Source organism: Glycine soja, chromosome 20 (assembly GCF_004193775.1).
Source record: "Glycine soja cultivar W05 chromosome 20, ASM419377v2, whole genome shotgun sequence".
Lineage (NCBI taxonomy): Eukaryota > Viridiplantae > Streptophyta > Magnoliopsida > Fabales > Fabaceae > Glycine > Glycine soja.
Window position 1 is genome coordinate 48,044,533 of NC_041021.1, and position 261,621 is coordinate 48,306,153.

General features: G+C 31.2%; 27 protein-coding genes, 2 long non-coding RNA genes, 1 other non-coding gene and 1 pseudogene across 38 annotated transcripts; 20 read left to right on the top strand and 11 right to left on the bottom strand.

Moving 5' to 3' along the window:
- Window positions 1-4,050: 4,050 nt before the first annotated feature.
- On the top strand, window positions 4,051-5,515 carry LOC114402878 (isoflavone-7-O-methyltransferase 6-like). Its single transcript, XM_028365561.1, has 2 exons — window positions 4,051-4,855; window positions 4,966-5,515. Exons 1-2 carry the CDS (start codon window positions 4,091-4,093, stop codon window positions 5,263-5,265), a joined length of 1,065 nt encoding a protein of 354 aa, XP_028221362.1. The 5' UTR covers window positions 4,051-4,090; the 3' UTR covers window positions 5,266-5,515.
- Window positions 5,516-8,050: 2,535 nt separating this feature from the next.
- LOC114402638 (isoflavone-7-O-methyltransferase 6-like) lies at window positions 8,051-9,681 on the top strand. The gene is made up of 3 exons (XM_028365286.1): window positions 8,051-8,190; window positions 8,381-9,030; window positions 9,148-9,681. The coding sequence occupies exons 1-3, from the start codon at window positions 8,076-8,078 to the stop codon at window positions 9,445-9,447; spliced, it is 1,065 nt and encodes a 354-aa protein (XP_028221087.1). The 5' UTR covers window positions 8,051-8,075; the 3' UTR covers window positions 9,448-9,681.
- Window positions 9,682-18,776: 9,095 nt separating this feature from the next.
- On the top strand, window positions 18,777-20,268 carry LOC114402360 (isoflavone-7-O-methyltransferase 6-like). The gene is made up of 2 exons (XM_028364896.1): window positions 18,777-19,594; window positions 19,699-20,268. The coding sequence occupies exons 1-2, from the start codon at window positions 18,830-18,832 to the stop codon at window positions 19,996-19,998; spliced, it is 1,065 nt and encodes a 354-aa protein (XP_028220697.1). The 5' UTR covers window positions 18,777-18,829; the 3' UTR covers window positions 19,999-20,268.
- Window positions 20,269-20,387: 119 nt separating this feature from the next.
- Window positions 20,388-21,627, top strand: LOC114402362 (isoflavone-7-O-methyltransferase 6-like). The gene has a single exon (XM_028364898.1). The coding sequence runs from the start codon at window positions 20,634-20,636 to the stop codon at window positions 21,090-21,092; it is 459 nt and encodes a 152-aa protein (XP_028220699.1). The 5' UTR covers window positions 20,388-20,633; the 3' UTR covers window positions 21,093-21,627.
- Window positions 21,628-21,836: 209 nt separating this feature from the next.
- On the bottom strand, window positions 21,837-23,050 carry LOC114402361 (22.0 kDa class IV heat shock protein). The gene has a single exon (XM_028364897.1). The coding sequence runs from the start codon at window positions 22,630-22,632 to the stop codon at window positions 22,054-22,056; it is 579 nt and encodes a 192-aa protein (XP_028220698.1). The 5' UTR covers window positions 22,633-23,050; the 3' UTR covers window positions 21,837-22,053.
- A 951-nt stretch (window positions 23,051-24,001) lies between these two features.
- Window positions 24,002-26,859, bottom strand: LOC114402359 (pheophytinase, chloroplastic). Its single transcript, XM_028364894.1, has 6 exons — window positions 26,381-26,859; window positions 25,278-25,389; window positions 25,073-25,166; window positions 24,768-24,945; window positions 24,621-24,690; window positions 24,002-24,542 (listed from the first exon to the last, which is right to left on the bottom strand). The coding sequence occupies exons 1-6, from the start codon at window positions 26,800-26,802 to the stop codon at window positions 24,228-24,230; spliced, it is 1,191 nt and encodes a 396-aa protein (XP_028220695.1). The 5' UTR covers window positions 26,803-26,859; the 3' UTR covers window positions 24,002-24,227.
- A 2,298-nt stretch (window positions 26,860-29,157) lies between these two features.
- Window positions 29,158-34,183, top strand: LOC114403395 (PHD finger protein At1g33420-like). Of its 2 annotated transcripts, none has more exons than XM_028366337.1 (5): window positions 29,158-29,954; window positions 30,856-30,982; window positions 31,655-31,870; window positions 32,242-32,856; window positions 33,035-34,183. In XM_028366337.1, exons 1-5 carry the CDS (start codon window positions 29,621-29,623, stop codon window positions 33,864-33,866), a joined length of 2,124 nt encoding a protein of 707 aa, XP_028222138.1. In that variant the 5' UTR covers window positions 29,158-29,620; the 3' UTR covers window positions 33,867-34,183. The 2 variants fall into 2 exon arrangements, with proteins under 2 accessions (XP_028222138.1, XP_028222139.1); XM_028366338.1 differs by lacking the exon at window positions 29,158-29,954 and adding an exon at window positions 30,585-30,687.
- A 5,115-nt stretch (window positions 34,184-39,298) lies between these two features.
- LOC114403397 (peroxidase 47-like) lies at window positions 39,299-42,326 on the top strand. Its single transcript, XM_028366339.1, has 4 exons — window positions 39,299-39,633; window positions 40,630-40,818; window positions 40,954-41,116; window positions 41,742-42,326. The coding sequence occupies exons 1-4, from the start codon at window positions 39,382-39,384 to the stop codon at window positions 42,119-42,121; spliced, it is 984 nt and encodes a 327-aa protein (XP_028222140.1). The 5' UTR covers window positions 39,299-39,381; the 3' UTR covers window positions 42,122-42,326.
- A 4,504-nt stretch (window positions 42,327-46,830) lies between these two features.
- Window positions 46,831-47,961, bottom strand: LOC114401365 (zinc-finger homeodomain protein 4-like). Its single transcript, XM_028363877.1, has one exon. The coding sequence runs from the start codon at window positions 47,753-47,755 to the stop codon at window positions 47,153-47,155; it is 603 nt and encodes a 200-aa protein (XP_028219678.1). The 5' UTR covers window positions 47,756-47,961; the 3' UTR covers window positions 46,831-47,152.
- A 3,272-nt stretch (window positions 47,962-51,233) lies between these two features.
- On the bottom strand, window positions 51,234-53,506 carry LOC114401461 (annotated as a pseudogene).
- Window positions 53,507-55,838: 2,332 nt separating this feature from the next.
- LOC114401596 (ribosomal lysine N-methyltransferase 3-like) lies at window positions 55,839-60,650 on the bottom strand. The gene is made up of 5 exons (XM_028364145.1): window positions 60,498-60,650; window positions 59,833-60,205; window positions 59,007-59,203; window positions 57,486-57,747; window positions 55,839-56,848 (listed from the first exon to the last, which is right to left on the bottom strand). The coding sequence occupies exons 1-5, from the start codon at window positions 60,506-60,508 to the stop codon at window positions 56,171-56,173; spliced, it is 1,521 nt and encodes a 506-aa protein (XP_028219946.1). The 5' UTR covers window positions 60,509-60,650; the 3' UTR covers window positions 55,839-56,170.
- Window positions 60,651-62,262: 1,612 nt separating this feature from the next.
- On the top strand, window positions 62,263-71,557 carry LOC114402497. Of its 3 annotated transcripts, none has more exons than XM_028365092.1 (13): window positions 62,263-62,433; window positions 63,525-64,975; window positions 65,224-65,231; window positions 65,553-65,734; window positions 66,729-66,770; window positions 67,828-67,888; window positions 67,991-68,089; window positions 68,712-68,806; window positions 69,294-69,407; window positions 70,066-70,133; window positions 70,395-70,505; window positions 70,834-71,065; window positions 71,231-71,557. In XM_028365092.1, the coding sequence occupies exons 2-13, from the start codon at window positions 63,630-63,632 to the stop codon at window positions 71,339-71,341; spliced, it is 2,469 nt and encodes an 822-aa protein (XP_028220893.1). In that variant the 5' UTR covers window positions 62,263-62,433; window positions 63,525-63,629; the 3' UTR covers window positions 71,342-71,557. The 3 variants fall into 3 exon arrangements, with proteins under 3 accessions (XP_028220893.1, XP_028220896.1, XP_028220894.1); XM_028365093.1 differs by lacking the exon at window positions 62,263-62,433 and adding an exon at window positions 63,212-63,393; XM_028365095.1 differs by lacking the exon at window positions 66,729-66,770 and having other exon boundaries at window positions 62,264-62,433.
- A 795-nt stretch (window positions 71,558-72,352) lies between these two features.
- LOC114402498 lies at window positions 72,353-73,602 on the bottom strand. Its single transcript, XM_028365096.1, has 2 exons — window positions 73,363-73,602; window positions 72,353-73,107 (listed from the first exon to the last, which is right to left on the bottom strand). The coding sequence occupies exon 2, from the start codon at window positions 73,100-73,102 to the stop codon at window positions 72,710-72,712; it is 393 nt and encodes a 130-aa protein (XP_028220897.1). The 5' UTR covers window positions 73,103-73,107; window positions 73,363-73,602; the 3' UTR covers window positions 72,353-72,709.
- A 5,673-nt stretch (window positions 73,603-79,275) lies between these two features.
- Window positions 79,276-79,349, top strand: TRNAI-AAU. Its single transcript has one exon. It is a non-coding gene; the product is annotated as a tRNA-Ile (tRNA).
- Window positions 79,350-89,022: 9,673 nt separating this feature from the next.
- LOC114402232 (eukaryotic translation initiation factor 6-2-like) lies at window positions 89,023-93,245 on the top strand. Its single transcript, XM_028364727.1, has 8 exons — window positions 89,023-89,149; window positions 89,570-89,616; window positions 89,784-89,880; window positions 90,011-90,096; window positions 91,205-91,249; window positions 91,956-92,086; window positions 92,608-92,718; window positions 92,804-93,245. The coding sequence occupies exons 2-8, from the start codon at window positions 89,607-89,609 to the stop codon at window positions 93,059-93,061; spliced, it is 738 nt and encodes a 245-aa protein (XP_028220528.1). The 5' UTR covers window positions 89,023-89,149; window positions 89,570-89,606; the 3' UTR covers window positions 93,062-93,245.
- Window positions 93,246-94,494: 1,249 nt separating this feature from the next.
- LOC114402473 (T-complex protein 1 subunit gamma-like) lies at window positions 94,495-101,669 on the bottom strand. The gene is made up of 14 exons (XM_028365053.1): window positions 101,505-101,669; window positions 101,348-101,399; window positions 100,880-100,941; window positions 99,525-99,597; window positions 99,191-99,258; window positions 98,932-99,001; window positions 98,566-98,634; window positions 98,400-98,471; window positions 97,170-97,243; window positions 95,883-96,545; window positions 95,688-95,813; window positions 95,473-95,577; window positions 95,322-95,396; window positions 94,495-95,034 (listed from the first exon to the last, which is right to left on the bottom strand). Exons 2-14 carry the CDS (start codon window positions 101,370-101,372, stop codon window positions 94,843-94,845), a joined length of 1,674 nt encoding a protein of 557 aa, XP_028220854.1. The 5' UTR covers window positions 101,373-101,399; window positions 101,505-101,669; the 3' UTR covers window positions 94,495-94,842.
- LOC114402474 lies at window positions 96,146-97,325 on the top strand. The gene is made up of 3 exons (XR_003664447.1): window positions 96,146-96,236; window positions 96,383-96,448; window positions 97,024-97,325. It is a non-coding gene; the product is annotated as an uncharacterized LOC114402474 (long non-coding RNA).
- A 3,399-nt stretch (window positions 101,670-105,068) lies between the features above and the next one.
- LOC114402336 lies at window positions 105,069-106,110 on the top strand. The gene is made up of 3 exons (XR_003664416.1): window positions 105,069-105,288; window positions 105,396-105,975; window positions 106,075-106,110. It is a non-coding gene; the product is annotated as an uncharacterized LOC114402336 (long non-coding RNA).
- A 1,964-nt stretch (window positions 106,111-108,074) lies between these two features.
- LOC114402404 lies at window positions 108,075-124,382 on the top strand. 2 transcript variants are annotated; one of them, XM_028364965.1, is made up of 22 exons: window positions 108,075-108,904; window positions 109,636-109,698; window positions 111,105-111,204; window positions 111,307-111,448; window positions 111,567-111,669; window positions 111,745-111,825; window positions 111,912-111,971; window positions 112,093-112,197; window positions 112,355-112,465; window positions 116,212-116,253; window positions 116,448-116,561; window positions 116,639-116,823; window positions 118,319-118,608; window positions 118,696-118,811; window positions 118,952-118,994; window positions 119,080-119,171; window positions 119,592-119,640; window positions 120,923-120,993; window positions 121,131-121,250; window positions 122,112-122,197; window positions 123,272-123,320; window positions 123,973-124,382. In XM_028364965.1, exons 1-22 carry the CDS (start codon window positions 108,734-108,736, stop codon window positions 124,015-124,017), a joined length of 2,238 nt encoding a protein of 745 aa, XP_028220766.1. In that variant the 5' UTR covers window positions 108,075-108,733; the 3' UTR covers window positions 124,018-124,382. The 2 variants fall into 2 exon arrangements, with proteins under 2 accessions (XP_028220766.1, XP_028220765.1); XM_028364964.1 differs by having other exon boundaries at window positions 108,076-108,904; window positions 118,690-118,811.
- Window positions 124,383-134,668: 10,286 nt separating this feature from the next.
- LOC114402770 lies at window positions 134,669-138,738 on the top strand. The gene is made up of 2 exons (XM_028365434.1): window positions 134,669-134,982; window positions 138,004-138,738. Exons 1-2 carry the CDS (start codon window positions 134,815-134,817, stop codon window positions 138,550-138,552), a joined length of 717 nt encoding a protein of 238 aa, XP_028221235.1. The 5' UTR covers window positions 134,669-134,814; the 3' UTR covers window positions 138,553-138,738.
- A 21,590-nt stretch (window positions 138,739-160,328) lies between these two features.
- On the top strand, window positions 160,329-161,237 carry LOC114402189 (putative UPF0481 protein At3g02645). Its single transcript, XM_028364691.1, has one exon. The coding sequence runs from the start codon at window positions 160,329-160,331 to the stop codon at window positions 161,235-161,237; it is 909 nt and encodes a 302-aa protein (XP_028220492.1).
- A 13,680-nt stretch (window positions 161,238-174,917) lies between these two features.
- LOC114402458 (ethylene-responsive transcription factor ERF069-like) lies at window positions 174,918-175,814 on the top strand. The gene has a single exon (XM_028365032.1). The coding sequence runs from the start codon at window positions 175,030-175,032 to the stop codon at window positions 175,609-175,611; it is 582 nt and encodes a 193-aa protein (XP_028220833.1). The 5' UTR covers window positions 174,918-175,029; the 3' UTR covers window positions 175,612-175,814.
- Window positions 175,815-177,185: 1,371 nt separating this feature from the next.
- LOC114401382 (probable mitochondrial import inner membrane translocase subunit TIM21) lies at window positions 177,186-180,367 on the bottom strand. 2 transcript variants are annotated; one of them, XM_028363894.1, is made up of 6 exons: window positions 180,034-180,367; window positions 179,784-179,962; window positions 179,618-179,666; window positions 179,226-179,345; window positions 178,370-178,555; window positions 177,186-177,642 (listed from the first exon to the last, which is right to left on the bottom strand). In XM_028363894.1, the coding sequence occupies exons 1-5, from the start codon at window positions 180,220-180,222 to the stop codon at window positions 178,385-178,387; spliced, it is 708 nt and encodes a 235-aa protein (XP_028219695.1). In that variant the 5' UTR covers window positions 180,223-180,367; the 3' UTR covers window positions 177,186-177,642; window positions 178,370-178,384. The 2 variants fall into 2 exon arrangements, with proteins under 2 accessions (XP_028219695.1, XP_028219694.1); XM_028363893.1 differs by having other exon boundaries at window positions 177,186-177,683; window positions 180,034-180,366.
- A 5,882-nt stretch (window positions 180,368-186,249) lies between these two features.
- On the top strand, window positions 186,250-190,627 carry LOC114402902. 2 transcript variants are annotated; one of them, XM_028365588.1, is made up of 8 exons: window positions 186,250-186,593; window positions 186,696-186,726; window positions 186,888-187,003; window positions 188,620-188,825; window positions 188,910-189,150; window positions 189,251-189,336; window positions 189,881-189,966; window positions 190,054-190,627. In XM_028365588.1, the coding sequence occupies exons 3-8, from the start codon at window positions 186,932-186,934 to the stop codon at window positions 190,335-190,337; spliced, it is 975 nt and encodes a 324-aa protein (XP_028221389.1). In that variant the 5' UTR covers window positions 186,250-186,593; window positions 186,696-186,726; window positions 186,888-186,931; the 3' UTR covers window positions 190,338-190,627. The 2 variants fall into 2 exon arrangements, with proteins under 2 accessions (XP_028221389.1, XP_028221390.1); XM_028365589.1 differs by lacking the exon at window positions 186,696-186,726.
- Window positions 190,628-194,261: 3,634 nt separating this feature from the next.
- Window positions 194,262-199,737, bottom strand: LOC114402919 (alpha-galactosidase-like). Its single transcript, XM_028365608.1, has 15 exons — window positions 199,431-199,737; window positions 197,588-197,646; window positions 197,425-197,481; window positions 197,299-197,333; window positions 197,090-197,193; window positions 196,926-197,001; window positions 196,759-196,817; window positions 196,588-196,653; window positions 196,384-196,467; window positions 196,164-196,228; window positions 195,589-195,671; window positions 195,419-195,509; window positions 195,255-195,304; window positions 194,645-194,785; window positions 194,262-194,563 (listed from the first exon to the last, which is right to left on the bottom strand). The coding sequence occupies exons 1-15, from the start codon at window positions 199,628-199,630 to the stop codon at window positions 194,471-194,473; spliced, it is 1,263 nt and encodes a 420-aa protein (XP_028221409.1). The 5' UTR covers window positions 199,631-199,737; the 3' UTR covers window positions 194,262-194,470.
- A 4,227-nt stretch (window positions 199,738-203,964) lies between these two features.
- On the bottom strand, window positions 203,965-206,095 carry LOC114402787 (probable aquaporin TIP-type alpha). The gene is made up of 3 exons (XM_028365464.1): window positions 205,769-206,095; window positions 205,271-205,521; window positions 203,965-204,540 (listed from the first exon to the last, which is right to left on the bottom strand). Exons 1-3 carry the CDS (start codon window positions 205,899-205,901, stop codon window positions 204,160-204,162), a joined length of 765 nt encoding a protein of 254 aa, XP_028221265.1. The 5' UTR covers window positions 205,902-206,095; the 3' UTR covers window positions 203,965-204,159.
- A 1,487-nt stretch (window positions 206,096-207,582) lies between these two features.
- LOC114402531 (UPF0426 protein At1g28150, chloroplastic-like) lies at window positions 207,583-210,278 on the top strand. Its single transcript, XM_028365140.1, has 3 exons — window positions 207,583-207,770; window positions 207,850-208,020; window positions 209,892-210,278. The coding sequence occupies exons 1-3, from the start codon at window positions 207,723-207,725 to the stop codon at window positions 210,066-210,068; spliced, it is 396 nt and encodes a 131-aa protein (XP_028220941.1). The 5' UTR covers window positions 207,583-207,722; the 3' UTR covers window positions 210,069-210,278.
- An 805-nt stretch (window positions 210,279-211,083) lies between these two features.
- LOC114402829 (NDR1/HIN1-like protein 6) lies at window positions 211,084-212,324 on the top strand. The gene has a single exon (XM_028365516.1). The coding sequence runs from the start codon at window positions 211,448-211,450 to the stop codon at window positions 212,198-212,200; it is 753 nt and encodes a 250-aa protein (XP_028221317.1). The 5' UTR covers window positions 211,084-211,447; the 3' UTR covers window positions 212,201-212,324.
- A 1,022-nt stretch (window positions 212,325-213,346) lies between these two features.
- On the top strand, window positions 213,347-215,847 carry LOC114402484 (coiled-coil domain-containing protein 12-like). Its single transcript, XM_028365081.1, has 3 exons — window positions 213,347-213,621; window positions 213,711-213,952; window positions 215,441-215,847. Exons 1-3 carry the CDS (start codon window positions 213,467-213,469, stop codon window positions 215,500-215,502), a joined length of 459 nt encoding a protein of 152 aa, XP_028220882.1. The 5' UTR covers window positions 213,347-213,466; the 3' UTR covers window positions 215,503-215,847.
- A 1,252-nt stretch (window positions 215,848-217,099) lies between these two features.
- Window positions 217,100-226,383, bottom strand: LOC114402483. Of its 2 annotated transcripts, XM_028365080.1 has the most exons (14): window positions 226,011-226,383; window positions 225,578-225,647; window positions 225,072-225,122; window positions 224,323-224,591; window positions 224,167-224,241; window positions 224,018-224,076; window positions 223,749-223,884; window positions 223,135-223,231; window positions 222,959-223,025; window positions 221,050-221,148; window positions 220,624-220,713; window positions 219,225-219,379; window positions 217,846-217,947; window positions 217,100-217,714 (listed from the first exon to the last, which is right to left on the bottom strand). In XM_028365080.1, exons 4-14 carry the CDS (start codon window positions 224,573-224,575, stop codon window positions 217,570-217,572), a joined length of 1,278 nt encoding a protein of 425 aa, XP_028220881.1. In that variant the 5' UTR covers window positions 224,576-224,591; window positions 225,072-225,122; window positions 225,578-225,647; window positions 226,011-226,383; the 3' UTR covers window positions 217,100-217,569. The 2 variants fall into 2 exon arrangements, with proteins under 2 accessions (XP_028220881.1, XP_028220880.1); XM_028365079.1 differs by lacking the exon at window positions 225,578-225,647 and having other exon boundaries at window positions 226,011-226,382.
- A 15,260-nt stretch (window positions 226,384-241,643) lies between these two features.
- On the top strand, window positions 241,644-243,710 carry LOC114401226 (dof zinc finger protein DOF4.6). Of its 2 annotated transcripts, XM_028363689.1 has the most exons (3): window positions 241,644-241,842; window positions 242,203-243,083; window positions 243,208-243,710. In XM_028363689.1, coding segments are annotated over exons 1-3 (906 nt in total). In that variant the 5' UTR covers window positions 241,644-241,818; the 3' UTR covers window positions 243,209-243,710. The 2 variants fall into 2 exon arrangements, with proteins under 2 accessions (XP_028219490.1, XP_028219489.1); XM_028363688.1 differs by having other exon boundaries at window positions 242,203-243,665.
- The last annotated feature ends 17,911 nt before the right edge of the window (window positions 243,711-261,621 follow it).

Below are 261,621 nucleotides of genomic sequence, written 5' to 3' on the forward strand. Positions count from 1 at the left end.
ATGACCACCTAAGACCTACGTGTCTTACGTGGGCTGTTCAACTAGGTATTCCAGACATAATACAAAATCATGTCAAACCCATTACTTTTTCTGACTTGGTCTCTACTTTTCAAATTCCACCACCAAAGAGGCTCATTTTGTGCAGTAGTTCATGTCACTACTAAAAAATGCATTTTTAATGACGCCTATTTAAAGACGGTTGTCTAAAAACTGTCAACGTTTGGGTAACGATGACAATTTTGTAAATACCACTAATATTTCAAAAACGTTTTTTAGAAAACGTCTTTAAAACCTTAAAACGACATCGATTTTTTAGGAAAATCGTCGTAATGGAATGTGAGTACAAAGACGCGTCTTTTCCTTATCGGGTAGCACAAATGACATAAACTTCTTCTCTTGTCTCTTTCTCTCCCTCTCCCTATCTTGATTTTTGGCTTGAGGGCTAGGGTTTTGTAGAGGGACTGGTGACGGAAGGGGACGAAACCCAACCCAATTTGGAGCAGCCAGAAGCAGTAGTGTTGTTGGTGAAGAGCCTTCGCTCGCGAGACACGCTCGAACTCCTCGACGCATGAGGTCACGTACGTGAGGTATGGCAAGACGAGCGCATGGCGGTGGTGCTTTATGAGGCGGAGTGTGAAGCTGTGCCTCTCCTCGAGCGAGTCCTGCACAGTTTCCATGTGGTGCATCCACATGATGCAGTGGCCGCGGAAGGCATCGTGGACGGTGTGGTTCAACGCAACGGTGAAGGAGATGCAGTTCAGCGACGGCGAGCGGGAGAGTTAATCGGCGGCATGCGGCGACGGGGGAGTAGTTCGTGGCATTGAGGTAAAGGTCCTTGAGGTCGACGCCGCAGTAGTCGTTGAACTTAGGAATCTCAAAATACGAATACGAAGAAAGTAAATCTTGCAAGGATTTGTATAAAGAATGAGACACTGCGATGGAAGAGCGTTCTGGAGAACTTATTCTGGAGAACGGTAAGTAACCCTAACAGAGACCACATTTGTGATAATATCTCCATTTCTATGTGTTTTAGTGTTTTGGTTTGGTTGATAATTTGTTCGTGGAATTGGAATTGAAGGGTTTGGGTTTTTAGGGTTCTTATACGATGAGTAAAAGGAGGAAGATGGTTCTGATCCAAAAAAAAAAACACTGGGTTGTGCATATGATATGGTAGAACAAGCAAAAGTTAAAGGTAAAGATGATGATGAAGCTGACCACTTTGCTTTATGCTTTTTTGCCTTTGAGGTTATACATAAATTTCCATGGGTATAGAATATCAGATAAATGCAGATTTTTATTTGCCAAAGGTCATGTCTTTTATTTACCATACTATTCGGTCCATCGTGTTTAATTTTAAGGTTAAAGATAGGTAAAATTGCAAATTTGGTCCCCTAGTTTATCTCTAGTTTCGGATTTGGTCCCTTAGTAATTTAATTCACGAATTTGGTCATCCTATTTTGTAAAATCGTGCAATGTTGGTCCCCCATGCCACAATTAAACGTTGACCGTTAACAAGTGATGTTGACTGTCACGTGTCATGTTCTTATTTGATTATGATTGTCATGTGTCATGTTCTGATTGGATGTCAACTCCATGAAAGATGAAATGCATTGTTGTTTTCATTGACCAATCAGAACATGACACATGACAGTTATCATCTAATAAGAACGTGACACATGACAGTCAACATCACTTTGTTAATGGTCAACGTCCATTTGTGGTCTGGGGGACCAACATTGCACTATTTTATAAAATAGGAGGACTAAATTCGTGAATTAAATTATTGGGGGACCAAATCCAAAAATAAACATAAACTGGGGGAACAAAAATACAATTTTACCGCTAAAGATATGGCTTGTTGCTCATGTAAGTTCAATTGTTCAAAGGGAAGATTGAACCAGATAAGCTATATAAAAGATATGGCTTGTTACGCTTGTAGCTCATGAATGTTCAAGTGTTCAATTAATCTTATATTAGGTGTACAGTCCTTAAAAATTATGTTAAGAAGAATGGAATGAAATAAAATGAAATAGAAAAAAAATGTTCATTAGTTTATATGTTATGGTGAAAATGAACAAAATCTTATTGTTTGGGTTATAATCTTAATTTTAAAATTTAGTGTGTAAGTGCTAATATCTATTGGTGGGTTGTGTGCTTTTACTCTTTTCCTTTCAATTTTATTTGGTTAATCCCCTCTTATTGTCCAAATTAAAGGCTTGGTGGGCTTGTACTAATGGTAATGTAAATTTATTTGTAAATAGGAGTATTAGTTTGTTAGTTTATGTTATGGTATTGCTACAATGATTTTCTAAATCTCTCACATGGTTCTTTTCCTTTCAGACTTTAATCATTTCACCGGATTCAACCGCTTGCCATCACACTGTCTAGGTACCGCAACCGCAATGCATTTCAGAATTATTTCTTTTTTAAATTATTATTTTATGTTAGATTTGGCGGAGAAGATCGGCGGCGACATTGGCGATTTTTAAGAAGCGATGTTTGGCGATCGGAAGTTTTCATATCCAATAATATTCGATTTGTTTTTATTAAAATTAACGTTGTACATAGACATAAACAAATTAAATAGATAATAACTACCCCGGCAACGCCGGATTTGCACACCAGTACTTTTTCAAAGATCACATGCAGATCGATGAGGCCAATTTGTTAGATCATAATATAATATATAAAAAAATCAATTTGCATGTGAGAGAGAGAAAAGCTCGCTAGGTTCTATTTGCATGGAATAAAATTCATATATACAAGTCGAGGGATTCAGATTAAAACATTATATATATAAGTCAAGCTGATTGAGCTGTATCCTTAAATATTTTTATCACGTGTATCATACTCAACGTGTTATTTGCATTGTGTGTGAACATCCTTAGACATCGCTCTAATACATTATGTTCCTCACCGCCATGTGGTTCACTGTTGTGTGTATCGATTTCTCATTCCTATTTGGCCAAAATAAATTGAGCCAACTGAACATGTAATGGATTTAATAATTATGCAATGTTTTACTATGGCTTTACATCTTTCCGTGGCTTTTGTTTCTCGTCTTTTCTCTAGGGATGGATTCACATTAATTAACACTATAAGAACCAAAGTAAATAGTTATGGAAAATTAGCTTTGGCCTCCACACGGACATTAAGATGGTTTATTTTATCTTTTAGCATATTTTTTTAAGTGTTTTTCAATAGTTTGAGTCATGACGGACACTGTTAATTTTTGTTACAAATATTTTTTCACAGGACAAAACTTACATACATACTATAGCTATTTTGTGTATTATTATTCAATTAGAATTGGAGTTTCTTATTGATAATAAGCAAAAAAAAGATTTGTATTAAAGGATTATGAATATTAACGAGATAAAACTTTAATTATAATTGGACGACCTCACATATAGCAGCTACAAAACTATATGCAAGTTTTGTCTCTCATGAACTACTTGCTTTCCAAATTTCAAATAAAAAATTCTATTATTTAAAAAATTAGAGGAATTAAAAACAAACAATTTTTTTTAGAGTGAATAAAAATGAATTTTCAAATTTTAGAGGAAACACATTTTATCCAATTATTAATGTAAACATTTAAAACTTATATTTTTTTGAAAGAAAATCTGGCCAAAATAAATAGACAATCTTCATAAACAAGTATACATATATTAAATAGTCAATAAAAAAAAGGCTGCTAAAACATTAGAGACCCTTATGAAACACGTAGAAAGAGAGCGCAAAAAATACATGTATAGTAAAGTTCATGATGCCATAAGAAAAAAAAATGAAAAGTATTAGTAAAATATTTAAAATAAGAATTTTATTAATATCTTAAAAATATTGATAAAGAACTTAAAAGAAAAAAGTTTCTAATATATAAATCATAAAAGAACGAAAAATACAATTCTGTGCCTTACAATAAAAATAATTTTATTCTTAATTTTTTAATTAGTATCCACACTTATTATCATCAACCTTAAAATAGTAAAATGTATATCATTACTCAACATTCATTATATAAAGCAAACCGATGCTACTCATGGAAACAAAGCAAACTTGTTGAAATAAACAAATATCGATTGCAGCTATGGGTTCAATGAATAACCAAAATGCAATGGAGCTCTTTGAGGGTCAAGCTCTTTTGTACATGCAGCTACAAGGCCACCTAAGAACTACGTGTCTTAAGTGGGCTGTCCAACTTGGTATTCCAGACATAATACAGAACCATTCCAAACCCATTACTCTTTCTAACTTAGTCTCTACTCTCCAAATTCCACCATCTAAGGCTTGTTTTGTGCAGCGGTTCATGCGCTTTTTGGCACACAATGGAATATTTGATATCCATGAGAGACAAGAAGATCATGAACCAACATATGCTCTCACCTCTGCTTCAAAGCTTCTTGTCAGTGGCAGTGATCACTGTTTATCTCCAATGGTTCTGTTGAAAACTGATCAACTTCTGACGAGTACATTCCATCAGTTGGGGGAATGGACTCGTGGGGAGGACGCCACATTATATGAGACAGCCTTCGGAACAAACATTTGGGAATTTTTTGAGAAAACACCTGCATATTTTAGTCTCTTCAATGAGGCTATGGCAAGTGATTCCCGAATGGTAGACTTGGCACTCAAAAATTGCACTTCAGTTTTTGAGGGGCTCGATTCCATGGTGGATGTTGGTGGTGGAACTGGAACCACAGCCAGAATTATCTGTGACGCATTTCCTAAGTTGAAATGTGTTGTGTTCGACCTTCCTCACGTTGTAGCAAACTTGCTAGGAACCAATCATTTAAGTTTTATTGGTGGTGACATGTTCAACTCTATCCCTCAAGCTGATGCAGTGCTACTAAAGGTGCAAATATATCTTAATGTTCATTTGCTGATTTGATTTTGAAAAGAATATTGCAATCATAGAGACTTAATTCTTAGTTGTTTTTTTTTTCTTTTGTACTTTCGTTGCAGTGGATTTTACATAACTGGAATGATGAAAATTGCATAAAGATCCTGGAAAAGTGTAGAGATTCTATTTCAAGCAAAGGCAACAAAGGAAAAGTGATCATCATAGATGCAGTAATAAATGAAAAGCTAGACGACCCGGATGTGACTCAAGCAAAGCTTGGTTTGGATATAATTATGTCTGCTATGAATGGGAAAGAGCGAAGTGAAAAAGAATGGAAACAAGTGTTCATGGAAGCAGGATTCAAACACTACAAAATATTTCCCATCTTTGGTTTCAGATCTCTGATTGAGCTTTATGCTTAAATATGTTTATCATGTGTGTATCGTACTAAACGTGTTATATATATGTTTTTACATGCATCCTTAGACATTGTTGTAATGCATTTAATAGCTTGCATGTTGTGAGTTGGATAAAACTAAGATGGTATTGTCAACTTCTGGTGGAATTATATTATGTTCCTCACCTGTTAAACTTAAATATTTTGTGTATCGATTTCTCATTATTATTTGGTCAAAATAAATTGAATGAACATGTAATGGATTTAAAAGTATACAATGTTCTGGTTTGGTTTATTTTATTTTATTATTTTTCAAGTCTTTTCAATAATGTGAGTCACGGACACTAATTAACAATTTTCATTAAGCAAACTCTATTCCCATGAGAGAAGAGGTTGGTATATGATATTTTGAGGGGAATATATGTTGTTTTCTATAATAATTACCTATTTTCATTATCTTCTATTATATTTCGATTTTTCTTTTACTTTTTGAATTTTTTAATTAAATAAATTTGAAAATTTTCTATAATTACTGAATACCAATCAAATATGTTTATGTAAATAATATTCTTAGGCATAATATTTTCAGAAATATGATTCCGGAAAATACAAAATTATGTTGTGAAACAGAGACCTCCAAGAGTTATATATATGAAGATCCTTAGACATCGTTGTAATATGTATTTAACAGTTTGCGTGTTGTGAGCTGAATAAAGCTATATGATGGCATAACATTGGTCAACTTCTTCTGGAACTACATTATGTTCATCGCGCTGGGTGGTTAAATGTTTTGTGTAAGGATTAATTCTCATTCCTATTTGGCCAAAATAAATTGAATAAACATACAATGGATATACAATGCTTTAATATAGCTTTACATTTTTACCTGGCTTTTGTTTCTCGTATTTTCTAAAGATTTGGCTAACTTTTAAAAATAAATCTATGGTTAAAATTTTACTTTTTTACCTTATTAAATTAAATTTTTATTCTTGTAATAAACTGATTATTGTTGTAGATATTTATGAAATTTTCCAGCACATATGGGTTCCCGTGAATGACCGAAAAAAAAATCAAAGAATTAAACTAACTTTTATTTATATTAATTATTATAATATTTTCTTAAATTTTTAATTTAAAAAAACTCAGTATTTTCTACTTAAATATTTAATGATAAATATTATTTTACTATGTGTATAAATCTAGTCCACTATTTTTCCATAAATATTATTCATATTTATGATGTATATTTTACTTATTATTATTATCATTATTTTATTGAAGTAAATTAATTTAAATTTTAAATTTTTGGTATTATCCTTTTAATTAGATATTTTGTCCAGATTTTTAATTTATTTTATTTTTATCACTTAAGGGAAATTTTGGTCTTAATTTGACCAAGTTTTCAATTTAAATGTATGGTTAAAAATAATTTTCCTAAACTATTAAAAATAAAACTTAACTTGATAATTATCTAAAAAAGAATAGTAAAAATAGATAAAGGTAGCACTTACTTTAGCATAAATTTTGGTGCCTAAAGTGAAAGTTAATATATGTTTTCATTTACTAAATTTAAATTTTACTTCATTCGTACTAAAAATAAGTATCATATTAAAAAAATGGATCCCAATATAAGTGTTAGGTAGCTTTTCAATGTAATATTAATTATATTTTTATTCATAATATTTCTAATAATTATAACTTTAGTTTTTCAATATAATATTAATAATAAGATTAGTTTTATAAATTTTTTACTCTTTTTTATTTATTTATTAAGTTTTTTAAGTTTATGTAAAACAATATACAACGACACTTATTTTTAAGAAAAAAAATAATTAAAATTCTTGACATTACATCCAAAAGAGTTGGTCACCAAATTACAATAAATGCAGTAGAGTAAGCCAAGTATTCCTAAAAAATGTGGCTATCGAGATTATTAAATTTTATCTTAAAATAATTACTAATCAAATCAAATACTAATAAAAAGGTTGGTGTGGAATTTCAGCACTAGGGGAGTCTTACCTAAAAAAACTAACGGGTGATGCAAGTTTTTTTTTTAATATCAATCTTTATCTATCTTTGTGAATGTTTCTCCTAATAGTATTAATTATCTTGTAAGAGTAATTTGCTCATTTTTGTAATTATTTAACCCAGTACTCATTATTCTAATTGTATCTATCTGCTTTTGGAGAAAACTATTAGTGGTTCTAAAATAAGTACACAATAAATAAAGAAACATACAATAAAAAAATGTTTAATGACACTTTTTGCTTTTAACTTTTTATTCTTTGACAAATTATACCTTTAACAAATTAAAATTAATTTGATGTATTTTAAAAAATTTAAATTTTATATATAAAAATATGTTTTATTACTTAAGATCCTCTTAAAAATTAGTTTATAAGGGGTGACCTATCCAACTATATAAACAATTATTATTCCATGTTTATACATGTGGGACTCATAACCGTTGATACATGTGAAATTTGCACCAAATGCACTCCATTCAAGATGTAGTATCAGGAGGTGTCATTGTGTATGGCATATCTTGTATGACATATTTTATTGTTTTTAAAGCTTTGATAAGTCGTTGTCACTTTCAAGAGATGAACAGATGTCATCTAAGATGACGTATCTTGAGTAATTTTTTGAAAAATAAATGATTTGATTTGTCTCTAGATGATGCATGGACTCAAATTTCTCAAAATTTGTTTTTTTTTTTTTTTTTTACAATCATACTAAATTAGCACCCCAAAAAGAAAAGACAAAGAAAAAAAATAAATTAATCCAAGGGTTTTAAAACATTATATAAGCCAAACCGATCGATTGAAGTTCATTATGTCTTCCATGGATAACCAAAAAGCAATGGAACTCTTTGAGGGCCAATCTCTTTTGTACATGCAGCTATACGGGCACCTAAGACCTATGTGTCTTAAGTGGGCTGTTCAACTAGGTAAAAAAAAACTTCGTACCCCATTGCTCAGAGACTCTTCGCTATGCGAGGTATGGGAGAGGGATGTTGTACGCAGCCTTACCCGTGCATATGCAAAGAGACTGTTTCCGGATTCGAACCCATGACCAATAAGTCACTAAGGCACAACTTTACCGCTACACCAGGGCTCGCCCTCGGGCTGTTCAACTAGGTATTCCAGACATAATACAGAACCATGCCAAACCCATTACAGTTTCTGACTTGGTTTCTACTCTTCAAATTTCACCATCTAAGGCTGGTTTTGTGCAGCAGTTCATGCGCTTTTTGGCACACGATGGAATCTTTGATATCCGTGAGAGCCAAGATGATCATGAATTAGCATATGCTCTAACCCCTGCATCAAAGCTTCTAGTTAGTTGCAGTGACCACTGTTTATCTCCAATGGTTCGGATGAATACTGATCCACTTCTGATGACTACATACCATCACTTTGGGGAATGGATTCGTGGGGAAGACCCCACAGTACATGAGACAGCCTTCGGAACAAGCTTTTGGGGACTTCTTGAGAAAAACCCTACACAAATGAGTCTCTTCAATGAGGCTATGGCAAGTGATTCCCGAATGGTAGACTTGGCACTCAAAAATTGCACTTCAGTTTTTGAAGGGCTAGATTCCATGGTGGATGTTGGTGGTGGAACTGGAACCACAGCCAAAATTATCTGTGAGGCATTTCCGAAGTTGAAATGTGTTGTGCTTGACCTTCCTCATGTTGTAGAAAACTTGACAGGAACCAATAATTTGAGTTTTGTCGGTGGTGATATGTTCAACTCTTTCCCTCAAACTGATGCAGTTCTACTAAAGGTACAAATATATATTAATGTCCATTTGCTGATTTGATTTGGAAAATAATATTGCAATCGTAGAGACATTATTGTTAGTTTTTTTTTTTTTTTACTTTTTGATATTCTTGAATTGCAGTGGGTTTTACATAATTGGAATGACGAAAATTGCATAAAGATCCTGAAAAAGTGTAAAGATTCTATTTCAAGCAAAGGCAACAAAGGAAAAGTGATTATCATAGATATAATAATAAATGAGAAGCTAGATGATCCGGATATGACTCGAACAAAGCTTAGTTTGGATATAGTTATGTCGACTATGAATGGAAGAGAGCGAAGTGAAAAAGAATGGAAACAAATGTTCATTGAAGCGGGATTCAAACACTGCAAAATATTTCCCATCTTTGGTTTCAGATCTCTAATTGAGCTCTATCCTTAGACATATATCCTAGCTTGTTATGCATTTTATAGTTTGCGCATGTTGTGATGAGCTGAATAAAGCTATGATGGCATAGCATTGTCAACTTCTGGTGGAATTACAATATGTTCCTTACCACTAGCTATAGGTGGTTAAATGTTCAGTGTACGGATTTCTCATTCCTATTTGGCCAAAATAAATTGAATGAACATGTAATGGATTTAGTAAATATCCAAAGTTTTGGTATGGCTTTTATTTCTCGTGTTTTCTCTCGGGATGGATTTACAATATTAGTTAACATCATAAGAATGAGAGCAAATAGCAATGGAGTTTAGCTTTGGCCTCCATACTCGGACATTAAGATTAATTTGTTTTTAAGTCTTTTCAATAGCGTGAGTCATGAAAGTAAATAACAATGGATTTCTCATGGTCTTGTATTCTAATCTCTATTTAAGCTGATTTCAGAGAAGCATGAAGATTAATTACTATCAAATAAGGTTTAAAGGGTAACATATATGATCGATGATAAATGCAAAGGCATTGACAATTTTGCCAAGACTATGTGTCTCTAGTACAAGTATTGATCTGAAGGGACTGCTAAAGAACATGCAGCTTCAACCTCTCTGCCCATGAGTCAACAAAACCAATTAAAATACACTTCGGACTGTTTGTCATCAATGCAAAGTGTAGTATATATAATCACTTAAGAATATATCTTAACCTTTAATTAAACTCTTGTGCCAAAACTGCTGGGCGTATTTGGCTGTAGAAATTGCTTCACCAGTGAGTGATCTTTTAGAGGTGCGATAGCATGCAACTGGTTGATGTATGGATGTTAGACTAGTTGACGGGAATTACAAAATATAATTTTAAATATTTTTCATTATTAAAATTTTGTATATATTAAATTGCAAATACATTTATAAAAATGTATGTTTTTATATAAAATAATATTTTTATAAAATAATATCTTTTTAAAATACATTTTTGTATAAAAATAATATATTTTTAAAATATGTGTAAATATAATATATATATATATATATATATATATATTAACATTCATATTTTTTAAAATATCATTTTTGGTGAATTATTATGATAATTTGTCGTCTTTAATTAAGAAAAATGTTTGTGACACTCTTTTCAGTATTTTCTCTGTGAGTGACTGAAATTTATCACTAATGTTGGTGGATCCTTCATCCAAAATATGAGAAATAATCATTAAATGATAATTAAGATCTATTAAGATTAATAAATTTTAATCAATCATAAAAAAAATACATGTAACATTTTGTAAAGTTAAAGACTAAAGTGATATACTTCTAATAAAAATTGTGATTAATTGACACCTTAACTCGGTTACTAGCGGCAAGCTAGGTTATGTATCTTTTTTTGATAGGATAGATTTTGAGTTATACTAATTAACTAGGTTCTATAACTTAATATATTAATCATTGATATCGATTTTGAGCTTTAGAAAATACAATTACATTAAAACTCACTTGGAATAGATTTGTTATCATAGTGGTTGTAATCGGTTCTAACTGCTAGATTAATATTTAGTCAAATGTTTAAAGTAATGTGTTGTTTTATATATGCCTAAGAAAACTATCAGAAAATTTATAATAATTTATACACATTATTTAATTAATTGAGATAGACTTTCTTTATATTTAAAATAATGTTTAAATACTGAAATTTGTATGGGGAAAAATAAATTTCAAAAAAGAAAGATAAGCCTGAGACAACAAAAAATAGAGGAATATATTTTTAATTATAATAAAAAAAAAATTTAAAGGAGGTGGCAAACTCCCTAAAACCCGAAAACTAATATCTAACTACCCTATACCAGTATTAATTACAAGAATCGTACATAATCCCAATTAAGAGGCAAAGCGTCAAAACATAAAATAGGAAAATAAGTACTAATTTTAACCAATTATGACAGTTATAACTTATATGTACCACATCAGTTTTAATGCTATGACTTTGCATTGAACCAATATGAGAGAGATCGGCCATCAACCTCAACGTCAGTACGTAATTTATGACCATAGTGTGAGGATTAATTAAACGATTTATGTCCAAATATTTCCCATATATCTTTGGTTTTAGATCTGTGATCGAGGTCTATCCTTAAATGTTTTTATGATGTGTGTGTATTACACTTACGTCTTATATAAATTAACATCCTAAAACATCGTTGTAATGTACTCCATTTAATAGTTTGCGTTGTTGAATAAAGCTTTGATGGCATAGCATTGTCAACTCTTGGTGGTTGTTTTGTATACAGATTTCTCATTCCTATTTGGCCAAAATAATTGAATGGAAATGGACATCTGAAAAACGATGAGAGAAAAACGATGTTGTTCACGTACGTAAAGTGACTAAATGACTGCATGTTTTTTATTATAGTATACGTGAAATATTTATACACTTGAAGGAAAGAGAAAGCACCGTTAAACTAGTTGTTATACCAGAAAACTAATTGCTAACCATTTGTAACAGCTGAGCCTAACTAACTTAAGATACAGACTCACTAACTCGTGCTACTCACTCACTAATATTCGCTAAGAGCCCCCCTCAAGCTGGGAATGGATATTCATCATTCCTAGCTTGGAACAGAGACCTTGAAATAGAGATGACGAGAGTGGCTTCATGAGAATATCAGCTAACTGCATGTGCGAAGAAATGGGAAGCAGTTCGAGTAGTCCTTGATTGACCTTGTCGCGCACGATATGACAATCGATTTCGATGTGTTTAGTTCGTTCATGGAAGACGGGGTTAGAACCTATCTGAATAGTGGATTGGTTGTCGCAGTAAAGGGTTGCAGGCTGGATGAAGGATACCCGAAAATCGTGGAGAAGATACGTGAGCCATTGAAGTTCGCATGTGGTAGATGCTAAGGCTCGATATTTTGCCTCATAAGAGCTTCGAGAAACTGTGGGTTGTTTCTTTGAACGCCAGGGAATGAAGGAGGGACCGAAATATACCGAGAATCTTGTGATGGAACGTCGTGTATCGCGACAACCCGCCCAATCGGAGTCGCTGAAAGCCTTGAGCTGTAGGGTACCGTGAGCAACGAGGAATATGCCAGAACCAGGTGATCCCTTGAGGTATCGCAAGATACGAAAGGTTGCTTGTGAATGAGCAAAGGTTGGGTGAGCCATATATTGACTAAGTTGTTGAACATCATGTGTGATGTCGGGACGAGTATTGGTGAGGTAAATGAGTCGTCCAATCAAACGTTGATATGAGGAGGAAGAAGTCTCTGATAAAGGAGTGCCCATCGAAGCCGTTAATCGTGTGGAATAGTCCATAGGAGTGGAAGCTGGTCGAGAAGCAAGCATGCCTGAGTCAGATAATATGTCCAGAACGTACTTGTGTTGAGATAAATGGATACCCTGGCTAGTGCGAGCAACTTCAAGACCGAGAAAGAATTTCAACGTGCCAAGATCTTTGATGCTGAAAGCTTAATCAAGGAGCTTGGTGATATGCGCAATAGTGTCAAGATTGTTACCTGCTAAGATGATGTCATCAGCATAAACAAGAACAATAGTGATATCATTATTATGGAAGTGTAGAAAAAGGGAATGATCAGCTGAAGATTGTCGAAAGTCGTGAGAGATGAGGAAAGAAGAGAGCCGAGTGAACCATTGACGGCTAGCTTGTTTGAGTCCATATAATGAACGTTAAAGACGGCAACCAAGGTTAGAATCAGGCACAACAAGACCTGGGGGAAGAGTCATGTAGACCTCTTCATCAAGATCCCCATGAAGAAAGGCGTTGTTTACGTCGAGTTGCTTGAGGTGCCAATTGTGAAGAGCAACAAGAGCAAGAAGTAATCTTACAGTAGTGAGCTTAGCCACGGGAGAAAATGTATCGAGGAAGTCCAACCCTTCTAATTGTGTGTACCCTTTTGCTACGAGGCGTGCCTTGTATCGTTCAACAGTGCCGTCAGCTTTGTATTTGATCTTGTATACCCATCGACAACCAATAGCTATCTTATGTGGTGGTAGCGGTGTAAGAGTCCAGGTTTGGTTCTGTTGAAGAGCTTGTATTTCAGCCTGCATTGCCTTAATCCAACAATCAAATTTAGAAGCCTCAGCATAAGAGTTGGGTTCAGTGTTTACCGATATTGACATAACAAATTGTCGATGTGAGCGAGAAAGGCGGGAATAAGAGAGGACCGAGTGTAGAGGATACTGAACATTACTCGCAGTGATATCAGCTTGAGAAGTGAGTGCACGGTGGTAATCTTGGAGGTAGGTGGGTGCTTGTTTTGGTTTCGTGGAGCGTCGTAAAGGAGGGTAAGTGGTGTGAGGAGATGATGGATTGACACTGGGTGGGATGGGAGAGTCAAATTTATCGGGGTTACTTGAGAAAGGAATTGGTGATATAGAAGTATGAAGGGTGGGTAAAGTTTGGTTATCAGGAAAGAGGGGAAAATGGTCTTCATAGAAGACAATGTTACGAGATGTAGTGATGCTATGGGAATGAAGGTCATATACGAGATATCCTTTGGTGTGTGGTTTGAAACCAATGAAGATGCATGGGTGGGCACGAGGGTCAAGCTTTTGTCTGTGGGATTTGAGGGTACTCATGTAACACAGGCAACTAAAGACTCGAAGATTCGAGATATCACAAGGATGCGCATATAACTTCTCGTAAGGAGATTTGTTATTTAAGAAGGGAGTAGGAATGCAATTGATCAAGTATGCTGCATGAGGTAATGCAAAACACCAAAAATTAAGGGGAAGATTTGCTTGAAATAAGAGAGATCATGTAACATTCAAGAGATGTTGATGCTTACGTTCAACAATGCCATTTTGCTCGGGAGTCTCAACACAAGTGGTTTGATGGATGATTCCCTTTTGAGCATAAAAATCATTTATAAGAAATTCAGCACCATTATCACTACGTATAACTTTTATGTTTTTATTAAATTGTGTTTCAACATATGTAACAAAGTTAATAATGATCTTTCAAGCCTCAGCTTTTGTTTGCATTAAGTAAATCCATGTAAAACGAGAGTGATCGTTCACGATAGTTAAAAAATAGCGATGCCCATGCATAGTAACTTTTGAACATGGTCCCCATATGTCTACATGTATGAGATCAAAATTGTTTAATGCGTGTGAAGTGCTTGAAGAAAAGGATGATCGTTTATGCTTTGCATAGTGACATGTAGTACATACGAAATTCTTATTATTATGCAAAGAGGGATAATAGGATTGCATAACTTGCAGTCTTTCTAAAGAGGGATGACCTACACGAAAATGCCATAAGTCTATAGGAATGACATTACATTTTGGATGAACAATGGTGGAACATATGGTTCGTGAGTTGGGTAGTTTTAAGATGAACTGATAAAGGCCATGACTCACTTCAACTGTACCAATCTTCGCTTTGGTGTTGGTATCCTGCAAAACACAAGTATTAGAAGAAAAAATTAGTTCGTAATTGGTTGAAGACACGAGTTTGGATATGGAGATGAGGTTAAAGGTAAAGGATGGTATGTATAGAACATCATTCAAGATAATAGAAGGGGTAAGGTGTACTGTTCCTGAGTGGGTAGCGTGAACGTGGTGGCCGTTTGGTAGTTTAACCATGATGGGACTGACTTGGTGATATGAGTGAAAATTGGTCAAGGAAGAGGAGACATGGTCAGTGGCTCCTGAATCTAATATCCAGGAGATGGAATCTGCTGTTTCGAAAGAGAGAAGTGTACCTGGTAAGGTGTTATTGGAACATGAAGAGATGGAGGCAACCAGGGATTGGGTAGAGGCTGAGCTTCCTGAAGATGGCTGTTGTATTAAAGCGAGCAATGCTTGATACTGCTCTAGTGAAAAGCGAACCAAATCTTGAGACTCATGGCGCTGCATTTGGTCACTCGTGGCTTTTCCTTCTACCGCCACAATGTTATTTTCTATCACTTTGCCATTGCCAAACTTGTATCCCGGAGGAAATCCGTGCTTCTTATAACATACATCTATGGTATGTCCTACTTTCCCGCAATGAGTACAGGTTTTTCCGTTTCTTGTATTATAACTTTTGCTTCTTCCTTCATAGCTTGAAGGCACATCGTGTTTCTTGTAACAAACACTCTCGGTATGGCCAATTCGTCCGCAAAATTCGTAAACAATCTTGACAGCATTGATTGAAGCGTTTTCTTTTGATTCAAGGTTGAAGTTTGGGAGGGGATTAGTACTTGATAGCTGACGTTCTTGTTGAGCTACATAAGAGAAAATCTTTGATATTGTGAGCATGGGTTCCATGAGCAACACATGAGATCGTACGTTGCTGTATTGCTCGTTTAATCCTCGTAAAAATTGCATGGCTCAATCTTCTAACTTTCGTTGGGCAATGATAGTGAGGATTGAGCAGGTACATTTAATGGTGCAAGAACAAGTGGGATCGGGTTTGAAATTTTCAATTTCATCCCATATGATGCGGAGCTTTGTGAAATACTCTGTGACAGAGAGGGTACCTTGTTTCATTGATGAAGCTTCCTGTTGAAGATTAGAGATTCTCAAGAGATCTCCTTGTGCGTATCAGGATTTCAGATCATTCCATATTTCCTCAGCTTTGTTCATCAACAAAATGCTTTGCCTAATCGGAATTGATACTGAATGCATTATCCACGATACCACCATGTTGTTGCAGCGGCTCCATGCTCCATAGGTCCTATCGGTTTTCAGCGGTTCTGGTGCATTCCCATTTATAAATTCCACTTTATTTTTGGCACTCAGTGCTGTTACCATGGACCTGCTCCATGAATGATAGCTGCTCGAATCTAAAGTTGGCGAGACAAGGGCTACAGCTGGGTTTTCGCTTGGATGAAGGTAGAGATAGCTCTCTGTGTTTGGTGTTAATTCGTTCATGGTGAATGGTGCAAAGAAAAAGAGAAGGTGAAATGTGGATATGAGTGCGCAGCAAAACTCTTCATGAGAAGAGCTCTGATACCATATGAAATAATTTAATGGCCATAAAGAAGAGAGAGAAAACAATGTTGTTCACGTACGTAAAGTGACCAAATGACTGCATGCTTTTTATTATAGTCTACGTGAAATATTTATACACTTGAAGGAAAGAGAAAGCAGTGTTAAGCTAGTTGTTATACCAGAAAACTAATTGTTAACCGTTTGTAACAGCTAAGCCTAACTAACTCGTGCTACTCACTCACTAATATTCGCTAAGAGGACATGCAATGTATTTAATAAGCATACAATATTTTGGTATGGCTTTACAATTTGGTGGATTTTGTATTTTTTTTTAGTAAAAAAGGTGAAGAAAAGGCATTCTGGATTTGGGGTTTTGCACAAACAGGGCAACCTCTCTTTTTTTGCTGATTGGTTACTGTTTTTGTTTTGTGGCTTTACTCCTTTTGATATCATCTGATGTGGCTATTTTTCTTTATTATTATTTGGCTTTTATTTTTGTGTGCTTTTAGTCTCTATTTTTCTTAGGCTTGTATTGTGATATATTACAGTGACATGGTGTGAGGATGTGAGCTCATGGTTTTGATATTGCAGGCAGGTGGTGTTCGTGGCGTGGGTGAACAAAAAGGGAAGCTAATCATGATCCAAGACAAGAGGGAGGGTGAGTGAGTGAATGGGGAAGAGGATAAAATAAAATAAAATAAAGTAGGCATGAAAATAAAAATAAAATATTAGCGTCAACTCTTCTTAACTAAGGCATAGAGCATCGACTTGGCTGAAGTTAACTAGTGTCAACCTTTTTTTTTTTTGGCTAACACTGACTTAGAATCTGACGCTTGGCTACAATGAATTAGTCATTAGTGTTGACTTTTCGTGATGAGTGTAATTTTTTTTACCACTACTAATATGCATTTTTCTTGTACTGATAACAAGCATTGGTCAAATGTTCATAGACATTTTATAAAAGCCAATTTTGTATAACTTAATATAAGATGACATTATAAAAAAATATTTATATACTGGATAAAATATTCGATCAAGTCAAAAGAACGCTGGACACATCTAAATCGAATATATTCTTTAGGCGTAGGTTATATCTCGGGAACAACTATTCTGAACCCCTCTTTTCAGGATTCAACATCAAAATTCAACAGTTGACCGATAAATTAATTCTACGTCAAGAACCTTTTGACACGGCACCGACATCAATATAATTGTGAAACCGTATATCAAACTCCAAAATTTCATAAACTTTTACGCATTCATTTTCTTCTTACAAGCACGTACTTAAGTCGTCGGAGATAAAATATTACCGGAGTTTAGCTCGTTTCACTTGAATTGATGTTGAATACATACACAAAAGAATTGTCTTAAGAAATATTCTAACTTTTGATCTCTTACTTTTTTGTAGTATATCAATGGAAAATAAACCAATTAAAAAGTAATTAAGGACCATTTTTAAATCATAGATTAAAGCTGACATTCAAGACCTTGTTTCTTTTATTTTTCCTAATAAAAGATATATCCTGTGGTACCATTGTATACTTTACCATTAAATTAATTAAAATCTATGTCAAGCTCCAGTGAATTTCTTCTGCCAATTAATAAATGCCGTCGACCATTGAGTGTTATATATTAGTTTTTTTAGTCTTCATCTATGACTATTAATTATTTTTCTGTATATATATTTGCTGGCAAGCATTGACTTAGGCAGATGCTGGAATAATGTAGACCAATTCAACATATAAGCAGCATTGCAGTAAGTTCCTGTAAATGAAATTCCATCTATCCTTTTGTAATTCTTCAGTGCAAGTAACTAATTTTTATGTTAGATATCTGAACAAACTTTTCTATATATATATATATATATATATATATATATATCCTTAAAGCAGTGCAAAAAAAATTGATCCAATCCCCCCTATAATATATATGCAGAGCTTTTCTATAAGATGTAACTGAGGAATTTATCTAATAACTAATTTTTCATATGGGTCGTATGATATAAGACTTTCTAGTACTCCTCGAACACACATTTTATAGTACTCTCGTCATTCAGTGAAACCACCTCCACCAAGCAGAAGCTACTCATATTACGGGATGCAGACGTGAAGGGAAAACAAACATATATATGCCAATAATAAATCAAAGCGCAGCCCCAGTTACATAAGACAGAGAAAAACTAGCTAGACTCTTTTTGCATGCAATCAAATTCATTATAGTGTTACGGTAGTATCTTAATTAATTAAAATTCAGATATTAGAGTTATGCCATCGCTTTCTCCTTAGTCAAACAATTATTTTCTAGTGGTGGGGCAATTTTAGTTGACAATGTCAAAGGATTTAATTATTCAGCTTCACACGTCTGTGTAACGTGGCTGATTAATCAAAACATTATATAAGCCAAGCCGATGCTATGGAAACAAAGCAAACGAGTTTAAGCAAACATAACTTGCAGTAATGGCTTCAATGAATAACCAAAAAGAAATTGAGCTCTTTGAGGGCCAATCTCTTCTGTACATGCAGCTATATGGGCACCTAAGACCTATGTGTCTTAAGTGGGCTGTTCAACTAGGTATTCCAGACATAATACAGAACCATGCCAAACCCATTTCTCTTTCTGACTTGGTCTCTACTCTTCAAATTCCACCAGCTAACGCTGCTTTTGTGCAGCGGTTCATGCGCTTCTTGGCACACAATGGAATCTTTGAGATCCATGAGAGCCAAGAAGATCATGAACTAACATATGCTCTAACCCCTGCATCAAAGCTTCTTGTCAATAGTAGTGATCATTGTCTATCTCCAATGGTTCTAGCGTTTACCGATCCACTTCGGAACGTTAAATACCATCACTTGGGGGAATGGATTCGTGGGGAGGACCCCTCAGTATTTGAGACAGCCCACGGAACAAGCGCTTGGGGACTTCTTGAGAAAAATCCTGAATATTTTAGTCTCTTCAATGAGGCTATGGCAAGTGATTCCCGAATAGTAGACTTGGCACTCAAAAATTGCACTTCAGTTTTTGAGGGGCTAGATTCCATGGTGGATGTTGGTGGTGGAACTGGAACCACGGCCAGAATTATCTGTGACGCATTTCCTAAGTTGAAATGTGTTGTGCTTGACCTTCCTCATGTTGTAGAGAACTTGACAGGGACCAATAATTTGAGTTTTGTTGGTGGTGACATGTTCAACTCTATCCCTCAAGCTGATGCAGTGCTACTAAAGGTACAAATATATCTTAATGCCAATTTGCTGATTTGATTTTGAAAGAATATTGCCATCATACATAATTCTTAATTTTTTTTTTTTCTTTTTTACTTTCTTTGCAGTGGGTTTTACATAATTGGACCGACGAAAATTGCATAAAGATCCTGCAAAAGTGTAGAGATTCTATTTCAAGCAAAGGCAACAGTGGAAAAGTGATTATCATAGATGCCGTAATAAATGAGAAGCTAGATGACCCGGATATGACACAAACAAAGCTTAGTTTGGACATTATTATGTTGACGATGAATGGAAGAGAGAGAACGGAAAAAGAATGGAAACAACTCTTCATCGAAGCAGGATTCAAACACTACAAAATATTTCCCATCTTTGGTTTTAGATCTCTGATTGAGGTCTATCCTTGAACATTTTTATGATGTGTATGTCACACTTAACGTTTATATTTATGAACATCCTCAGACATCGTTGTAATTGTATTTAGTGGTTTGCGTGTTGTTTGCTGAATAAAGCTATGATGACATAGCATTATCAACTTCTGGTGGAATTACATTATGTTCCTCCCCGCTATGTTGTTAAATGTTCTGTGTACGGATTTCTCATTCCTATTTGGCCAAAATAAATTGAATAAACATGTAATGGATGCAATCAATATACAATGTTTTGGTATGGCTTTACGTCTTTACCTGGCTTTTGTTTCTCTTGTTCGCTTCTGATCTCTATTTCATTGGCCTGGTCTAGTATTGTGATATTACAAAGACATGGTGTGAGCATTTAAACTGATTTCAGAGGCATGAAGATTACTATCAAATAAGGCTGAAAGCGTAACATGATAAGATAAATTCATAAGCATGTTAACAATTTTGCCAAGACTAGTGCCTCTAGTTCAAGTTATTTGACTGCCTAAGAACTGTTTCTTAATTGGACTGTCCAACTTGGTATTCCAGACATAATACAGAACCATGCCAAACCCATTACTCTTTCTAACTTAGTCTCTACTCTCCAAATTCCACCATCTAAGGCTTGTTTTGTGCAGCGGTTCATGCGCTTTTTGGCACACAATGGAATATTTGATATCCATGAGAGACAAGAAGATCATGAACCAACATATGCTCTCACCTCTGCTTCAAAGCTTCTTGTCAGTGGCAGTGATCACTGTTTATCTCCAATGGTTCTGTTGAATACTGATCAACTTCTGACGAGTACATACCATCAGTTGGGGGAGTGGATTCGAGGGGAGGACCTTTCAGTATTTGAGACAGCCTACGGAACAAGCGGTTGGAGATTTTTTTTTGAGAAAAACCCTGAATATTTTAGGCTTTTCAATGAGGCTATGGCAAGTGATTCCCGAATAGTAGACTTGGCACTCAAAAATTGCACTTCAGTTTTTGAGGGGCTAGATCCCATCGTGGATGTTGGTGGTGGAACTGGAACCACGGCCAGAATTATCTGTGACGCATTTCCTAAGTTGAAAAATGATTGTGTGATGCAGATCTACTAAGTGTCCATTTGCTGATTTGTTTTGGAAAAGAATATTGCTATAATAGAGACATAATTCTTAATTGTTTTTCCAGTTTTACTTTCTTTCCAGTGGATTTTACACGACTGGAATGAGGAAAATTGCATAAAGATCCTGGAAAAGTGTAAATATTCTATTTCAAGCAAAGGCAACAGAGGGAAAGTGATTATCATAGATACAATAATAAATGAGAAGCTAGATGACCCGGATATGACTCTAACAAAGCTTAGTTTGGATATAGCTATGTGGACCATCTTTAATGGAAAAGAGCGAACTGAAGAAGAATGGAAACAAGTCTTCACTGAAGCAGGATTCAAACACTACAAAATACTTCCCATCTTTGGTTTTAGATCTCTGATTTAGCTCTATCCTTAATGCATTTTTATGATGTCTGTATCACACTCAACGTGTGTTATATACATGAACATCCTTAGACATCGTTGTTATGTATTTAACAGTTTGCTTGTCGTGAATTGAATAAAGCTAAGATGCCATATTGGAGGGGTTGTTTGTGGGTCTACACAGTTACATGATTCTAGCTCTTCTTTTTTATTATCTCAGGTGGCTAATTTTTTTTCATTTGGCTTTTATTTTTGTGTGCCTTCTAATATCTATTTCTTTTGCCAGGTCTTGTATTGTGATATTGCAGAGACATGGTGTGAGGATGTGAGCTCAGGGTTTTGGCCTTTAGCTCCATAAGAAAATAAAACTACAAGACATCATATAGAATATAGAACAAGAAAACTCCTCATTCATTAGGATATAGGAAAGCCTGTACATTACTGGACACACACACACTCATCACCAGCAAAGATCAATAAGTAACCCCTTCCACCAGAAATGTCTTGGTGGAACGCTTTTATTCACAAATTAAACATACTCACAGATCATTTGGTGATAGTACTCAGAAGGACTAACATAACATGATCATTTTAACAGCAATTCAAAGCTCCTGCTTGGCCCCATCATTGTTGAGATTACCTTGTTGGTGATCCTCCCCAGCAATGCTGACCACCCTGGGACCTTTGATCTTACCAGGTGACAACTTGTCAAGTGTCAAAGTGAGCACCCCATTCTCCAGCTTGGCCTTGACAGAATCCAAGTCTACATTTTGTGGCAACCTGAACTGCCTCCAGAACTTGCCATAGGATCTCTCCACTCTGTGCCAGTGATCCCCCTTCTTCTCCTCCTCCTTCTTCCTTTCACCACTCACTCTCAGCACCCTATTCTCTTCCACCTCTACCTTTATCTCTTCTCTCTTCAGCCCCGGCACGTCCAGCATTATAACATGCCCCTCTGGGGTCTCCTTCCAGTCCACTCTAGCAGGTGACATGGCCATGGATGCTTCATCTTTGTCAACCCCAAACGGAATATGTTCCAGCACGCGAAACGGGTCTGGGAAGCGATCGGACCAGAGATCAGCCAAGAGAGTGATGGGAGGATCCATGAATGGGAGCAGAGACCCGTTTGCTTTGGCAACACAAAGCAACAGAAAGAACAAGTTGAGTTGTTGTAGCCTCATTTCTAGTACTAAGGGAAGATGTGGCAGACAATGATGGATAGTAGAATAGACTTGGTTGGACTATGGTACTGAAATTTTGTGTCTTCAAGCAAGCGATGACGCCATAAATGCAAGTCTGTCATATATAAAGCATGTTGAGAGACAAATGTGGCCAAAAGTTTGCCTGGTTCTTGAAGAATCCATGCCATATGGATGCTACAGAATGAAATGAATGTGTTTTCAGTGTAGAGAGATGAAGAAAGTTCTACGTTAATTTGGAATATGATTTGGGAACCGTAAAGAGGGTGCAAGAGTTTCCAACATGTTCCAGAGGCTTCATGTGTTAATTTTGTTATCATAAGAAGAATCCTCCAGTATATTTTCTAACACACTCCACCTTGTATCACAGACTCTCCTTTTATTCGGATGAAATTTTTTGAAAATCACAAAATCAAAGAGGATTCATTAAATGAGATATGTAATCACACAAATTTATATTTTTTTTTATAAATTTTAACCAATAAAAAAATATATTTAAAAGAATATATAACATTTTTCACATAATAATGATTCCCTAATACTTTCTTTGATCAGATTATTTTTGTAATTTTTTTAACACATTCACACTGTTGGACTTTACTCCAATATCACCAATAGTTCAATACCATACCTAATACTAGTAAGGCGACCATGAAAGATTAAAGTTGAATTTGATTAAACTTAAAAGAAATAATTTTAAAATAAGTATTTTTTTAAAAATAGTGTTTTTCAACAATAGTTCAATACTCTACTTACTACTATGGTTTTTTTTTTATGAAGCAAATAGAAAAATGTTTATTTTAAGTAAAAGTAATTTAGACAAACACATAAAAAAATTATTTATTTTATTAAAAATATTTATTTTAAAAAATTAATGCAAAGATGATTGACATTACTCGGTCAACAAAGTATTTTTCATATGAGAAATGCTCAATGTTACGAAAGCATTATGCACGAAACATTGTGCGAAAGAGGAGTGATTGATTTGTGCACCGCTCCATAAGTACTATTTTTAATCTATTTTATTTAAAAACTTCTCCCGTTGAATTTCGTCTCATTCGTAGAATAATATTTCGTAGTATATAACATTCCTCTTTTCATATACATGATAAGGAATAAATTCTTGTCAACACTCCAAAACAAAAAAAATATATTGTGAGCATGCTTAAGGTACTCAAATATTTATTAATTGCGCCAAACTTTGTTTATATTCCTAATTTTTGTTTGAATATAGGTTATATAACATTACCTTCCGATTTGTATTGTTGTGGTAGCACTTAATAAGGTCGAGCGCATAAAATGGATGAGGTAAACTTTACATATAAACGGCGTTACGGATCTGAGAAGAGTCTAAGATCAATGAACAAAATGAAGAAACTTATCAAGGTGAAGACAATGTTATAACCATGTATTTTGAACATAATCTATCTTCGAAGACTATTTGTAGTGTAAATATAAATACAAATAAAATTATGAACATAATAATCAATACAGATGGTATATAAGGGGCTGATAGAGTCACCGATTAATGGATGAAAGGTTTCAACAACTGTTGCAGCTAGTGAGTACTTGAGACTTTACTCTGAATTTGAAATACTGGCCAACCAGGGAAGCAATTTTTCATGTACTAAGTCAGGCCTGTCATCATGGGGACAATGTCCAACCCCTTCAAGCAAGAAAAGTTTAACATTTTCTTTTTGAGAAGGCAATGAAGAAAAGTACTTGCCAACAGGTCCATCAATTGGAGTAAAGGGATCATTATCTCCCCATAAAAGTAAAACAGGCAAGGAGATTTTTGGCATCAACAACACCGGATTGGGCCCCGGCGGGCCCGTTACAATGGAAACAAATGCATCTAAGGCCCCTGGAGCATTAGCTGGTTCCCTAATGATCTACATATGGAATCAAAATGCAAACTCTTAAGTAAATGTTGTCTAAGAAAGGGAGATTAAGAACAAAACAACTAGTACCTCCACCAGTTCTTCATCCACAGACTCCTTGTTTCCATACACTGAACTCAAAACATTTCTTAAATTCTCTCTGCATATTAGCATTACAATTTTAGATTTCCTCTTTAAACATTTGAGGGAAATTATGGCCAAACCTGACGAGAATACCTTTGTTTAACGCGCCCAAAAATTGCTGAGGCAATTCCCTTTTGCTTTAATAAAAAATCAATCAGCCAAAGCAAGGGTAATAGTAACTTGATCCTCCAGTCATCAACAATTGCTTTGTTATTCATGCCACCAGCACAATTTAACAGCACAATGCCTCTAACAAGAGTTTGACTTGAATCTGGTTGGAGACTATAATTCACAGATAAGGCAAAAAAGAAGTTTCGGATGCAAACTCTCTATATGTTTAACTGTTTGACAGAAATTTAGGTTACATCTCCATTAACTAGGGGACGAATCAAACATACCTGAGGCAGCAATGACACAAGCAAGGCTTCCAACAGAGTTTCCTATTAGTACAGTTGGCTTCTGAACAACTTCATTCAAGAAATCCAAGATCAACTGTTTACGGTGAATACCGGGTACAAGTTGAGTTTGTAATGCTGGAAATTTCACACACACACAAAAAAGCTGGAGAGTTTATCTCCAATTAAAACCTCAATAAATAAATACCTGAGCCCATGTTTCCATGGTATATTGAAAGCCTGGAGGCTTATCTGAAGCCCCAAAACCAAGAAGATCAATAGCATAAACAGTATAATTCTGGGCCAGTGTGCTGATATTCCTGAAGAAGAAAAACAACAAAAAATACTTACCTACTGGTTCAATTCGATGACTACATTGTTAGAGAGTAAATGAGAAGAAAAAAAAGGTGACTTTTGAGGATTTGTTATGTTGAAAAAGTTTTATGTTGATTATGGAATTTATATCATATGAGGAAAAAGAAAAAGAAAAACTACAATAGTAACCAAAAAATGCTTGATTAGAATCTCACATTAACTGAGTAAGAAAATTCATTTAGTTGGAATTGAATATGCTTGAGGGTCAACTGTCAAGAACTCAAAACCAGAGTTCAATATATGGTCAGATAGATCACTACCAACTTAACAAGTACAAGCATTCCAGCATTTTTTTCCATCAGTCCTAGTTTAACCGAGATAGTGGATACTCAGATTCCCTATAGATTCTAATGAATCCTGATAGGATTTAAGGTCTGGAAATTGAAATCGGAATATCCTGCCAAAAATTTCCTAAAGCAATTTAATGCAAGCTCAATGAGAACTTATAATTAACATGGTCAGTGGTCACAATACTAAAGTTTCTTCTTTTCTTCGTCAACCCTTTCTGCCTTTCAGATACTTGAAGCTGGTGATTGCCAGTGGAATTGGAAAAGGGAGGAACTTGAACACAGGGAGGGGATTCTTCACCGTTGCTAAGAAAAGGGAGATTGACAATTCCGATATATTAGGTTCTAAATTTGAACAAATTTTAATTTGGCTCATAAATCGATGTTATGGGATATAATTTAAGGGAAGGGGGTGATATTATCAGCTTCTTCTTGATGCAGTAATCCATTGCGCCTATCCAATTACTAATCACAGAGTATTATTTTTTATCATCCCTTTTTTATGTGGCTACCAACGTACCATATGAAAGTGATAAGCAAGGATAAATAATATCTAAAAAAGAAAAAAGCAAAAATGGGTGGATGAGAACACAGCAACATGAGAAGTGATAAGACTTGGAGATATGAACAAGTTATGGTGGCAAATTACCTGCGCCAGTGAGGAATGGAGGCACCGAAGCCATGAACAAGTAAGAGAGGAGGGTGGCTGCCATGCAACTGCTGAGGAGAATCAGAAGAAACAAAGTAGTTGATGGAATATTGACCCTTCCACTGCCATGTAAGGCACTTCTGCTTTATCTTTTCCACTTCAGAGAGGGACCCCGCAGCAGAAGAAGTTGTGGAAGTAACAGAAGTGGAGTTGAGTATAACACTTGTTCTATCACTGCAAGCACCAATACCGTTGGTATTGCTTAAGTGGTTTAGATGATGATGGTGATGACAAGGAAGATGAACCTTCACTTTTCTTGGTCTTGTGGAGAGGAAGAAAGCTCTACCGTTGAGCCTTTCAACGTGTGTCTGTAAATGCAGAAACCCAACTGAGTGAAGGTGAACAGCACTTGTCACTTCCATCACTTTGCTGTGTTTTTTGTTAATGGGAAATTTGAGCGTCTTCAATAAACTGGCCCATATGGGCTTATATAGTTATATTATGCTTTGTCACACAAAGATATGTGTGGACGTGGAACGTAAGGATATAGAAGTCACACAAAAAAAGGATAAAATTGATAATCATGCAAGTTTAAAAATCGATGAACAAATGTACTTAATATTTGTTAAGGTTTTAAGTTAAGATATTGTAATTAGACTCATTAGCATGGTTGCTTACCCCGTTTGGTGCAAATCTTTCCTTCCCGGTAATTCCTATGTTCTTGTTTCTTTACGAGTCTAAATTTTCAGAGTTCTACATATGATGTCTCAAAATTATATGTGATGCATCTGTTAAGGTTGTCCTTTGCTGTACCTAGTCCGTCAATATATCACATACTTATACTTAATTCAAGATCATTAATTAAGATAAACTAATCCCGAACTAGTTGAATCATACCTTTCTCTTAGTGGTAGTATTAGAATTTTTTTATTTTATTCCTGCTTTTTTTTGTTAATGTCGTTTTGGCTAATGTAAATCCTACTGAGTTTCTGATCGATTTTTTGTTTCTTGCTTGAGATTTTTGCGCTTACATTTACAAGAAAGAAAAATTGATCCACGCCCTCAATAATACTTCTTTTGTGGTATGAGACAATAATCAAGATACTGATATTATTATATTTAATAAATATTTACTTCTTTTATATTTATTTTTCTAAATTCAATAATTTATTTACTTGAAATATAAATTAGGATAATAAACATACTCAAAGACATTTAATAATAAAATCTTATATTATATATTTGAAATTTGATTATTGCACATAAGTAGAGTTGTGTATATATGGACAAACTCACCCGTTTAAGAGCACACTCGCATAAGCCCACAAATCGTATGACCTGCCCATTAAGCCTGTAAAATAAATGGTCTTCATTTTGTGTAACTACTCACAACAGCACCGATCACATGGTGTTGCTAGGTGCACTAGTTTTATTGTTTGTGCACCCAGTATTTTTTGTTAATTCTAAAATTATCTTATATTGAAAGTACATGAGTTTGTGATTGATCTATATGTTTAAATTAAACTTACAGATTACATGATCCGTATAAAATATATGAATTATGTAATGCGTAAGTATAATTTAAATATACGGATCAAATTAATCCGTATGATTTGTACAAATAAACATAATCCGTATGACTCATACAGATTAACTTGAGTGAATGACATTTTTGTTCATTTACTTAAAAGGTTAGATGCATCAATAATAATGATGGTGTATCTAGCATCACCATCGACAAACTAATAGGCTGGCTAGCAATCAACTTTAGAAACACATAAAAAAAAAATTAAGACAAATTTATGCATTGTCGAATTTTATTGATGATTTTCTTTTTCTCACAAAAGAAACATAGCCCAACAGTGTTAGAACTTTTCACCCCCCCCCCCCCCCATTATTTCGTTAATTCACTACAACTGTGCTGGCAAAAGAAATGGACTCCCTCCCACTATGTTAAATATCATATATTACTACAATAGAAAACCTATAAATTTTTAACGTGTAAATATTAATATTATTCATACTAAAACTAGATTCTAACTCTAAATCATTATTATCTCCAACATATTTTTAAAAAAAATTAACTTATTATAAAAGCTTGTGGTAGGCCAATAGAGACTACGGGCAAACCCTTTTAATAAGTGAATTAAACGCCTTAAATGATCTACTAATGTTTTGGTATGTGACACGTGTAAACGGGAGGTTAAATGAGTTGCCCACGTGCCAAAGACCAAATGTCTAATTCTACACACAAATAAGTCCATTGGACTCTAATTATTTTTTTTGCTATTTTTTTCCTCCTCACAATACCTATTTTGAGTATTTTATGGTCGCAATAAAAATTTGATCATCATATATGAAAATGATTTTATATCAATATCATCATCATCAGCAAAAAAAAAAAACTTCCATTTTTTATATTTTTATATTTTGAATTATTAATTATTTTCATTTTTTCCCTTTCTCATTTCTTAATTGAAAATGGACATTGACAGTGATTATGTGAACAGTGTGAAAAAAAATAATAACTGGGAAATAAAATGTTTTTAATGATGCATCACTTTTTAGTAAAAATGAAAAAAATAAAGACAAACAATTTCAATTCTTGCATGCATGAACACATAATGTTTAAAAGATAAGTTTACAAATAAAGAAAAAATATAAAATGTTATCTCAAATTCAATAAAAGAAAGATATGCATTTTATCAATTTTTATTTCTAAAAATGCAATGCATCTAGTCATTTTTTAAACAAGCTCTCTTGGGATATAAACCTTCTAACAATAGTAAAAGTTTGCCCTTTTTTTTCACTTTCAAGAAAGAAAAAAAACTTGGTCTAATATGCATGACCTATGATGGCGGTAAAGTCGGTTTTAACGGCTAAGATTTCCGATCCCTGAAATTCTCTCTCTCTTCCAATTTTCCAAAACAGAGTCTGTTTTCTCGCGATTGCCCAGAACGAATATTTCTTTTCCCCCCTTTTCCTCTTTCCAAAGACTGTAAGAATAATTTAATGTGTTGTGTGTATAAATAAATACAAAAAATACTGATCCCAGATTAATCCAACGACGACCATCAAATCTCACCATCCAAACCCTAATCTGAAACCATCGTTCCCTCTATTTCTCTCTCTACAACCTCCAAATTCCGATCTCATATTCCTCTCCTCGCTACCCGATCCAGAGGCTTCAGACCTTTCTCCTTCGAGATCTCGCCCCACGCGCCTGTTTCCGCCTCCATCATGGTCGTGAGCGGAGGGAAGGGCCTCAAACGCGCCGCGAAGAAGAGAGTCACCGCCGACTTCTACGACTTCCTAACGTTCCCCACGCCGGCGCTCGCCGAGTCGGAGAACTTCGCCGGCGGACCGTTCCGCTCCAACGTGCGCGCCTTTCTGACGAAGCACGCGCTGCTTCCGCCACCGTCGGCGCTCTTTCCGCACCTGCTGACGTGGCAGATCGTCTTCCGCGTCGGCGAACTCACCGAGGGCCCCGACGCGCCGGCGGTGTGCCTCGACGTCGTCGAGGAGGATGTCGCCAGATCCAGATCCGTTTACTGCGATCAGTGCCGAGTTTTCGGTGAGTTGACTCGCCAGTACTTCAGCCGGTTCTCTTTTTTGCATGAATCGCTTTGGTTTTATCGCTTTTTTCAGCTTTCTCTTCGGCTCCCGGTTCCCGATCATGAACTTACTTGAAAACATGCAAAATGAAAAGAAGGAATCTATTCCCCGAAATTATCGTGTTCATTTCGCGATATGACCTTTATTATTTATTTTTATTTTTATTTTTATTTTTATTTATTATATTATTTCCATTACTTCAATTGCCAACCTAATCATCATCATAAATATAATGAAGTTTATAACTATGATTAATATTCAGTTATTGAATTATTATTAGAAGGAAAGTGATTAATGACTAATAAATAACTCGAAGTGGAACGTGTAATGTATCGTTGATTTGGTGACGATAAGATCCAGAGGAGATATATTGGAAGATCAGAAGAAAAGAAGGGGTAGGTGGCTGGTGGGGCCCATAAGAAGTGGGACAGGTGGCACGGATGTAGACTGCCACGTGTCTGTCATAATTTTGTGGGACATGTTCTTGGCTGTCTCTGTTGCGTGACTGCTATGATTATGTCGTCATCTTGTTAATATTAGTATTTAATATATTTAAGATTTAAGATATTTAGCCATTGTTGTGGTCCAACTTTGCTTAGTTAGTACTGACGTGCTTCTCAAGACATGCGCCACACATACGAATCTGGATGCATACTGTTCTTTTTGATAAATCATAATAATTCTCATAATTCGTAATCATGCTCTTCCCTAGTTTACTGTTCATGATTTTTATTTCTTACTTATTTATTTCCTATAATTCATATTTATGAGGACATTCGCGTGGATTGTCAATTTTTTTGGTTAAATATTAGTACTATTTATTATTACATTGATTTGAAACTTACGGATTTATTATTTAGGTTGGAGCGGCCATCCAGTGTGCGGGAAACGTTACCATTTTATAATCAAAGCCGATGGGAGCTCCATTGGTGGGTACCACAAGCCGTGTATGTGCTGTGGAGACATCTTGCATTTGTCAGAATCCAAGTGAGTAACTTTGTGCTACCCAAGCAGCAGTTTTTTTTTAAATCTGTTTCATGGTATCCTTTGTCGTCTCTTGGATATTTTTTGCTTTTCAATTGTTGTCTAGAGTAATTGATACCCGAATAAATTTATGTCTCTGCTTTTCTTATTTCTGTCAATGTTTTGCTGGCCATTTACTACTAATTCGCATACTGTTTCTTTGATTGTAGATTCAAATTTGGGAATCAAAGTCTTGAAAATTAGCCGTTCTCTAAATGAAAACATTATAGCTACCGAGTTATTTTTCTAAGTTAATGTGGTTGATTGCTGAAATGGAATCCCCATTTCTTGTTGGCGCTTTGTGTCTTTGATCATCCTTCAGTTAATTTCAATTTAGTACGAGTGAAGTAGTTCTGTTAGTATGAAATTTCACCGTATGCTGAAGGAGAGGGTAGTTTCTTTTCGATTGAGGATCAATGCATGTTTGGATTGCCTTAGTATGAAATTTCACCTTATGCTGAAGGAGATGGTAGTTTCCTTTCGTTTGAGGCACAGTGCATGTTTGGATTTGCCTTGTTATTGTTGTTTGAGAGAGATTATCACCAAAATGATGTTAAGCAACGCTTATTTTTGGATCAATGCAATGCTGCCGTCCTTGATCTTACATTTTGGGTAATGCTTTCTTTCTATCTTCAGATGCAAGTCATGCAACCATGTGACCACCACTGATGACGTCGAAGACTGGGTGTACCACCAATTAGAAAACACAACTCATCTTTTACATGGAGTAGTCCATGCCAATGGATATGGGCACCTTCTTCGGGTTAATGGAAGAGAAGGGGGCTCTAGATTTCTTTCTGGTATTCATATTATGGATTTCTGGGATCGTCTATGCAAGACTCTTGGAGTCAGGTTAGGATTCTTGATTGTAATTGCTAATTTCTATTATTTTCTGACTTATACAAAAATTGTCCTGGAGCTTATTCTTTCTATCATATCTTATTTTATATGACACTCCTATTACCTAGTTAGCAGTGAGGTGGGGAAGAATGATGCAGAAGCATTTCTTAAAAAATTAATGATTGTTCAAATTAAACTTCATGTCACATAAGAATCTACCCTGTTTTAAAGATGAGAGATGTCTTACAGTACTTAACTTTTGGATGTCTTGAAATAACTTTTGAAATCGGAGAATATTGGTTTGGTTATATATAATTTATATGGATATGGATATGGATATAGCTGAGTTAACTCTTTTTTTTCTTCATTTTTGTTGTGGGCAGAAAAGTTAGTGTGATGGATGTTTCAAAGAAATATGGGATAGAGTATCGCATGCTCCATGCCATTATGAAGGGACATCCGTGGTATGGTGACTGGGGTTATAAATTTGGCTCTGGTAGCTATTGTCTTACTCATGAAGCATACAAGTCTGCTGTTGAAAGCCTATCCAATCTACCCTTGTCCACCTTTTCCCACGGACGGATGCCCAACTCTCGTGTGGAGGACATGATTAAATATTACCAGTCTTTGTCAGAGCACGAGCTTGTAAATATAAGGGACCTCTTTTGTTTCATAATGGGTTTGATTGGTGATGCTCACAAGACTGCATCAAATGTTGATGAGACAACCTGCAAGAAGCGTTGTTTTAATGCTTCTGGACTGTCAATGTCATGGGATAAGAGTGGCATTGAACGTGTGGAGCAAGCCATGATCAGAGTGCTGTGTGCAGTGTCTGAGTCCAAGTGGGTGAGCTGGCGTGCTCTTAGGGGTGCAGCCTCCAAGTTGGGCTCTCCAGAGCTGCTTGATTATTGCCTTGGAGAACTGGGAGGAAAAATGGTCTATGGTGGAATGGTTGTTAATAGCCAATGCAATCCTCAAACTGGAGTTTATGAGTTCAGGTTAGACTTCAATCTAATAATAATAACTGCTTGTCTTGAAGTATGGATGTTCTTTTCAAAGCATTGATGCTATAAGCTATATATTTGTATTATTTGCAAGATTCTCTTCTGCTTTATGTGATGTGATCATGTGAATCGGTTCTGATATTGTGGATTTGTGGTATTTTATTTGCTTTAGACTTGAGGCTGCAACTGGTGCTTGCTATGGAATTTTAGCAAAGAATAATTCTCTGGGCTCGAAGTATCCATCTGAAGAAAACCTCCTACAATGCTTGAGATATTTATACGACTCTTTGCTTCATCCTCAGATGATGGTAAACTATGAAGCAGGGACAAGGACTCTTGCAATGAACTCAGCTCAGAAGCTTTTTGACTGCAAGCAGTTTGTAAAAGATTATAATCCTGAGATGTGGCCATTGTCAGATTCGCAGATGTTTCGCCTCTCATGTCATGTTGAACTTGTAGATGAATTTGAAGATTCAGAAGCTATAACTCCACCAGAATTAGTTGTGCTGCCCCTGAATGCCACGGTGGCTGAGCTTAAGAATCAAGCAGCAAATGCTTTTCAAGATGTATATCTAAGGTTCAGAAGACTTCAAGTTGATGGGCTACATGGTTATAGCGGTGTCGACGATTCCACCCAGGTCAAGCTCTTGTTAGGATCGAGAGATGTAGTTTGTGTCCGAGGAAGATGCATCGGGAAGAATGGGTTGAGCAAGTTCCGAATGGAAAGGGGACTTGAGAGGTGGACTGTAGATTGCAGCTGCGGGGCCAAGGACGATGATGGAGAGAGAATGTTGGCGTGTGATATATGTGGAGTGTGGCGACACACCAGGTGTTCTGACATCCATGATACTGATCCTGTTCCAGCTCGTTTTGTTTGCCTGAAATGCCAAAACTGTGAATCAAAACTCAAATGTAGTGGGCACTGCAAAGATGAGACCGTGACTAACGTTAGTGGTAGTAGTTGCTTCAGAAACGGCTTGCCAGTGCCATCTGATGTTATTTGATTAGTCAGATTAGATGTGTATGAAAAGCTCCTTTTTTTTTTGCTTTGGCCTGAAAGAACATGTACATAACACAGATAGGCCTTAGAGGTAGTAGGTTCAGGGATGGGGCATGTCTTGTTCATATTTCAGCAGGTTCTACCTTCGGTTGTTTATTGTGTGTATATATAGTACTAACTGAAAGATGTGGACGGGGGTAGTGAGAGTATTCAACTTTCTTTTCTTCTGTTCAAAAGGAGCTTCTTGGTAAATTTAGAGCGAATTCTAATGATTATGGGTCTTCTTTTTATGCTAAAAGTGATTATGGTCTTCTGACAACACATTTCTATTTCAATAATTTTTCTTTATTACGGTGTAATTTTGGAAAGTTGGTTAAATAGGTTTTACAAGGCATCTCTTCATTTTCTTTTATTGTTGATAATCTTTGTATTTTATACCTTGTGATCAAGGACATTAAAACTGAATGGGCTATTGAAATGATAAAGATTTTAATTTTTTTAAACATAATATTAAGTAATCTGAAATAATAAATAATAAAATATAATAAATATATGTTGTTTAGTATTTAAATTAAAATGTGAATATCATTTAGGTTAGTGGTTTTTTCTAACATGACACTTATTAGAATGTTAATGTGTTGGTGATATGGTTTTGTGATGTGACAATAACATAAGAACATAAATTTTCTAAATAGTAAAGATGAGATTGTTATTCTTAACTCTAACATCAACACAAATGACTTAACTACTAGATTAATGGATTTCTTTGATAACTTAAATGAAAGTGATAATCTAATGCTTATTTAAATAGCAACTCTTATAAAATTATTTTTTATTCTTATTATTTATTTTTTTTAAATCTAATCGGTGTAATAAGTAATTAAAATATATGATATAAATATAGATTCCAATGACAAAAATTGTAAATTAAATACTCAATATTTATATCATATTTTCAATTGACCTTATTTTAACATATTTATGTTCATATTCAATACTATTACTTGTTTAAGTATTAATTTGTCAATAAAATTATTAATACTAATAATGCATATATTACTCTGCTCGTTCCTATTGTATAAGACATAAACATGTCTTTTATTATAAGATTTTTTTTTCTAATTATTCCTTACGATAACTATTTTTTGACAAAAATATTCTTAATCTATGTAGTCCATAAATGACAAGAAATGTAATTAATATATTATATTTCATAAAATATATCATGTAACTCTTTAATATAATCTTTATCTCACTAATTAATTATTTAGTAACAACTATTTCCACTTAGGGTATTTCATGGAAAAATAATTAATATTTCATTGATTTCATTGATTTTGTAAAACGTCATATAAAGTGAAATATATATATATATATATATATATATATATATATATATATATATATATATATATATTGCTAAAACATCATTTAAAGTGAAACATAGAGAGTAATTACTAAGAATTGTTTCTTTCTTTCTCTCTTACGAGGATTGAAAAATGATTTAAAAAATAAAATTTCACTCCTATTATTCTCTTTTTGAACATTAATTATTTAAGGATAATTTTTAAAAAATATTATAATTACAAATAAATTTAATTTAATAATTAAATTTCTCAACTCTCTTAATATGCATAAACTAATTAATAATGTCTTATAATTAAAGATGAAGGGAGTATAATTTTTTTATTATTTAGTTGTAGTAAAAATATGTGCAGTGTTTGGTTCCATTGTAGTTTATATATTATAACTTCATTAATGCATTAAAGAAACCTATTAATCTAGTCGTTAAGTGTTATCAATGAATTTTAGGAAGAGATTTTAATATCATCTTTAATATTTTGATAATTTATTTTCATATTCCACGTCATCCAATTATATCATTAACACATCAAGATATGTGACATTCCCTGCATCAGCGTCATATCATTTATCATTTCATTGTTAGCACCACATCAATGAAAATCATTAGACTTAGATCTAATTTGGTTCTTATATAATTTTTTCAGTTTAGCAATTTTGGTCTCCAATTTTTTTTAATACACATTTGATTTCAATGTTTTTGAAATTGAGCAATATGGGTTCACCATTAAATTAGACTCTAATTTTTTTAACAAAAATTATTCATATAACATGTTAGCAATAACATGATCCTAACACACTGATGTGATAGATGTCACAACATATTACACATGTGCTAACATGTTGGTAGTATTAGAAGATCAAAATTACACAATGGTGATATTTTAAGGACTAATTAAATTGTACAAATATAATATTTTAGAGACTAAAATTACACACTTAACTTTATCTTACTTTATTTTATTTTATTTTCTTTATCTTTTTTTAAAAAGATTTCAAATTAAAAATTTTAAAATTTAAAATGATTTTCATAGATAAATTATGTAAAATTCAAAAAGAAAAGGGAGAAAAACAAAACAAAACGATAAGGAAAACGAAAAATATTAAAAATCCCAAAAAGAAAGAAAATGAAAGTATTAACGATTTAAAGCAAAACAAATTATCATAAAAAAGTATACATTTTATGAAAAACATAAAATTTATTTAATATTTTATTTTAAAGAAATCAAAATATTTAATAAAATGTAATTGATGTTCCTTAATAATATTTTAGTAGGAATTTAAAATAGTAATATTAATATTTAATCTTTTATATATATAAATTATAATATTTATCTTGAACAAAAACGTTTTTAGCTGCCATTCTTCAACAAAAATATTTATAAGAATTTTTCTTAACTTCTAATATCTTTCCATCTATCATTTTTAATTCTATGTTAAATTTCAAATATTTTTTTAGAAAAATGATCAATAATTAAAATAACATTATATCACTTTTCTTATAAATGTAAAATATAATTTATATTTTAAAATTATTTATTGCATATTTGAGTTTTATATAAAATATTTTATGCAATTCACGTGTTAAAATACTAGAATAATTGAAAATTCAAGATGGCATTATAATGACCACAGCCTACCAAGCTCAAGCTCTGCTTTGCACGTAAGCAAATTAATGCTTTGCAAAGTAAGCAGCAGGCTTGGAGTGAGAGCACTAACATAACAAACGTGCCTACAGCACTTGCAAACACAAGGATGCAAAATACTAAAAAAGTCTTGCTTCATGTTGGATAATATTCCCTTCTTTTTCATTATGAAGTTTCGTCCCACTTTCGCACAAAAATTGGACGACATTCATATTTTGTACTCTTTCTCTCTCAGAAATCTCAATGGCAACCAGCTAGCTGCATGAACCTTCTTAATTAACGACCCCACTTAGTCAGATTTAGTTTTGACTAAATTACGTTAGACCCAATTCCAGCTAATTAATTTATCACATAATGGACAAATAATCAGATGATAATACACATGAGTTGATGAACTTTCAAGCATAAAATTTGGAAATAAGTTCAGAAAGTTCAACGTATATAGGCGGTCCTGTAATGTCAATTAAAATACATTTTAGGTTTAGGGTCCAGGGACACTACTCTCGATCAGTTTAGTTTCACACCTAAAAAATGAGAAGATGAAAAACCTTGTAATAGATAGCATTTGAAATAGCTATGTATGTATTGTTAGCTTAATAGATTTTTATAAAAGTTAATAAATTTTTTATTAAATAACACTATTGTTGTGTAATCGAAGAGGTAAATTAACATAAATTTTTTTACTAATGAATCATGAATAATTATATAAATAAATTTGACATCATATTTTAATTTAATCTTAAGATTCAGGTTTATAATTTTTTATTTATTTATATGGTATTTAATCTTTTTATTCTTTTTAAATGTGAAACTTTACCTTATATTTATACTCTAAACATAACATATATGATATTTTAAAATAATGTAAACTATTTTCTATTAATTGAGAGTATAAGTTTCTTTTTTTTAAAGGAAATATAATTAGGACTTTTCATTCCTAATCAAAGATTCAATACAAATAGGAATATTATCAAAGTACTGACTATACAAGCGTAAAACATGATGCCTTTGCTAGAGTATGAATAATATTATTGGTTTGTCTTCTCTCAAAACTCACCCTATAGACAACATTAATAGAGTATAAGTTTTTTTTTTTATGTATAAGGAAATTAAACTCATAATTATATGGGTGTGAGTCCCTCAAAAACAAAATTATATGGGTGTGAAGAAGGCTGTTGGTGCTTATACATTTCAGCACATGTTTGACATATTAAATTATGGGTGTCCTTATGCTGCTAGGTGCTTTCCAAGTCAAAACACAACTTCTTTGACATATTAAATTTTAATATTTAAGTTTTTGAGTTGTTTACGTCTTTTTCTTTCACTATACCGTACACGTCCCTAAACAAACATTACTAGTTTACTTAGTTTAATAGAATAAGTAAACTTATAAATGAATGCTCGAGATTGTGTATAATTAAGGTATTTTAGTTAATAAATTTTAAACAACTTTAATTTGTCTTTGACTTTACAAAAAACCATTCATTTTAGTTCTTTTTTCTTTAATTTGTTTTGTACTGTTATTTTACACATATAATCCTTAAAAAAAACTGTTGTTTTACATTAAAAAAGAGAGTAAAGAGAGTAAAGTGAACAACATATTGTGTAAAGTTAAGATTAACATTTAAATCTTAAGGACTAAAATGCCTGACTCATATTCAAAAACTCATTCATAGTCGTCTATTCTTAATATAAACTTAATTTGTCACTATCGAAAAAGAATTACCAAAAAAGATATATATAGATCTAATAATTTATTATTGAAAAAGTATAAAAACTTAACAATTATTATCTCGTGTCATCAGTCAATTTCGACTCCACCATTCTAATATCAAGTTGACTTGCAATACTCTATTGATGTGCATTCACAGTGCTCCTACGAATCTAGATAAAACATATCTCAATTTTGGTTATGACTCTTATCTCTTTTCTACTCGTCAATTTTTTCCTCCTTATCTTATGTTGTTTCTGAGTTTCAACGTCGTCTTTCAAAGGTTTTCATCATTAATTTTACGGATCGAATTCGAGGTTCTTCAATATTATTGTAACTACATGAGTGCGTCGTCTTGTCGATCTGGCTCATGCACATTCGACAGTCACCGAATGTGAAATTCCTTACGTGTCAACTTACATGCAATCAACTTTCATATAGTTTTATTAATTAATTTCACAACATTTTATTGACCAATGTGTGATTAGGTATAGGATTCGAGAAATTAAAAGCATTATTGTTCCGGGCTAAATATTAAATAATAATTAAAGGGCAAACCACTATCTTGATCAACTTTCTATTTCCTTTTAAATTTTTCTTTCTAAATTTTGGCCAACTCCTTTTTCAATCATTTTTTGCATTTTCATGTGTACACTATCCCATCCCCCACTATGTAGTTTGCCAACTATTCCCCACTATATAAGGCTCTTAATTTTTGGGTATTACATATCACAAACCCAACTTCAGTATTCCTCTCACTACGTACACAACCTATATATAAGTGTCTGTGTTTTTTCAAAATGTTGTACAAATCATCTGTGAGGCCTTTAAAGGTGGTCATGGCTAATTTGCTTACAGTGTTTTTGCTAATTGAGGTGTTTGCATATGGCTACAGTTACGGACAATATGGCTTAAACACGAATTACTACTTGATGAGCTCTTGTCCTTTTGTTGAACCTGTTGTTAAGAACATTGTCAACAGAGCTTTGCAGGATGATCCCACCCTAGCAGCTGGTCTGATTAGAATGCACTTTCACGACTGCTTCATTGAGGTTTCTTCTCTCTCTCTCTCTCACACACTCACTCAGTACAGAAAGTTCACTCACATATGGATGTACTAGCACACTTTGCATGTTTTAAAGGGAAAAGAGATTTTGTCATTTTTAATTGTAGTTGCATTTTTAAATAGTGTATGGTTTCTTTTAAAAAGGGAATAAATTGCATATGAAAAGGTTGAAATCGAGTTGCTAATCCTATTGGATATAAAATTGATGTGTGTAAAAAAGGAAACAAAAATCATAAATTAAAAAACTTATATATGTCATGTAAAAATTAATTGAAATCAATAAATAAGTAAACGATAATTCTAGACCACTTAATAATTTCTCATAAGAAAAAATAAATAAAAAAATAACTAATATTTGATTGTATTTACAGCTGCGGTTAATATATAGCAATACGAAAAATACTAAATATACACCCGTTTTCTCTTCCACTCCATTTTTACCTCATTTTCATCTCATTTATTTTTTTATTTGTCTCTCTATTATTATAACTATAAAAAAAATCTATATCTTTCTTTTACTCATACACCCAAAAAAAAAGAAGTATCATTATTCTAGCAATATAATTTGAAAAATATAGCCTCCAATCTGCCTTCTACGTCATACTCTCTTAATAATATTTTATTATCACAAGTTTTAGTGTAAGTCATTAAATAACAGTATAGCACTTTAGTTTCACTATAATTTTTAAATAATTCAAACGAGTCTGCAACAGAGTTTCTAAAGATATAGTGCAAATATAATTAATCTTTGAGAACTACATACGTACACTATATTATTTCTTAGAATATATGAGTGGCCAATACGTGAAAGTGGTTACTCAACTATTTCTTGTCGCTACAATGTTCACCACTGAAAGATGTAGTGTTGTGCATGTGTTTCAACAAAGGACAAACCGGATTAAATAGTTGCATATCCACATTATTATATAGTACTTCAGAGTATTGACACATGCATCAAAATTGCTTATTATTTTGGTATTAGGGATGCGATGGCTCTGTTCTGATTGACTCCACTAAGGATAATACAGCAGAAAAGGATTCTCCAGGGAATTTGAGCCTGAGAGGCTTTGAAGTCATAGATGCCATCAAAGAAGAGCTTGAAAGACAATGCCCTGGGGTGGTTTCATGCGCTGATATTCTTGCCATGGCTGCTAGAGATGCAGTTTTCTTTGTAAGATATTCAACTTAAATAATACATTACTGTTTTCTTTGTAACTAATTTCCCTTTTTCTCTTTTGTGGTGCAATGAAGTAGTTTATTGATGTAACGTGGCTTGAAATTGATTATGATTATGAAATATGAACAGGCTGGAGGCCCAGTGTATGACATACCTAAAGGAAGAAAGGATGGAAGAAGATCCAAAATTGAGGATACTATCAATTTGCCATTCCCTACTTTCAATGCCTCTGAGCTCATTAAGTCGTTTGGTCAACGTGGTTTTTCTGCACAAGAGATGGTTGCCCTCTCTGGTAAGCACTCGCCTATATATTTATAAGTTTTGCTATCTTTTTATGTTGAATAATTTCATTGTAAACTTATTTCAAAATCAATAAAGCTTTCAGTACCGGCTTTGGTTAGCCTTATATATGTTTAATTCTTTTCCTATTTTGTTAAATATGTATAGGTTTAATTTGATAGAATCTCGTTACATCATCTGTTAACTATGTAACCAGTTGATGGAAAAAAAGTTTAAAGACTTTAATAATGTCACTAATTTGGGATGATAAATGAATCCTTTTAGCCAATTGAAAGTTGAATTTGAATGAATCAGCACATTTAGGATTCGGATTAAAATTTATCCGATCCATTCATTTTGTCACCCTTTGGCCTTATCACTAATATATGGCTAAAGGTTTGTCAAAATTTCAATTGGTAACATCAAACATGCATGGTTACTAAAAACCAGCTTGTATAACTTGTAGACTTGTACGGTTGTACCCATATCCAGGATGCATGGAAATGATAGAAACCCATGTAACAAGCACTTTACCAATTCACTAGCTAGAAAGTAGAAACATGTCATTATTTAATCACATATACAGTCTAAAAACAAATTAACTAATGAGATGTTGGGCACTTGGCTCACATATGCAGGGGCTCATACACTAGGAGTGGCAAGGTGTGCTTCTTTCAAGAACCGATTGAAACAAGTGGATCCAACTTTGGATGCACAATTTGCCAAGACACTAGCGAGAACATGCAGTTCCGGCGACAACGCACCGCAGCCATTCGATGCCACGAGCAACGATTTTGACAACGTTTACTTCAACGCTTTGTTGAGGAGAAATGGGGTTCTTACATCAGACCAAACACTCTACAATAGCCCCAGAACCAGGAACTTTGTGAATGCTTATGCATTCAACCAAGCCATGTTCTTCTTTGATTTCCAACAAGCTATGGTCAAGATGGGCCTGCTTGATGTCAAAGACAATTCCAACGGTGAAGTAAGAGAAAATTGCCGCAAAATAAACTGAATCAATTGAGGGTTTGTGATGGTTTTAGCTTTAAGGCAAACTCCAAACACTAGTTAAAAGTACATTGCATGCATAGTATATGTATAAATGTGTATGCTTAACTAGTACCTAGCTCTATTTTGTATCCGTTGGGTGTATTAACATTTCTAGTTGTAATCCTTAATCATCAATATATTTCCTATATATGTGGTGTGGAAGTAACTCATCAATGGCTTTCAAGATCTCATTAGTATAAAGATAAAATAACTAAAGTTTTAGATCCACACAAAAAAATATTTATTAGTTTGGTAAGTAAAAAAGTTTGACAAATAACTTTTTTATTTAAAATAAAAAAAATTACTCAATTTTATTTTGGATCTCACTTTCTATTTGTCAGCCCTGACTAGATTGATTTATTTTCAAAAGTTATTTTTTTTTTGGTGTGTGTGAAAAAATTAAAGAATGCTTGAGTTAAATAACTAAGTATATAATATCCCCATAAACAAATTCATATAAAAATTTAATTAGTCTCTTCAATTTTGCTGCTGGGATATATGAAGATATGGATTTCTTCCGTAAGAATGATATATTCATTCATTTGGGTGGACATAATTTGAGTGATGTTTCTCAATTTGAAAATCTGTCAAATATGGTGTCCCTAAGTGTTTCTTTGAGCCCTTTTATGATTCTATCATACAAAGCGATTCAGAACTTGACAAATGACTAGCAATCCAAAAAATGTCTTGTTAAAGCGTCTCTTTCGAAAAATTTCGAGAATCTCGCACTTATCTTAATCAAATGTCTATATTGCTAAAACTATATATCCAATTGCCGTTGCTGTCAATAAAGATGTATATATAGTATAGACATGGAGAGACGGCCTCCGTAAGGATTTTGGCATTGGGCTTGAAAATAACATTTTGGACTTTAAAAAGAGTTTTTGGGCTTCGGCTTGCATGGAGACTGGCTTTTGTTTCCTGCACCTCCAATTCCATTTCCAAAAGTCTATGCCAAAATAAAAATTTGCATTTTAAAACAAATTTTCCAAAATACAATAGGAGGAGGTGCAAAATATAATAGTGAAAGTGGAGGATGCAATAGCCATGAAGGCTTTGTACCTAAGTTGAAAGATAATTACTTAACGTGTCAACATATTTGCTTTGGTGCACTCCAATTGCATTATGGATTGGACAATTGTAATACAATTGGGATGCATCAAATCAAATAAATTAATGCACTAAGTAATTATTGAGTTGGAATCATTTGAACTATAAGACTTAGGTTGTTGCTTATTGCACCTCTAATTATTATAGGTACAGGAAGTAATGATCTAAGACTTGAATTGTATATTTTGACCAAAATAAAAACACTTTAGGTTTATATACTTTGACCAATTGGTTTTAATTAATCATTTGCAAAGTTAAAGAATAATCAACATTTATTAGTCATTTTCTATATTACCGTGGGCTAGTTAGAGGAAAGAAGGTAAAAATAAATTAAAAAATTGCAGATGTTTTGGCTTGCAGCAATTTGGTGGAGTATTTCGTTGTCTTGTAATATATTTTATCTAGTAATGATAAGTTTTGATTTCTTATCTATTATGGGTCTCATTAGGATTAGAACTTATTCTTGGATTTCTTGTCAATGTTGGTACATCTAGTACATGTTTTTCATATTGGTGTATGTATGCTATAGAATGTATTAGATCATTATATTAATTATGTATAATTAGATGAGTTGATTATCCCCGGAACTAATTAAGGTTAGAATAAGTTTCAAGACTCAATAAATATTTATTGATTATTCACTAATAAGATCTTCACCATAATGAAAATTAAACACATTCACTTTCTTGTGAGATATAATTTAATTTCTTACCAATTACACCGTCCTAGATTGAAAAAAAAAAAAACTAAACATTATTAATTTTTCATTATCTTTTTCTCTCACCTTTTATCTTTGGTAAGAAGTTTAAGATAATTGTCTTGATGCGAATCTTATTCTAAACTGTTTTAATAATGCATTGATCATATCATGGTATGCCGAAAATAAAGGAAAGAAATCAAGATCTGCTGTCAAGAAAAACCACCAGCCACCTTATATAATAATGAACTTTCAAGGTTTTTTTTTTCTTTCGTAATTTTTGGAAACTAAAGATATTTATCTACAGTCAAAGATCAATCCTCTTTAAGTATAGAGATAACTGAAGTATCCTTTGTTCGTCTTAAAAGTATTGTTCATACAAATTACTAAAAATTGAACCTTAATTTTGCATATATACTTAAGAAATCTAACTATATGTGTCAAATATATTTTGTTAATCAGTAATGAAATTCTTAGTTATCAAATGTTGTTGCTTTTCTATATCATACTACATGGATCATGGAAACATCAATTAATGCCTATGATTATCATAATTAAAACCTAATTGTATTTTAATCCCCCTCTTTTTTATACTATTGGTATCCTAAGCTTTAAGCTTAACATTAATCTTACCGGTGATATCTGCATTCCATTTATGGGGCTCAAATTACGGAAGTTAATTTCTTTCTGCGCATGCGCCCCCCTTCAAAGTTTTTTTTTTATCAATTCCACTCAGCAAGATTTAGCAATTCTTTTCTTCACGTCTGGAACTATTAGTCAATGAAGTGTAACAAAAATCTCAAGTATTATAAGGCCTTATGCACGCGTAGTTTCATAAATAAAAAACAAATTTTTATATATTTATTTTTAAAACTTGTTTTAGTAGAAATGCTTCATACTTATATTAAAAAAAGTACAATATACTCCCTTCGGACCTAAACATAAGTAACAAAAAAAATAATTTTAGATTTAAATATAAATAAATCCTAATTAACTTTTATCTATTATATCTTTCATTTAATAAAATCTTATTTCTGTAAATCATCTATTCTATTTTACAAATATTACTATAAAGAATATTTAAAAAAAATAAATTAAATGTTATTATCTAAAATTTTTAATTTATGCGTATGATATATACTTATATTTAGATAGGGGAGTATATGTTTACGAGAAGTAATAATCACAAATACTGCTTGCCAGTACTATTTCAATAACGAAGGCTATTGCAAGTTAACAACTAATATAATTAAGACACATAGCACAAAATTGAAAGGAAAAAAAATAAAAAAAGAGTTATCAAAGTATGCAACGAAATAAGATCAGCCCAATAGATGACTCAGCTGGGTGTTGTTTAATGAAGCGTGAGAGTTTATTTAGGGATTGTTGAACATCGGTCCAAGAGAAAGAATATTCTAAGGTAAATTTTCGATCTCCGGCGGTTTTCTGCAAACCATATTTTGTGTAATCAATTGCAAAGATTTTGAACTTCAAGTGAATATTTATATGAGATGGTGAAGCAAATGAGATAGAATATGTACTTGGTATTTTGCTATATTCTTACCTATATATACTTTCTGCGTGCGTTATGGTGTGCGAGAAACACTTATGTATCAAATCCTTAATTAAGGGTCGTAAGTCAGTGTTAATTTTGAAACGAACGAAATCCTATATACACAATCTCTCTTCAAATATATAAGATAAATCTATAACTATATATATTAAGGGAATATAAATGTTTGGTGTACATCTTTTTATCTTATTTTATTCTTATAACTACTTATCTAAAGGACTATTTCTCTCTCACTATTTTATTTTCCTTTTCCTCTCTTGTCTTTTTTTTTTTTTTTGCACGCTCTAAATCATCCGTTATTATTTAACTTTCATATATCTCTTCTATTTTATTTTATTTTTTATCTTTTAAAAAATGTAAAGAGACATGGAGTGATTCTTTTTTCCTAGTGTATAATTAAATTAATTAAAATATATATGCATAAAATAGCCACATAAATCAATTTTTATTTTATTCATTATATTTGGGTATTGTCACATAATATTTAGAGAAATAACAAATAATATATAAAATGTTTTTTAAATCATTATTTTGCTCTCAGTGTTCATGTGACCATTTAGTGACTTTATGATTCAAATGCTCATTAGAAGAGACACACTCACATTTAATATCTGTGTTTAGAAATAATTAAATGTGAGAAATTAAAAAAAAAATTAAATAATAGTTATTCTTTCACTGCTATAGGCCAAAATACCTTTTGAACGAAGGTATTTTGGAGAACGGCCGAAGTATATTAAGACAAAGGTAAGGCCCATGGGCCTAATAGTCCTATAAAATGAACAACGGGAGACGAAGAATACACACTAAGACAGAGGAAGAATACACTACTGTACCCTCGAATAGTACACCTTTTGTAATAAATAACAGTACATTTCAATTATTCTATTGTAAAGGATTATATATTATATATTTGGAAAATAATGATGATTATATATTATATATTTGTTTCCAAATTAGAAATTTCTCAACAATTAGTTAATGTTCAAATGAGCACTTCTATATAGGGAATAAATAACAGAAATTCTTCTACTTTTTTGGTTTGTGAGATTGTCACATAAATACAATTACCTGTAGATAGTGGTAGATGAATGGAAATGTCCAAGTGTACATGGATCATGACTTCATTGATCAACGTCATGTAATCAGTTTTTAATCGTATCCAAATTTACAACATTAATAGTTTCAGATTTATTCTTTTGTGTTATATATATACTTTCTTGATACATACATACATATATCTTTTGCAAGATCCACTTAATTAAAGCTATGCTGAATCTGAACATTAAGCTGAATGAACGGCAAATATTTTCTTTCAATTGATAACAATCAAGAAACATAAGATTGTGTGAACATAACCAACCGTACGTTTTGCAACCAATTATTGAATATCAGACCCTCTAAACCACATGACATCATGTTCTAAAAAATTAAACAAAGAAAGACCAACGACACATAGACCCAAAAATTAATATTCAAAATGTTACATTTCCTCTTCGAAAGTAAAATAAACGGGAAAAAAATAGGAAGGATAGTTAGCAAAACACAGGAAAAAATAAATGTTAAACAAATGGCTATAATAACAAGACAAAGAAAAGATACTGCCTCGTGCTAATTAGCTAGCTAGTTGAGGGATTTCTCTTGGCGAAAGTGTTCTTGTTATTGTGCATCCACACTTTGAGGACTCTTCTTTTGATTCCAATCTCTTGGCAAAACTTCTGCACCAATGATTCATCTAGCTTCTGTATCCTCCACCCTGCTCTTTCTGCAAAAGCCAACATCTTCTCCTTCTGTTCTTGTGTGAACTTGGTTCTGAACCTCTTCTTCACCTTCTCATTTGGATTTTCCACCTCCTTAATCATCATCCCATCTTCGTTTTCCTTCTCATCAGACAAATCAGAAGGACTAATTGAGCCACTTTTGTTGGGAGATAAATGAGCCAAAATTGGTCTTATTATCTGAGTAGTGTCAGGAATAATCATCAAAGGAATGGCATTAGAATCAGAAGACTCTATCTCTTTTCTGTGAAAGTTTCTGTGGCAATTGCAAGCTGAGCACTTGAGAGCTTCAAGGGTGCCTTCTTCTCCAGCAGCCATGAACTCACCACAGCCATCAGTTGCATTGCCACCAATTGCAGCTGCATGGTTCTTCAGACATTCCTTGTATCTTATAATTATCTTTTTATCTTCCATTTTGTCAGCATGAAAATTGCTAGACTCCATTTTGTAGAAGCTTCAACAATATGGAATACTGTTGTTAAAAGAATGAACAAAAGGAAAATTTTCTATGATTAGGAAGACTGATGAGAATTAGTAAAAGGTTACTGCCAATATATACACATATATATGTGCGCGCGCCAAGAGAAATAGTGGGGAGGAGAGATATTGAAAGGAAATTGGAGTTTTGATGGAAAAAAGTACACGAGGTCTTGATTGTGAATTTTGCAAGTGAAGCAACAAATGGTATTGCATACTATATATAACATAGAGGGGTGTGACTGTTGAGAGAGAATTAAAGAAGGGGAGGATGGGATGGAAATAGAAATATAGGATATTTAGGGTATTCTAACTACTCCCACTATCTCACTATATATAATTATTGTGTAAAATCGAATTTTTTCTCAAAATAATTATTATTTTAATTTTTAATATAAGATTAATTATTTTTTATTTATATTTTTTATATATTAATGATAAATTATAAAATCTAAAAATGAATTAATGATAACATAATGTTAATTTTATAAAATTATTATTCTTTTTTATTTATGTAAAATAATTTAAGACTATAATTATTTTGAAACAAGATATACTATTGTGTTGATCACTTTAATTATGGTTTAGATTTGTCTCTATGTGTAAGTGTACGAGAGAGATGAAGAGAGAGAGGCTTTAATTACAATCAAATAAAGAAAGCATAAATGTCATTAGACTAGAGAATATGTAGAGACAATTAAAAAGTTGAGTGCATGCCATTGCTTTGCTTTGCATACACTGTTAGACATCAAGCTTACGCTATTGAAAAGAGTGGTCCTTTAACAAATATTTAGATTAAATTAATAAAAGGATTACCAAACAAAAATTAAACAGGAAGCCGAAAGATTAATATTTGTGAAGAACTGTCCACTTAGAAGAAAAGCCTGTCCATTGCTTTGCAAATTGCAATAAGTACTGCATTACTTTAAAGAGGGTTGGACTGTCCTAGATTTGGACTTTGGTTGGTTGTCCCCACTCCCCATTTGTATACCAACGTTAACGTTCTATTAAGTACAAGTTACTATAAAAGGTAGAGATCATTTTCAATTGCAAAGTACAGGCAAGCTTAATAGAAAAGTCTTGATTTGTCAATGTAAGTTTTTCTACCTTACTTTTACTTTATCTTTATAAAAATTGGTCCTATTTTGTAAAAGAAACAAGATGGAATATAAAAGTTAATGATTTTGGTTCCTTCTTTTTTAATTAGTTTCATGATTTTAGTCTCTTATTTGTATTGGATAATTTTGATTTAGATGTTGGGTGATGAAAAGAAAATCTTAATAGAAATACAAAAATAGAAAATTTATATTTTTTTAAAGATTAATATTAGTTGTTAATTTGTTATTATTTATTAGTTGAAAGGATTCGAATCAACGATCTGTTATTTCCTTTTTTTTCTTTTAATCATTAAGTCAACCTTATAACTTAGAACTTTAAGTGATAAAATATATACAATAGATAATATAAAATTAAGGGTTATATTTAATTTTTTTCTATAACATATCTTTTTTTAAAAAAATAATTCTGATCGAAATACCATTCAACTTTAAATATAAACATTTGTTTGGATCAAATATTAGTGCATCATAAGAAAAATTGTTGTTTTCCTAGACCTAAGATGAGTCTATTTGTTTATCTATCTATCAATCTTAATATTTTTCATTTCTTGCTACTAATTAAATGATTATATCCGTATTAACATTTAACACTGTAAAACGAAACAAAATTAAGAAAATAAAAATCAATAAAAAGGTTTGAAGGAAAGAAACCGGGGGCGTGAGGTTAGTTCTCACTAATTAATAAGTATATATACAGTCTTGACACCAAGTGCACCGTGAATTCGATCATTAGCATATAAGCAAATGAGTAACAGTTGTAACAAGTCGTGCATATTTACTGTCAATAAATGTATACCTTTTGAATAACAATAATCACTATGACCAACAAGAAGCTGCTAAGTCATGTACCATATTATTGCTTCCCAAATGATTAAGCCCTAAGCACAAGTGACAATTATAGGCTGCTGATAATAAGTCCTCTCTATACAGCCGCTAGATCCAACACCTCCAATAATCATAGCCTATGTTCATGATAAATTCATCAGTAAATTGTTTATGAGCAATTGTATATAGCTACTTATATATAATTTGAGTTTTAATTATATCTGTTGGTGTCAAGATTTGACCTTATAATGAAAAATGGCTGATGATGGTATTGGTATAGAATCGAAGATGAAGCAATTGATTCTGAATTCAAATTTGAAAATGTGCTGCTTACTAGTATAGAAAATTAAATTCGTACTTAATAATAATTTAATTTTATGCAATTAATAATGTGATAAAATTTAATAAATAAAGTGTTAGAACGAGGATGAAATAAAGTATGAAAGGTTTTTACTTATAAATCAAAATTAAACTCATTAATTTTAAAGAAAAAACCTCTATTGAAGTTATTTGCCCTGGCTTATATATTGAAGAGGAACTGTTTTTGGCGTGATGCCAAGTGTTCTGGTTACGTGGAGTTCTCATAGGCAGTCCAAGTGGTAACAAGCTTTTGATTTGTGAGGGGCCCTGAGTAGTCCAACGCATTACTTGCATAATTAGGAACGCCACTCAACAAAATTAAACTAAGTTCTTACTAGTATTTGATTATTATCAATGATTTAATGTTAACATAGGGATGCTGACCCTATTGTAGGGTTCATAATATGTGCATATGCCTTACCACTAATTGATCCGTGAAGTCAATGAAGATTATTAATAGCAAACGACTCTAAATGTTATGTTGCATTGACTCATTATCATCAAGCAAATTAAGAATCTCTTCACCTTCTTGAACTTACATATTTATTTAATAACATTTAATAAAAAAAATCTTCTTAAAATACCCTTCATAATAGTGTTTATAGAATATAAATAAATGATTAATGAGAAACAATATTTTATTACATGAAAAATATAATAGAAATTTTATTATTAAATAAGATAAAAGTCAATTAGCATTTACTTATATTTAGGTCTAATTAGCATTTACTTATATTTAGGTCTAAATTTTTTTTTGTTGCTTATATTTAGATCTGAAGAGAGTACATTATATCTTTTTTATATTTTACTGATTAATATATGTAGAGACAATAATATTTTATTAGAACAATTTTTATATATATAATACTAAAATATTTATATTAATAATTTAATTCTTTATTTCGTAGGCATGAATATTATAATATTATTTACTATTATGTTGTAATATATTATAATGTATATAGTCATACTATTATAATATATATAAATATATATGATATGATATTATTTTAATAAATAATTAAGCTCTGCAATAGTCTCCCCTTCTGAATCATTCTATTTAAACTGCAATTTCGTATTAGGCTAACAGTGTCAATTGGGATCTACAATTAATGCCAAGTTACCAACTATGAATCACAAAAGACAACAATTACAAAACTAAATTAATAAAGGCTCATGCACAGTACATGTTCTTGTTTGTAGATTATACAACAATATCACCGTAATTTTATTTTAGTACATGAAACACAGGAGAACAGATAAGCTATACATAGTGTATCAACTAGTAGCTGCTGTAAAACCAAAAGAGGCACAAGAAATAGAACCAGCATCCCAACTATGATGGACAATTTTGGCCTTTGAGTTTTCACCAGCAGCCCCCATAGCCACATGCAATGGGAAGAAGTGATCAGGCCAGGGATGAGCCAGTTTTGCATATGGGGCCTTCTCATCGAATTTATTTACTTCCTCGTATCTACAAGAGCCATATATAAATTAACATTAGCATTAGAATACGTATCACATGAATAGTACTTCTGTCTTTTCAATCAAATCTATGCCAATGATCCTACTAATTAATCATTAGATGTATCACATGAATATATGGTTAAGCCTATGCATATGAATATCAGAATATGTATATAGGGAATGAAAAATTACTCCTTTAGCTAGGTTAATTTTATTTTTTTAATCTTTATACTTAAAAATTACTATTTTTAGTTGTTTTACAAGTATTTTCATATTTTTTTATTCTTGTTGTTACAAAGTGACAAAAACTAAAAAGTAAAGGTTGTATAACCAAATACACTAAAACGAATCTGAAAACGTTAATATGAAAACTAAAAGGACTGATTTTTAAATGTTAGAATTAAAAGATAAAATTTATATAAGTATAGGAATTAAATAAATAATATTTTCTGTAGAAAAAAAAAGAAGCCAACATATACTACCTTCCTTCAATAAGAGAGTTTTTTAACCAGGAATCAAATGCCAGAGCCCATGGAGCAGTAGGGCTATTGCGAGGCCCAATTGCTCTCAAGTTATGGAGAGCACTCCCTGACCTAATTATAAGAACATCCTGATCCTTAAGAGGAGCCAATACCTTTCCCAAGTTGTAGTGGTAAGTACCATCTCTGTGATGAAATTGAGAGCTGGCACACTGGATACATCAACATCAGAGGCACCCATGCACCATGATCATGCCCACCTTTTCTATCCTCATCCACTTTACTGAAGCCCGATGCTTCTAGTAGTTCCTTCACCCTCTTTGCCACGTGTGGAGCCCCCCGGGTGCTGGATACTTTAGCTGCCAATAAAAGGGAACAACTTAATTAAAGATACACATAATTTTTATTGATTTTGGAGATATAAAATTGACTGTTCAAAAAGAGTAAAGGAAGAAAAAATAAGAAAAAGATTTCATGAATTTGAATCCCAACTCACTTTTCTAACAAAACTAATAAATTAACATTTTTTAATAAAAAAAAAAACATTTTTATTGACTTCACATCACATTGACTTTGTCATTATCATCTATAACTAAAATTATGAAAGCAAGGACATGACATAAAAATGCAACACAAATATTAATTAATGTCTTTAGGATATTGATTAAGAAATTGAAAATAAAAATATTTTTGTTGGGAGGTAAAAAATTATACTGTTTATGATTATTTTTGTATTCTCTTATTATTTTCAAACTAAATGATTTTTTTTAGTTTCTTAATTAATATTTTAAGAGTACTAATTAGCAAGACTAAAAATGTAATTTGAAAGTATGACATTAATGCATGTTTAGATTTTGGTTAGGAGAGTTTAAAACTACTTACTCCTAAAACAATAAATTCTTCTATCTTCATTTTGTGTGTTGAAATTCATATTGTACATTGGATTTTACAAAAAATATATTTTATTTTAATCTAGACAGTCTTAAACTCTTATGGCATTCAAACGTTCCATTCAATATGATGGACTTTTTTCAAAAGCAACACCTTGTTACTTCCACGTTCATGTCTAAGAAAGTGTGTTTTTCAACGGATTCCCAATCAGGCATTTAGTAATGGTGAACAATAAAAAAGGCAACAAAAGGGTACTTGGTACAAAACATGACATGAGACAAAGTGCTAAATTACGAACCTTGTACATGACTTTGGGGAAACCATAGTAGTCATAGATGGTCTTGTTGTGATCAACAACATTGACAGTGGGAACATCGGTATCCCAGTGACCAGAAATGACAAGAATGGAAGAGAATCTCTGAGGAAGCACCTCCTTCCACGATGTCAAGAACTCCCATGCTGGAATTGAATCATCTATGGAAATTGTTGATGATCCATGTGATATGAAAAATGTGTCCTTCAATGCCATCTTCCCTTCCTATTCAATTTTATTGCCAATACAATTCACAATTTCTCTTCTCTTTTCGTTCCTTAGCGTACAATGAACACTGCTATGACCAAATCTGAATAAGATATTCATTTATATATAACTTTAATATAATTAGAGGGAAGAGAGAGATATGATTAAGCAGAGACAAAGATAGAAGAATGAACGAAAGTGACAAATGAACTATTATGCACTATATGGCTTACGCGTTAAGTTTTTGAAATTTGGGCACTGGCTTTATTGATTCATTCTTTTTCTCTATTGGCTATTCCCATTGTCCAAGTCTAATATTCAAAATAATAGGAAAATTCATGGGATCAGATTCCATTGTGTTACTGTTATCATGGGTGACGTTCATAATCCTTTAATTTACTAGGAAAAAAAATATTTGAACACCGAATGTCAAATGACACTTAGAGACAGATACACCAAAAAGAGAGCGAAATCTAGATATAATGGATTTTAGGTAAATATTAATATTAGAAGATAAAAAAACCTGTTCTCCTTTAATTTTTAAATATGTTCTCGAATGGTTACTGATAAAAACTTTCATCTTTTCATCCTTTCATCTTTTAATTCTTTAATTTGTCAATAAAATTCTAGATAATATGATGTAATAAGAAGAACATTAATAAAATATTCATTACTTAGAAGTGTATAAATATCATTACTAATTATCCTATTTACAAATCTCTATTTTTTCTTTTACATATAACAAGTTATTGTTGATTTTGTAGATGTGTATACCATGAGTTTCATATTATTATTTTTTTAAAACTTTTTTGTTTTAAGTCAGGAAACACATTTATTCTCAATAAAATAATTTTACTTGGGTGTGTGATTACTGTTAGTTCAATATTCATTCTTTAAATTAAAATATTTGACATATATGGTTAATTTTTTATAGTTTAATTTTATTTTAAATTAAAATATCAAAAAAACAAACAAAGATATATAATTGAAGTGAAGCTAAGTGGGATTTTTTTCCAGTAAAATAAAGAAGGAATTTTCTCATCACGTTATAGAAGTAGGATAAAAAATAATTTCTATTCAATTAATAATATAAAAAATTAAAATAACGGTATATTAGAATTAAATTATAATAATATCTTCCTTTCCTATCAATTTTCTGTGATGATGAGGTCAAAATGTCTAATTTATATTTTGAATAGTATCCTTGCCTTTTCAAAGTGAAACCAAGTAATTGAAAACTATTTGATTTTGAATTCTTACGGATGCAGTCGTATCTTAAGGATATTTCCGTTGACCTCTGAATCGAATGATCTCGAGACTAGAGAGGTTTTGACATCATTGCTTATTTGATTTGTTGAAGCAACATAAATGGAGAAGTAATCTAGAGAGGTCTTTTCATTAATGGAATTCACATTTATAAACTTTTATGCACATAATTCTCATAAATAATTGTTTACTTTTTCAAAATAAAATCCGAAAAAACTAATAAAAATAAATAAGCATTTCTTGAAATTAAACTTTTCCTAATGGATAAGTTTAATTTTCTTATTTTTTTTCTTTCTAGAAAATTTTTCTACTTAATCTTTTTTTTTTCATTGACACCTTCAACAGTATTCTTCTTTCAAGAACAAACGATTATACAAAAGCTCATCTTAACATGTTTTTTACGTGAAACATCATCTCAACATCTTTACTGCATTTTTTAATTTGTATAGCCACTTCAGTATCCAACATTAACTACCACATGTAGAAACGAGTTTAGATCCTCTCCATTTCCTTTTCTTCTATTTCTTTCATTTTATAAGCTTTTTGATAAATAAACGAAATGGAAATGATGCACACTTTATAAAGAGTAACATTCATTTCCTTAAAAGCTTGAAAATGAAAAAAATGAAGAGAAAAGAAAACGGAGAGATCCTAACCCACAGAAACATGCATCAAACCTCCTGTACTTGATTTTAAACAAAATGTCAATTCTCATAAAAAAAACATGTTAACTAATATAAAAAAAAGCTAAAAACAAAATCAACCACTAATAGGACATTTTCTTTTCTCTTGAAATTGTTTGTAAAATTTGATCCAAACTAGTACTCCTTTGATTTCTTTTTATGTCTATTTTATAAAAATAAATTATATGCAACTATCTTATTTATATAAAATAATAAATATGTCACTTAATTGAACTAAACGCCTACAAATAATCTAATTATCATAATTTAAAATATTCTTCATTTTGTTAATCATGTCAACATTAAACTAACTAGAATTCATGGTAAAGAGTAAAACAGAACACTAATAAAATGTCAAAGATCTAAAAATAACAAATTTTACAAAGACTAAAATCATATAATTATATTTCCATAAAACATATTTAAGTCATTGCAAATTAATTTACATTATTCAAACTCATTATATATTCCCTCATTTTGTCATCTCACATAAGGTTTTCCTCAATCATTTGATACATCATAACTGTACAAGAGGAAAATATATCAACATAAGAGCATGAGATGAAAGATCATGACATAAATGATAGAAACACAAATGGTACATTATAGAACTAATAAAAGAAAAACGATACATCATGTTTTATTGCTGACCAAAAACCAAATGCGACAAATGAGAGAGACGGCTTTGCTACTTTGCATAGGCCAATGACTTGGTGCGCCAAAATATAAGTTAGCATCTCATGGAAAAATAAATAAAGTAAACACTAAAAGAATCAACTCGTTTTCTTTGTTGTTCTTTTCAACTTCTTCCTCGGAGAACTATGGTTAGTGATTTTATTTTTAAATGGCTGTGAAGCATAATTTCTGAGCCTCTGGAGGATCTTCCTTTCATTGATGCGCAGCATCAAAGAATGATACAGCTTTCTCTCTCTAACTAAACTACACCTTCCCAATGCCTCAATATCATCTTCAATTGATTTCAAGCCATAGAGACTCTCCCTCATATCAGCAAGTGACGACAGGACATCACAAACTTTTTTAGGCAGCAAGGATTTCTTGCTCATATTAAATGCTTTACTAGGAAAGATATTACCATTCAGAAAGGTGGTTCCACTTGATTCATCACAATTTCCAGCAACCGATAGGTCTAACTTATGGTAGGCATTATCTGGTAATAACATGATGTGCAATAAAACGAGGAGTTCAATCTGTGGTTCTCCATCAAATGAGATCTCAAAATATTCAGAGTTTTGGCTGCCACATGCAGAATAGCCTAACTTTCTCCAAAGGGAAACTCTTGCTCTACTGTGGCGGTCAGAAAACACAGAAGTACACCATTGAAGTACCAGTTCCATATCTATGTTTACAATATCATAGGAATTATCTTGCTCAGTAAATCCATATCTATGAAGCAAAGCAGCATTACCCAATAGCCCATAAGTATTAAATACCTGTTACACAAGAGGAATTCTTAAGTATTAAAGTTATCTTTAAGGGAAGAATAAGAGGTGTCACACTTTGGCCAAGTATCCTACAAAGAGACTCCCGAGAGCCAGAAGTATTAAAGGAATGGCCATAGGAATGGGCGCATCATGACATCGTAAGATGTTTCGCCCGAATGAATTAGTTGGTACTAGAAATGTTAGAAAAAGTGAACGAAAAGAGAAATAAGAAGTGAAAAGGACAGATTCCCAACCAGAAAGCAAAATTCCATCTTATGGTATACTTAGTGTAAGCGAGCTCTAATATCACATGTTTGGAATAAAATCCAGTTAGAAAAGGAAATCCAATTAGAGATAAGCTGCCCATGAGCATCATGGCATAGGTAAAAGGGAACGAGGAGGCAAGCCCCCCATCTTTCGCATATCTTGCTCATCCAACATGGCATGAATCACCGTTAGATCAAGAGTAGCATAGTGACATTGGAGGTTATTGAACGTTTCAAATTGAAATGAAAAACATATTTTTCCAAAACTATGAGCGATAAACAAGCATGTAGTACTCTGAGGTTCAATTCTATGCTACGCACAACTGATCACTTATTCATGGAAGTTACGAAAATAACATAACTGAAAGGAAAATTCTCACCTCAGTTCCACTGCTGACATCTTTTATCATAATCATCTCCAGCATAGAAGTATCACCATCACTAACTGAAGAACTATCCGAGTCACTAACATTGCAGTTCCCATTATTTAACACGGTCATATCTATAGAGGAATTTTGAGCCAATGTTTCTTCCTTGACAATGCCCTCATCATCGTTACAGCCATCAACATCAGTATCAGACTCATCATTAGAGGACATAGCAGTGAAATGCACATCCTCGGCACCTGTTTTATGATTGAATCTAGAGCAGAAGACAGCATATACATATACATTATTAGAATAGGAAAATCTTCAGATCTGGATCTTATACATAAACAAGGAAGCATGGACACTTCAAAATTACAGTTGTGTCATGTTGGACATGGATACTTCAAATACTCTTAAGTTACATTTTATATTTTTAACCTTTATTTTTTAAACTTTTATAGCAATACCAATGGGAATATCACAATAATTAGAACACAACCACCACCACAACAACAACAACAAAGTCTTATATGTATACAATGATTCATTCAAAAATAAAACATCAATTTATGAATTAAACTTGTATTTTGTGTTAATTTTATATATTGTATTATAGTGTTGGGAAATCGAGAGGGATAAATATGGAAGAGATTCATACCAATGGACCACGAGCAACCATACAAGTGAACCGGACACTATACCTTAAGACTCAAGTTTATGGGTCTTCTCTTCACTTACATATGGTGTTCAACTTTTTTATTTCTACTCTATGTTGGACTTCACCTCACACTTGTACTTCAACAATCTCCCCTCAAGTGTGAATCTCTGTCACATGGTAGTCTCTCCATCGAGCGGAAGCCTATTATCATCGGCTCTAATATCAATTGTTGGAAAATCGAGGGGAGTAAATATCAGAGATATTTACACCAATGGATCATGAGCAATCATGTAAGTAAATCTAACACTACACCTTAACCCAAAACCTTAAGGCTCAGATTTATGGATTTTCTCCTCACTTATATGATGTACAACTTTTCCATTTCTACTTGATGTGGGACTTCACCTCACACTTGTACTCCAACATATAATCTGTGGTGTCCTACTATTTTTAAAATTATCTATTGCCCATGTCATATTGTATATGTATCATGTGTTGTATTTGTGTTTTCTAGCACAGAAATCACTTTATGAAAATTACACATACTCTCAGTCTCTTTGGAAAGGTTTTTTTATTATTGTTTATCTAAAATAAAAACATAATGGGATATTGATACTAAAGCAGTTCTTGAATAGTATAGTATACAAACACAAACACACATTATTTTCTACATAGAATAAATTTCTCAGCATCTTCTAAACTTGAAAAGGCTTTAAAGCAAGACCTCAAAATTATCACTCAACTGAGATTGAAGAAATGCATGCATCCCTGAAACCACTTACAAATTTGAGTTCGAGCAAAGTTAAAATGTAATAAATGGGTGTACACTAAGACTAGAAAAGAAAAACATGTTAATGACCAGAGGCTTTACTTACAGATCTGCCAAGGGAACCATGCCAAAACCATGGTAATCATCAATCTCAAAAGATCGTGAAGATATAAGACTTTTTGCTGCAAAGTATTGTTCTACGCCAAAGAACTTTGGATTTAGTTTTAAAGGTGCTAAATCCAATAGGGGTAGAATATTCTCTTTCCAGTCATCATAAATCAGAGCCTTGTCTTCTTGCACTGTCTGCCTAAAATTGTAAGAGATCAGAAAATGTTCATGAAATGTAGAGCACATAATGTTATGTTGTATTCCAAAATTCAAAGTACTAGTTTAATGCCAAGGCAAAGACTGAAAGAACGGTCATAAATTATCTTAGAAGTTTTCAATGTTGTGCCAATCACAATTTCTCAGATATTATTTAAGTCTATTTCCCTCATATGTTCAGAGTTCCAAGCAATCAGCAATATAAACTAAGTAATGTGTATCCCTTTCTCTTGTTCAACATTTAATCTCACTTTCAACGGATATAATTGTGAAAAATAAGTATAATGTAGATTTTAATGAACCCCCTGCCCTAGCAAATAAAGAACAGCAAAAAAACTATAAAACCGATTGACATAGTTCAGAATATGAAAATTTCAATGGGATTCTGATTCTAGAATCCAAAGTCGAAAGTTAAAAAAGTTAACTATACTCGAAAGACAATCTAATAAGCAAAAATTCAACCAAGAAACAAACAGCATCCTCTTGCAATTTTCACAAAAATATAAGAAATAGCAATCAAAAAACGAAAGCATGTATTGACATGGCTCTATATGGTCAATTATAATCCATCCTCTATGAATGATTAAGCTGAACAATACAAGGTATACCTGATGAAGCTCAGTACCACACAAAAGCTCGTTTACTTCATCGAGGGTCCAAACAATTGGCACACACTCTTGGTGAGGCAAGAGTTGAAGGTAGCCAGCAAAAGGAGAGTCCCCATCCAAGCTTCTCTCATACATGATAGCAAATGCAAGCCCCAAATGACCATCCAAACCAGCCTCTTCAATGATCTTACGTGCCCCACTGGTCTTTGTGGTGAGGCAAGCTTCCTTTGGCATCTTGGCCACAACATCACCTTCCTTCAACTGGCACAATGCTCTCACTTCAACTCCTTCTTCTGGGGTGTCCACAAACTCCAGTGCATCGCTCCATTCGAGCCCCTTCGACTTCATCCACCGCTTGAATGCCCTCAAACGCCTGTGCAGAAAAAAGATAGAGCGAGTTGTTCAGACACAGAAACAAACACGTTGTGTGCAATGAAAGATTTTAACTTGCAGCGTGTATGGAAAATGGGTAAATCTAGAGTTAGAGTGTTTTTTTTTTTTTGTTTTGTCTTGTCGTGGTTCGGCAACAATGACAGAAAGTTAATGATTTTAACGGGTGAGGGTGGGAAAGCTTCGATTTTTGGCATACCCTTTGGGTAATTTCGTTCAGTTTTCAATGAAAATGGGGGAGAAAAGGAGAGAGAGAAGGGAGATAATAGTCGTACCTGGAAGCCATAGGTGGAGGGAAGGAGTGGGAGAGGTTGGCTGTGGAAAGGGTTTAAAGTTGCAAGTTGCCACCACCAACGCTGCAGTGCAGTTTCTGCCTTTCTGGGTTTGGGCTTTAGTTGTTGAATAGAAATGCTAATTGCCCAAAAGGCCTAGTTTCTTTCTCATTTTCTCTCTTTTTTATATAAAAAAAAAAGTAAAAAAACCAAGAACGATGTAGGATACTTTTATAAACTATAATTGTATGATTAAATTTTTAAAAAATTGAAAATGAACCGGATCCGTTTTTTTTTTTATAGTTGAGATGTGTTATTTTTATCAATCTAACTTAACTTAAACTCGCGATAGATCAGATTTACGCGCAGGTTCCAACTTATTTTGACAAGTCTATACCAGGACATATGATAAAATAAAAAAAGGGGTTTAAACATTATAAGAATGATTTTTAACCCTCAAGTTAGCATGAATTTCTACAAAATGTTACATAATCCTTGCCGAGCTTCCCTCTAATTTTGAGAAGAAGAAAAAACACCTTCTAAAAATAAAATAAAAAAAGGTGAAAGATTCAAGGGTGGAAAAAGGAAAGTTTATTGTCACTTCTCGTTGATAAAGTATAAGAGGTCACACAATGCATGATTAATATAAGTGTTATTGTTGGGAACCCAAATTCCCGAACACAAGTTTGCAAGTAGGTCCAATTAGTATGACCATACGATTTCTCCAAATCAATCTTATAAGTTACACCCTTTTTTTTTTTTCTTGGACTTGCACATGCTGTGGATAATTTCATGAAGAGTTATGGCATTATATGTAATGTCTCTACCTAAAATGAAATTACTTTGACGGAGACTAATAAGATCATTCAGCAATGGTCGCAATCTATTTATCAATTTATTTGTGATTATCTTATCATGAATGTTATGGAGACTAACAGATAAAAAAAAATCCTTCAATATGCAAGGATTATTATTCACCTTTAGATTTGAAGCTAATTAAAGTTTTTTCAACAAGAAAGGGTCAAAATAATTTGAAACAAAGGTCTTATGCATAAAATTTTAAATGTCATCTCCAATAACATGGTTAAGGGAATTTAGTTTAATAGATTAAATAAGAGTGAGTGAATTATTATAAATTTTTTGACACTAATATTGTATTTGATTTTCATCAATAAAAAAAATATTGTTTAAAAAATATTACCAATAAACCATAGTGACCAGAGACCTTATAAGGTAATTAAATTATCAAATGTAGCAACAAAAAAAAAAGAAAGAAAGACTTCCATTGTTAAGGAGGAATTGAAATAAAAAAGAATTAGTCAACAAACTTCCTTTTAGGGATTTAATCAACAAACTGTGTTTAATTCTCCACTATAAACATAACATATCGGAAACTAATACTACTACTAATGTGCATGTCTAACAAGTCAAAGAAAAACAGAACTCACTCCTAGTCCACTGTAGCACACATCTTGGCAATGACACGATGTAACAATTTTAACTATGGTCGTGTCGTGGTTTGCCTGTGTTTCGTAACTTCTGGGTGGATTGCAAGCATCACGAGACACAACATTACATGATTTTTTTTTTATCTCACAATCTTCTGTTAGTTGATTAATTATGAGATTAATACTTGATTCTGAAGACACATTTAAAGTTTATCCTATCTCTTAACATTTTATTCTGTGGAAATCAAATTAGTGTTTTTTCCTACAAACTCAACCTATGCCAACTGATGTATATTTATTGGGTGCAACATTAACATAATTAAATAAGTGAAGTTAGATACACAATAGTACATTCATTCATACATTTATGCTTAAACGACAGCAAGAGAGAGTTTCTCACGCAGCCTCCTCAAACATTAGCAGAGGGAGTCAGACACAAACGTAGCACAAAGGAAAAAAAAAAAAGAGAGGGTCTCACTCGCGCTCCTAAGGTGAAACAATCCACAACTTCTAGGGTTTTCTTTTCCAATTTCCACAGTTGTTCCTTCGATCACACTTTTCTCATTTCTCTCTTTCTGTTCCGAGTAATGTTACCACTCGGAGTAGGGCTGTTTCATCTTTTCATTTTCATTTCATTGCTTAGTATACAACGTTGAATTGGGTTCCACATTTTTCTCGTTGTAGGAAACACTTGTTTCTGTTCTCCGAGTTGGGTATCCGTATTTCTCTGTGTATGCTTTACTTGTATTTTAATTATTTTCGAGATCTGCTCTTTTTTAGTTTTCACTCATCGTTAATTGTTATTCTTCACTTTTTCTTTTGCTTAGTTCATAAGCTTATTATAGCGTTGTATGTAACCGAACTTGAACAGTATGCATGCAACCAGGGATGGATCCAGAAACCTTATAAAGGGGCCCTGAATTTTTTTTTCTTCCTTTATAATTGTTTTATGTCTAACTTTTAATAAATAATAGTTTTTTTAAAAAAATTACTATTTTTTGCACATAAAATTAAAACTAATTTTTATATTAAATGATAATAACATTAATTTCATAATAGCAACAAACACATAATTAGTTTTACACTAGTTATCACTTTAATCATTGCAATAAAACAACTAACACCATTAATTTTACACAATTTTCTACTAATTAACATTAATCATCATTATAATAACAACATACAAAATTAATTTTATATAATTTTATACTAATTAACTTTAAAATATATATCTATATACATGAAAAGTTCCAAGGGAGGGGGGCTCGAGCAGGGATCCATCCCTGTATGAAACTGCGGTGTCTAAGAAGCAATTGAAAACTTTTCAAATTGGATTTTGTATTTGGTTTTATATACTGTTAATTTGATTTGGTGCTGACTATATCCAGATGTTGCTGCATGATGCCTCAATTATTGTGTCCTTCATCTCTCTGTCTTCGTCTTTGTGTTAGGTTTGAATGTTGCTGTTGTGTGTTTCAATGTTGGTGATGCATTTGTTGTTCAATGATTTTGAATGCTTGTGAAAATTGTTGTGGCCTTGTGTGGTTTCCTAAACTTTTTTTTTTTTTTGGCTGGCTTGCAGTTATTGAATTTCACATAACAAACAGGCTGCAGAGGTAGGGATTCTGTTAGCTGCCACTGCCAGATTACTTGCTTCTGAGTTTTATGACTCTGTTGGGTTTTCATTATGAGTGGTGCACCTAAGAGATCTCATGAAGAGTCTGTTCATTCATCTTCAAAGCACTCAAATGAAGATTCGGGTACTTATTCCAAGTTGGTTTCATTGCCAGTCTCAAATGAGTACCATATGCCTTATGATATAAGTCAGGACTCCCGGGTGGCAAAAGTGCCTCGAACTGAATTTCGTGATGCAGATAGAAGATCCCCTCTTAATCCAGTGTATCGGATGTCGTCACCTTTGAATGATTCTCGTGCAGATAATCCTATTGGTCCTGAGAATAGGATAGAATCAAGGGATTCGAAGGACAGTAGAGATCCCCGGTTTGAGAATCGTGATACAAAGACAGAGAAGGAGTTGTATGGTGAAGCAAGAAGGGATCCTCCAAATGCTAAAAGTGAAAAGGATATGCGCGTAGAAGGTAGAGGAGATGACAACAAGGATGTTTGGCATGATCGGGATAGTCATAATGATCCGAAAGGTGACACCAAGACAGAGAAAGATGGTTATAATGTGGCTAGCAGCCACTTGAATTGGAAAGATTCAAAAGAGTACCATAGAGGAAAAAGATATTCTGATGCTCCTGGTGGAAGTTTGGACACATGGCATATGTTACGTGGAAATACACAAGGCTCGGTTGAGGTTGGGAAGGAGAGTTCCGCAGCAGGAGAGAGAGATTATGTTGAAGCTCATGAAGCTGTTAGTGAGAACAAAGTTGATCCTAAAGGTGATGATAGATCCAAAGAGAAAGATAGAAAGAGGAAAGATGTGAAGCATAGGGAATGGGGAGATAGGGAAAAAGAAAGAAGTGATCGTAGAAACAGTCCACAAGTTAGCAATAGTACCGGTGACTGCAAAGAATCTACCAAGGAAGATAGAGATGTAGAAAGGTTGGAGAGGGAGAAAAAAGATCTTCCAGAAGAGAAAGAAAATATAAAAGAGAGGGAAAAGGATCAGATGAAGAGGGAATCATGGAATGGAATGGAGAAAGAGGTCTCAATTAACGAGAAGGAACCTGTTGATGCATCAGCTAAACTTCCTGAACAAGAACCTGTGTTACCAGAGCAGAAGAAACAAAAAGAAGTTGATAGCTGGAAAAATGTAGATAGAGAAGCTAGAGAGAAGAGAAAAGAAAGGGATGCTGATTTAGAAGGAGATAGGTCTGATAAGCATAGCAAATGTCTTGACAAGGAATCAAACGATGGGTGTGCTGATGGAGAAGGGATGATGGAGAAGGAGAGGGAGGTCTATAATTATAGCAGTCAGCACCGTAAGAGGATACAACGATCTAGAGGGAGCCCTCAGGTGCCTAACCGGGAGCCTCGTTTCAGATCCCGTGCCCAAGATAATGATGGGTACTTTCCTCCTCTACCTTTCTTGGTTTTCTGATCGTTTGCAAATTTGATGATCCAGCAAGTATCTTTTCATTATCTTTTGCATATCTCTTCATTTTAAAAGTTGAAGCTTCATAATTCTATTTGTTAGAGGTTATTAGAGACTCTAATAGAGGTTTCTTTGTCTCGATTGATTGAATCTTACTCTATGGTATTTTTAGTTAAGGTCCATCATTTTTATTAATTATATCTGGCTATATATTTTGCAGGTCTCAAGGTATGCTGTCATTTTATTTCACTGGCTTGATTGAATGTAAGACTACTGAATTTGTACCTTCATGAAATAATGCAGGTTTTAGCAGAGATTGTTATTACTGACCCGTTGCTTTATACGATATGTTTTATTCTTTTCTTTCATATTTATGCATCTCATTTACACTTCCTTCTTAATGTGTTGTTTGTTGTGATTTTGTTATCATTTGCTAATCTATTGTTGGTACTTGGTACTACTTGTCGATGGAAGAGAGAAAATTAAAGCTTGATGTTTCTGCTACCCTTTCCTTTGCTTGTCCACTATATATAATTTCTGGTCTTTCAGGTAAAGTAGAAGTTTCTTCTGTTGTTTATAAAGTTGGCGAAAGCATGCAAGAACTGATAAAGTTGTGGAAGGAATATGAATCATCTCAATCTCAAATGGAAAAAAATGGTGAAAGCTCTAATAATGGTCCCACTCTGGAAATTCGTATACCATCTGAGCATATCACAGCTACAAACCGCCAAGTAAGTTTATTTTTGTTTGTTATTATTATAAAATTGAAGAATCTGTGTGACTTCATTTTTTTTGGAAGGGGGGAGGGGAATAGAGACTGTGTTTGTGGCTTTCTTTTCTTATTTACATTGACTATTTGTCTTCCTGTTTATTCGATGCTAATTAAATTTTACGTCTTTTGTTGCTTTTTTTGTTTTCTCAAGTTTTTTTTGGCATTTTCTGATGTTTTGTATACTTGTACTTGCACATTACACCACGAAAGGAAGTGTAGTGTATTTTTGTTAATGGTCAAAGTCAAGTCAAAAAGGTGTGAGGATTGTGATCCACAGTTGCAGATAATCATGCTCTTTAAATTTTTTTATTTTATTATTCTTTTTTTCTTGGCTTATTTCCCCTATTTTTTTCCGTAATGGCCATATCCCCTTTGCTTTATCTTGTGCTTGTTGATGTGGTAAATATAATGTCGATATATATTGTTAAAGAAACAATACAAATAAGTGCTTTGCCATTGAGATGGTCAAGATGTTGACCTGAAACCAATTGCTGTTCACTATGGTATTGGGCATCATTATTATATTGTATATCTTTAAACTGATTGCTTTTTGCAAAGTGATTCCTTTTATTTGAAAAGTGCTGTGAGAGCCATCTCCCCTTTTAAATGAAATGATGTATGTTTTGCTGTTTGTAAATTAAATTATAGGTGTGGTAATTCTCTGGTCTTTTTAGACTTAAAAACTTAATCGTAGCTGTGATAAATCCCCTCATCTACATAGCTATTTGGGCCATTATTTTGGTGTTTTGAAGCCTTGGTTTAATTTAGTTCTGAAATTGGGTTTGAGTCCTCTAAGTACCCTAAGGTTGAAACATTATTAATTGTGCTTTTTCACAAATTTAGTTGTCAATTTTGTTAAATAACATTGATTCTAATTCTTTCATGATCTGATCTAGCCTCTATTAACCTTCAGAGTTGAAAAATTTTAAAATGTTGTTTGTCTATTCATCCAGGATGCTCTGAGACATCAATATCCATATTCTGCCAATTATCTGGTACCTCTTGATTTATTCAAATCTTCTGCTTCTTCCATAGTTCCACCTGTATGTGAGACTGCGTGATTTTTTTTTGGGTCAAGTGATGCCCTATCATATAGAAGTCCTTAAAAGATTAAGAGTCAATAGCCTTGCTTGCTAGAGTGTTTTAACAACCAAACAACTACAAGTCTAAACTTTTCTATTGATTTTGAATTGTTTTCAATATGTAAGCCTTCTTATACTTCTGTCCTACAGCATGTTTTTTACATTGAGCAGTTGAAAGGTTGGTGGTGATTAGGATTAGGATACCTGATTTTTCAACTGCACTACTTTATTCATAGCCTTGAGATAAAAATTAAGCTTCCTTGTTGGAGAAAGAAATTATTAAGAAGGCATTGATTTTACCTGATTTTTCAATGTTCAGGAAAAAAATGTTTGATTTTCTCTGTTTCTTTAGAAAATCAAGAAGGCATTGATTATCTTTTCTTCAACTTGATCCTTGGCTCTAGATACGAGGGCAAGCCTTGGCACAATGGTAAGGGTGTGGGTTCAAATCCTGACACCAATCGCTCTGTTTGTGGGGATAAGGCTACATACATCTACCCTCCCTAAAACCCACTAGGTTGGAGCCTCATTCATTGGGTCAACCTTTTATTCTTGTCTCTTGATATATCCACTATGTGGAAGGAGAGGGAGCATCAATGGAGTGAGGGTAATTTAGTCAAATGTAGCATTGGGGTATTTGAGAGATTTTTAATCCTCATGCAAAAACCTTAAATGACAGACATTTTGAAATATAGACCATATTTAATTTACCATTTTGATAAAATAAAAAATGTACATGACTAATTTGTATTTTAGACATGGAAGAAAAGTCATGTCTGGAGCATTAGACTAAAGAATGTGGGTAGTGGGTAGCATTTTGTTTGATGTTAATGTTTTGATGAAATGAAAGTTTTTCTTTTCATCTTTGCCTTGTTCTCTTAATAATTTCAAATTCTAAAACAGAATAATATTTATGATTTTCCTATTGATGTTGCTATCCATGTCTTGAGAGTTACGTTATTATATTCAGGTCAGAGGTGGCCAGCTTTGGGGGACCGATGTGTACACATACGATTCAGATCTTGTTGCTGGTATATGTCTTTACAAAAAGATGCATTTGCCTTTTCTTATAAATGACAGGTCATATATTTGGCGATAGTATGGATAATTGCAATTTTGTTGCACCTGCACAGTTCTCATGCATACAGGTTACTGTCGCCCAACAGCGTCTCCACCCCATGCAGCCATACAAGAATTGCGTGCAACCGTTCGTGTACTACCTCCTCAAGATTGTATGTCCTTACAGCCTTTAATTTTATCTCAAAACCATTGTGTTCTGTCAAAAATATGTTTTCAGAAAAGCTATTTAGATCTCGGTTGCTTCTTGACAAGTTTTGCTTACATAATGAGTATTTAAAATCTCCCAGTTAACTTTAGTTTACCATTAAACTATTCTATAAGGTTTATGATTGAGTTGTTCTTTTCAAATAATTAAATATTGGTCTAGAACAATCAAGATGAAATGTCTCCTACATCCCCTCAAATTTTGCTCAGATGCACTGTTGAGAACTGTTTAATCTCCAATTTAAATCTGGAATTTTTCTGGGATTTTATTGGGGCAGGACTTGACTCTTATTAACTGAAATCTACTCCATGTACCATTACCAAATGAAGATATGGCTACTTTTATCACTGTCATGCCTACTGCACCAAACACCCTCTTGAAACTTATTTACTTACAATTGAATAATTATTTTATTGGAATTTTATATATTCATTTATCTTCTTATATCAAGTAATTTATAGCCAATTGTTAATTTTGTTGGTTTCCTTTCTGCTTTTGTGGTTACAGATGTATTCTGTTGAAGCTTCATTTGGATAATCTAATGATGGTAATTATGTATGTAATATCAGGCTATATTTCTACACTGAGAAACAATGTCCGTTCCCGTGCTTGGGGTGCAGCAATTGGTTGTAGTTATAGAGTGGAGCGGTGTTGCATTGTGAAGGTAGTATCAGAACCCCTGCAAAGTCTCCTATTGTCCTTTTGCAATTTTCAGCCCATGAAATTATCTGATTCATTGCAGCTTCATATGTTTTAAATGTGATATAATCTACTTCTTTATTTTCCATAACAAAGATAAGATCCTTTTATTCATTTTGATATCTTCTGTTTTTAGAGAAGTTACTTTACATAACAAAGATTATATCCTTTTATTCATTTTTTATATTTTCTGTTATAGAGAAGTTGCTGAGTTTTGCTTGAATGCTTTAGTTCCGGACCTCTGTTTTCATAACATGTTAAACTTCCTAATGAGGATATTATCTTTGGGGCGGAAGTGCTTGGGCATAAAATGGGTCTGTACATCTACCATTAACACCTACATCTGTGCCAAACATTTACATGGACATATGTATAAATTTATTATTGGTTGAACCTGGCACCTATCAACATTAAAAACTTAATATTTAACTTCTCATTTTGTTGATCTTCAGAAAGGAGGTGGAACTATTGATCTTGAACCTTGCCTTACACATACATCAACTATTGAGCCCACCCTTGCTCCAGTGACTGTTGAGCGAACTATGACTACCAGGGCTGCAGCTTCGGTTTGTCCAGCATCTTATAATAAACAAAACTTTGACTGCAAATTTTAATGATAGTAATAGCTTTAGATTATGATCCATACCTCTACTTTATTTACGTTGGTTAATTTTACTTAAATTTTTGTTTGCTTAACATTTTACTTATGCTGTTCCATATATGGAACTTGCTGGTTCCTACATTTTTGCTTTCCAATAATTCAAGCATGTATTTTATTGATTTCTTTTTCTTTGTTCCCCTTTTTTTTTAGTTAAGGTTTTTGATTAATTACTGTTTGTTATTGGGCTATTCTATACTTTAATTGATTAAATTTTTTTTTCTGGCTTAAGAATTGTGCATTGCTATGCTTTCTAAAATTGATATATTGTTTTTTCCTCCAAGAAGCTGGGGGGAACGGGGAACTGGGGGAGACACAAACTGCCTTTTGTTTTTGCACTAGATCTGTTTTCTGTTGCACCTTTCTGGAGTTATATATATATATATATATATATATATATATATATATATATATATATATATATATATATATATATTATGTTATTAATATCTATAATTATTCATTAAAAAAAAACTATTGTATTCGAGAATTTTATTTTTCACACATGCTGAACTCTGGGATTTGTGTTGCTATATCTATAAATTACCATGCTGTGTTATTTTCAGAATGCATTGCGGCAACAAAGATTTGTTCGAGAAGTCACAATACAGTACAATCTCTGCAATGAGCCTTGGTATGCAAGTTTTTTTTTTCCGGGAAAAGTGACTAAATCTAATATTGTAATATGTGTTTGTGCAAAAATAATAGAAACTAATTTGTTATTTTGGTAATATTTGAAAATATCTCAGCTTTTGGTAATGTAATGTGGATTATGTTGCAGTATTTCTTTCCCTAAATTAGATACCTGGCATGCAACACATATTTTTCAGCTTACTGTGATTAGTTTATAAACCTATCATCTATACTCATGATTATAATACTTTTTATTTGTCAGGATAAAGTATAGTATAAGCACTGTTGCTGACAAGGGTTTAAAAAAGCCACTTTACACATCTGCACGTTTGAAGAAGGGGGAAGTTTTGTATTTGGAGACACATTTGTCCAGGTACTTTTTATATGGAAGTTCTTGTTCTAAATCAACGATCTGTATTTCAACTGTCACTGAATTAATTGTTAAATGTCACATGTAAGTGCAACAGGAATGTGCTTATAAATGCTACTATATATTGAATAAAATTTCATTGTTATCAGTGTTATTTTCATGTATTTTTTAATCAGTCTGCCTTTTAATTTGTGGAATTTGAAGAATCCATGTTGATGATCTTGAAAAGTATTAGTCTGTTCCATGATCTTCTTGAAAGTCTGAGGTCTTGTTGAAGTTGTAAAGAAACTTCTTACTGCTGTTCTTTTAATAATGTGTCATTTCTTTGTAGATATGAACTTTGTTTTACTGGAGAGAAGATGCTCAAGGTTACACCAGCAGCCCCGTTGCATGACCCTGCCACAGAAAAGTCTCAAAATCACCACCCACATTCTGCAAATGGTGAAAAAAATGATTGTGAGAATGTCATGATTGACGCATTCCGGTGGTCTCGTTGTAAGAAGCCTCTGCCACAGAAACTGATGCGTACAATTGGCATCCCTTTGCCTCTTGAACATATAGAGGTATTTTTAAATCACTTCTCATTTATTTTCAACTTGCATGTTAAATAATGTCTCTTGAATTTTCTCCCCGATTTATTATTGCAATGTTTACTCAAATTACGTGCAGAATGCATATTTAAACTTTTCAATTGTATCAATAATTTACAATCTGCACTTGTTGTCCAGGTACTGGAGGAAAATTTGGACTGGGAAGATGTGCAATGGTCGCAAGCTGGTGTTTGGATTGCTGGAAAGGAATATACCCTGGCACGGGTGCATTTCTTGTCAATGAATTAATTTATTGTTATTTTGGGGGATGGAGTAGTTAGTTAATATAACTCTTGGTTTTTTTTAGGCAAGATGGGGGAATAATATACGTATTTGGAAAGATATTGTCTCATGTAACAACAGATAGTTTATGGGGCATGGATATTGGTCTCTAATAAACAATAAACAATTATTTACATTGTGTAATTTTTCTCTCAATTCATGACTGCTGATTGCAATTGTTGCTCTTGCTGTGTCTAAGTTCAAGGGTTTTATGACACCACAGAAATCGGGTGCATACATTAATAATTGGAGGAAGGTATCATGGTCGTAGCCCAGTGGAATCTGTCGAATGACAATGTTAGCTACATAATCCAATAAGTTTATAAACTAGTAGAATGACAGATTGAATTGCTAGCTGAGCCTCTTTTGTTTGAATGGTATGTCTTTATGGATGGATAGAGAAAAGCCACACGAGGCTCAAATTTGAACAACGAAAATCACGACAGAAACCGAACAAAAGCCCCACTAGGCCATTGTGCTTCCTGAGTCCTGAGACAACCAGTTGCTTTTGGAAGGCATTGCATGGCACCATTGCAAGGTAGTGCTGATACAAAAAAGACATCAACGACAATACTAATCAATCATCATCTAGTTCAATATAAATTTAACCTAACCATCTTTTCTAATTACATAGATTTAAATGTAGCCTGATGCAGAACCTTCCCAAGATAGGTTGAGTTTGGTTCTGCATCTAAAAGGTCTGCGTTACTGTAAAATTCACGTCAAACTTCATAATAGAAACACTGGTAGTAACGCGCATCCACTGTTGTCTAACGTCCATCTAAACCAATGGATACATCCACTGTTGTGTAACGTCCATCTAAACCCATGGATAAGTGCATGTTTATTTGCAGTTGGAAATGCTGCGACATGCATTCCAATGCAAATTCCAACGAATAAAAACAAAATGAATGCAAAAGCAAGTATCCTAATCCGTGGGTAAAATTACTTTCGCTTCAAATATAATTTTGCAATTGATTCCCAAACATGCTCTAAATGATACATAAACTTCAGCTCAAATGTGTAATTTGCCAACATAAGCTGGAGTGAGTTCCATATGATGAAATTGCAGGTCAATGCCATCCATCCTGATATATCTATAAAGATAAACTTAAGAACACGAATGTTGCGAAAATTGTATGTCATTCTGATATATCTGCTTTATAGTTTTGGAAATCATTTCAAAATTTCCCATCATGCATAAAACAGCAATCCCAGCAATAAATTTGAAACTATGGGAATGGGGATTTAGCATTCAAAATTTCAAATCTATATACATCCCCTCTTCAACCTACTTGACTGTACAATATAATCCAAGCATTTCCACAAGCAAACTCAACCAGAGGAAACACTCAACTTGCACTGCAACCATGGCAACCTCTTCTCACCCTTGAGAGAGATGAAAATCTCACAGGCACACGAGTTGTTCTCAAACAAATCCAAAGCAAGAAAGTAGAGCCGCTCATCAACACCTTGTAACTCATCCAACACCTTAATGCACTTGCTTATGGAGAACCTATCCTCGTTCTTCAAAATGGCAGTGGCCCTCATCTTTGAAGCAGCAGCAATCTCCAGCATGGCATCCACGATGGCATCGCCGTTAGCCTTGCGGCTTTGCTTCCGGCCACGGGAACCAGACGGCACAACAACAGGGTGACGCTTATGTCCATCCAACATATGCACATCTTCACCAGAGCCAGAAGTACCATCCTCATCCACATAAGCCATTGCCACTGTAAATGATACAATGATAGCATCATTCAACATTACAACCATGCCAATTGCACCGAATTCTCAATGTACAATACAATTCACCAACAATGGGGGCAATCATCACACGGAAAATTCAGAACCGTAGAAAACAAGGAACCCTAAAACTAAATCTCACTTTGCGTGCAAAATTAAACAGACCCAGAATGAAAAGACAGCATTTTCAAGGTTCAGTTAGGCTTGCAATGCGATTGAGGGAAAGGAACGAAAAATCGTACCTCTGTCGGAAGATGATGTCAATTCCGCTAGTTAGGGTAACGAAGCGTTGGGGGAATCGCGATCTTCTTCCAGACTTGGTTACTGAAAACTCATTAATCGAAGTTCGTTTGATGCGCGAAATCACTGCAACTTTGAAAACCCTAACATGAAGAGGATGGAGGATGAAGACAGTAACAGGAGTATCTTGAACGCATAGTTGGACAATGGTATATGGCTATATGCCATGTTCCTTTCTTTATCATTAAACCAAGTTATACCACATTTATGTTTTCTTCCCTCTCATTTAGAGTAATGTTTTATTTATGAAAAGGTTAATTAAACTTTTATTTATTTATTCATTTCTTTTTTTATTAACAACAATTTCTGTGCGAATATAATATTTATAAATAAAAATAATTTAAATCTAAAAAAATAATTAAATAAACTTAGAGAATTTATTTTTCCTTTTTTGAAAATAATTATTTTTATAATTTTAAAAATGAACAAATTTAATTAACAAAATGATAGATTTATAAAATTTAAATATGTTTTATTTTAATTATCAAATAAGATTTTAAAATTCTAAAAAGTGAAATTTAATTTTTAATTTCAGTAAATGAAAATAATAAATAAAATTAAAATATAATATTTTAATAATGCAAATTTACTCCCGGTCAACAAATAGTGTGTATGCATTTTGTAATGGACTTGTGATAATACGCAAGGGATATAAGATCATCATTGTTTGTTGTGTAATTAAGAATATTTTAAGATTGATAATAACAAAGGATGAAATTGATGTATAAGAAAATCTTGAAAAAACATTAAAAATATATACACGGAAAGATATGTGAGGATTATACCATACACTAAGAAAATATATAGTTAAGAAATTGAAAAAAAAAAATAAGGATGTAGGTAATATAATAACACTAGAAAAAAAAACTATACCAAACACCTATTTTATGATCCATCAAACAACCGAAGTTACATCGGATCCAATATGAAGTGGATCAGTTCAAAAATGTCAATTGTGCAATAATTGCATAGGTAGTTTATGGTGTGAAATGAAAATTACAAAAGTTAAAAAGAAATTGGGAATGAGAACAAGAGAGAATAACATCAATGAAGACAATTGAAATATCAAGTAGGTTGCAGAATTGAGGATACTTGAGAATCAAAGATTATGGATAGTTATGCCTGATTAAATAAAAAGTGAAATTTAATTTTTTTTTGTATTTTTTTTAATTTATATCATTTTATTATGGTTGGACTTGAAAGATAATAATAAGAAATTTCAAAAATAATTAAGAGATAAAAATATCTATGTAAGAATAAAAATTAAAAATAATTTTTAAATGAGATATTTTCTTTATTGATTGTTATAGATATATATATTATAGAGTTAAAAAAGAGGAAAAAGCAGTTAGGTATGCAAAGGTGTTTTTTCTTATTATTCTAAGGGTAAATATTCTCTCTTTAACTTTTGTTTTTCACCTTACTAAAATAGTCTATGTGACACAGAGGAATGAATTTGTCACTCAAATAATTATCAATGTGACTATGTTGACTAGATTGGACAAAAATGTCAGTAAAAACATAAATGTTAATAATTTTTTTGTTGGAAAAAAATGTCAATATTTTTTTTATTGGAGAAAAATGTCAATAATTTTTTTTTTATCTAAATGTCAGTATGTTCCCTTGAACCAAAATATCAATAAGTTATTATTATTGGATGATGTCAATAATTTTTTATTAGACCTAAATATCAGTATGTTTCTATTGATTTACTAAAATAAACATTGTAACAGTACCAATTAATACAAATTTTTTCAAATTATAATAATTAGTCACAATCTACTATAAATAAGAGATAAATATATCACATATTTCACTTGTTCGAATCTTGACTATTTTATTAACAATGACAACGAAATTTAACAACAGGATATATTTGTTACATTTTTTATACTTTCGGGGATTAAATTTTGTATTTTTATCTTTTAAGAACGTATTTATTATTTGTCAGCGAATTACACGTTCAGGGGATAAAAGTGACTATTTACCCATTCAAGTGGAAAGACGAAAAGTTAAGAAAATATTATATGATAAATATGTCAATTCGATCTTCTAGAGATACCACGTTGGCATCATTGATAACTACGTCCTTCTGTGTCATATAAGTTATTCTATTAACGATGACGGATAAAAATTAACGGCCAGATAAATCTATTGCACTTTTACACGGGAATTAAATTTTATATTTTCATCTTTTATATATATTTGTGATCGAATTACACGTTCAAAGACAAAAGTGACTATTTATCCTTATTCTAATTTACTATGTAAGAGTTGCCGGTGATATGAAGTTTCTGCTTAAAGGATCCAACTTGGTGGGAATGGAGAAGGTTTCGTTGGTTTGTAGAATTTTGAATGTTCATGGGACTATGAGGGAGCATGTGAAATTGGTGCACTCTGTGGTGAGGGTTGAGTTGAATGAATTGGAGGGAGATGAGTTTGGTGTGTGTACTGTACTTTTGCCGTTGGTGGCAGCGCTGCGAGGACTTGGTGAGTGTAGTTATGCTCGTGGTCGAAATAATTTGGAGTCCATAGGGAGCGATGATCTGAGATTGAGTCTTGGGGGAATTTTTGGAAGGGAATGCCCAACTGATGCTTATTTGAGCAGTGGCTACTATGCTGTTTTGAACTTGACTTTTGGAAAGAATTACGATGAAAGCTAATGCTTTTAAATGTGGTAGTCTAAATACACAATGAAATGAACTGAAGGATAATGGTTCTTTTTTTCCCCCCTCTCTTGTTAAACAAAGGAGAAGCTTTAACACTCTTTTTAAATAGGTTAAAAAGAGCTGAATTATATGAAAGATCTTTTTTCAATTTTATTGTTAAAATTTAAATCTAAATCATAACCAGACAATAGAACACTGTAGATTTGTTTAGTCCGAGAAATTAACTTACAGGATGAATTTGGATTGGAAGATAGTGGATTGAAACATTGTTAGTGGTTTGAAAGGACAAGATGCTTATTAGGCAAGACAATGGTTTTAAGGTCAAATTCTAGGCTATTTGGGATCCTTAAAGATTACCTGCTAATTTGGGATTTCAGATTTTATAGTTTCTTGGGTGAATCTATTTTATGCTATAGGATTTAAATCTGGACAGACTAAAGTTTCATTTTTTCTGGGGCAATATTTTTGTTGACTTCTATGTGGATTTCAACCTATATATGTATTTTTCGAGAGGGGTATGTTGCAGGTATACAGAGAGATTCGAGAGTGCTTTTGAGATGATAATGTTCACTTCAACCACCTAGGCATCACATAACCCACAGAGTAGTGCTGCATCAATAATTGTGTTCTTTGATGGCTTGATATTACTTACATGAGATTGCTAGTTAAACTTTGGCAACTTGGTTGTCCAAAAGTCCAAGTCAAATAACCAAACACCTTTTTAAATAAAGAACACAGAAATGACAAGCAATTTAAGGAAATCTTTTCATCAAGCTGATGGCTTCGGGATGTTACAGCTTCCTGCATCACCAAAACTTTAGTAACACTTTTTTTTTTGTTTGGCATATCATGCATAATTTACTTCTTATGTTTGGAAACATGTTATGTTGGATATGCAATGGTGAAACTTCCTTTCCTCTGTCTGGGTACTGAATGAATAACATAATGCAAAGAAGTCCTTTTTGGATGGCTGTAACAGTATCATCACAAGTTCAGCTCATATTTTATTGTATATAAAGTTCAGTTGATCAGCACCAAATTTAATTTGAAATCATGGGGTGAGATGGAGATCAACTTGATTTTCTCATTATTTTTCTGTAATAATTTTTAGGTTTAATTACTCACTTAGTTTCTATAGTTATAAAGACTTTTCCTATAAGTCCCTATACTTAAAAAAACCCGTTTTAGTCCCTGCAATACCATTTATAATTAAAATCTAATTCTTATTCAAGAAACCTATGGACGATATATGAAAAAGTATATCGAAAATCCATGAATCTTGAAAGTGGCTTACCTCTTTGTAGGTTTATGATAGACATATTTGTGCATATACTCTTTTCTGTCTGTTTCATTTTCATAGTTTTTATCGAAATCTTCTGCTTATAATTAGGGATTGATTTATGGTTTTTACACAGGTTGGTTCAATTGCTACTGGTGGCCGATATGATAACCTGATAGAGATGTTTGGTTCAAAGAAATTTACAGCAGTTGGTGTAAGTCTGGGAATAGAGAGAGTTTTTGAAATAATGGAGCAACGTCAGAAGGATCAGAACCAGGTGATCATAATGTTTGATAACTATGTTAGTTGTTTATGTCAAAAAAATAAATATTCTTTGATTTTTCTGGATATCAGATCCCATCTCAACACCGATTTTGCTACAAAATTTAGTTAACTTACCATGCTTTTTGACTATTGAGTAATAAAAGGCTCAAAATAGAAAACACTATTTGCATACAGGCTAGATATAGATAATTTTCCTTATGCGTTGGATGAGTAGACATTTGTGGAAATTAATGTAAATAACATTGCAGCTGCAGTTGATTCACTTTGCTAAATTTAACCTCATCTTTTTTTACAATGAATCTGAACCAGCCCAATTTTTGAACCCAGGGAGGATGCATCTCATCACTAGAGATGTTTGCAGCAGAGTTTTGACTGACTTTCACCTACAATTAATTTTGCTGTTTTGGTGTGGAAATTTTGATAAAACTTTTGTTTCTAATTTCCACAAAAAAAATTATATGCCCTTATTCAGTTTAGAACTTCCGGGTTATTTTCTGGGCTAGAAAGTTGGAATGAATGGTACCACTGTTTTGCCAGTATTAACAATATTATATATTATTTGTTTTCCCTTTTATCCCATCTTATAAATTTTTGTTAGATGGCTCGACCAACAAAAGCATACAACTTAAAGCACTTTGAGTATGAAAACAAATCAAGGATCCCTTGGATGGTACTTGGTGAGCGGGAAGTAAAAGTGCAATTGAAACACCTCGAGGGCAGTAATACATGTAAACATTCCTAGGCAAAACTTTTGGAGCAACTGCGGAGACGGTTGTACCCATGAGAGGTTTTACAAATACAAAACATTTTATGTTTCATATTCATTTGCAAAGTTTATTTCTTTTGCTGACAATTGTTATTTTTTCTTTCAAATTGTAATTGTGACAATAGAAATTACTACGTTGTGAAAGAAAATTTGATGCTTTCAGTTTATCATACCCATTTATGTAATTTTAAATGAATAGTTTTACTTTTATTTTGACGTACGTGTATATCACAGCATAAATGTTTCCCTGTGTGCAATTGTTCTACGTTGACCATGAGAAACTTAAGTTTTTTTATTCCTCAGTCTGGCATCGGCAAGAAAACATACATAAAGATTGCACTCTCAAGTGCCACTAATCTTACCAAAACCACCGTAATAACCATAAGTATCGCCTCATGCTAAATCATTATTTTCTCGGATATTATGATACAATATCCCTTTTGTTCTAAAATTGCCAAACATGTCACAGCTTCATGTGAATTTGTTTCCCAAAGGTGTACCCAAACATGAGATTACATGATGAATATGGTAATCACAAAGGTGGCAGACAACTATGAAAATATGATTTTTAACCAATTTAGCCAGTGCCAATATAGTGAAAGATAATATATTTATATACAACCTCCAAACATTTTGTACAGAAAAAGAATAAATCTAAATGCCTTTACTACAATGAGTAACTGAAAGAAAATTTACATGAAAATGGTCGAGTGGTGCTGTAGCGACAAAAAGTCTAAAAAAAACTAGTCTAAGAAATTCTTTTTCGGAGCTGCATTACAAGAGCTTCCATGTGGGGTCTTATTCTCGAAATCTTTACATATTACTTTATTAAAATTTTCTAATTTAATCATAAATTGGCCTATTAGCTCAGTTGGTTAGAGCGTCGTGCTAATAACGCGAAGGTCGCAGGTTCGAGACCTGCATGGGCCATTTTTGTTTGATTTTTCTCCTTTTAAAGGTATGATGTGCTTATTAGCTCACGCGCTCAATTTTTCCCCTCAAGGATTCTAGAAATTACGAAGTTATGTATTTCCCGAAACTACTTCATAACAATTATACAACTCTTTTCCACACAAATTTAAGGAATCTATACGCAGTTTTGACAGCACTTAGTTGTAGCAGTCAGTGAACCTGATTCCAGGATATATATGCTTAAAAGTTCATTAATTTCCCTCTCGCTGCAGTGTGGTCACAACTCACAATGGATGCTCCACTCTCTAGCAATCACATTCATTGGGAATATGGGTCCATGTGGACTTCATATGGAACGAATGTCTTTAATTCTCTCAAGGGATATATGCTTTGATAAGTTAAAACTTTTCTTAAAAGAACCATGACTGTTTGTATCTTGTCTCATTCGTTATTTCTTTTGTGGTAATGAAAGGAAGAATAAACTTTATTTCATCACTCACCAAGCAACAGACAAATGCACAAATTAAGCGGCTTCAATTTTAATAATTTATTTATATTTAGATGGATGTATATATATATTCACATTTTGAGTAGTACTCTTCAATTCGAACAAATTGAACTTTACAAGAATCTTATGAAGTTCAATTAACCAATCAAATCTAGGAACATATATATTGGCGACTTGGCGTCTCCTTTTCATGTAGAATAGTTGCTTAGTTGGAGTTTCTGTCCCTCTAACCAAAATGATGAATATCAATCAATCACTTAACACCTATAAATGAGTGAAAGGAGAAGAAAAAATAGTTTTGTCGCTTCTATACAAAAGGGGATTTTGTCCCCTCTTTTTATAATTGTTTTCCTTCTCTATTTGACATCTTTCATTTTCCTATATTCTTTTCAATTAAGTACATATGGTTTACGGTTGGAAAATGTAAAACACTAAAAAGGTTTAGATTCAATGAACTACACAAGTAACACCCAATTAGCTTAACACCATGTTTTAATTTCAAATCATAAATCTAGCATTAAGTTATAAATTCTTTTACTTGTATAATCCGTACATGTTCATTTCTTATTAAGTATAAATTCTTTTACTTATATAATCCGTATCAGTTCATTTCTTATTAATGTAATTTGTTTTTAATTAATAACCTGCAACTCTCTCACATTTGAATTTCAAATGTTAGTTCTAACATGGGGTATATATATGGTCATTCACTTAATTATAGTAATATATATAAGAGTGTCTCTAATAAAAATTGCTTATGAGAATCTTAGAGTCAATTGCAACTTTTTTTTTGGTGAATTCTCATGCAACTTTATTATTGGAATAATTGATATGACAACTATTATATAAGAACAGTTGCTTATAAACAACAATTTTTAACAGTTCTTAAGAATTATGAGATGTTGTAAAAAAAAGAATTATGAGATAATTGTAGAACTCATTTTAAGTTCATTAGGAGAATGCACCCATTGGAGAGAAAATGGTTAAAATTCTTAAATCTTATGCAACATCAATTGTATGACCTACTATAAAAATGAGTTAAGTAATTCTATGCTCTAAGGTTTTGGTTATATGATCGATGGGTTAAGAGTCATTAACACTACCGGTAGTTAATGATTAATCAAGCGTGTAATTAAAAACTAATTGGGTTTAAACATTCTAAATTTGGCAAAAAAAAATATAATACAGGTTTATATAGCATTAACCACGTCATCTCCATCTAATACATATAATAAGTAGCTGTATACATTAAGGAGATGGATCATCTCAAAAAGTAAAAGAAAACACAACTATAGATAAAACCAATAAATTGTAGAGATATATTAATTAATTACATTGTGAATACATATATCAGATAAATCAATCTAACTGTCAGCAGCAAAGTGGCATCATCATTCCAGAAGTGAGTTAGCATTTCTAATCAGATCTAAACACTGTAGTAGGCTGGGAAAGAATCCCCAACAAAGTCATCCTAAAATCAATCAAACTTTTATACAAAATTTTCACTCTTTCCTCAACAATCTCAACCCCATGCTCCAGTTCCCTGCAACATATCTTTAGTCTCTCAACAGAATACTTCATCTCCTTTTCCCTTTTTCCCTTCATCTGCTCCTTCAATTCTCTAGCTGCAGCCACTGTCTGCATCAACAAAGATGACCAACATCTCCTTCTCTGCACCTTTTTCTTCTCAGCCTGATTTACCAACTCCTGCAACAATCTCAACCAAGAAGAACTCATCATATGCTGAGAAAATTTCATCAAGGGCAATCCACGTTTTGGATCAAACGATAGACCAAGCTCAAGAAACCTACAACACAACAAGGCCATGGCCTTAGAGCCACACATAACCTCACTGAGTTCAGTTTCATGACACAGCTTTTGCCGCAACATTTTCTTCAAACAAGAGCCACGGTAGAAGTTCTCCATTGATTTGCATCTCTTTTCCATGCTTTGACATGACTCCAAAAGCTCCAAAGCACGAGTTATAGGCTTTGCAGCACCACCACCCTTATCAACCAAATGCACAACCACTCTCAATGAGTCCACGTACTTGTTGATGTGATCCATTTTGTCCATTAAATAATTGCACGCATCAAGCATCTCAACGTTGTCTTCGAGGTACTTATCAACAGCACCACGATCGGCATAGTCTTTGTATGAAACGTTCACAAGAGAATCTGAGGCAATTTTCTGTGTGGTGATGGCAGCATCAAGCAACTGAGCCAACCCTAATTCGCCCTGTGATCGGAGGGTATCGAGCTCCGCCGTGAGTTCCCAGTCGAATCGGCTTTTCTCCGGCAAAGGGGACACCACCGCCGGTGCTCTTGGCTGAAGCTGCCGCATGGGGAGGCTCCTTAGGATGGTTGGTGCTCTCATAATTGGTGTGTTACAATATTGTATAGACTTGCTTTGCTTAATTTGCTGGGCAATGTGTTAATTTAAGGTACACGGATGCATGTATATAACTTGACCAATTGATAATGTGGTGTCATATATTTATAGAGAGAAGAAAGGCATATCTAAAAGGACATGTGTCAATATTACTTGGAATATATACAAATGTGATAAAATATGTATGACACTCATAAGGTGGCTTCTGGCTGCAATTGGTATGTAGAAAAAGGGTAAAGGTAGGGACCAAAGTTAATAGAAGTTTATAGCTTGGATGCCGTAGAAGGGGTCACTGAAATTCTCTTTTTAATTTGCGGTGAAACAAATAATTGGATGACAACCGTGGTGTGTTGGAAGTGAGCTAGCTGTAGTGAGAGTGCGTACTGCACTGTTGAGTGTGATGGACCCAACTGGCTTCACTAATGTGGGATTGCTTCCAATTATTGGGACACACTCTTGCACCATATATAATAACAATAAGAGTAAGCTTATACACAAACTAATTAAACCAACCGGCAACAAATTATTACTGTCATATCTGACTATTATATATCCTCCTAATATTATCAGTCTCATTCAAATGGTTAAATGATGAAATATTGTACATTATTAATATTTATTTTTTATAGATAAAAGTAAGAGTCTAACTCAAATGATTGAAACATTATTTATATATTCTTGATATTTATCTTTGATCGATAAAAGAAAAATATAACAACTTACATAATAAATAGTATTTTTTTATTTATTTTTCCCTATTATTTTGTTTATTATATTTCATATTCTTTTTTCTTCTTTTTTCTCTTAATTATAAAAATTATTATATGAATTATTATAGAAATAATATTTCTCATCTCTATATATGACATGATATAATTGAGTCTTATTAATTAATTTTTTTATCCAAACAAACATGTGAATTTAAATCATTTAATAATTTCTTATATTTGATATAAATATTCTATTATATTTTCTTATTTGTCTCTGTTTTTTCACTTTTGTCACGTTATATCACCCCTTATACTTATATATATATATATATATATTCTTAATTTATTTTTTCTCTTTCTTTCTCAAGATGTAAACTATAAGGATTCAAATATCATTTTTGTAATAATAATAATAAAAAAAGAGTATTATTAGTTGGGGCAAGGCAACGTAGGCATCTGTATTTATAGGATATATGTTAAAAATAAAATAGATATATTAAATATTTTAAAAATATTTAATATCTTTCTTTAAATAATTAATTGATTAAAATTTATATAATGAGTTAAATTTATTCTATAACATGTGCCCTTGACAGATATATCCTATAAATACACATAACCTTTGTATTCCAATACCAACTATAATTTTATTCAAATATATCTCAAGTAACTTGATATAATTTCTTCATTAAAAAAAAGTAACTTAACATCAAATGGCTCATATATATTAAAGATCTTCAACTAAAAATATCTTTCATATGTATAGCGACTGCATTATCTTCAAATAATTAGAAACTTGGATCTACAATGACTTGCTGAGTTAACTCACTGAATTCTAGAGGAATACGTTGAGCCGCATAGAATATACTTTCAGAATGGTAGGCGCATAACAAACTTTCAGTACAGATGAATATTAATAAATAGCTGAAGGATCCAGTTTGCAGAATTTGGTTAAGACATATAATGGACTCAGTCTTTAAGAAAGAGATTTATATATGGATAATAAAGTCATACTATATGCTGCAAGGATGATCACGAATATAAAGGTGCTTTTTAAAATGTAAGTGAATTTAAAAATCAAAACTTAAAATCTTAATTAATTATGGATTCACAGTGATGCCAAATAAAATAATTTTTTGAATATTTTTTATACAAATATTAAGGTTTTAAAAAAAATAATAAGATAAGATTTCGATAATGAAATCAACCCTAAAAAGTTGGACGTAGTTTCACGAAGTTGGTTGTTAACAACAAGGGCTACTCACTCAAACGATGTCACTACTGGAAGTCTGGAACCCTCCACATCACATCTCACACGGCATGCACCACGAATCTAACATTTGTTTAGATTGTCTCTCTGTTGGCCACGTTTGAGATTGACCTATATTTTATGTATAATCTTGAGGGAATATTCAGAGTTGATAAAAAATTAAAAATTGGTTATTGGAAATGCCCATAAAAATTACACCAAAAAAATTACTGTAAATAAGCTTTAGGTGGTTTGGTAGGAGGAAAAAAAAGAGATTTTTTTTCTCTTATTTGGTTGTGTAGAAAGTAAAAAAAAAAAAAAAAAACTATGTAAACTAAGATAAATGTCCTAAATAAAAAGTAAAACGGGATAATGTTAAGAAAATTATGTATGTCTTTATATATAAAAAAAAATACATCTTTCCCTAATTTCTTTTTCGTCTAAAGGTGGTCGAAACCTGAAAATGTGTCAAAAGCTCATCACTTGCAGATCTCGTTCTTTCCGTCGTCTCCTTTCACCAAATTAATGGAGGAACAAGTAATTAAAATGTTTGGGTTTTTTCTTCCCTCTTCAATCGGTTCTCTTCTTCTTGTGAAACAAATTAAATAAAACCTTAAGTGTAAATTGTCTTATTTACAAACAAAACTATCGAAATCTAGAACAACATATGCAAGGCACTTTCACAATTGATCATGAACATATATTTGCACGAGATTATAAAAATCAATAAATGTAAAACAAAAGGTCGGTGCTTTCTTTTTTTAGAAAAATAAAAAGCAAGAAAACTGAAACAATTAGCGAAAGATGTTGAAGGAAATCCTTATGCATAATTAATGTGTGTAGTGACAAGTAGCTAGGAGTAATAAAAAGCGAACAAACCCGTTCCATATCAGTATCAATGTATCATATAATTGAAGCTACAAGGTCTTCGAAGTACAACAATTTGTACAACAGCCTTTACAAGGGACTAATGCATGCATATGAATTTTAAAAATAGATTCTCAACATTTTGGATCTGAATTAAGATCCGAAAATCCATCTGCATGATATATACAACTATTGGCAAATCTTCTGAACACCAATCCTGTAACCTTTTGTTTCAGTTTTGCTTTCGTGCCTTGCAGAACAACACACATGTGCATAGCAGCTGGTGCAAGATTCCTACTAATTCTATATATAATTTCTCTTTGTTGCTTAATCAAGTTTTTTATTTTTATTATAAAAATTATAGTGAGGATAAGCTCATTATGAATAATATATCATATATCACAAGTTAATAAAAAATAAAAAACGAGAGCCAAACCTACACATCAAAAAACGAGTGATTCAATTAATCTTTTGCCAGTTGAATGAACTTTCATTAATTAACAATTTTCTTTTGGGGGTACAAGGTTTTCTTAAAACACTTTACATTCCCTTTTACTTGTATCTTGATGGAATATCCAGCTTTGACCGTATATGGAAATTTTCCAACATGGAGATTTTTTACAATAAAAAAAATTAATTACTCATTTAAATTTTATAGTTTTAAATTTATTGTTTTAGTCTAAGGGGATTTTTTAATCCATAAACTTTAATAAATAATTTTTTAGTTACTAAGTTTATATTTTAATTCTCTAAAGGTATTTATCGTTAAAAAATTTTAACTCTATTAATTAAAGAATTTTGATAATAAAGATTTTTTAAAAATTAAAATGTAAAATTAATGAACTAAAAAATTTATTTATTAATTATAGGAAGTAAAAAGGATAAATTTAAAAACTATAGAGAATAAAATCAACAATAATTATGAAGAGATTAACAATTTTCAATAAGTGTAAGTCATTATTGCAACTTAGAATATTGTAATCGAACAAGTGTATATATGCTAATACTATTAAAATTCCAATTGATTCAATGGATCTATTGTACAACAATACGTACAAAAAAAATTATGAATTGGTACTAACGGGATGATGCATGTATGTGAAAAAATTTAATTTGGCTCATTAATGACAATTAATAATGCACCACATCATTTACCTGATCTATGCTAGCGCTCAATGGTTACTAAAATTCAAAATAACTATAAGTTGAATTAAGCTTTCATAGTTTCTCTGATATAAGGTTAGCATATACACTATTAAAACACTATCAACTTTACAACAACAATTTATGAACCTACTTGAATGAAAAGAACAATGTAAAAAAAGTTATTCTAGATCACTTTATAAACTAACAAGTGTTGAGATGATTATTTCGCTTTTTGATATGTAACTTCTCGACTCGAGTTGTGTATAATTACATATTAAATTTTGGTTCAATTTGTTTGTTTAAACTCACTTTGAAGCTCAAGTTAGTGTCGGTACGTACTAGAGAGAAAAAATTGATTCAGAATTAGTGTGTATCTCTCAGCAATATTGCAATTACTACTTTATAAATATGTCATTTGATGTCAGCAACATTTTTTGTAACATTTATAACCAAACCCAATCTTTTAAACTGCTTCCTTGAGCTTTCACCCTAATGCAAATGCCTGAGAAGGGAACAACATTACCAATTGATCTGCTGGTGTTTTGTGTATGATGTTACCTGCGAATTGGTACCTATCTGGGAAGCTAGCTAGCTAGCCCTGCATTTGTTTATAGTTAAAAAGGATGTTAAGCAAAGTTTACTTTGAATCAGATGATATCTGGCTGTTTCAAAAGTAAGCTACTGCTTTGAATTAAGTATTATGGCAGAGTTTATCTTTGTAACTAGTTTATTTCTTTTTTTGCTGAATCTTTGTAACTAAAAATTATCAAATACAACGTTCATAATTATATGCATTCTTTAAAAGTTAGAACTGTTGTATGTGAACTGAGACTTGAAATTGTCATCTACCTGCTGAGACAAATAAGGCACACTTTGAAACGGAGCCACGCATCTCGAAGCAAGGTGCTTCAGATTAATAAGCAACTAAGATATTTTGAACTTTTTTTCCAACTTGTCATTCTCATCATTTGTTCATAGAAGACAAATTAATGTTAGCTACTGATGAAAAATTCAAAATGAAAAATTTTCATTGAAAATTGATATATATATATATATATATATATATATATATATATATATATATATATATATATATATATATTGATTTTCAGTAAAAATCTTCTATTTTGAATTTCATTATTAGACACCGGTTAGCAAATTAACAACCGTCGATAAAAGTGATAATAATTTGTATCTCTTAATCAAGTCGCTCAAAATTTAAATCTTAACTTTGAGTATAGAATAGATCATGTTGGGAGAGGATTATTCACTTTGTATGTGATTATGATCTCTAACGGAGATAAGTCATTACTTCCGACAATGGATACTTCGTATTAATACCATGGTAAAAAAAACACTTATTAGTAAAATCATTTCTAGAGAAGGATATTGATTGTGGCTAATTTTGAAAACAATCAGGATGGTTAATTACATGTGATTAGCTAAAATAACTCCAGTTAAAAACTTAATTACTTGAACTTGGGTACATTCACAAACTGGTAGAATATGCTTATCATCTTCAAATGGCATCATATTTTGCATGGCCCCATAACGATGTGCTCATTTAGTCATTTGTATCCTACACCTCCCAAAAAGTCTCAATGGTCAAAAATACCCTGGGCCCTAACACCTCCTCTCTCTCTCTCTTCCCTATGCCGCCCAAGCACCCTCTCCTCTGGAAATGAACATGTCGTTGCCCAAGGTTCAGGCATCCAATTCTTGCATTGTCATCCTCTTTTACCATCTAATATGAACATGGTGTTGTCGTCCTCTTGGTGACGATGTTGCAGTTGCCGATGGTGGTGATTGGGCTTGTTGAGAATAGACTTAAGAGAGGGACAATAATGAAGGAAAGGGGTTCTTAAAAATTATCTTAGAACAGTGATGATGGTGGTTGGGCTTGGTGAGAAGATGGTGCACGATAGTGTGAAGGTGTAGAAATGGCACAATTTGGAACGATAGCACGGTTCGAGTTTGAAAAAGGGAAGGGGGTATCACCGCCTATTTCAAAATAGTTATTATAGAGTAGCAAAACCTACATTTTGGAACAACTATTCCAAAATACGAAAAATTATATTCCAAAATAGTTATTTCGAAAACATATCCTATTCTAGAATAGTCGTTCTTGAATAATATACTCTTTCGAAATAACTATTATGGAATATTATTTTTCATATTCTAGAATAACTATTTCGGAATAGAATAAATACTTTAGCAACCTACTCCATAATAGGTATTTTGTATATTCTGTAATAGTCATTCTAGATTGGGGTGCCTAATAAAGGGATATTTTTATATGTTGGAGTCTTTTGGGAGGTACAGATGCGAAAGGGAGGTGCAAGATATAAATGTCACCCATTTATCATTGAGAGATTTTAATTGTGGGCTTAGCTTTCCAATTGTTTGGGATTCGCATTTTTTTTATAATAGGCTTTATTTTATTCCATATATTTAAGAGCAATGGTTAGTATTTGTCAAATATTTAATATTTTGATAATATATTAATCAAATGTAATTTTTTATGCAATTAATCAGAATCAAAACTATTACCTAAAACTGAAAGTAATTTAGACAGTTTATATTTTATTAATATATACAAATAAAAAAACTAATTTCACCACAAATCCATAATTAAATTTTTAAAAATTGCAAACACATAATTAATCATTCAACAATTCATTTTTCGGAACTTATCCTATCTTTTTCATACTACACCAATCCGATATTCGAAGGCCGTAATAAAATATCTAGTTAGGGAACCAATGGTTTTACGTATTTTTTTTCTAAGGAACCTTTTCATTTTTCAATAGTATTTATATTTAAGTTTTTAATAATTGCATTATGAAATTGACTTCTTTGGGTTCGGCGGTACCCTACACTTAGTTGTTGTGTTGCTGTGCACCCGGTGAGCGGTGACCTCTTCCGCTTTGATCTTCTTCTGTCCAGGGTAACCAATGTACCCTAATACCCATTTTCTGTTTCTGAATTTTGAATGTAAATTTATTATCTTTTTGTTGTCGTAGTGTTGGGAAATGAGGTGGAGGAGTTGAACCTTTTGCATGTGCATGAAGCTTGATGCTTATTCGTATATTAGAACTAGATAGCCAATACAAGTTTGTTACTTGAGTTGTAGCTTGTTGGATTGGTCACTTGTTCTATGTTGCTTGCAAAAATCAAAGGGGTATTTTGCAGCTTAGTAAGACAGAATACTAGTAATTGCTTTCTTTTCATTTGAAACTGAACCCCTTCATTATCAGGATTCTCATCGTCAACTTTAACGTTTGAGTGCTTAGTGTTAGTTATCATTCCTACAATTTGTTCTAATATGAATCATGGTTCCTTTCTTTTGTTTGATGCCGATATTAAGCTGGTTACTTGGGTCAAAGATTTCTGGCATCTCTGTCATGGCAACTAGTAAGTGATGATACGTTTACATTTTTCTCTTTTGTTTAGTCTGCATTTTCTGAGGAATTTGTTCGTATTGGTTATTTAAAATAACCAATATATTATGCGCTCTTCTTTTGTGGAAAACATTTTTTCTCCTTTAAATAATATACTCTATGGTTATGTGTTTCCTGCAGGACTTCAGTTTGAGAATAATTGTGAAGTTGGAGTCTTCTCAAAACTTACCAATGCCTATTGTTTGGTTGCTATTGGAGGTTCCGAAAACTTCTACAGGTTCTCATTCATTTTGGACTAGTGAAAATAGTTCCCTTGTTGATTTAAATTCTTTGTGCTTGGTTTCAAATGGATGGAAATTGCCATAACATTTCTCCATATGAATAAATTAGTGGGTTGTTTGATACAGTGCATTTGAGGCTGAGTTAGCAGATGTTATCCCTGTGGTCAAGACCTCCATTGGTGGCACTCGTATTGTTGGTCGTCTTTGTGTTGGTAAAGTTTTTTAGCCCTAGTTGTTAAATCTTAATAAGTGTCACTCCTTACCTTGGACTATAAATTAGTTTGGGTAAATTTTTCAATAAGCATTTCTAGGAAAAGAAAAAGAGGTCAAATGAATCAAACTTCTCCCAGAAGGTACTTCAGCTTTTTGTGTAGTTAAACAAGAGAGTTTCTAAACAAAATTTGATTCATTGAACTTCTTATTTTCTTCTAATATAAGTACTTTTAGAGGAGTTTATTCAAACTGGATCTCTGTCATCGCCTTTAAGTGATGGTTCCACACACTCTTTCTGTCAGTGGCATTTTCTTCCTTTAGTAAAAGAATAAAAAGATAGTTACACTTTTTTTTTGTTTGATCAGCAAAAATATATTATATATATAATTGAAAGTACCGAGGGCGAGCCCTGGTGCAGCGGTAAAGTTGTGCCTTGATGACTTGTTGGTCATGGGTTCGAATCCGGAAACAGCCTCTTTGCATATGCAAGGGTAAGGCTGCGTACAATATCCCTCCCCCATACCTTCGCATAGCGAAGAGCCTCTGGGCAATGGGGTACGAAGTTTTTATATAATTGAAAGTACCAGGGGTACTAGGGATACAACATTAGTGCTAGGTAGCAGCTGGATCCAATGGTATTAGGATCCAAGCTGATTGCCAAATGTACTGTTACACTGTCCAACACCTGCCTTGCTGTCCTAGTTACAAAAAGCTACTGGTAGATTACTAGACCAGTAATTATAATGCATTACAAAACCTTTCTCCAATTCTCTAAGCCAAGACCATACTAGGAACACTGCATCTTCCAACATCTTGGTTCCATTGAATGGTTCATTTAAGAAAATAATCCGATTTCTATGCTGTCAGATAGTCCAGGTTAGGGCTACCCACCAGCACTTCCATCTGGTGTACTGCTTCCCTCCATGTAGTCCATTTGTTTGCTGTATGAAGTGTTGCCTTGGATTGACAGAAAATGCTCCCAGGGTTTTAATCCAAGATAGGGATTCCCACCATAGTTACACTTACATCAATATATTTTATTTATTGATTTATCATTTATTAGATTTAGACCTATCACAATTAGCTTCCCTATTTATTGGTTTGCAGGAAACAAGAACGGGCTTCTCTTGCCCCATACCATCACAGACCAAGGTGATTCCTTTTATTCTGCTGTTTGTTTTTATTCACGGTATTGTTTGATGCTATGTTAATGTCAGGTTATTTCCTGTCAAAACATCTTTGTAACCCAACCAACCACCACCTCCTAGAGAAAAAAAAAATATTATTATTGGTCAATGGTCACCAATTTCTCCAACCTTTCTTTTAAATAGCATTGTTAAACTAATCCAACCTCAATTTTCTGACATTGTAAATGGTTAAACATTTGTGTACTAGATATGCCTTTTAAGTTGACAAAGGAAAAAGCCAGTTAGTATATGAGGTTCTGTTTGTAATTTATTGACAGTTCATCCACAGTATGCCATACTAAGTACGTTCATATTTTGTAATGGCAGTAAGAGTGATCAAAAGTTGGTCCTATAGTCTTTGATTTCAGTATATCATTGCCTCATAGATGCTAGGTTTTCAAAGTTCATTTAATAAAATGATCAAACTTTTAATTTTTCGAAAAAGACTTTTTGGCAGTACTGTATTTTAAAGTGCTATACATGTGATCCTACTCATTTGCCTCCTCCTCAATAGTACGAAAACAAATTTTTAAGTGGTATAGAATTAAAAGCTATTCATTCTTGATTCATGCAAAGTAACTGTTACTGGTGACATTGAATAGAACTCAGCACCAGTTATGATATTGTACTGACTTATGGTATTGATATTTCTGACATGGCTATTGCTGAAGAGCTTCAACATTTGAGAAACAGTCTACCTGATCAAGTTGTTGTTCAGCGTATAGAAGAAAGATTATCCGCTCTGGGAAATTGTATAGCATGTAATGACCATGTGGCCCTCACACACACTGATCTTGACAAGGTATTGTCTTGTTATAAATTATAGCCTTTTCTTTCACATGCTAATCTCTTTATACTAATTTAGGATTGAAATTTGATATGGAGACAATTATGTTTGCATGTTGGACATGGGTGCTGAGTAAAGACATGGCCAACATGTCACATATTTGCTTGTCATTCTGAATGATCATTTAAATTTTTGAATTTGACTGCTCTAAAAGTAAGAAAGTGTATAATGCGAGAAAGTATGTATATACCCTTGAGAATTAAAGTGTCATGTTAACTTAGCCACTTTAAATCGAGGGGTGGATGCACCCCTGCATTTTAACTTCACTGACTTTCTACTTTATCAGGGAGCTAAATCCTAAATTTTTAGGTTATGATCACAACTAATGAAAACTGCAAATAGTTTTTTAAAAAAAGCATAGACAAATTTGCATTGAAAAGTTTGCTGGCACATGTGGTAAGAGTAGGTAACTTGACCACTCTAATCCGATGATTCTGTCTTGCTTTATTATTATTCATTGTGAAATTTTTGTTCAGGAAACTGAGGAGATGATTGCAGATGTTCTGGGAGTAGAAGTTTTCAGGCAGACAGTTGCCGGTAATATTCTTGTGGGCAGTTACTGTGTATTCTCCAACAGAGGTGGTTTGGTAAGTACAAGACATGATGTAATCCTCTTGAATATCATGATTTCAAAATATGTGTACTATATTTGTAAGCATACACATTGTGCAGGTCCACCCTCATACTTCCATCGAAGACTTGGATGAACTTTCTACACTTCTTCAGGTTCCTTTGGTTGCCGGGACTGTCAATCGTGGTAGCGAAGTAATAGCTGCTGGGATGACGGTAAATGATTGGACAGCATTTTGTGGTTCAGACACCACAGCAACAGAGCTCTCTGTGATTGAGAGTGTTTTCAAGCTGAGAGAAGCCCAACCCAGCGCCATTGTCGATGAGATGAGGAAATCACTCATTGATACTTATGTCTAAATATTGCTCATGTTCTACTGCTTGTTGCTAAGATATTCCAGTTTTGTGTCAGTTTTTCCCGGTGAACAGTTTGTGATAGTTTTATCATCTAAAATATGAATGTTTATTTCAATCAAGAATCATGGTTTCCATTAATTGTATGTCATCTTTTATTTCAATCAAAGATATGGATGCTTTTACGTTACATGGACTCACTTTGCTTCGTAAATTTGTATTTTTTTTGTTTTATCTTTTGAAAAGTTAATATTTAATAACGGGGGCTATGTGCACCGTGCACCACTTACTTGTGCGGCATCATTATTATTAGAGTGTTGTTAGGTGCACCCAGCATTCTTTGAAAATGGCCAAATTATTCCTGTCTTCTTTCTCCCTTTATGGATCAAGTTGATTCGTAAAAGACTCACGATCAACTTGATCCATAAGTCTTAAAAATCAACTTACAAATCAACTTGATCTGTAAGAAGCTTATGGATCAAGTTGATTTGTAAAAGACTTACGGATCAACTTAATCCGTAAGTCTTAAAAATCAAAATCAACTTGTGGATCAAGTTAATTCGCAAGCTTTTTACGGATCAAGTTGATCCGTAAGTCACTTGCGGATCAACTTGATCCGTAAGAAGCTTGCGGATCAACTAAAATCTATGTGGATCAAACTCATTGCATATGCGGATCAACTTGTGGGTGCACAAAAACATTTTTAAAAATACACAAGAGTATTTTTGCCTTTTCACATTAAGTGTTGGGTGTACCTATTAACAATTTAACGATAAATATTAAGTTTTTAAAAACTAGTCAATACTTTTAAGGAATCAAAGTAACATGATAATTTAAATTGTACACTAATTCTGTTTTAAAGAAATAAAAAAAATTAAACGGTTTTCATTAAAATAATAAAAAAAATCAACACTTAGTTTATTCTTAAGTTATCCTTTTACAAGAAAAATATAAAATGTATTTGGTCAATAAAAGCATTTGATTATCTCAAATTATCAAGGTAGAGGATAGGGTTAAATTATAATTTTAATCCTCTTTTAATTCTTAATTTTTAATTTTACTCCGTTTATCTTTCTTTTGTGATGACGTTAATTTTCAGATTTTAGAAAATTCATTATTCCGATCCAATCTTCAAATTTGTTTATGTTTATTTCTTTTTTAATTAATTAATTTTTTTAAGTGTTAAATGATAATTTCCACTTTCACTTGACCCATCATTAATTTAAATGAACAACGTATAGCAAAATTAAATATTAAACCAAGGTTTTGGAGAAACTAAATCATAGAAGAAAAATACAAGACTAAAATCATAAACTAACGTATCTTCTGAGGTCGAAGTCCTTTTCAGGAATCAACGCCATGCGCTAAGGACAACTATTTCGAAATTGGCTTTTCAATGACATTTGGCAAAAGTTTCCGACAAGGACAGACTACGTAACTAAAAAAAAACAATTAAAATGTTATTTTTCAGAGTGTTTACTGCTCACATTTTATTATTGTTAAATAATTGTCTGGGACCCTGGGTGCAATTCGGTGAAGGGAGTCATTGCTAGCCTGCATAGCGCATGAACACATTGAACTTGAAACCAAGAAAATACCGAGACTTCACAGATGAACAATATTACCGTGGCCACAAAATCTCAACATGACAGATGAACAGTCAAACTAACTACATGCTCACCAATACTCAAAACTAAAAGAATGGTGATTAGATTTAAATGATCTCCAAGAACATAGCACATCTTCAATTCTTCGCGTCAAAAAACAATGTCAGTGCAGCTATGTTCTCAATCAGGAAGAATTTGCTCACTGTCAGCATCTACCTCGGTCTCAACCTTAGGCTTTGAACGAGCCTGGCCTGCTCCAGGGGCCTGCCTCTTCTTGATCCCACTCACTACATCATCAATCCGCAGAAGCATGCAAGCAGCTTCAATGGCAGTCTTAAATGTTTGTGCTTTCACATTGTAAGCATCCCAGATCTAAAATCATTATAACAAACATCTTAGTATTCATCCAATCATCTATGCTTATCAAAGTAATCATAGAAACAAGACAGAGAATGTAAATCTTGTATTAGGTGGGGGAGGGAAGCAATGGGAAATTAAATAAAAAGGATTTTTTTTTCACTCTGTTATGTCTTCTGGGAATACCTGAAACGTGTCAAGATTCAATTCTAAATAATATGACTAACTTTGGTGGGCAAAATGGTAATTGATGGATTTGGCAATCATTTGCATGATTTACAAATAAAAGAAAATAAAAGCACCTTGCACTCTTTCATGTCAGTGATGTCACCAGTATTTCCATTTATGCCCATCCATGCATTTTCTCCATTTGCATGCTACAATTCCAAAAACACAATGTCAAACATAATCAGAGAAAGAATCATCCGCAACTGTAACAGAAAAAATTCTTACTTTTCCTTGTAGTGCAGTCATAGTGCGGATCACATTTACTCCACAATTTTGTGCCAAAGTACGGGGGATTGCCTCAAAAGCAATGGCAGCAGCTTCATAAGGCCACTGTTCATCAACAAGAACATGAACATGAAAATGAGAATCAATGTAAGCTACTGCCATGAGACAATAATAGAACTAGTAGGCAAAGTACAGACAATGAGTATTACACTCACCTTCTGTATACCTTGAACAGATGAACTCTTCTGCTTCAGTGTTGCTGATATAGTCAACTCAGTAGCACCTCCTCCAGGAACAAGTTTTGAATTTTTTATTATGTTCCTTGCTACAGACATGGCATCCTGTCATGGGAAAAACTTCAGAAAGCAATGATCAAATCCACAAGCTCTGGGTAGAAATCAACACTTTACCTGGAGGTTTCTTTCAACTTCATTTAGGAGATCCTTGCTAGCACCCCTCAATAGTACAGTGCAAGCCTTGGGGTCCTTGCATTCAACAATAAATGCAAAAAACTCATCTCCAATCTTCTTAACTTCAAATAACCCAGCACCAGTACCAACATCAGACTCCTGTAATTCATCCGGTCTGTTCACAATAACAGCACCACATGCTTTGGCAATTCTATTATTATCAGTTTTTCTCAGCCTTCTGATTGCACTAACTCCATGCTTACTGAGAAAATGGCATGCCAAATCATTAAGTCCTTTCTCTGTAATCACCAAATCTGGTTTAAACTTCAATATCTGCATGCAGAGCTCCTCAATGTATTCTTCTTCCATCCTCAACAAGAGACTCCAGTCTTCTTCTTTAAGCATTTCAGCATTTGTTTGATTTTCACCCTTTTTATACTCAAGGGGACAATCAAGAAGAATGATACGCGGATTAACAATCTTTCTTTTCATTTTGCCAGGGGCAACTACATCTTTGTTTATCATAACTCCTTTAAGAACTCTTGAATCCTCCAGCTGCCCACCAGGTACCTTCTCAACCTTAATATAATTTTTAATATCTACATCTCTCAAACCTAGGCCAAGATCAATATCTACTGTGGTAGTAGCATCAATAGCTAAATCCTGAAAGTTAACCAAAGTGGAATATGTAAAATATAATTAAACAGATAAAAAAGTGTTAACCTGTTGCATAAAAACTACAATAATCATTTACATTCAGTCGCATAAAATTATAATCCTATTCACTGATAGAAAATGACAAGGCTAAAGATGAAAAGAAGAGCAGAAATAATCCAAACATTTTGATACTCCTTTATTTGTTACATTTGCATGTATCTAGACAAATTTTATACAAAGAAAATACACTAGACCACCAGAGCTATGAATGTATAAGTAAGGCACCTCAATTATTCAATAGGCCCACCAAATAATTATATGAAGATAACATGAACAAATTGTATTTATAAAATTAGCAAATGAACTCAAGTTTGTGTAGAAAATTTTCATTTCAGATTAAAGAAACTATATGCTTGACAACTTGCAACACCTTCATACATTTTCCTTTCAAGTAACACTAAAAGGATTATGCCAATTTATTTAGGGTAAGGTTATGTACATCAAATTCCCCAACCCCAAGTAGGTGGGAGACTCATGCAGTGAATTTTCACAAGTCAGAATGAAGATAAAAGAAAAAAGAAGACAAATTTGAAATTTAAAAATCTTGCCCATGCAGTAGAGGATACTCACAGCAACTAAATCCCCAAATTGACTAGTGAATTTGGTACCTATGCAGCTTTTGACTATCCCCAGCATTGTACCTCCTGCAGTTTTATTCATGTTAAGACTGTGTCAAAGAAGAAACTAAATATCAGTAGTTATGTATATATATAAGGATTTACTAACTTATACACCTATTTTTTAGCATGAGTGCGTTAACAAGCTATAACTAAAGATTGTCTTAAAATGCACCAATGGTGTAACTTGCTAACGCACACTAAAAAATAGGAGTGTATACGTTAGCAAATGCTAGTGGGGTTTGCTAACGTACACATTCCTATTTTTTTAGTATGAGTGCATCAACAAGCTATAACTATTGAAGTTGTTGTTTGATAATGTTTTATATTTCTAGCTTGTTGTAGAAGCTTGTAGAAGCTCTTAGAAGCTGTCCTGTAATCTGTCACCATAGGCTAGGCTGCAGCCTTCATCATGAGCTATTTTTTTTTCTCTCTGTCAATTCTCATGTATGTATGTGTATATATATATATATATATATATATATATATATATATATATATCAGCAAACTAAGGCTGAGGATCCTTTTTGTGTGCATATTTTCATACTCAAACATTTCAAGATTGTCTTAAAATACACCAATGGTTAGCTTGCTAACGCACTCAGTGCGTACATTAGCAAATCTCATATATACACAATATTGATGAGTCCCATTAGATGCAATAACCCCAAAAAGTTGATAGCAAATCTATCGAACATGAAGTCAAGAAGCTCAATCTAGCAATCCCCCTCTGGTAGGTAAAAAGGCTGTACTGATGTTTATAAGCCTTTAAGCCACATCAACTAAGCCATTTTGTTATGCAAGTATCATCTTAAAATAACAGAGGCACTGACTCACCAAATCAATAATAAAACAATGCCAATTTGTTAACAGTGCAATTTTATTGTATATCCATGGCCTTCCTAATAATTATTTATTACAAATTGCTAGAGGATTCCAGTAAACTCAATTTCATTACTCTATCAGGAAGGTCCTTAAAATTATCAGGTCCCAACTCTCAAACTATTTAAACAGCCTCCTACTTGGACACTTTTGCTACAAACCAGCACAGTATATTATTGAAAAGGCTCAGCTCATTGTAAATTTCTGCAAATCATAAGGAATAAGAAAAGGATGTTACCCTCCTGCACTCCTAAAAAATGAGAAGAATAAAAAGAAAAAGAGAAATAGCAACAAAACTTACGATCATTGGCATCAACGGGCATAGCAATTTTGTCAAGGACAGCAATGGCATCCTCCAAAGCTTTGTCATAAGCTGCAGATAACATTATTATAAAAGTCATCGTATACAATCTGATATCCTTTTAGAAAAGAAAAGAACCATTGATTAATACTTATAGACAGATTACCTCGGCAAATAACTGTAGGATGATAATTCTTATCTATGAGTGCTTCAGCAACATGAAGCATCTCACCAGCTGCAAGGGGGGAGACAACATATAGCCCAATAAATCAAATAAAGATCTGTCCCTCCATTAAGTACACAACAAAATCTAGCATCATCAATCAAGAGCCATGTCTTGTTACCAAACCATGCAAAATACAGCAAAACTGATCGGTGGAATATTCATCCTTCAGTTTCAATTTCATAATAAAATTATCAATCATATTTAAAAGAAAATTTCGGGAATAGGATGGCAAAAGGTATAGAATTAGATGAAGATTCAATATTAAAAAAGAAAGCATCTACAATTCTACATATGCTCAAAACATACCAAGAATGATGACAGACGTTGTTCCATCTCCAACTTCTTCATCTTGGGTGCGACTCAATTCAATCATAGACTGCATCCATCCAAATAATATAGCAGTATTAGAAAATTGCACACCAAACAGCAATTAAACCTTAAAAAGTCAATGCATAGAAAGAAAGCCATGGTTTCACAAAAGAAATGATCAAGACAGTAATATATATCAATATTTATGCATGGCAAGAAAATATCAAAGAAGTGGAGCAAGAGTGATAAGCCATGCCTTTGCAGCAGGATGAGCAAGATCTATTTCACGCAAGATAGCATTTCCATCATTTGTCACCACAATGCCTATTAATTACAAGGAAATTGGGTGTCAGAACCTATACTTAATGCTCCTGCACAGTCCAGAAACAATGTTTACTAAAGAAATAACGTTTTTCTGGTTGCAATAACCTCCTCCACCCACACACACAAAAAAAAAAAAAACTTTCCCAGCCATTGTAGTCATAACTCGGGAAATATTTTTCTTTTCACAAGTAAATATTAAAGGGTATGATTCACAAGAATCATCAATAACTAAGTTACAAAATAATTTAAAAGATAAATACACTAACCTCCTGAAGCATCAAGTAGCATTTTTAACATGGACCTGGGTCCCAAGGTTGTACGAATTATATCAGCAACAGCCTGATAGACATCAATCATATTAGAAGCGTCAAATGAAGAGCACTAGAGAATGGACAAGAAGATGAACTAAATGACTGAATGGATTCAATGTGCTGTTTGGTTTAAATTTTTTCCATTAATACATAATTACATACATTGCAATGTTTATTTTTTTTAATACCTGGCACATCAATGGACACATAGCCCTCTCAAAAAAGGAGGAAACAAAAAGATACTATAACTACTTTAGAATTATACATACAAAACATGAAGAGTTCATCCCAAATATAAGGGCACAGTTAAGAATGCACAAAATTTTGAAACAGAACCTTGGAAAAATTAACTAACCAAAGAAAATGGGGGTATTTACACATTTTCCAACATACGTTCAGAACAACTAGGAAGTCACCCTGTCAAATTTCATTGTCTGATGATTACAGACCCTTCTCCTAAATGTGAGATAAGCTTGCATTATGATTTTTTTTTCTCAAAAGGTTAGTCATCTCTCTTCATGAGTTTCTAAATTCTATTCTTCAATAACGATGGTTGAATTACATATATAGATATAAAATTTTAATTAAAAAGAAGGACCAAACATGCCACTTCACAAACTCTAATGTACTATAGAGTATGACCAACTATATCTTTTAGAGAAAGATAAAATTGAAACTTAAACAGCTACTTCCCCTTAAGGAGTAAGAACAACTGGCAGAAATCAAATCACTGTATGAAGCCTTTCTGTTATGACAGGGCTTTGGATTCTGCCATTGGAAATTATGAGAACTTGGAGGGTGAAAATGGAATACCAGCAGGAACTAAGCAAGGTAGTGGGGCCTTCCTAGGCTGTGAACTAGGCACTAAGGCAAGGCCAACTGGCCAAGCACTTGGACCAGTACGTGAAGAAATACGAAAGCAAACCAGAAGATTTAGGAATCAGGCTGTGCATTTGATTTGCTTTTTCTGTTCACTGAAGAGTGGCTCTCTCTAGTCTGTCTCTTTTCTTGTCCATTTTCAGTTATCATTACCCTTTCCAGTAACAGGATAAAAGTTTTCCATATAAATTTCTTGGCTATCAGTGGTTCTTTAATCTAAATTAGAGAGGATTTGCCCCTTTGCTGTGGTGTAGCATTTTTATCTCTAGCACTATGTGCCATTACACTTTCTTATGTATGTCTCTATGTTCTAAACTCAGAAACTAAGTTTTCCTGAAAGGAGGAATCTCACAAAGTAAAATATCAAGAATACTATCATGCAAAAATCTAAACCAGCATCAGTGTAGTTAGTAGTTTGAAACAAGTCGTACCTTTGCTGCTTGAATATTAGCATGCTGCACCTTGCGTCCAGACTCACGTTTCAAAGAGTCCTCTGTCCAATTGCAAGCATTTTATAAGTGAATCAACACAAAACGGCAAGCTAAAAACGCACCAAATATAACCTGTATTAATTTATTCAACGAACAAAAAGAGGTGCAATAAATGCATGGAAGTTCAGTGGACCACAGAAAAAATGGAAAGTTTAAAAAAAAAAAATAATCGAAAGGAAACGGTACATTATTTGTCATTTACTCTGAAGACGTCCAACTTAAAAAAAAAATGAAGACATACATTGCTTCCAAATTGAAACCAAAATGGATCAATTCAATTATCTTGAAAACATTACAGTGCACGCATGTAATGGTAGATAATAAAAATGGCAGTGTTGTTGTGTTCTTATGCAAAATGAGATTATGAACAAAGCAAATAAATCCACGAGAAAGAAAGAGAGAAGTTACTGAGAACTAGAACCGGCGACTGCATGATTTCAAATTGTTAGAAACTGAAACGCTGCAAGGACACGATTTCAGTTAGAAGATTGAAGTCGGAGAAAGGTGTTGAAAAGAAGTATGAAGAAATGAGATGAGAAAGAAAAATGCAAGCGAGGTAGCTTACCTTGTAAGGAGCGCTGGCTAGGGTTTGAAGGAAAACGATGATTGGTTCAACACATAACAGGTTGGTGTACGTAACAACGTAACAGAGTGAGTGAGAGTCGAGTCTTCCGCCAAACTGTGCCACGGCCAAAATCCTCCAATACTTTCGCCTTTCTTTTCTCCAATTTATTTTTAGCAAAATTATACTAATGGGTATTTATCTTTTTTTCATTTTATTTTTACTATACTATAAGGAATGTTCGGTAGGAGTGAAATTTTTTTATGTCTGAAAATTATATTTTTGGAAATAATGAATCATGGTATTATGTTTTTTTAGAATGAATAAAATTTGTTTGGTTGATCATTCATAATATCATTTATGTAAGTTTCTTATAAATTAAAGAGTTAGATATATTTTTATTGATTATTTGAATTATTTATCATATTATATAATTTTAATTAAAAATAACAATATATTATTATTATGGTGAAAGAAAAATTAAACTCGTAAAAATAATATTCTCATCTCTTCCGTGGAAAAAAAATTCATGAAAACTAATTAAAGATATTATTAGGAAATATTTTTTCCCTCGAATGTTATATTTTAAAAATACATAATATCAAATATGAGAAATTAAATTTCCTTTATCAAATACCCCTTAAGCATAAAATATTTGAGTTTTACTAAACACTAATCTTTATTAAAAAACGTGACTACCTAATTTTAATGAAATTTCTCTTATGAACTCGTTTTGACATTATTTAAGAAATTTGAACTCAATTTCACTCAAACTAGTGTAATGTTATTTTTTTTATTTTATGTAAGCCTTTTATATTTATTTTGTACTAAAACTATCTTTTGTGCTTTAAAAGAGTTAAAATAATTTACAAACTTGTCACATATCATCCGATTATCTTAGAAATATGCTAACATGATCATTAAGTGAGTAGGTGAACTGAGAATGTGGCTTGTAACCTAATTTTGGCTGGTAACATATGTTTAAGTTTATTTAAATGATGTTATCATCAAAACAATTTCTTCTTCTTTTAGGATGTGTTTGGTTGAGAAGAGAGGGAGAAAAAATAAAGGAAAAACTATGAGTCCCATGGAAGACCAACACCTCCTACACTCTACATTAATTAAAAAAAAAAAGTGTGTGTGTGTGTCTCTCTCTCTATATATATATATATGTGTGTGTGTGTATGTATATTTCTATCCTCTCAATTTTCATCTTCTAAATCAAACACACCCTAAAAGTCAAAGTGGTTTAAGTGCTTGTATTTCGGTTCAATATTCTACCTTAAGTAAGGGTGTTAATGAACCAAATTAACTCAAAAATAATTCAAAACTCAAATATATAATCAACTCGTTGAATTTGGTTCATGAATCAAATGAGTTGAACTTGAGTTAAAAATGAACTCGTTAAATATATGAGTCAAACATGAGTTGCATATAGTTCAACTCATCTGGTTTATAAATCGGCTTGATATTTATATATATATACACATATAATTGATTTTATTTTATATATGCAGAGAGGTAAATTTTATTTATGAAAACTTTGGTTATAGTTGTTTTTTTTAGTCATACCTTGTAACCCTACAAATCTAATAGAATAAGTTTAGTTTTGTCTTTATTAAAAAAATTAAATAATCATTTTATCTAAAATATACTAATAAATTAAAATTTTGAAATGTATAGGATTTAAACAATTTGACTACTGGTTCATGTGATTCAAGCTAATGAGTTGCATCGAGCTATGGGAACTTGAATCAAGTCGAATTCGAGCTAAAAAAATTGATGTAAAGCTCAAGTTAAGTCTGACTCATTTCCAATATACTTGAAAGTATGACTTCATTGAGGATAGAAGCTTATTTACAAATCCGTTTATGAAGGAGAATAATCAACAAACAAAATAGTAGCATACATGAATGATTGCCACCATTGTGTTACTCAAGAATGAACTCACACTTGTACCAAACTTGGAAGGAAATTATGGAGGTGTAGGCATATCAATGTAGGTTTCAATCGTGGCCGATTCATTTTTTGTTTTGTTAGCATGGTTGGTTCATTATTGAGTTAGGACAATTTTTAAATGATGTTGATTAATAGATATTTATTTTGTCAAAATTCGTGTCATAGACAATGTTTATAATTAAGAGTGGGTATAAGATTGATTTGACTTGCCAAACTCGTGTTTTAGATGAATTGGATAAACCTAGTATAAGAAATAAATGGTCTTTATTTCAAAGTCTGGACTACAAAAGCCCATGGATAAATGGACCAGTCAACGGACCCAAATGGTAATTTGAAAAAAAAAATATATAATGATAAAAAAATATTTTTTAAAAGATGAAAGTTGTATAGAATTGGAATAAGAAAAAATTGACTTTATTTTTTAAACTATAACTTATCACACTAAAATATATCAATATTTTGAACATAAAATTTAATAATAACAACCTAAATTAAAGATCAAAATTTTAATACAACAAATTAACAATACTTGCACATTAAACTTAAGCGGATTACGTGAGTAGTCCATGAGTTTGCAATAAAGTCAATATAACTATGCGGATTTTTGAAATGAGACCTGTTATCCGCAAAGTCCACATGTTTAACGGATCAATCAATGAATTTGAATTAACATACTCACCCTTATTTGTAGTTTCTTTTAATGGTATTAAAAAGATGACTCTTCATGAAAGATATGTTTTAAATGGAATGATATGTTTTAAATGAAGATGACTCTTAAAAACACACTATATAACAAAATAAATGCATTTAATGTTTTAAAAATATAAAATGCATTAAATTCTTACCCTACAAAGGAACTGAGATAACAAAAAAAAAAAAGACACTAGCATAAAAAAATGAAGGAATTGAGATTATTAGTAACGGAGTCATAAGAAGATTTAAAATTATTTTTTATTTTCATTATTAAGTATCTTAATATATATACTATAAAAGTAGTGTCTTTGATAATTTCCTCCCACGAGTTTAAAAGTGTAATTATATGAATCAAAATACATCACATTAATTACACTTTATGTCTTAGTATTAATGAGTGAATTTTGAATACTCTTTCGATTTTTGATTATATTTAATATTTTGTATGAATATTAAAAAATATAATTAATTTGTTAAATTTTTAAAAAATATTAACTAATTTCTTAATATATTTTTTATCTCTCTAATTATTGACCATTTATTATTTATATGGAGTATTCTCTTTAATTATTAATTAAGGATAGTCTTAATATAAAAAAATATTTAATGTAATATTGGTTTTGTAAGATGATATATATTTTGAAATATATATTTTTTAAAACGTCATATAATTTAGAACGGAAAGAGTATTAATTTATAGAATTAAAGCTTCCACTGTTACCATAGCACCGTTTTGGAATTTAATTTCCCACTGTAAAAGCCAATGCATAGTTTGAAGACTAATTAATTCTCTATGAAAATGCTTTCAATGCGACGTTTGAGATAATTAAATTAGCTTTTGTCCTTTTCCCTCCCCACAACACAACATAAAACTTTTTGAATTACGCGTTCTTCCTTCTCCACAAATAAAACTCTTTGAATTTCAAATGAAGAATAAAAGAATAATTTAGAGACTGAAGCAATGATTTGGGAAAAAGTTCTTTATTTTATGCTAACCAAATCCTTAGTCATCCTTGCCTGTTATGGCAACTTCACTGTGTTCTAATTCTCTAACGTTGATCCCTGTATTTTTTTTTTTTAGTTTGGACAGGCAGACTTCATTTAGACTGTTTTGTTAATTGTAATTTGTAAGTAGGTAATCATAGATCTTTTTTTTCATTAAATAAAAATAGTTTTTTTCTCTTTAGAATTTAAGATAATTGTGAAATTGGTACCTAAAATTTATTTATTTATTTACTGCAGGTGTTTTTGCTATTTAGACAATGTAGAGTGATTCTCATTATAACAATCAGGGAAGTCAGCCATTTTTATTTCAAGAAACTTAAGATGAACGAAAGTAAGAAAGTCTTTTTTATTAATTTTAAATGTAATTGGTTACCTTATTTGCAGGTGACAAAAACTATATGTCCCAGAGCTTAAAGTAAGAAAGTCTTTTCTATTTTTGGTATACATGGATGAATAAGGTTAATTATGAATTACAATATAGTATAAAACTTGCGAAGAGAACCTAGAGCTTAATTCTTTTATTTTTCTTAATTCAAATGGAGAATATATGCTCTAGACCCAGTTTGAGATTGCTCTGGACTTTTGAGTTTGTATCATAATATCCAAAGTCAATAATTTGAAAGTTCCTCAGTAAAGGTGAGAAAAGGTTTTAAACACCTGTTTAAGATTTCAATCCTAATTGGGACTTATTTATATACCTTATTGTGTTTTTTTTACCTCTTTCAAGTGTTTGATTTGGTCTTTGTTTTCTTTTTTATTTCATTTAGGTACTATTCTATATAACAACGTGAATTCTCCATACCTGGTCATTCAAAAGGTTAGCTTTTGTTTCAATTTTATTGTGCAGTACATTTTTCCTTGCATTATTTTCTGCCTTTCATTGCTTATCCATACCCTGGTCATTCTCCACCTTCAGGGTTGCATGCATCTTTAAATACATTTTAAATTGAGGTTAAAATGAGGTAAGCCAATTTTATAAATATTTTGTTTTATGTTACTTATTGTTATCGTGATTGAATAACATTTTGTTTTTAAATTTTACTTAATTTTACATTTTGTTCATGCAATTGTTTGTTTCCATATGATTAATTAGTACTATATTTTCACTTAGCCCTTGTTAGTATTATATTTGGCAAATACATGAATCTGTATTCAAGTTTTTAAACAATAACTTGTAATAAGAATATAAGGACTAAGGGAAAGCAATGGAAAAGTTATAATATAAAAATTATAGAGAAATTACAGTTAAATTAATGAGGGATTGTTTATAGAGAATTAATCATATTATATTTATTCTAATTAATGAGGGAAAGTTAATTTTGGGAAAAAAAAGACATGCACCCAATTTGAGGGACTAAGGAACATAAAAAAAGCTTAAATATTTATTATATTATTCAATCACATTTAAGAATAATGTACTAAATGGGCCTTAAAATAACTGATGTTGACTTTGGATAACAAACACATCCCTTCTTTTTAAAGAGCATCTCTGGATTTGTTTACTCGATTCTTAAAAATAAGACTTTATTTTTACAAAGTTGTTGGTGAGGTAGACATGATGAGATAAGTGTAAGAATTGTTCTTATGCAAGTAATCATTGCTTGTGATTAAAAAAACAAATTTCAAGATTTGTAACTTAAAATCGAAAAAAAATCCAAAATCAGGGAAAATTTTGTATGTGTTGCCTAGAAGAAATAAAACCCATAATTAAAGAAACATTATACGTAAGGTTCTCATCGTTGAGGAAGAGCTTGTCAATATAATTGATTTTGAAGTTATTGAAGTCAAGGAGGATGATGTTGACGCCGAAGTTTTCAAAAATGAAATAACGAAATCTCCATGTAGAAGTTGTAGAAGTGTCAAACTAGTGGTGGAAGGAAAGAATGAGGTTGGTGATGCCAAAGGTGCATTAACAAATAACAATCAACCAAATCAAATCCGAGATAGAAGAAAGTGGCATGAGAAAGAGTAATATACCAAATAAGAAGTGGACAAAACAAAATGTGTATCAAGGAAGAAGAATAAGGCATATTAGAGGAAAAATAACTATTAAGTGAACTCATAACAATACTTAATCTTGCATATTCTATTCAATCAATGTCTATAAAGATGGAAGACTTTTCCAAGACATGTAATATTATGAATTATTTTATTCTTTTTGGACTTCAAAGCTTATTCAATTTGAATGAATGTAACTCATCATTCTATCACATGCTAAATCACGAGAAATACCTCCACCATTAAGTTAGTAAAAGAAATTTGATATAACTTGTTGAACTTACATGATATTAAAGATATTTTTTTTAAAAAATTACATGACTAACTTGTAGTTAAACTCGTCATTGACTTAAAGGTAAAGAAAATATAATAAGATCTTTAAAACTAAGAAGAAACAAAAGAAAATCCAAGAAGAAAAAACGAAATTCGAATATCACGACCTAATATTCTATTGTGTGAATTGTGGAAATCAAATCCAATTCTTAAAAGTTTCATACACATACATCATGAATAACTTGTAACAACCAATTATAGACACACGCATAGAAACAAATTATCAAAAGCAAAAGGCAAAATCACCACGAAAAAAAATGTAACCATTTAAAACAAAAAACAAAGAGATAAAACTTGAAGCCGTGGATTGTACTTCACTCCAAAGGAAGTATGATGATAATTTCCATGTTATTAATCTGTAAAAGAAAAATCATTGAAGTTGAAATGTAATCACAAGAGAGAGAAGAAAAAAGAAGAAGGAAGAAACCAATTGAGTTGAGCCAAATACATGGCATGCATCTATTAAGCAGCCAAATAGATAGACTGTAACATATACGAAAGAAGAAGGGGTATAAATTTTTTAACTTTTTTTGGGATTTTGTAATAATATTATATTTAAATGTTTATTTTACATTGCAAAGAGAGGACAAGGCCAACTCAAAGCTTTGGTGAAACCAGAAACTAAACTAATTTCGATCCAAAGCAAAAGCTATGAATGAATCCTACGACCGAAGACCCACCACGCGCCCTTGACCGCACCAAAGTATTCTAATTTCTATCCTTCATTTCATAACCATCATTATTCATCACCCTTCTCTTTCATTTCCTCACCCTTCTCTTTTGTTTTCTTCTGTTTTTATTTTCGCTCTGTTCTGTTTCTCACTTCTCTTTAGGGTTTCAAAGCCTCCCATTCCAATTCAAACCCTCCTTTCATTCTATTTCCTCACCTCGATTCCCAGTATTCTCGCTCTAGATTTCGGGTCACGCGGTTGATTTCTGATGCAGCAGCAATTTCAATCTGATTGCCGTTTGCAAGGGTTGGATTCGGTTGTGGATAGCTTAGAATCACTTTTTTTCTATTTATTTTTTATTTTTTGACGAAAGAGGAGGTGCAGTTGTGGAAGTGTTTCAAGGTTCAGTAGTGAGTGGCTTGTGATGATTTTGATTATGATTTAGAAGTAACCCTAGGTATCTGTGTATGTTTAGATATTTGGTGATTGATTTGGGAGTGTGATTTTGATTCCCTAGAGTTTTTTGCTTTGTTGTTTTTGGGGGGGAGTGATTACTGATTGGAGAAGAAGGGGATGGAGAATGGTCACGATGGGAAATTGGCCGATAAATTCTCGGGCTTGAATATCAACCAGCACGCTCAACAACACGTGCATGATCAATCTAACCTCTCTTCTAACAACAATGATAACTTGTATCAGGTCATGAAGGCTGTTGAAGCTGCCGAGGCCACTATTAAGCAACAGGTAGTACTTTGGATTCAACACGTGCTTCGTTATAAGTATGATTCATTGGATGGTGCCTGTTCATTATTTTCGTATTAGGTTTTTTGATTAACGTGTTTTGCCATGCGGTCCAAGTTTTCAATGTCTAGATGATGGCTTATTTAATTATGTATTTGTGTGTTGTGGTGCTTGCTGGGCGTTTTTATTTATGTATTGAAAAGAGAAAAATAATATAATTGAATTTGGGTCCTCGGGATATCATTAGGGATAGAGTATGACTGGTGTTTAAGGTTTTAAATTGTGGCAGTGGTCATGGTTCTTCACCATTCTTGCTACCGTGGGAAATTGCAGACAAATGTGGTCGATGCTGCCACAGTTGTGGTTGCGTTAATGCATTGAGGTTATAGACACCCCAAAAGCCAAAACGTTGTGGACCCCAAAAGCCATAACATTGCGGTCGTAATCACGCACAGACCGTTTTTTAAAAACCTTTGTTGTATTTAATAATATAATATGATAATATGATATATAAACCTGGTTGGTCGTCCCTCATTTTTTTTCACTCTTCCTCTCTTCTGGTTTGATTGCTGTCACAATGGGGTTTTAACTTCTATTCTGCTCTTCTAAGGAGAACGTTACTGTTGCTTGCAGTTGCAGTGGTAGTTTTATGTTGGTAAAATGAAATGGTGGCTTCTTCCATGTCATACCTTGTGAGATAGGGTATTAATGATGCAACATGTTTCTTTTGACAGGTAGAAGAGAATAGCCGGCTTAGGTCTGAACTTCTGAGCAAAATTCAGGAACTGGAAAAATATGTAAGTTCTGTATTCTGTGATGGCATCTGCTTGATTTATCACATATTATTATTGGTACTGTCTGTGTTATAATGCGGGCTTTCTTTTTCTATCCATTTGATTGCTTAGTTGTGTACTAATTGCTTTCTGTTTCTCTGCTCTTTGAATGTGAATTTGTTTTTACTTAGGTAGGAATTGCTAATTGGAACCTTTTTTAGCTGAACTGAGGACACTTTTATGCGTTTCAAATGTCCATGTTCTAGATTCTAGGACAATCTTGGACTACTTATATTTAGATATGAGGATAGGACCATAAGGATGGTACCCGGATTGTATATGTGTGCGTTCCACGCTGATATGCATGTTTTGGATAAAAATGAAATTCATTAACTCAAAGAGAAGATAATTACAAGGAGTTTGGAGGATAAGTGATCCTCCTTAATGTAAAAAGAAGACATAAAAACAAAGAGGAAAAAAAAAGGAACTTAAATGGACTAAAGCTTCCCAATCCCTCAACTATCCCTCCCCCATACCTTCGCATAGCGAAGAGCCTCTGGGCAATGGGGTACGCTAGTTTTATATAATTAGTTAATCACCTTATGTTCTTAATCAAGGCCTTATCCTAACCAAGAGATAGTTGGAATTTTCTCTTGGATACAGTTGTTTCTACTCTTACCTTTTCTTATGTGTCCACTCCCCTCATACATCACCCATGGATCCACATTGGCATTCTTATTACCATTACACTACACTTATTTTCTTTTTTTGCTCTTGTTGGTGCTTCACTGCTCAAACTTCACTATGTTAGGGCATCTATAATGCTAGTCTTATAGCTCTTTGGTAGAATTTTCCTTTGGTAGGTGGTTTGTGAGCACAAGTTACATATAATCTCTGAAGCATTTTTACATTTCATCCACCCAGCTTGAATCTTATGTGTAACATGACCATCAAAATCCTAACCACTTCCTAAGATAGACCCTAGATTTAGATGGGCAGTGATGATTTATGGAGCCTGTGTGGACTTCAGATGATTATTGTTATACACCAACAGGGCAACAATGAACAAGGGGCAGAAACTGTTACCATGTGGGAATAGTTCTTGTATTTGAAGAAGTGCTAATTTCCATGCATATGCAGTAATGTCACGAAGCAGATGAAAGAATTCAATTATGTGCTTCATCTGCAAAACCAAGATGTCTGATAAGCGATGCCTTTCCATGAACTTTTATTTTATAATACTTTATCCTCCATTCACTTTGATGATCATTTTATCCTCTTCCCCTGATTTATGACATGGGAAAATGAAACATTTTTTTTTCTAATAGAAGATGAAATATTATTTGAGAGGAGTATAATAGACTCTTAAAAACGGTAATTTAAACCCCTCCTTACTAAAACGTCTATTTACAAATTACACTTTTTAACAGAGGCAAGAAGATTCAGTGGATCAAAAATCACGTTTGGCTGCTCAATGGAAGGAGCAGGAGCACGGATCTTATGAAGCTCGTCAATCGGCTCCATCTATAGGTAATTGAGTATATAAGCTCAATGTTACAGGGCCCTCTTTTCTAGCTGATCTAACCAGTAAACTAGTTGTCCACCAATAACAAACATGAAATGGATGCGCAGCCAGAAGCAATACAGGTGACCATTCTGAGAACAGTCAAATAAATGGAACATTGAGAGTACAGCCAAATGACCAGTTGCCTATGGATAATACTGGCTACTCTCAGTTGTCTTCTCCATCTACAAGGTCAGTCTCTCCAAGCAGGTATGTGATATTAAATATCAATTATAGTGCTAGAGCTACATGTGATGTCATATTTATTCTATATGTAAGTAGTGTTGAAGAAGGGTCGTGTAATTTTAGAATCCTGTATTTGTCATAGGCTTCTACCAGAAGGAGACCTTGATTCCCGATTTAATTCGCCTCGGCAAGGTTTGATGCCTGTGGTGGAAACGAATAGTAATAATAATAGCTTATTGAAGCAGGTACTATCTTCAGTTCTAAAATTTCATATTTAATAAGAGCTCGATATTTCTGGAGTCATGTGTGTATCTATTTAGGATCTGGCCATTAATAAGGTTCGGGAACATGAAGAAGAGATCATCCTATTAAGGAAACGTCTTGCTGATTATTCTGTAAAGGTAAAAGGTGTAAAATAGTTTTAAGCTGTTTAGAGTATATTTTGTCTCAATGTCCATTTTGGTGACTGATCATTTTTCCATACCAGGAAGGACAAATACGGAACGAAAAATATGTCTTGGAAAAGCGCATTGCATATATGCGTCTGGTATGCATGAAATTTTGTTGAAATCTTTGTGAAATTCCTTAAGCATCTTTTGTGTTTTGCATTTTTCCTTATATTTGGTTGAGCTTCTGCTCAAATAAATAATTTGTAATATTGCTGCTAGGCCTTTGATCAGCAGCAACAGGACCTTGTAGATGCTGCATCAAAAGCTTTATCATACCGACAAGACATAATTGAAGAAAATATACGTCTTACATATGCATTACAGGTTATTTTTCCTACTTTTTTCCTCACTATTAGTGTGGTGTGTTAAATTTTGCATGGTTGCTATAAGTATATTTCAATGAGTCTCCATGGACAGTAACTGTTCTGTTTTGTGTTTCAGAATCAATTTTTAAGTTTTTGCATTTTCTTTTTCTGGTCAGGATGCACAGCAAGAAAGATCAACATTTGTTTCATCTTTGCTGCCTCTTCTTGCAGAATACTCCCTGCAGCCTCCTGTTCCTGATGCACAATCAATTGTTAGCAATGTCAAGGTCAGCTTTTATATGTTCCCTTTTTGAAATAAGTAATTTTGCTACTCCTGTATTAGCACTTACATGTATACCCTACAAATATGGCACCTGGATGTAATTTGACTCTCTCTCTGTTGCTGCCAAGAAGAAAAATCCTTGAAGCTAAACTATTGTGATATAAGACCTATGAAGGGTATTCAAAGATATCCATGAATTTCACTCCCCTTTTCCTCATTTTATTTAATATATTATGCTGGACTCTTTGTTTTTTCTTAATAGGATTATATATGAATAGAAAAATAGTTTATCGAATTAGAGAAACAGAACAATGCAAGACTTGAGGACCAGATATTCTCCTAGTACAATAGAATAGATGTTTGGTATAGCATGTTGATGGATATTGTACAGTATACACATGTTGAGTAGCATTTTCCAGTACTAAATCTGCCATATGATCTTTGGTATCAAGCATTTAAAGGGAAACTCTTAAAATTTGAAAGTGTAATTCTACTTGAGTTGTGGCACTGTGCAGATCTGAATTGATCTGTAACAACCTGACTGAAACTTGCTCAAATGTTGTAGACAACAACTTTTTCTAACTATAAAAGCTCTGATGTGACCTGCATCAAGCTTTTGAAGAGGAAAACACAATAATTTAAAACTTATCATGTCTTTTGCCATTTGGATGCTTACTGATTCTGGGTAGACATATAAAGGAACTTATTGTCACACCATAAAACATCCCACCTCAAAATTCATACATTCTGTTATCTGGGCTTATAACATCAGTTACCAAATTTATGGGGGTCTATATTTATTCTCTGTATAACCCACATTTATCAGCATAGTGTGATTCCCATGGTTCAATCTAACTCACAGGTGCCATACTATGAATCAAAGGGTATACCAGAATTTCTGAGGTTGTGGTGTAACAAAAAAATTCAAAGATTTGTAAAACATATATAATAAATAATTAATATTAATAATGCTAATAATTTTAAAATTTTATACCATAAAAAAGTATATAATAAACAATTTCTAAACTCAAATTTTGAAACCCAATTATCAATCATCAGAGTGTTATAAAAAAGTACCAATAACAGGCATCTTGTAAGCCGTGTTGTTAAAAAGCGGCCATGGTGGATTGCGATGACAGATTTTCACAGGGCTCCTTTGAATGGTGGTGGTGTGGCGGGCCATGGTGGAAGAAGTGGCCCTGTTTAATGACAATCAATGAAAACGAAGACGATGGAACAGAGTTGAGCGGTGTAAATCTGATAAGGAGGAAAAAGAAAAGATAGGTTTTGGGTGTTCTGAGTTCTGACCTGGCGCAACCTAGTTTTAAATTTTAAAAACCCTAAAAACCTGGTCAAAACAGGCCCAAAATTTTAAAAAAATCTAAAAACCCGACCCAGCCTAGGACTCGGAACATTAAAAAAACTGACCACCCGCCTAAAAACTCGACTACACAAACAGCTCCTTTCCTCTCTCGAACATTCAAGGACATGCCGCAAGCATCCAGTGACCTCACCACCCACTTCTAGCAACCACCTAGCGATGATCGTAACTGATGATGGGGATCTCTGGGGACGATGATCTCCGGTGTCTGCCTGTCTCCAGCTCCCTCAAACTTGCTCTTGTTTCTCTCTGACTCAGCCAACCCTCAACGTTTTTTCCTTTGACCTCTGTTCTCTTGACGTCTGCAATTTTATTTCTTGAATTATACACACACATGCACACATATACGCTTTGCTTCTGCCATATGCTTCAATGCTATCTGCCATATTTACATGGCGGATTTTCGGCTGGCTGCCATAGTTTGCCATCCGCCATCGATAACACTGCTTTTACACAACTAAATCAAAAGAAAGACTTTTGTTAGTTTTTTCTTTATAGGAAAAAGGACACTGGTATCATTTACTTAAAATACAAGAGACAGTGATGAAAATTACTAAAACTGATTATAAAAACAGATGTTTTTTTTTGAAAAAGATCTTTTTCAAGTGCAACTGTATTCTGTAGAATAAGATACCACTAACCTGTATGTAGTGTTATTGATGGCGGAAGGCTGAAATTCTGCCATATAAACACGCCATTGCGTCTTATGGCGCCGCCTTGGCGGGCCTCCCTTAACAAATTTCCTATGGCGGTTGGCAAAAATGTGCCATGCCATGGCCACTATTTAACAACACTACCTGTATGTCCCTTTTGATTTCTAAGAGTCAATTTACTGCTCACAAGTCTGTGTTTGATATGTTTTTCCCCCTTCTGATATCTTGACATGTCATTCATAATTAGCATAATAAAGTGTTTGTATTTTACCAGGGGCTGTTTGTTTGAATCTTCTCTATCTTGATGAAATGAATAAATTTTTGCAAATGCATTTGAATCTTCTGAGTATCTGAGTTTAAGTATCTGAGATTAATATTGCAAAATGATGGGGAAATTAATGATGCCACACATAGGATGTATCATACAAGCTGGGTGGTTAAAACGGAGAAAGACATCAAAAGTTATTTATGAACAAAACATACCTATCAAGCTCAAAGGAAAGTTTTATCATACTACTATTATATGACCAACTATATTCTATGTGAATGAATGTTGGACTTTGAAGGGACAAGAGAAAAAAATTGGACTCGGAGTAGAAGAAATAAATATGTTAAGATAGAAAATCGGTTAAAGTGGTTTGGGCACATGAAAAGAAGACCACTGAAGCTTTGGTGGGGAGAGTAGATCGCATTGTTCTTAACCCTATGTAAAGGGGTAGAGGGAGATCGAGAAAGAAATTGTAAGAAATTATTAGAAAGGATCTTATGGTGAATGATATTATTGGAAGATACCTGGGAATCACCCAGATTCTGTAGGATCTCGTAATATATAATTATGTAGTTAATGCTGTACTATTTTAGGATAGTGAGTGATTTATGGAACATGCAGATTAGAAAGGATCTTATGGTGAATGATATTGTTGGAAGATACCTGGGAATCACCCAGATTCTGTAGGATCTCCTAATATATAATTATGTAGTTAATGCTGTACTATTTTAGGATAGTGAGTGATTTGTGGAACATGCAGATTAGGCAGGAATCGGTCTTTATTTCTGTCTATTAGGGAGATTTATTTCCCCTGTTGTACCTTAGATCTGTACGTAGAGAGCATTGCCACGCTCCAGGCCCATAGCCTTTGGTGTGTGTTGGAAAGCCGCTGTAGTTGTGGTCACCCCTAGTTTGCATTGTCTTTGAAAGGGCTACCTAAAGAGGGGTTGACCAGAAAGACTGCATGAAGCTTTATATTGTGGAGCCACTGGACGTCGGCTCTTTAAGGGTTGAGATCCCACATCGATTAGAGATATGGCCTAAGTAGTGCTTATAAGGCTTGAGCAATTCTCACCTTACAAGCCGGTTTTGTGGGATTGAGTTAGTTCCAACTTCCAATGGCCTAATTCCAAGAGATATCCCTACAAATTTGGTTTTTAGTTGAAACCAATGATGTGTGATTTATATAGTTGACCTCAAATAGTGGTATAAAGTTATTGTTGTTGTTGCATTTGCTTTCTCTTCCACTATTTGTGGTCAGGAGTAAGAAAGTTTAAATTGTGCACCTCCCTTTTCTCAAGCAATTTCTTGATATCAGACATGGAAAAGTCTGTCAAATCTCTGTATAGGTCATATGATGATACCAATAACTGTCTCCTTGTCTGTTTTCTTCCAAATTCTAGGATCTTGTTCATCTTGAATTCACAGTGAATTCTTCTATTTGGCAGGTTTTGTTTAAACATTTACAGGAAAAACTTCTTCTCACTGAGGTATGTTGGGCATATATTTGAGTGCTTTGTATTCCTGTATGCCCTGTTATGGTTTGGTTTGTAGATAATTCAATCGAATTAGTTCTTAAGTTTAGTTGGATGAGATAGTAGATATTGTTGAAAGTTTGCAATGTTTACTTTTCGTTTTTGCTATAGGAATTGATCTATTGGTTTGTATTTGTTCTTTGTTACAGTCAAAGCTAAAGGAGTCACAATATCAATTGACACCTTGGCGTTCAGATATGAACCATGCTAATGTTGCCACACAATCACAACCTCACTCGATTGGTGCACCTTTGACAACTTCAGTATGTTCATATTGTGATTTTGTCCCTTTTCCTTGATATGCTTAAATAAATTCTAAATAGTTGCATTTTTTTATCAGAATAAAAATGGCCTTGAACTGGTACCTCAGCATATGTACTCTCAAGTAAAGCCTCAGGTCTCTGTTGATGCTCAGGCAGGCACTGAACCGGATCTATTGGGTCGCCACCAGAATGGCTTGAGTGGTGGTGTGGCAACAAGTGTTGATGCTGATGATTTGGGGAGATTTTCACCTCTTGCAAGCAGGTGAGCCTGGTCAAATGGAGACTGCTACTGTGAACTGAATGTATTGGTGGGTTCTGTTTTCATGTAATCTTTGTTAAAGTGGTCCTGATGCATGCAATGTTGTTCCCTTCCATTTGACTGAAGTGGATAGACTATTCTTTCTAGGCAATCTGTTTGGCACTATTCCTAGCAGATGAGAGATCTTATTATTTAAAAATGGAGACTTGTCTTTTCAAGCTGTTCCACAATATGACATACATTTTTAATGGCTCCATCATTATCTAAACCAATGATATCATCATTATTATCAGTGAATATATAGGTTGACTAGATTTCCTATTGTTATCCTTGAAATATCTGTCTTAGAAAAGGAAACTTGCGGTTTGCAGATTGTTGAGATCTCACATCGACTGTATATATGGCCAAAGTAGAGCTTACATATGCTTGGACAATCCTCACCTCATGAGTTAGTTTTTGGGATTGAGTTAGGGCTAAATCAAATTCAAGATGGTATTAGAGCTTAGGTGATCTAATATAAAAATCTACTTGGCCCCTCATAGTTTTCCTAGTGCAATATAAAAAAACCAGTTTTACAATCTCCACACTCTAGATGCCTAATCTAGGCATGAGGTGTTTGTGTTGAGATATTTTTATAAAGGCTTAGGTAATTCTCACCTCATGAGCTAGCTTTTGGGGTTTATTAGGCCTAGACCAAATTTTAGACAGGTATTATCGGTGGTACTTGAAGCTTTCTGCATGTTATGTAGCTATCCCTCCTCAGTTATAGACTATAAAGTAGAAAATTTGATCTTGTCTTACTTCTGTAATGTTGCTAATTGCCAGCATATAATGGTTCATAATGCTGCTCTTATAGTAGATCATCATAGTGTATAATTGGCTTTGGCATCTAGGTTTCAAGTTGGCTTAGGTAAAAGTTTTTCTGAAGTCTTACATGTAGGATTTGGTAGCTCAGTTCCTATTATTGATTATCTTTGTTGCCTGTTGAAGTAAAACTACTCCAGAACAGGGTGCTTAGCTGATACTGATTTTCGATAGCAATGGGTGCCTCAGGAAGGGATATTGTTCTGATTGCATGGGTGTTCCAATATAGATAAAATGAATTCCTGCTTGGTTATCTATCTTGGCTTATTTCATATCACCTGGAATCCATGTGGTCATTCACAGCTTGTTATTAGAATTTGTTGATTAAAATAGAAATTCTCTCTTAGTTTTTGTCTCTTACAATTGGAGAAGGGGCTGAAGGGCTGTAATCTATTAGTGAATCTTTTAATAAAAAATAAATTCTAATTTATATGATTCTCCTCTCTTTCCATTTATCTTTGCTATGCTATCAGTTCCTTAAGTCGAACTAAGTTCCACCTCCAGGAGGCTGGAAGTGTGAATTTTAGTTGTGATATTTCAACTAGTAATGTAACAGTGTGATAAAATTTGACATTCTTTGGGCTGTTGGAAAATGACATCTTTGCTTAAATATATTGGCCGTTTCATTTCACAGGTATTCATCAGCCCCTGATGCATCCACCCACCTGGTAGTTACTCAGGGTGATAACCATCCTGCTCATTATGGAGATGAAATGACCAACAAACAGGTCACATTTCGTGACCCCATGATCAACAATGAAGTTGATGACCCTGATGGAGATGGAACCCATAGTACGAGAGAAACATCTACTAATTGGAGTTCTGGCAACCCTCCTTATACAACCACTGTTGATGATCCCAGTTCTTCATATTCTCCTTATTTACCACCAGTTCTTGAAGAACCTTCTTCTTCATTTTCTGAGGGTAAGTAATCACCTTTTAAGCTTTACAATACATTCAGAGCCTTGCTGTTGGCCATTCCAAATTGAATAAATCATGATGCAGCTGCAGATGAAGATCCATTGCCGGCTATAGAGGGTCTTCAAATTTCAGGAGAAGCCTTTCCTGGAAGGGAACTTCAAGCATGTGGATACTCCATCAATGGCACTACTAGTTGTAATTTTGAGGTGCATTTTATTTGTGTATAATTTGGAACTTGTTTCTTCTTGCTTTATGTACTTAAAAGAGTTTTTCATTATATGGTAATGCTTGATATCTTTCCTAAACATTTGACATTACCTTGTGTCCCTTCTTGTTGGACTACCAGTGGATTCGACATTTGGAAGATGGTTCCTTTAATTATATTGATGGTATTGTTATACTTCTGCGTAAGATTATGTTCTCCCTTTCTTCTGGTATTGTGATGAACTCAGTCATGATTTGTCCAAAATACAGGGGCAAAGCAACCAACCTACCTTGTCAACGCCGATGATGTTGGTACATTACTTGCCATTGAAGTCCAACCTCTGGATAACAGGAAGCGCAAGGTACTTTTTCCCTCTTGCTATGATGGCAGTCTTACACATGTATGCAAAAAATGAGTGAATTGTTATAATGTGGCTTGTATTTATTTATGTTACGGGTTTTGCCTGATATGCAACTTGTCCCAAAAAGTCACTTGGGCAACCCAACAAGGAATTAAGAATTTCAAGTAGCTCTATGGTGGAAATAAGCAACTACTAGTTGTAATCTTCATTGATCGTACAGTGAATTTGAGTATACTGGGGGCAGGGTTTGAGCTTTGAGTGCACTATAGTGCATTATGCTTAAAAAGTAACTTCTGAAGTGGGAAGCTAAAACAATTCATGAATGTGTATTTTGTAAACTGAGTTAGACAGCGTTTGATTTTCTGCTATTGGATATCTAGTCTTTTTTTATACTATATCTCATGCATTCTGTGGTTATAGGGAGAACCTGTGAAGGTTTTTGCCAATGATAATAAAAAGATTGCTTGTGGTGAGTATCTATATCTTAATATTTCTGAAGTTTATTTGTTTCTTCCTTCTGTGTAACTTGAATGATTTACAGTAAATAATTGCAAGTCTGTGGTGAGTTTTACTGTGAATTGTTGTGCATTGGGGTAATTTACTATAGTCTTTTTGTGATTAAGCTCCTATCATTTGTCATGTGTTGTAGAAAATGGGAAAAAATATATAAAAGGGAATGATGGCTGTTGTGACTTGTGAGAGAGAAATTGTTATTTTACCCGACCAAAGTATTTTTTTTATCTGTGGGAATCGAAGATAGTGTCGGGGGGTTTACAACTACTCACACACCTTGCTCAACCAACTGAGTTAGACTCCACCACAGCATTTATAAAAGAGTAAGGGTATGTTTTAGAGTTAGGAGGGAAGGGAAAGGGATCAAGAGAGAAGGAAGGGTCAGTTAAAGGAAATGAAGGGTAAACCTTTATCCTGTTTTGAGTGTTAACTATGACAAGTAAGAGGAAATGGAGAGTTAGTTAAATTTAAATGATTGTATCATTCTTCTAAAAAAACTAACAAAATCAATCCAATATATGCCCATGCATTTTTTTTTATCCTCAAAAATATTATGTTAGATAAAATTCAGTACAAGTCGTACTGTGATTTTTACAATCACCAATGAAGTCTCCCATGCATGACTTGGGATAAGTCGTAAAAGCATGTAAGATAGGGTTTATAAAAAGTCTCTGTTCCCTTTCCCTCCTTTTAGAAGACTCCCAATCAAGGGGAAGGCTAACCAGAAGTTTTACCTTCCCTTTCCCTCCCAAATCCCTCATCCAAACATGCCCCTGGTGTTCTGACATCTTCAATATGAAGTTTACTTCTCTAATTCACAATTTATACAACATCAGATGTTCTTGGAAAGGGGTATTGTGCCATTATGGTTGTTGGGCAATTTTAAATGGAGTGTGTCTTATTAATTTATATATATTTGAGACAAATATTTATAAAAAGGACGGATGTAATTTCAAATTTTATGCATTCATTGGGCTGAAGTTATAAAAAGTAAATTTAATAATAAAGATGTCTATTTGAACAAAAGATATTAGAAACAAGGAGGATAAGATTTCATCCCAAGAGATAAGTTAAAATCATTTTAATCTGAACTGACTTATATGCTTTGGATGTATCATACATGTCTTGATTTCAACAGTGATACAAGTTTTCTTTTGTCTCCTTTCTTACCTTCCTGTTTAGAGCTGCAAATTTTGATGAGTCATCCTAAAATAGTTTATTGAGTTATTTGTTCTCAGATCCTGAAATGCAGAACCACATAGAGAAGGCTTTTTACAGTGGACATGCTTCGTATAGAGTTTCTCATTCGGTAATTTAATGAAAGTAGTTTTCTTAATTGTTATGAATTTCTTTCGAATGTTAGTGTCAAAATATTATTTGACCCATCAGTCTTCTTTATGAAGAACTCCTAACTGTTTTATAAATATTTTTGGCTTGATATTACAGACTAGATATCTTGATATATGGGAGCCAGCCACATTGGCCATTACGAGGGAAGGTTACAGTATCAAATGCAGTGGACAAAGTGGAGTTGTAATCACAGAAAAATTTTCACCGTCCACCACTGTAAGATGTTTTATTCTTTGTTATTCTGTATGGATATTTGGCTAATTTATCATTGATTCTAGGAAATGAAGTAAAATTCTTTAATGAAATGTCCCTTTCCTCTTTTAAAACACAATTTTCTCTATTATTTCCTCTCATGCCAAGACTCTATATATAGGCAAATCTTCGGAGAAACTTTCTGGCAGTGTGGCCTGATGTTTCAGAATAATAATCATAATGTTGTGAAAGCAACAGCGTGTTTAATCTCATGGCAATTGGGTTTGTCTGAGGATATATATTAGCTATCTAGAAGAATGTTGTCAGAATATAATTACAGACTGTCTGAAATTGTAAGAAGCATTATATTGTAAAATATGTGATTGTCTGTTCAACTTTCTGGGTTGTGTTGGATGAACTGAGTTATCTCTCACCTGATAGGTTTGATGGAAACCAAAAAGAGCTAATGAATTTGACAATCAGACCATTTCTGTACACTGTTTATTTCTCTATAATAGAGCTTCTATTAAATATTTAATTAAAGTTCTAAGAAGTATGATATTTCCGAATTTGTGATTGTCTGTTGAACTTTCTGACCTTTGTTTGGAGTTATCTCTCCAGATAGATATCAGTAAAGCCAAAGAGTTCATGAAGTTGACATTAGATAATTTTTGACCTTTTTTATTTCTTGATGATAGAAGTAGTTAATTATTTAAAAAGGAAATAACTGTTGAGAGTTGAGACATATTATATTTAATGAAAGTTAATCAACATTGTTGCTAGCAGCATTCCCTGAGATACTTTGAAAACTGTTGTGTATTTAGAAGACGTGATCTTGAGTGGTTAGCTAATTTTTAGATATCCCTTTTGCATTTACTTCTGTAGGTTATGATTCCATATGGACATACTTCAGAGTTTATTATAATTGGTTCCAGTGGTGATGAACACCTTTTAAAGACAGATTTCAGTGGGTAAGTGTTCTCACAGTTGCTTTGTTTTGTATGAATGTATGTTTATGGATATGGAATAACTTTTGGAGGAATTCTTAGATGCAGTTGGGTTTTTACTCTAATTAAGTAATAATATATAGATCTGGGTTGACTGGACAAGAGAGACTACCCAATGTTTCATGTCCATTTATTTCAGCATTGACTGGAATGCTGATCCCCTCAGGAGATTTCACCATCTAGCTTGTTGTGTTTCATTATCTGCTAATGAAAAGTGATCATATAAAATGGAAACCTTTTCCTTTTTTTAAGCTTAAGCTGACCTAAAACTACAAAATTTTGAACCCTTTTGAAAACACTAGAAAGTCCAATCTCCATTCTCTCTAACAATCTGTTGGATAGAAGGGAAGATATATAGGCCTTTGGGATCCTTGGTGTTTGATAAATGAGACTTTATATTCAGTAGCCGATATGTTTTTGTGCCTTCTTGTTTGTGGTTACTTCTGCATCAATCTTTAAATGTAATACAGACCTTAAGCAGAATTTTAATTTTTTTCTTTCGTAATAATATACTTTTGTATTTTGGTAATCTTTATTACCCAAAGTTCATTGCAATTCTGAGAAGTAATAATTTTAGCTCTTGCTTCTGTTGGTTTTGGATAACAAAGGAAATGCATCTTTTGCTGAGGATGTTGTAGTTTATTTTTTTCTGCAAATAAATGGTGAAGAAATTCTTTATAATATTAGAACAAATCTATTTCTTTTTTAATTACACTTCAGATCCCTACTCCCCAGTGTCAGAACTTCGTGGAACCTCAAGTTGTAAAGATAATTAGTATGGAGAAAGAGAACTAGACAAGTGAACAAACTTGTAATGTGTTACTATTAATTTGCTTACAATGCATTTGGAATCATTATTCTTTAATCTCTAAGTAAAACAGAGAATTACCTCTTTAAGCAAGAGAAGTACCCCATGCCAAGTTTTCAAATGGTTGCAAATTGCAATTTGTAATCTCATTTGTGATTTATCTATTTCTGATTTTTTTTTTTTTGTTTTGCCTTCTGCTTTTAATAATATTTATGTTTCTCCTTTTGCAGTGCTAGAGACACTATTGTGCTCACTTTGAGATTATTCATCCTGAGGAGGGTATATATAAATTTTCTCCTCATTACTGATTAATATAAATGCCATAGTTTATATGCTAGAAAATTTCCATTTGGCCTTCTGTTTAACAAAGCCTTGTCCAAAAAAAAATGTTTTTTTTGGTGTGATGTTATGAACACTTAAAAAATTGTTTTTCTTGCTCAACTGTGGCATGTGCCCTTGCACTCTTACCTATGCATGATAAACCAAAAGAAAAAGAAAAAAAAGAGAGATATGAAGGTAGAACATCAGTTTTCCAACATCATAAATTTTGTTTAGTTTAGCCACTCATTGCTAATGATGAACTCTACTGTTACTTTTGTAGAAATTAGAAATAACTGGCATTGATTGTATCTGTTCCCTGCTTGGGTAGTATGGGATTGTTTAATTAGATTCCTTTAGTTCTCTTTATTTGAAGTTAACCAAGCTTTATAAGGTTATGATTCTAACCTGTCCTTTAGTCTCTGACTGCTTCAATTCGTAGAATTGTATTGGAAAGCCAGAAAGAATATTACTTAACTCCATTTGTTCATGCATTCTGTTTATTTCTATTTTTTTTTCCCGTCCTTTTTCATTTGTTTTTAGAGTAGAATATTTTGAGCCAGCATTGAAGAGCATATAATGAAGGTTTTTTCTGATTTTTCTGCTTCTGCAGCCTGGGGAGAAAAGAAGAGTAAAGAAGAAGGGATTATTCTTTTAACAGGTGAGGGAATGTCAGGACTGCTTGGCTGAAAATCTCTGCTGTGCGTGGAATGTGCAGACCACCGAGATGGGGATTGGGAGTAGTGTTTTGTGTGCTATCTAAATTTTGTTCCTTTTCATATTCTATAATAGGGCAGAGTTAGCTTGAGCTGTAATTGTGAATTTATGCAATCATATTTTTTTTTTTCTTTTTCAATGTTTAGCAATTTTTTGTAGCTCGTTTCCTTGCCATGTAAGTCCATTGTTGTACTGCATGCTGCTCTTGTCATTTTCTTGCAATGTGCCTGCATTCACATGGTTCCCCCCACTTTTATTAACTAAAATGGTCCAGAGGAAAATGATATAGTTGTCGTTTGAATTTCACGGAACTTGTCCCCTATGTCAATGGTCAAATGGTTGTGTTTATTTTAAATAAACACTCCTTAAATTAATTACTTTGTCCAAGGGGTCATGTTAGGGTGTTTTAAAATGGATATGGCTTTGTTAATATTTAATTTTGTAATTCAATTTTAAAAATTATAAAAACTGTATGATTTTCAAGGGACAATACAGAGATAGATAGAAAGAGACAACATAAAAGTCAATTTTGTTTTAAAACAAGAATAATTTTTGTTCATGATGGTGTTGTAGATTGGTTATATGCATTTGGACCTAACATCTTTGATAAAATCATTTTCTAATAACCTCAACAATAATTTGTCTTTGTAGGCATGCATTATTTTGTCGAAACTTAATATATTTCAAGGAATTAAAATTGTATTTTTTTTAAATTTGTAAAAGATACATTTTAGTTCCTAAACACCTAAATTGAGGAACTAAAAGATATATATATATATATATATATATGGGACATATTAGGTGAGAGGAGGAGTGTTTTATTATTAGAGATGAGAGGATTAAATAATAGTTCTTAGATTAAAATAAAAGATCTAGATTTAATTGTTAATTAAAATTACATATTGAGCGTAATAGATCCATTCCAAATTTTAGGTACTAAATCATAATTTTTATTTAAAAAAAATAAATAAATTTTATCATGTAATTTAAAATCTTAATCTTGCCAATCCTGATAATTCAAAAATTAAGTGATAGAATATTCATTTCAAAGGTAAGTTTAATGGATATGGATTGTTGTAAAAGATTTTATATTCTCAATCAATGTAAAATTAGTTTTGGTGTGACTTTTAGGATGATCATTATCAAATTATTATCACACAATAGTTTATAATTGGATGATATTGTAATTTTCTTTTTACACGATACTTATATTTTCTTTTAAAAAACTTATTGATTTTTTATCTTTTAATAATATGGAGATAATATATCCTTTACACTTCTACAAACAAATTAGATTATTTTTAAATTTTGTTTATTCCATTTTTTTATTGTCAATACAAAGTGTACATGTCCCTTTACGTTAATAAGTGGAGTTGAGTTACAACCTATGAATCCACTTAATGTTCCGTTTGTATTTGTGTAAAACTCTGTTTTTTCCAGCTAAACATCATTCTTGTCACTAGACAAAACTAAGTGTGCACCAAACAATCTTCACTGTTAAAAAATGTATCGAAGAAATCGTGTTATGATATAGAACTCAGCCGAATTTAAGTTGACCAAATAAAAACAAATTTCCCCCCTAATCTAAGCCCAACCAAGATATCTCCATTCTTCATTCGGTGGAAAATGAAAATCATAATGCGCAGTCTAGGATTAGTTTTCAAATAAAGCCTTGGAATTGCCTTTTTGGGCACAGGTTTTTTTCGTCATATATGATGGGAACTATCCAATAAAAGAAAACTACAATATCACCTCTTCTTTATTATGAACAACAGATTACTCCTCTTCAACTGCAAGTGGACAACGGCTGAAACTTTTATGTATCACAAAAGCATACCAAACAACTTTTTTTTTTTTTTTTGCCTCATAATTTATTTGTGAATGGAACGAATAGTTAATGTTTATCAACTTTAAGATCCTTTTAAATCTTTTAACCCTGGACAATGTTGATGTACACTATAATCTCCTTTATATACTGTTTTGCAACTCAATAAATATATTTTAAAACAATACAATATCCCAAAAACTGCTTGAAATGCAAGCATTTTTAAAAAAATATTTACGACAATTAATTTGAGGTTTGAGAGATGAATTATTAGGTGCTTCTATATATATTTTACTTTGTGAGCAAATCGAGAGTATGATAAGCAAGTTCTATTGGGATGACAATGTAGAAGGGCATAAAACCATTAATCCAATTTGGCTCTGGGTAACCCATCTCGGAACATAACATATCAATTTTACATGCCTTTTGAGAATCATAGACCAAGTTTCACATGGAGGAGCATGCCATCCTCGAGGTGGGTGATTGATGGATGGAGAGTAGGGAACGGTAACAACATTAGAGTTTGGATGGATAAGTGACTTCTTTATGTGGTCAATCCTAAAAGGTCCATATATAGAGGTGAAGATACAGGACAAAGTCTTCTTATGGTGGAAGACTTAAATTGATAAAAATACTCGTTAGTGGAATAGATATATAGTTGATGTTCTCTATCTTTTCTCATTCTAATGTGGTGAGAATATTGTAGATTTCCTTATGAAAAGCTAGCATAAGGATGTAATATTGATTTGGCATCATATCACAGATGGTTTTTATTTAGTGAAGACGATATAATCTTTTTATGGATAAAAATTTCCATCTTAAATGTTCTTCTTTAGTTAATTTATCCAATGATGTTAGCCGGAAAAAAATATGGTTTATAAGTACTATCCCTAGGTGTAGGGATGTAGTGTGGAGAGGTAGCTCCTATATACTTCTGATAAAAAAAATAATAAAGGTTTTTTTTGAAAGATGAGTTTAGGTTGATCTAATTTTCCCAACAATAAGAGATTATTCTTCATGCTCTCTTAGTTTAGTCAAATACGGTTTATATCCCCAAAAGAAATTCACCTTAAGAATTGAACTATTTGGCTTCAATGGATACAAGAATATGATTTTAAACAACATGGAGGGAATGCATTAGCACTTAAAGTGCTTTGAGCTATCTGCTGGTTTAGTAGAAACCATAGCAATCATTGAAGCATATATGGTAGGCAAGATAGCTAATATATGAGCCATAGAGAGAATAGTAGAAGTGGTAATTGTTTTTTGATGATGTTGTTTGGTTGGATGAGTTACCTTGTAATTTACAGCCAATATTCGTTAACTTCATATAATATTTACATCTTAAGCTAAAATTAATATTGTTTCCTAAAAATAGAAATACTTTAGAGATTAATGCTTATTATTTCAAGTAATGAAGAATCTCTGTACAAAATAAATAAATAAAGAATTCAGTTCTCTTTTATTATTATCTAAGATTTGAGTACTGTAAATAAAATTTATTAAACAATGTTTTATTTCTTTAAATAGATTCACCCATTTTAATATCCATGCTTGTGCGTATTTCTTTTAGGTGTACTGTGAATTTTCAATTTATTTCCGAACCTTCAACTTCGTATACCTGTTGACCGAAATTTTAGAAATGTAACTTAAATAGTAAAGAGTAAAAAAATACATTAAATTATTATATTGGGTTGTTTTTTTTCCGGTAGTTAAATTTGTTGGGGTTTAAAGTAACAACCGAATAAAGTAAAGAATAAATTAATTACCTTAAAGTATATAAAAATTATTAGCTTATGAAGAGAAATAGCTAGTAAAAAGAGAGAGGTGGGGTGAAAGAGTGAATATTCAAAGATATTTAAAGGGTGGAGTACGTAGCAGCAATGTGTATGGACTGTGCTTACATCCATTCCCTTCCACTGATGGTGTGATCTGGATTAGAAGTAGCTAGGTGCCTCAAAAAGAATCTTTATTTCTCCAATAATGTTATACATGTTTTTTTATATTATTATTATATCACCTTTTTAAAAAATAAAAGAGATATTTTAATATATATATATATATAAGGAGGACATAAAAAAATTGACTTGTCAATAATAAAGTTTTTATTTTTTTTACTTATCTTACTAAAGCCTATTAGTGCATAGTCATCAAATGTCCCATCCCAGGCGCTTTAATTAGATTGGATAAATTAAAGGAACCAAAGAATGCATAGTAGTTGCACACTCATCATATGTATATTTAATTTATATATATTGTAAAACTAGTGGATTCCACGAGCGTATGAAGGTTCCAAAAGAATAATAATTCTTCGAAGACAACATGTATGATACTGATAAATAGGACCTATATATATATATATATATATATATATATGTATGTATAGATAGATAGGGAACATAAGTATCTTTTTTATAAGAGAGAATCTAGGTTGAATTGCCTAAGATTATTATGTTATAAATGATAATTTTTACTTTATAAATATTTAAAATAATTGTATATTTATTTTAAGGGAAACAAACTTATTTCATTTGATAAGAATAATAGAAGATTCAAATGTGGCAATACAATCATGATCCTGGATGCAAACATGAAATCTAGAGGCCCTTGTGATCCTATGAGTTATTAGATTAGTTTGTCCCGGCTTGAATTGGATATCAAGATAAGATTGCTTCTATAACTAGATAACAAGAAATGGAAAGGATTGAGACCAGTTGTTGCCGAGTTCAGATTGTCTGTAATCATCTTATAGTCTGTTTCAAAAATGACGTTTTGCATTTGTAGCTGAGAAATCCATTCGATAGCTTTATGAAAATTTCTGCCTCTGAAGCATGAGGGACACGAGACAATATGAACGAGCCTTTAAGAAAGCTCCATTGGTGTCACGGAGACACATTAATTGCAGCTCCAAAGCATTACAATTGGAATAAGAAACAACAATATTATTAATAACTGGCACAAAATCATTACAATTATTATCTGATTGGAACAACTAATTGGAATAAGAAACAACAATATCACATTTTCCAGAATGTCCTTGAACAGTGGACCTATCATCTCGTGTTAGAAAGGAGATAAAATTTGTTTTTTTTCCTAGTAGTTGCAGTTGATCAGTGGAAGAACTTTGAGTTTATGTCACCATCCTTCAGCCAGTAAATTTTTGCTCTATGTCGCCAGAAGGATTCTTCTCGAGCAATGAGGTTGCATAGCTTATCATTGACTATAGAATAGAGAGAAGTAGCCTCAACATCATTTGATTGATGGATGAACTCAAGCTCCTTGCGACATGCTTCTATCTTATCACGATTAATGCCTCAAATACTCTTTCCCCACAAATTCATATCATTAGAGCAAGCTTCAAGTTTCTGGATGAGATCTCTAGAAAAAGTATTATTCCATCCATCGTTTAGGGTTGGTTGAAGAAGCCAGCAAGAATTTTCGAAACAAAAATTCTTCTTGAAACATCTATGGCTTCCAACATTCAGCTTGATGGTGATTGGCGAATGATCTAATGTGGACGACACTTGATTCAAGAGTTTGAAATTAGGAAATAAATCTATCCACTCCAGTGTTGCAAGGCCTCTGTCAAGCTTCTCTTCAACGCCGTGGGTGAATTAAAGCATCTCGAAAACCATGTAAGAGCCAAGTTGGTTGGTCCACGAGCCTAATTTCCTCATCATCAGAAAGATACACCAAGGGAGAGTGGTGTCATTAGCCAGAAAACGAAGCAAATCCCAAGATTCCTTCCTCTTTTGACAGCTTGCTTGATGAACATGCACGTTAATGAAATGACAAGAGAAATTAATTAACTAACATTCCAAGGGCTTCCTCCAAAGATGGACCAAGCCTCCACTTCTTCCATTAGAGTTTACTACAAAATAAGAATCAAAAGGAAAACAATTGCATATTTAAAGTTTGAATTTTTTAAACTAATAATTAAAACATCTTCTTAGCATTATTTTATATTTAATAAAAATTAAAATAGAAATGAATTCAATATTCTGAAATATGCTTTTTTCTTTAGTAATCATCTTCTTTAAAAAATTCATTAGACGAATTTAGAATGATTTTAAAATAAAAATACTAGTATTATTTTAAATTTGATGTTAAAGTTATAAATTCAAAAGTGATGGTTAATTAATTATTTTTTTATAAAATAACTAATAAGTATTTTATTTCATTGTATGAATATCTTAAAATTTAAATAATATTATATAAAAATAATCAATTTATAAAGCGAAATATTCATAGTTCAATGTCTTCACCAAGCCTTTCCATACACACTCCTTGTATTTACCATGTAAGGCGTTTGTGATGTTCGCAGTCCAACTTGTGGGGAGGATTAGCATGTGTTAAGTCCACCGTTATTCTATTTGTTAATTACTTAACCGACCAGCAAGATTTAGTTAATTAAGAGATTAAACTCCTTTGCCTTTATTGACTCCTGTATGTAAATCACGCCAACATGTTAATTTATGTAAATAAGATTTGAAATTATTGTCAACGACATTCACATTTTTTTTTTTGAAGGACCTAGCTAGCCACATCTTAAAATTATAAATACTTAAAAAGTTAAATATTTGAAGTTAACTTTCTTTCTCAAATTATAGAAACGAATATATATAGCATTCTTACATCACGATAAAGGAAAGAATAATTCTTATTTGCTATAAAATTTAAAACTCACATTCTGACATCATCCCCTACAATTCTATATTACCTAGTTATTACTTATTACCAAGTTATTTTTAGGACTATGCAATACATCATTTTTTTTTGTTACTATGTAATATATCAGGTTGATTTGCATCATTCCCCCACTAAGAAAAGTGCCTTAGATGAAGTTGCTGATTAATGGAAATTAATATGAACTATTGCGGATGTGATTCACTTGACCTCAAGTGGTTTATACCTAATTAAGTTCAAATAAAAAACCTCATTGAAAAAAGTAAATCAAGCAAACCTCATTAAATAAAAAAATATAAATTTTCAAATAAAAAATAGCGCAAATATTTTTCCAATCCTTTGACATCTTCTCTCTCTCTCTTTTTTTTAGAAGTGACGAGGTTTTAATATATACAAGCAGGAAGGATTAACTTATTTCAAAAATAATTTTTGTTTTTTTTAATTTAATAATTATAATAGATAATTAATCTTAACAATTAAATTTTAAGAAAATAAATTACAAAAATAAAGAATAATTCTTTTAAAGTTATTCTTCAAATTTAATTCCTCTTCATATATATAGTACGGATGCAAAAATTTTATTTAGTGAAGACAAAAAATGTTTGCAATAATTTTATAGAAAAAATTATTATATTTTTTTACAAAATACATATATCATAACAAAAAAATTCAAAATATCTATACTTTTATAGATTATAATTATTTACACATTTTAATATTATAAAAAATATTATATGATTTTTTCATTGTCAAATTATAAAAAAATTATAAAATTAATACCAGTTTATTCTCTCTTTTATTTTTTATAACTTTTTTCATTCATTTATAAAATAATTATCTTATAGTTATAACACTAAATTGTTTATGGGAACAAAATAAAAATTATTATATATACTCTTATAAAAAAATTGTGGGAGTAATTACGTCCGTACCCTCTAAAGTATATATATATAAATAAATAAATAAAAGGAGGAATCAAATAATATTAATATAAATTTGATAATTATTCATCAAATTATATTTATATATTATCAAGATTATTTATATCAAATTTTATCAAAATTAAACAAGAATAAGAAAGTAATCAAATTATTTATATTTTTATTATATTTTAAAATTAATATTTATATCACGTTGATTTTAATTTATATGAATAAGATAAAAAATGATTTTGAATTAATATAAAATTTTGTATATATAATTTACATAAAAGAAACTTTCACTCCAACATAAGTTTTAAAAAAATATTATTCAATCAAAAATTATAAAATAATATAATAATTATCAAAATTATATCGGTATAATTTAATTTCTTTTATATATATATTGATTGTATTTCTTTTAAGAAGTACAATGAAAAAATAATTGTTTTATACTAACTTTATCTTGTTTCATATTAATTACTTCCTTTATTCAACTTTTATCTCATATTTTACTTCCACCTTTTATTAGATTATACGCGCGTTTACATAAACGACCAGCATGTTTAGATTTATGTTCGCCTTAAAAAGTTAACGTGTATCTGTCAAAGCTACTTTCTCTTGCTTTTTCTGCTTTCTTTTGTTTATTTGGATGTGATTGATTTTACTACTTTTTTTTATAATATCGATTTCACTACTTTACGTGTGTTTCAAAAGCAAATCCTAATATTTATATAATTGGATAAAAATTATAAATATAATCTTAAATATTTTAATACATTTTTCAAAATTTTAAGAGACAAGAAAAAAAAATTAATGGGATAACAAATCAATAAATGATTAAAGTGACTGTAATGTTATTGTAGTTGTATCAGAGATAAAAATTAATTTAATTGATTATAAATTAGTTCAAGATTAATTAGTTGGTTACAAGTTAGTTATTAGTTTAGTTTGTTACAAGTTAGTGTAGTTAGTTACAAATTAGTTACAAGTTTAGTTGTATAAGACTCAATGTATTCATGTAAAAATTGATTTGTTCATTTGAACATTATCCAACGTAATATTCAAGTTTTTCTTTTCTCTTCTTTTCATCTCTCTACCTTGAGTTTTAACATGATACTAGAGCAATACCACCCACCACCCATACTCTTAGAGATGGCGTCTTTGTATCCTGGTTCCATTAGTGTTGCACAGGTTTTGTGAACATAAAGGATATGAGTGGGAAACGAAAGAGGAACTAGAACAATTTCAATTTGTATGACTAGAGTAAATTTTTTCATGTCTAGCACTATTCAGTTTTTGCCAACAAGGTGTTTGATTAAACACTTCTAAAGATTTTGGCTTATTGTTTCAGCCTTTTAGACTTGTTTTGATGATCTTAGCTTCTATCATGTGTGGTGGTTAAGTATTGTTCATCTGTTAGCTTCTATCATGAGTGATTAAGTTTTGGTTATTGTTAATTCACAAAGTGTTTGTGAAAAGTCCTCATAGAAGACAAATTTTGTGATTCTTCTATTTTGTTGATGTAAGCTTCTGCCCGTGATGATTAAGCATTGTTTAAGTTTTTGTCATGGATGGTTAAGTATTGAAATGTTGTTTTGCTTCTGCTCTTGATGGTTAAGCCTCGTTGGTTCTGCCAAGTGGTTAAACTTTGAGGTATAGTTTCTACTTGGTGGTTAAGCTTTGATAATTTCATGGATTAATAGTTTGATTGAGCTTCTGCCAAATGGTTTTGTTGTTGATTTCGCTTGATGATTAAGCTTTGATGCTTGCTTTGGACTCTTGGAAGAAGATTGAGAAAGTCAAAGTTAGTTGAAGATTTTTAGAAGTTTTTGTTTCTGACCGATGTATTTTCAGCATGTTTAACTATATTTCAAGTTTTCAAAATTTTTTCATTTCCTTTAATGTTGATATATTGTTTTCTCTAAGTTAGAAGTGTTTTCAACACCTTCCAGCTTACGAGGGTATTAGAGATGAAAATTAATTTAGTTGGTTACAAGTTAGTTAAATATTAATTTAGTTGCTTACAAGTTAGTTATTAGTTTAATGTGTTACAATTTAGTTTAGTTAGTTACAAATTATTAATTACAAGATTAGTTATATAAGACTTAATGTATTCATGTAAAAATTAATTTGCTCATTTGAATATTATTCAAAGTAATATTCAAGTTTTTCTTTTCTCTTCTTTTTATCTTTGAGTTTTAACAAGTTGTGACTTTATTTGATAATAAAAATTATTTTTTAAATAATTTTTTTATATTTAAACCTTAATTTAAAGATACATGATAATTGATATCTAAACCGATATGAAACTTCAATGCAATGCCACAAGGGGGAAAGGGGAGGGTGTCAGGGAAAGGGAGACGTTGCTTAAATATGCTGAACAAACAAAATCTGCATCGTTCATATAAAGGGAAATTAAATAACATGAACTTTAATTTTTTTTATCATTAAAAATTGAAATTAGTATTAAATGATTTATAATTATTCACAAGTTCTATTCAACTAATTAAGTTAAATTTTCTTGACACCTTAATATATTAGTTGAATAAAAGACTATTTACGTAAAACCCAACGAAAAAAGTCGTAAATAAAATGCAACCAAGGCAAACGAATATATATAATAAATACGGAAATTATTAATAGGCTATTTCTTAAAATTACAGTTAATTATCGTTAAGAAGTTCGTCTTCGTGTACGTAACTTTAAACGGGGTCCTTTTCCTAACATTAATTAACCAACTTAAGTTCGTCTTCGTGTTCGTAACTTTTGATCTGTATTCCTAACTCTACAACCAAAAAAGAAAAAAAAAATAATCCTTTCTGCCAAATTATTTATATTCATAATCAAATGGCAATAACTTAAGCTCCATTAGTAGCGCTACCACTAAGTAACCATGGGCATTAGAAAAGTTTAGTTCTTAGCATCTTTTTGCCATTTCATTGTTCCACTTCCGAGAAATTAATTGTGCATGGTTTATTATATTATTTTCCGCACTCAAATAATTATTTGAAATTATTTTAATTAATAATAAGTATATTTCTATTATTATTATAATACTAAATAAAATAAAATAAAATCGTTGTTTAATTTGTGCAACACCTCTACAAAAAATCGACCCCCACTCACGTCATTTTCCTTTATAAATGCAACATCTTAGTCCAAAACTGACGAAACTTGTATTCTGGTGGGAGAAAGAATCTGGAAAGTGTCATTGCAAAGAGAAGCAGCTAGCACTGAAGCACACACACAAAACACAAATATCCCTTTAAACTTGTTGAGAGAGATATTGAAGAAAATAAGAAGCATGGAATGGAGGAAATATTATTTGGATGTGGTGCTGGTACCATTGGGATTTCTTATAACCATTGGTTATCATGTTTGGTTGTGGCATAAGGTTCGAACACAGCCTTCTTCCACCATAATCGGAATCAATACTCATGGAAGACGCTCCTGGGTCCCTGCCATGTTGAAGGTATTCCTTCTCTTGTGTCCATCAAAACATTAACAAAAAAAAATTAATATTATAATTTGATTGTTTCTTTTCTCATTAACTATTTTCTTTTGTTGAAGGCTAGCTTGAATATGATGGAGTTAATTATTATTCCTAATTCTACAACTTGATATATCCCATGTTCATATGAATTATCATATATACTAATTAATACTCTCCATATATATATATATATATATATATATATATATCTTTTTGAATATTTCTAAGCTAAGTATAGTCAATTATATTTCTAATTTAAAGTTGTAAACTACTCTCTGTTTTTATGTCCTTGTTGAAGAGTTTAATTTCTTTGTTTCTGATAGGCGCCAAATATTGAAACCATTATTGATCTTATTGGCTTGTACGTGTGCATGAATCTAGTAGTGGATCGGTGGGTATTCATGACATGACCAAACGACTTTTATTTATGATCTACCTCTGCCTTACATTTTTTAGCGATAATAAAATTTGATATCACATCGATCTGTTGCCAATCAAAGCCTCACTCTGCTTCATACTAGTTATGTCTCTAAATTAATAAAGTTTTGTGAAAAAAGTATATTTTACAAGTTAAACGTAATGTGTCTTTGGAATATTTTGGTCTAGAATTGACTGTTGGATGGTTATAAATTATTTTCAAATTTGTTTAAGTTATCTTGGGTTAATCTTTCTAAGCTAGAATTTTATGTTTGCGATTAAGGGTACCGGGATCTTTCATCTTTTATTCGATTTTACTGACCTTGCTTGTATTTGTAATTTTTTATTATTAAATATGGATATTGGGCATGTTAAAACTTTTAGTTATATTGAGAAATGAGCTATAAATTTGACCGATACAATCATATATAAATAGTCAAAATAAAAAATTAATTAGCAGTTATACAATTATTTAAATATAATATAATGATTTGTATTTATAATTCTCAAATCTCGTAATAATAAGAGTTTTCATTTAATATACTTTATATATAGAGAGAAAGAAAGAGAGAGATAAATGAAGTAAGTTTTATTTCAAGAGTTATACAAGAAGTAGTTTAATCTTTGAACTTGAAGAAAAATATGCAACAAAACTGTTTCAAGCACTCCAAAGGAACTAAACACCAAAATTTCAAATTAAATATACAGTTCACCCCGAATTAGTCAAAAACAAAATCAGGACACCAAAATCCTACCTTGATCAGATTCATAATACAAATCATATTAAATTATTCATGCCTAAACATTCATTACAAATTAACCGAATAGATCAGGTTACAGATAACAATATTAACATTCAAATCTGTTTTACCTTTTTCACTTTAATCAAACTTTTTATATATGCTGAAAAGTTGTCATCGTTGTTGTTATTATATTATATAATTCTCAGCAGTCAAAAAAATATTATATAATTCTCATGTTCTCACTTTGTTTGTATTTGAAATATTTTCTCATTTTTTTATTTTAATTCATCATTAAACTTTTAAATGTTCACATTTTTGCTTAAATACTTATTGGAATATTTATTTAAAATCTAGTTGTTCTATTTTATTTTATAATTAAGTTATACTCCAATAAGCATTTCTTAGGTTTTTGTTTTGAATAATTTTAGATAAAATAATTTATTTAATGTGTAAAATGTGTATTAAGTTCCTTAGTTTTTTTTTTTTTGTCAAAATTAGTTTTAGTTTTGTATTTTAAAAATGATGATTCTTTTGTTCATTAAAAACGATTGTTTTGATCCTTATATTTTTTTTTTATAATTGTTAAATCTCGTCTTTCATCTTAGTTTCTAAATTCCACAAAGAGAAAAAAAAAATACCAAAAACATTGTTTTAAAGTATAAGAATTAAAATTATTTGATTTACAAAATTTTGAATAATTTCATTGCTAACGCTTGCTTTTTTATTTTTAATTCTAAAGTTGAGATGTTTCAAAATATGTATATTTGTTTTAAGAATGATTTAACTATGAGTTAGGCCCAATGCACGCCAAGCAATATTCCACTTCAAGCTTGGGGGTGGGGGGAAGAGACTTTATGACTATTTTTTTTTATATATGCTTAACTTTATGAATATTTGTGTATGCTTAAAATTAGTTTTAAATCAACCAGAGTGAAAGGTTACGATAAAATTAACAATAATTAATCAAACAGGATCAAGTTCAAAGATATTGTGCTTTAGTAAATGGATTCCAGGGCCCTGTCTTTGCCGTGATGCTTAGAATCTTGAAATGACAAACATACAAATATGAATATTCGAGAGAATCTGCATAAAACTGGCTGCCCTAGGATTTGGGATTTTTTTTTTATGAGAATGTTCCATCACTTTCATATAAAAGTGGCTTAGTAACTTCATATAAAAATAAAGTAGGGTTAATGACAGCCCATTTTGTTTCTGTGGTCTAGCTCGTGTTGATTACGAGCATAAAGAAAAGACGTCATTCACATACGTTTCTCACCACAATCTCCACGACGCAAAGTGGGTCACCCTTTTTTTGAAGACTTAATTGTTCCGAGTGCTTTAATTAATCAAGTACTTTATATATTTTTCTTTGTAGGTTCATTATATTAATTGAGGATACTTTTTTCTTTGAGGGAGAAGCGAGGATACTTATAATCAACATTATATACCGCATAAATAGTTGGTAAAAGAAAAGAAAAATATGATTTTAAAACTTTAAAAAAATTATAGGTGCCGCTGAAATTAATAATCTGTGTCTTTCTGTTTTGTTTTTCTTCTCATCAAGCATGCTAGCTTCAAATATACTGCACGACCTAAACCTGTAGATGCTGTGATGATCGTGTACAGAAACTTAATTAGAATATACTATACCAAGAGTACAAATACACTATTAATTATTCAATTATAGATTATTATATATGACAAAATTGCTGGTTTTAATAATGATTATTTTAAAAATTATATCTTAGAATGATTTCTAATTGGTCAAGTGTATGAATATAAATCATATACGTACAAAGGATAATTCACAGAAAGCAACATTTAATTTTGTTCATGGCAGGACATTGAAAAGAAGAACATCCTGGCAGTGCAAACTCTTCGAAATCTGATAATGGGATCAACTCTTATGGCCACCACTTCCATTCTCCTCTCTGCAGGCTTGGCAGCTGTGATAAGCAGCACTTACAGTGTGAAGAAGCCTCTGAATGACGCTGTATATGGGGCCCACAGTGAATTTATGGTAGCACTTAAATACGTGACACTCCTAACCATATTCTTATTCTCATTTTTCTGTCACACTCTGTCGATTAGGTTTTTCAATCAAGTGAGCATCCTCATTTGCACACCACAACAAGATGTGATCATGTCCTCAGCAGTGACCCCTCAGTATTTGACTGAGCTTTTGGAGAAGGGAACTATTCTGAGCACTGTTGGCAACAGGCTTTTCTACTCAGCACTCCCTCTTCTGCTTTGGATCTTTGGGCCTGTGTTGGTTTTCATGTCTTCTGTGGCAATGTTACCGGTGCTTTATAACCTAGACTTTGTTTGTGGGAATAATAATGGGAAGGGAAAGATCATGAAGAATGACAAAGGGGAGGACTATGTTTGATGTGTATTGAGCTAATTAGATCAAAACATTAAACAGATAATATGTTTATGTACGTAGGTCTTTAGTTTGGTGCATCATTTACAACTTTTAAGTTGTAAAGGTGTTGTATTCTACTCGCACAGCAGCCACATGCATGCTGAAGCGTTTCCTAAAATAATAATTCAGCTAGCTAGCTTTTCCAACGTAGCTTTCATTGTCCATGATTAACATTATTAACCCTTTAGCTGTTTCCTGATGGAAGCTTTTATAAATCTTATGGCACTAAAAAAAAGACTAGCTAGGACCACTCATTCAATATTTTTTTATGATATATTTCTTTTTCTCTTTCTATCTTCATTACATTATTCTACTTTATATCACATATTTCTCTCTCCTCTTTCACAATGGAAATTTAATTTGTTGTATAAAAACGATTTCCATTGAAATAATAATAATAATGTTAGATACAAGCTATCCACCCTGCGGTTTTGGTCTTTAATTTGTCTGGACTAGTTGACAGATTAATAAGGGGTGATTTATGTGAACCACAAGTTTAGATCACCAAGAGTCTTTGTTTAAGAGAATAAATGTTTAAAAGTTAAACCATTTAAAAAGAGAATGACTTAAATTACAAAAAGTAAATAAAGTAATTAACCTGTGAAGATACTTAAATTACAAAATAAAAACAAAACCATTATGATCCATGAATTTCAGGGTTGGCTGGAGATGCTACTAATATTTTCATATTTATTTATTTTTTCATAGTAGTACAAGTTTAATTTTGATGTGTTGCTAGTATAAATTTTTTTATATTATTAATTACTAAAATTAATGATAAGTTTATTATTAAAATAATTAATATAAAATGAATTTATTATATAATTTATGGTTTTTTAATTAATATAAAAATGGATTTATTATATAATTTATGATTAGATGATAGTAATATAAAATTCGTGCATACTTACGCTATCCAATCAAAGTTTTAACTAACATTTGTTGATATTCGATCTTATGAGACGTCATCTTTTCCCAGCCTTCTTATCCTTAATCCTTAATTTAGATTTTAAGTTTTAGACTAAAGACCTGAGTCACAAGCCATTATTAGCCATGTGTCCCAGAGATTCTTATCTATATATACTTTCGAAGCATAATATGAAAACTCGATCATTTTGATAATCGATTTGACCAGAATATGACTTAATTAATGTTTAAATAAAAAGTATATAAATTTTAATGCAAAATTAAAAAATAACATAAAAGCATGAACATATGAGAATTATTACAAAGGTTATAACATAAAATTATCAGGCCTGGGTCAAATATAAATCTATGCAGATTTACATATGTTTCATAATTGGTAGCTTAAACCTGTACAGCTAAACAAATGCTGATACAGGTTGCAGATAACTCTATTTTTTTTTTTTTACATTTTATTTTCTTCATTTATTTTACATCTTTTGGTTTTCCTTCTTTCTCTTCATCATACTACTTATTACAATTATTACATTTTCTTAATTCTCTTTTATCTCTGGCTCCTTTCTAATAATTGTATGCACGCTATACGTAGTTTCAATACATCCTTATTCAAGTTGCACACTTGCAATAAACAGTGAGGGGAATATTTCCACAGTATCTAGCTAGTTCGTGCATTATTAGCTGGTTGGGTTATATGCAATGCAAGATTCCACCTGAATTCTGAGGCAAGGTTGGAAGAGGACGAGAACCATATATTGGCACTTAGCCGAGATTCAATTTGCAAGGTTCAGTTGGGAAGAATATCCTCTTCAGTTTTGATAAAAACCAGATGAAATCTCAGCTTTTGTTTTATTTTAATATTTAATAATTTTAAGAGTAAATTAAACTAATACTCTCTAAAATTTTGTGAGATTACAAAAAAAAATTCTATATTTTTCAGCCATCATATCCATTTGTGGGGGGGCATAACTCAATATAAATTGATTTTTAATACTACATTTTAAATTATGGGCGGGGACAGATGTAAGTACGTGGGTGACTATGGGGTAATTGCCTCCTACAAAGTAAATTTCTTACTTGAATATATTAAATGATTATTATTTTTACTTGCACAAAAAAATAAGTGTTGTCTCATAAAATATTTTTTGCAAAAAAAGAATGGGAAAGATTATAAAAGATAAAAGAAAATTAATAAATTGGTACTAATTTATCCTTTTAAATTTGTGAAAGCTTAAATATTTTGATTTTTTTATTAGGAGATTGTATATTTTATAAAAAATTATAATACTTTTTTGTCTATGAAAGTATTATAAAGTATTTCTTTGCCTCGTTAAAAAAACTTCTGAATCTGCGGCCACTAATTATGGGAATAATTTATAGTTACACATGTATATTATATTAACTGGCTCATACGATTTTGTATAATTTATTCATGTCCGTCTCCTCTTACACCTAAGTTAATGGCTGATGCTCTCGGGGTGTTTTTTCCTAAGACAAAGCTAGTTATTTTGTGTTTCCGTTTTCCGTGTTTTAAATTTCCCACTCAAAAAAAATTTAACTCATATGATTGTTTTTGAAAAATATTACAATAACATCCTTTTGCATATAAAACATTAGACTTAATTACACCAAATTTCATCCACTCAATTTAAATAATCTAAAGAATAAAATTAATTCACTTAAAAAATGCTAATTAGTAAGTTACATGAGATGTCTTTATTATTTCTAATTAAACTAATTGATGAAAATCAATTGGTGATAGCACCAGATAATATTTCCTATGATATTTGTCATCTTATCTTCATCAAAATGAGATATTGAATTTCGTAAAAACAAAACATCTTTGGATGTCTTTTTTTGCTACAAAAGCAAAGCTTTATCAGGTTCAGTTTGTTGTATATCAATTCTTTGTCAATTTTATCTTCATCAAAATGAGATTTTAAGTTCCAATTGCTAAGTTAATTCAACTATGCTAATTCAATTTGGGCATTGAATGATGAGAATTTTAAACGGGACATTCCAATTTTTTCCAACCAGTGCCCAATGCATTAAGGATGAGAACTACCATGGTGTAAATATTTATTAATTATTATATTTGTTCTTATAAGAAATAATATAATTTATCAAGATCAATAAAAATAATTAAATTAGTTAATTTTAATTAATAACGTTAAAACTTAATTTTATTTTAAAAATACTTGTGGACCTAAATGATTTAAGTGATAGATATATTTAATGACAATACTCATAATTCAAGAAATATATCATTTTCAATCAATGAGTATGCATGACTTATATGACTTATATTGTTAATAACTCAATAAATATTTTTACTTTCATTGAAAATAAATGAATATTTTATTAATAGATTTCACAATAAATAACTAAGAGTATAAAAAGAAAATTAAGTTTCTTATATAAAGGACGAAAGATCATATTAACTTAATTTATTTTCTAAGTGACAAAATTTTTAAAATATTTTATTTTTTATTTTTCATTTTAATAGTTTAAGACAATATTAATTATTATTTATATCAACTATACCCTTATTTTATGCAATTTTTAATTACTTTATACCTTTATCATGGAATTAAAGAAAAAGTGAAGAATACTAAATGATAAAAATAAATTAAAAAAATATATTTTTAATAAAATTATTGTATTTTTAAATTTTATGTTACAGACTTAAACAACACTTTAAATAGAACCAAGTAACAATATTATTTGTAGTACTTGGAATGTTGGTTCCAGGCTGCTTAAAAAAGAAAAGAATGTTGGTTCCACTCCAACATAAAAAAAGGGCTTTTAGTTGGATACTGTTAATTTGGGTTTTGTTAGTGACACCCGAGTTTGTCTAAGTATACACCTTTTAGTTTTTTTATACAAAAACAAGTATATGTTGTTCACCAAAAATAATGGAAACCAATATAAAATAAAACACGTTTTCATTTTGTACGATGAACTTAAATAATAGAAACATGTTTCTATTTTGTATTAAGATCTCACACCTTCTAATATAAATAAAAAATACGTTTTCATTTTCTGTGGTGAATTTTGAAAATAAATTATGCATATACATGAATGCCATCATCAATTTAAGTACAAAATAAGTCTAACATAACATAAACCAATATAAAATACAATATAGTGAAACAAATTGGTGGCAATCACGAGACTCACTTATTTATAATTTTTTTTTTTATCATGGTTGAGTTAAATTGGTGATGGTCTCTTGTCTTGGAGGTAGTTGTTGACTTTGGTTGACTCAAACTTGTCATAATCAAGTTGATGCAAGCAAGCTAAGATCTCATCATTGGATTTAACCAGCGTAACATATAACTCAATAGGCTCAACATTATATGATACCGGACAAAGATGGAGAACATGTATGCCTCATCTTTTTCGTATTCAATATGCTTTGTGCGTACAGTGTGTTGATAAATAACATCAGCCACCTTAATTTTTGGTACATTCAACTCAAGCTTTTCATATTATTTTTCTTCAGGGCATCGAGTGTGATGCGCTTTCATTAATCCTAAATGATTTTGGGAATCACATTGAAACGCTATCCCTTTAGAAGTTCTTGTAATCTCACCATTGTAGTACACATAAATAAGATGAGATCTTGGCCTTGGTTTAGCTATAAGGTTGGGAATGTTTCTTTTTCCTTTTCATAATGGTGTATGAATACATTGTCATGTATCTGTATCTACTCAAAACATTGAGGTTGATATATACAGGTTCGAGTACCTCCTTGTACTCAATTTCAATAAATTTCTTTGATTTATATAAACAAAATATAACTTGGGAAGCTCATTTTTTATTTCATATCGGATGGGTTAACAACATACTTTATTATACAAATAAAAAATAATCACTAAACAAAAAGTGAAAACCTAATTTCTATAATAAGTTTCAGTCAATATACAATAAAATATGTACGAACAGATGATGCAAGCAATGTAGAATATATATTTTTAAAAATTGAATCATTTCCCTTCCTTTCATCTCACTCGAGAGTAGAAATGTATTTATAAATATTCTTTCAACTCTCTTTTATGTCAACAAAACAACCCTTCTTTTTATCTTTATTGTCTCCATTCCATCTAAAACATCCATCGCACTAGCAGCAGCACCGCTGCAACTTCCAACCATGACAGAGGACCACGAGAAAGCCTTCGCCTTTGACTTCGACAAGAGCTCTTTGTCTCCTCCGCGCTCCCTTCAGTGTGAGATCTTTTCTCAGATCCGGGTTTTCTTCGTGTTGTCTGTGTGGCACATTTGGGTTTGGGATTGGGATAGGGTTTTGGTGAAGAGGTCATAAAAGAAGGAGGGTGAGTTTTTGAGGATTACTCTACAAATTTTTACCAATATCTTAATTTTCTTGAGGACGGCACAGTATGCATTAGTAATTAGTGATTATATTTACATACTATTTTTCTTACTTGAAATATAAATGCAACAAATTTTTCATACTTCAAATCAAATAGAAGACGTGCTTAAATATTAATTAGAAATTTTATAATTAAATGGAATATGTAGTTAAATATTAACCGTTAATTACTAAATCACTCCTCTCACAAAAATAAAGTGAGTTGATGGTACAAATGGGAGAATAAAAGCATGAAGCTTTATATGAAACTTGTTTGTAATTCAAAAATATAATTAAGATAGTGGTCACTTATTGAAAATATAATTATAAAAAATTTCAATTGAATAAGCGATAGATATAAAATAGTACTCTTAAATAAAATTATAATTCTCCATGTAAATGAGTTGAACAAAATTATAATCTTTATAAATATATTTTAACGTCAAACTTACCAAAATTTAAACTAACTGCGGTTAAATAAATTTAAATTTTAAACTTAAATTAATTAATTTAATTAAAAAATAAGTTTAACTAAATATTTAATAAATTAAATTCAAAAAGCACACAAATACACCTCAACATCAACTCATTCATAACAGTTATTCCATATATTCCATTTTACTTGTCAAATTTTTAAAGTATTTGTTTTCTTATTTATTTATCATTTTTAAAGTTCAAGATCACCTTAATTACAATTTTATCAATTATTCTCTTATTTGTCTCTTTATCTTTAATTAGTTTACACATGCATTGTGAAATGAAAAAAAAAGGATAAAATAAGAAAAAAAAGTATTAGGAAAACAATCTCTAACAAACCTCTCTTAACTCACTCTTTTATTAGATGTGAGATCCACTAAATTAAATTTTATGATTTTTAATAAATTTTAACTAATAAAAAAATATGTATTAAAAAAAATGTGTTCCTAACATTTGTCAAATAAAAATTTTTACAACTATTTTAATAGAATTAAAAAAAATTATTATCTTTCTTAATTTCTATCCAACAACCTTAAAAGAAAGATAAAAAAAAGAAAGAAAGAAAGAATGTAGTACAACTCATTCATAATAATCCTGGTTACTCACATTTTCCATATTTAAAATAACAATAATATATAAATATTCACTTATTTTAAACATTTTCTATATCTATTTCTCCCTATTATATTATAAATCCTATCATATATATCTATATTTTCTTTCTTTTTTCTCTCCCTCTATAAGTATCTTTTAGCATAATGGTGTTGATTAACATTTTTCTATTTAAAACTGTAGTGGAATCCGTGGTCCCCATCATGATTTTGATTTTTGCTACCTAATTACCAGTACCATATTGACAATTTGGTGAGCAAAATTCAATTTTCACGTAGAAGTCAATAATGGCAACGTTGAAGATGTACATGTGGTGCAATAAACACGGTCCTGTATGTCCGTAAATATGGTGCTGCATGTATGTCCTTTTCAATTTTCACGTTGAAGATTTTTTACACTAATTCATTTTATTTAAGAAAAATATTTAATTTAATTAATCATATTAAATTAATTAATTATTTGTGTTATCATTTCAATTTTTTATTTATTTTTCTATCAACATAATTTTTATTAATATTTGAAGAAAAAAATAATTAAATAAGATATATAGAATTTTTTTTAATATATCTAAAAATTAGAAAAAAGATATGATAAAAAAGAATAAATAATTTTTTAAAGAAAGGTTTTATAATTAAATACAAATGAAGTATCAATAGATTCATTATATATGATGTGATAGGCTTTATTAATATCCATTTAATGCTGTGTCCCAAGATATCTTTTGGAATCATTTATATTATACATTATTAATTTATCAATATATTTTCTGAAAGTGAAGAGATCATTATATGTAGACAATTGATCACATGGATGATACTATGTGGGAGCTGACAACTCACTGCCTGTACAAGGACTAAGGGCTATTCATCAATGAGACTTCGTGAATATATATGATCCCGGTTGTTTGAGTTTTCGATTAATTCTTAGATATTTAATTTCTACAACACTCTAATATATGTTTTTGGTCTTTTGTAAAATTCATAGAGTTTCTGTAAAATAATTTGCCTATTTTTCATCGTTATCATATAATGTGTCACTTTTTTTCTCAAACAAAATTTAGATGTCTAAACCTACATATATAACTTATTTACATTAAGTTATATTAAGTTATATGTATAATCAATAAAAAAAATTATATTTGCATCTATTATACACATAAATAATATAAAAAATTATCATTGTAGGTTTGGGTATATCAAAAACTTGCTTCAAGCCAAAAAAATAATTTATTATATTTTTATGAGAATGAAAAATAGATAAATTTTTTTATAAGAACGAAATTCAAACTTTGTTAATTTGATAAGAATAAAAAATATATTTTAATTTTTTTATAATTATTGGCATAGACAAGTGTGATAATAATGAAGTGAATTGACTAGAATTTTTAATCATGATAGATTAGAGGTGGGAAAAGTGAGTACAATGGTTTCTTGTAATATACATAATATTATAAATTTAGGTGAAATTCAAGTAATATATATATATATATATATATATATATATATATATTTATATTTGATTTTAAAAATACAAATCGTAAATAGAATCAGACTTATTGATTTGAGTACAAAATCATCAAAATAAATTAAAAAATTATTAATTTGATTTGATTTTTTAATGATTTTAATTTTTATTTTAAATTTGTTTAAAAATTTAATCACCCATATCTATTTTCATCTATTCTTTTTATCTCTCTTTTCATTTCTATTTACAATTATTACTTTCTCTTTGTCTTTTTCATCCACTCATGCACTCCTAAAACATTAATTATTTTTCATAAAATTAATTAACTAAAAAATAACAGTGCTATTATTATTTCATAAACATTCTTATAAAATTTTTGTAATATATTTTGTACCGTAAGAAGAAGGTAAGTTGTTATCTTCTATCACTAGTCACATATAGACTTAAACATAGATGTCTCTTTTTGCAGGTAATCTCACATTATCGTCCAAGGAATATCAATCAACAGAAAGAGATAGGGATAGAAGATGAAGATAATTAAGGAGCAAGAAGCTCAGACATATAGGTAAGAACATATTTTTCTTCTTCTTATATATGTTTTACACCACTGGTTTTATTCTATACTTGTATGACTTTTTCTCACTTTTTTTTTATGATAGAAATTAGAGAAAGGGAAAATGGAAGAAGCTTACCCTCTTTAAAAGAAGCAAGCAGCTACTGAAAAAAAAAAGCCCTTTAACGACGGTTAATAAAGGTATTTAAGGACGGTTATAACCGGTCTTTATATTCAAGCGCATAACCTCAAAGCAAAACCATAACCATGATGAGCTCTAACGCAAACCTTGACTCAACACAACACAACACTGATGGGAACTGGGTAGTCCATATTTGGCACACGCTTTCGGCGACTGAGGCTGATTTGGAAAATTCTCGCGTGGTTTGCGTCTGCGAGGTACCGGAATCGTTGCGTTGCAGCAAGAGGGAAGCTTTCATCCCTCAGTTTGTGGGGCTTGGTCCATACCATCATTTCCGTGCTGACCTCATCATGACCCCGAAAAAGAAGTTGGCCGCAGCCAAGAGGGTCCTCAAAGACCTCCTCCCTTCCGACATGAACCAATTCCAACTACAAATCTCAAACTTAGGCTCAGAAGTTACGACTTTCTACCACCCAGATGTCAAATCCACATATAATGATCATACCCTCTCCTTCCTATTAACCGTTGATGGCTTGTTCTTGTTGGCTTTCATAACCAGCAGTGGCCACCCTGATGCAGAATTCTCTAACTTCTTAACCGGAAACCTCATGATGCTCCTTTTTAACGCTGCTGGTGTAGAGTTAACCAAGACTGTTCTTATCAGGGAAGTTTTCATGCTCGAGAACCAAATTCCCTTTCATGTTCTTGAGCAGATCAGTGGCAAAAAAAATCATTCAATCAGAATCAAATGGTCATGAGGGTCTGGGCTCAAACGTGGTAAATTTCTGTAAACAACACTGTCCAGTACTAGTCAAGGTAGAAGTGTTCGCTAACAACACTGTTCATTTGTTGGATCTCATGTACCATTTGATTGTACCTAGGCCTCAGTCTCCTCCTCAGCCCCTCGAGCCTGAAGAAGCTCAGCAAAACCCTGTGCCTGAACCTCAGCCAGCAACCGAACCCAATCACGAACCTCAGCCAGAGCCCGTGTTTGTGAATTTGTGTGAGAACATTGGAAGACAATTCTCTGGAAGCTGGCAAAGTCAAATACTTACAATACTAGCGGTGTTTATATTCGTGACTCCATTCTTAATTGTGGTAGATCTTGTTTATCTCATTGTGATGAAGCCATTTTTGCCGGAGCCCGAGCCCGAGCCCCAGCCCGAGCCCGAGCCTGAATCTCAACCAGAGCCCGAGTCACAGCCCGAGACCGATGAATTTCGGTTCGGATCCTGGAAAGACCTTGGATATCTTATTGTGGGCGAATTAATCCTTCCGGCATATTTTATTTATCTCATTCTGAAGCTATTTTGGTGGGTGATAAGTTCAATAATTCGAACAATTATAAGGGCGCTGAGTTATTTATTTGGTTTGGTTAAAAAGGCATTTCGGCGGAGTAGCTTTAACTCTGCGTTTGGATGGTTACATGATGCTCTATCCAACATGGAAGGTAGGGTTAATAATCCATTACTGAGACCCTTGACAGAAGCGTTGGCACATCTTAAGGAGATGACAGAAGAGCGGCAGACAAGAGATTCGGACGAGGGTGCTCCACTAGCTGATCAAAGGATTCCATCCGCAATGCAACTCCACAATGCTGGGATCTTCTTCAAACCAATTGAAAGTGACATCTCATCCATTAATTTCGATGACGAAAACTGCGTGTTTTACTTGCCTAGTATCAGATTAGATGTCAACTCAGAAGTTATCATCAGAAACCTCCTGGCTTACGAGACATTGATTAAATCCAACACCCCTTTGGTCTTCACAAGGTACGTTGAGTTGATGAGAGCTATTATAGACACTCCTGCGGATGTGAAGATTTTGGTGGATAGTGAAATCATTAAGACCGAGTTATGGAGTGAAAAAGTCGCGGAACTTTTCAAGGGGTTGAGCAAATCGATTAGGCCTACCATGACTCCAGACTTGGATAAAGTGATTCACAAAGTTAAAGCCAAGTTCGACACTACGCAGAAGCGAATTAACTGGGATGTTATCAAGCATATGTCTGGGACATTCTTCACAATTCTTGGGTGTTTTTTATTTTTGTTTTTCACGGGTGTGCAAACTTATTGCTCCGTTGTTAATTGCTCCGGTACCTCAAAACATGTTAAACTACCTAAAGATGGGGAATCTTATGGTAGAAATAATTATTTCATAAGCTCTATGTAAGTTTTTCATGATTTACAAGCTAGTTGAATCTGAGTGTGTGGTCGCTGTCCTTATGGTTAATTAATGTATCTCGTATAGTTATTCTGATTTTTGTATGTAATATTTTAATGCTTCATGTAACTCGTTGCAAGGAAGTGAATTAATTCTACTAGTACTTACCAGTAAATATGAGTAGTACTATTACATTGAAAAGGATGGTTGTTGGATGAATAAAGAAGTCAAAATTTAATAAGTGAGTAAAACAATTTCACCATGTGAGTTTTATAAGTATTCGAGAGTTTTTCGTGATTTACAAATTGAGTTTACAAATATGCACGGTTAATAACTTTATCTTTCTAACACATTTTTTCTTATTTATTAAAATTCATGCGATTTTCTGTAATTTGAAATTAATTGTTAGAATTCTTTCATAAATTCTTGTAGATTACTATTAATTGTAACGTTTCATGTTGGAGAATATTTAAAATTGATTATGAATTAAATTAATTTTTAGTAGCTTTTACATTGAATTCAATTTTTTTTTTTACTGAATCTTATTTATAACTTGATTTTATAATAAAAGTATTCAAACATAAAACATATCACTTCAAAATTAATTCTATTTAAAATTAATTTTTTCAACATTCATCCAAATACACACTAAAAATGTATACCAACACACATATATTCTACGAGAAATTACACTGATAATTTTCTGAGGCTTCCTGGATTTATATAAACTTGTCTATTTTCCATTTTATACTATTTTCCTTAATTGTTTAATATATATATATATATATATATTAACACCTTTTATACATTAGACTAATCCTTTTAATTAATTTTTTGAAAATAGTCCACGGTATTCCTACAAGGGAGGATATTGTAAATGTTATCTTTTCTTCTCAATACAAAATTATTTAATATTTTTAAAAAATATATTATAAAAAATATTTTTCTTAAAAAATGGAGAAATGCACCAAAAAATATCTTCAAATCATGACAGATGGGGAAGGAATATTTTTCATACGCTACGCCCACGAAATTTAACAAGTTTTCCCTATTTATCTTCGATCAAGGAAGTGAAAATCACGCAAGTTTTTTTTTTCATTTCTCTCTTTCACTCTCAGCTTCCTAATCTATCCAATCAAAACATAGTGCAGTATAGTAAAATTATTATTCTTATCTAAAAACAAGTCAATTGTATTTTAATAGACATTTTTTATATGCAAAATTTGAATTCGTAGTCTTATTATAATGAACCAAATATGCATTACTTTTAATTTATCCACACCTGATCATTGAAAGTACTTTTTTTTAATCAACTTTACCTAACCTAAATGAATGACTTTCTAGATAAGTTCTCTTTTCTTACATCTAAAGAAGCGAAAGTCATGTAATCTTTCACATTTTAGTCTCTCTCTCTCATTCTCTCCTTCTTAATTTACCCAATCTAAACATATATATAGTGTAGTATAGTAAATTAAAGTATTATTATTTTATCTAAAAACAAGTAAAGTTATATTTTCGTAGAGAATTTTTTATGTATTAAATTTGAATTCAAAGTCTTATTATAATCTAATATGCATTACTTCTTATAAGGGATCGGAGAAGTATCATTTAAATTTTTTTGTTTCAAATCATCAAAAATATTATTTTTTTTCTACAGGGTGAGATCACTGGTAACAGGGAGAAGGTTAATACTAAAGGTTACCTCAGCAAGAAAGGGATGCTCCAATTATTACAAGTGAAAATTCCACCTGTTCTGGAAAAAAAATGTCACAGTACAGCAATTATAGAAAATTCTACGACTTATATATATATATATATATATATATATATATATAATATTATACGACATATTAGTTGAAAGCTTGTTACAAGAAATTGGCAAAGATAAGGACAATTATTTTTTTGTACGTAACACAAAAAAAAAATCTTATAATAATTGTATATATAGATTAAGTCAACTAATCAGATAACCTAAGACTTTAAACTACTTGGTAGCACCTATCATGCGCATTACTACCCTATCATGCGCATTGACGTTTTTACCAGTTTAATTAAATTCGGAGAGAGACAGTGTGAAATGACTAAAATAATATGATTTCTTCTGTTTTTCTATTTGGTGGGGAGAAAACCTATAATATTAACCTTGGAATATCGAACGTGAGCAATCCTTAATTAAACATTTGACGTCATCACACGCATAATTTGTGATGTTGCTACTACACATTGCAAAATAAAAAAAAAGGACAATATTATCTCATTGTCCAATTAGGGTAGTGATATGTCAATTTTTTTAAAAAATACTATGGTGTAAGCTCTAGGTAGTATGTTGACTCTCTTTATAGGATAGTGATCGACTCTTAGGTCGATGAGTGATAGATCCTCTTCTTTAAAGGATCATTTCTTACCTCACCTCCAAAATCATGTTAGAAGTCATTGGTATAATAACTTCCTCTTCGTTCTAGCTCAGTTGAAGCTGAAGGATTGTGCACCTTAACTTCATGGTTGCATAGGCTGACCGTCTAATTTTTTCATGCTATCATCCTTGAGGTTGAGAAATTTTGTACCCTCTTGATTGTATGTCAACTATCTTTATAATATTGGTGATCGACCCTTAACTTGGAGGTTGACAAACCCTTTTAAAAGGACCATCTCTTATCTCACCTCCCAATTAAAGCCACGTCACGTATCACTAGTACAATTGTCTAGGGGTAACTTCGGAGAACTTGAGATGATGACTAAACAACAATATGGGAAAAACCACCCCCTAGAATATCGGATGACGCTCTAGGCAGAAAAGGGGGAAAATTAATGTGAAAATTGGACAAAAGAAAGACATATAAAACACACTTAATGCATTAACTAAGTCTTCCAAACCTTAAAAAGAACCTATACCGGAACACGTATTAAATTGTTATTCATTCCTCACTACAAATATTTTATTAACATTCATTATTTTTTTCATCACATTATTTTACCTATTATAATATCAACTTTATGGTAAAGGGCTATAAAGAAAGCCATCACTTATACGAAAACACTACAGCAAAAACCACTTTTAGTGGCAATAAATATTTCTTTTAGTGTCGATAAAAATTGCCACAATTGTTTTTAACGAATCTTAACATATACTCAGCAAGAAATGCACATGCAGAGATTCGATACATAACAGGACGGTCTAACTCAGACAGTACAAATGCTAACTTTTACACAACAAAATGAACAAATACAAGAATAAACCCATGATCAATCAAAGCCCCATAAATTCACGCACATAAAAGGAAACTTCCAGGGCTGGCATTCCTCTGCGGAAAAGAGAATATGAAATCTTTCTGGTACCCTTTTAACCACGACCAAACAAGAAACAGAATTATCTGAATCAGAGTCTGTTTATCCAATTGCTTTCCTTGGAACACAGTTAAATTTCTCGGCTGTCATAGGCTCCAAGAAACCGTAAACCAGAAAATTGGTCACCATTTTCTCACCCTAACACCTTACAAACCATGAGAGTGTTGCCAATAATATGTGCTGCTGCCGATTCTGGGAGCACCGAATAGAGGCCAATAATTGGTAACACCATTTCCATACTTGTTGCACCTCCCCACATGTGCATAAAATGTGTGACATCGTTTCTACCATATATGCCATGGAAAAACGGACAGGAAAGATCATGATTTGAGCAATCGCGGACCTTTTCAATGTAATGAGCAAATCGATTAGGCCTACTAAGACTCGAAAGTTGGATGAAGTGATTCACAAAGTTAACGCCAAGTTTGACAGTAAACGGAAGCAGAAAAGGGTTGTCAAAAAGTATACGTCTGGCTCATTCTTAACAGCTGCTGGGGTCTCTTATTTTTGCTTTTCACGGCTCTGCAAACTTACTGCACCGTTTATAGCTGCTCTGGTTCCTCAAGACTTGGTAAATTGCCAGACGAAGATGGGGAATATTATGGTAGAAATAATTATTTCATTAGCTCTTTGTAAATTTTAGTGTTCATGTTTTTAATGATTTACTAGTTGAATGTGAGTGTGTAGTCGTTGTACTTCAGGGTTTAATTAGTGTATCTCGTATAATTAGTGTGATTTGCGTGTGTAATATTTATTTAAGGTTTCATGAAACAGGTTGTCGAGTTATAGTATTAAAAATACAAGTGGTGCTATTAAAATAGAAAACTTAGCTGGCTAGAATTATGACAGAATTTAGCAAAATTTAAGGATGGTTGTTGGATGAATAAATGACTCAAACCACTCATGCATCCGAGAATTAAAAAAGCACAACATGCCCCAATGTATTCTATTAAATTATTTATAAATTTCTGACTTCCTAATTTGTTATAAACAAATATTCTCTTTTTTTACAAGTAGTTTCATTTTAATAAGTGAATAAGACAATTCCACTATTCAGAAAGAAAAAAGATTCTTGTATGTTTTAGTCTTCGAGTTTTTAATGATTTACTAGTTGAATGTACTTCAGGGTTTAATTAGTGTATCTCGTAATATTATTGTGATTTGCGTTTGTAATATTTATTTAAGGTTTCATGAAACAGGTTGTTGCAAGGAAGCGAGTTATATAGTATTAAAAATACAAGTGATGCTATTAAAATAGAAAAATTAGCTAGCTAGAATTATGATAGAATTTAGCAAAATTTAAGGATGGTTTTGGATGAATAAATAACTCAAACCACTCATGCATCCGAGAATTAAAAAAGCACAACATGCCCCAATGTATTCTATTAAATTATTTATAAATTTCTGACTTCCTAATTTGTTATAAACAAATATTCTTTTTTTTACAAGTAGTTTCATTTTAATAAGTGAATAAGACAATTCCACTATTCAGAAAGAAAAAAGATTCTTGTATGTTTTAGTCTTCGAGTTTTTAATGATTTACTAGTTGAATGTACTTCAGGGTTTAATTAGTGTATCTCGTATAATTATTGTGATTTGCGTTTGTAATATTTATTTAAGGTTTCATGAAACAGGTTGTTGCAAGGAAGCGAGTTATATAGTATTAAAAATACAAGTGATGCTATTAAAATAGAAAAATTAGCTAGCTAGAATTATGATAGAATTTAGCAAAATTTAAGGATGGTTTTGGATGAATAAATAACTCCAACCACTCATGCATCCGAGAATTAAAAAATCACAACATAGCCCAATGTATTCTATTAAATTATTTATAAATTTCTGACTTCCTAATTTGTTATAAACAAATATTCTTTCTTTTTTACAAGTAGTTTCATTTTAATAAGTGAATAAGACAATTCCACTATTCAGAAGAAGAAAAAAGATTCTTGTATGTTTTAGTCTTCGAGTTTTTTTGCGTGTGATTTACTAGTTGAATGTGGATCATATGGTTAATAACACTCTTTTCAACTGTCTTCTTCAAACATATTTTTTCTTATTCATTAAAATTCATGTTATTTTCTTTAATTTGAAAACAAGATTCACCAAATAAAATTATAAAATTATGTTTAGTAAGACATGCATTTTAGTTGGATTTTAATTTTTATAAGTTTAAAAACTTATTTGACCTTATAAATAATGTTTGGTAGCTAAACAAGTTTTTTTTAGTAACTAGTAACAATTTTTTATGTGCTACTTAAATTAATATTTTTTTTAAATAAAAATTTAGTTTCTAACTTTATATATTTATTTATTTCTTGTCCTTATAATACCTATTAAATTTTTGCTTTAAAATTTTTAAATAAGGTAAATTTAATTATATTTTTAAGACATTTTAACCATTACACAAAGCAGTATAATATTTACTTAGGTGTGTTTTTACTATTTTAACCTCATTTGGAAAATATTTTAAGATATTGTAAAATATTAGTAGTGGAATATACAATATGAAAAATATAATACTTGAAACCAAACAATATATTCAAAATAATGATTTATAAATAAAAACAATAAGAGTTTAAAATTAATTAAAAAAATTATAAAGACCCCAAAATATATTTTTATCAATCAAATTAAATTGAATTTTACATATAAAAAAATATCATTTGAACGTGCCATTATTGTCATTTTACATTTATCAGTTGCTTAAATAAATAATTTATCAAACCTTATAATTTGATAAGTTAGCATAACAATTTTTAGCTATCAATTAATTTTTTAGCTTGTAATTAACTTTTCAAATAATTTTGCTAAACATAGTCTAGGACGTGCAATTCGTTGGTGCAACTAGTGGTGATATGATTCCTCAAGAAATTAAGAAGAGAGAAGACAAAAAGTATGTGTAATTTTTAGGTTTGATTCGCCCCAAATGAACCCTATATATAGAAATTGGATGCAATATATAATATGTTGGCGAATCCTCTTTAAGATATAATGGAGTTCTTTGATATGGATTGCACACCCACAATTAAGCATATCATCAATGACAATTTACAAAATAATAAGAAAGGAAATGATTTTTTTAGGAGTAAGAAAGGAAATGATATGAAAGAATCTCGTGAATTTTGTGGCCATGGTTTTGTTGTTTTTTTGTATGTAGACTTGTTCTATTTACAGACAACCTCATTTCTTTTGGTGAAAGAATTTGATATTTCAAAACTTGTTCCATTGACAGACCACCTCATTTCTAGGTATTTAAATTTTTTTAATTGGATTTTTAATTTTATTTTTTAATTGAATCTTTTTCATCAAATTCTGATTATGAAAAAATAACTACAAACATAAATTAGAAGTGCAAACAGTGAATTGATATTTTTAAAATATGTGATAAGTATAACTAAGTCCATTATAAGTATTTTTAACAGAGTTTAAGACTTTTTCACGTCAATACCCAAATATTCTTTCACAATTTAGTTTTTAATAAAAAATTATTTAATAAACCACAAGTTTGTTGAGACATCTACACATTTTTTTTTATAAAAATTCAAATTAATTATGTAACCAAGAAGTAAACGTTAGTGTTGATTATGTTTGCCAACACAATTAGTTTTTAATTTTTTTTTTACTAGTTGAAATACTTATAAGCATTTCACAGTTTGATAAACAGATTTTTTTAGTTTAGAATAGTATATTTTAAAATACTATAGTTTTTTCTCTTTTATTTTTAATATATTTATCAAATTTTTTTTACTATCATTTTTTAAATAAATCAGAGTTTTATTAAATTTTTTTCTTCACTCATTCATATGTTTGAAGTATGCCTGTTTATCACTCTATTTTTTTTCCAACGAGTCCACTCTCTTTTTTTTTCAGGTAATTTTTAATCAAATAATTTTTATTCTTGATCAATTGTAATTATTTTTTTGCAATTGATGATCAAACTTTCGTATTCTTTTTCTAGTGGTGTGGCGGTTTATTTGTCGACAGTCTTCGAAACTTTTCGCAACTGATAATTTTCTCTCGCAATTCATAATGAGCGTATATTTTTTTACATATTGGGTGTGTACTAGCTAGGAACTAAAAATGCAATTAAAATAATTTATACAAAAATAAAAATGACAAGAGTCTAAATTTAATTAAAAATAAAACTATAATTTTATCCCTAATATAAAATTAGTATATATATATATGCATATTCTTATAAATACGTTCATTTATGTTATTTTATATTTTTTTATCTATTTTAATAATTATTTTTACTCAACACTTATTAATAATTTAATAAATTAATTTTTCAATTAATTTTCAATCATAATTATTTCTAGTTAACCTTACGTTTGATAAGTTATTTTAATTAATTTATAATTATTTCATTAACTGAAAAATTTATTTGACTTGATTAATAAGTTTTATTTAATAGTTTAAGTTTTTTTTTAAATATTAACTTGTAACTTTTTATATATTTTTTTTATTTTTAAAAAATATTTATTATTTTTTCTTATTATCCTTCTAAAATAAAACAAAATTTTATTATTTATTTGTTTTCTTTCACTCAATTCTCCTACACATTTTTATATTACACTATTTATTTTAACCATTATACTATTTATAATATTTTTATTATTATTTTAGTATTATTCTTCACAAAATTTACAATGATAGATATTAGATTTATTTTATTTTGTTATTATTTTTTTAATAATTTTATATTAAACAGTATTTTAACTATTATGTTAACATAATAAAATTATAATGTGTAGTTAACTGTTTTTTTTTTTAGTTGATTTTAAAATTGAAAGTATTTTAAAATATAGTATAAGATTAGTAGAAGAATACATAATATAAAGAATGTAATAATTGAAACTAAAAAATGAACGAAAATAATTTATCTATAAATAAAAATTACAATATTTTAAAATTAATTGAAAAAAAAATAAATTATAACACCTCTAAATATATTTTTATCAATAAATAAAATTAAAAATTATATACAAATATCATATAAATATATTTATTTTTATTATTTTATATTTTTCAACTTCTTTAATAGATAAGTTCATCCAACATCCTTATCATTTAATAAGTTAGTTTAAAAGTTATCAACTACTAATTAACTTTTTAGCTTTTATCTACATTTTCAGCTTTATAGTTTTTCAGCTAATTTTCTCCAACATAATTTCATTTATTTTTTATTAAAAATCTTGTTAATTAATTACGTATATATTTTAGAAAAATAATTAATATAAAATGACTTATAAAAAAGGGTTAACGGTGATTGTGACTCCAATTAATCTAGAAAGTTTAACTTTTTAGATCACTTATGATTATAATATTTTTTTGTGTAATGATCACACTGAGATTCATATTTATATACTGTCAAACCCTCTCCACTTGATCGATCCTAGTGTTTCTTACTATTGCAATGTAGAGAGTCATTTTGGCATTAATTTTAAAACTGATCTAAACAATGATATCTTTTCTTCTTTTTTTGTCAGCAAAAATAATATATTATATAAATAAAATAGGCCGTAGGTAACAGCAGTACCAGGAACCGGGTACAAGATCAAGAAGCATAGCTTATAAAAAAATATCAACCATCTCATAAGCCTATCCGTGGTTGATTTTACTTACGCTTGCTAAATATTAATCAATCTAAAATGTCAAAAACAAACAATATTAAAAGCTTTTTTCCCTTGTACTAGTGATTTATCCTTAAAACATTGTTCATTAAGTTTAGCTATCATTGATGTTGAATTGTTGGTTAAAAAAAATTGCTTATACATATATATAGATAACCTAAAATATTTGATTACATGAGAGAGATGGTAACATTAGTCGGCATTCATATTTTCTTTTGCATGTTGCTTATATTTTAAAATGATGGTAGCTACTCCGGCCGTTTGAAAGTACGATGAATTTTTATAGTAATTTAATTACACTGTTCAATTAACTAAATTATATTCTCTTTATAAATAGTCACACGTAAGATTACAAATATAGAAGTAACTGTTGCAATCAATTAAAAGTAATAATGTATATGAACACAATGAGGCCATTTTTCCATCTTAATACAGTCTCTCGTGTCATTCGTATTAGTATTTTGGATGGATGGCTATTAATTAATGTCATTAACAACTCTGATGTGATACGTTAACTATTAAGTAATATTTTAATTGTCTCGTCACGTAGCGTTCACATTACCAAAACTAAAATGAAAAATTTATATGTTATTACACATATTAGTTGAAGCTTCTTGATGATGTTTAAATTAAAAATTGTTAAGCATAAAAAAAAATTGTTAAAAAAAACAGGTAAAGATCGAAAGGGACAATTTATTTGTTTGACTTAATAAATACATTTTGATATCTTTGTTTAATCCATATTTTTTATCATTTCATTTTAAAATAGAAATGTTTGATTCTCTATGTTAACAATTTCATAATTTTCGTTTAATTCTCTATTTTATCTATATTATATTATTTATTTTATTTTGATTCAATTAAATTCTTGACCTAAAATATTCATACAGGATAATCAAGAATTTATTTGATTAATTAAAATTTAAAAAATAAAATAAATAAATATAAGAAAAATTGACAATTGAAGCAAAATTATAAATTTTTTAGAATAAAAAAAGTAAATATTTTTATTTTAATATATTAGAGTCAAAATTATGAATTTGTCAAAATAGAGTGATGAAAGTTATATTTAAGCGAGCCTTAACAATTTTTGTACGATGAAAACAAATTTCATATATATATATATATATATATATATATATATATATATATATATATATATATATATATTATTGGGAGATAGATAATGTGTAAAATGACTAAAATAATTTGAAGTCAAATTTTGTAGTTATTTTTGTCCAACTAGGAGGGAAGAAGACCAATAATATCGACATCGGAATAACAAACTTTAGCAAGCCATAGGTACGTGTTTGACGTGGTCACCTTTTTTGACGGCACTACCACACGTTCAATTACAAAAAAGACTATCTCATTATCATGGATTACATCATTCTAAGGAAAAATTATCCTTGGATAACATTTACCTATTTGTGTGCATCGCATATGTTTTATAAGCAGGTACATGCAGGAGCATAAGTGAAGTAAAATGGGTTTATTTTATAAATACTAACGTAAATTTATTTGCTAATTAATAATATAGTAACACGATTGTTTTACTTTAAAAAAAAACAGACACACGTTAAATAAATCTTATACTGATACGTGTGTGCCTTGTTTACTCTATTTAAAATTTTGATTATTATTACTGACAACACGTAAAAAGGTAAAAGAGAGTATAAACATAACATTTAATTTATAATTGGTTATTGATGATGCAAGCAATGCAGAATATATTTTTTTAAAAATTGCATCATTTTCCTTCCTTTCATCTCACTCGAGAGTAGAAATATATTTATAAATATTCTTTCAACTCTCTTTTATGTCAACAAAACAACCCTTCTTTTTATCTTTATTCTCTCCATTCCATCTCCTTCACTCTATCATTGAAGCTCTCAAATTTTATTCTATTCCACTCTATCAAACCAACCTAGTTGCAATATACTAACATATTTTCCCTGCACTCTACATATATATACCGAGTTACCCTCACACTTAAAAGAAGCAAAGCAGTAGCTAGCCCAGAAATTAACAAGAGCATAACCTCAAAAGAAAGCCATGGTGAGGTCTAATGCAAACCTAGATGAGAAGTGGGCAGAACGTATTTGGGACCCGCGTTCTGCGACTGAGGGTGATTCGGAAGAAAATCCCCGCGCAGTATGCATCTGCGTAGTACCTGAATCGTTGCGTTGCAGCAAGAGGGAAGCTTTCATTCCTCAGTTCGTGGGCCTTGGTCCATACCATAATTTAAGCCCTGACCTCATCTTGACCAAGGAAAGGAAGTTGGCCGCAGCCAAGAGGGTCCTCAAAGACCTCCTCTCCGACAGCATGAACCTAATCCAACAACGCATCATCTCAAAGTTTGGCTCACATACCCAAACTTTCTACCACCCAGATTTCAAATCCACAAATAATGATCATACCCTCTCCTTTATTGATGATACCCTCTCCTTACTACTTGCCGTTGACGGCTTGTTCTTGTTGGCTTTCATAAGGCTTCTCACCAGCAGCAGCAGTACAGCTGGCGGCGACCTTGATGATGCAGAGTTCTCTAACTTCCTAACTGGAAAAATCAGGATGCTCCTGTTTAACGCTGCTGGTGTAGAACTGACCAAGAATGTTCTTATCAGGGAAGTTTTCATGCTCGAGAACCAAATTCCCTCTCTGGTACTTGAGCAGATCACTGGATCAGCTCAGGGTCTGGGACTGGGTTCAAACGTGGTGACTTTCTGTAAAAACCACTGTCCTGTTCTCAACTTAGAAGAGCTCCCCAACGTGGACTATGTTCATTTGCTGGATCTAATGTACCATTTGATTGTACCTAGGGCTCAGTCTCCGCCTCAGCCCCAAGAGCCTGAAGCTCGGCCTGAAGCTCCGCTAGAAACTGAGTCCAATGATGACGAACCTCAGCCACCGGGATTGGACAATATTTTCCATCAATCTTTGGAGGCGGGGAATGGGAATTAATTATAGTGCCGCTGATGTTTATATGCGTCATTCCGTATATTGTTGTAGCCCTTATTCATCTCATCATTGTGAATCCCTTTTTGCCGGATCCCAAGCCTGAACCTCATCCTGCTGAGCCTGATTCCGAGACTGAACCTCAGTCAGAGCCAGAACTTGAGCCCGAGACTGAACCTCAGCAAGAGCCAGAACTGGAGCCTGAGACTGAAACTCAGCAAGACCCAGAACTGGAGCCTGAGACCCAACCTCAGTCAGAGCCAGAACTGGAGCCTGAGACTGAAGCTCAGCAAGAGCCAGAACAGGAGCCTGAGACTGAACCTCAGCCAGAGCCCGAGAGTGAATTCCAGCTCTTCGGATCTTGGGAAAGCTTTGGATATGTTCTGGTGGCCGAAGTGTTCCTTCCGGGATATTTTATTTATCTCGTTGCGAAGCTACTTTTATGGGTGATATGTTCATTAATATATCGCCCAATTAAAAGGGTGTTCAGTTATTTATTTGGTTTGGTCAAAAGAGCATTTCGGCGGAGAAACTTCAACTCTGCGTTCCGATGGTCTCATGAAGCTCTAAAGAACATGGGAAGTAGGGTTAATTATCCATTGGTGGGATCCTTAACACAAGCGGTTGCAGGTCTTGAGGAGCTCACACAAGAACAGCAGTCAACAGATTGGGACGAGGGTGCTCCACTGGCTGAAAGGATTCCACCTGCGAAGAAACTCCGCAGTGCTGGGATCTACTTCCAACCAGCTAAAAGTGGCGCCATCTCATCTATTGATTTCGTTGAAGAAAGTTGCATTTTCTACTTGCCATGTATCAGAATGGGTGTCAACTCAGAAGTGATAATCAGAAACCTCGTGGCTTACGAGACTTTAATTAAATCTGACACCCCCTTGGTCTTCACAAGGTACATTGAGTTGATGAGAGCTATTATAGTCACTTCTGAGGATGTGAAGATTTTGGTAGATAGCCAAATCATCACAAGCGAGTTAACGAATCAAGCCGTCGCGGACTTTTTCAATGGGATGAGCAACTCGATTAGGCCTACCAAGACTGAAGTATTGGATAAAGTGATCCACAAAGTTAAATCCAAGTTCGACAGTACGCGGAAACGAAACTGGGCTGTTATCAAGCATATGTCTAAGACATTCTTTGCAGTTATGGGGGGTCTTTTACTCTTGGCTTTCACGGGTCTGCAAACTTATTGCTCCTTCTTTGGTTGCTCTCGTACTTCAAAACTTGGTCAACTACCTGAAAACGGGGAATATTATGGTAGGAATAATTATTTTATAAGCTCTATGTAAGTTTTAGTCTTCAATGTTTTGCATGATTTACTAGTTGCATGTGATTGTGTGGTTGCTGTACTTGATAATTTAATGTATCTCATATAGTTATTCTGATTTGTGTATGTAATATTTTAAGGTTCACGTAAGTGCATGTAACTCGTTGCAAGGAAATGAATTCTGGTATTTATCAATAAATATGAGTGGTGCTATTATATAGAACAGAAAAACTGGTTAGAATTATGATATGATTAGCAAAAATTAAGGGTGCTTGTTGGATGAATAAAAGAAGTCAAACCTCCCGTGCATCGAAGAACAAATGAATACCAACATGCATATATTCTACTATAAATTGCAGTAATTATTTTTTAGGTTTCCTAATAAATTTATATAAACTTATCCATTTTTTTGTCTATTTTTACACTAATTCTTTAATTGTTTTTTTACAGAATTCCTTAATTGTTTAAAATATAGTATATTAACACCTTTTATACATTACACTAATTCTTTTAAAATATAGTACTCCTGCAGGGTAGATGATTGTAAATGTTATTTTTTCTTCTCAATACAAAATTATTTAATATTTTTAAAATATATTATAAAAATATTTATTTATTTTTAAAAAATAAATAAAATTGGAGAAATGCACCAAAACATATGTTTAAATCATGGCAAACTGGGAAGGAATATTTTTCATACACTGCCCACGAAATTTAACAAGATTTCCTTATTTCTCTTCAATGCTGGAAGTAAAAGTCACAATTTCTCTCTCTCTCTCTCTCTCTCACAGCTTCCTAATCCATCCAATCTAAACATGCATAGCGTAGTATAGTAAAAATATTATTTTTTATAAACCAAGTCAAATGTATTTTAATAGAGATTTTTTATATGCAAAATTTGAATCCGAAGTCTTATTATAATAAATCAAATATGCATTATATTACTTTTACTTTTATCACGCTTGATCGTTGAAATTACTCTTGGTATTTTTTAATCAACTTTGCTTAAGCCTAATGAATGACTTTCTGGATAAGTTCTCTTCTCTTGCAACTAAAGAAGTGAAAGTCACATAATTTTTCTCGTTTTACTCTCCTTCCTAATTTACCCAATCTAACCATAGTGTAGTATAGTAAATTAAATTATTATTATTTTATCTAAAAACAAGTAAAATTATGTTTTAATAGAGAAATTTTTTATAAATAAAATTTGAATTCAAAGTCTTATTATAATGAATCAAATATGCATTACTTTTATGCACACTCATTCAAAGTATGCTTTAGTTTTTTTTAAACAACTTTGCCAGTGACTTTATGGATAAATTTATTTTGTCTTTTACTTACTATAATAAATATAATGATCGAGTTTTTGATTAACAAAATGTACCAAAATAAAAGTCGTTGATTAACAAATGCCTTTTTCTTGTGAGACTTAGTCTTTCCGGTGGGGTACTAGCTACATGCATTCGGTTAGAGTAATGATGTGTTAGTTTTTTTTTTTCCTTAGTCTTTCTTGTAACAGTTTTTGTTTTGTTTTGTGACGTCACTACTATACATTGTAAAATAAAAAAGGATAATATTATCTCATTGTCTGCAGGAGTAATGATGTGTTAATTTTTTTATAAAAAAAAAAATTGATGGTGTACCCTCTAGGTAATAGGTAGTATCTTGAATGTCTTTTCGCTCCGTTGTTAATTGCTCCGGTACCTCAAAACATGTTAAACTACCTAAAGATGGGGAATCTGATTGTGTGGTCGCTGTCCTTGATGGTTAATTTAATTTATCTCGTATAGTAATTCTGATTTGCGTATGTAATATTTCAAGGCTTCATGTAACTCGTTGCATGGAAGTGAATTAATTCTACCAGTACTTACCAGTAAATATGAGGAATTTATGTTTTCTGTGTTAATATTTAATTTTATAATTCAATTTTAAAAATTATAAAAATAGTATTATTTGGAAGAAACAGCCTGAAAGGAAGAGGAGACAAACCAAGTTTAAATATGAGTTGTACTATTCTATTCAAAAGGATGATTGTTGGATGAATAAAGAAGTCAAAATTTAAGGGTGGTTATTGGACTAATAGTCAAACCACCCATGCATAAAGAATACCCAACATGCATATATTCTATTAAACTTTCCGACTTCCTATTTTCTTATCAATAAATATTATTTTTTAAAAAGGAGTTTCATATTAATAAGCAAGTAAAACAATTTCACCATGTGAGTTTTTCGTGATTTACTAATTGAGTGTACAAATATTCATTGTTATTAATAACTTTCTGTTTCTCGCACATCTTTTCTTATTTATTAAAATTCATGCGTTTTTCTCTAATTTGAAATTAATTGTTAGAATTCTTTCATAAATTCTTTTAGACTAAATGTTTCACCCTAGAGAATATTTAAAATTGATTATGAATTAAAGAAACTTTAAATAGTATCTGCATTAAATCTAAAATTTTATTATGCGTTTTTTGTACGTAACACAAAAAAAATCTTATATTAGTTATATAAAAGTCAATATAGACTAAGTCAACTAATCAGATAACCTAAGGCTTTAAACTTGGTAGTACCTTACCTGTCATGCGCATTACTCGATCGGGAAAAAATAAAAAACCCTATCATGCACATTGACTAATTAAATTCGGAGAGAGTGTGTGTGTGAAACGACTAAAATAACATGATTTCTTCTGTTTTACTATTTGTGGGAGAAAACCTATAATATTAACCTTGGAATATCGAACGTGAGCAATCCTTAATTTAAACATTTGACGTCATCACAGGCATAATTTGTGATGTTGCTACTACACATTGCAAAAAAAAAAAAAAACTATATTATGTCATTTTCCAGTTAGGGTAGTGATATGTCAATTTTTTTTATAAAAAAAATACTATGGTGTAGCCTCTAGGTAGTATGTTGACTCTATTTGTAAGATCAGTGATGGAGTCTTAGGTGGACGAGTGATAGATCCTGTTCTATGAAGGATCATTTCTTACCGCATGCACCTCCAAAATCATGTTAGATGCCGTTGGTATAATAAGCTTCCTCTTCGTGCTAGCACAGTTGAAGCTCAAGGATTCTGCACCTTAGCTTCATGGTCGTGTAATTTTTTCGTGCTATGGTCCTTGAGGTTGAGAAATTTTGTACCCTGTTGATCGTATGTCAACTATCTTTATAGGATCGGTGATCAACCCTTAACTTGGAGGCTGACAAATCCTTTTCCCGAGAGGATCATCTCTTATCTCACCTCCAAATTAAAGCCACATCACATCCACATGGGACTATTTTTTTTTTTTTTCATAGGAGAATATTTTCAAATTATTTTTATAAGTAGTAACTTTTATTATGATTTATTGTTTATTTATTTTTTTAATTGAAATCGTAAAATTATTTATAATTTTTAAATTTTTTATTTAGGATTTCAAAGTTATTAAATTTTTATTTTATTTTATAATTTCGAAGTCGTAAATTATTTTTTTTTATTTTACGATTTTGAATTCATAATGTTTATTATTATTTTATATTTTTCATGTTTTAGGCTTTAATAATTACTTTTATTTTTTTGCTTTTAATTTTTAAAAAAATTGTAAATAACTTTATTTATTTATTAATAAGTATTTTCAATTTTACTTGATATTAATTTTATTTAATATCTTGTATATTTTTAAAAATACCAATTAAAGTGTTTGATTGTTTTTGAATTTGTATGTTAAGTTTTTTTCTTTAAATTTAGCTTCTTCTTCTCCTAAATTAAACTTTATATTGTTTTACTAATTATACACATTTCTCTTATCATTTTAAATATTTTATTTATATTTTTTTAAAATCTTAATATTGAAAAGTACCTATCAGTTCTAGACGGGAGAACAAAACTAGATAATTTTTATACCTAACAAGACTAGAAATATAAATTCTATTAATTCATGTTTAGTACATTTTAAAAATGATAGAAAATAAGACACAGATTAAAAACGTGAAACATTTTGTTCCCTAAAGGGATAAGCCGGTGTGATTTGAACAAAACATTTTACAATTTTTTTAGTATGTTATAAATTTAAGATAAATATTAATCAATATTCTTAGGACACAGTTAAAAATGAAAAAAAAAAGATACATAAAAATAAATTTCTTATGATTTTTAAATGTATTGTCATATGATTTTCAACAAAAAAAGAAAAATCATTTTACTTCATTAACGAGTGATGACACTAATCAGCAGAATCCAAAAACAAAAACTTTTTCACTTTCTCAATTTAGTCAATTAGACATTTTTAATTTTTTTTTTCTTTTATCTCCTTTCGATATACATTTCATTCTATACGGTCCCCCACACTAAAAAAAATTCTCTCAAACACAACACTAAAAATAATATTGACTATATATATATATATATATATATATATATATATATATATATATATATATATATATATATATAAAGTTATTTTTCATCTTTTGATTGTCTATCTCTTTCATTTTACTCTCTTTTACTTCTATTTCTATATTGAATTTCAGCAGTTATTTTAAATAATAACAATAACGAAAAATAAGCTTATGTTAAAATTTAAATTATTCATTATAAATTCAAAATATAGTTTATATATTAAAAATACTAATTATTATGAAATTTAATTATAATATAATTTATATATTTATTTATTGTAAATTTTAATTAATTATATAAAAACAAACATTTATCATAGGAGACCAACTAAAATATTTATTTTTAACGCAATCACCACTGCTCTGTCCTCTCTCTCTCTCTCTCTCTGGGCACTGGAAAATAATTGAACCATACTCGAGAAACTCCCACCGATAAAAGTTATTTTTTATCTTCTCTATCTACATTCATTTTTCTTTCACGGTTTCAGCTACTATCACCTGCGTGAGAAATCGACAAACATGTGGTGGGCTCTTCTGAAATTCAATTATACGACGAGCAGTTTTCGACAGGAATTGGATCACAATATAATGCAGAAGAGATAGGGAATTTGAATTTTTCTCATTGGCTGATGTGTTTTTTTTTTATAGCTGATACTTTGTTATATTGGGATTGTTTGTAGTTTTCTTGTTCAAAAGGGATATTTGGAGTGGGTTTATTTGTAGGGTCTTCTGGTATGGAATTATTTGTGTCATTTAACTGTATAGGGTGGGTTAGAAAGGAGATCAATTTTGTGTTATGCCTTGTAAGGGTATCTCGTGAAAAATTCATTGACATGTCGCTATGTGGGCTTCTTCGATCTTTTTGCTGTATGTTTCCAGGTTTGCCAATTTTGCTCGCGCCTTGTGTACCATTATTGCTGAATCAATAAATTTTGCTTTAAAAAAAATAAAGAGACGATGTTAAGATTCTGAATAATATTAGGTTATGATCTTTGTTAACTGGTATTATATTGAAGATGAGAAGCTTCTTATATTGATCCAATTGGAAATTCATCTTGCCAAGAAAGTTATGAATGTTTACCTCGGCTTCAACCAAGAATGAAAAGTTTGACAATCGCTAGAAAAAGAAAAAAAATTAAGTCCCGAAAGGTTTTGGATGAAATTATTTGATAGGTTTGATATTCATATTTTTTATTAAAAAAATCTGATGAAATGCAATGAAATTCATCTTAAAAAAAAGAATTCATAAAAATTTGTAGACTTTTTATAAAATATAAAAAAAAACTTAATTGAATATCAATAAATTTATTATATTTCTTAAAATATCATAAAGTTATATTGAACAAGATATTTCAATTAATTTGTAGTTTTTAATATTAGTTAGAAAGTTTATTTGATAAATATATATTTTTAGTACTTTTAATTATTTTGTTGAAACATTATATTTATTATTGGAAGTAATACTTTTTAAATGTTATATAATTTTTAACTTTTAATTTTTTATATTCCCTTTCATTATTATTCTTAATATGTTTATTAAATTTTCTAATTATATTTTTAAATAAATAATAATTTTATTTTTGTTATTTTATATTTTTCAATTACTTTATTAATTAATTTTATAGAATATTTATATTTTAATAAGTTAATTTTTTAGTTTTCAATTATCAATTGATTTTTTTGGTCATATATAACCTAATAGAAGACTTATTCGAATATAGAACCTTAAAATTTTTTAGCTCAAATTTGTTAAGTATATATACCTGATTCACAAAGCAAATGTCATATCCAACCTCGTCATTACAGGGAAATAAGATAATAAGATTTGCATAACAACTTTCTTCAACACTGTAAGCTTCTCCGTTATATTGATCCCTTGTGTTGACTTAGGTCACCTTTGGTACTAATAATAAAAAATATAATTTAAAGAAAAACAAGCTATTATATTCTTTGGTCGATTCCCCTCCTTTTACCGGACCAACTGTGAATCAACTGCTACTCCTACTATCAATTTATGATTTCATTGTTGGACACAAACAGAAATAGATATACATATCTATAGATGATTACAAACCACAGCAACAAATCAAATCATTCTACATCCTTGAACTTGAGTGAGAGCCATTCTTTCTCACCTTCTACATCTGCAAAATTTCATAATAAAGCAAATACATAAACAATAGGATACCATTTTATTATTATAAACATGCATAATTAATTGCTAGCCTTGAATATATAAAATCGGGCATATGTAAAGATTTCTCAATTAGCGAATTAAGCCTAATATTTATGATTAATTTTGTAGTCACTAGCATAATGGTTCATTACATATTTGTTGAGAATAATAACTCAAAGCACATGCAAGACAAAGATTATTCACAACCTTTTTTTAAAACCAAAAGAGCATCTATCGAAAATGATGTAATAAATGCATTGAAATTGGAAAAGGAAAAGACCAAGCACATCAAGCTTATAAATTAACTAAACATAATTGACAGAGAAAACAAACTAGATTCTCATATTTTAATTATTCGATATCAATTATCAAATCTGTAGTGAAGGATCCAAACAATAAAGAAAAAACTATTATCTACATAGATTTTACATACAACCAAACTAAATTCCTTTATTAAAAACAAATTATATGGGTTGGATTTCAAAAACTAACGCTTCCTTTAATAAAACTGGTTTGGTTTTAATTGAGATGATTTTAAATTTATTGATTCCCCAAACCGGTTTTAATTTTTTTTCTCACAAAACTATCAACACATCATAACACCTTTCCAAGGAAAACCAATATCAAACACAAGTTAATTTTCTAATATCTACTAGCACAAATCAAGACCACAAACAAAAACATACTAAATGCGCCGTTATACTGACGTCGTTATACACAATAAGAAAAGTGTATTTATTCTCTTGTTTAACTAGTGCAATAGTGTAATTACAGAATATTCCTTAATTATAAGATATTTTATGTACCCAAGCTAAAAATTAGAAGGAAAATAGTATAACTCATCGTCACATGGATTAGAATAAAAAATGTGCAGGAAAGCCCATCAGCGTGATATGCAATAGATAATTACCAACGTCCAAACAATAAACAATTGACTTAAGTTTCTCTTGCTTCAATACTATACCTATATCAAAGCTCTGAAAAATGTTAGACCTAAAAAAACTTTCATCAATTGATCGATGAGAGAAAGGAAATGCTTAAAATATCTTATTTCATGCATGCATGTTAATTACCTGAAGAGATCTGGAAGGTGTATGTGATCAATTTTAATTCAACCATGAAGATCGAATCACAATATTCCCCTCTTTCTGCCAACGCATTGTCCAACGAGGATCATCACAAGCGAAAGAACTGAGATTGGGTGTAGACAAGACAGTTGTGAATGGACGACTAGATCTAAAGTTCATGGTCAGATTGGCGAGTGAGGTGTTGGTTATAGAGAGGATTTCTGACCCAACAAAAGCATCTGGAAGGAGCAATACACAGTCTTCTATGGATAAAGAGTTTAACTTTTTACAGTTGGAGAAGGGTTCAGCATGGCCATTTTCATCCGCAGAAATTGGAACATTATTCAGATGCAAACTTAATAATGCTGGAAGTTGCAGAGATTTGGGAATTCTTGTTCTTTTTAAGACATTATGTGAAACTGATATGCTGAGAGATGTTAAAGATGGACAAGAGAAAACACAAGCCGGCAAAGAAAAATTGTTGGGGACATTGAGTTTCAACTGCTGGATATTATGACAGATGGCATAGTTAATGAGATTTGTCATAATCTTGGGTTTACAATAAAGAGGGCGATAGAAGTCTAGACTGTGTAGGGTATGGTTTTGATCACTGCAAGACACAATTCTGGACACAAATTCATAGAAAACTCGATTCTTTTTGAAATCATTAGAATGTAAAGTAAGATTAGGGAGGAATTTCCACAAATTCCTCCACCTCTTTGACAAGATGCATGTTTGAACAGCATCTTTAATCATGATGAATGACATAATAATTAGCAAAATTTCATCAGGCAATCCACTAAGTCTGTCTTCCTTCGTCTTCAGAGTCTTGCTTCTTGTCATGATCATCTTGCTGATTATAGTTTTGTAAGATCAAAGATAGAGATTTCAGAAAATTAGATGTACCAAATAAACTCATAGCCACTAAATTAAATCTCTGATAGAACTACACATAGCAAATTAAGGAGTTAGTATAGAGAAGGCTAGGAAGTGGCAGAAAAACTGACAAAAATGTTCAGTTTCGATGCCATTTCTTAGACTTTTTTCCGTGGAAAGATAATAGCAGATAAATGTTCAATTTTGATTCATGAAAAGAGAGAAGATTGGAAAGAAAATGAAGAACTGTAAATAAGTACCTGTACTTCAACAGATTCTAGATCCGAAGCTCTCTGTGTTCAGCACAAAATTGGTTCTTCTGAGAGAATGGAATGGAGTGTTATATAGACTCCGTCTATTACATACAACTTTGCTAGCTACTTTGTCTCCAAGTGAAGCTGATATTAAAGGTGGACCTCAGTAAATATAAAATACAAAAAAGAATTAAGTATAACAATTAATATCATTAAATGTTTGACATTATATATATATATATATATATATATATATATATATATATATATATATATATATATATATATATAATACCATTAAATATTACATCCGTTGATTATAAAATATTTATTACATGTAATAAATGTTTGACTTTTTATATAATTTATATATATATATATATATATATATATATATATATATATATATTCAAAAATATATTATTAAAAGAAAAGTAAAAATTAAAAATTTAATACCTAAACATATATTTTTACACGTAACCTACAAAATTGTCAAAAAAATACATAACCTAAAATATTTATTATTTTTACTATTGTTTAAAAGAGTATTATAAGTAGAATTTTTTATATAATAATAAGAGTTTAATATTTATGTACTAAAAATTTAAAATGTTTTACATTATCATCCGATAATAACTCACAATTTGAATTATTTTTAGATAATTATTTTAAAAGTAAATAAATTTATCATACAAAGATAGAGTGTGAGTGGATATATAATGTATAAAACTTTTTATATTTTGAGTATATATCATTTTTTTCTTATATTAACTATTATATTTATTAATATAGTATTTAATTAAGATATCACTTTATTAAATATTAAATTTATTAAATATAATTAATACATTTAAAGGCGGTTAAATTTAATAAACAAGTAGTGAAAGATTTTTTTAAAGCAAAAGTAGGTGAAAAAATTAGTAAACCTTTGGTAACATTCACTCACTTATTTTGTAAAATGAGTACATACTTTAGTGAGAGACGCTTTGGTTATAATTATGCTAATTAAGAAATAAATAACAGTGTTTGGGTATCTATGACATTCACTTATTATATTTTAGAAAGAAAAAATTATCAACTTATAACTTCTTTTTTTTTTTAAAGATAGTTATAATTTTCTAAAATACACTTATGAAATAATTTACTAACTTGCTTCTTGTAAAATAATAAGTGAGTGTAAATTAACAAATCTAATATTTAATAGACTAAATTACAAATACTAATATAGTAGATTGAATGTTATAATAAATGTAGCATTTATACAAATAAACAATTTTTACTTCATACTACATCAATTATAATCTTTATTACTAGGTTAAATAGGTTTTCATACTATTATAAAAAGTTTAATTAGGTTCTTATATTTTGTTTTTTTAATTGAATTCATATATTAATTTTAAATTTATAATCAAGTTATTATCTTAAATTTAATGAAATATTCCATCATATAAATGTTAAGTACTATTTGATGTCAGTCCAAATAATAATATTGTTGTTACACATAAAATTATTTAATTTAAAAAAAATATGTGACCTATCTTAATATCTTTTTTCATTTTCAACTCATCCATTATCTTTCCAACTGTAACTCAACGTTAAAATATGGATTATGTATCTCTCATGCCCTAGTTTCAATCTTATTCTATGAATTTGTGATTAATTCTTTCCTATATAGGTCATGAGATTGGTCATAATCTTAGGTTTACAATAAATAGGACCATAGAAGTCTATACCATATAGCTAGGGTATGATTTTGATCGCTGCAAGACATGATACAGGACACAAATCCATAGAAAACATGATGCTTTCTAAAATCATTTGAATGTAAGATAAGACTAGTTAAAAATTTGTCTTTTATTGGGATCCTTTTGTTAGGCCCACAAGTTCAGAGGATGAGGCGATAGTAATGATATACAAATTATTTTTTATTTTAAATATTTTACAAATATTTTTCATTTTTTATATTTTTTTAGTTACATCATAAATTTTATTATATATATAATTTTTTTTCTCTTTTTTATTATTTGTAGGTGTTGAATTCATAATAGATATTTATGATACATTTTTCCTTTGTTAATACTATTAGAGCAAATCACAATCATATTTCTTAGGAGCTTATTACACTCTATCTCATTTCCCATCATGCATTACTTTGGCCTCGTCTCATACATCAGTGTAAGTAGTATCAATTTTAAGTGAAATGTAAAATAAAAAAAATAAAAAATAAAAAAACCTTCCCACTTCACGGATCTTAATCCCTGATCCCTCCCCCCATTAGACGCATCACTCCCACCAGAAATCCCACTCCACTCGAATCTCCATCTTTGTTCAATTGTTATTTGATCTTCAATTACTCAATTCCACCAGAGGGTTTGAATTTGATTGGAAACACCTTAAAGAAAGTGTTGGAGGAAGTGTCTTGGGCCATCAAGAACCAGAGGAAATGGGTCTCTCTCTCCGTCTTCGCTTGGGTCACTCTTTCTCTAACACCGCAGAAGGAAGCAGTGGGCGATGGGAGCATCAAGGTTCGTCGGAATCGACCTCATTCACTGCTTTTCGTTCTCTCTTCAAGCTTCCCTCGCTGCCGTTTGCCGGAATCGACGACAATAATCTGCCACACCAACCGTCCACCGAAGGAGAAGTGGCCCAAAGAAAGTTTGTTTTTTTTTTCTTCTGTTTTTTAATCAATGGGAGTGATTCTTTAGATATTATGTTCAATTTTCTATTTGCTTGTGCAAAAATTTAAAATGGGTTTGGGTAAAAGGTTGAATTTGAGAACTTTGTTTGTGCAATAGTGGTATGAATCTGATGAGTGATATTGTTGTTGTTGCTGGTGGTGCCATTGTTGTTCATGGAGTGATCTTTGAAGAGGGGTTGTGTTGTTGATTAAGGGGAAGACAATGTGCTGTTGTTGCTCATGATGTTGGATGGAAGACAATGTTCAATGAGAAAGATGAGACATTTTCGCCCTAAAATTTCATTAAACAAACACGTGCATGACATGCCTGAATTTAGGTTACAGGAAGTAACGCCGTTACTTTGTAGGCAGAGGCGTCAAAATAAATTCAAACTCAATGTGTCAATTAGGTTACACGTGCATCACCAGGTTGGGTCAGATTGAAAAATTTTGTGATATTAGTCAAATTATGACCTCACTCACTTAACCTTTAACCAAGTGGGTTCCAGTCGAGTTGATTCACTTAATTTTCTTAAATTAAAAATTAATATTTTTAAATTTTAATTATAAGATTTTAATATTATTGAACTATTATGACTAATGTTTGGACAATTAAATTTTATTTTAAAACTTTTGAAAGATATTTATGTATTTGAATAATAACATTAAATGTTTCAATGGTTATTTGAGATATTTATCTATTATTTATATTTAGATTTAGATTTGAATAATTTGAAAAATAAATGTCTTTCAATGAAAAAAATATCATTTTTAAAAAAAGAAAGAAAAATGTTTTAAATTTTTATTTCGAATTTTTTATATATAAATTTGATGAGTGAACTCACTTAAACCATCAAGTCATGATGGCCTTGGTGGGAGTGATATTTTCATGACTCGCATAAAATTGAATTGGATTGCTCGATCTTTTTAGTTCTTAAAAAATAAAAGACCAATTAAATAAATAAAAAAACGAATAATTCATTTAAAAGTCCTTTGTTTATTCTCTTCTCCTTCCTCCCGAAGGAATCTCTCTCATCCTTTTTTCCTTTTCCCTCTCTACTTCATACCCTTAATTTCTCTACCCACCCATGGCTGCACCACCGACGAAGTACACCCACCACACCAAACTACTCATACCCCCCGGCCCCGAAGAAGATCCACCCAAACACCCCTATCCAAAACTCCTCAGAATAACCGTCACAGACACCGACGCAACCGACTCCTCCAGCGACGAAGAACAAACCAACTTTTCCACGCGCCACCGACACAGAAAGCTCATCAACGAGATTTCTATCGCCAGAGCTTCAGACACTCGGCGCGGCCAGAAATTCCGCGGAGTGAGACAGAGGCCTCTGGGAAAATGGTCCGCGGAGATACGAGACCCGTCGCAACGCGGTGTTCGGTTATGGTTGGGTACCTACAACACTGCAGAGGAAGCTGCTTTGGTCTACGACAACGCGGCCATTAAGCTGCGTGGACCCCACGCACTCACCAATTTCATCACGCCTCTGTTGAACGAGGATACTCACAACAAATTCCTCTTTTCTCCCACTTCCGTGCTTCACGTGTCGGAGAATAAGGTCAAAGTCCGAGGTTGTTCGCCGGTGCCGGACAGTGTGTTGTTCTGCGATGATGATTGGTCTAGTGAGTTTCTCACTGCTTCTGAGTGAGATAGGGTTCAACAACTTCAACGTCTAGGTTGGTTGGTGGGTCCCTGCGCTTCTCCCTCTTTTCTACATTGTTTCTCTTTACTTAGGTTAAAGTAGTACTAATAGTATTAAATTATTAATGTTAATAGCAAAGAGATTTATTCTGTAAGAAGTTGTAGTAAAATTTTTATTAAATGCATATGTATAGTGTGATTTTTTTTTTATACTAGTACTTTTAACTAGCATTTAATTTAACACCAGCTGAACACACAGTAAATAATTTTATACACAATTAACCATATCTATATATACAAGAAAATTAAACTTTAAAAAAATATTAATGTTGCATTTAAGTCTACAGGTGATTTCCTTAAAAGTACACGTAAAATGAAAATTATCATCGACAACGATCAATGGTCACTCCCTTATAAGTAACAATATTTTTCAGATCAATTATTAACAAATTAGAGGATTCACAGAATAATAATTAACTAATTATTTCATTATGGACAATTATATGAAAAGGAAATGAAGAGGTTCTACTTCAGCTGGTTGAGAAGAGTAGTTGAGTTATTATACATTTTTAATATTTTTATTTGATTCTTATAAATTAAAATATATATATTAAAAAGGAGTTATCATTCTTATAATTGAGCAAAACGAAAAATATACAAATTACATTAAAAATATAATCTATGATAAAATGTTTAATATTACTCTAATATTTTCTATGAACTCATAAGTTAATTTTACACTAATTAAAAAAAGTTAGTTAGCACCATTTAATTTTTATAATCATAAATAAAAAATAAAGTCATTTTTAAAATATCTTTTATTAGAACTTATTATAATCAATAAAAAATGAGTCACTAAAAATAGAATCAAAATTAAATAAAGAATATTTTAAAAATGATAATATTAAATATAAAAAAATAGTTAGATTTACTTATATTTAAATTTAACATACAAAATCATTTTTTTTTACTTATGAGTCCAAAGAAAATACATTATAATATTTGATATATTTCGTTATTTAATCATTATTTCAAAAAAATTGACAATTAATATTATTAATCATGACCAAAATATACACATGTTATCTGAAGAATATTCTTTACAATAGATTATTTAGATTAGATTTTAAGAGGATGAAAAAATTATAATATATTTTTAACATTAATATAATATAAACCCGGTAACTTACAAATATTACATCTAGTATATATTAGTACTAAGAATGTAATGTTATATAAATATCTATTGACTTTGTTGTAACTAATCCCTACTCTGAGAAACTAGTTAATCACTTTTAGTGAAATAATCCTTCCTAATGACGTTATTATCATCAACAGGCTCAAATTCTAAAACTTACTCACAAAATCCAAAGATCATGGTAATGTTGGTTTCTATGATTTCTACTTTACAGTTGATGTTAGCCCCGCATAATGATTACGCAAATGTTCACTTAATTATCTCCAAGATCAAAAGCGTCCACAAAACAAGTATATTGTTACAGGAAGAGATGAAAATGTAATGCATGCTAGAAACTTGATTAACTACTTTCCGATTAGTTTTGTAGCACATACTAATTCCTGTTGGGGTGTCAAAATAGTTGAAATTAGTCTAACATTCATACCATCTCTCCGGTAACAATCGAATATCGATCTTATATGATCCATATCAATTTTGGTTTTTGGCTACAATCCCCTTATATTCATCCTTAAAAATTTGCATTCTACAACCAGCTACTCAATGTACTTTCACAAACCAAGCCAAGTTGAATTGTCAGCAATAACAACAAATTGGTATACGGATTTCTCAATAGCTGTCAAGGACAAAGTAAATTGCTCCGGTCATCGTTACTAAGATCCTCGCCCAAAAATTTTCCCCAAATCCGCAGGTTCTAAATGGAAAAACAAAAAAACAAAAATACTGAACCTGAGACTTGCGATCCTGTTTTTCACATTATTTGACTTTCTTTAATTGTCTTTCCTTCTTTCAACTTTCATCCCTCATGAAACATGGACTGGCTAAGGTGGTCAATGCTGATAGCTGAAAAATGCAGCATCCATAATGGACCAAATATTAAAGACCTGCATTAAGTATTTTAGAATTCTTATGATTCTTCAAGTTTTATTTGTATGAATGAAAATATGAATTGCATACCAGTTGGACTGTAATAAGAACAGGTAAAAGGCTTTTTTACCTTCTAGTATAAATCAGAAATTCAAAATTCTTATGATTCTTCAAGTTTCATATGTATACGTGAAAATATGAATTGCATGTGAATTGGACTATGATAAGAACAGGTATAAGGGATTTTTCCTTCTAATAAAAGAATTTGTAGTATATTTTCCAAGGTTGACACGCATAAGATAATCAAAATACACAGCCAAAACACAAAAAAGCATTGAACAGTGCCTGTAGCCTGATATTATTCACAAACAATCCAATATAATCAAGAGCTTAAGTGAGATATTAGGGGCATTACTGAAGGAAAATAACTGAGTGCAAGGTAACACACACACACACACACATAATGCCTAACACTTGCAACAGGTTAATCAATGTGCAGAAAATAAGATAATTAAGTTCATAACATTTTGAAGCTCGGCTACTTCATTTTCCTTTCATTTTCTTTATCTGGGAAGTATTATGCAGCAGGGTTATCACCTATAATTTGTGTTGTGAAAAGTATGACCTCACAATCAAAAAAGAAACACAAATAACAATCTAGTATCTACAGACAGAGTAATCAGCAAATGTAACAGAACAAAACCTTATATCATCTAGGCTACTTGGTTGGACTGTAAGATGGAATGTATGACTCCAGAATTATTTGTGCAGTAGATGGTGCTCTAATCTCAACAATCAAGTAAGTAAACTTCCATTCGTTGTCAGTGCCTTTGAACATTTCCGCAAATACTTTTCCATGCCCATGGGGGCCCCGGATATAAAAATTAACCTGTAACCCAAATTAACATATTTGAGTGTGAATCATATTATCAATATAAATGACACAGCTACTAAACAATAAGTAATTTCCACCGTAAATGAAATTTTAAGAATTTGAAAAGGCACAGTGATAGAACGGAATCAGGACTGAGTAGAAAATAGATGAAGAGAAGTGACAGAAATGTGAATTATTCTCTAGTACAATTCTCTGGTAACAGAGCTAGAAATGAATTACACTAATGCTTAAGGTATTCAAGAGACCCTGACCTATCCCTCACTCTCTAAGAGTCCAATTGTTTCCAACTTGATAAGGTCCCCCCACCTCCTCTCTGATTCTCTGTACCCCTGTTCTTATTTAGAGGCAACATGCCTTATTTCTCTAATTATCCCAGCCCGAGCTAACTAACAAATAGCAAGGTAACTAACTAACCTATTGTAACCGACTATTAACAGGGTTACCCGACACACAAGAACAATACAACAATATACCCAATGAAACCCTCCTACACCTTGCCTCTTTTCTCTCCTTTCTTTTTCATCTTTTTCTCCTCCCTCACAACATTTTCTTGAAATTTTTTGTTTTGTTATCTTATCCCAGGGATTTATTAAAGTTCAAAATAGTTCTTATAAAATGTGCACGCATTGACAAATAAGTTTCAATAAATGCTGGATAGATTTACCTCCACATGCTCAACACCTTCCTCATCAGTCCATACCCTGTGAGGAATTCTTTGGCGAGCAGCTCGGTTTCTACTCTCCTGACCATAACCAGTAATTGGAAATCCAATCCTCACCCGTACCTGGTACAAAGCAAATCCATCCCAAGTGAACACAAAAACAGCAAAACGGTATAGAACCAGCCGCTATTCATTCCCCAAAGCAAAGTTAACTTACAAATCATTGTTTGATCTAGAGCTTTGGCATGCGCAAAATTTTATTTTATTTTTTGTACAATACAGCATTTGCAGTAAATACAACATAGTTGAAATTTGAAACTAGAAATGCAGGAGTAATTTTGGCTTCTATTTTGGTTTTCTTTGAAAAGTAGAAATTAACGAAAAAGTTCACTGACCTGACCATCATCCTGAATTCTTTTGAGAGCCTTGTTATAGATCTTGTACCTGTCACCAGCTCACAATAATGAAACAAATATACATATTTAAACATTATATAACATGTAGCATTTTCCTTATAAAAAAAAAAAAGAGAGAGAGAGAGAGAGAGAGGAAGGTGTATACTCCTTAGGTTGAAAAATAAGCTCTTTGAAAACAGCATATCCGGCAGCAGCAGCGATTCCGAGTCCCGCAAGAATGACAACACTGTAGGACGCTCCCTCCACAAACGTCACAGGCTTCTCCGGAATGTTATAGGTAGGGGCACTAAAGGGATCTTCAACGTTTGCCACGTCCTTTTTGGCCTACAAAAAACGAATAGATCGAAATAGGTTTTGATTTGGAAGCAGAGTAATTGAGTCGTTCACTGGCGGACCTTATTGGAGCTTTCAGCGGCTTCGTTGGATTGGGATGTTTTGGAAGAAAGGGGCCTTGATCGTGGGATTAGGAAGGAAGGGGGTGGAGGGACATTGGGGGCGTGGCGGCGAGTGGCCAGAGAGCGTGTTGTTGCATTGTGGGCGCAGGCTGAGAGTGTGCGATGATGGGACAAGATTCTGCGGAACATAGCGGCGACTGAGACTCTCACCACGGCGTTGAAGAGGGGATTCAAGTTTCAATAGTGACACAACAGGCTTCGCAACGCAAGCAAACACAACCTTACTTCAAAACGGCGCCGCCTACTGTCTTGTGTTTTCTTTCTTCTACCCAGTAGTTTAGTTTATTTATTTAACCTTTTTATAAGTTTTTCTTAATTTATTTTTACTAGAGTTTTAATACATACTACTCCTTTCGTTCTTAAATTCTTTTTAGAATTTTTTTTTAAATTTTTAAGGATATTAATTATTTTTTTCTATATATATTTATTTATTTTATCTCCAAACATTAATAAAAAATAATTAAATAAATAAAGAGATAAGAAACAGATAATTTTTTAATAGTATTATAAATAATTAACATATTTAATGAGATTAACTATATTAATTATTTTTCTTAAGATACATGCATTAGTTGAAATAATTTTATAATTAAAAATAAATAGAGTATAATGTATGGAGAGTATTTTATTAATGTTTTTAAGATTTAGAAAAATAGAAGATAATGTAATTTACTGTTTAAATAAAAGTATTTGCAGGATGAGAAGATATTTTAATTTTTAGATTGTTTACTTATTATAATTTATTCTTAATTATAAATTAGAACTAATTACATCATTTGTTTCCTTCTTAGTCTCTTTATTAGACCATCTTAATAATTTAAATTGAACCCAAACATTTTGACCCATAAAAACAAATTGAGTTGAACTTAGACTCCTTTCAAAGTTAAGTTAAAAATATAAAATCAAGTGGATTGTTGGTTACGTTAGGATGGTTAACTTACCAACCTTTTTATAAAAAAAATAAGATGAGAAATAATATAAAAAATAAATGAATCATAAGTTGACTTACCAAATAAAAATAAAAATATTTGTTTTGTAACCATCATCACTAGAGATTTGATCCCGGGTAAAATCTTGAGATATCCCTACAAGCTTCAGTTCTTTGGACTGATTATAAGACTAATCTTTAGTCTGAGACTTAGTCACACTTAAAACTCATTATGTTCTTTCCAAAAATGTATTTTGTAGGTGATCAAACTTAAGTTCTCCAGAGGGTGTGTAAATTATTTTAGAGAGTTTCATCATGAATTAAATAAATGCAAAGTAAATCAAAGAAATAAATACTTCATAAACCATTATGTCTAATAAAATAATTTAACTATGTGATTGGAAAAAACAATCTCATTAAATATGACTAATCAAGTTTCTAGCATATACTAGTTATTCAACATGTCACTAAATATTTAACACCAATGTTATGATGACCCAAAAAAAATGATATTTAACTAAACAGTCCATAAGATATCTAACAAGAGAAGCATCAACCTATCTTGGTAGGATAAGTGGTTGACGCATTGGGTTCAATCCACTATGACATCCCTATATAATAATTGAATAAATTATACTTTATTCATTTTAGGGTGCGCTCAAGAATGTGAATGAAAAGAATAACTTTACTTGTAAGGGATAGAGTAGCAAAGTGTTGCCACATTGAAGAATGTGAATGAGTCCTGTCAAACTTTTGTTGCTTTGTTATGACCTCAATTATTGTCAAGAAAAGTGATGCTTTGTTGTGCTTTGTTGCTATCAAAGCATGAACAATTGTTCACGACTTCAACATGAATTTGTGTTGGAAGAAAGGGGAAAAGGAAAAAAAAATAGAAATCTAATAAAAAGAACTTTATTTGTAAGGGATGGAGTAACAAAGTGTTGCCACATTGAAGAATGTGAATGAGCCTCGCTAAACTTTTGTTACTACATTATGAGTGAATAATGTGAATAGTCTCACCAAAATTTTGTTACTCCATTATGACCTTAGTTAATGTCAATGATAGTTATGCTTTATTTTTATCAAGCACGAATAATTGATGACTACTTCAACATAAATTAACGCCAAAAGAAAGGGGAAAATAGAAAAAGAACAAATAAAGCATGAATCAGATGAAAAGAGTAACTTTATTTGTAAGCAATGGAGTATAAAAGTATTGTCACATTAAAGAATGTGAATCAATCGTGTTAAACTTTTGTTACTCCATTGTGACCTCAATTAATGTCAATGAAAAGTGATGCTTTATTGTTATCAAACATGAACAATTTTTAACTACGTCAACATTAATTCACACCGAAAGAAAGGAACAAAAAAAACAAAATAAGAATCTAATGAAAAAAACAACTTTATTTGTAAGGGATGAAGTTGTGAAGTGTTGCTACGTTAAAGCATGTGAATAAGCGCCGCCAAACTTTTGTTACTCCATTATGACCTCAATTATTGTCAATGAAAGTGATGGATGCTCTATTGTTATCAAACATGAACACTTGTTGATTACTTCAATATGAATTCATGCCCGAAAAAAGGAAAAAAAACAAAATAGGAATCTAATGAAAAGAAAATCTTTACTTGTAAAGGATAAACTAGCAAAGTGTTGGCACACTAAAGAATGTGAATGAGCTCTGCCAAGCTTTTGTTTCTCTATTTATAACCACAACTATTGTCAAAGAAACTGATGCTTTGTTGTTATTGAGCATGAATGGTTGTTAACTACTTCAACGAGAATTCACATTGAAAGAAAGGGAAAAAGAAAATGAACAAAATAGGAATACAACTAAGAATCTTAATGTTAGAAAATGGTACATAATTAATGAATTTACATAATAATGTCAATCAATTATAAGCATCAAATCATAGTAAAAAAAATAGTAAAATGACACAAGGTCAACCTACACATTATGCAATGAAATGCATAAAATGCATGTCATTGAAACAATGAATAACATGATCAAGAGTTATACTCCATTAACTCAAGCATGCAAATCAAGAATCACAGGCATTAGGTGATACAAGTACATGTCATTACACTACACTTATCATGAATATATTATAGTACTTTGTTAAGAATGTTAGTGTGTAAATTGCCTTGATTGTGATCCTCCTATCACATTTGGGATGACATGTGTTGTGTGTCCTCAAGGTATCATTTGTCACGTTGGTCATATCTAATGATAAGAAAAGCTTTAATTGAAAGAGACAGAGTAACAAATTGTTGGCATGGTAAATAATATGAATGAACCTCGCCAAACTTTTATTGCTCCATTATGATCTCGATTATTAACAAGGAAAGTGATGTTTTGTTGTTGTTGTGGGGCACAGATAGTTGTTAACTACTTTAACAAGAATTCATGTTGAAAGAAAGGGAAACAAGAAAAAGAACAACATAGAAATGCAACTAAGAATCTTAATGTTAGAAAGACAATACATAATTAAAATATTTATATAAGAACGTCAATCAATTATAAGCATGAAATTATAGTAGGTATAAGCAATTTAATCACAATAAAAATAGTCAAATGACTTAAGGTCAACCTACACATTATGCAATGAAATGTATAAAATACTGTCATTGAAATAATGAAGTAACATGATCAAGAGTTACACTCCATGCATACAAATTAAGAATCATGTGCATTAGGTGATATAGGTACGTACATGTCATTAATCTACAAGATCATGAATAAATTATAATACTTCGTTAAGAATTTTAATGTATAAACTACCTTTAAGTAAGACCCTCCAATCAAATGTGGGATGGCGTAGAATATGTGTCCTCAAGGTATCATTTACCTTTAGTATATATTTCTACCTTAATTTAGTTGGTTTAATTAACCTACTAAGTAAGTTGTAAATAAATTGATTTGTCTAAAATTTCAGGTCATAAGCTCCATCCAATTTTCCTAAAGCTTAAATTTTGTATATTTCTCATGCAATCTTTAGAAGAGGACCTCTCACTTATTCACAAATTCTTTATTAGGTTGAAGAGCAATTATACCTCTTCATCACTTTTATATCTTTCTAAATATGTTTTGTTTGGGTCAATGATTCAAATGCTTGACCTAGTTTAACCCATTAGACCATCAGGTTGGTGTATCAGGTTGGACCAATTTTGACACTTTAGTTTCATCTTAAGAACCTTTATTTATACATGTTGAACTTGATTTTAAAATAGCAACACAAACTATTGAAATAAAGATATATTTTTAAATCTAAACAATATCCTAAACATGAGATAATATCTTTAAATCTAAATAAGATTGTAAAGATTTAAAATTGGAAATTTTAATTGTTCTCACATTTAAGTTACTCTCCATTTGATTTTCTTAACCATCTTTATCCTTAATGTATTATCTTTTATCTCTATTTCTAAATAAAAAATTAATAGTTTTTTTAGAAAACATCTATAAATAAAATTAAATTGAGTTTTTTTAAATTATGCATACATAATAATCATGAACATGAGGTTTCTACATACATATATATATATATATATATTAAAAAACCTCTTTCATCATTCTGCATTATCTCCTTCTTTTTATAGTCCAAAGTCCTACTCTTTATACCTATCGCCTGTGACCACACTTGCAATCAACAATCATCTAACACCATTAATGCATTGTCATGTCTTTGATGTTAGGTAATCACTACGACCATTCAACATTGTTCATGCATTGGATTATCGTTGATATCAGGTCATCATTCAATTTGCAACTAGTTCGTTGACACTGCAATGTCTCCTTCGACTGCAACAATTTAATCGACTTGCCCTTGTAACCTCCATCCCCTACAACCACACTTGCAACCAATGACCATTTGACACCATTAATGTATTGCCTTGTCACTGAACCATCATTACGACCATTTGACACCATTAATGCATTGCATTATCCTCGACGCTAAGCCATTATTTGATCTGTGACTGTTTCATTGACGCTACAATATCCCCTTCAATTGCACCAATTTAACCAATTTGTCCTTGTAACAACATCTCTTATAACGACACTTGCAATCAACGACCATCCAACACCATTAATGCATTTCCCTGCCATTGACGTCAGATCATCGATGCGACTATCCAACACTATTAATGCATTGTCTTGTCGTTGACATCCAACCATAATTCGATCCACGACTAGTTTGTTGGCACTACCGTGTCTCATTCGACTGCACCAATTTAACTATTTTTCTCTTGTAACTAACTTTCCCCACAACGCCAACCACGTTACATGTCAATCTATACATGTTATTGGTGACGTCCTGTCCATCGAACAACCATGTCTTCACTAGGGCCTCCAATAATGAAAAAAATATATAAAGTATATTTTTTTAGTATTTAAATGGATAAAGTTACTTTTCATGATTAAGACAAAATAGTAAAATGAATTAATTAATTAGTATAAGTAGCATTTTTAACACAACATCCATACATATTTTGAAAAAGATAATTAATTTTATATCTCAATTTTGAACTGTTAACTATAAATCGGAAATATAATTTATGTATTCAAAGCTATTTATTCATTATTAATTTAGTTTCAATATAATTCATATATTTAAAAATATTTATTGTTATTATTTTTAATCATATAAAATAAACATTTATTATATACATGTACAAATTAAAATACTAATTATACTTGTAACTTTCAATAAAACACGAAATAAAAAAAATCCTTATTATAAAATATAGTTTTATAATTTTTTGCCCCTTTTTATAAAATTTTATTTCTATGGTATTGTGCATTAATTATTTTTGACTAAAATACTCTTGTTATTTTAATTCATAATTGAACTGTCTTATTCTCTTTCCTATGTAGATTAAAGAAGATAAATAAACTTTCATTAATTTTAAGGATTTTTTTTTTAAAATATCATAATTACAAATAACTTTATTACTAATATCTAAATTTAGTCGATTTTCTTTATAGCAGTAAATTTGTCAACCACATGTTTCCAAAATAGAGATGGAGTGTGGGATAATGGATGTATCAATAAATATATTGATTTATACTATTATCATTTAATACCTGTGGTCATGGATATGGTGTGTAACTAGGCAGGTGATATGCACTTGATCTAGACTAGAACGACAAAATTAAATCCCATACTGTGTACTATTCAACAAATAAATAAATAAACTGCAGAAACAAACATAACGCAGGGCTTAATTGCTTATAGATGTGAACAGTAAGCACTGACACTATCTTCGTCACACGCGGCGAAGCGATCTCTCAAACTCTTACCACCAACCACTTCTCTTCTCTCACTCTCTCATTTTTTGCTTTCTTCTGTCATTAGTCTTTCAAAGTTTGAAACTTTTTTTTCTCTCTCTTTCTCTACTCCCATAATCCCATTTCTCTTAAGCCGCAATTCATAATAGAACTGTCTCGAAAGCCATCCTTCTGCACATTCCTTCAGCTATAAAAGATCCTACCTTTGACAGTCGAAGCATCTTAAAGACGAACCAAAATGAGAGAGAGAATTATTCATGATATGTTTTGTTCTTAATTGGGTGAGTTTGTCTCTTTATCTCTATTGCATTTATTGTCGACGTCAATGCCACTTTATTATGGTTCTCTTCTTTTTATATTCTCTCTCTCTTTCACATTACCAGAAAATTGTAATGCATGCACACTCTCTTGAAGGTGAGAACTTATGATGATTTCTTCTCTGTTTTTTATTTTTCAAAACTATAATTTACATCAGTGACTCTTATGTTTGCCTTTTTTGAGAAACCAGTAGTACTGAGAAGGAAATTTTGTATTCATCGATTTAGAATTAACTGATCTGTTTTTGCTGTTCCAAGGGTAAGTTTCTGAGAATTTTCTGTCACTTTCTCGGCAAAAAATTATGTCTTCCCTCTCCAATCTTGAACGCTTTCTCCTACGCGTCACTCCAGATGTTCCGTCACTCACTCTTCAGGTATTTTTATTTATTTTTTTCTTTTATCGTCTCTTTTTTATTTTAGAATTCAACGTTCTTTTTCTCTCTATTCTTCTCTCGTCTAACTCGTGTCACCGATTCGGGGCGCAAACTACTGACTTTGTTTTCTCTCTCCGTCGGGTCAAAATTGAATCGTGGATAATGATAATGAGGTTACTTTTTGAAAAGGATTCTTTTTTATTTTTGAGTTTCTTTGAAAATCTCTGCATGTTACAGTGATCTCTTCCGATTATGCCGCAGAAGTATCAGAACAAATGTTTTAATTCAAATTAACTAGTTAATTATATTCTTTTGTTATTTTTATTATGCAAAAGTTATATTCTTTTGTGAACGCAGTAGTTATTCGAACGGTGCAGAATCAAAATTATAATCGACTCTATAAAAAGAAAAAAGTTATCCGAACAGTGAATTTGATTTCTTTCTCTGTCAAGGATAGTCATCAAAGTCAGACTTTTACCTAAAAATACAAATAGAAATAATGAAGTGTTGGTCAAATGGCTCCATTTTGACTTTTGTCTTTAGGAATATTCCCTTGATGCCATTGCTTTGATATATTATCTCTTTTTTGCTCCCTATTATTTTCATAATTTAATAAATGTTACATACATTTTGAATATATCTTACCATATTAAAAGTATATACATTTTCGCGGACGGTTGCTTAGAGGATAAAAAGAAAAAGACCAAATGTTTATTACTTGGTCAAATAAAAATTGATTCTGTTCTGTGTGATGTTATTTTGGAGAGAAAACATCGGCTCACAGATATGCTATTTGTTGCTCTATTGGTCCGTGAGTTAGGAGTTAGATAGATGCCCACGAGATTCTCGTGCCTTCACCTTAGGCCATGTGTGATGGTGACTAGGGATGATGTATGTACTGTCTGTGCACAATGTGCAAAACCTTGAATTTGATCCTCTCTTTGTTTTTATTCTTTTTATTTTTTATAAATATATTATTAAATTACTACTAAATTACACACATATATATATAACACACACATATATATATATATATATATATATATATATATATATATAATATTTAAGGATAATTTTATTATTTTCATAATAAAAAAACCCAAGAGAGGATGATTCTCACTCCACTTCACTCCCGGAAGGATATTTTTGTACTCTTTTCTCCTTTTCGAGCATGTGACTTCAAGTGGGTCATCCCCTAGAAAATGGTATGGGAAAAACTAGAACCGACAGTTCCTGCATTTAGAAAGCAACAGTAGCTCTTCCAATTATATTTGATAAATCTCTTGGCCTACTAGCTTTTGCTACTTAATTGAGTGTTAAAACAAAGATATAAACCGTGCTTCTTGCATTTTGTGAAACCACAGTACTGTTGCATATTTTCTTGTAGCTCGTAATTAAGTTTCTTTGCAATATATCTGACACAAATATAGTTACCCTCTTGTAATGAAGTAGTATTTCTTATCTAGCCACATATAAATTAAACGGAAATGAAATTTGAACCTTTCCTCCCCTAGTTCCAATCTACCAAAAAATAGTCCACCGTTCATTCTAGTAAAAGATAGAAGGGCCAATTGATTGGTTGATTTGTTTTCTTGCCTTTATCTCGTATTTTTCAGAGCTGCTGTAGTGATCTAAATGCACAATGGCTACCTCCTGGCAAAGACACAATCGAATATTTCACTCTGAAAGATCTTTGGGACTGCTACTATGAATGGAGTGCCTTTGGTGCTGGCATTCCTATGATATTGGAAAATGGTGACACTCTGGTGCAATACTATGCTCCATATCTGTCTGCTACCCAAATCTATATCAGTAAATCTAGGTATATATGCAGAAAAAAACAGTGTTTATGTACTAAATGTGTCAACAAAATGGTATGAGTATGAACCATCTTATTCTTTTCTAGGATTCGGAAAGAGTACGGTGAAGGAGTTGAAGTTGAATGTGATTCCTTGAGCGAGGACAGTGCAAGTGATAACCTTTCTAGATCACCCAGTAACAATTCTAGCAAAGCATGGGATGATGCTTCTTTGGATTCAGGCTCTGACCAAGTGGGTTCATGCACAACAAAGGATATGCTTGGCGCCCTTTACTTACAGTACTCTGAGAACTCTCCACCTTACCAGCGGGTTCCATTTTCTGAGAAGGTATAGCCTCTAACTTCTTATTAGCAAATGTTTTTATGTTCACTCTCACACACACGCTGCATGCATGTCTGTTGAATAATATTGATGTTTCTTGTTTCAGATAACCGAGTTAGCTAAAAGCCATCCAGGATTGATGAGGTTGAAGAGTGTGGATATTTCCCCCACAAGTTGGATGGCTGTTTCATGGTGAGTAGAATTAGTTTTGTTGTACTGAAAATTTGTTGTTCTTGAAGATGAACACTAGCTAGAACTTGGAAGTAAGTGCACCTGGTGATAATTAATTGGCCTTGCTCTTTAACTTTAGTAATTCGTAGATAATTAAAATAAAACTGTGAAGAAAAGCCTTAAATTTTTCAGTTAGCTTTATATTTGCTGGATTATTTTTGTTGCAATTTTGTGGTTATTCAAATATAACTTGTAGTTGATAAAAAGGTCACTGTCTCTGAGTTGTCACAGATGCTATTTTATTTTTAGTTTACTTCGAGTTGAAATTAATTGATTTGCGGAGACAAGGTTGAATTTATTGTATTATTTCCTAGTGATATATAAATGATAGTATATATTATTTCTTGCCCAACTTTTGGTTCTGTGTGTTTTTCATAATCACGTGTATATTTAAAAAGCTTTTAATCAATTTGTTTTTCCTTATATTGTGAAGTTTTACATATACTTCCACTTAGATCTCTAGTTTCTGTGATACAAAGATCTCACATTGACTCGTTATGAATAGGTATCCCATTTATTCCGTACCATGCCACAAAAATAAAAGGGACCAAACAAGCTTCCTCACTTTCCATTCACTTTCATCTTTCCAAGGTATCTTAAAGTAGTGATTTGTCAAACAAAAATCATATCAAATAAATTTGAAGCAAGCTAACAACTATTATTTTGTTTGTTTTGCAGACTGTGCAAGCAAATATGACGAAATTCACACAGGGAATAACAAAAGTTGTTTAATTGATTGGCGAAGTATTGTGGGAGAGAAATGCAAGAAAAAAGAGAGGGGTTGCATGTCTCTCTCTCCTTTTGGGTTAGCCACGTACAAAATGAGGAAAAACATATGGTTAAATCCCTATAACAATAACCAAGTGGTGACCGATCTATACAACGCTGCAGACTGGTGGTTGAAGCATATCAACGCTGACCACCCTGACTTCAACTTCTTCACACGCCAACCTACCTTGTAGATTGGTTTGTGTTGTGTTCATCACCACCAGCTCAATGCCCCTTTGCTCAGTTTGCTACTCTCATTTCGGTATCAGAATTTGCTTAGTTTGGTACTCTGACCTTCACCCTAGGTCCAACTCTGAGAACATTAATAAATAAAATGTAAAGTTTAGTTTAATGGGTTCATGTAAAGTGATATTTATCTTAGCTTCTTTACCCAATCTTTTTTCTTTTTGGTTAGGTTGCTTTCAAAGATGACTGAAACTTTGTAGTAGGTAAACTATTTTGGTATGTCTTCTGTTGTATAGTTTTTTTCTTTCTTTAAATACTCATTGCATATCCTTCTCCTTTTTATCCCAACACTGGGAACAATTGCCGTGAGTTCGGAGACACAAGCAAAAAAAAAAAATAAAGCACCAAACCAGCCTTTAGTGGGTCAGTTCAGTTTGCTTAGCAACCTGGACCACGTAAATAAATAAATAAAGTCATAAACTAAAAAATAATTTATGGATAATTTATTTTGTATAGATATTTCTGAAAAGCTGATTTTTTTTTAAAAAAATAATCATAAACTATTTTTAACAAGTTTACTTTAATTTTTTTATCCAAATACACCTTAAATAAATAAAGTTATAGTTAGCTGAGTTGTTCTGTTCTCAAATTTCAATATTTTTTGTAAAAATTATAAATAGTTAAAATAATTGTTGGGAAAATGCCTTAGATGCTGTCAAAGAGTTTTAATTTAAATTCTGATTTTGTTTTCCCATTATTAGTAGTAGCTCCTAAAATCAAGGAGCATGATTTTTTTATTATGTTATTTCAGTATTTATTTATGCTTATATATTCAATAAAAAATAATCACCAGCATTTGTCAAATACATATTCGTGTTGATTTTCTTTTGTTTGTTGTTTTTTTTGTCTTTTGTGTTTTTTTAATCTCAAATTAAAACCAATAATTTATATCTATAATTCTCTTTTTAGATATTTGTGAAGTGGATGTCAACTCTAATTTCTCACAAGTTACTTCTTTTATTTTTGTTGGAGAGAGTTATTGATAATTGTTGTGCATAATTACATTTGAATTTCATTTAGCATAATAATTATCTACTTTTTATTAATTTTTTATTTGTTTAGCCTTTAATAGTTAAAATTTAGTATTCTATAGAACTCTAGGTTGCAAATGAAACCTTAATCTTTTTCTTAATTTTTGTGGGGACACGTGGCAACTCAATAGAGAAAGAGGGTTCACATCACCTTCACATGGCAACTCAAGAGTAAAGGAAGAGGATCCACATCACCAGAACAGCTCGTCCAATGAGCAAATCCCTCTAGAAGGAAAATATTAATTGCAATTTTGGGAATGTAGAAGAACTAGCCCAGCAAGTAGAACAAACTGAAGAATATGCATTTCTATTTCCCTATCATATTTTTAATGTGTTAAATTTGATACATTAGTTTCATAATATCTACATTTTTATTGCTTTAAGTTTGATATATCATAATATTTTATAACATTTATATTAGTTTTAATTTAATATTTTTAAAATACAGGTATTGAGAAAAATAAATAAATTATTAAATTGAGAATAACAAATAACAAAAAAAAAATATACAGCTAATTGGTTGGCTCATCATGCTCGTTCTCTCAAACACCAATGGCTTCAAGTGCACTGCTACTTGGCATGTCAACATACATTCTTAACATTGATCATCCAAGCACCATCTACAATTTAACTTCATAAACCATTGGGCGGATTCTAATTAAGTCTCATGCCAACAACATCAGACCATTGGAGATAAATTAACCAAATTCGCTTATGTTCCCCAAAATTTGATAAGTAGTATAATTATTAAAAAGTTAGGAAGAAATGAAAAACACCTTGATACAACATGTATTGATAAACTTGAGAATTCAAATAACTCTGCAAATTTAATTAAACATATAAAAGAAATTAATATATAATCATCTAAAATGCAAACAAAAAAGAAATAAATATTTGAATCTGCCTTTCTTCAAAGGAATCACACTTCCGGTTCTTCCTCCGTTTATCCTTCCTCTCTCTAATCTACCAACAAACATCAGTCACATGCACTCCCTATTTCATGTCAAATTGGAGAAACTATATCACATTATCACCCTTTTCTGATGCAACAGGAATGACAAAAAGTGACCTTGAATTAACCCCATTGATGCGAATGTATTGGAGCAAGTTGCAATAATGGTCATTTCCAGCATGACACGCAATGTACAGTTTTTTTTTTTTTTTTTATAAAAAAGAATGAAAGAAAGAAAAAAGCAGTAAAAATAGAAAGAATGAGGAATTTATATTTGTAAAAAGAACAAATCTGAAGAGATGATATTTTCTACATTAAAAAAAAGAGAAAGAAGAGAAAAACAAAGAGAAATTAGACCTATAAAATACACACAATTATGTATAACATTAGGCACTGAACTTATACACAAAAGTAATAGTTAACAACAAAGCCACACACAATTTATAGAAGTCGAATAACAGATGAACCTAAGATGCCAATTGCCAAGAATGTAAAGAGCTTTGAAAAATTAACGCGTACAGTTTATAGAGAGAATTTTTCTTTTAGAAGAAGACAATGAAACATAGAAAACAGAAATAAGAAAGAAGATAGTAAACATGGGAAAATAAATGATGAAAAAAATCAATAATGGAATGAAGGAAAATATCCTATCAATCTTTACTTCCCCAATTGACACCTTTCCATATTACTCTCCCCCAAGAACACGCTGACGGGTAGAAAATCAATACTTACAAATGCCTAGACCCACAAATGCAACTGTCCTTCCTATCTTGTAACACATAATTGTTGCTCTTCTCGATCCATTTGCAACATATAGCCGTCCAAATTAACTAAGGCAAGGATTTGTTTGGATTTTTTTTTTTACAGATAATCTTCCTAATCACACAATAAAGAGAAAAAATAAAGGGAAATAATAACACAATAAAAAAAGAGCATTACCTAATGCTGCAGCCTACCGCACTAATCACAAGTAGAGCACAGAACAATAGGAGCAAACATCTGCGAAGGAAAATCTCCTAAACCTGAAACCCATATAACAAAAGGTTCAAATAGTAGCAAGAATAAAGAATGCAACAACATTGAAATAATATGAAAAAAGAGACAATAATGGATTCGAAAAGAAGAAAACTTTAAGTAAGGTGAATTGAATGGGTGCCGTTAGATAAAGGAAAGTTTGAGTAGCAGTAGTTTGTGCGGTTAGGTTTGCAGAGATGATGTATTTGTGTCTTCTCTGGTAAGGAAAAAGAGAGGAAAATTATGGGAAAATTAAGGTTGATAAGTCAAACTGCTAAACTAAACTGAATAAACAGAAAATCAATTAAATCAAAATAAAAAATTTAAAAATTATTAGATTGGATTAAATTTTGAATCTAACTTTTAAAAGTGATCCAGTTCAATACAAATCAAGCTTATACAAAAACATGCTTAATTTCGTTTATAAAATTATCATACCTGTATTGTATAAATAATATTTATGAAATTACTATACACCAATTTATAATTTTCTTATAGTTTTAGTATCTCATTTTTGTTGTGACATTTATCATTTTTATTTTAATATTTTTTAAATAAATTTTAAATATATAATTTCTTGACTAATATTTATACTTTAGGTGTAATAGTTGTTACGATATGTCATTGATAAACATAATAAAAATCTTTGGTTTTAGCTGAACCGCAACAATGACCACAATTGTCACTACTTAGATCACCATACATTACATAAAGTGATTCTCCCTTTTATCTCTCACGTACGAATTTAATTACTACTTAATTATCTTCTTCCCGGCTAGGCTTATTTTATTGAGAGAAAAAGAGCATGTGCTTAATTAATATGCTTTCGGGGAGCGTCACCATCGTGATTGCTAAGAACTTGGGTAGGAGGCTATAGAGAATTGAAAGGCTTCTTATTGTATATTGTATTGAAATATCATTATCATGCGCGTCAAAACACCCATGCATATTACAAATATAAATAGAAGCTGAATAGCATTCAGCATATACATGTATTCTGGTAGTTCTTATAGAAAATTAATGTCCCTATTTATGTATAGTATAATATCCTCTTAGGAAATCGAATCTTGGTTTCTCTTGTTCATCAAGGGCTCTTCGGAGTCAGAACATACATCTTGCATGCATGTGAATCTAATTGAGCAGAGATTTCTCCTGAAACCGATTGTTGAGTAGTATTCTACAGAATTCATAATACACATGATCAAAACCTTAGGTATCTGCATTATAAAGAACAGAATAAGTTAACCATGTATCTCACCGCCCATAAATCTTTTGCATCAACCATAGTTCCTGGTTCCAGGCCTATGTCAGACCAGGACGCAGTCACTGTTGCATTTGATGAACTTCTATTCCATAAGACCACAGCTACCTTGTTATCAATGAGAGGACCTGCCCACACCTGCCACAATATATATGAACTATCTATTTATTAAAAGCTGTTTTTAAAAATTGACAGTCACTGTGCATATTTTATGTGTGTAATGGGAGAAATTATTAGACCTGTCCACCATATATATATATATATATGAGTAAAAATTAGTATTACTCAATTACGTGTCATGTGAAGATTAATTGAAACTACAGAGATCACATATCATTTAATAATTTATCGTTTAATAGATACACATGCAAGCCTATTAATGATTTTGACTTTACATATAAGTTTGTTTCTATTTGCTTTATTCTTATGCAATTAGATTAGATGAGATGAGATATTTGCCCTTCAAGATTGTTTCCTAGCTTGTCAGAGTTTTGTAGTGACATATGAAAGCAGAGAGTGGTATTATAAGAGAGAAGATATATGGTGAGAACCTTCTACAGTTTTACTGGAAAACACACAGAAAGGGAAAACCTAGGAAATTAATTACCTCCAAATCGTTATTGCTTTTCACTTTCTTTCCTTGAACACCTTCTTTATCTGCAATACCAATGAGAAGATTGTAATTTGGAAGTTCCATAGCATTCTCTATTAAAGAAATCAATGATTTTGTCATTTCAAGAAAGTGGGGAGTGTTTTTATTTCAGTTCATGCCTTGGTTTACTGCAATAACTTCCGGGTTGCTTATCAGTTCAAATGTTGTCTTGTCCATTGATCGAATATCACAACCAACCAATAAAGGAGCCTAAATAAACAAAATTAAATAGTTGAACAGCAAATAATGACAAGAAGGGTAAGAATCTAAATTTCGTTTCATGGTATACCTTAGCTAAAGCCCATATGCTGAAATGGGCACGATATTCTTCTGTGGTCATGCCTCCATTTCCAACTTCCAGCATGTCCGGATCTAATATTTAAAGAGCAATGACATATATCAGGATCTAATTAATATTGGAGTTTGTTTTCTGAAATTCAATAGCATACATAATAATCGATTTGAATGTGTTTGAATGTTAACTAAAAGTTAATAGACTAGTTAATTAAATTATAAGTATTTAATATATAGAATTAGTTGATAAGTATAAAATGATGTGAAAAAACATAAAAGAAGGAACTATAATAAGATAAGAGAAGAGGAAAAACATTACGGATTTGATATCCTCTGTTAACAAAATTATCATTTAATTTATTCATAAAAAAGAATAACAAAAAAAAAAGTAGGAGCATAGAAGCTCAAATGCTACATGTAAAAAATACACTACCAAAATGTTGCAAAAATAAATTCCCTTACAAAGAGGTTTAATTTGGTCAAATAAGCTTTTAAGGTATTGAAAAAGTAAGTTAGAAGTTAGCTTCAAAGCCTTTCCAAATACACTCACTAGTGAGGTTAATCAATTACCATTCCATCCTCCAGGTCCAGCATAAGATACCCATTGGTCATTTGCATCTGCTATGTTAGTCATGCTGCGAGAGGGAGCAAAATGAATTTTAAATGAATTACGTAAATAAATTAAAACAAATTATTAAGAGTGTATATTTCTATAGCTCAATTATCATGTTTATCTCCGTCAAGTTGTTGATCAGTAAAGTATGAACTGAAATACAATATTGGTGCTCACCTATTCCAGTTATCCTCAATATCTCCTGTTGTTCTCCAACTATTTCCCACAGTTTTGGCCCAAGTTGCTGGGTCTTGCCATCCCCTATGTTTGAGAAAGCAATTAATCATAAATCAATTATGCAGTTTCAATCAACTTAGAGGGAAATTAGAGAAAAAAATTTCTTTCTCTCTGTATGATATCGTCACCAATATTTTAACTCACCATTCACACATAGAGAAGAAGACTGGCCTTCCAGTTTTTAATAAAGCTTCACTCATTGGTGGATACCTGTTTTACAAAATGTATGATATGAAACTGTGAATATTCCAGGTTTTTATAAAATTATAAGCATGTAGATATTTGTTTGAATTTAAATTTGAAGGCCACAAATACCTGTCTGTGGCTTTTATACCATTATTTTCACAATTATCGTACTTCAAATAGTCAACTCCCTAAAATAATATTTAAATCAGATATTAGTTAACATTATGTTAGAACTTAGAAGTAAGTTGATAGAAATGCAAAATGACTCTCAATTAATGAATGCATCACATGTATACCCAAGAAGCAAATGTCTTTGCATCTTGTTCTTCATGTCCCAGTGATCCAGGCATACGTTTACTGCATGTTTGATTTCTGCAGATAAATTGTAAGTGATCAGAAATGCTTGAAATCTTTGACATATGCTCAAATATATCTAATCTTAAGGTTAATGTGTTGATACCCAGCATCTGAATAGATCCCCAACTTTAGACCTTTGCTGTGAACATAATCAGCCAGAGCCTTAATTCCTGAAGGAAATGATGCAGCATTGGGAACCATATTGCCCTAAGATCATTTTTAATTTGTCAGAGCTATCAAATGGATATTATAACCCATCCAGAGGAGGAAAACAATAAAGCATAAGCAAAATTAATTGGAAATATTAATTACCTCAGTATCTCGATTAAGTTCGGCCCAACAGTCATCTAAAAATCATACAAAACAGTTAAAATATTGTTTCTTCATAAGTAAAATATTACTAAAAGGATTATTGTTATAATAGAAGTAGTAGTCTACCTATATTTACATATTGATACCCCAAAGCAGCGAGCCCCGTTGACATCATTGCATCAGCTGAAATAATAAACAAATATACCATAAAATCCAGATTGCTAGCTATATATCTGAAATTTGAAGTACAATAACATTTTGCTGAAGCAGGGTCGCATAATAAAGTTACCTGTTTCTCGAACTACACTTTCATTAACATCGCAGCCAAAATGATTCCAGCTATTCCACCTGATCAGCATTCATGTATTCTTTCATGAATCTATGTTTGATGTATATACTCACATAACTAACAACAAACTTTCAATTAATTAACAAAGACGTACTCCATATTTTGATACATGACAATTATTTTTATTGAAGTATGTATAATGAAGAAAAAAGAAATTGATCATTTCGAAATCTTCTATCTATGGAGAAGAATAATCGAAATTGTATAGAAGATCTATATATATATATATATATTTCTGTCTTGTGTACAAAATAAATAATCTTTCACTTCCTATATAAGTGACTTAGGAAATAAAATAATGTGTGAATATAAACATAGGTGAACAAAAAAAACACCCTCAATTTAATCTCTTGATTAAAATTATATGCATTATTATATATGCTAGTTTTTTTTTATAAAAAAAATAGTTACTAAATTAGATTCTAAAATATTATTTTAATCATCAAATTATTCCCTCATAGTTTTAGTTTATTACTAAATTAATTAGTCTCTTAAAAATATTTTTTATCACCATTTTAGTCCTTCATAAAATTAAAGTTAATTATATGCTAAAATTGTAAATGTTTCCTCCATATATTTAATTTATTAGACCATCAAAGATTCTATTTCACCATTTTGATGATGAATATATGATAGCATTATAAATCTTTGGGAAACTAATATGTTTTATTACAGAACAAATTTTTGAGGGACTAATTTAATAAGAAGTTGGTATTCCTAATAAGTATTTAGACACATCATAAAGGAGTGTTTGGTAGGAGATTTTTTTTTATTTTTGGGAAATTATAAGTTGAAAAACTTAATTTTTCATATTTGATATGCATTTTAAAAAAATTAATAGAAATATTTTTTAATCAATTTTTTACAAAATTTTTATCATGAGAGAGGTAAGAATTTTCCTTTTTAGAGTTTTTTTTATTACAGTAAAATCATCGTGTTATTCCCTATTAAATTGTATAATATGATAAATAATTATTAAAAATTTTAATTTTTACAAATTTATCTAAAAAATTTCAATAATCAATCAAACAAATTTTATTTATTTTTAAGAAATGGAGTAATTATTAAGATTCATGATTTCCGGAAATAAAACAACTTTTTTCTCAAGAAAAGAAGACACAAATTCAAGTAAAAATAATATAGCATGACATGGACATTAAAAAACCTAAATGCATGAGTCACACATTCGAAACCAACAAACGCAATTACGTTTGGTTTCACGTTTTCAATATATTTTAAAAAACTAATAATTATAATTTGTACATTCAAAACGTGATTTTTCCATCCTCAACGAGAGTTTCCAAACACGTTATTAAACACCTAAAACTTGCGTGGGATCAGCACTTATAGCAGTTACTACAAGAAGACATCAATTCATTCATGGCCGGTGGAGGACTTGAATTCCAATAAAGGAACCATAAAGTTTAGCTATAAAATTCCTCCTACTCTCGTCATTCCAGTTACGTACGCATTTAATATTCTTCCTTTTTAATACTTATAAACCTACAAATCATGGAAAGCAACAATATATAATTTATTAATTTCTCGTGAGGTTGCTGTTATACACTTACTTTTTTTAAAACTACAAAGAACTTGTGTAATTGTGGCAACTTAATTACTGCGTCAATCACTTGGAACGTGGACATGTACATCAATGTAAATTAGTTCCTTATTAAACCAAATTTTCTTACGATATATAAATTTCTAAGTAGACGCGTATGTGCACATGCAGACAATTCAAATTAACAGTTTGATCTCAACTAAAGGGAAAAGAAGCAATTACCCCATGGGAGGTGTTTGGCCGAGGCCACTTTGGACCAGGTTTCTCCTCTCCGTCAACACAGACAATCTTCTGCTACCGTTCACTAATAAGCGAGCAGTTGAAGGATTTGCATGCAAAAGCACAAGGATGCACAAGGCAAGCACCATAATCTCCATGGGTAACCTTCGGCTCCAACTCGAGAATGAATATTGCATTGCCATATAGGAATACAAATATATATAATTGTGAATGTTTCTCAATAGGGGCTAATTGAATATTGAAGAGGCTTTTATGTTTATATCGTCCAACGCGGTAAGCTGAAATAATGAAAGTGATGTCGTCATTTTGCTACCGGCCATCCTAAATTTTGGCAACATATATATGATCCTCAACTGTTTTCATTTTCTTTTCATAAGCAAAACATATCTCCCTTCTTAGAATTAGATTGAAGCGAACAATCAACTTCCCTTAATTGGTAACGAGCGAAACTTATCAATAGTGAAGGAGCGGCGCCTCCTAGCTAGTAGTTAGGGGCTTCTCCCTTCATGAAGGGTTTATTTTCCATTTCAGGTGGGATCTTTTTTTGTCCACAATAAGAGTTTTTTTTTTCCCTTTCCTCACCACTATCACTTCTCTTCTTCCGTCATCACTTGCGATTAATTACTTCTACCTTTCTCTCCTCCTTTTCTAATTACCACTTTCATTTTCTCTTTTCCAACTTTCCAATTTCTCATTATTTGGCTATGGTCACATCTTCTCCCTGTCTCTTAACTTTTTCATCACTTTTTTTTCTCTCTTTGAACATAACTCGTTAAGCCATCTATATATTACAATTTTATTCAAACACTAGAGTTTTTTTAAGCAGGTAGCATTGCTATACTCAAATTTGTTGTCTTTATGAAAGTTCTTCTATTCATAGCACTGTCTTGAATTCCTTGTGGGTTATTTTGGATCAACTCAGATCGATTTAAGCTGTTGTTGGACAAGTTCAAATCCCAAGAGCTAGAGATAAAAATAGCAAAAGTCTAGAGTTTTGTCAAATTAAAGTTTACTTGTAACAAGAGCATGTTTTATTGTGTTTGTAGTTATAGGATTACTAGCACGTTTAACTTTGATTTTGAACATGTAGGAATGTCAAACTAGATTAAACTTGATGGATCAATTCACTTAACTCACTAAAATGGATTGAATTGGGTTGAATTCAACTTACATAACTCATCAACTCAATAAATCAAGGGTCGAATAGAATTGAATTGACCTATCAAGTTAATATATTTTTTGTTATGAATTTTATAACTTGTTTAATTAATTATTGTTTTTAATGAAAATAATGAAGTATTATGAATTTTATGTTATTTTGTTGTTTTATTTTATATAATTATTTAACTCGTGATGATAGTTCATAAAAGGAATTTATGTTAAGAAAATTTAGTAAGATAATATTCTTATGATTGAGACATTATGTTTAGATTATTTTTATTTATTTTATTTAATATGTCAACTTATGGGCCATTTATTTTTATATTTTTTTCTTTTTTAAATATTTTGGTTGGTCCAACACAATACAACCTATTTTTTATGAGTTAAGGGCCGGTTAAATTGGGCTGGCTCATTTAAGATCCAAGTACATAGTTATAATGCTCTCTTCTTTTAGCATCTTATGTTTTTGTAAATATAGTTGAGCATTTTCAATGAAGATCTTTCAAAAAAAAAACTAGGCATAATATGCATCCCCCAAAGCGGACTAGAATGATTAATTAGACTAACAGTCAGTGGCGGAGTTTGAACTAAAATTTTGGGAGAGTCAAAACAAATTTTAATGCATATCTTTAATATGCAATATCATATTAAGTTACAATATAAATACAAAGTTGAGAAAAAAATGATAAATTGTTTACATAATTATTACAAATAAAAATAGATAAAATCTATAATAATCTACTTGAATATGCATACATTTTTTTAGCATTAAGATAGAAAAAAAAACATTATATGCTAAGCATTGCATATTTTAGAAGGAAAGTGATTATTTTATGAAAGTATAGGTTGCACAACAATAACATCAAGGTAGAAAACGAGAGCAATAACAATGCTTAAAAAGTTAGTGGATAACTGGATTTATATCAAATCAGAAAAATAAGTCTATTTAAAAAATTAAAGATCGAAAATGAAAATACATACATACTTATGAAGATAAATCGTGCAAATATGAAAAACAAGTCTATTGATATTGTTGAAACTAAGCTACACATTAGGCGTTTAGAGAATAAAAAATGAGAAAGAAGGAGAAGTAAGTAATCTGTGAGTTTGTGTTAAGAAAAAAGTATAAAAAATCCTTGAAATTGTTAAAACTATAATTGACTGAAAGAGAAACAACAGATGATGAACTTCCAATTTTTGTTGAAAAAAAAAAGAACTTTTGTCCTAAATTGTAATTAAGTTAATTGAGTTAAGGTATAACAAACTAAGTATTAGAAATAATTAAATTTTTTACTAATCATATTATTATAGACATATATATATGTTTATAATTTTGAAAAACTTTTGGGGTCCCGTGCCTATATACCAGTGCTAACAATGTTGTAATAGTAGAATGGCCCCACTAACTTGAGAAGTGTATTCAAGAAATTTCATTGGACCCAAAACTATCCACCAAATCTATAACAAAAAACTGTATACAACGGTCAAAGCTTTTGAATTCAACGCACTCATCTATACTCGAACATGAACAACTTGACACGAAAAAGACAAAGTACGAACTCGAATGCACATAGTTTGTATTCAACTTGATAAGATCAACAAACTATCCACATAAAAACTCTGAACATGTAGAACTCTCCTGTTTTTACAATAAAGGTTGGAACTTTTCATATAATATTTTGTTGCGTGCATGAACCATTGAGCACATGGATTAGTTGGCATAATGTCAGCTTAAATAGTGATTTCAAATTTAAATTTTAGGTATGAAACTGTGTAAAATATTTGGAGAAAAAGTTTTATCATTTATAAATATTTGTAATATCTACCAAAAAGAAAAGGTTGCATGCATGATGTGCTCCCCTAAACTTCTTAAGAATGTTCTTATATGTTACACTTTGTAATAATATTTGTTCTTTCCCACCTTTAAACTCACACCTACATTTATTTTATTCTTAAATATGCTTTAGGACAACAGAACCAACATAAGAGATAATATTTCAACCTACACAGCATTAATCCATTGTCAAGTATCTCAACAATTTCAACAATTTGATGAATATCTCTCCTAAAATATCAGAGTATTGTGTGTTGATCAGATTGACCTTACTACTACGAACCAAACTTGTTCTCATCATATTTTATTCTTTTTTATTCTAAGCATCACAATTTAACAAATGTATAAAGTGAAGGGAATTAATTTGGATATGGTAATACAATGTTGAACAAAGGTCCCACCATCTCAAACACTCAATCAAGACTATAGTGAAAGAAAAGACATTCAAAAAGCATGTCTTGTATTTTCTCTACAATTTTGCATCATCACATACATATCACCTCAGTACCCACAATTATATTGTGCTAAGTCAAATTCTAAAGAGTATCTTATCTCCAGTACTATCTTTCATTTAAAAAAATTGCACCAACAAAATGGCACATTTAGGAGTAACCTTTATGCAAACTTAATTGAGTATTTCTTAAAACGTATTTTTTCAAATTTAATGGATTATTTTTTTAATTTGATAGAAAAATCGAAATCCACCTCAAATTTCAAGAACTACAATCATCTACTAAATATTTACATCCATGTAAGAATTACTCAACTAACCTAAAAATATACTAAAACAATGTATCTTTGCAATAAAATTTTAAATATTAATTTATAATCTAGACATGACGAAAAAGTATGGCAACCTCCAAAAAACAAGGATAGTGGCCAACGTTTTCCTACCCTAAACAGAGATATTTGGTCGCTATTCTTGTTAGAGTCCGAAGTAGCGACAAACTGTAATCAGTTGCAAAAATAAGTCGCTAACCATTACTGACTTTATTGTGTTGCTATATGGCGACTGATATATCCCATTAGTGACTGAAAATATTTCACTTGCAGTCATACTTCAGTTGCAAAATCAGTCGCTAGAGTTTGCAGAATCATTGAAATTTTGCAGAATCATTGAAATTTTCAAACGCGTTGAATCTCTTGCACTTAACACTGAAGATGTCAGTTGCAACTTTAGTCGCTATTTTGTACCAATGACAACATTTACATCAGTGGCTAATTCGGTCACAGATCGTGGTCCTAATTCGTATCATGTCTAATTTGATGAAGTGGAGATGAAAATGTCCATCATATATATACTATTCTAACAAATTGTTGACATCGAAAACATAGATTTATATTAATTTGTATCATGCCATCTTAAGGCAGATTCAAGCAAATTAATTCTTACATGAATCATTTTAATAGAAAAATAGTGAAAATTGAAATGAATGTCTCTTTTATATTTATACAATATAGATCATGTAGCAACGGTCCTATCTAATTATCTACCTTACATATTTCCTTCAATTGTGTTAATTTTAGATCATAAAGAAGGGTAGGGGTCACACTTTATTCATCATCGAGGGCTACATCTACATACACACTTAACAAGGTTTTAGTGTTGATACTTCAAACCAGCATCAAAGAAATTGCATATATGAACTCAGAAAACGACAAGAAAAAACAGAAGCATACGAATAGGTACAGTACATTTCATAATACCCAAATTAACTAGTAATCTACACCAGCTAAAGGTTGATGATGAGGAGGCTCAATTGGGACCATAACGTATTCATACAGGAGTGCTGCGAGGGCTGCCCCAATCAATGGGCCCACCCAGAAGATCCAGTGGTAGTGCCATCTCCAACCCACCATGGCAGGCCCAAAAGCCCGAGCAGGGTTCATGCATGCCCCATCAAACGGCCCACCAGCGAGGATGTTTGCCCCAACAACGAATGCAATGGCTAAGGGTGCAATTGAGCCGATGCTGCCCCTTTTAGGATCAATAGCAGTAGCATACACTGTGTACATCAGACCAAACGTCAGAGCAATCTCAAGTATAAGACCGTGGAACGCTCCAAGCCCGATTGACACACTGAACCCCTGTGGTCTCTGTAACAGTTAACCACAATTTACTCAGTGATCTGATTTCTCATATTTTCGTTTTCCATAAAGAAGTAAGTTAGTCAAATTACCACACACACACAAGAGATGCTGTTTTCATCATTAATTTACATAAAACCAATCAAACCAAAGATAATTGTTTATAATCAGCCTTAACCTATAAATTTTGGAATCTTAAAAAGATTATCTACATTGAAGTTAAAATGGACGGGTAAAATTGGTTTAAGATAGAATTTAAGTGTGTTTGAAAAGTAGTTGAAAACTCCAATAACCTTTTAGATTAAAGGTACCTACAACATAGTCGCATTGACATTTTTCCGTGGATTGGAAAGTATGATTTTTCCGTTCAAAGTGGATCCAACGCATATCCAAACACATCCTGAGTAACTTCAAAAATTAATTCTTCCCTTGTACTGAATGTATCAAAATGTTTTTTTATTGGCTATCAGAATTTATAGTTAGTTGAAGGCACAGGCTTCGCTCAGAGTCGATCATCATCATATCTATACTATATTACTATTGATACATGGATGAGAGGAGTTATCACATAATCTTAAACTAGCAGCGTCTATGTTCTAGACCATGGTTCATACACATAAAAGAAAATTAATTTTATAAAAAGAAATTAACTACACTTATAAATTATGTATCATGTAATAATTTCTCTGATAAGAAAGGGAGTAAGAGGGAAAAGTGGGATTTGATGTAGCATATATACCATGTTGTTAGTGACAAGCCTCAACAAGAGAGCAGCCACTATAGAACCGAGAAGTTGAGCCACCCAATAGTAAAGGGCTCTAAGGACGGAGATCCTTCCACCAAGAAGAGCACCAAAGGTGACGGCAGGGTTGACGTGTCCACCAGACACGTGCATGCTAGCAGAAATAGCAGCAAATAGAGCAAAGGCATGAGCTAGTGCAATTACCACTAACTCACCCGCTGATGACCCTGGTTCCTTGTAAATTTGTCCTGCAACACCACACAATTCATCACAGCGTATATATCAATTCATAGTCATAATAACGCATGCATATTATATATTATATATGTACTCCCTCCGTTCCATTATTATAGTCATTTTAACATTTCATGTTTTACCCATGAAATTAATTTTGAAACAATTTTTTTTTTTCTTACACGCCTATTATTATCGTAGCGAGGGAATACACCATTTAGTGGTTAAGTTAAGCATGTAATTAAGGAGAGAGGTACAGACGCAAAGCAAGGGCAGAGCCTTCTCCAGCAAAGACAAAGATGCAAGTGGAGAGGAATTCAACCAAGGCAGCTCTGATGGAGTCTGGGTGGCTAGCCTCATTCATCCTTCCAAACTCATATCTTCGAGTTGCCATCCCTGATGATCAATAAACCTTTATTTTTTCACTACTTTCCCTTGATGAGATTGTGATCAATGACCCAGCTGGTCTTAATTTCAAGACGATTAATTGTGACCCTGATTCAGTTGAGTTGAGAGAGCTTAGGCAATGCACAAGATTATTCTTCACTTCACACGTGCAAGGCTGTAAATTAAATGCAACTTATAGGCTTATAGTAATATATATATGGGTCATTTAATTTGCATGGCTGAAATGTGGAGTACTGCCACAGCTTATATGAGCCAAATAATAAGGGTTGGACCTGTGAGGGACACCTAGGTTTGTCAAAAGCTGAATGCTGGGCACGTGGAGATATGTGTTAACTCCCTCGATTCCCTTTATAGATCCATCTCTATCATTATCAACACGATCACCACTTTTTGGTTGCAGTGATTATTATGTTGATCCTTTTACCCTATAAGGACAAACACCAACTTGCTACTTACTACAACTTATCTGCTTGCACTTTGCGGTTGCGGTTTCAATGGCTTATTTTTCGAGTGATAATTTTTTGAAAACCAAATAAATAAAATATATATCCCATTCTTAATTTAATTCTTTTTATTTCACTCCTTTTATTAGCATTCGTATTAATTATTTTTCTTTCTTATCTCTTTCTGAGTGTAAACGTGATGTCCAACAAATATTTCTTTTCTTTAAATAAACAGTATATAGCGCAACATTTATTAAAATCACAGAATATATTATATTTAATTAATGTCAAATGTGTATATGATTGTTAAATATAATTTTTTTTATCTAGATCATAAGTATTTTTCATCATCAGAAACAATCTTATCTTATTTGAGACTAATAATATCATTACAACTGCATACCGATGACTCTATAACACATCCTTTTTCTCAACTATATATATTATTTAGTTTTAAAAAAAAATCCTGCAATTTCCCTTCATTTTGTAAGCTGTTCTTACCCAATCTGTCCAGAGGAAAAAGAAAAAAAACGAATGAGTTGGATCGTGGATATCATGTGACCGAGCCTAACTTGCTTATTGGGTGTTTGTCCATGTGAAGGCAAATTGTTATATATACTTTTACTATTATACCTTCTATTTATACTTTTTTTCAAAAGAAATTTCCAAGTGTTAAATATTAATACATTCTGAAAAATAGTAGTTTCTTGTTACATTATTTTCTTTTTTTAAAACCTCTTTTGATACAAACAAACGATAAATCAAGTCTAATTCAATTCATTAAACAACACGTGAATTGTTATGAACTCTCAATACATTAATTTTATTTTTTACCGACTCAATATGTTAGTTCAATTTCCACAAATAAAAAATAAAAATAAATATAGTAAACAAAACCTTTCAGTAAATATATATGAAAGAGATAGGCATCATATTAGACAATGTTAGTTCTTTGATAAAAATAAATAATCTGATTATTTTATAATATTTTGTTCTAAATAATTTATGAATATTGTAAAGAGGTTTTATATTACTCATTTAATCATTAATTATTATATTTATTAGTTTTTATAATAATCATCTTAAAAATTATATAGTTTGTTTATAGACTGATAATAAAAAAATTTACACTAATATTAAATTTATATTTTATAATAGTTTTTCACAGTATTAGTTTTTTTGTTTATTTCTCTTCATCACAGTTTTTTTCTTCTTCTTCATCACAGCTCTATCTCAGACTCAGCTCCTATCTCTTGTTTTAAAATAATTAGCATTTGTGAAGATTATTTTCCCCTAATTGTGGAGAGAATAGCCCCCTAGGCATTGGACTCGTGTGTCAGTGTTGCAACCAAGCAACCTTAGCTATGTCCCTCCTTGTTAATTCTCCTCTGCTGCCACTGCAAAGTACTCGGGTGCGTTATCCTTCTATTCCCACCTCACTTCTTCATTTTCTCTTCAATAACGTATCTGATTCATTTAATTAATTGACAGTGGTTGAAACCGAAGCAAGAAGCTAGGTTTTTGTCACACGGGCCAACCATAATAGGAGGAGGAATGAGCACAAACATCTTTGGAACTGCGAAAAGGAATGGAAATGGAAATGGGGTTAAAGCCTTTTTCATTAATCCTGAACAAGACCTCATCATCAAAGAAGCTCTCAAGGTATGTGCCTTCTTCTCTCTCACCACTTATGTATGTGGTGAAGGTGTATCTGCTCTTAAAATTTTATATGTTAAGATAAAAAAAAAATGCACTTTAAATTAAAGCAAGGATGTATGGAAGTGCCTATAGGAGTCATGTTCGTCTGTTATTATTAAGTATTAACTTTAATGGCTGTGACTGTGAGGAAGAGGGATGCACATCCTTAATTACACTTCAAAGCTCTGCAAGATTATTCAAACAAAGATGAGAAGTATCTCATAACATCATACGTAGCCTGTAAAATGCATGTTTGGTTTGCAGTTGAAATTGCTGCGGCACACGATTCAATGTAGATCCAACAGTTAAAAGCAAAATGAAAGCAAAAGCAAGGGTCATGACCCTTTTGCAAAAGTACTTTGTCTCATAAGTAATTTTTCACTTGATTTCCAAACATGCTCAAACTATGTTTGGGTTTCAAACTGTGCTTACATAATTACATTGTACTATCTTATCTCTTGGCGAAGGGTCAAGTGGTAGTGCACATACTAGGGAGACTAGAATACTAGATGTTCTCACTACCTGGAATGCAAGAACCTCTAAAGAAACTTAATCCCAAACAGACATTTGTTTTAGGCTTGGGAGTAGATAAGGAATGCTTGACTGGTGGGACTATATGGTATGATTATAAAAAAAATAGCATGTTGCTCCAGAGTTGGGTCATGTGAACTTTCTTGCCAACTTCAGAAATCAGGCTAAGCTTAATTATTGTCCACAATCGAAAAAACTTTTACCACTGATTCATACACAAATAAGTTATCAATGGATAAAGCTGCTGGTGGGAAATATCTGTGGAAAAGTTATGAGCAACTTTTACACTAATCTGCTGAAAATACGGCATTCGATTATCAGCTAAATATATTTCTCTATACTAGTGTTACATGTGGTGATCAAATTTGATTAAAATATCTTCACTTTGGTGCCAGGTTATTAACAGTCGTTGCTCCATCTTATAGTACCATATGAGTATCTTGTTTTCTGATTTTTAATCAAGTAACTACTGAATGTGATGCAAAAAACATTTTTTTTGGGTGGATAATTGAAATCATCATTGCTAATTTGATCATGAGTTCTGGATACTATAATATATGCCAAACATACACAGACAAGCTGCCGTAGAAAAATATGCAGAGTCTTGACACCTACAGAAAGATAACTTCTTTTAGAAAAAATTATTTTCTTTTTATTTGTTTTTTTCATCAGTGAAAATGCTTGTTTGAGCTTTCCCTATTAATTACATTTATCTTTTATCAATACTTATGATCTTTAAACGCAGTTCTTATGTTGTTTTTTTATATATGTCCAGTTGTCCACAACTAGAGGGCAAAGGCTCTTGAGTGCTCAATTTTGTGCTCTTTTTCTTCTTGTAATTACTCACATTTGAACTGGTTTTAATGTTAATTATTTGTAATATTTCATATGCAATTTATGTGATGCCTCCATCAACTTGTCTCCTGATCTTGAGAAAATTTTATGTCAGAACTTAAATGCAATTTATTGATAAAGCAATGAGTTCCTGCTCAGTTCATGGGTAAAAATTTTAGTGATCTTACTCTGTTTTTATCCAAAAAAGAACAAATAATTAAAAAAAATGGTTTGTTGTTGCTAACTTGAAATAATGAAACCTTGTTACTTTGTTAAAAGCCTACAACCAATATTCTCAACTTGATGATTAGCTGAGTTAGTATCCCTTGACTCCTGAGATATAGTTAAATTGGATTTTGTCGCAATACTATAGGATGAAAAAGCATTCTGTTCTGCCCACAAGGATGTTCATTGGTTGGCTATGAAAATTTTACGTGTTTTCTCAACTTTTGCCGTTGCTATAATTGCAGGAACCAGTGGCATTCTTGGGCGGAATGTTTGCGGGTATTTTAAGACTTGATTTGAATGAGGAGCCCCTCAAGGAATGGGTTACTAGGACTGCAGAAGCTGCTGGTATTAGTGAAGAAGAAGCCAATACAGAAGAGTCAACGACTGAGGAAGCTCCACAAGAGATCCAGATTGAATAAAATTGCAATTATTTCTTCTGTATACAAGTTTTAAGAAACGTGCATGGGATTATTATGCCGAGGGAACAATAAAAATTGCTTCAAGTGGTTATGAGTTATAGTCTTCCGATTACATATGTGAAATGGAGAACATCTCTGTTCCTATCTCTTCCCTTAAAGATGGTAGATTTAGAATTGGAATTGGTTTATAACTTGCTTGATTTGGTATCATTAAGTCTCTGTCTATCGTTATGCCAGCTCAATATTATCCTGCATTTGTTTTAGAAATCTAAGATAAATGGTGCTTACCATTATTGCTATTTGGGCAATGGGCACCATTTGTTTTAACCTTCTAATAACGTTCAAATTGTTCTGTACCTAGCTTTGAAAGAGTTCTGCTGAAGGTGTAGTTTATGATATTGAGAATTCTGTGCACGAGATTTGCACAAAATCTCCCAATACTGAAGTCAGAAGTGGCCCCAGTTGAAAAGCAACTATGCTCTACACAATAAATTCAAACACAAGCGTAGTAGTTGTGCTGAATAAGTTTTTATTTAACCAATATAATATAATTACTAATTAAGACGGGCATGCATTACAAACTACCTCCCTAGATTCGTAGTTATATACACTCTGTTTGGTTTCAAGGAACATCAAGACCCAATTAAAGTAAAAAAAAAAAAAAAAAAAACTTGGTTAAGTTTTTGTTAAGACCTAATAGTATTTACCCATCTACCATGATGTCTTTTATTTTTTTGCAAAGTATGTGAAAAGTAGCCTTAGTGTGCAAGTAAGGTTTCCTTCATTGCAAAGCAACTTTGAAGAATGTCAATACGTCTATCTCCTCATTCTGTGGCAAGAATTACCAGCACTTGCCATGCATTTCTTACTGTGGAAACGATGATGCTTGGTGCATAAAGCATTGTTGTACATTGTCTCACACTAGAGTAAAGTGCAAAAATTCTAGTTAGACTGATCATACAATTAAATAATATAACTATAAAGACATAAGGTGTGTATAAGTAGTATTGTTCCTACTTCCTAGAGCTTAATGCTTACGTGTCAGTCACACCTATGTCTTACAGATGTCGCGGCCTCAACGAAAAAAAATGTGAAAAGAAACCCTTGTCTCTGACGCAACGCTACACAACAAAGTGTCAATATTTAGATGAACTACCACTAATCTATTTCGGTAAATTACATGCAGTTTGTAGGTGAGGAAGGTAACCACACCACAGTACCTTTTGAAAGACCAATGAATCCAACTTACAATAGTATTTTCATATTTACAAGTCAAATAATGAAAGCGAGTACATAGCAGCAACACAAGCTAGACATAAAAGGGTGTTAGTCATCACAAAATTTGAGAGGAAAGAGCACTCAGCAAATTACTTGTACTCATGGCAGATCATCAGAGACTGAGGATCCACCCTATGGAGGGGGAAGCACCACCACCACCCCCAACAACTCCATTGGTACCTCCAGGCTCGTCAAAATCAGAAAAGCGTATCCCTTTACACCATCCTCCACAACTACGTGCTATGCCAGCAGCATACCCTACAGCACACAAAAGAAGCTGCTGCTGCAAGTGCATATGTTGGATAATAACCTTGCTTGTTCTCCTCCTCATTATCTTGGCTGCAAGTGTTGGAATCCTCTACCTAGTCTTCAAACCAAAGCTTCCTGATTACTCAGTTGACACCCTCAGGATAAGTGATCTGAGGCTTAACTTTGACATGAGCCTCTATGCAAGGTTTGATGTGAAGATCACAGCAACCAACCCAAACAAGAAGATTGGCATATACTATAAAAAGGGTGGAAGGTTGAGTGTGTGGTACACAAACACAAGGCTTTGTGAAGGTTCACTGCCACAGTTCTACCAAGGTCATGAGAACAAAACAATGCTCAATGTGTCCTTGAGTGGTCAAGTGCAGTCTGGAAGCACCTTAATGAATGCACTGCAGCAGCAACAGCAGACAGGGCGCATTCCATTGGATCTCAAGGTGCATGCACCAATAGCCATCAAACTTGGGAGGTTGAAGCTTATGAAGGTGAGAGTCTTGGGAGAATGCCTTTTGGTGGTGGATAGCTTGTCATCTAATAATCTCATAAGCATCAAGGCTAGCAACTGCAAGTTCAGATTGAAACTTTGATTCCCATGATGGGAAAAGTTTGCCTTAATTAATTCATGTCATTTGTTTCTATTCCTTGTTTTTTTGGACTGGAAGACTTTATTCTTTTATGGATTTCTTTGGCACTACTATTGCAGCAGTTCCATACAATATTTTTTTGTTTTCTATAGTTTTATTTTTGTCATTCTTGATATTGACAGTAGATCCGATTGTCGGATTTTGATTGAGTGAATAAATATCTCTAGATTTGTTGACATCAATGTGCGACTAATCACCGATTTAAGTTAAAACAAAAATAATTGAAACGGCGTAAACTTGGTCAAACTTCCTCCAATTGAGGATTGGATTGAAGAAAGAGAAAAGGAGGGCTCAAGAAAATGTAACTAATTCTTAGAGAGTTCGAGTAGTTGGGAAAAGGGTAAGCATACAGATGGAAAATTTACACTTAAGTGACCTAACATTCACATAAAAACATGGTTAATTACATATAAATGTGATGAATTTTGTTTACAATTAAAAGTAAATAAAGGTGATCACATACAATTATTAATATATCAATATATAATTCAAAGAGTCACAAAATTATTGAAATATTTGATGACTTCAAGTGAGTAATAATATCATAAGATTATTAACATCACATGTTTAATTTCACGTGTAAATATAGATATAGGTTTTATCTCACAATTAATAGGGTTATTAGGTCTTTTTTTTCGACAAAATGTTATCAGGATGTTAGAGAACTTAAAAAAAAGTCTATTAGAGAACTTTACTCCCTCGATTAATAATTCTTAATATTTTATTTTTTATATGCATTTGGTACATTATACTCGCAAGCTGTAACTGGTAAAAAAAATACTAATTTTCAATTATTTTAAACTACTTTTTTTACATGTGTATTTGATTTTTCTAATAATTTATCTTTTTAATCTATTTTGTTTTATCTTTATATCTAAATTGAAGTTCAATATTTTTTTTAAAAAAATATTAATAATTAAAGATAATCTTATGTTATTACATTTATATTATTCATTATAAATTTAAAATATAGTTTATATATTATAAAATATTGATTTATGATAAGTTTTAATTATATTAAAACAAATATTTATCTTGTGAAATACAAAAAATTCAAAAAGAAAAGAAAAGACTAGAATAAAAAAGAAAAATAGACAGGTGAATTGGGCTGAACGCGTTGGGGGCGATTTGAATTTGAAGGAGGAGGTGAAGTGTGCTCAAGTGTGAAGAACGATTAGGGTTTACCCGTTTGGATAGAAGAGGGAAAAAATGGGTAGCGAAGAGGATTCGATTGAGCAAAGCGTTGCATCCCGTCGCGAAAGACTGCTAGCTCTCAGAGCCGCTCAGGAGTTGTCCAGTGCTGCCGAACCTGAACCCAAGGACAACAACGACGATGATAATGAAGAAGATCAAGAACCTCAAGAGTGAGTATCTATCTACCTTCGTTACGTTGTGTTGTGTTGTGTTTTCTTTTATATACCCTAACACTCATCTTGTTGAAATTGTGTTGCAGAATGAAGTTCCGTAACTACGTTCCTCACGACAAAAACCTTCAGGAAGGGAAGCTTGCCCCAGCGGTTCTCCCAAAGTTCGAAGACCCTGTGGATGCCGTGCCTCCACCCGAGCCTGAGGCCGCGGAGGATCCGTTTCTGAACATTGCTCCGAAGAAACCTAATTGGGACCTTCGGAGAGACGTGCAGAAGAAGCTTGATAAGCTCGAGAAGCGAACTCAGAAGGCTCTCTATCAACTCATGGGTATTTAAGCATCTCCTTAATATTCCTTATTTCTGTTGTTCGATGAATTATTCATCTTATTAATATCTGTTATATGCTGAATGGTTATGGCTATTTTCTCTTAGTTTTGCTATTTTTTTATGCCTTGTTTCATGCATGAAGTTTTTATGCCCCCTGCAAATACTATCATAAATAATGCTCTGAAAAAATGTATTATTTGTCCCTTGATTTTGCTTTGAGTTCCCCTGTTGCACTGTATCATTCATTTGTCTCATCAGCTTTTCCCTAATTGTTAATTCCCATTGACGGGTTAGCGAAATTGTTTGTGATGGTGTTTTAGTCATAGTTCCTATTTAGTAAATGGCACTATTTTTATTTTTCATTTTGTTCCCCTTAATTTTATTTTTGTCTTCAAAGGTGTTCACAGCTGGCTATTTTTACTTGGTCCTAGTGAGTTGAGATGTTAAGCCATATATTAATACAATGCTGCATTGCATTTGCATACCATCTCACCTGCCTACCTTGTCAAAAGAACCTCATGCTGGTATTTGGTTTATTATGTTTTTTGGTGAATACTTTTTTAAATAATTTTAGTTAAACTGCCAAATTTTTGAACTAGGAATTGACAAAACGCCTTAACCATAATTTCAAGAAAGAATACCATATGCCATATTTCATTAGTCAAAACAAAAACAAAGCAATGATGTTTTATTTTTTATTGCTGAAAGCAAGAAATGCTTACAGTCATAAGCCATGAGACTAATCCCCCCAAAAGGAGTATCAGTTAAGGACCAACTCCTCTTCTCGCAGGTGTTGCTCTATTTGCAAAACAAAGCAATCATATAGCCCAATAAGGTGTGCGTAAAGCGACAGACTGACTGTGAAGCCTTTGTTTCAGAATGAAAACAAAGCAGCAAAACAACCAACTAGGATGCATAGAGTGACTGTTTAAAGTCCTTGCTTCAGAAAAATCAAAATAAAGCTAGGGAATAACCAAATTGGGTGGCCTTTTTAGTGCTCCTTCAAATAATTTAAACTTGTCTTTTTATTTTCTTTGATGAGAATTGGTAAAAGAAAAGCCAAAAAGGATCAAGTTGTTGAATCATGCAATTCATATCAATGATATAGAACCACATCAATTAATGCACGTATTGCATGATTCAAAGTCATTTGTGATTTATCTAATAATATGAAATTATGGATTCCACTAGGTGTGGTCATTTACATGGATCATACGAGACCTGGTGCCATGTAGGTTATGTGAATGATAAAGATATGGAACTACTAAATTTAGTATTGGCAAATTTCAAACCCATAGCTTCTTTAGTTTCCGCTGGCCATATGTATGGAAATTCTTTATCTATGTTGGATGGGGGAACTGCTCTTGGTTTTTCTATTGTCTGTACCTTAGTAGTCTGATTTTGTAAAATACTACACCTTCATCTGAATTACCTGTGTACCGTCTAATGAATTTGGAGTCATTACAATGTTTTCTTTTTCTTTTTACAGTGGAACAAGAGAAGCAAAATCAATTGACTGAAGGAGATGATACAAATGGCACAGCAGAGTAGATTGCAATTTGTTCCGGCTGCTGAAAGAAATTGAAGCAATATGTTGAAAATTCCTGTCCCATTTAAGCTGCTTAAAGCATAAAAAATTAGTTTCTAATACACTAGTCTTTGCGATTTTGCAGTGTATCGTGAATATTGTATCATTCACTTCTCTTCAATGACTAAGTATGAGTGTATTAGATCTGTTTTTAGAGGTGAAATATCCCTGGATTCTGATAGTTGTATTAATTTTATTATACAAGGGATTCCCTCTTTTTAAGTTCCCTGGCCATAGTGCCGAAACTAAATGTGTAATTGAATTGACATAAGGAATTGACATAAGTGAGAGTTCTGCTATGGATCTAATATTTCTTGTAGCTATTGTGGAAGAGATAACCACATAGTAGTTAGCTATGTTGTTAGTTAACTAAGTTGCATTGGCTAGATTATAGTAAGTTAGTTACAACCGTAAAACAATTAATTGTTAGAGGAAGTTAGATTGAAAGCTATCTCGGCTTATTGTATATAATCTTGTATCTTCATCTTCATGATTTAACTAAGGAGAATACTAATATTCATCATCTCTTCTCTTTTGTTTCTTCTACACGCTACCTTTTCTCTTATGTATCATTCATGGCTTCTCTCGAATTCATGACTACTTGAACCCCAAGTGAATTATGGGGTGTAGGATGTAGTTATAGATTTGTGCGTTTTACGAGTGAATTAATAATTTGAACTTCGGTAGGAAATAAAATTAATAATATGAAACATAATAAAATATTAGATTCATTAAGTATTTAAGTAATGGAAGGAAAATAACAGTTTTAATTAGTATAAGAAAGAAAATATTCATTGAACCTAGTCAGCTACCTAATCACATGATTATACCCATGACCGCAAAAGGAGGGCTTCTCTACGAATTGAATTCAATCTGCATTCTACCACGAGCAAATAAATCCAAATGCGTTGAACACATTCAAATAAATAAAAATCTGATTCACTTTCCTGACCAAATAAGCACGATGCAGTGTATTACGACACTTCATCAATCAGCTTAACATAAAAACAAACTCAAAATAAATATCAGTTTTAACATTGATGTAGAGTATCATCAGTTTTGCTCCATCATGAAACTTGATTTGTCAGTCTTGCCTCCTAACTTTTTTTCTAAGAGAATCGAATCCAATTCTACTCAGATCAACAACATGTAAGTATAACTAAAAAGTGATTAATCTTAAGTGCTTTGTAACCGTAATAAGCACGAGCTCAACAAAATTTGAGGGATGATTAATCTCAAACCAATTTGCCAATAAATTAAAAGAAACCAGACACTTATCTACAATAGTACAATTTTCTAAGCATCACTTTACTGGATAGCTCCAAAGAAAATAACGAGGCGATTTAAATTTATAAGGTAAGGGTTTCATCATAGATATGCAGACAAGGTAAGCAATAAGGTCGAAATAGTTCTAAAAAAGTTCAACTTTGAAATTGATTTATTTTCTACATCGTTTTCAATTGTGTTAATTATATTAATCAGAACTAAATACAAGTTCTACATAGACGGGTTTGATTATCATGGTACACCATTGTTTGATAAAATGTCGAGTAGATGCTGTTAACACGTCATAAATTCCCTTGCATTTAAAATTCTTTTGAATTTTAGCACAACCTAAAGGAAACCATCTTTTCTCTGCAATGCACAAGTCAATTATACACACAATCACTTGTACAACTTGGTTTGACAAATGGAGGATTTGACTGGCTTTACGCGAAAACAAAGCAGTAATAATCATATATATTATTTGGGCATAGGCAAGGAAGCCTTTTTCTTTTCCCAAGTAGACAATTCACATTGAACACAACTTTAAGCTCTATTTCCACTTGCTGGCCGTTTTTCAAATATTGAGGAGGATGGGAGGGAATCAATTTATGAAGAAAAAAAGGGAAAAGGAGACACAAAGTCAGAAGTAGTTAATTTTCTACCATTGACAAGCATTGCAAAATCACCCTTCTGAGCTTGAAGTTGACTGAAATCCTTCTTTCTGATAAGCTGACATCTGCAAATTTACAAGGTTTTTTCGTTTGTCATCCATTGACATGGTTGGTGGCACCACTTTGTCCCCCTTTCACATTTTCTGTTCTCCAAGAGGGATCCACCTGAGGAAGCTGATATTCATCTGGTTTCAAAGCCAAGGCAAAATCAGGCAATGTTGGTGCTGTCTCCATGATTCTGTAATAAGCGTTGACAACAAAACACATGATTTTATCAGTCCTTCAACTTCTTTACTTTTCGTTAAGCAAGAATCATTATCAACTATGAAATGATATTTTAAAACAATTTACTAATGCACTAATGCTTACCTCTCATAGGAGTACAGATCACGGTTTATTCGCACCTTGCTTGAGGTATCCTTAGGAATTTTCTCGTAAAGATATTTCATAGTCCCCCAAAGTGGTGGATTTCTGCACCATGACTGCCAGTTAGATGGACCATGAAAAAGAAGATTACCACCAAAAGTACTATTTTCTTTTAAGAGAACTTAAAAGATGATAAAGAATCAAAACTACGTTCTGAGATCTCAATGATTAGGTTCAGCTCATAAAAAGGGGCAATGAGAAAGGTGCCTGAGAAAAACTTTAAAAATATTGAATGCTCGTGCCAGAGTTAAAGTACACAGGCCATTATGCCTACCGGTCTAGTGGTGACCCCGTCTTTCAACAAGAAAGGGGTGTGGAAAACTACACTACCTTTTGAGATTCTTAAGGTGCTGCATTACATTCTAGAGAAAAGAAGAGGGAATGGATAACTTCATTCAAAACCCTAATATATTTTGCTAAGTTTATTCAAATAAATAAATAATTATATCAGAAGGTATCGCTAAAATATTGTAAGGTTTATTATGATCTTCAACATATAATAATTTCCAATTTTTATTCTTCACTATCATTTTACTGAGTTCCATAATGAGGGAAAAAAATCATTTTACTTTCAGAGGTGAAACAAAGACCAAACTTATTGAGTACTCAAAAATCACAAAGATTTCACAATTTCAATCAAATCGCGGGCACAAAAACTGGCATGGACTATAGTTGACACAACAAAAATAAAAATGACATTTGCTACATTTCTAGCTACAATAGTATATAATCATTTCATATGTCACTTGGCTAAATAGATAGCAATGAAACAAGCACATACTGAACTCTGTGAATCAACCCATGCCTAAACTGGAAGAAAGTATCTACAGATTAGCAAATAAACAAGACAACACTCAGGAACCAAACCTCACCAATGACCCAAGCTTAGCAATAACCAGTTAGCTGCTCAAAGTTTCAAACAGGCATACCTATATCACCAGCTAAGGAATTTTAGTCCACATTTTATTTGCTAAAGGCATGAGAACTTGACGTGCCAAAAAGTGTCATGAAAGACATTGGCAATTCTCTCAAAAGGAGACAAAAGACTAAAGGAGACATAAGACTAAGGTCTTTGGTCCATACAGAATCACATAGGCATCATGTTCATTCCACTCATTTTAAGTGTTCCTTTTATTATCTTCACACACATGCCTGTGCTATTAGCAATTATGCAATAAGCAGAAATTACTCTGCAGTTAATGGAAATTGGCACATATATAACATGATGTCATTATATGGAAGACGCATGACTCATTTTCTGAGGATGATAACATAACAGCATAAAAACAAATCACTTTGTATAAGTGAATATTATGACTAACCTTGACAATGGAGGTGCTGCATTGAATGCTTCACACAACTTCTTACTTTCTTTGAAATACTCATCCGCTGCTTGTAAAGCAGCTACAGCCATCCCTTGAGATTTCTCCGTGTTTCCCTCATCAAGAATCAATCCATGATAATAATATGCTGCAGCCTAGAAAATCATTACAATAAGCATATCAATAACTTGACATCACTTGCTTCTGCTAAACGTTTCTTCCATACTTGTTCCTGAATTATGCATGAGTACACTCAAATAAAAAAGATACCATATACACCAGTAGATGTGTTGTTCAAGGTCTCATTAAGATTAAGGGCATAAAACATAAGAATAAATCAAATGACAGCATAATATTGTCAGAATCTAAAAACAGAAACAGGTGCTCATTTCCTTGGCCAAGCTGAAACCTACTACCAACTCAATGAGATTTTTCTTCCAGAGAATGTTGTCCCCCCAAACACACACAATATGCAAATAACATGTAAGGGTAAAAAGTAAATAATATACAGTAGACAGAACAAGAAAACCAATAATATTGTTAAGAAATGGACTGGGCCAACCTCACTCTCAATAGGTAGCTCAAGAGGGGAGGATTGCCCAAGTCTTATAAGGGGTATTCTAACCATATTCCTAATCAATGTAAGCCATCTTAAAACACGTCCCTCACGCCCAAGATTGGACATTTAGAGCATGAAATTTGCAACATTGACAGCTGCAAGTGACTCAATGTCAAGATTGGATAAGCTCTTATACCATTTTAAGGAGTGGACTAGGCCTAACTCTAAATAACTAGGTAAGAGGAGAGGATTGCCCAAGTTTTTGTAAAGAATATTTTGGCTATATTCATAATCAATGTGGGATATCTTAACAAATATAATTGAGGAGCACAACATCAGCAACAATTCTAGGGCACTCTTAATTCATTTACCAGATGTAATTAGGTTATTAGAATGTGTATTAAAGGTTTGCAATTATAATATTATGGTCCAGGGATATCAGGGCATTTGGCATCACTTATCATTAGAATTTAGAAAATATTTAATTATACTCTTTTATTCTTCAAAGACGTCACCATCAGCTTGAACAAGTATTTCAGATTTCAGCCTCTTCTCAAAAACAGGTCAGTTATGAACAATCAACCAATTGTCCACTTCCAACTAATCTTTGTACCCTAAGAAACATAAAGATCTAATCTCCTCAACTTCTCAAGTTTCAACACCAACTTCATATTTTATCTTGTGGACCATCTATTAATTTGATTCATTTTATACTTCATCTGCATTTATAGTCAAAAGGCAGCCAGTATTCAGCAAATTCCACTCTAATTGTATTACTATATACTAATACATAATAATTAAATAGCAAGATGCAAATGACTGGGGAGAAAAAACGCAAACCTTCGCTTCAATATACTTCCATTTCACAAAAAGACAATGCTTTTCACCCCATCCATTTGCTAATGGAAGGTTCATAATATTATCTTGAGCCTGCAAAATGAACAGTGTAAATAAAGTAATGTTTGTCAGTTAAATGCATTCATGTTAACATGCTAATGCACACACATGCATACACTTACACGGTATATAGAATTGAAACAAAGTTTTGTCTTAGGGGAAAAAGGCTATAGATTTAGAATCAAGAGAAACAAGTTGAAGATCACATCAGAAATTGGAGATAGAAAAAATAAAACAAAGGATAAATTGAGAAATAACAGATACAAGTTAGTTACATGGTCTTGAAATCCTTTTAGAAAGAAACCAAAAGTTCATCGACAGAACAAAAACCCTGCTAAAAAACATGCAATGAAAACTTTGCATTTGTACCTGTTGCCAATATTTCACCATCTCACATGCAAGTCTACGCTTCACTGCAAGAGTGGCTTTGGTACTATCAATTGCCATTCCAAGTTGAATATCTACACCCTGTTAAAACAACAAGTAAATAAACAAGTATACCCAAAATAGATATATGAGAAATGGGGTGGGAAAGGTATCTATATCTATATATTGAACAGTCCCCTTGTCCAGTCTTCCATGCAATGTAGTTAATGTTTTACGTGGCATTCTCCCACCCCAGATAGGAGAGTCACATGTACACAAATATGATGATTTTGAATCACACATATTCTTAAATGGAAACAATGCATCATTAGACCTGACACTCCTCAGCTAATATGCTAAATAACACAAAATCTACAGGAATTTAGACAATGAACTCAATCGAAATGATTGCAACCATCAGACAATGTCCCCATTTTAATCCCTTCACAGATTTAAATTTCACCCTCAATTAATAAAATTTACCTTTTTTTATATCAACGGAACTACGAGTTGACTTGAAATTGTGTAAATACTAAAATGTCAAACACATATGCTCTCAATTCAAGTGAACAATATGTTCACTACTTTTACAACCTTTTCAGTTCATTCCTTTCCTAAATTATGGCAACAAAGGCATGTATTAATATGCTGAAAACTCAACACATTGCTCTCAGATTCTATTATTCAACATGCAAAAAAATTCTATTACTTTTTTTTAATAAGATTTGAGTGACAATTTTTCTATGACTAGCCTAACTTATGAGCAAATTTATATATATCCACTTATTCAGAATATTTCCATAAACTTTTTAAAAGAGTAAAGATCTGAAATCTGCTAGACCAAAAAATTTGAAATGACCTTGTTAATGTGGAAGATTAAACTGAAGAATGGTAATGGATTTTAAATGGAAAAAGAAAAAAGATCTATGTGAATGGCCTCACATTGTTGTGATTCACTCAACCTGACAATAAGTGAGTTATGAGTTTAACTCAACCCTACAAAACCGGCTTGTTAGGTAAGGATTACCCCCCACTTATATAATCTATCTCGATACTATCTTTAATCAATGTGGGATTTCAAAATGTCTCCCTTTTGCCCACGGCTAACCGCCATATGGGACTTTCAACGCACCGCTCTATCTAAGGGTGACCACAATTTAGGTGACTTTTCCAACATCCTCCCTCACACTCAAGACTATCTGTTTGTAGTGTGACAAACACAGGAGGCCCATCAATGGGTTTATGATAGGCCTGATACCATGTAAAATAGGATAAACTGAGGGATATTAGTTTGTAAACCGTGTGTCAATGGGACCTTACAGAGGTTGTTTATATAGATAGGTAGTATTGATTACACATAATTAGAGGACATTCAGTTCCTCTAAATCAGATATCATATCCTATCACATCATTATACATTAAATTCTTGATTCTCAACACAAGTCAAGTGCCTTCATTTAACAACTTAAGCATTTTAGATAGTTGGTTCATGATTTGATATTAGAGCCTATTTGGCGTTAGGCTACTAGAAAATGTCCACTCTTGGAAACTCCACATTCCAAATATCCAACTGAGTGCAACAGGAATGTATTATGATCCCACATTGTCCCAGTAAATGGGCAAAGGATCATTTATAATGACTTGGGCAATCGTTTCCTTTGAACTAGCTTTTGAGATCGAGTTAGCCCTAGTTCATTTCCAATTTTAATAGTAAATACATAAATAAACCGTAGCAAGCTAACTCTATTAATCATTTGCTTGAATACACAACATAACTTTGTAAGAAGAATGATGGACAAGAAGTTTGCCTAAATAGAGCTATGAGTCTATGACTTATGAGACACATTGGTTTAGCCATTAAATGTGATAGGTTTTCACTTCTTAATTATCTGCTAGGCAAAAATATGAATACCTGTCCCAATGCTTGTAGACAGAGTGCTCGAAGAACTCCTTCTGCAAGATCTACTGGTAAATTTCTCCTAAAATCAGAACCAACAGTGAGAGGAGTAATACAAAAAAATAAGGAAGATTGTTTAGATTACACAAAATTGTGTGACAATCAACTGATTGTATTAAATGGGTACAAACCTGAGTTCGCCAGGCAACTGTGGAAGAACATGCCTTACAGCACAGTCAAGATACCCAGCTGCCTTTAAGAAGATATCAACAGAAGCCCGTCTGCTTTCTGTTAGTAATTAACCAAAAGTTCAAACTTCCCAGTAGGAACAATATACATAAAGGTGTCGATGAAGCAACATCATTAGAAACACACAGCATATAAGACAATAAAAATCTGTTTCTAGTCTATCAGCTACCACAATATATAACCAACAGATGAAAAAAATTACAAGAAATTTTGTATTATTCTGTTAATAAGAAGATGAAATATCCATTCCAAATTATGATCAATAGACATGAACACAGAACTGTGAAGAATTATTTACTGCATATGCAATGACCAAGACAAGACAAAGAACAAAGAACAAAAAAAAAAAAAAATTAAATACTAATAACTAAAGACAACAGAGTCCATGGAACCACAAAATCACATACACACAAAGCAGAAACAAGATTAACTGACTTGTGTCTCCAATTGGAATTATTTTGATCAAATGTATTTTTGTTGTTGGATGTAAAATAAGATTATGGAGCAAGTTATACAAGGAATATGTTGACATGTGCTGAATAATCTTATTACTCACCTTCTGATACTTTTGGCTGATGACCATCAGTGGATGTTCTAGGAAGAAGTAATAAATCAGACTGTGACAGCAATAGCATTGCCATCAAGTGCAAAACCGACAACACTTCATACCAAGCATTAGACATGGTTGTTTCCTGTAAAAATGTCAGTTGCACCAACAAACAAAAAAAGAAAGCAGAGCAGACAGAAAATGATCAGCATTCTTTTGTATAAAAATAAACATTCAAATACAGGCATAAACATGTGCATTAAAATAATAGGAATTACCTCTGCTTCATCCTCTTGATTCACCCAAGCAAATTGTACTTTGTATTGTAAATGGCTTCCTGCACAGTAAAGATAAGCAATTAATCAGGAGGTTGACATGTTTTGGAGAGAACATCCATCAAATACAAATGGACTAAAACATGCTTTACCATTTTCAACTAATCCCAAAAGTACAAGCAAGTAGTCTTCAAGAGCCTGCTGAAGATCAGCCAGTGTTGAACCTCCTGAGGATGAAATTGTGTGATGCATCATTAAATTTGAGCAACTAGTTCATTATAAAATGATTCATCCTTGCTAGCACTAACCATGTTGGGTGGCACTTTTCCTTTTTGTTCTTGTAATTGTAGGACCTTCTTGGCCAGCCATTACAACTATACGAGTTCTTAGAGCAGACAGGCGTTCCACTATATTTTTGGACAAGTAATCACCAAGTGACTGTGCAAAATCAACAGGTTTAGGAATTCTTAGACCAGGAACATACACAGAAACCTCCCCAATACTCCCTGGCCTCCTTCTATTTCCACCAGAATCCTTTGGAGTGGACACGAAGCAGCCCATGTCCTGAGTACTATACCTGATGATACAAAGAAGACACAGTGAATCACCACCAAGAGTATTGTGTTTATGTGCACACAACGAGTTTCTATTGTCTCTGACATCAAGCTTCACAGATTTATGGGGATAACAGTTCCACAAATACACTCCAGAAACAAAGATGACTATTCATCAATCAAAGTTCAAAAAGTTTAGAGAACACTCACAATTTACAGGGAAATTAACAGTAGAAAAACCATCAACATGAGTAATTAAATGTCAACCAACAAAGGAGTGGTAGTAGGTTACTCGAGGGCAACATTACATTTTAAGTTGTACAAGAACTCTCCATGTTATTTTAAACTTGGCATAAACTTTATTCCGCAGCATTAATTTTTCCTTTATTTTTTATTTGGCCATTTTCAGCAGCATTAATGATTCTTATTTCTTTATTTATTTTCCTCATTCCATAATCTTAACACATAATTAAAAATAAGCACCAAAGATTTATCCAACTAACCTTGTCGTTTGCTCTGGCAGTTCACTTGTCAGGTCAAAATTCTGCAATTCTCTGAGCCAAAAATTCACAGGGAGAAACGTGAGATTGAGGAAAAAAATATAAACATAAAAGCAATTAGATCACAAGAACCGCATGAGACATGACAAGTGAGGTCCGTGTCAACGCTTCATTGTGATGACAAGGAAAAGGTTTCAAAAGATTGCAACAGGCATGCATGGTGATAGTGAAACTAAAAGGTAACATAAAACTCCCGATACCAAAAAAAAAAAAAAAGGTAACACTCCCGTGCACACCGTTACACCAACAACACAAACCAAAACATAAACATCAACCAGAATGAGAACTTCCTCAAGGCAAAGTAGCTTCAAGGAAAAGGTTTTGGCTCATGAGATTGAAGAAGATAGCAAGTGAAATTCAGCAAAGAATGAGAATGATGACTTGTGAGTAAAGGGTTTCCAAAGAAATTCAAACAAGCAACAATTGCAGAAACGCAAAGGAACACTTGCATTGTTTTTATCTCTTCCTTGCAGTAACCGATGAAGCTACGTGTCTTGTCACGGCTTCAAACCACTGTCACTAAAGCCACCGATAAATCAGGAAAACGTTAATGAGGAAAAAAAAGTTTCGGAAATGGAAACTGAAGCTTGAAGTTCAAAACTTTTTTATAGCAATGAGAAAAATGCTCCATTGGGTTAATGAAAAATTACACAATCTTGGATTAACCCCCCTAAAAAAAACTTTGTCAGAATTCAACCCAATACATAAAATAAATCGATTTTCCAACATGATATAATCCAAAGCAATCTCCAACCCAGAAAAGCACTTCTTTTGAAGAAGAACAATTTCTACAACTGAATTTATCATTTCCAAAAAAAAAAAAAAAAAACACCCTCCACCCAGACATCCAATTGAGAATCAGATGCAGCTAATGAATCTTACATGAACAGGTAGAGTGGCAGCAATTGAGCAAAACAGGGTGAGGCACCCAATTGCAATCCAATCCAATTCAGAACCAAAGGAGCCCTAAAAACAAAAGCAGAGAACTTGAGAGGTGGCCAGAAGCAGAAACTAAACTTGAAAAAGAATGTGATCCTAAGCGATTCCTTCAGCGAGACGAACAGAGACAAAGACAGATACAGAGACAGAGACAGAGTCTTCTTTCTTTGAGAACAAAATTACAATTACATTTTTAATTATTATTGTGGAACATTGGGATATTGCTTGTTTTTATTCATACATCATAAGAATAAGATATGTGTGTGTGTACGACACAGCCAACAAAGTTGTAAGTTGTAACACAAGCAGCCAAACACAACTAGAAAAATGGTATTACCATTAACATTTGCATTAGGTGGCTTTATATATTATTGTTAATTGTTAATTACTAAGTACTATAGTGTTAGCAGCAATTGCGTTTAAATGGCGCAGATTTGCAAAACCACTTTTTAAAGCCTCCATTGATTCTCAGTCTCTACTTTGTGCTGTGTCTAGCTGGTTTTACTCTGTCCTTTTTTTTCTATATTTTCTATTTTACCTACCTTTTTTTATTAACGTGAGTCTTAAGATATAAATTTAAGAGATGGAATTGGTCAAAATAAATAGCTATATGATTTTATAAAAACTAGAAAAATACTTTTATATTCTTTAAATAATTAAAATAAATAATATATTATTTTAACTGTTTAAGAAACGGCAAGTGATGTTGTCCGTGAGTGGCAAGTGACCACACTGTCAATTCCTACAGTATACACACAATGGGATTGCTTGCCGTCTCAGTCTTTTTTCTTCTTTTTTTTTTCTTCTAGAAATAAATAGTATTAAATATTTAATATAAAAATTACAAGTGGGTACTATATATGAAGATTAGGTCTACAGAAATTTCAATTGCATGCAAGTGTGAGGTCATAATAAAACCTAAGAGCCGATCCTCGTCTATTCCCAATAGGCAATAGCTGCGTGTTTTTGAATACCAATAATTTTTTACTTGTTTTCATCATCGGCCCCTTCAATAAATACTTCAATTAGTCCTAAAAATATAAAATACATATAAATTAATTTTAAAAAAATAAAAAAAATTAATTTAATTTTTGAATATATAAAAAAATATAACAAATTACTCATGCAAGATAATTTAATCATAAATTAATTTTTTAACTTTACAACTTAATGTAAAATTAATCATTAAAAAAACTTTATTATTAAATTGACTTTTAACTGTTACAATTTACTAATAAGATTCTCTCATAAATTTAATGACAAGATTTTTAATTTATCATTTTTTATATATTCAGAAATTAAATTTATATTTTTCATTTTTTAAGAATTAATTTATTATTATATCATACTTTCGATCAAGAATTTAACTCTTTATCTTGAATTAATAGGATTTTCTTCTAAAATATTAAGAAAAGATAAAATTATATTTTCTTTATACTTACATTGATATGTTTATCACTTTTTCTACAAGGTGAAAAATAATCTTTCTTCAAAATTGTGAATTGTACTTTGAAAAAGTATAACCAATTATTAATTGAAAAATTAATGACTAAAATTATAATAAATACATGGGAGTATAAGCACAAAAAAAAAAGCATGTGTATAAAAGAAATGATAAAATTATTAAAATTTGAGTCATTAATTTTTTAATTGATAATAGTCATTATATATTTATGAAAAAGTCAAATTAAAAATAAAACTATTAAAATTGTTGACTCTTGGCGGTCGGCGTCAATAAATAAAGAAGTGCGGGGATTGACAGCATTAAAAAAACACGTGAATCACTTCCAAATTGTTAGACTCAAATTTACGATGATGAATACTGAAACTTCAAGCCATAGCAAGCTTAATCCTTAAACTCTGCCTCAATTTGTGTTTTTAAATAATTCTACAGAAAAAACTTATTATTATTCCTGAATTTGTTGGAAGAACTCAATTACAGTACTGTTTTCCTTTTCTGTTGCTTTCGTATTTTGTTTTTGAATATATTTAATTTTTTTCCCTTTTTTTTAAGGCCGTTGGTATCTATACATCACTTTTCGACAGGTGCGAAAAAACTTGTTTCCAATTTTTCAGGGCAGTTAAGGACTAAAATTTGAGATATTTAATAAGTAAAATAGTCTTTATCAACTGATTTATGTGTTCGGTAGCAGATATTTATCATTCTTAATTTGTCGTCACAAGAAATATATACGGTAAAATCAAAATGGAAAAATTATTAAGACTAATTAAGAGTATGGATACTTAAAGTGAATATCATAATCTCCTCATCATGTGATAGACGGATCGAGTAATATGCATAAGTCTCCATTAGTTTTTTTGTTCTAGTGTAAATTCTTGTCGAAGTATAAAAAAAATGCTTTCATAGGATGTGTATCATAATTTATGTTTCCAAAAACTCAACTGTTAAATTTATGTCATAAAATTTGTATTTTGTGAAGAAAAATGTAACCCTAATACCGTTAATGTTATACATATAATGTGTCTTAATTATGATACGTTTGTCACTTTCTTATATAATGAAAATGATAATGATAAAAGAATGAGTAAAATAATTAAATGATTTATTATAATTGATTGTGATATATTTGTCACTTGTGACAAAAGAAAATTTTAAATGAGAATGCTTTCATGAAAAAAAGATAACATGACAATGAAGTGTGATTTTCACAGTTAGTATGTATAACTTTTTTTAAAGTAAACGTGTAAAGTTAATATATATATATATATATATATATATATATATATATATATATATATATATATATATTGTAAATTTAAAACTCATTAAGATTAAAATATTTTAATAAAATACGTTTTTACTTATTGTATAAGTATAAATCAAAACATGTGTTATTAATCTATTTAAATAAGATTTCACAAAACAAAACAAATAAGAAATGCAATTTTAATGTGACTAGTAATTTGATTTACTGCATATTTGGTTTCATGTTAAATTTTGTATAATAATGTTAAAATATTAGATAAAATAATTTTAAATATATGTTCACATTTATATTTGGTTTCATGTTAGATTTTAACAAAATCGTAAGTTTTATGTTGAAAAATTAATTTTGGATTCACAACTAATTCAAGTTAGAAATAACTTTAGATGATTTTTGCGTTAGACTAAAAAAATTATATTATTTAAGTTGTATTACTAACTTCTATACTTTTAAAAATGTTTTGGTATAGGTTTCTTCTATGATTCGAGACAACTTAACCAAAGCATTCAAAGTATAAGTTATCCTTCTACTATCCACTATGTTTTCTTATTTTCTTTGTCATCTCTTGCAACATCCCTACATCTCTTATTCTTTGAGTTGTTATGAGCGTGTGAGACCATATCCTACAATGACTATGAATGGGATTGGATTGGTGTGAGATTTGAATCGAATCGGAGTATTGTGATTGAGTTGAGACATGGATTCAACCTGCAAAATATACGATCTTCTAATCTCAAGCCTAAAAAGAGAAAAGACTAATAAGGTGAACATTGAATCTTTATGATCAGATTCCTATGATTAAGTTAAGGAATGAACTCAATCCAAAAGATACATATATAAACCTCTATCCTCTCACCTAAAAGGCGAAGAGGCTAAGTTTAAAAAAAATGAGTATTGAATCAATTTAAAATCAATTTTGTTAACTCAAATAATAAGTATAATCATAAGATATATATTTATTAGATGTTTAAATATTATTTTAGTCCTTGCAATTTAATATTTTTTTGTTTTTAGTCCTTATAAATTATATTTTTTTTTATTTCTCATCCTTATGATGTTTTAGATAATATTTTTCCACTATTCAAAGCGCTATTAAAGTGTTTCAAGAACTAAAAACAAAATAAACATAATTTATAAGGATTAAAAAATTCAATAAAAAAACAAAAAAAAACACTAAATTACAAGAAAAAGATATATATTTAAACCTTAATTAGAAAGCAAATAAAAGACACAAAACACATCATCATCCTAATTCTTAAGAATTACAATGATTGTTTATGTCTCGTCACTTAGCTATGCCTCATAATAATATACATGTTAGATTTGGGAAGTGACAAGTTATAATTAGTATGATTGTGTATTTAGTTATCTTCTTGTATATCATGATTGCCTTGATAGAAATGATATCCCGGTTTGTCTCATATATAGTGATCCCATGAATGATGTTGAAAATGGTTAATATCTCATAATAAGAATCTTGTAATTTTTTGTCACCACTTCCCCAAACACCTACTTTGATGCAAGTTACATGTATGTTTTGATCACTTATGAGTAGTTATGTCACTTAGATACCCGGTCACATTACTAAGGGGAAAATGCATGAATAAAAATTCATGTCAAATTACTCATGTCTACTCTAAAAAAACAAAAGATGTCATTATTCATGTCGGTGAATTTAGTGTCCAACTATAGTTATTTGTGTCTTTCTTTCTACCTCTCCTATTTATGATCGTTGCATGATCGTCAATACATTTTCAAATTAGTTAGATGGCTCTATGCCACCCACCAACACCAAGTCCAAGTATATATGAAAATTCTTAGGGTGATACATAATACTATTACAATCATAGATTCACACAACAAACATATTTTTAAATGCATCATAAGTTAAACACGAAAATATCTCGAGTCAAGAATTACAATAAAAAGAAAATCATAATATTAATGATTAAGAGTTGGTTTTGCGAATTTGTCGATATATTTTTTCAATAAAAATTAAATTAATAGTACAGATGTTATCATTAATTTATATTAATAATATGATTCTTTATATATATTAAGAAATTTTTTGGTTTATATATAGAAATTGTTTATATTCTTAATACTAAGAATACCGAAATAAACCGTTCCAAATAATAAAATCAATTTAAAAAAATTGAAAATTAACCAATTAAATCAATAATAGAAGTGTTATATTATTTTATTGTGGTTTTTTTGTGTAATCAAGAAGTATCTTAAGACTTTTATTTCACATACAATTAATCTTTTTCTCACAGATCTGCCTATATGGGGTAAAGTAGTAATGTTTATTAAATATATTAGTATTTTCTCATTAGTATATAACTTTTTTGTATATATAGTAATTAAGAAATTAGGACCTAATTAATTAAACGGCAATAGCATATTATTATATCTTTTATACGTTCCAGCATGTCAACGTGTTTAAGCATGCATTACTGTGTGGATTACCTTCTTAAATCTTAATGTGAATACTTAAATAAAAATTTAAATTAGAGAGCTAAAGAACAAGACTCTCAAGTTAAGTAAGGGAATTATATACACAATGCAAAAATTATAAGGCAAGGGATCCCCATGCACTTTTTATGTTTGTTTTAAGTAATTTTGGTTACACGGGATCATTATCTGATTATATATCTTGGAAGACAGTATTTTTTTTTTTTTGAGATAATGTTGTGCTGATGAGAATCCACGGAGTGGGAGCCAAATATTTGCTTTTGAAATGTTATTTATTGAATGACATTTATCGATCTACAAAAAATGTTTTTATTCAAAGGTTGAAGAGCGATTGAAGTTGATATGTTGATAGAAGGAGCTAGTATATAGAAGTATTAATTAATTTAACATATAAGATTATTGTTTGGGCACCGACTAATCGCCGTCCAAGGATGTTAAACGTTCCACGTGAGAGCACGTGACGTCATCGGGGCGGTTTATGATGTCAGTGAGCCCCAGCCGTTGAAATAACCCTGGGTGGTGGCCACCACGCACCACCACGCTTTGAATTTCCTTTCCAAAAGGAAAACGACCACTCAATAAGGGACGCGTGGACCAAACACTTGTTAAGGTAGCCCTAGTTGTCTAACACCTACGTAACCTAGACTATCTATTCTCACATTGCTTTTTCTGTCTGGGACCCACTCCTAACTCCTTCTTTGATTTTTAATATATTCTTCAAACTTGGACAATGCCAACAGTCTATTACTATTTATCTCACTACTTATATTTCAATATTTCTAAATATTAAATGCTTCATTAACAATTTTAATTTTTCTTTCTCTATCTCTTATCACATTATTATTATTTATCAAAGCTCTAAATATTAAATACTTCATCAATAACTCTAATTTTTCTTTATCTATCTCCTATTATACACCATATAAAAATTCACATATTTTATTTAATCTACTAAATTAGATTCCCTCCGTTCTCCATTTCCTATTCTAGTCAGGGAGAAGGTGAGATTGATTGGAGCTGGTCCCATTATATGCGTAAGCTCAAGTGTAGCTCCTGAAGCAAACTGCGGTATTTTGGGCTCGTTTAAGGATTCGGCCCAGTGGACTTACGCAACAAATGTTAGGCCCTGTTTTAACCAGAAAAATAAAATACGGAGGATTTTTCAGATTGCGCAATTGCTTTGGTTTAGTGATTTACAATTGCATTACATGGATATACGGGCGCACACGAATTGACTTACCGCAAACAAAAATGGAAATGATCAAATGTCAACTACATGAGGTTTTGGGAGAATCAAGAATCCACTCCATATTTTAAAACAAATAAAAGATATGGGAATATTAAGAAAAATTATGTTGTCTCATCGCAATTCCAAATGCAACATATAAATTTCTTACTTTAATAGAGTTTAGTATACGTTATCATAAATGTTTAAAGCATAATATATTATAAAATGATAGGTATAGAAAAGTAAATTATAATATTTATATATTTCTAAATTCTTTTAAAGGTTAAATGATACGAATTCTTGTGAGGATCATAAAATCAACATCTCAAATGGGCGTAAATTCAAAAAAAAATTGTAGAAGAAAAGGGAAAAAAAAGATTGAGGTAAAAAATGATACAATAATGTCCACAATTCCTAGGATTGATAAATCGACAAAGATTCTTTACTTTAAGTAAGAAAATTCAAAGATAAAAACTAAAAGTAATTTCTAATAATCTAAAGAGAATTTTCTCTAGTTTCAAAGCTTTATCCTTAATTCCTAAATGAGTCCAAAACTATTACAAGATCAACATTTGTCTTTTTATACTAATAGAACTAAAGGAAACTAAAGTCTATTACTAAAGCCCAAACATAACTAAAAAAATTAAAAGTCACACGCAACTGACGCAAGAAACTCTTCTAATAATGCACCTACCTCTAATAAACCCAATAAGGGTTCAACAAATAAATATGAAAGAGACTTAATTAAGTCCAATAAAAAAAAATATAAGAACCAAAAGAAATTCAAATACAAATATTAAGGGTCCAATTAATTATATTTTTAGTCTCCCAACATTTTTAATATTTATTTTTAATCTCTTAACAAAAAGTTAACTTGTCTTAATGTTTTTGTTTTCCTTTTTTATTTTTTTTCTCTCAACCATTAAGAATGACTTTATCCTGTGTTTGAATGAGGGATTTAAATTTTTTTTAGAAAATTTAAATGCATAACATTTTAATTACCTTGATTTAAATTCCTTTCATTTTATAAATATTTTATTTAGATGAGACAATTTAATTGCTTGTTTTTTAATTTTCTTGTTTAGATAAAGTAATTCAATTTCAATCAAATTCAAATTCAAATTTTCATTTTTAAATATTTATTTGAAAATTAAACCAACAACAGCATAATGCACCTTACACAGGCCAAACACAATAAAACCAATTTTTGATTCTGAATAAATTCAAATTTTTTTCCTTCTAATAGAAATGTGAAATTACATGAGGTGAGTATGATATCATTTTAATTATTTTTAAAATATCATATCCAAACAAATTATATTATAAAAAGTATTTTAATTTCTCTATTAAAATATTTTTTGCTGTTTAATCGTTCCATCCAAACACATGCTAACTAAATGATGATATGACACTTGTTAGATTTATTTTAATTATATTATTGCAGAGGTTCATCTTCTGAGGGTTAAAAAAGTCAGAAAATGCTTAGATGACTTGTTTACAATAGATTAAACCCAGAAAAATTGCTTCTCATTCTAATTCTCGAACCAATGTTTTCCATTATCTAGAAGCAACCAAAATACAAGGAGAGAGTATCTAAACTCAAATGCATTTGTGGTAATTTTGTTCACTTTTCACAATCCCTGAAGTAGCATTCAAAAACCTACCAAAGACATTAAAGCATTCCCACATAATTTTTTCACTCATCGTTGTCGCCGTCCTGGCCTCCTCAGCCACCGCCTCCGCCTTGGCTTCCTCTATTGTCATCTTTACCTCCCTTACTGAAGATCGACAACCTTTGTTCTCACCTACATTCCTCAAAAGAAAACACACAAAGTCTCTCTCTCTCTAAAGTGAAGTAATGAAGCTTCAGATCTAATGCTAAATCATGGATCCGAGAGAGAGAGAAAGAGAGGAGTTGGATTGATTCACAGAATCATATCGAAGAAAGGGAATAAAGAGAGTGGTGTTGGATTGTTTCACAAATTAAATCGCTGTAACAAGGGTATAATTAATAGTTCTCAGAATTTGAACTCCTTTGGTTACTCTTAATTTTTTTAATTTTGCGTTATGATTTTTGCATTTTGATGTGGATAAGGCGTTCCTGGGCTACACGTTAGTTTCAATGTAGGTAGGTGAACAAGATCATGTGTTCGTGAATTGGTTTAGGTGAATGATTGACACCTCCGTTTTTGCTATTCCTTTTAATATTGGTCTATGAGAATGATTTTTTCTTGTGGTTATTTGAAATTGATCCATTTGGCTGTTGATTGGATATTTGGATTCATGTGTGCATGATTTGGAATTTGTTGATCGACAAGTGCTTCTCACTTGCAACGAAAACAGGGGAAAGGGGAGAAGTGAAGCCTGAAACACTAGTGAAACAATTTCTGGTGGTTTTCTAGCGTCTAGAATTTGTTCCCCACAAATATTTTTTGGCGGATTTTGCCCGTCAAATATTAACCGCCACAAAAATATCAATTAATTAAGAAATTAATGTCATGCCATAAATTAACTACGGGATTTTATAACAGACTAAAAATATTAACAAACAAAAGCATTATAGGTTAATTTTTTGTTTAGAGACTAAAAGTAAAAATTCAAAAAAAAAATTGTAACTAAAAACATAATTAATCCAAATATTAATTATCCTTCGACTCTTCCAAGTAAAATTTATTAGGTTCATCTTCATCATTTCCTTTTTTTTGAAAGAAATTTGTTGTCAAATTTAACATTTTATTATCTACATAAAAAATACCATTATTAGAAGAAGACAAATTGCCCATACAATATCATTTTACACCATTGCTTAGTTCTCTCATTTTACATATATACTTTAGGCAATTTTGTCTCTCTTTATATATTTAAAAGTTTGGGATTATTAATTTCTCCTTTTCCACTTTAATTAGGTACTTGAGATCCTGATACAGGGAGTGATTGTATCCACATTGCATGCTGAACTGGCAGCTGGGAGCAAGAATACAAGAAAATAAAGAGAAAGGTTCTTTAGGCTTTATTTAATTGAACTTATTCATAATAGTTTTTTCAATTTTGAACATATTTTTATGCCTAGTTTGAGTCTTTTACATTCACTTACATATTTTTTTAGTACATTTAGATTTACTTATAATCATGTTATCACTTGTTAATAGTTTATATATATTTTTATGTATTTTTATTCACTTTTAACTTTCTATTTTATATTTTTTTCTATACTTATTATCAATTCTTCAATTATTTTGTGCAAACTTTTTTCCAATTTTTGCATGCTATAGTATATAAAAATATTTCAGAAAATCATATTATTAAAGAGAATATTTTATACACTCTTACTTTTTTTTTTCAAATTATTTCATAATATCTTTTCTACTTTGAACATTTTTTAACATGATTTTCAGTTTTATAAGTAAGAATATTTTTACATATTTTTCATTTTTCCTTGATTATTATTTTGAAATGGAATTAAATTTATCGGCAAAGCTAATTGATCACATTTATAATCCACCAAATTAGTGACAATAAATCACTTGAGAAAAATTCTCTAGCTCCAAAACCAATTCAGAATACCCAATGTTTGATTTGGTTGTTGTGCCGATATTGGACCCAGGGATCTATTGATGATGAAAACATCTAGATTAGATGAACTAACTCCTACCTTGGATTCGTGTTTAAGCAACTACTCCTAGTGCCTTTTATGCAATTTTTGATGGGCATAGAGGGCTTGATGTTGTCTTTCTTAAAAACAAAACTATGAGATTATTTTTTGAAGTTGTTGTTGCATTTGTTCAAAATAATGCTATACCATTATTTTTTGAAGATGTTTTTGTTATTCTTAAAAACAATGCTATGAGATTACTTTTAACAAAGAAAAGTAATCTCAAAGCATTGTGTTTAACAAAGACAACAATATCTTCGAAAAATAACATCATTGTCTTGTTTTTAACAAAGGCAAGCACATCTTCGAAAAATAATCTCATCGCATTGATTTTAACAAAGGCAGCAACACCATCCTCTCCATGGCCATCAAAAACTCCATGAAATGCACTTGGAGTAGGTTCTGCTTAAACACGAATTAAAGGTGGAAGTTAGATCATCTATTTGAATGTGTTCTCACATCATTTATAGTTAAATCCTTATTTAATCTATGAATTAATAGTAACATAGTGTATATATTGATATTAGTGATTCCAATTCCATGGATGCATCCTAATATATGTTGAGATTAGGCCGAGATGATGTGTTTGATATAGACTATTGGGATTGAATAAAAAATGACAAAGGTTCACCCTATTTTGGGTGGATTGGAATTAATGAAAGATAGACATAAAGAAAAAGAAAAGGTAAAGAAAAATGTGATAGATATGATATATGATATGATAAAGAATGTAAAAAAAGATAGGAAAAAATAGATTAAATATGAGTTGTAAGATTGTGGGATATATGATAATTATTGAACTTGATTGAGTTATTGTGAATGTTGACTAATATGTTTTGAGTGCATCTAAGTTTTTGAGTTTTCTAAATTTGGCAGGTTTTCCAATATCATAGAAATACAGTGAAAAGTAAGATTTACATATGTGTAAAAGACATTTCAATGACATGTATTTTTAGATGCATGAGATGGATTGGATTCTACAATACATGACCCAAAGGCTTTCAAGGACAATCTTAGTAAAGCGACATGATAACTTTACTCCAGGCCATGGTTTGATTTACTAATACATTTTAGATATCCTGCATCTAGGGGTTGACTTCAATCAATGTCTACAGTTTAAGGCTAACGCTTTTGTGGGCTGAGGTAACCCATTATGCAAATTGAGCCACAAGCTTGATCTGAAACATATCCATTGACTTAATGGTGCTTTTTTTTTTTTGAAGACTAAATCATGCTTAAGACATAGATTAGATAAAATGAGCCATATGGCAAAGCCAAGGTTTCAAATTCCAGCTATGATATTAAAAACTAATGATTTAGTGATGAATATGACGATAAATTGGTAAGAATTATTTTAGTTTAATCGATAGTGTCCAATTTGAGTTTCAAATATCCAATTAATTAAAGAGAAAACCTTTTCATTTATAAACTATAATGATCTTAAACATCTTCATATATATATATATATATATATATATATATATATATATATATAATCTTACGTAAATTATTTCAACTTTCAAACTCAATTCTAATAGACTAGAATAACAATATATGTAATTCATATATTTTAGAGAAATATCTATTATAAAAGATAAATAATACAACACGAAAGGAATAATTTTTTATATAAGACTTAATTGGTCTTTGACAAATTACTAATCTATTTAAAGTTGTGTTGGTAGTTAAAAAATCGAGTAATTTATAAAAGATTATAATGTTAAATATTTAGCATCATTTGTTTAGAAAAAAATAAAAGCAAAAGGTACATATCAACTTATGAAAAAACTGACAAAGTTACAAAATCGTATATTATCCATGTTGATTACATTATATCCAATTGGAGAATGGTAGCTAGAGAAGCATATAGTTGAAAAATGGGTTATTATTAGTATATTTAGAGGATAAGTCAATCATTTTCGGTATTATTTTTGCATTAGATTTCTAAATTGACTGATTAATGCACATTGGTGAGATCTTATAGTATACTACTAGTACATAATTAAAAATATTGAACCTGGGGAAGCTTTGAAAGAATGACGCAATGATCTAGCGGCTCGCATCAGACTGGGAAAGACGCTCCTGTTCCTACGCCCAAAGTCAATTAACGTCATCATTCCCACCTAACAATGCCTCTAAAACCTACAAAATATTTATCTTGTCCACGTTAATTTGGATATTGATATTGTTCTTTTTTTAATCAATAAAAATTAAGTTGTATCATTATATTGTTATTTTAATTTTTAATGATAATTTTTTTTTAAAATATCAATAAATGATTAATTTCAAGAAAAAAAAAGAATACGCCAATTATTATAACAATTAACAAACGATATGACAACACAAAAAAAATATGATTAAAAAAATTCCAATTTTAAAATTTTGAATTCAGTTCTTATTTGTTTTTTTATCATTTTTTTATTTGTTATCATATGGTGTTATTTGTTATTATGCTAATCGGTATATCTTATTTGTTCTTTTTTGCTTTACCTTAATTTTTTGTTAACAATTTTTTTAAAAGATTAAAGTTTCTTTTTTAAAATTAATATTAATTTTTAAATAATAATATAATAGTACAGCTTGATTCCTATTAGTTAAAAATCAGCCATATTAACACCTCCAAATTAACGGAGCACGATAAGAATTCTCATAAAACCTACTCACTAACATTTCTCTTTCATTGTTCCTCCCAAATCTTATAAATATGTACACAGTGGTGGATTCAACGATGAATTAACAGGTGACATTACGAAGAAAAGAAAAAAAATGTATACTCTGTAGTCTGTAATCTAAATTTTGAGTCTTTAATATAAAAGATATGTTAATTAAAAAACTGGTTAAAAATAATTTAGTTTTATTTAAAATTTAAAATTTTCTTAAATCATTTTTAATTAAATTTTGATACCAATAATAAAAAGAGTTATTATCTTCAATTCTATATATGAAACAAATATTTGATTTATCAAGAATTCAACAGAAGTAGTTATACTAATTAATTTTAATTAATATTATCATAAATTTATATTTTATTTCAATAAAACTCGTATAATTAAATAATTTAAGTAATAATTATATAGTTAATGACAAATTGGCACTATTCATAATTTAAAGAATAATTTTTTTACCGATAAATATTACTTATTCCATTTTAGATTATTTTTTGAATATTTTTCATATTACATTTTTTATTTGAATCATCATACTATTTACATTATTTATACTACTCATTTAATATTACACTTCAAAATATTTGAATTATTACATACACTAATCTATAATAACAAGCATAAAATATATTTTTTCCTTAAATTTTTGTGAATTATGATTTTAGTTCTTAAATTTTTAAAAACCAGTCAACGACCTTTCAATTTTATTCCGTCATAGTTTTTAGTTCATTCTCTCTATTTTGAGCATTAAGTGATGATATAATGTTTGTTTTATCATATTTTATTATAATTTGTATTGTTGCAGTTAAAAATTGTTAGAAATTATATTTTTAATTTAATAACTTTCAATTTTTAACAAGTAGCTAATTTTTAATGATTTTTTTTCTTAATTTACATACTTCTCCTTTTAAAAGGAAATGTTTAATTATGTATTTAATCCTTATAATCATATTTTTTTATTATTTTAGTCCTTATATTTAAAAAACATTTTCTTATTCTATGCGTAGCTTTTTAATCTTTTATAATCTTTATAGAAGGGACTAAAGAAATTAAAACATACGTGTAGAGATGAAGAAGAGTTTAAAGTGAGATGTGTATAGATTAATAAAAAAATATGTCTATAAGTATAAAAAGTAAAATAAATTCATTCACATCTATAAAAAAAAAACAAATAAATAATTAAACCTAAAAAAAGTCATTCCTCTCCGCTAACTGAGAAACTAACAAAATGTGAAAATGGAATTTTAATTCCGGGGCAGTGTGGCAAAGTGTGTCGAAATTGGAATATAACCCAAGAAAAAAAGTCACGAGCTTGGGCGGCAGCGATCTCCAGTGGTCATATCAAAAAGATTTGTTACTTAGTTGTTTAGTTTTAAACAGCAAGTTAACCACAAGTCTCCCAGCTTGTTTAGGAAGTCTTTTTACCTTATTTTTTTTAATTATTTGATTATTTAATAATTATATTTGATAAATGATTTTATTTCATTAACTTATAATCTTTTTTTATATATCATTTGAAGCAGTATTTGAATTTTTAATTTCTTATTTTTTATGAAAAAAAATCATTTACCATTTTTATATTATATTATACTATCATTTGTTTTATAATTTTTTCTTTCATATTACATTATTTATTCAATCAATAACATGCACTGTTTATTTTAATATTTAGTAAAACTTAAAATTATATATATATAAACTTATAATGATAAGTGGTTGATTCAAATGGTCTTTTAAGTTTGATTTTTTTAAATAAGATCTTAAATTTGATATAAAATTAATAGATATTGGACATATATTTATTCTTTGTTGGGAGTCAAAGAAAACTTTGATTGGAGATGAAAGCTTGAATACAAAGTGAAATCAACTCAAAAGTAAGGGGACTAGCAAAGATCTTGACACCATGGCCAATTGGCACGCGCAGGATTAGCTTGTCTTGGGATAAAACTAACCACTAAGTTTGCAATCAACTTCGATCAACAGTTACATCTGAGATACCAAGATTATGGAGCCATGCCAGTGCATTGATTCAACAAGTCCTGTGGCATCAACTTCATGTTTTAATGGCGAACCTTTGAAAGAGGCAGAGTTGACGTTGCATTTTAAGTGTTGGCAATCAGAACATTGTTTATGAATGGTTCCAATGTTGGCCAAAGCCCCCACTTTAACCAGATCCAACAGACACAATGGCAATCAAAGGAGATATGCCATTCATTTTCAAGTAACATGTATTTATTATACACACATATTTATAAACCATACAAACATGTGTACTTTATGCATTTTAAGTTAGTTAATAATTAAATTTATCAAATATTTTTAATTTAATAAATTAATTTTAAACTTTTAACTTTAAATTAAGAAATAATATTTTAATTTTCAACTAATTCATTTTACTAAATATAAAAAATTATTTTTTAAATTACACGTATCTTTTTTTTTTAAAAAAAATCTAGTTTGAAGGGCTAAAATTACTATAAAAATAAAAAAATAAAAAATAAAAACATTTAATGTTATTGTATAAAGTTGAGATCACTACTAATGTTAGAATAGTCACCCGCTATTTCATCCACACACTCAGTTGATACTAATTATTAAAAACAAAAATCAATTTCTTAGATTTAAATTTACATACATATTTCCCATGCTTTGTTATTTTGGTGTACATGTATTCCCACATGGAATATAATATTCTGAATACATTGTATTCTTATTTTATATGCCACGGTCAGTGTGAGATGACGAAATAAAAAAAAAATAATGAATTAATTAACCCACCCATATTCTCTTCTCTCTGAAGTCTTCATATTAAAATTGATAAAGTAGAAAAAGGTACTCCATTCATTCAGTCATATACACCGTCCCACACTCACGCACAGGTCTCTAACATTCCCTTTTTCTGCTTCTGCGTTTCAACTAAATTACAAAGCCTACCATCATTTCTCTTTCTCTTTCTTTCATCAACTTCATCCTTTGAAAATCCTTTCTTCATCTTCATCCATCCATGGACACAGCTCAATGGCCACAGGTAATTAATCCTTTGATTCCTTCTGTTTCCTTTTTTGTACCTGCTGGTGCAAGTGAAACTACGTGTCCACCCATCATTTTTTTTCTTCATATCTATCAATTTTCTTTAACATATGTATCATGTATGTACCTTTCGCTTTCTCCCTTTTTCCTTTGCTTTTGCCATAACATAAAGAAGTAGATCAAAAGTTTCCATTTATATCATAATTATATACATAATTTCCTCCATCTTTCTCGATCGCGAAAAAGTGCAGACCAAGTAAATTAATTTGCTAGTTATGATGTATGTATATTTGTTTGATACACACACCTGCATGATTTGATTAATTAATTTGTTTATATGCATATATAATTATTGAAGGAGATGGTGGTGAAACCAATAGAAGATATAGTGGTGACAAATACATGTCCAAAGGCTGTGGAAAGTAAGCCAAGGCCACAGAAGGAACAAGCAATTAACTGTCCAAGGTGTCATTCAATTAACACCAAGTTCTGCTACTACAACAACTACAGCCTCACACAGCCTAGGTATTTCTGCAAGACTTGTAGAAGGTATTGGACTGAAGGTGGAACTCTCAGAAACATCCCTGTAGGAGGTGGCTCTAGGAAGAACAAGAGATCTTCAGCTTCTTGTTCCACACCTAATAATAGTCACAATAACAATAATTCAACCAATAAGAAGCTTCTTTCTGATCTGGTCATCACACCTCCAACTCTGTCACACACTCAAAACCCTAATAGCAATAATACTATTCATCAAGGCCAAGATCTCAATTTGGCTTTTCCATCCTCCACCCCAGATTTCAGAAAAATCTCTGAATTGGTCCAACAAAACAACAACAACAACAATAGTAGCAACAACAGCATGTCAGCTTCAGCTTCTTCTTCTTCAACCACAACTACAACTTCCACTTCTCACCTTTCTGCATTGGAGCTTCTTACTGGGATCACTTCAAGTTCCAGTGCTGGTTTGACTTCTTTCATGCCTGTGCCGGTTCCATCTGATCCAAATTCTATCTACACATGTGGGTTTCCTCTGCAAGATTTCAAGCCAACCTTGAATTTCTCTTTGGATGGGATCGGAAACGGGTACACAAGCCTTCAGAATGTTCAAAGTGGGAGGCTCTTGTTTCCATCTGATGACTTAAGACAGGTTTCTAGCTCCACCATCACCACAATGGATCAGAAACAACAAGGAGATTCAACTGGGTATTGGACTGGAATGTTAGGCGGAGGATCATGGTAATTAATCATCAAGAGAGTCATAAAGATATATATTTATTTACTTAATTTCTTCTCTTGCTTTCTACTAAGTTAATTTTCCTTTTGAACTTTTTTCTTTTGGGTTTTAATGAGTTTCCGTCAGATCATGTGGGGACTTCACTTGTTTGGATTTCTTCATAACTGGCTAACAGCTGATAGGATCGATTCATACATGAGTTTCTTTTCCTCTTCTGTCAATTCCTTATATGTATATCTGGCTCCGCTTATATCTCTTCATGACCAAGTTTATTTTGGGATCTTGAAATGAAGCTTATTTTAGGCAGGCTTCAGTAGTACTTGGAAAATTAAAACAAGGGTTACATTACATTTGATTATATGTAATGATAGAAGAGATCAAGATTAACTCCATTTTTTTAGGGTTAACAAGTAGCTAGAAAGGGGGGCCGGGTAAATTAAGTGTTATTGCTGTTATAGTATTTCATGTAATTTCTTCTATCACTGAAGAAGGGCAACATCATCAATTGATTTGATTGTCTAGCTTACCGGATTCGAAAATGTATAATGTACAAGAATATATTATTATTATTATTAAATAAATTATTGGTATGCTTTTTTTATGATTAATAAATTGGCGTGTTATGTTTACATTGTAAATATTTGGCTGTGAATATCTATGTGATGATATAGCTTTATTTTATCACCCCTTTCCTTTTCTTTCTATTTGTATTGTGCTAATACATTTAGGTTTAATTGGAGATGTCATTTGTAGCAAGATTCATATCCGCATTAAAATGTGTTATGATCATGATTCATGAATAAAAGCCAGGTGAGACTTCTGATATCTTCACGTGACATCCCATTAAAGAAGTAACCTTGATTAAGTATAGTCATCATAACTACAAACTATAAAGCTGACTCAATCAAAAGCCCACCCACCGGCCTCCGCAATAGTATCAATAAAATACCTCTGCTTGTACTATTTTCGTTCGGTTTGCAAATAGATAATAGTGATTTTTTCATGATAAATAAAAAAGAATAAATATAATTAGACGCTTAAAATGTTATTCAACATATAATCTAATGAAAATAATATATATATATATATATATATATAATAAGTAATATAATATGATAGAAAAAAATATTTAAAATGATGAAGTATTTAAATGTTATTATTCATAAAAAAATTTAAATATAATTTTATTTTTTAATTATTTTTTATCCTTATAAAATTATTTTTTATTTTTAACTATTTTTAGTCCTTATAAATTATATTTAATTCATTTTAAATTATTAAAATACTTTAAATAGTATTTTAAACAATAAAAAATATTATGTAAAATATCATTAGATGAACATAATTAAAAAAAATAAAAGAAAAAGTAAAAAAAAGACATAAATAAGAATAAAATCTGAGGATTGATTGATTGTGAGTTCTCTCTCCCACATTGACAAGAGGCAATTATGATTGCTTGCGTGCCACCTCTTCCTATGAAAGAAAAAAAGTGACAAGGATCTGACACATGACATGCCCTGTTATCTTGTAATTTTTCCAAGTGAGGGTCCCATAAACATTCCCCTCGGCATGTGTGCTAAATAAGAATAATTATACACTCAGTCCCACTTGCTTCATCACTTCTCTTCTATAAACTTGCTTTCTCCTTTTCTCCTCATTCTGCGCTGTATGCCACTACTAATGCCCATCTGGACCCTCAGACCAACTAGTGTGTTTGAAAACAAAATAAGAAATTAAAACCATTTCATTCAACACAAATACAAAATACAAAATAGGAAAATTCAAATTATCCATTGTTAATGGATTCTTATTACAGACAATTAGTTGCCTTTTTCAAACAATTCATTGTCATGTATAAATATTAACTATCATAGGTAAAAATATTTGTGCATGTTTAAATTAAGGTTACAAGAGTTTTAAAATATTTAAACTTCAGAAGTGATAATTTTTTCTTTCAGTTTATATATTGGAAAAAACTATTTTGAATTAAAATTTTTAAAAGTATTTATGTAACTTTAAACTAGATATAAGCTTCGTGACAATCAATTATTAATTAAAACAATTGATTATTTTTTAAAAGAAACATTTTTTACTATTCATTTTCATGCAAATTTATAGAAAAAAAATTCATACTTTTTATTTGTCTTCTCCCTTAGATTTGCTCACATACTTTTTCATCTTTTTTTCTTTTAACCATAATAATTAGAGTATGAGACTTTTTAATAATATCTCTTAAGATATCCTCATAAATTTCATAATGAGATTAATCTTCAGTCATACTTAAATTTCTTCTCCTTATTCAAAGTATATTCTATGAGAATTAAACATAAATTCTCTCTTACAAATTTAACATGCACTTTCAATTGAACTAAAAATATTAATAATTCTCCTTTATTTTCTTTCTTTTTCTTATTTTTAACTTATTTTATTGCGCTCTAAGCTAGACGAACAATACATAAATTGAGAAGGGAAGAGTAACATATAAGTATATCATTCACCTACTGTCATGATTCATCAATAATAGATTATTTGATCGAAAACTTTAATTGTTTGATAAGAAAATAAAATTAGAATTATGAACATAATTTTATTAAAAAATTAAATCAAATTTATGCACAAAAATGTTTATTATTCAACAATTAAAATATATTTAAAATATATATATATCATAATTTATGAAAATTTAAACTTTTATTTATTTTTAACTTCATTTAATTCAATTTTTTATGAGAAAAAGGTGCAGAAATTCACAGATATTTATCTTTTTAAGTCAATTTTACGTCCATAAGTGGCAACTATAAGTCTATAACTACTCCATATGTTCAGAAAATTTGACATAATTGATTAATAGTTAATTTTTAAACATACTGGTTAAGTTTTATTAGAATTCTAACTTTGAATATGAAAAAAATATATTACAAATAGTACTTTAAAAAAAATGCATTACAAATAGTACTTTAAAAAAAATGCTTTTTAAAAGAATTATGTAAAAAAGATTATTCTCGTTCCCTGAAAAGAGGGGGGAAAGGAGTATATATGTTATGCTGCAAATGGTGGCCGTCACTGGAGTGATAGACGTGAAACGCATGTTAAATTCTGAAATTCTTTGACGTCTATAACACACCATAGATCATCCACTCATTTTGGTCGATTGGGTTGGAAGAAACTAGAAAGATATAATAATAAGGGGGGCAAAAGTGATAAATATAATAGATTTTCTGATGAAAAAGGAAGAAATAAATTTGAAAATAAAAAATTAACATAACTATTCTAACAGTAAAAGAAAATCAATATAATTACTATGTAATTTATGCTTATAATTATTTTCGTCTCATCAAACGTAGTCTGGAAATTTATTAACCGAATGATGTATTAAGTGTTGATCAGGCTTTTTTTTTTTTCACGTGACCACCTTTGAAGTTAGAGTTACCTAAATGAGTTGGGCTAGTCGAATTATCCAAATCTATTTAACAAAGTGTAATGCCTGAACTTAATCTTGAGTTCAAATTAAATGTGGATTTTTTTTCCCAATTCGATGATGGTGGAATGTGAAATTAACATGTAAAAACTCACTAATTTTTTTAAAAAAGATCTTTTTAATGTTTAGACTTCATTTTAGATATCCAAATTAAATTTCAACTTTTTATGCCATTTTCCACTTTAACTCGCAATCTATATTGGATCAATTCACATTGGACTATCAATGGTACAATAGCATTCCTTAGAAAAAGCAAAAGAAATGTTACGTTAGCTAATCCTAACCATCAAGGTAAACAGCAAATTAATTTGCCAATAAATCAATTGGAATAAAAAAATCTTTCACAGTATTTAAACTTCATTTTAGATATCCAGATTAAATTTAAATTTTTTCTGTCTTAGTCCACTTTAACTCGCAACCGCATTGAGTCATTTGACTATCATTGGTACAATAACATTCTTTAATAAAAGAAATATAAATGTTGCGTTACCTAATCCTAACCATCAATGTAAATAGCAAATTAATCTGCCAATAGATCAATTAGAATTAAAACTTCTTAATTTTGGCATTATAGCATCTGTAACAACAAAAAATATCTAGGATTTTATTCTTAATTCTTTGAAGGAAGTGACAAATCCGAATTGTTTGAATACAAATTTCTTTCCGAAACTATTTCAATTCTATCACAGACCAGTGTCACCTTATCCAAAATAGAGTCATTGAATATTAGTTAGAATGCTCCTGGTTGGTAAGGAGACCATATATTGATGCTTGTTTTGATATATAACTCCAGCTAGGCTGGTCCGTCTTTACCCGAACCCGAAGTGACATTGATGTGAGAAATTATTTCTTCAGGAATAGGATTTTCCGTTTTGATAAACGGCAGTTACATGACGCACTTATTTAGTCCACTATCCAATTAGGCTTTAACTTGGCTGTCACGGAGCAATCAGTCTTACTTTTTAGTCCATTTATCCATTTGTAACTGCAGACAATGAATTTTACTAGTAGTAATGAAATGACTGAGGAAACATCGAACCCTACTGTTTTGTGGAGAATAATGGTCTGAAATTGGTGTCACCATATGATATTTATAGGGTAAATTACATCAAGTATATGATGTTTTTATAGGATACAATAACCATCCTCTTATTGTTCTGATATTTTTTCAGGTCATATATGAGGTATTAAATGAACACAGCATAAGCTGAAAAAAAAGCCTTCCATTTGACTGGCCTATTAAGCCACATTCCAATGCTCTTTTCAATTATTATTTTAGTATTATGATTTATGATCTTCAGGTTTGCAGAAGTAATTTAAAATAGTGGGAAAACAAGAATCCATATGATTATATATAACAACTTGATTCCTTTTGTGGACTGCAAATACTTATATTTCAATGACAATATAATCAATTCGGAGATAGCAGTTAATACTATATATGAATCTTCCTGATAAATTACTTCCTCTTATATCAACACGAATGGGCATACTGAGGCTTTGCTACGGCCCATGTAATTATCAACAGCTTCAAGATAATTGTGACAGAATTTTCTGGTAGCAAATTTCATTGGACAATAATTTTTTATAGGAAATTTTATGTAATGTGTGGACAAAAATTTTCATCTCAAATGATTTTCTCTCTTCTTTTAGTTATAGTACTTTGTAACTTTATTTACCACCTTTTGTTACTATTTTCTTTCGGTACATTTTATTGACGATTTTCATTTAAAAACTGTATGCTTTCTATGCTTGTCAACTAAATTTCTTGATAGTTCCAGCCGAATGTCACTCTTTGTGATGTAAAGAATTGCTTATGAATCTATATATATATATATATATATGTCTTCCTGAATGAAATCGCTTAATCAATAAAGATATCTGTGCTTGTTATTAGTTACTACTTTATTTAACTCTTTAACTGATCTATTCAGCAAAATATCATTCCAAAGAAAAACGCACCCACAATTAAAAAAAAGAAAAGTATATATAAGTTTAATCTGTTGGAGATTCTGGATACAGGCAGCACGGGCCTCAAAGGTACGAAGACGATCACTTGGGCAGTTGGGCTTAAGTTATATATAAATATAAATATATTTAAAAACTAACATTTTAAAATACACGTTTATATAAATTAGAATTGTATAAGATATTTGTAATTATATAATTATTTGAATATATTTCTTGATTAAGGAAGGAGACTAATCAACTAACACACAAAATTTTTACCTTTGCGAAATAGAAATAAGAAAAATGGACTCGAGAAGAATGCGATGTGACCAACCAACGATGTAAGCAGAACGGATCGAGAGAGGGCGAATAAGGATCAAATCCCTTTTTCCTTGAAATTTTTCATATATATATATATATATATAAAAGTTAATTATTATAAAATTATATAAAATTAATTTTGTATATTGCTATTATAATAATGATTAATGTTAATTAGTATAAAATTAATTGTATTTGTAGTTTATTGTAATGATTAAAGTGATAACTAATATAAAATTAGTTGTGTGTTTATTGTTATTATGATAACAATTAACATTATCATCATTTAATATAAAAATTAATTTCAATTTATGTGTAAAATGTAATTTTTAAAAAATTATTATTTATTGAAAGTTAAATAGTTAAATAATTGTAAAGGAAGAAAAAAGAATTAGCCCCTTATAAGATTTTTGAATCCATCCCTGAAGCTAGAAAAAGAAAGAGAAGTTAATTTAAGATACAGTGACGACTGACGTGAATTAGCATAACAAAAATTGTTAGAAATTGAAGGTGGTATATATTTTGAGCATTGGTGATCATGACTCATGGAGGAAGCCTATCATAAGACCCATCTTCTCCAATTTTGCGAATGACAATCGGATAGGATTTTGTTGGAATACAACTTGATTCTCACCGATTAAGATTTAAGAGTAAATAAAAGGATAATGGGGCCTCTAATCAATGCTCAATTATTTACCCTTTAGCCGGAAGTTCAGAATCAACGATTGACTAAGAACACAGTGAATCCCAGCTGGAAAAGTGATCGCACAAAACACAAAATTATTGAGTTGACTTTGTCAAGAAGTGAATCCTCAATTAATTCGCCAAATGCTCATAATCATAACAAATATTAGCATCAAACTACATATCTTTTGAGACTCTTTAGAGGAGCTTTCATGATTATTATTAACCCAGTTAAGTACCGAGCTCATTGTACAAGATCAAGCTCTCTCTCTCCTGGTGTTTTAAACCCGCAACACAAATATTAATTCTTGAACTTCGCATCAAATTAAAAAAAATATTTTAATTAAAGATATTTAATTTTATATTTTTTTTATCTTTTTTTCAATCAACATCATATCACACAAATAAAATGTGTACACATCACTAATTAAAACGTTCTCAAGTGCATATATATATATATATATATATATATATATATATATATATATATATATATATATATATAATACAGTCATTGCTGATTAAAGAAAAACGTTCTTCTATTAATTAAATGATTTTTTTTATAAGTTGCAATTCTACAACTTTAATAAATAGTTTTATTAGTTAAAAATTAGGAAAATAAAAATAGGGTTAATGACTCAATGAAATATATTAAACTATATTTGAAACATATTGGTCTAAGGTATTAATTAGAGATATGTAGATAAATTAATCAGTTAAAAGTTGATTAGTTTGATGCAAGGTATTTAAGTGACTACGTACTAGTGAAATATTTTTGTGATGCACAATGTTAATTGGCACTTCATGTAAAGAGAAGTTTGGTAAGTTTGATAGATTTTATATCATACTTTATCATAATTTTATATTTTAATAAATTTTAACGAATTAATTGTAAAATATGTGCTTAAGCTTGTTATGGTATGTTTAAAATAGTGTGTAAGGAAGTTTATTTCTGGCATAATTATATATAGAATAATTGCATTATGTAACATATGTCACGCTGTGCTGGAAAGCTCTATTGTACTTACTTTAGGTCTAAAAAGTTTTTCTACCAGGAGGACAATGAAATAGAATATTTCATTAGAATTTGGCACGTGTGCAAGTAAATATATTTTGTTTTTTGTTAAATGGAATGCTACTCATTCACTTGACAAATGACATTTTACAATGAGTCGAGTAGAATGACACTTTTTTCAGGTTTGCTTGGGAGGAATTACCCCAGTCCCCAGCTCGATCAATACAATTAACTTCTTTTCTTGTTTTCTAATTCTAAAACATCTAATTTTCTAATGCCAATTACTGTTCAAGTAATTCGATCTTCAACTCCTTATTTAAATCTATATTGAACATCACTCCTTTTCTTTTTTGAATTACTATATACACAGACAGGAAGACGACATATATAAAGACATATGATAATCCAACTGAACATCACTCCTTTTCTTTTTCTTAAAATATGACAATTTATATTCAAAGTTACCCTGCTAGATGAAGTCAGTAATTACCAAAATTATTTAAATAAAATTATATTAGATTTCATCTTAAAATCAATTGACATTAACCAACACATCTCTTCATGCATAACACTTGAAGTCTGATTCTAATAGCATGTTAGATTTCATTTTAAAACTAATTGATGTTAAATGAAATTGTCTAATAGATATATAAGTTACATTCCAAGAAGTGAGGCGGTTAATATGAGACTTGAGTATTTTTGTGTGGCAAAATGGTGGTGGGACTGGTGGCTTTGATGCCATCTAAGGAGGGATGGTTTGAGCAGGAAATGGACCATCTTTTCTCATGAACAGAATGGAAGAAAACCTGTAGAGTTTTAAAGGAGAATACCTGTATGGAAATATTAACTATCCGAGCATATTTATTATAATAAACATGTTATATATTTTAATGTTGTTACATTTAATTTTCGTTTATTTTTTTTCCAATTATTCCTTGCAAATTTAGTAATTTAATATACTGACTAAACTGCATGTTTGGAATGTTTTTAATTTTTGTGATTGTTTTGGAGGTAATTAATTTTTTTATCCTTGAATGTTGTTATTGATACATTTGAATGATTTAAATTCTAAATTTGAGAATTCCATTATGTATATAAGTGCCTATACCAAAATGATAAAATTTAATTCTAATTGTATTATCTATTTTTAATTCTACAAAAATAAAAATAATGGATATAATTATATCAAGAAAATAAAATTTGCAACTAACCCGTGCGTCCGCACATACTAGTTTAAATCTATATTGTTTGTCATATATTAAGATTAATCTAGCTCTAGTTTCACTAATTTGAATCTAGCAGTAAATTAAGGACACAAAAAGAAAGACACTATGCTGCTCAATTGCTTGAATTGAAGTTAAAATAAATTAATCAACAAGAAAAACTATAACACTAATTAATAACACTTTCCTAACATTTTTTTTTTTGTTGGAAAGGCACTTTCCTAACATTAAAAAAGAACAAATTAAACATCTAACATAATAATAACTTATTAGAAGGAAGTTGTTTAACCTTGAGCACCGTGAACCGAAAAAGAGAATAGTTACTTGTTAGGATGAAACAAACTAGCAACACAACTTTGAAGTTTCTGTGAGCACAACATGGGAAAAGTGGCTATGGTGAACCTTAATGTCTCACTTTCTTGGACAACATCATTAACATATAAATCACCAAAACCTGTGCTTATGTCGTGAAGGAGCTTGGTGGAGTGGACCCATGTTTGTGCCAGCTTTGGCTCCCACCTCTGTGAAAGTGTGAGATTCTCTTCCCTTTCTCTTTTTGCTTGTTATTTTAATTAGCATATTTGTCATACAATAAACTAATTTATAATTGAAAGTTTATGAAAAGTATTGAAACATTAAAAAATAATCTTATATATCCATACAACTCAAGCTCAAACGTGAATCATAAAAATGATTTTGAGCTATTTTTAATACATCCTAACATAAAATTAAATTTGATCAAAAGTGAATTGCATATATTAATCCAAATATGTACATAATAAATTTATAAGTAAAATATTGATATCACATTTCTGATTTCAATGTGAAAAACGTTAGCCAAAAGTGGAATTACTAACAGTAACTATTACTTATTTTATTTTATATTTTACTTTGACGTGGATTTTAAGTGAAATTTGAGTAATAGATGGGAATTCAAACACATACTTTTCACAATTACTTCTCGTAGTTTCTCAGTTAACGTGAGAATGAGATGCAAGTATTCTAGGAAAATTAAACACATGCTTCATGAGTGTTTAAAAATTCATTAAAAAGTAAGAAATTATATTTAAGATTATGAAACTATAACTATAGATTAACTTAATAAATGTGAAAAATCACATCTAAAATATGAAATCAAATACACTATTTAGTTCAACTACACGTTATTGCACAAACCTTAATCCCGAGACAAGAGTAGTTCTTTACTTTAACACTCTGAATCAATTTTTTGCTTAATTAAGAAAAATTTTAAAGAATATTTTTAATGCATTATATATTTTATTTAGAGTAATTTACACCAACCACTATGGTGTTTAATGAATTACCTTATTTCTCCTATTTTTTAACATTTATAACAACTTTCATTATAGAGCATAATATTTTTTAAACGATTAAGAAGAGTTAATGTAAAGTATAAGAAGTATCAGTATATTTAAAAAAAAAAAGGGTTTGACGGAGGAGTAGATAAAGGTAAGAGGACGTGTGTAATTTTATAAAACTTTAGGTTAATTAGAGCAATTTATTCTTTTAAAAATTAAAATATATTAATTATTTAAAAATATTATTATTACGATTTTAAAAAAATTAACTAGCACTTTACTATTGTGTAACATCCTGTACTTGCTTTAAAAATCCTTTTTCATTCGTTATTGAATAAATATCAAGCATAGCGTGATAATAAGGAAATTAGATAAGGTTTTAAAAAAAGGTGTGCTCATTATGCTTACTTATTGGGCCTCTATCGAGCTTAGGTAGGTGATTAAAAACATAAATGTATATATATTTTAATTATGGGACGTTGAGTATAAAAATTTTAAAAAATTGAAAATATTTGTTCCTTGTATATATGATTTATTGCTTAAAAGATGAAATTTTCAGAAAACATAATTTTCAGGAAATATTTTTTTACTTATCTTTCTCACGTAATGTTCCTAACATTTTATGAAGAATATGTGAATCTAACTTTTTCGTATTGAGAAAAATATATTTAAATGTGATAAAAATTATTACTTTACGCTTATTAGATTATTTAATGTAATAAATAATTTAAATTTTCATGAAAGTTTTATTAAAACCAAGCATGAAAATAATTCATTTTCAAGAAACCTATATATAAGTATTTTTAAAAATATTTATGATTAATTGAATATATTTTAATCATTCTTATGCTATAATAAATGATGATTCATAATTATTAAAAACATTTTTTTCAATCAAACACACCCAAAATGTGAATAGATTTTTAAAGTGGAAATATTTAATAATTTTCTTATTTTGAAAGAGAGATAAACTTTTAGAGGAGTGCCGAGTGCAACTATTCCTTGGTAAATCCATAAAAAAAATATCATGATTTGTCAACCTAGTTATGACCCTACCTCAACTTTTCCGATACAAGATGTTGCCAAACAACCAACACTTACAATACAAGCAAATCCGCTTCCAGATTTTCTGAACTTTGAATGAAACCCTTTGAATTATACCCCTTTTATTACAGTTTGGTCAAATCTTGAGTGCAGTGATTATCAATGCAACTAATTTAAAGTTTGGAATGTATTAAAATAATAATAATATTCGTACTGAATTTGTGTTAAATTTATTTTACAAATATTTTAAAATTATTACTTATTATGGTCGCATAAAAATGATTTCTTTATTAGGAAATTAGGACAATGTCTCTCGACACTTTACTCCCAGTCTCAAAACCTCACAAACTTGTGCTCTTAAAAAAAGGGAAATGCTCAATAGTACGAAACTGACATTCGTAAGATCCATACAGACCTGTAATTTGTGTAAAACTTATTTTTTTTTTATTTTAATATATTTAATTAATGTTTATTTTGAAAAATAAAACTAACACAAATAACTTATTCGTGGGATTCATGCATCCTTACATTCATACGAAATAGCATTGCTGCTTAAAAAACCTGGGCTAAACTTTCATAAACTAAAAATGAAAAAGAAAAAGTATCAAACATTATTTTGGAAGATTTAGTTTCATTTAGTTAAAAATTTAATAACATTAATTTTGAACCATTATTAAAATATTTCTTTAAATTAATTTCAATGACATATTTTACATTTGAATGTGTGCATGGTGTAAGGAGCTACTTTTTCGTGTAGAGAAAATATTATTAACATGTCCATATTTATTTGAAAATTATGAAAAATAAGTCAAAGGATAATGTGTTCAGCGTCTACTAACTTCTATGTTTTTTTCCAGAACTTGTAAGTTTGTTTATGTTAACCAAATTGCTTTCTTTTTCAAGAGAACCAAATCGTTAAATTAGAAGTATTTGATAAATGTATTTTTCCACTAACTCACGGCATAGTTAAATTAGGAGTATAATTTAATTTGGATGATCTTAAATGTTCTAAAAATGAAAAAAAAACGTGTTGCTAGTTCACCACACATGTTGAGCGTATGAAAAATGACATGAATGATGAGTTTTAAATATGATTAATCTCAATGAATTGAAATTTATAAATATTTTTTAAAGTCATATCAAAGAATCAAAGATCCTAATTATTAACACATATTATGATATGATTGATAAATAACTTTATCCCTTAAACATATGATTATGAGTTTGATCTTTAACTCGTATGTATGAAAAAAAATATCTGTTGAAAGAAATCAATCCTTTAAATAAATTTTAATATTTCAGGGATTAATTCTTGATGTTCGATTGAGATATCTTAATTAAAAAAATAATAATTATAATAATTGCAAAAAGGAAAAAAAAACTAATGTATTATAATTTTTTTATAAAATTGATAGAATAGAGAGATGTCCTCAATGCAATTAAATAGAGTGCTAATAGCACATTAATTGAGACTATCAACAAAGATCCATTTAAAAATTAAAATTTATACACAAACCTAAACCACCAACAAAGCATATAAATACAATATTCAAAGTTTCAAACAAAGGTGAAGCTATAAACAAGACGATTTGTTCAGAGAAATAACAAGCAAACAAGAAAGGAAATTCAACAACGAGAGCACTATCACTTGTGCCACCGTTGGGGTAAAGAGAACGTGGCACGATAATAAGTAATAACTGACCATAATAGTTTTCTGTCTTATTCCAATAAAATAGGACCCATCGCCCCCTATTCAAAGGGCAAAGCATGTTGATTTCCACACAGATAAAAAATAAAAGATTATATAGGTAAGCTGCATTATTTGAATTTGACGCATTATCATTCAATTGAGAGAGTCAAAACAAATCTCTATACTTCCTTCAATTAATCATATGTAGGACCTTATGTTGAATTGGCTGCAATATTACCAATATAGTTCTTGCTTAATTGAGCATGCCCTTGTACATAAATTTTTAAAGCAAAAGGAGAAAAAACATGCTTGTTTTGTATTTTGGAACATGTCTAATAAAAGGTGTGTTATTTTTCACTTGACAAATATAATCAAATAAAAAAGAACAAAATTTATATACAACATTTTTTGATTCAATTTATGTACAATATTTGGTGTTATTCTTTATTTAAAATTGGAGCTTTATACATTGATAATGTGTATTAATTTTTAATATTGACGTCAATTATACAAATATTTAATAAGTTAAAATTCTAATTTTAATTAAAAAACACTAATATTGTTATACTTAAATCTGGACCATTAGAATATGTGTGAAACTTATTTAGAATTACAAGATTCGCCTGAAACATTGACGTATACATTAGTTACAATCTGAACAGACAAGCTAGAAGGCTATTTAACGATCACAAAAGAACTTATGCATATAGCTCCTATAAAATTGTATGGTCATAAACCTTTTCCAAATGACACACACACATTAATAAAACTTATTAAACTTATGATCAAGCATGAATATATAATTCAAAATGTCCTTTGAAAACTGTTCCTGTTGCTTTTGTTGATTAGTTGGTCATCGATCATTATTTGATTGAAAATCATAGGGTCATTGAACATAGCAAGCAATACGGCTTTTCATATGCTCACCTTAATAAGAATTTAGTAGCTCCATATTATTTCATTTTCTTTAGGCTCTGATGTTATATATGGTGTTTTTATGTGTCAGAAAAGACAAGAAAGACAAAGGAAACCCCACAATTAAAGTGATTGTAAAACGCGAAGTTCCTTTACTATTAAGTCTTTATATATAAAATGGTTATTTTATTCGCATCACTAACGAAAGCCTTCTTTTCTAAGAGAGCAAAGGCTTATAATTTTGTCCCCTTCAGCCACCACATGCTTTATTATAACTGTTGATGTGGCAAGCTACAACATCCAAAAGTTCTACTCATTTTACTAGCTAGCTAGCTGACTGTAACAAAATTATTTATTATTTATTAATATTAGAATGCTTATATTTTATATCGACATCAAATGAATCCGAATATTCCTTCTATGAGTGGATAACGCACCCGAAACTGTGCATTGGCATTTTGCACCGTGGTATGACATGTTCTGTTCTACTATATCTGTCTTATTCTGTATGGATGCTATCTGATCATTGTGCATGCTGTTTCTAAGTTAGCAACCTTCTCATATGACAAAGGTTGGTCTAAGTTATGGTTGAAATGTGACTCTTGCAAGCTTTCAAAGATCACAAAATTGTACCTTGGCAGATCATAAATAGGTGAAAAAATGTTGATCAGCTGACCAAATCATGATTTTATTGTGGGGCACATTTACCTTGAGAGAAACTTGTGTGCAGATAGGCTAATTTCTCACGGAGTTTTTTTAGACATTTTTTGTTGATGGAATTTAATCTCTTCTTTCATTACAAAACTTTTTGCACAGGATAGACAAACTTTTCCGTTTATAGGTTTAGTTAGAGTTTTGCCTTTTCTGTCAAGGGTTAAGTTCTATGCCCCCTTGTTCTTTGTATGGTTTTTTTATTCTTCCTTTGGTTAATGAATTCGGGCTATGCATGTGGTTGTTTTAGTACCAACTTGGTTTGGATTACAACAACCTATTTGTCTTAAAAGAAAAGGAGCAGGGTGATGACATGAATATGTATCTTCATGTAACTTTTAAACTTTTGCCATATTTAATTAGGGGAGGTATGCCTCATACCAAACCTGTATTAATAATATTTTTTCCTTCGCTGATAAAAAAATCCGAATCTTGAATATAAATAAATAGAAATTTATGTAAAGTTTCCGTCTCGATTATTTTGTATATAAAATTTTGATTAATCAAATCATTAGTTTATGAATATTTGTTCCAAAAGGCTGCATATTAAATTTTTAAAAATATAATCAAAGACATTAGTTGTTATCAATTGATAATTGTATTTATGTCAATCATCTTATCACAAAACTGTCGGTTTTGTATTGACTAGTTGTTTTTAAGTATAACTTATGCTTCTAAAGTCTCAAGATCTGACAAGAGGTATAGGTACGGATACACACAAGAAAACGGTGAAGATCATAGGTTGCGAAGAAGTGTTTCAATTCATTCACTACGTCTACACATTTTGAATAACAATGACAAAGCTTAACTTTACCATATATTCTCATAAAGACATGCTAAGGGGAATGAAAGTATCTTCGGACAAACGATAAGAGGTTGCTGAATGAGCATAACAATAACAAGCTTATCCTAATTTAAAGGCCAAGTTATATACAAGACCTAACATTGATGTCATCTATTGGACTAGGCATCATATCAAATTATCAATGAATATTCCTTACACACAAACTCCCAACATGACAAAAGCACCATATAAAACTGAGTTATGGTAATACTTGAATCCATGAATTTTTTTTAGTTTAAAAGATAAAAATCTAGTGCTGGCACTCATACCTTATTTTGGTGTTATTATGGAAATTTGGAAAATTTACCACACTAGATTTCGAGTTCCTTATTTCAAATCTAAGAGAGTTAATAATAATAATAATAATAGATGACTTGAGATTTACATTGGTGGATCTTAATAGAGTAAGCTCCAAAAAAGAAACCATTAACATTGTAAATTAATCCAAGCAAAAACAAGTGTTCTATGTCATTTTGTTTCTATATGGTCTTAATTTAAAAAAAGAAGAAGATAAATACTAGTTGTTATGTAATTGAAGGATAAAAATCGGAAAGCTTTATTTCCCTTCAAATAAGAGTGATTTTAATTTATAATTATCTAAGTCAGTCTGCTATTAATTAATATAAATTTATATTTATGATTAATGTTGTCAAAGGAGTAATTATACTCTTTCTAGTTCTTATTATAAGATTTAAATTTAAAATATGATTTGATATTTTTATAAGATACAAATTAAAATACTTTTGTATTAATTATTTTTAAAAAATATCTTTAATTAAAGTCAGTACTAACATGATGTGACAATCGTATATTTGTTAGTTTTATTTACGGGAATAATCTTTAAAAAAATTTAATTTAAGATAAGTTTAATATTCTCAATTAAATTAATATTTTTTTAATCATAATAAAGATCAAAAGTATTAATTTTGTTAAAGAAATAAATTAATGTCGTCCTTATTGAGATAGAAATTTGTATCACATATTCATAGGGATAACATACTTTTTATAAAAATTTCTTTCAAAGTAAAATTGAGATAGAAGTTCATGCATGCTTCAAACAGTACAAAGTTTACACTCAAATGAAATCAGCACATTATCAGCACCCGAAGCAAATTATAAAATCATCAAATTAATGAGTGGAGAATTTATAGGAGTATTATTGAAGCAAATAAACAAAGTAATAATGGAAACATATTTTTCGTGAGGAACGAGGATGGACGATGAAGAGGAATCAGAAGCCAACTCCTTTTGCCTTGGAACTAGGAACGGACAGTCAAAGTACCTCCGATCCCTGAGTCAAGTACCTGTACGAGTAATATAACGCCACTATTTTAAATCTTTTTGTTTTACTACTGTGTTTTTTTTTTTTGTATAAGTTTTTTTTATGTAAGTGTTAAATATTTTTCATGTTTCCAAAAAATTAAATCTATTACTGTAACTTTTGATTTAATACTTTTTTTAATAAATATTAAGAAAATATGCAGAAATATTTATAAAAAATATAACTTACATAATTATATAATATTGTTACTCTTCCTGTTCTATTTTTTAAGTATCAGAATAATTATTTTTTATTTTATTTTTTTAAAATAAAAGAAAAATATTTTAAGTATAATTTTTAAATATTAATTTATATATGACGGAGTAAAAATAAATATTTCTTGCCCAGTTACCCTCATAAATGAGAATAGTAATCTTCGTACAAGTAAACTTTTTAATTATATTTAAGCTTTAAATATGTTTTTTTTCTTATTAAATTTCTAAAATTTATTGTGGGATTTTAATATTTTTTCAAACTTCTTTCCCTGAAAACATTGTTTAGGGAGTTAGGTATTTCTTTGAAAAGTGAAATAAAAGGATTTAGATAATATATTAGGGACAAAAAATAGAGACTAAAAAGTAAAAAAAATATATATTAGAGATCAAAAATAAAATTCTTAGCATGAACAAATATATATATATATATATATATATATATATATATATATATATATATATATATATATATATATATATAAAAGCATATATTTAATCGTAAATATATTATTCATAAGAAAAATAAATAACAGGAATATATTTATAAATTGTTTAGAAATTCTATTTTCAAGAATTTCATGACCTCTCTCTTAATTTTGAAATTTTTAATATGTTTTAATCAATGAGAAAAATATTTATAAAATAGTATGTTGCTAGAACTTCTCTAGTTTAGTTACAAATAAAAATAGTTTTATGAGCTTGAACTCACAAATAAAGTTTATGTTTTATTTGATGTTTGAATGGTGTAAATGAAGTTCTCTTTTAGATTTTACTACTTCATTAATCCATGTGTATTTTCTTATAATTTTTTGTTAACTTTATGTTAGACATTTTTTATAAAATATTTTTATCGTTTTAATAATTTTCTAAAAAATTTCAATCATTTTTTAATTTTCAAAAAATATTTATTTATTTTAATATTTTTCTATTCATCCCGAGGACAGATTCATTTTCTCATGAGCTAGGTGGGTTCAACACACTAGACAAAAGTGAAGTACATTTAATTCAACACAAATGCATTTTCAACGGGTGATCTCAAGTTGAAAATCTGAAAATGCATTTTTGTTGAAGTTTTGTAAGAAAATATTATCCTTGATTATTTTATCTAACTAACCCATATAAAATACATTAAATCAGAAAGAAAACTATCATTAATTTTTGTTTGGGTTTTCAACTTTGAAGCCAGCCCTCAGATCAAGAAGTAAAAAAGAATGCAGAATGCCAGAATATGACACATATGTCAGCATTCTTGCTCACAAGTTACACCTAGTATTTCTTTTTAGTGAACTCTTATCATTTTTTTGTTGTTGAGCAGTTACCCCCACTAATTAGTACTGCTAGATGGTATCGGCACTTCAGTCCATGTAACTAGAGTGCGGGGCGCAAGATACTTTATAATTATAATACAATATACTCATAAGACAATTAATTAATTTTGATCTACTATGCCTGGAATGAACATCTTTTCACAATATGACAAGATTCTCAAATTCAATGCTCGCAAATTATAATTATTCCCTTCATTAGTATTAATTATAAATAATTATGATATAATCATGAGCATGAACGAGAAAATATTTTTTCTTATCTAAACTTTCAATTCTACCATACATGCGTATCTGTATGATAAAAATCCAATGATGACCATACCTCTTCTGCATTTAATTTCAGGATATAATAGTTTTCCATTTTTATTCTCTGGATATTATAATTATAAATTAATAGTAAATTAGTAGTATTACATTTATAGGTTTAAATTCAATAAGAAAAATGATCGATATGATAAATTTGCAAGCCTCATTTGGCCCAG

Bases quoted from the DNA above. Each gene is read 5' to 3' on its own strand.
- LOC114402902 (XM_028365588.1), top strand. From the start codon at position 186,932: ATGTCTTCCCTCTCCAATCTTGAACGCTTTCTCCTACGCGTCACTCCA. The intron at 189,151-189,250 runs GTATAGCCTCTA...TTCTTGTTTCAG, and splicing joins GGGTTCCATTTTCTGAGAAG to ATAACCGAGTTAGCTAAAAG. The intron at 189,337-189,880 runs GTGAGTAGAATT...CGTTATGAATAG, and splicing joins AGTTGGATGGCTGTTTCATG to GTATCCCATTTATTCCGTAC.
- LOC114402878 (XM_028365561.1), top strand. From the start codon at position 4,091: ATGGGTTCAATGAATAACCAAAATGCAATGGAGCTCTTTGAGGGTCAA. The intron at 4,856-4,965 runs GTGCAAATATAT...CTTTCGTTGCAG, and splicing joins CTGATGCAGTGCTACTAAAG to TGGATTTTACATAACTGGAA.
- LOC114402498 (XM_028365096.1), bottom strand. From the start codon at position 73,102: ATGGCTTATGTGGATGAGGATGGTACTTCTGGCTCTGGTGAAGATGTG.
- LOC114403395 (XM_028366337.1), top strand. From the start codon at position 29,621: ATGGTCGTGAGCGGAGGGAAGGGCCTCAAACGCGCCGCGAAGAAGAGA. The intron at 30,983-31,654 runs GTGAGTAACTTT...TTCTATCTTCAG, and splicing joins TTGCATTTGTCAGAATCCAA to ATGCAAGTCATGCAACCATG. The intron at 32,857-33,034 runs GTTAGACTTCAA...TATTTGCTTTAG, and splicing joins ACTGGAGTTTATGAGTTCAG to ACTTGAGGCTGCAACTGGTG.
- LOC114402829 (XM_028365516.1), top strand. From the start codon at position 211,448: ATGGCAGATCATCAGAGACTGAGGATCCACCCTATGGAGGGGGAAGCA.
- LOC114402919 (XM_028365608.1), bottom strand. From the start codon at position 199,630: ATGGCAATGCAATATTCATTCTCGAGTTGGAGCCGAAGGTTACCCATG. The intron at 197,334-197,424 runs GTAGACTACTAC...TATGATTTTTAG, and splicing joins GTATCAATATGTAAATATAG to ATGACTGTTGGGCCGAACTT. The intron at 194,564-194,644 runs GTGAGATACATG...TGAATTCTGTAG, and splicing joins ATGCAAAAGATTTATGGGCG to AATACTACTCAACAATCGGT.
- LOC114402483 (XM_028365080.1), bottom strand. From the start codon at position 224,575: ATGGGCTGCTTCGTGTCCACTCCAAAGGATTCTGGTGGAAATAGAAGG. The intron at 224,077-224,166 runs GTAAAGCATGTT...TTTACTGTGCAG, and splicing joins TTTGGGATTAGTTGAAAATG to GAAGCCATTTACAATACAAA. The intron at 223,885-224,017 runs GTAATTCCTATT...ACATTTTTACAG, and splicing joins ATCAAGAGGATGAAGCAGAG to GAAACAACCATGTCTAATGC.
- LOC114402531 (XM_028365140.1), top strand. From the start codon at position 207,723: ATGTCCCTCCTTGTTAATTCTCCTCTGCTGCCACTGCAAAGTACTCGG. The intron at 207,771-207,849 runs GTGCGTTATCCT...ATTAATTGACAG, and splicing joins TGCCACTGCAAAGTACTCGG to TGGTTGAAACCGAAGCAAGA. The intron at 208,021-209,891 runs GTATGTGCCTTC...CTATAATTGCAG, and splicing joins TCATCAAAGAAGCTCTCAAG to GAACCAGTGGCATTCTTGGG.
- LOC114402458 (XM_028365032.1), top strand. From the start codon at position 175,030: ATGGCTGCACCACCGACGAAGTACACCCACCACACCAAACTACTCATA.
- LOC114402638 (XM_028365286.1), top strand. From the start codon at position 8,076: ATGTCTTCCATGGATAACCAAAAAGCAATGGAACTCTTTGAGGGCCAA. The intron at 8,191-8,380 runs GTAAAAAAAAAC...CTGTTCAACTAG, and splicing joins TAAGTGGGCTGTTCAACTAG to GTATTCCAGACATAATACAG. The intron at 9,031-9,147 runs GTACAAATATAT...CTTGAATTGCAG, and splicing joins CTGATGCAGTTCTACTAAAG to TGGGTTTTACATAATTGGAA.
- LOC114401382 (XM_028363894.1), bottom strand. From the start codon at position 180,222: ATGTTCCGCAGAATCTTGTCCCATCATCGCACACTCTCAGCCTGCGCC. The intron at 179,667-179,783 runs GTATACACCTTC...AGCTGGTGACAG, and splicing joins CTTATTTTTCAACCTAAGGA to GTACAAGATCTATAACAAGG. The intron at 178,556-179,225 runs GTAAATCTATCC...TTTGGGTTACAG, and splicing joins AAGGTGTTGAGCATGTGGAG to GTTAATTTTTATATCCGGGG.
- LOC114402473 (XM_028365053.1), bottom strand. From the start codon at position 101,372: ATGCAGTCGCCGGTTCTAGTTCTCA. The intron at 99,259-99,524 runs GTTAGTGTATTT...TGTAATTAATAG, and splicing joins GCTACTTGATGCTTCAGGAG to GCATTGTGGTGACAAATGAT. The intron at 98,635-98,931 runs GTATGTTTTGAG...CCCCCCTTGCAG, and splicing joins AACGTCTGTCATCATTCTTG to CTGGTGAGATGCTTCATGTT.
- LOC114402189 (XM_028364691.1), top strand. From the start codon at position 160,329: ATGGTGAGGTCTAATGCAAACCTAGATGAGAAGTGGGCAGAACGTATT.
- LOC114402360 (XM_028364896.1), top strand. From the start codon at position 18,830: ATGGCTTCAATGAATAACCAAAAAGAAATTGAGCTCTTTGAGGGCCAA. The intron at 19,595-19,698 runs GTACAAATATAT...CTTTCTTTGCAG, and splicing joins CTGATGCAGTGCTACTAAAG to TGGGTTTTACATAATTGGAC.
- LOC114401226 (XM_028363688.1), top strand. From the start codon at position 241,819: ATGGACACAGCTCAATGGCCACAG. The intron at 241,843-242,202 runs GTAATTAATCCT...TAATTATTGAAG, and splicing joins ACACAGCTCAATGGCCACAG to GAGATGGTGGTGAAACCAAT.
- LOC114402404 (XM_028364964.1), top strand. From the start codon at position 108,734: ATGGAGAATGGTCACGATGGGAAATTGGCCGATAAATTCTCGGGCTTG. The intron at 112,466-116,211 runs GTCAGCTTTTAT...TCTATTTGGCAG, and splicing joins CAATTGTTAGCAATGTCAAG to GTTTTGTTTAAACATTTACA. The intron at 118,995-119,079 runs GTATTGTTATAC...TCCAAAATACAG, and splicing joins TTCCTTTAATTATATTGATG to GGGCAAAGCAACCAACCTAC.
- LOC114402770 (XM_028365434.1), top strand. From the start codon at position 134,815: ATGGAATGGAGGAAATATTATTTGGATGTGGTGCTGGTACCATTGGGA. The intron at 134,983-138,003 runs GTATTCCTTCTC...TGTTCATGGCAG, and splicing joins GGGTCCCTGCCATGTTGAAG to GACATTGAAAAGAAGAACAT.
- LOC114401596 (XM_028364145.1), bottom strand. The intron at 57,748-59,006 runs GTAAGTAAAGCC...CTTCTGCTCTAG, and splicing joins ATGGTTCCCTTGGCAGATCT to ATTCAATCATAAAACAGGTG. The intron at 56,849-57,485 runs GTGAGAATTTTC...CTTGTGTAACAG, and splicing joins ATGTCAGCAGTGGAACTGAG to GTATTTAATACTTATGGGCT.
- LOC114402362 (XM_028364898.1), top strand. From the start codon at position 20,634: ATGCGCTTTTTGGCACACAATGGAATATTTGATATCCATGAGAGACAA.
- LOC114403397 (XM_028366339.1), top strand. From the start codon at position 39,382: ATGTTGTACAAATCATCTGTGAGGCCTTTAAAGGTGGTCATGGCTAAT. The intron at 40,819-40,953 runs GTAAGATATTCA...AAATATGAACAG, and splicing joins CTAGAGATGCAGTTTTCTTT to GCTGGAGGCCCAGTGTATGA. The intron at 41,117-41,741 runs GTAAGCACTCGC...TCACATATGCAG, and splicing joins AGAGATGGTTGCCCTCTCTG to GGGCTCATACACTAGGAGTG.
- LOC114402787 (XM_028365464.1), bottom strand. From the start codon at position 205,901: ATGGCAACTCGAAGATATGAGTTTGGAAGGATGAATGAGGCTAGCCAC. The intron at 205,522-205,768 runs GTCTGTACCTCT...GTGGTGTTGCAG, and splicing joins AGGCTCTGCCCTTGCTTTGC to GACAAATTTACAAGGAACCA. The intron at 204,541-205,270 runs GTATATATGCTA...TAACTGTTACAG, and splicing joins GGCTTGTCACTAACAACATG to AGACCACAGGGGTTCAGTGT.
- LOC114402484 (XM_028365081.1), top strand. From the start codon at position 213,467: ATGGGTAGCGAAGAGGATTCGATTGAGCAAAGCGTTGCATCCCGTCGC. The intron at 213,622-213,710 runs GTGAGTATCTAT...ATTGTGTTGCAG, and splicing joins GAAGATCAAGAACCTCAAGA to AATGAAGTTCCGTAACTACG. The intron at 213,953-215,440 runs GTATTTAAGCAT...TTCTTTTTACAG, and splicing joins GGCTCTCTATCAACTCATGG to TGGAACAAGAGAAGCAAAAT.
- LOC114402497 (XM_028365092.1), top strand. From the start codon at position 63,630: ATGAGTGGTGCACCTAAGAGATCTCATGAAGAGTCTGTTCATTCATCT. The intron at 69,408-70,065 runs GTTTGTCCAGCA...TGTTATTTTCAG, and splicing joins CTACCAGGGCTGCAGCTTCG to AATGCATTGCGGCAACAAAG. The intron at 70,506-70,833 runs GTACTTTTTATA...ATTTCTTTGTAG, and splicing joins TTGGAGACACATTTGTCCAG to ATATGAACTTTGTTTTACTG.
- LOC114402359 (XM_028364894.1), bottom strand. From the start codon at position 26,802: ATGGAAGTGACAAGTGCTGTTCACCTTCACTCAGTTGGGTTTCTGCAT. The intron at 25,390-26,380 runs GTAATTTGCCAC...TTTCTTCTTCAG, and splicing joins TCCATTCCTCACTGGCGCAG to GAATATCAGCACACTGGCCC. The intron at 24,691-24,767 runs GTATTCTCGTCA...GCTAATATGCAG, and splicing joins TTTGGGCGCGTTAAACAAAG to AGAGAATTTAAGAAATGTTT.
- LOC114401365 (XM_028363877.1), bottom strand. From the start codon at position 47,755: ATGGAGTCTAGCAATTTTCATGCTGACAAAATGGAAGATAAAAAGATA.
- LOC114402232 (XM_028364727.1), top strand. The intron at 89,881-90,010 runs GTTCTCATTCAT...TGTTTGATACAG, and splicing joins GGTTCCGAAAACTTCTACAG to TGCATTTGAGGCTGAGTTAG. The intron at 91,250-91,955 runs GTGATTCCTTTT...CTATTGCTGAAG, and splicing joins CCATACCATCACAGACCAAG to AGCTTCAACATTTGAGAAAC.
- LOC114402361 (XM_028364897.1), bottom strand. From the start codon at position 22,632: ATGAGGCTACAACAACTCAACTTGTTCTTTCTGTTGCTTTGTGTTGCC.